Raw genomic sequence first — 288,358 nt, 5'->3', positions numbered from 1 at the left:
GATTTGTGTCACGGATGTTACGTTCTACAGGATGACAGTGAATGTGGTCTCAGATGAGGACGAGATTAATGAAACGGATTGACATAAATCATTGAAACATACAATTTTGTTTGTGTACTTCTCGTTTATTTAATTTTAAAAATATATTGTGCATTTCCCGGTTTCAATTTGTTTTTACTTCATAATGTTCAAGGTCTAAAATGTCTATTAATACATATAATAATTGATATTACTTCCAGTCAGGCCTACAAGCCTTATTTCTGCCAATCGTATCTTCTACTGTATGCTTTATAATGGTGCCAATAACTGTCTTCATTGGGTGCCAATAACTGTTTTTTGAGTGCCAATAACTGTAAGATCATTGTCACATTACAAAATACATTTTTATTGCCAAACTTTACATTTGTATTGTAATTTCTCAACATACTATTCAATTAGAGATTCCCAGAAAGAATATATTAAAAAATCGCCAGTATATGTTATAAAATAAGTCTGTTATAAAGATATGAATGAAAACAAAACCTTAAAGTGCCAATAACTGTATGGTTTCCCCTATAAGGCTAAAACTATATTAAAACTCAACTTTATTACATCTCATTAAACCTAATACATGTTCTAGAGCTTCGCATACAAAATCAATAGTACTCTGTTTTATACTACTTCTCATTTAATCTTAGTTTAATTCTGTAGTGCTATTAGTATATGAGGACAACTACATAAGTGTTTGCTTTCCTGTGGAGTAATATTCCATTAAGAAATACTTTATTTCTTAATAGCCACTTAAATGTTACCTCATAATTGTCAATATTGTTGAAACTCCCCAAGGATGTGCCACGTCAGTTCATGTAAAGAGATGAATAATGTATTATAATTTTGTATTTCTTTAGAGGGATACACAGTTCCTTCTCCACAAATGCGGTTAATGTTTCTACAGCAGGTAAGGTTTACATGACATTAGCTCCGGGCAAACGACAAAAACGTGAATGTTCGTTCCGTTCTGTTAGGTGATTCTTTCCGAACTTTCCTGTCATTTTATGATTCTTTCATTGTCTTGAGTTCTCGCCTACAGGAGGTAATGAAGTCATATCTGTGAGAAAGCTACATTTTCTATCAGGGCAATCTGTTTCGAAACGTATAGGGACTAACGGAAAATCTAAAGTCAATTGGGGTATAGGGATAACAAGAAAGAGTACAATATACGTGTAATGAATCTAATTTACAATGTTAGATGCACACTCATATAGAGCGGGGTCACACACTTTGAGCATTATATAACATTCTTAGATTAATATATCTATCTATCAATCTAATTGTATATATATTCATGTCTAAAACAAATTATTTACGATAATGTTGTGCAAACTGATATCTGCTAACTAGCAGCATTATATTAATGTTCCAACGCGAAATTTATTTATGAATGTAGTTCCAATGTTTATAATATGTTCATAATTGCCCATGAAAAAACTATCCTCAGCACCATGACTTTGCACTATCCACAACAAATGAAAACTAACTTTCCACAAATATAACACTTTGGCATGCTATACATCTTGAAAGAGTTCTCTATAAGCGTCTGATGATTTGCTCTTCCTTCTGTTGCATCGCCGATTACATACCAAGAGTATCAAAGCACGTCTCGATATCGCGGCAAGTAGAATTGATTATTCGCGAATGATTATAGTATCAGGGACATGCTTCTGAATCAGAAATAATTTCAGAGCATTAAATTGTTTTCATAGGTCTGTCCATCTTGCTAAATCTGGAGGCTTATTACCTGGAGGCAAACTACCTCTGAATATTTCGGGCCACAAATCGTAAACTGTGTTCATTCAGAACATTCAAAATACGGTGGTAGAAATAAGGGAAAAAATTATTAAAATAAGTTGTTATACTAGTTTCGCGTAGCACACGTACGTATTTAGAGTCTTGTAGGAATGTTCTTCCAGGAGTGAGTGCTGTGCCATGCATAACATTTCAAGCTTTAACAAATATCAACAATTATGATCACTACTGTAACACTCTAACACCTAGTTTAATCCACTAAGAGAGATTCTTATGCATTTATATCCGTGCAAAGTTTACTGGCTGCAGTCAATGATTTCTTTCTTTATTATGCCTCACCCTACGTATAGTTAAGATTCGTTTCCTGAGTTTCCATTGTCTTTTAGAAAGCTAGGTATTATTCTTTAAGATTATTTTTGTTATTTTCATGCTGCAAAACTAAAAGTCAAACTACGAAATAGTGATTGACATAAAAACATAACAATATAGGGTAAGAAATGTGTAAGAATTGGCGAGACGTTTAGATCACTGGTGCGATTACATTTATATGACTGACACTGTTATGTGTATTCATTCCGGAAAGACATAGGTGCGTATAATACTGTTGAATTCAATTGTGCCGACATAGAAAAGAATACTGAATATTACTTTTCAGCCTTGAAGTAATCATCATTTTTCTTTATTTACTTGATATATGATTTAGTATTATTTTCTTCTATACTAATTAGTTTTCCTTTAATATGTGATAGGATTTATTATCAGTAACAATTGAGCTTCATTATTCCAACAGCGACTATTTTAATCACATTTCCTTCAGTATTGAATGTCCTTTATGTTTAAACTAAGACTAGAAAATAATGAAATCTATATTTTACATTCCAATGTTATTCAGGCTTGTCTAAAGGAGACAATAATGATGAGAAATGAATGAAGCGGAAGTCGGATGTAAAAAGTGGGATGAAACGGAAGAATTCCAACTAAACACAGGCGTGTGGTGATTGTCCACCACAAACCTCTGTTTATGCGAGATGGGAACAAAGGAAAGAACTCTTACGCCAGACGCTCTGCCAGCGAGCCAGGAGGTCAATCAAGACCAAAGTTCTGTACCCTCGATTACTAAATATTTATCTCTGAAATATACTCTGTACAATTATTGTATTTAATTTGATCTTTGTTATGAATGTGTTTATTTTATGTATTATTCCTTATGTAACAGGTACTTTTAACCTGATTACGTATTTGTACAATGTAATTTATTGACAATGCAGAAATATAATTTGTTTTCATTCTACATATATTCCTCCCTATAAAATACTTGATGCAGTTGCTGTATTTATTTTGGGAGTTCCCTTTAACCTTGCTGTTATGCAATTTGTCTAACTGACTATCTCTTTCAAATACTACGATCTTTGTGATATCGAAGTGAAAATGAGTGTATTTGAATCGTAAATAAATGTTTGCGCTTTGTCGGTATCAATATTAATCCTTGAGTTAAACAAATTTCGTAGACATGAGGATGTCCGGTTTGTATTGCTCCTTCAAAACTAACAACTTTTACCACATTAATATATGTTTCGAGCATAGAAATTCTTATTATTTGTTGAGCTTGAATGTTTTCTTTAGCGACGTCCTACTTTTCATTACTATATACGTTGACATATATATGTATGAATCATTCGTATGATTTGTTTTAAAACTATTGTCTGGACTATTGCGTATTGCTCGCTTCTCAATCTCGGAAAAATCGATGAAACGGAGAGATATGGGTGCCAAAAGGCATGTAAATATGAACTCAATGAGGAATTATTACAGCATTATGTAGTGTATTAATCATTCCCACTATTTCTAACCTCAAACAAACCGATTTTTTTTATTTCTAGTGTGGCATGTGTTAATCAACATGTCATATTTTCATATTTCGCAGGTTCGCCTAATTAAAATTATAAAATCAATTATTAAAATTACACGTGCATTCTGTTGTAAGGGGTTATATTCACATATGCTTTACAGTCTGATAAACCATATAGTTATCACTAAATCTGATGCATTGCCACAAACAGACACACACAGGATGAAGGAGCATACTTATAGAATTAGCAAGGAAGCAGCCAGACTGTTACAGAAAGAATTATACCTGTGTTAGCAGCCACCCATAATATCCCAGGTATATATTGATGATTGTCTTTGTTTTTAATGGGTCAACCCTAGCTTTTGGTCATTTAGAGCCAAAAGATCCCTCTAGGTAAAATATCTTTCTTTGCCAAAATGAACATGTCCGGGTAATCCGTCTGTTTCGGACAGCGTTTTAGATTATTCGGTTATTTTCATGCTTCTGTGAATGTTATACATTATGGTTGCGCATGCATTACAGTTGCATTTTTCAGGGCACGGATCTCTAGCTATGTTACTCATGATACTGTTTCTTAGTTCGCAACTCGCTTATAGAAACATACATACGTCTTGAGAGTTGTGTAGAAGTCGTAATAATGGAATACATTACAGTACATAACGTTATTGAGTTATGGAACTATTATCAGTTCATAAAAACACTCTAAAGAAACTAGTGTCCTTCCAAATATCGAAGTGAGACTGGACATGTTTCTACCATAAGATTTGAGACTCATATGTAAGAATGTATTTCTTTGTATATACATCCGATATATGAGTTGGTTAAACCACAATTGGTGTTAACTAAATTTTCCGTTAGGAATGTTTTTGCTTCCTCTTGTTTTCTCATTACGTAACCTAAACACTGCAGTGTTTCGTGTGTTTTTGGGGATTTACCAATATAAATACTATGTACTCCTATCATTCTTAAGAAACAGTATATCTGTTGGTAACAGCCCGAAAACACGAAGCACTGTAGTGTTTATGTCACGTAATGTGAAAACAAGACAAGCAAAAACAAAAAACAAAAAACAAAAAAAAAACGTTCCTAATCGAAAATGGAATTACACCAATTGTGCTTTAACCGGCTCATATAATAGCCATGTCAATTGTGTAGTCTGTAAAATTTTCTTAATTTTCGTTAGTGATTCGTTTAAAATTTCGTTTAACATAAAATATATTCTTCTTATATGATTCATTTCAAAATATTGCGAACTGACCTAGATTTTTCTTATAGTTAATTCTATAACTTCTAAGAATGTGTAAACCGGAAGCATATAAAATGAAGTGTCGTTCTACACTGACTGAGCAGAACTCATGATATAGCAGGTCAGTGATTCTCGGATGGACTCTACGTGTGCTCAACACCATCTGTAGATCTCTGCCACGGCTTCAATTGTGTGTAAGACGTAGTGGGAATTTGTTCTGTGAGTTGCGACCAAGTTAAATAGAACGTCGTCGTGAATCGACAACATCCCAACGTGGCATGGTGGTGGGTGCCCGTAGCATGGGGCATTCTATTTCGGAGGTGGTGCGGGAATTCGGCCCCCACGGTCAACAGTGTCGATGGTGTACTGAGAATGGGAGAGTGAAGGTGACACAGTCCAAAACAAACATATCGGGTATCCAGAGGTCCTCAATGACCAAACCGGCGACATCTGAGACGAGTGGTCAACATACACTGAGAGCAACTGTGCAACATGTCACGGTCCAATTCAACACTGGCCGCTATAGAAACGTTTCTCAGTTTACAAGCTGTAGGAGCATGCGTGTTTTCGAGTATGGGGGCCGTCGCCCTACATGTAAGCCACTGCTACCCCGCGTTATCGGACACACCGGCGTGCATTTCCCTCCAATCACCCGGGACGGACTATGCAACAGTGGCGTAATGACATATGGTCAGATGAGTCACGTTATCAACTGTACTATGCAGATGGGAGGCAGCATATGTGGCGCAGACCGGATGAAGCTATCGATCCCGCATGCCTAGAGGGTGTGGTCCAGGCCGGTGAACTACCAGTCGTGGTGTGGCACACATTTTTACATTGAATGGAGCCCTGGTTGTGCTGGAAGACACACTCACTGATCCGCGGTATCGTCAGCTGCGCAGAGACTATCTCCACCTATTTGTGATGTATCAACAACCTGACGATATTACCATCTTTCAACAGGACAATGGGGGGTTGGGGCACATCGCGCCAATAGCGTCCATGACTGGTTTAACGAGCATTCAGGTGAGATGCAACGACTGAAACGACCTCGCAGAAGCCGTGATATGAACCGAAGTGAGCATTTCTGGGATGCTCTAGAAATCAGCTCCGTTTATTGGATCCTCAACCTGCGACCATGCCACAATTAGCTGCCGCTCTGCAGGCTATGTGGTGTCAACTGCCTCAGGACGTCTACCTGTGACTTGCAGACTCCGTTTCACGCCGTAACGCTTATCTTTAAAGGGCCAGAGGGAACCCGACCATATATTAAATGTATATCCATGAGTTCCCAGTCAGTGTACGTATAAAATACCGTAAGAAATGCATTATTTATTTTATTTCTCGGTTTTTAAAATACGAGACTAAACAATAATAGCACCTAGCATTCTTAACTCTTACTAAAGTTAAATACATAATCTATACCTAAGGAAAAATTGGTACCTTCATTGTTTATAATACTATTCATTACACTATATTTTCATTTCGTAATTAAATTATGCATTATTCATGGATAAAGATAACTAAGTGGTCTGTTTTGCTGCAGAGTAATATTCCATTGAAAAATACTGCATTTCTCAACATCCACTTCAATTTTATCACATAATTGCCATTGACGTTGAAATACTCCAATGAAATAAGTTGTAATTCATCCAAAGTAATCAATAATGTAATCTTATTTTATTTATTTTTTCAGTTACTTTCGAACAAGTGAAGTTAGGATTTCTACAAAAGGTAAGTTTATATAACATTAACATTTCGGCAACCGAAAAAAGATAAAAGTTCATGCAGTTCTGGACAGTTGGAAGTATGACAACTATGATATTCAGCTTGTATATACAACAGGTATTTAAGTCATTCTCATATCACAGCTACATTTACCGTTAGTATGATACTGTTTCCGAAAGTCGGCAGACCTATTAGAAACTCTAGAACCAACTCGGAAAAAGGGAATAACCCGGAAAGAAAATCATATATCATAATAGATCAAACTTAAGCAGTCGTTTTATAGATGTATACCTTTATAAAGCTGCACCGTGCTTTCTCAATAATTAACATTTTTTTGTATTAAAATATATTTTCAAGATTGAAAGAAATTATTTAGTCGAGTATTGAACAAAGTGATATGTAGAAAGTACGTTAACACTTTATGATAATATTAAATTATCTCCGTTCATTTTGCACGAGTCAAAAATGTATTTTGGAACAAATGGTTAACATATACTCTTGTTTAAAATGTTTGACCTCTTATAACCAGTATAATTGAGCTATAATCCATCGTTCATAAATTCATTGCAGAGAAAGATCTTTGAGATTTGAAGACATTATTGTTGCTAGAATTGACAATGATCTCGTACATTCACATCTGATATATCAATTGTGCTGGAAACGTTGCAAAACTCAATATTTCTGCTAACCGAAGGGCTGAAGTGTACAAAATTAAAACATTTTTTTTTAAATTCCTAATGTTGATATGAAGTGGGTTAGAACTCTTCGAGGGTTTTCTTTCAACTATATTGCATTAGGCACCGACTGCTACTTTTAATTACTAATAGAAATTGTGTTATATCCTGGTGCCATAGGATAGACATTTTATTTATCATTGTCTGCAAAGAAGCAAGTTGGAATGTAATTGTCGATATATATATTATAACATGCCATATGCATTGCAAAATAATTGTATAGATAGAAACGCAATTACCTACGATTTGTCAGTATCAATACCAAACTTGTATTTTATTGAGTTGAATATGTTTCGTGCACAACGTGACGTGGTTTATTATTACTCCCTGAAGGCAATATTTAACATTTTATTGTACATTTATAGCACATGACTCTATATAATTTGTTAACCTTCAATCGCTCATCTTTAAAGACGTCCTACTTACCTTGCATTCATACATACATACATATATACAGTATGGCGCTAAATTCGTTGAACAAAAGCAGAGGAGTGATTTCTGAGAGTAAAACAAATAAAAAGTTCCAATAAAATATTGCGAAAACAACATCGTTTACGTGTTATAGGCTGCCAAAAACATGAAAAAATGAATTCTAAAGGTCCATAGCTCCAAACCTCTGGACCTACTGCAGTCGGGTCAAGTTTTCACTTACGAACTAGTGTGTGCTCCATCCAAAAATACATGTTTTTGAATCCAAAGCTAGTCACGCAACAATTTTTATAGAGATCGTTGGAGAGTACTTTATATCATAGGCCCGCAGTCAAACTCCCTGTTTAAAAATTGTTGCGTAAGCACCTCAGGATTCTAAAACACGCATTTTTGGATAGGGCACATACTAGTTCCTAATTGAAGTCTTCACCCGACCAAGGTAGGTACCACAGGTTTGGAGCTCTGGACGTTTAAAATTCTTTTTTTCATGATTTCGGCAGCCTATGGCACGTAAACGATAGGGTTCTCGCCCTATCGTATATTGTTGGAATTTTTTGTTTGTTTTACTCTCGGGAATCACTCCTCTGCTTTTGTACAACGATTTTAGCACCATACTAAATTCATTTTTACCGAGTAAGGTTATGTCAACTGTTTTAAAATGTCTGTCTGGGCCGTTGCGTATGTATCTCGCTTCTCAGCCTCGGAAAGATCAATGACGGGGTCCGATGTAGCGATCAGGAAGCAGGGAAATGTGTACTCGATAAAGAAATTCTACAGAATTTTGTACAGAATTAATGATTTCCACTATTTCTGAGTTCAAATTATTCGTTTTCTAATTCCCAATTTGGCATGTGTTAGTCAACATTTCATTTTTTCATTGTCTCGAATACAGTATTTCATGTTTATTGCCTTACGGAAATAGAAAATAAGGATACAGTAGTTTGTAAACATATACAATATACAAAAATTCTTAAGAAGATATTGCTTGGGCTTAATATCTAAACGTTGGGCTTGGGCCGGACATAATATCTAAATGACATACATCGCAGGTTCCCGGAATTAAAATTGCACAATGCATTATTAAAATTCAAGTGTCTTTTGTTTTCCGAGATTCCCACGCGTCTATGTTTATAGTGTGATAACGAAAGATCATTAAATCTGATTCACTGATATCTGAAGCATTGGCATAGGAAGGCGCATACAGCAGACAAGAAATATACTTGTGAAATTAGCGAGAAAGCCGTGAGAGTGAGGCTGAAAGAATCATGTTCGCGGAATTTGCATTAGCAGCTACCCACATTACTCCAAGTATGTAACGATTCTTTATTTTAATCGGTTCTATCTGTCTCAATATTAGTCAATTGTTAGTTCAGATGAAGGAATCACTGTGTAGTACATTTCTATTTGTCACAATGAGCACATATGGGGCATGTGTCCATGTGGGACAGCTTTTTAGACCATCCAATCATTTTCATGGGTCTGTTCGAGTTATCAATTGTATTAATATTTGTAGTGCAATATTATAACGGCTGAGCTCTATAAGAAATGGAGGTGTCAGAGTTGGTTTGAGAAGGCTATGCTTTGTTATAGAAATATACAAATAAATAGTAGATCATAAAAATAGTGAAAGATAACAAATGCAAACTGTTGTAGTTCCAGATATTGTCAAAAGAAAAATGGGCTAAAGTAGATCACGAACTTCTTGCATTATGGAAATACGCTATTTTGAAATCTGTGATAGTTTTGAAATGGGAAGGTAGACCTGGGATTTTTAATTGGGGCCAGCATTTTAGAAAGTCGCTTCGTTTCTGAACTTATGAGAAAGATATAGGATAATATTTATAGTTAATTGCGAACGTCTAGGAGACTGATACTCGTATGTTGAAACTTTGCTTCATCTCGGAAAAACAGTCAAGCTAAACACATCTACAAACCAAGAAATCAAACAGCAAAACTTGATATCCAAGTTGTATATTATTGCATTATTATTTATGACATTACTTCCAATTCGTTTCCGGTGTGGAAGAGAACTGTTCCGGTCTGGAAGAACCGCTTCTGCTTTTTCTATTAGTTTGTGATTTAGGTCGAAAACAATGTAGAGTTTAGATAGCTAATTTTGTTAAATGTCATACTTAATAATGTAGACCATAAGACAATAAAATCTGATAGACTAGAAGCCATTTATTATTCACTGTACGTAACCCACTATTTTTTCACCAAGTATTATAATTTTCCCTCAGCTTTCATTGTCCACTTTCCGAAGAAATAGCAACTTAGGTAGAGCATGTGATATCTGGATAGAAAGTAGACTACTGCAGTCGAATACAGCAATGAAGTTGTAGCGGAAAATACGTTATCGCGTGAGGTACCTTTTTCGAGTGACTATCGAGTCGCACTATGTTTGATCGGTTTGTTTGAAATATGAACCCTTCGATTATTGTGACAATGTTGGTTCGCGAGTTCGGAACTTGCAATGATGATCAAATGTAGGAGGAATATAGTGTGATTGAAAGAATTAAGAATTTGTTGCTCAGATTCCATTATTTTTCAGATATTTATGGATTATCTTTTAACATATTTATACTTTTTATTATTTTCGTGTTTTGAAGCAAACAAATATGCTAAAAAGTGGTGTTTGAGGTAAACCTTTAAGAATATGGGTTATGAAACTTGTAATAAATGGTCAAACGTGAACATATTACTGGAGCAATTCCATGTAAGTGAATGGTTGTGATGTGTAGATTTATTCTGAAGTGTTACATTCGTCTTTATTACTATTGAATTCTATTTGGTGTAGGAATTAATTCGTGCGGTTGGTACGCACACATTGAAGCTGTAGTACAAACACAAAATACATAAATACCTTAAGAAAAATATTGTCCATCGCTAGCCACCACTTTCGCCCATCTGTCAGGCAATGTACGGATTCCGTGGCGAAAGAAGTCCTCATCCTTGGAAGCGATCCAGTCAGAGACCCATGTTTCGATATCTTCTGAAGAAGTAAACCGCTGTGCAATCAAATCGTTGTTCATGCAATCGAACAAGTAGTAGTCCGAAGGAGCAACGTCTGGTGAATACGGCGGGTGGGGTAAAACTTCCCATCCGACATTTTCTAAAAAGGTTTTGACCGGTTTTGCGACATGTGGGCGAGCGTTATCATGTTGAACAATAAGTTTATCATGTCTGTTCTCCCATTCTGGTCGTGTTCTGGCCAGAGCTTGCTTCAAACGCATTAATTGTCGTCGATAACGTTCTCCATTCATAGTTTCACCCGGTTGCAGCAGCTCATAGTACACCACACCTATCATATCCCACCATATGCACAGCATAACCTTTGCACAGTGAATATCTCGTTTTGGTTGTGATGGATCTGGTTCACCTGGTTTCACCCAGGCCTTTTTTCGTTTAGGGTTCTCGTAATGGATCCACTTCTCATCACCCGTAATAATTCGATGCAGAAACCCCTTTCTGCTCTATCGTTGAAGCAGCAATTCGCAAATGGATTTTCGTCTTTCAACGTCTCTGTCTTTCAATTCATGTGGAACCCAATGTGACATCTTTTGAATCATTCCCATGGCTTTCAAGCGTTTGGAGACTGTTGTTTGATCAACGCCTAATGCTGCTGCAAGTTGTTCCTGCGTTTGACACAAATCCTGCTCGAGCAATGCTGTCAATTCTTCGTCTTGAAATTTTTTTGGCTGTCCAGCTCGATCTTGGTCTGCCAAGCCGAAATCACCACTTCTAAACCGTGCAAACCACTTCTGACACGTTCGCTCAGCTAGAGCATGGTCACCATACACTTCCACCAAAATACGATGACTTTCAGTCGCACTTTTCTGCATGTTAAAGTAATGCAGCAGGACACCCCGCAAAAACACTTTATCAGGCACAAATTGCGCCATGTTCACTTAACTACAAACTGGTGTTGTTGACGCTTTAATCCACTGCCCTATACTACGAATGATACGCGATGACAGGGTTTGCAACACATGTGTGGACACACGGAACTGTGGGACGCTCCGTTCGTTGCGCCATCTCTTGTCCACCCGCCCGAATTAATTCCTAGACCAAATATTTTGTTGACATACAGAAAATATTGAGCATTCCTTTTGAGCCACAAAGTAAGCAACGCTTTTCACACTTTTTGATATGCAATATGGTTTTATTTCCTTCTAGACTAAAAGTATTTCCTCTCATGTTGATTAGAACTGAAGAGAAATTACAGCTGGCTTTGACGTTTGCATAACGGACTGTTTTAACCAAGTTTTCTTCAGTATGAAGTTATCTTTACTTGAAACCAATTCTAGAAGAAATGAAATATTTACGTTTTGCGTCCTACGCTTAAGCAGGCTACACTGAAGGAGACGATGATGATGAGAAATGAATGAACTGTTAGAATGAAGAAAGTGGGAGGTAATGGGAGTACTCCTAGTAGACACGCATACAATGTTTGATACCTAAGGCTCACTTGACGTGAACTAGGGCTGAACCAAAGATTCAACTCAAAACAGGTGAACGATCTATTACTGTTCCTTAGCAGAACAATCAATATTACAATGATTTGTCCTGTTATTTATTTTTTTTTTGTCTCTAAAGCGTACTATATATCATTATTCTGTTTATCCTCATTATTGTCTTTATTTAACATTCTTTATAGTATAGTATACAGAATAGTACTGTAAAGTACTTTATAGTATAGCACAAATATAGTATATTTAACCTGTCTTTTTATTCAGAAACTTACTGACAATGTATAAGTAGGAAATATTTATATTATACATGCATTTCTAACTATAAAATGCTCAATGTATTTGCAATATTTATTTTCCGATTCCCTTCGCTCTAAAAATCACATAATAACAGTAATAGAATGTCACTCTTTCAACATTACGATTTATCAAAATAAATTAATTAACATGAGATGCCTCGTTATAAAAAAATGAAAATATTAGATAAGAGTATTTCTAGTTGTCTATAACATATACTTAGAAAAATGAAGTTTTGTACGCACTTTTACCTTTCAAACAATGATTTCTGTTCATAATGTCAGGTTTAAGAAAGGAATATAAAATTTATGAATATTTCTTAAAGCTCTCAAAATGTCTGTCTACATTACGTATAAATTCCTACCTCTTTTACGGTGTGAAAGTATGTGATATTACTTATTAACCTTACAACTACCTCATCAACTTGAAACGATCATAGGCAACGCCTTAAGTACTCCACAAAAAAACTATTTCCAGTGTACGGTGATTAGTATAGGTATGTATTATTCCGGTGCACGTTATTTTAGAAACCGTCCTCTTTTCTCTCGACAGTAATCAGGTCACCCTACTAAATATAACATATTTTCTGCGCGTATATATCTTTATTATGACAGTTTCTTTCGTATTTTTAAGAGCCCGAAATAATTCGACATAATCCTGAAGAAATGTCGTTACTTTTTAAAATGGCTCCATATTATTATTACACAGAACTTTTGCTTTGTTTCTGTTCAGTAATGAGTAGATACAGATGTTTCTAAATAACGCATAACATTTCAGAACGCATTTGTTTCCCGTTCTTACAGTTCTTGTATTTCGAACTATGCGCGAAATAACTAGGGAATATCCAGAAGGAGTTTTTCGAGGGGCAATAACTTTTGAAATTTAGTTCTGAATATCAATGATCATGAGAGGTAGCATTTATGATAAGATTTCAAATATAAAATTTTAAAAAGTGACATTTTGGGGCTTTTTTTCTGCAATTGTCTAGACTGACAAGCGTAAAAATTGTTTTTACTAGCTTCTCCTAGCACACATACGTCTTGAGAGTTTTCTAGGAGTGGTGTTGCAATAATGAGTGTTGTATCGTATATAACACTTCTGACTTAAATAAGACCAACTGCGTTCACTTCTGTAACACTTTAAAATGTACGTAGTTTGATCCAGTAAAGGAGATTGTTATTCAACACAGTCTCAATACCAGTGAAACCATCACTCGCAATATTCAATGTTTTCTTTGTTTATTGTGTCTCACCCTACATGAAGTTAATATGAGAGTCGTTAGATTTCACTCTCTTTTACAATTTTATGGGTTGTTTTTTAACTTACCTTTTATAATGTTCATGTTTTAAAGCAACAAATCAGGTTTTAAATTAGTGATTGAGATAAACCGTTAGAAACATTGGTCATGAAACTTGTACCAAATGGCCACATTTGTGTAGATAACTTTGAGGGATTACACGAAAATGAATGATGATTACATATGATGGGTAAATGTGTTATGTACAGTTATGTGAGCCTTTAGTATTGTTGAATTCAGTTGCGTTGATATAAAAAGATTACTGAGTATTACTTTTGAGCCACGAAGTAAGCAAGATTTTTTCCGTTTACATAATATGCAATTTGGTACTATTTTCTTCAAGAGTAATTAGCTTTCTCTAATATGTGTTAGATTTTCAAAGAATAAACAGTTGCGTATCACTATTCCATTAACGATTATCTTAACCAACTTTCATTGAGAAACGAATTTGTTTTAACTTTGAAACTAAGAGTTGATAAAGTAAACTTTTTATGTTTTACGTCCCACCCCTATGGCGCCTAGTCTAAAGAAGGCGATGATTATGAGACGTGAACTATTTGAACGAAGAAAGTGGGAGGTAACAGAAGTACTCCGAGCAAACCCATGCATACGGTATTTATCCAGCACAAAACTCACAGGGCGTGATCTAGGATCGAACAAAGTTCCAAATTCACAAGAGGTGACATCTCTAATGCTGAGCCTAAGCAGATCAATCAAGACTAAAATCGGATGCTCTGTATTTCTAGATATTTCTCACAAAAACATACTCTATATCATTATTTTCTTCAAAATGATTATTTTGATTACTATGTTTAATTTATTTATTGTTTTTAATACATGTTGAAATTAATATTAAAAATGTATCTAGTAGTAAATACAGCCAATATATAATAGACACGTAAATTATGTGGCCGATGATTTTTCTTAATGTCGTGACTCGTTTAGAATTTTGTTAAATATGAACGATATTCAAATTGAATTATTTATTTGGAAATATTGCAATCTGACCTACATCTGACTAACAGGTAATCGTATACGTTCGAACAATGTATACAGTGGGTCACAGAAATTCTTGAGGTAAAAAATTCGTTAATTAGGCAAAGAACTACGCCCGCTGCAAGATTAATTACGTCTGGTAGAGTATCTATAAGAACAGCATCAAATTGTCCCACCTGTTAAATGAACAAATCGTAAAGAGAGTTTCTGCACAGAAGTGGAGCGAAACGCTGACTGAATAAATAGCAAAAGGGAGTCTTTGGATACTTGTACTCACAGTACTTCCTATTTGTATGATACACACGTAAAACTATACACTGCCACTTGAAAAAATATACGGATATCAGAGGCGCTGATGAGAAGATAACAGTCGCTGGACTTAGTTACTCCTATAATTAACTCAAATGAGGATTATATAAACAAGTTTACTTAGTTCAAATAACTATAGATATCCCAGGATCAAATAATATACGGATAGATTATGCGGTATATATTGTAGGTTATTTTGTTAACTAACTCAAAGCTTTGCGCCGAGCTTCGCTCTAGTCCTCCCTGCAAATCATAGGAATTGATCATTTGGGGGGAAGAACCCAAACCCCAATGAAACTTTTGGGGGTTTATTAGTGCATGAGCTCCTAGGTCCCGGCGCTACTGATTCATACTTAATACTGCTTCGAAAGCCGAAATTGTTGAGTTCATTATTCGTTAAATACTTTTTGAAAATGCTGAGTAATGGTAAGTTATTTGTAAATATTAAAAATGCAAAAATTCGATAACACTCAAACGATTTGAAGAACTTATCAAAGTAGGCCTATTTCTCGTTAGGTTGTAAATATAAATGAGGGTTAATGATTTGTATAATATTTGGGAAATTTTATACATTGATACACAAAGAGAAAAGAAGGGAATATACTGTCAACAAACAAGAAATTAAAAGTACATGAAATTAACGGATAATATCAAATATAGAACCATTGATAGAATTAGCTCCGCAACTCGTTCTCTCCATATATTTTTCTTGCTTTATTTTCAAGATCACTGAATGTCTTTACTGGAGATTATGTTTCGTTCATCAGCATTCAACTGGAGATCATGTAAATGAAAGATTTTAAAAAGGGTAAAGAACGAGAGTTAAACGCTTGCCACCAGATTAGAATACCACTGCTCTAACTACTTATCTAAGCGTTACTAATTTTGGCTTGCCTAAATAAAGAGCCTTTTCAGTTTGTACAAAACAGTTTCTTGTTAATAGTCAAATTGATTGGCAAAAAACAGTAATATGTAATTGAGAACTCGGAGGGTATTCACTAAATTATCATTATTACAGATTTTTTTTCAAACAAAATACAAAACTACTTTATTTTGTATCAAATACGGCGCGTGTATTATACTCGTACTCAAACGAGTAAGGAACGTGAGCGGGAATCGAACCAGGAACCCCTGGAACTAGAACCGACCACTCTACCCCTGTCCTAAATTTCAACTGAAGTACAGCGCATTCAAAAACGATACACACGGATGAAAAATCCGATTTTTTATTTTTACTGGCAACCCTGCAATAGTAAAATTATAATTTATACTTGAAAAGTAACCTGTCGATATTGGCAATGTTATCTGCAAATGTTGTCACAATCGAAGCGAGCAGAACTGTGAAAAAATATTCTTCCTTCTACCAAAATACCCAAATTTTCCCTACCTTTACAACATGTACATTAAAAATGTAATATTGACTTCCGTATGCCAAACATAACTATAGAACAATACATTCAGTCAATGTAACTATCATTTCGGTAGTCTGTACTGGGGTGGGGGATTTTATGTACTGAAATATTGCACGAAAAAATTCCTTTCTGCAAAATTCCGACTTTTTTCTGCTTACAGCTGGCAATCCTGCAATAAATAACTGCACTGGTAATCCTCGGATAAATATAGTCATGAAATATACGTTAACACCAACAATTTATGTACTATTCACATCCACACACACACGAATGTTTTTCCCATGGGATGACCGTTTTGTCAAGAAATTGCGAAAGGGTAAATGTCACACGTACTTAAGGAACAAATGAATTGTGATGTTGTTATAATAGCAATATACAAAGAATGTAACAACGGTTTTGCTGCCATCATTAAGCAAGTTGTACTTGTTGGATCTGGCAACAATGCCTAAAGCTCACTCATATGCCCACGATCCAAACAACTGATCATTCGACAGGCTGAAACTTGTTGGTGGCATACGTGTGTTTGTACGCACTCTCTTTTACTGTACTGTAATGTGTCTTGGTTGAGAGGTTGTTGGTGGTGAATGTATATACAGTAAAGTATTTGAATTAAACTGTGAGTGTTTGTGTTATTTGAACGAGTGTCGGTTTTCATGAAAATGCCCCGTACCTGCAAGAACAATCCTGATAACTTTTGTTACATTTGTGCAGACGCTATTTGTGGTAATAGAAGGCGACCACTTACTGATGCAGTAAGGAAAGCCTATTCATTGTATTTCGGTTGTCGAGTATGAGACCAAGACATATCTTGGGTTCTACACGTGTGTTGTACGTCGTGTTCTTCCGTACTAAATGCTTTGATGCATGGGAAAAACGTCTCCATGTAGTTTGACGTGCCTGCTATTGGGCGTGTACCCACAAATCATGTGTCTGATTGCTATTTTTGAACGATACCGCCCTTGAAGAAAGGAATCAGTACCAAAAGGAAGAGAAATATCGAATACCCTGACGCCCCATCTGTAATTCGCCCTGTGTGCCACGGACAAGGATTGCCAGTTCCTGTTCCCCCAAACGCAACAACATCAAGCAGTGATAGTGAGAACGCTGATCCTACACATCCAGCCGAAGAAGGGCACCCATCCACCAGTGTTTTTGACCCTTCATTTACGCCATCTTGATGCAGCGAAACACAGAAAATCACACAACGTGAACTCAGTGATCTAATTAGGGTTTTAGACCTCCCGAAGTGTAAAGCTGAATTGTTAGCCTCACGACTGCAGTAATGGAACCTTCTAGCTGAAACAGTGCGAGTGTCAGTTTTTCGGGATCGTCAGAAAGAACTTGAGAACCATTTCAGTACTGAAGGTGACATTACATTCTCCAGTGATGTTCAAGGTTTGTTTCATGACGTACATATTTGATACAAACCGTTCGAGTGGAGACTATTCATAGATGGTTCCAAAACAAGCCTGAAAGGTGTATTGAATGAAGCAGCATTCGGATATTTGTGCATGAAGTTTCCACGATTAAGTACAGAGAAGATAAGACAGGGAATATTCATTGGTCCACAGATACGCCAGCTCCTGAATGACTCTGACTTTGAGGCCACTCTTATCCCTGATCAGCTGCATGCGTGGCGTTGTTTCCGTAATTTGACCACATTGTTCTTGGGAAACAAAGAGCCGACAACTACAGGGACATTGTGGATGAATTAATTCATGCTTATCAAAACATTGGCTGCAATATGACACTGAAAATGCACTTTCTTCACTCAAACCTCAATGTCTTCCCAGAGAACTGTGGTGATGAACACGGCGAGAGATTTCACAGGGATATTTCTCTCATGGAATATCGATGCACGGGTCGGTGGACAGCTGCAATTTTGGCTGACTTCTACTGGACGCTACAGAGGGATGCTCGAGACCCAATCTACAAGACGAAGGCAAAGAAACGGCGCATTCATTCAAGATGAGTGCATTCATTTACCCTAGGCAATAAATTTGTGTACAATTTACTTTTGTGCAGCAGTAAGGAAGGCCCGAGGATCAATTCATTTTTTGGGGCCAAAAATGTAGTAGAAAGGGGAAATTTGCAGTATATTTAGTTCAAAGGATAATATTTCTTCTCAGTTCGGTCTTCTTGATGGCACAAAATGTTACCAGTCTTAGAATAACTTTTTCAGAATTCTTTCCAGTTATTTATTACAGGATTGCCAGCTGTAGGCAGAAAAAGTCGGAATTTTGCGGAAAGGGAATTTTTCGTGCAATATTTCAGTACATAAAATCCTCCACCCGAGTACAGACTACCGAAATGACAGTTACATTGTCTCTATGTATTGTCCTATAGTTCTATTCGTCATAAGGAAGGACATATAACATTTTTAATGTACATGTTGTAAAGGTGGGGAAAATTTCGGCATTTCGGTAGAATGAATAATATTTTTTTCATTCGGCTGGATTCGATCATGGCGACATTAGCAGAAAACATTGCAAATATTGACAGTACAAATATTGACAGTACAAATTGAAGTATAAATTATAATTCTATTATTGCAGGGTTGCCAGTAAAAAATAAAAAATCGGATTTTCCTCTAAAACAAGGATATTTTCGAATATATGGGTATGTAATTTCCCAACCGTACCGGTTACTTTAATAATTGTTAAATTTTCGGAAAGTACGGTCATCGACGAATAGAAAGAGATATAACACATTTCGCAATGATAAATAGGGATGTAATTATACGTTCCTGAGTAAAACCTAAAAAATAATGTGAAAAACATGAATTTTTAGGTAACTTCTACATATATTGGTAACCCTGAGCTACCACCTAATATTAAGTGTGATATTCGTGTTCAGCTCCTCGAAATCTATAAAGATTGGCTGATTTCCTTTCTGTAAAGAAATTCACTGTAGACCAGTGTTATTGTTTGTAACGTAGCCTGAGTGAAGTTTTCCCCACAAAGACTAGCGTAATTGGACATATACTGTTTGAGTACATACATATAATAGATTCAAATATGATGAATAAACCATTTAAATCTGAGTTACTATACTCCAAATATAAATAATTTCAAAATTAGTAATGAAAATCAAGAAATTTAAATTGACTGATTTTTTTAATGAACAAAATAACAAAATAATATGCTTTACATCAAAACGACTATTTTTTGAAATAATCATGAGACTAAGTATTTTGAACAAAAATTTCAACACTTACAAACATTGCTGGATCTAGAAATTATTACTTCCATAGCGAATTTTATTTCTTGTACAATGCATTTAACGTTATCATTCCAAAAAGTTAACATGGAACACTAGACCCACTTCTAAAGCTATTAATTGGGTTGCTAAACACACTCGAAAGGGACTAAATTCTTGAACTTTTCTGATATCACTATAAATGTGAAAATTTTAGTATAATTTTACTACTCAAAAACTTCCATGAGACTCACAAAATGTAACACACACTCGTAAATGTAAAGGTAGTCGTTCCCATAACCTAGATAAATTAATTATTCGAATGAAGTAGCCAAAATATTCTTCTTTATAATCTTTGTTCTAATTCCGGTAACCAAACACTTTAACTTATCGATTGATAAACTTTTTTTTTAACTTTCAGGATATATTTGTTACAGCTTATATTAATTTAAGAAGAATTTTTATTTCACATTGTCACTATAAACTGCATATATATATATATATATATATATATATATATATATATATATATATATATATTGAGAATTTTCCAATAAGATCATCTTCTATAGCACTTGAATTTACGAGTATTTGACTGTGTCCAGTTCTCGATCGTTGTCGTAATTATGAGCCTACTCTATACCCGCGCACAACCTTCAGGTTCTAGTACTTGTTATTGCTGTTATATATTCAATGGCGCTGTTTACCATTTTAACAGACTATCATTTTTTTAAATATTTTTTTTTTATATTTAATGAAACTGTTACACACACTCACCAGTATAGCAAAAAATATTCATTTACTTTTTTTCCTAATTATGAATGCATACATTCAAGTCCAATGTCGAAAACAAAATTTAATGATATAATTATCTATATCCATACGCTGACTACAAAATAATAAAATCAAAAATAAAAATCAAAATAAATAAACTAAATACCAACTACAAGTCCCAAGTCTAAATGTCGAAAATAGTCTACAGTCATAAAGTTCCAAGTACTAAATATATTCAAAAACAAAACATTTTATAGAAAAAATAAAAAATAATGATTAAAATAATATCGAACATACAAATAATTTAAATATAACTTGCTAACCAAATATTATTGTAATATTATATTCATAGCAATTATCAAATTCTGAATACGTACTTCTCTCCTTTACAAAATTCAAATAGTCATGGATACAATCGTAATGGAACAATATGATTTATCACAGTAAATGACAATGAGAAAAGATCATCCAATCTTCCAACTCATGTCATTCCTTTCAATCAGATCCATCCAAGTAATAAAAACCATTTGACTTGAGCGATGTCTAACCAGTAGACTTACAATAGCTCTTTCTGGAAGGGATCAACACCCCATTTACAAAAGTGCTTTTCAGGCCTGGAATTATAAAACCATATTAGAAAACTAAAAAAAAATCATACTATCCACAATCATACAATGAATAACAAAACCAAAAATGAAATATACAATGATTAATGGAAATTCACTATGCTCCATCACAAGTGAAAGACGAAACTGTTATACTATAAACTTCTAACCGATCAGAATGCCTTAATTTAACCTTGACTCCCTAAACTTTTTTGTCATAGAAACGTGCACTTTCCTAATATCATTATCATCTTCGACTGATTTAAACTGAACACAATTTGAATTTAAGAATTTTACTATGACGTATGTCCCAGCCACCTGTAGCATAAGCTCTTTGTAACTTTATCAGCTAACGAGGACTGGAATTGTGACTTAATAAGAATGTTATCCCCAACGCTATAAGAGCTTCCAACTCTATTCTTATCATAAAGTCTCTTTCTACGCTGCCAAGCTAACTCAGTGTTATGTAAAGCTTTTTTACAAATGTCAGGATTCCTCTTTCTAATATCTGTACAATCAATGTTCCAACGTATATCTAATGTATCACACACGTTATAAGTATGCACTATATCCATTGGACTATGTTTAAGTTCCGTATGAATTGCAGAATTTAATGAGAATTCAATCTCATGTATTCCTTTATCCCTCAACTGTTGCTTTGTGGCAAAATATGATTTCAAACTGTCTTTCACAGATCTTATATATCTTTCACTTAAATTGCTAGCACTGTGGTAAGGGGAGATGCGAATATCTCTGATCCCCTTACTAAATTGAAAATCCTGAAATCTAGCTGAGACAAACACACTATGATTATCATGATTTACAGCGTGAGGAAATCCGTGTCTACACATTAAGTTATATAATTTATTTATAAGTACCTGGCTAGATAAGGTCCGAAAGGGTTCTAGATACATAAATTTAGAAATCTAATCCACCGCTATCAAACAATAGCGTCCAGAACTTGAGTTCACAATTGGTCCTATTACATCACACGCCCAATTACTATTTACAAATGTTTCATACGTTGAACTTAATTGACCCACAACCTTCTTATTATTACTTTTACTTTTCTGATATTGCACACAAGAGGTTACGTAATCTTTTATTTCAGAAATCATCCCATGCCATGAATAACGGGCTGCACTTTTTGCTATAGTCCGAGCAACTCGTAAACGCGATCCCGGCAAAATATATGAATGATAGAGTTCTATAATATTTTTGATAGACTCTTAGGGAGACAAATTTTATAAGGATTATGGACTTCTCGAGTCTTCTTACATACAATCTTTTACTATTTTATACCCGGCAATACCTTCTTTATTATTTAATATCTCAATAATGCTCTTTAATTCAGGATCTATTTTCTGATGTTCCGCTATAGATAATTGAGCATTACGCATATTCTAAATGTTAATAGATAAGTCCCTTTCGAGTGTGTTTAGCAACCCAATTAATAGCTTTAGAAGTGGGTCTAGTGTTCCATGTTAACTTTTTGGAATGATAACGTTAAATGCATTGTACAAGAAATAAAATTCGCTATGGAAGTAATAATTTCTAGATCCAGCAATGTTTGTAAGTGTTGAAATTTTTGTTCAAAATACTTAGTCTCATGATTATTTCAAAAAATAGTCGTTTTGATGTAAAGCATAATAAATTGATAAATTTATTTTAAATGTTAATCCGCTTTATAAAAATATAGTTATAGATTTGCTTAATAATCGAAATGTCGAAGAATGGAGAGAAATTTCAGAAATAAAGGACTTATTCGATAACTTTCTACATACTTTCAAAAACTAGGTAGATTGGTATTCAGTTACATTTACGCATAATCTATCACTTTCTTTTATTAAAAATCACGAAGAACAAATTGATTGGGTTAGATTATCAAGAAGAAAAGATCTGACTCAACACGAAAGCATTATTAATAAGTATGGCGATATGCTTTTCTTGGATAAATTGTGTGAGCGAAAGTATGGATTATAAGTATAGGAAGTCTTATCCTCATCTAAAACCAGAATTCGTATTAAAACATAACGAACATGTAAGACAACATATAGAATGGTATTACTCCACTTATGAATATGCTCGACAAATGACGGAAGATTTTCTTAATGAGTTTAAAGAAGAGATTGATTGGCTTGAATTCACTGAAGAAAATAACAGGAGAAAATATACACAGAAACAAGCTATTAAGTTTTGTACACAATTCAGAGAATACTTACATTGGGATATAATCTCTCATCATACAAATTTTCTCAAACTTGAATTCCTAAGAACCTTTAAAGATAAACTCTTTTGGAATGTAGTTTCTAGAAATTGTCATATTGAAAGAAAAGAACTAATAACCTTCTTGAGCGAATTTAATTCTCTTATCGATTGGCGAGAATTTACACCACAACTAGATGAAACACATGTAAGAAAATATCAAAGTAGAGTTTATTGGCCAAATGTTAGCTTAGATGATAAAAACGAAAAATTCATTCTCGAGTTTGAAAGCAAAGGTTTTGATTTAAGTGATAGAGTATATACTTGTTGGAATAGGAGGTTTTCTGAAAGCTTTCTAATGAGAATCAAACACAAGATCAATATAGTTGAATTCGTAAGATTTAAGAGACATGTTAGCGACAGCCTTAGAAACAAACTAATGTTACTTTCATCAGGTTTACGCTTAATAAAAAACTCAGAAAAATGTCCAATATGCAAAGAAACAAAAACTCAATTGTGTAAAACCGCATACGAACATGTGCTCTGTGTTGAGTGTATGGTTACCTGGTTAAGAAATAATAACACTTGTCCTTGTGTAGAACGGTTATACGTAATAATAAGTGATAACCCGGTTTATTCTAGATATTGATAGCACTTTTTTATGAAGAATTAGGTTAGTGCAGATTAATGTTAAGCTTTTATGATCAATAATCATAAACGTTATATTTAACCTTTTATGGAATAATAACCATAAAATAATTATATATTTACACTACAAGATTACTTTCATCTATCCAACTATTATGTGAATCATCAAATCCTAACCATTTAAAGTATACTTGGTTACCTTTATTTCTCAACACTTTCTCTACCAAGTATTCTTCTTTGTGTTTCGTCTTTAATAGTTCTGGTTCGTAAAATCTGCCTTGCACATCTTCTTCTTTTAAATCTTTAATTCTATATGTAGGTGGATTAGATGGAATAACTTCACTAATAACAAATACTTCTGTTAACCAATTAGGTGTATATTTTTTCTCAAATAACCCTTTCGATTTACTTATACGAACATAATCATCTAATTTGTATTTTGGTTTAACACGCTTATATTCTTTTTGATACACTTTCTCCAATATTGTTTGCTCATTCTTCTTGTTAACTTCTATAGGCTTTAAACCAATTGTTCTATGAATTTGATTATTATACTCTTTAACTAGTGTTGGTAATATATCTATCCATTTATAACTTCCTTGTGTTGTAAACCTTTTCCACATGTTCTGTTTAAGTGTTCTAGTAAGTCTTTCAACAACAGAGGCTTTTTTACCACTATAGGTTGAGTAATGATTAATCTTATTTACCTCCATCAACTTTTTAAATTCTTTATTGTAAAACTCTTTGCCTTGATCTGTTTGTAAGTTATTAGGTTTTCTAATTTTTAATATTGGTTCAAACGCTTCTGTAACATTTTTACCACTCTTATCTTTCACAGGAACAGCAAATGCATATTTTGAAAATACATCTATAGCCGTTAGCAAATACTTATAACCTTTATTTAACTTGGAGACACCTTTTAATATACCACTATCAATTTCCACTAGATCAGCCTGCCATAAGTCATCTATACCTTTAACAATAACACTTAGCCTAGGATAGTTCTTTCTAGAAGGTTTGTGAATTTCTTGTATAATGTATTCTCTAATACCTTTACCTTCTTCTAGTCAATCTTTCTTTTCAACGAATTGAGATTTAGTAATACCACATACAGAACAAATACCTTTCTTTAAAGTTTTTCCATTCTTTGTTCGTTCTATCCTAATGGTATCTTTCTTTGTATCTGTTGTTTTCTTACATTTAACACAATACATCATATTTATTATATAGAAAATCATTTAAGTTCTCTTTCTATGTACATAATAACAGTTAATAATTGTCCTTCTTCGAAAGCTGAATTTTTATCTGCTTGAAACGTATTACATCACCTTTTTTAATGTCTAAAGGAAAAGTTTCAACTACAGTATCGTTCAAAAATATATGTAGCTAGTAATTATCTATACTTAATTCCATATGCATTATTTTCCCAATATAGAGAAACTTATAACCATTCGACAGATTAAATATCCTAAAGATTGGGTCTTTAACATTTTTAGTTCTCAATCGACATAATAGATTTATAGTTTCTTTCTTCATAATGAACATATTTGCTTCTCTGTTTGATGTTTGGAAATCTTCTTTTGTAACAAATTGGCTATTTATTGATTCAAACTGATGAAAAGTTACTACATCTTGTTGGTCAATAGCATCAGACACATTAGCAAGTCTTTTGTTTTTAAAATCAACCCATGTTCTATTATTTGTTGTGAAAACTTTATCCAGATCACTAATGTTTTTGATCTCTTTATTAGTAACATTACCAAAGATATCCATATTTATTATATACAAAATTTATATCTATTTAACAACTAGAAGAACAGTTATACGAGCTCCACCAAAATCAATCAAATCACCATTCTCATCTCGAATTGAAACTTTTATGTTATTAAATTTGTTGTGATGTATTGGGAAAAGTATCTTCTCTTTAGGCTCATATATAATTGGTTCTCTAAACTCTGCATTTGTTCTAAACGTTGCTATTAAATCTGTTTCGTTGTGTGTTGTATCATTATGTTTTCAAATCATACGTTCTGCTAAATCACAGTGAATATTTATAGTATCAAATGGATGAAATATTGGTAGCTTATCTCCAACACGTTCAAAGTTTGTAGCTAACTTCTTCTCACTAAAACCTAATACAGTGTTAATAGTATCTAAGGTAATATCACACAAACTGCTAAGTATTTTAACTCTATTGGTCTTTCTGTCTTCGCTGAATTTAATACTCCTATTAGATACGAATTCGTTTGGAAGATTTGATTTAATATATTCTTCTAATTCCTTTAAACTATATTGTCCAGGTTGAACTATGACTTGCTTTGAAAGTACAGGACTATTGCTACAAATTGTTAACTTATTATTTTTTTCTGTAATGTTTGGAGTTAAGTATGTTGTGTAAAATCCTGCAACTGCTACTTCTAAATCGTTTTCAAATGGATAATGTAAGTACATGCCTAGTTCAGATGAATAACCGTTTAAATTAAATACTTTCATTTATTAGATAATAAAAGTTGAAATGAATAAATGGGATATTCAAGTAAGATTATTTGACCGAACTGTAAAAAAGAAGAAGAATGGTATATTGTTACCTGATGATATAAGATGTTTAATTATAGGACCTAGTGGTTGTGGAAAAAACGAAGTTAATGATTGATAATTTTTTACTAGCACCAGATTGGCTTAAATACTCAAATGTTTATATCTATTCTAAAATTCTACATCAACCTAAATATCAACGGCTAATACAACTTTTCCAAGATGTAGAACGAGATACTAATAAGACAATTGCAAAAGTAAAAGGAAACAACGAAGAGATTATTCCATTAGATGAGTGTGAGAAGAATTCTGTAGTTGTGTTTGATGATTTCATTTTAGAACAACAAAACCACGTTAGAGAATATTTTACTAGAGGTAGACATAAAGGTTTAAACTGCTTCTATCTTGGACAAACATATTCTAAAGTTCCAAAACAGCTAGTAAGAGATAACTTGAATTTTCTTTGTATTTTTAGACAGGACAATGTAAATTTAAAACATATATATGATGAATTTGTTGGTTCTGATATGTCGTTTAAAAAATTACAATCGCTCTGCAATAGTTGTTGGGAAAAACAACATGATTTCTTAATAATAGATATGACTAGGAAATCGAATAATGGAAAATACAGAAATAAAATTAAAGAATTTTTGGATTATAGAGAACGTGATTGAATGTAGGTGAACGTGCACGTTATGTTACGTTTTTTATTTTTTATATAATAAATGAGTGAGTTAGATGCTGCTGAAGCTAAGAAATATATAAAGTTAAAAGGAGAACTTGTGAAAAGATTTAAGGAAATTAAAGGAACTAATCGAGGTAAATATGAGAAATATAAAGAACAAGATCAGCCTGTTATAGATGCGATTGAAGACTTAGGACAAAATATAGCAAAAGTAACAGAAGAAAATAAAAAATCTCATTCAAGAGTTAGTTCCAGTTGTAAAGAAATGTGCAAGATTAGATTCTGATTTATTTGAAATACCTTCAAGAACAAGTTATTATAGTTCAATAGGTGAGGATGATTCGTCTGTGACTAAAGAAATTAAGCATATGAGAAAACAAATTAAAGATAAAGTAGAAGGTATAGAGCCAATTGAAAAAGGAACACGATTTGGTAAAGTTGCTACAAGATATTATACAAGAGATGATAATATTTTCGGAATACAAGCATATAATGACGATGGAAAAATAATAAATATGATTGGAGATAAAGAAGTTAAAATAAATGGTGATGACCTAATAATAAACAATCGACATTATAAAGGAACAGAAGGTTTATGGGAACCGTTGACAAGAAGCAATCCGACAAATTATGGCGAGGATGATTTACAAAAATATACAGAGATAGTTATCGACTCTAGTAGTGCATTTTAAGGTAGCGATCCAAGAAGAAGAAAACAAAGGTCTAACAGAGGTAAAAAATATCTAGAAATCATTAAACCCATTTGGGATTAATATATAAAACCAACATTATTATTAACACCACCGGAAAAGAAAACACCAAAGTCAGGACAAGGAATAAAAATATACAACGAATTACCTAAAGAATATATATGGATGGATGATGTGAGAAATTTAATTGATAGGTTGATAATTATAGATGGAGAAGAAAAAGCTAGGAATGATAACTTTTACAATGAGAAAGTAGGCATAGTGGATATGATTAATTCTAAACTCACACGATTTATTCCAAATGATCCAAAGGGTATAGGTTATTTGATAAAGATATTGAATACGTTAACACCAAAGTTTTGGAACAGTGAGAAGTATGGAAAAGGGCTACTAAATGATTTGATAAATAAACTTCCAGTTGAATTACATATTCCAGGATTTTCGTACTGTGGTCCGGGGACTAGGCTACAAGAAAGATTAGAAAGAGGTGATAAAGGTATAAATTTATTAGACGAAGCTGGTAAAGAACATGATATTTACTATAGGGAAAATAAAGATACAGCTTCTAGACATGTTGCTGATAAAGAATTAGAAACTAAAGGTTTGGAAAGAGTTTTTGCTAAAGATGCTAATGTAATAACGGAACGGTTACCAGCTTTAGGAACTGCATTAGCTATGAATACAAAAGGAAGGTTTGGTTTAGGTTTATAAGTATTTTTTTTAGATTTAGGTTTATAAGTATTTTTTAGATTTAGATTCATATGTATTTTTAAGGAAATTTTTCATAAAAAGTTTTTAATTATATAATAAATATGCAGTTAAAAGGTTTTACATTTACTATTCCTAATGAGGAACTTGAACAATTAAATATTGATCACATTTTATCCAAGCAACAGTTAAATGATAAAGCTAAGAAGATTAAAGAAGGTGGAGATATTCAGTTATCTCTTTCTATACCGCAACTTAAGAAAATAATTAAAGAAGTGAAGAGTAAAGACAATGTTCATTATGGAGGTTTTATATTTACTCTTCCAACAATTTTAGCTATAATAGGTGCTCTAGGTTCTGTTGCTGAAGGTGCTGCTGTTATTGCTAAGACTGTAGATGATGTAAAAAAGGATAAGGAGGAAATAGAAGAACAAAAGAGACATAACTTGGCAATGGAAGAAAAACAAGATGGTAAGCTTTCAAATAACGTAAAATGCAAAACAGTAAATAAAAAAGAAATTAACTCTTTAAGTAATTTAGACCTAATACAACTTGTTAAAAAATTTAAGATAAGAAACTTTAGAGGTGTATTTATGAGTGATGAATTACTAAACAACCAAGGAAGAATGAGTGTGGTATTGTTAATTTTGATACGTCTAATAATATAGGAACCTATTGGATTTGTTATTGGAAAGAAGGAAATAGAAAGTATGTGTTGATTCATTTGGAGGTAATCCGCCAAAAACACTCGTAAAATATCTTGGTCATAATATGGAGTACAGTAGCAGCCGTATACAACATTTTAACGAGGTAATCTGTGAGCATTTATGCATTATAGTGTTAAAAATGTTTACAGATGGGTATAGTTTTCTAAAAATCATTACTCAAGCGAATAGGAATAAGGATATTTGGAGGAGTTATATTTAAGTTGTTTTATGAGTTTAATTCATAAACGATTACAAATATTTTTCTTTATAATAAATGGATAACATAGAGTCATATGAATTACAATCCTTTAAACCTAATAAAAAAAACATCGAAAATTTAAATAAACCAAATAGATCTATTGAGTTTGATATAGATGTTGTAGTTGGGTTTGTTCATCCTTATTATGCTGATATTTATTTAACTTTTGAAATTAGAGGTAGAGATGCTAAAGGTGAATATACTACTGGTCAAAATATTAGACTTATTAGTAACTTCTTCTCACATTTGTTTTCTCAAATACAAGTTAGTAAACATGGACAAATATTGGATATAATAGATTATCCCGGTTTAACATCGACAGCGATAAACACATGCACGATTTCAAAACCAGAAGCAAATCATTGTGATGAATGTGGATGGGAAGGAATTACATGGCGAAGAAGAGATGAAGAAATAGTATTTCTACTAAGACTTTTACCAGGCTTTTATTCTGATTATAAAGATATTATGTGGAAAGGTGGATTAAAATATATATTTAAAAGAAGTGGTTCTGATGATAATGCATTTGCTATTTGGAAAACAAAACAGGAAGATGGAACATATGAGAATGATCAACCACATCCAGGTAAAGTGTAGATTACAAATATGGAGTTAAGAATGCCTGTTGTTATTTATGAACTTAACTATGCTACCTTGCTAAAATCTAATATGTTAAAAGAAGGTAAAGATTTCTATTTTCCTCAACACATATCAATGTTTATAGAAATCAGTTAGTGGCAAATATTTAGACTTTGATTTAACCACACAATTTAACTCAAGTGAATTTGATATGCCTAATTTTGTGATTGCCTTTTTTCAAACTGAGAAATGATAATCAAGAAAGAGATTCAAGCTATTTTGATCTTTGTAAAGTTCAGAATATCCATTTTCGTAATTCTAGAAACGAATCTTTTCCTTTAGAATCTTTCAACTTAGATTTTGCGAATCATAAGTATTTGAAAACTTACGAAATGTATACGATATATAAGAGAACTACAATTGGAAACACCGAGATGTATTACTATCCTAAAGAGTTTTTTTTAAATAGACCGATGTTTGTAATTAATATAAGCAAACATAAATCAGTAACTGTAAGTGATAGAACTAATTTGAAACTGACTGTTAATTTTGAAAGCGATGTACCAGATAAAATGATTTGTTATGTTGTTTTGATTGGTAAGAGGAATTTAGATACAATGTACAGAAAGAAAAAATAATTGAGAAGATATAAATCAATTATATGTTTATTAGATCTGTTTAGTTTGTAAGTGTTTTATGCCAATATAAAAACATTTAATAAATGAATATTCCAGATAACATACCACGTGAGAATTTAATTGCGTTAATTGAAGATACTATATTAAATCTTGAGAAGTTATTAATGAAAAACAAAGGAAGTATAAGAGAATAAAATGTGTTTATACTACTCTTATTACGTTATCAATTCTACTATCAGCTTCTACAGGGTTCATCAATGTGTTTATTCCTGTTACAGTATATTCATTATTAGAACTGCATTTGTTTCGGCTTCTGCTGTTGTCACTGGTCTATCAACACGGTTTAATATAGCTTCGAAGAAAGAATATTATAAAAATATGGTATTTCGGATTGGACAGTTTAAAGATGAGCATAATGTAATTAAGCTAATGAATGGGGAATTGACAGATGAAAATGTAAGAGAAATTAACAGAATCAATGAAATACTTAACGAAATTCAAGATTATTAGAAACAAAAAAAGCTCGAATACAAAATTAGAGAAAACAAATAGAACACATGTTGATGAAGATAAAATTATCCATATAGAACAAGGGGTCTCGTTTCAAGACCCCTTTCAAACTCACAACCACACACAGTCTTTATTAATGAGTCAGGATTGTATTCTCTTATCGAGTTTTCCTATATAATAAAAGATGGCTCAACACATTGATTTTTTAAATAGGCTTGGTAGTCTTGAACAAAAACAGGTTATTGGATTAAGAGAATTAGAATTAAATACAGAATATAAGATTGTGAAAATGGAAAAGATTAAAACTAAGTTTGGAAAGAGCATTTTAGTTGAGTGTGAGGAGTTTAAGGTCTTTCTTCCACCTAGATTTACAAAACACTTAACAGATAAAATGATTGATGAGATCGTTAAAGATGGAATAAAAATCAAATACACTGGTTTAAAAGATAATTATCCAACTTTTGAGTTCTGTATCTAAAATTCAAATGAGAATCGGTTTTTTAATCCAAAAAAATAATAAAAATGCCTAGAATATGTCTTCAGAAGTAAAAAATGAAGTGATTAGAATGGATCCTCAAAAACGTTTATACTTACTAATAATTTCAATGTAATTGTGAAAAATGTGCAAACAGAAGTTCAAGTTGTTTTTGATATAAACGGGTGTCTATTGAGTTTGAATTATCATCAGTGGACAGTGTTTAAGATATCATTATTTCCTATAGAGAATGAAGTTAGCAGAAGATTCTATTATCAATATCAAAACTTGTAATTTTTAGTATGTTCTATTTGTATAAGTGTGTAAGTGTTTTTTATGGTTATAAAATCATAAAAAACTGTGATTTGGATATTCACAACGCATAACGAAAGAAAGTACTTTTGAATGTCATTTGAATTTTAAAGATAGATATATAAATAAGAAAGTTATTTGAGTTTTTTGTCATTATATCCTTAGAGTTATGCAGCCTTCTAGACATTCGATGGATAGTAAAGTTATTTCTCTATTGACTGTCGTTTGTATTTTGGAAATCGGTTAAAAAACAACGAAGATATAACAAATTCAAAATTTCGGGAATTTTTGCGGGTTTATTTTTGAGTTTTCGGGAAAATGTTATTCTTTAAAAGAGTCTTAGAGTTTTAAGTAGATTATGGTAGTATTTTTTATTCTGCAAATATCTGAATTTTTATTTTAGCAGTGTGCCAAATTATTTTTTTTTCTGAAATTTGCCAACTTTTTTATTTGTTGAGTTAGTGCATTGTAACTATGGAGGGGTAAAACTATCCTCTTAAATAATTTTGGGTAAACACTATAATATTTGGTAGGTGGTTTGGCAACAATGACATGTTTTCTTTTTTGAACATTGATGTTTTAGTTAAATTTGCCGGTTAGGTTTACATATTCAAGCAGTTACTCACTTACTCAGTAGATAGCGTTGCCTATCATGTAGTTTATCACTTTGCTAATAGATGGTGTTGCTTGTAGAAGTATTTGTTCATATATAAGGACCGATTTTCTCTCCTATATACAGTGTTAGTCAGTAGCTCAGTTGGTTAGCTTGTGATTTGATACTGAGAATGTAGGTTCAAATCCTTGCCTAGGACTTGCGAATTTATATCTACGGCCGGGGTATAAATTTGTAATTTCTCAAGGAACTGTAAACTGAACTGAGCTATACGGCTGTCTTTCATCACAGATGGCTAGAGTGTCCTCACCTCTGACACATGTGTGAGATATGGCTGGGCGTCTCTGTTACTTGGGACAGCAAAAATAAAAGGGAAGGAAAAGAAACCTGGCGCAAGGGATGGGACGGGATGGATACAATAATATTGTGAGCTGTGTGGGTGAATGTTGCGACTCGTGTTCAGATAGGTAGCTATACCGACGCTGGGCGGAAAGTTACAAGTTCGCTTACAGACCTCAAAGGAAGGAAGGAAAAAAGAAGAAAGCCACATAGAAATTGAACAAATAATCCTAGGATCTATCTGGGGGAAAACAACAACAACAACATCAGCGCTGACCTCTCAGATGGATCCTAGGATTTCTGCAACGACAGTTTTGCTGAAATAAACTCTGATTTTTTAAACATATTTGTTTAACCTATTTCTTATGATCTCGTGTTGTGGTGATCCAATGTTGGTACTGGAATCGTTCAAAATGAATCAGTGACAGATCACCTGTTCCGGAGTTGTATGTATTCCATCTCATTGAGTTTTAAAGCTAATTATTAACGGATTTTCATGATTCAAGTGTCAAATGAAAGCCTATAAACTGGAGATTAAGATACAATAAATATATTTTGTGTAAGATTAAGAGAGCTCAGTCAAAAAGTGGAATACGTATGTTGTTATGGTTGCATTACAAGATAGAAGAAAAGTAAGTTTTAGATGTAAGATTTTATCATTTAAAATGTCATAAAAGCCTATGCATATCTCACTTTGGGCTATGTAACTTAGTTTTAGTTTCTTGGATCCTTCTGTGTTGGTCAAAAATACATACGAAATGAGTAGGGCTTGGAGTTTTGACCCAGAAGTGAGGTCCGCTATCTACTACTGTCTAGTTTTATTTTATTTTGATCCACTCCCACACCACGGAAATAATCAGTTAAGATTCGCACAGGAAATTTCTGTTTCAAGTTCCATTGCAGGAATCGTTCCTTGTTTATTAAAGACACTGTACTACAAGAGTCCAAACCACCAATAAGATTTTCTCCCAAAATATACGTAGACACAAAGGTAGAAACCAAATAATTTCGATCACTGAACAAATTTTTACTGATGTCTGTTTGTTAATTTTATTTCCCATAATCTTATTATCTTCACCATTCCGAGAACGAACCAAGGTTCTCTGCCCTCTATCACCAGAAGGTGAGCTCTGTTCACCCACTGCCATCCCTTTACTCACTGATTGTTTATTATTTTTAACAAAGTTTTTCTGTGCTGACTTTTCCGTAGTATATTGAGTAAATTGCTTACTATGCTGATGAGATAAAAGTTTCTTATTCAATATCTGTTGTTTACGGATCTCACATTTTGCAACTGGATGAGGGCCACTACACTCATAGCACTTTAGAGTAGATTTATAAGGTTTACTCTTTAAACATTTACTAGCAGTCTCACTTTGCACTAATGCCGAATAAATACGTACATTCTTATGATGAAGTTCAAACTGCTTGACCCTGTCTATTAATTCCGCAAGAGAGTTCGGGAAGAAATAACCAAAAACCTTATAAACAACTTTGGGATTTATTCCGGCCATTAAAATGTCTTTTACTGCACTGTCGTTTAAATGTCCATAACAAATTGTATAACTATCCACGACCTTGTTGACAAATTTTACTGCATTCTCATATGGCCTTTGCATGCAATTCACAAATGGATCGAGAAAGAATTTACGGCCTATAGGGGTCAGTATCTTGCTAATAAGAACGAGGCATATTTTAACCAATCATGTGAGAAAGTAAAAATATTCAACAATTCCCTATGGAAGTTACCTACGGCCTTCCCTATAGCTGCCACTAGAATACTCTCTTTAGGAAAGATGTTTAATTTACCTATTTTATAAACTGACGACAAAAACTGAAATAATATACTGTCATCCTGACCATCACAAATAGGAATTTGTTTACATAAATTAGTAAAGCTATCCGCAGCAATGTCTACAGTTACTTTATCTAAATTTGTATTAAAAGGCATAAATGAATGTACTACTCGTGAATCACCAGGCACAATTCTTTCTAGTTTAAGAGCAAAAGGACGAACACTTTCGTTTTCTTCTTCTTTTCCCTCCAAAACAGCTTATTGACACGCGATTCTGAATGGGTTGTTATCAGCAAGACAATCTAAAGAACTTCCGTGAACAGCCTTGGACTCTGTGTTCACACTCACACTATGAACAAACATCTGCCCCGTATCGTTATCGCTGCTAAATAAACAACTCGTATCATCAGGTTCTGTTTGTAAGAGAGGACTAAACATATCGCCAAAAGACGATAGAGACTGTTCGCCTACCTGAGTATTAGTATCCATATTCCTCTGCACAAAAATTCCATGCGAACCATTAGAAAAACCATTCAATATTAACTGACCTGGGTAAGATAATTCTGCATGCTCGGACTCCATTATAAACAACAGTGGCACAAAAGCCAATTAACTATACACACTAAAACCGGTCTACGACGAACGGCTATGGCTTTCGATAATGTACTATCTCGACTTTCATACGTCAACCTAGCCTCATGAATTATCAACAATATTTTAACTGTGCTGATTAAATAACAATTTAGAAAAAAGGTAAGAACGATCGAAATATATTATGGTAATATACAGCGTGCACAACTAAAGATAATAGCAACTTGTACATTACACACGCCTAATCATAATTACGACAACGATTTTTTGTAACGTAGCCTAGTTAAGTTTTCTCGACAAAGACTAGCGCCATTGGACATATACTCTTTGAGTACATACCCATAATAGATTTTAAATATGATGAACTAGCAGCGTTCACCCCGCTTCGCTGCGGTCACCCCGGAACGCAATAAACTTTGTTACTTAGATAATTTTTACTTTTTCGCTTTCAAGTGATATGATAAAAACCATAGAAGATTGCAGTAAATCTTAACATTATATCGCCTGTCATTTATGTTAACCCGCCCCGCTTCGCTGCGGTCATCCCGGTGCTGGCATATTGTAAAAGTGTTTGTAAAAATAAGCAAATCAATTAAAAAATTTTAAACAGAAGATTCAAGCTATTTTCCGCTGTATATCGCCTGTCATTTATGTTAACCCGCCGAGTGACACGGTCATGCGGGTTGCATATAAATACGTTTATTTTTACCTATGATGAACTAATAACAAAGGATTTGTACGTTATGGACACTTGAATGGTCAATTATCTCAAGACACTGGTAATTAAAAATTAAAGTGATATGATAAAAACCATCTAGGGTCCAAATCCTAATAACCCCCCAAAAATGAAAGAAATTGGTTCAGCCGTATTAGTGTGATGAGCGGACAAAGGATTTTGTACGTTCTCTTTTATATATATAGATAAATCATTTAAATCTGAGTTACGAAATATGAAATAATGTAATTTCAAAATTAGTAATGAAAATCAAGGAATTTAAATTGACTGATTTTTTTAATGAACAAAATAACAAAATATTATGCTTTACATCAAAACGACTAATTTTTGGAATAATCATGAGACTACGTATTTTGAACAAAAATTTCAACACTCACCAACACTCTAGAAATTATTACTTCCATAGCGAATTTCATTTCTTGTACAATTCATTTAACGTTATCATTCCAAAAAGTTAACATGGAACACTAGACCCACTTCTAAAGCTATTAACCCTTGTACGTCCCTCGATTTTTGCATTCCTCAGGGTCACAGTAGACCCATTCATTTTTTTATGTTTCAATTTGTAGTTTACACTACATTTGTACATGCAATAGAGTTGTGACTGTTATGTGTCAAATATAACAAAAGATGGGTCAAATATAGACAAGCGTCACTGTTTGGGGGGGGATGTCCTCGGCCCCCTATATTTATTAAAATAAATGATATATTTCCGGTCGTCCTCAAATATTTAGAAATAATTGTACAATTGTTTTATTATTCACCGAAATTTAACATGCCAGAGATGCCCTTGCATATAGAACACTAAAACATCACACACACACACACACACACACACATATATATATATATATATATATATATATATATATATATATATATATATATATATATATATATATATATATATAATACTTTTCACTTCTGTTGCAAGCAGGTTTTATTTAGGTTACTTTTGGTTAGGTTAGGTCATGCATTCCTGTTATCTTTTATTGAAAACCTTTGAGAACAAAATCCACGTAAGTGGTTGTTTTCTTTTATGCTACTTGAAACATGTGAACACCCATTTTACTGTTTTTGACATTGCTCAAAAATCTGATTGAGATGTCTTTTACAGATAAATTTATTTCACAAACTGTATTTGATCGTATTTTTGTCGTCTGTTCCCTTTTACGTGTGGCAATACATCTTTTCCTCAGAACATCAGGGCTACTCGTCGTTTGATGAACACACTCCTCCTGTGTCTCTCCACGGAGCGATCGTACGATTTCTTAGGCTGCACTTTTCTTAGCACAGTTTTGTTTGTTTTATGTAGTTTTCAGTTGAGTTGATTTTAGTTTAGCGTCCCTTTGAGCAGCGAGACTATATGAGACGTGGACCTACTGATTAGCGTGGAATCCGAACCACATGAGCTCCCGCCAGGAATCGAACCCGGGTGTCCCACGCCAAAGGCGCAACCTCTTAGCCACGAGGGAGATCTTGATGCAGTTTTCAATCAGAGCTTTCCCAAGAATTTTCATCAGACAGGGAAGACGAAGACAAAGAATCCTGCACTGATAATTGATCCTCCGTTTCAGATGTCAGTTCATCGTCAGAAAAAGTAAGAAAGTTTTGAATTCTTCTGGTATCAAAGCAGTCATTTTGGACACCAAAATGGTCTGTAATTACTGCAGAACGAGGAAACAAGCAATACTACGAATAAAAACTTATCCAAAATGAACCTAAACAACGTTGCCAATACAAGGTATCTGAAAGAAACTAAACAATTTGCCAGTACAGTATACTCGAAGAAACTAAATTATTTTCGGAGAGTGCAATAACTAATAATAATAATAATTTTTGCATTGTTTTGTGGATGTATTATCATCAGAAATCCATTCAATAATGATTTTTCAGTCACTTAAATATTCATTGAAGTAATGGGTCTAAATGGACCCGAGGAACTTATGTGTTAGTTTTTCTACTGTGACGTAACAGGATGGAGATTTGAATCGAAAATTTTTACAAAACACATATTTGGTAAAATAAGTAAAAGTCACGAAGCATGATGATCACAGCTCACATAGGGTCCGAGATAATCAAGTTGAAAAATCGCTTTGGGTCAAAATGGACCCGAGGGACGTAAGAAGGTTAATTGGGTTGCTAAACACACTCGAAAGGGACCAAATTCTTGAACTTTACTGATATCACTATAAATGTGAAAATTTTAGTATAATTTTACCACTCAAAAACTTCCATGAGACTCACAAATGTAACACACACTCGTAAATGTAAAGGTAGTCGTTCCCATAACCTATATAAATTAATTATTCGAATGAAGTAGCCAAAATATTCTTCTTTATAATCTTTGTTCTAATTCCGGTAACCAAACACTTTAACTTATCGATTGATAAACTTTTTTTTACTTTCAGGATATATTTGTTACAGCTTATATCAATTTAAGCATAATTTTTGTTTCACATTGTCACTATAAACTGCATATATATATTGAGAATTTTTCACTAAGATCATCTTCTATAGCACTTGAATTTGCGAGTATTTGACTGTGTCCAGTTCTCGATCGTTGTCGTAATTATGAGCCTACTCTATACCCGCGCACAACCTTCAGGTTCTAGTACTTGTTATTGCCGTTATATACTCAATGGCGCTGTTTACCATTTTATCAAACTATCATTTTTTCTATTTTTTTCTATTTAATGAAACTGTTACATGTTTTCTTCTGTTTTGTTTTTGGCACAGATCACCAAATCGTATTCAACTTACGAATTTATACAAACGTAAGACAACATTCCATCTCCAGTTTAATGAAAATAAAGCATATTATATGTTCTTACCTTGGCTGATTGTGTTTGTTCTTCTTCTTGGTCGAGCGATCACATTTCCATCTTCCTGCCTGCTCAGGATGACTAACAGGCAATACAGCTACATCCATGATACACGTTTTCACTGACAGACTGTCTGTATCTCTATTTTACACTTAGATAACTGTTTTTCAGTCACTCTACGCACCTCACAATAGCAACAAAGTGACACTAATCTCAATTAAACCCTCCTTCCATACTAGAAGAAACATGGCGGTTAAGCGCCAGCAATGAAAATCCCATTTTCGGTGACACGAATTCGGAATAAAAACATTCATGCTCTCGTGGAACATGTGACTTTTGTCACTCTCCGCCAACTTTGCACTCGATTTGGAAGCTGAATTTGTGTTTCTAGAGACAAATTGATTTCATATTTAAAGAACTCGCATTTAGAACTATAAGAATCCATTGTTATCACAATTTGTCATTTTTTGGAACTTGTGAGTTATGATTTTAGCCTAATGTTTAATATTCCATTATTTGTAATGGAATGGTATTTGTAAGCAGCGATGATCTGAGAAGATTCTCCCCAAGGGTAAAATTTCTCATGTCTACGGGATCTCAAATTCTCCCTCAGATCACCCCTTGAAATTATGTCTGTTTGAAAGGTCTTCTTAACAATTAGAACATTACGTTTATTTCTCGTTCTATGGTTTGAAATGGCAAAATCATAACTTAAAGAGAATTATATTATTTAAATCATAAAGAATTATAGTACTAGTGATGTAAATATTATCGTGTAAATTATGGATTCTTAATCAGATTAAAACTCAAATATTCATTTGGATTGCACTTTAAAATAAGCCCTTTATATATAATTAATCTTTACTAGAATGGGATGTTTTATTCCAAAAAATATTTTTACGAATATAGGTTTGTTGTAGTATCTTTACTATCCAATGTTGTATAAACTTCATTTCCAAATCAACATCTCGTAAATGTATATTGCATTAGTGAATACTCACAAAAGGATATCATTTAGTTTATATAAGTCAAAACGTCTAATTTTAAACTTCGTACTTTAACTACTACTGCTGCTACTACTACTACTACAATTAATAATAATAGTAACAATTATGGTCGTACCATTATCAGAATAGGTCAGGATTAGTCCGCGAGTTCAACGAAATCATATGTTAGTTATGCTTTCTCTAGATATACAGATTTCGGTTTGTATTCCAGAAGCTATTTAATTGAATCCAATGGGAATACAAAGAGAATTTTCGAGAACAGGCAAAAAATAAAATGGTGGGGCTAGATCTAACCTTTAAGAGAGCTTCACGATCAACATACGACTTAAACCACTTGTATTCTTTCCTTTAAGGTTCACCGAACGTATCTCACAAGTAACATTTCCGATGTGTACCATTCATCCTTGATAAAATATGGCAGGTAGATACTACACATAAAATAAACGAACATCTGTGTTTTATTCTCTGCGAAAAGAAGAATTTTTTTATGGGGCAAAAGTACCCACAAAATCTTTGAATGTTGACGGCCGAAAGGCAAAAACAAATAGACCGAAGTGAACGAAATTGTGCACAAGTATTGCAGACGTAAAATGAGGGAATAAGTGTCTGAGGGAAGAATAGCAACGAAAGTTGGTGTACGGACAATACTCAGAAAATAAACGAACGTTGGTGTCTTTTCTGCGGAGAAGGGGTTTTAGGAGGGAAAAGCCCCACACAAAAGTTCGAAATTTGAGGGCTGAAAGGCAAGAAGAACAGCATGGAATTGAACGAAGATTTGCACAGAAATTGTAGACGTAAATGGAGGTAATTATGTTTCGTATTTTCCTGGAAGAAAGCGATTGAGTGGGGTAGAGACTTTGTAGAAAGTTTATTACGAAACAACAATAGTGCAAATCAGTATACCTCAAAAGTTCCTGAAGAGTATGAAGAATTGCATCTCAATAATATTTGTACACAATTTCATTCACTTCGGTTCATTTCTTCTTCCCTTTCGGGCGTCAAATTCCAAAATTCTTGGCGGGGGTTAGACCCTAAAACCATTTTTCTGAAGAAAATAAAAAATAACCGAATTTGTTTCTTTTTTTCCTTTGTGCCCATACACAAATTTTGTTGCAATTCTTCATATTTTTTACACACTTACACATGCTGTTACTAGCAATTTGATATTTCTAGTAACACCGTGCCCCACCAACTGTTTTTTCAAGGAAAATAAGAAACCCGTATTTGCTAACTTTATGTATAAAATATCTGCGCACAATTGCGTTCACTTTGGTAAACTTATTTTCTACTTTAGGGTTTCAACTTTCAAAATTTTGGGTGGAGGCGTTTGCCCGGAAAACCGGTTCTCCACAGAAAATAAAAAAAAAACAGTATTCGTTTATTTTATTTGTAGTATCTACCTGCCAAACTTTATCGAAATCAGAGTGTTACGCTTGTGAAGTGTTACTTGTCAGTAATGTCCCTCTATTATGTAGTGGGTTATTTCCAGTATCCTTGGACGACAGAGACATGAACACGAAAACTACAAGGACAGTTAAAATTGCAAAGGCTCTTCCACCGGGAATTATACCCGAAATCTCATGCCAAAAAGGCACCTGTTCTAGCTACAACACCAGCGGAGAGAGCAACTAAAATGTATTTTGGGTTCTCTCAAGTTTAAGCCTATTTCATACTTATGTAATATGTTAATTGATTTTTTTTATGTATTCGTTACTACATTCGTTACTTTACGAATGGTAAATGTTATTGATATAGGTTCTATTATATATTCGTTCATAAACTACTACAAAAATTATCAGAGTTAGCGTACGCACCTTTAGCGTGGAAGACCAGGTCCAATTCCCGGCAAATGTGGTTTGGATTCAACGTTAATCATTAGGTCCCGTCTCATATAACCTTGCTGCTGAAAGGGACGTTAAACTCAAAATCAACTCAACCAATTATCAAAATTATTTTTGATCTGTATAGAAAATCAGTGGTGTATGATAGAAGGCAGAGGGTGCAATTTGAAGAATAAATTAACATCCATTTGGTCTCTCGCCAACAGTATTTTACATCTATCTGGAAGAGATAGCGAACAAGATTATACATAATGAAATGGTATTTCGGTAGGAGTAATAATGATTAGCTCCATACAATCTGGAGATGATATACAATTGTTGCAGAATCTAAAAAGAAAATCAATAAGTTGTAGAAAACTTAAGATTAGCTTGTAAAGAATATAGGCTGAAAATAAAAGTACAAAGACAAAATCCATGGTGATTGGAACTAAGCGGTCAGTTTCAAATATAAAACTAGGAGGGGAGAAAATAGTATAAGTGACTTTTTTCAGATATTTGAGTTCTAATAATAGTGATGATGTAGCCGTCGAACATGAAATAAAAGCAAGGATAGGAATAGCGAAATAAGCTATTAGGATAAAGGAAATACTATTATGCAAGGATGCATAAAATATTTCGTGCCCTGTATTTTATCGTAATGTACAGGGCAGAAACATGGCCATTAGGCAAAATTGATGAGTAATAATTGAAGGTCTCGAAACTTGGGTGTAGAGAAGAGTGGAGAGTGTTAGCCCGGTCAACAGAAAAAAGAATGAAAGGGTGTTATAAATGATAGAATCAGATATCATCTAAATGGACATTATAAAATTGTCATATTAATTTTAAAGGTTCATTATAAGTGGTGTTTATTCATTTCGCAGCTCATTTCTGGCATAAGCTTACTTCCCCCTTATTCGATCTTCCCGCCTCCCTAGCAGGAAGCTCCGCGCCCTAAGGGTTGGGAACCACTATTTTCCACTGAGGCATTCATAAAGTGTGCTAGAAATTTGCATTCTGATTCGGATCATAACTGCATATTTGTTTTTAGTGCGCATGCACCAGTGAATTTCCGTGATAGATCATAAATAACTCTGATAATTTGTGTAATTTTATGTACCATAATATAATAGGACTAATATCAATAACATATATCATTCGTCAAAATAACGAATAAGGTAAACATAAAAAAATCAATAGGAATATAGCATCAGGTCAAATAGCTTTAACTCCAGACATTACAAAATACATTTCAGTTTCTCTCTCCTCCCGTCTAGTGGCTAGAACGTGACCCTTTGGGGCGTAGGTTTCTAGGTTCAATTCCCGGTGGAAAACTTTGCAAATTTAACTGTCCTAGTAGTTTACGGGTTCATGTTCCTGTCGCCAAAGGTTTCTGGAAATATCTGTAAAAGGTATAACTGAGTACAAAATACAGAGAAGTTACTGAGATAGGGTCCGTGAATCAGTTACGTTAAGGAAAATAAAACAAATGGTCTAAGGCGTACATCGTAAACCACTCATAAAGGTTACTTAGAGCCCCATCATTTTTTACCTGTTCTCTAAGTTTCTAATTTATGTTCCCATCAGTTTCGATTAAATAGAATTTCGAATGGACACCGAAATTGGCATATCTATAGAAAGCATAAATAACATATGATTTATTTGAACTCATTGTCTAAGCCTGAAATTTGCTGATAAATGTACGACCATAATCTTTATAATAATAATAATAATAATAATAATAATAATAATAATAAGTAGTAGTAGTAGTAGTAGTAGTAGTAGTAGTAGTAGTAGGTAAAGTAAAAGGTTTAAAGAGTGACGATGCAGAATTAATGTAAACTAAATGATATTCTTTTGCAAATATTCACTAGTCTAATATACATTTGAGAGATTTTGCTTTGTAATATGAAGTGTATACAACATTGAATAGTAAAGATATTTCAATAAACGTATATTCGTAAAAATATTGATTAAGTAATTGGAATTAAACATGCCTTTACGGTAAGGATTAAATATATATAAAGGTCTTATTTTAAAGTCCAGTTCAAATGAATATTCGAGTTTTAGTCCGACTAGAAATCGATAATTTACACGAAAATATTTACTTGATTAGTAATATAATTCTTTACGCTTTAACATTATAGTTCTCATTAAGTTATGATTTTGCCATTTCAAACCATTGAACGAGAAATAAATGTAGTGTTCTGTTTGTTTAAAATACCTTACAAACAGTGATAATTTCAAGGGGTGACCTGAATGAGAATTTGGAACCCTGTCGAACTGAGAAATTTCACCCTTGGGGCCATATCTTCGATCATGCTCAAAGTGGCCTTTATGTGTTTTAGAAGAAACAATGTTCTTTCTCAGCGTAAAACTTACAAAGTATCTGACAATAGCCAGTTCTTACTCGTTGGGGTTGGAAAAAACCTTGTATTATATTTAGTGTTTTGAAACAGTGATCAAACTGGTTAAGAATTTCTTGACCTGGAAGCAGTCAGACCCGTAACACAGTAGGGCCAGAACAAACCTAGAGACGGCAGAAACGAAAATTTGTATGACATAGTTAAAGTAGTCCTAAACGCTCTTGCTGGTCTAGTGGCTAGCGTGGGCGCCTGTGGTTCGTGTAGTCTTAGCTTCGAATTCCGTTAGGAGAACGTTAAAATTTTACTTTATCTAGCATTTATTTTCATTGATGATACGTTTCCTTTAGCTCAGTGGTTCTCATACTTTCCGATAATGTGGAACCCTTGTTGATTAGGAAAGTGATCTGTGGACCCCTTGACAATGTTATCTGAATTTTTAATGATAAAAAATATAATAATTAGAATTACCACTGACAAGAAATGATCAAGAAGAATAATGCAATACGTAATTTATTCTAAAGATACATGATTGTTTCCCAGTAAAAGATATTTCAATTGAATATCAGTAATTTCCAAAACTGTAAATCAATGTTTTTTTTTTATTAAAAAGGAAATTCACTTGATAAACAGTGTTTTCAAATGTGTAATCACTAATGTGAGGAATGTAATTCTTTTGAATTTTTGGAAACTTTCTGGAATAAGTTTTGTCACCATCAATATTAGGTCGGATTCCACATTAAGACGATTCCGTTTGAAGGTTTTAATACTGCAAAGAGCAGAAAAGGTCTTACGAAAGTGAATGGTAATTAGAGGTATCAAATGTTTCAATGCCTTTTTAGACAGCTCTTTATACTCACAGGGCAGAAATTTTCTTAAGTAGCAAAATATTTAAACTCACAAACGTAGGTATAACTTCTAATTGCTTTTTTAGTAACTGAAAAAATACTTGTGCATAATGGAGTTGCGAGTTCCATTTTATTACAACACATTTCAAGTTTTAGGTGTTTCGTACCTCTTTGGTAGATCCCAAAGACCCCACTTTGAGAACTACTTCTTTAGCTTAGAGGACTTAATCGTGGAATGTTAACCTAATATTTTATTAATGTTCATTTCATTATAAATGTAATTCTAACAACCCGATTCTCCCCTCTCTTCCAACTATATTTATAATTGTCTGTCATAATCATAAAATGTTACATTAAATGTTACATTTCTTCTGAATGTTACACGAACTCTTCCAGACAAAATATAAAATTCCAGGACACATACTGTCTTGTCACTCGATAATAACACTAACTTCTTGAACATATTTGACTAAATACTGGACATGGTTTATTTTTCCAATATGCTTAAAGACTTAATAGAGTGACGCGGATAGCTCATATTTTTCTTTCCCCTCCTCTTTGCTTTCACCAAGAAAACTCACGCACACTGTGTTTATCCACATCAAATATCACTTGGCATGATCTGAGATCTAACCAGCGAGCCCGTGCACCAGAGGTGAACGCATCACCAGTGAGCCACCGCGGCTCCATGGAAATGTATAAAATTAAGTTCTTTCTCCGTATAAAATTTCGTAAGACATGGATTATTTATTTTATATATTAATTGGAAACTATAAGGCTAAAAGATTAATATCAATCAACATTAATAACTCTTATTAAAGATGATTACATATGCCAACAAAATCAATAATTTCATTACTTATAGTACCAGTTGTTTAGTTATTTTTCTTTTGGAACAAAATTATGTATTATTTATGGATGAGGATAACTAAGTGTTCTGTTTTGCTGCTGAACAATATTTCATTATGAAGTACTTCATTTCTCAATAGCCACTTAAATATTATCATATAATTGGAAAAATGTTAAAATTCTCCAATAATATGCCTTCTCACTTAATGTAAAGAAATGATTGATTTATATATATATATATATGTATATATATATATATAATATTATTTTATATTTTCAGAGGTATACAGTTAGTTTCCACCAAACAAAGTTAAGCTTTGTAGAACCGAAAAGGCTAAAATTACTTTAACATTTGTTTAAACAAAAAAAAATCTTTAGTATTGTATTGCCAAAATTCTAGAAACTATTAGAAAATCTAGAGCCAATTCGTAAATATGGATGACTGGAAAGAAAATAACATCATATTGATTCAAACTTATGGAGTCATGTATCAAATGTGTTCCTTTGTAAAACTTCACCTTGCTCTATTAACAATATAACACATTTCTTGTATTAATATGCATTCTCAAGAGTGAAAAAACTATTTCCTCTATTATTGCACAAATTGATTAGTAACTAAGTACTTCATGTTACCATTTAATGAAAATAATAAATAACTATTTCCGAGCTCGAATACATGCTTGTTGGCTTATTACAATGGAAAATAAGTATACAGTTGTTTCTCGAATTATAAAATGCGAAGATGCTTAAGATGATACTACTTGGTATTAAACTAGGATTTAATATCTAAATGACATATTAAATCCGCAATTAAAATATAAAATCCATCATTTTTTTAAAAAAAAAACTAAGCATCTTATTTTGTCTCTGATTTTCCTGCGCATATTGTTTATAGTCTGATAAATAAGATAGTTATCATTAAGAGTCTTCATCCCGGCGAAATTAAAATACCGCTAATTTTACAGTAATTTTGTGATATCTTCAAATAGATAAAATATAATTGAAATATGGAACAAGAGCGCCCTAGACAATATTATTTTGCGTGAGGTACCGTTATCACAAATCACCTAGTAGCTTACCGTTTTCAGCTGTTTGGAAACGCAAAAATAAATGCCGATTTTAAAAATGGCTCGAAATCGAAAGCAGATAAGTGAGCCGTGATGACGGTTTCTCATGTAAACAATATTGTCTAGGGCGCTCTTGTTCCACATTTCGATTATCTTTTATCTATTTGAAGATATCACATAATTACTATAAAATTACCGGCATTTTAATTTTGCCGGGATGAAGACTCTTAAATATGATGCATTGTCAAAAACAAACGCACACAACACGCAAGAAGGAAACTTGTAGAATTAGTGAAGAAGCAGAGAGAGTGAGGCTGAAAGAATAATGTTTGTTTGATTTTAATTAGCAGCTACCCACATTACCCAACGTGTATAAAGATTATTTATTTTCTTCGGTTCTTTGTGGGTTAATCCTAGTCAGTAGTTAGTTGGGGCCAAATAGTTACCCTATGGATTGTATATCTATTTGTGAGAATGAGGATGGCCAAGTCATTTTTCTGAGTCGGAGAGCGTTTCAGACTATTCAATCTTTTCATTGCTCTGTCCGTGTTACCAATTCTGGTGGGTCATTACTACAACTACCACTGAGTCTTCAATGCCACGGATCTTTAACTTTCTCACTCATGTTATTATTTCTTAGTGCGACAGTCAGTTCTTATTACAACATGGCGGCAGAATTAATTATAAACATCAATTAAATTAAATGTTTTACTAGTTTTACGTAGCACACATACGTCTTCAGAGGTTTGTACAAGTGGTATTGTAGGAATGAATGGATTACCGTACATTACATGTCTGATTACGAAATTATGATCACTACTGTAATACACTAAAATGAAACTAATTTCATCCACTAAGAAATATTCTCATTCAACCTGAGTAAACCCACACGCACGGTGTATGTTCAACACAAAGTTCTGTTGGTGCGGGCTGTTATTAAAGGAAGAACTTTATGCACCATATGTTTACCCTCTACCACTGAGCCTGTGCAAGTTCATCAAGAATAAACTTCTGTGTCTAGTATTACCAAATATCTCTAAATATATTCTATACCATTATTGTATTTAATTTGATAACTGTAAGTGTTATGTATTATTCGTTATGAAACAAGAATGTTTTACCTAATTATGTACTTCTACAGTGCAAATTGTTGACAATATAGAAGTAGATTTTTATATTCTACCTACGTTAATAACTATAACATACTTGATGTATTTTATATATTTCTTTTGCGAGTTCCATTTAGTTTCTCCGTCATGTAATCCGTCTAATCAATTATGTTTTTTCAAACACTACGTTTGTTCAAAATATCAAAGTGAGATTGAAAATGTTTTTTTTTTTAAATCATGTGAGAATGTTCTATATACACCCGATACAGAAGAGTCACATGATTTGTTTAAAATTTTGTTGAATGGTAAATATATTCTAATTGTGCAATTTATTTCAAAATATCGAGAATTGACTTTGGTTTGCTTGTAAATAATCCTATAGGTTCAACAAATGTGTAGAACGGAAACGTATAAAATAAAGTACCGTAAGAGACACAATATATATGTTATTTCTTAGTTTGTAAAGTATAAGGTTAAACAATATTACTCAACATTATTAACTCTCATTAGCGCTAATACAAAATCCATCCTAAATAAAAATCGATAATTTCATTTCTCTATAGTTCTATTTATTTTGCTACATAATATTTTATTTTTGTAATGAAATTATGCATTTTGCATGGCTGAAGATAGCTAGGTGATTTGTTTTCTTCTGGAGCAATAATCAATTATGAAATACTTCATTTATCAATAACCACTTAAATGTTACCACATAATTCACAATAAAATGGAAATACTACAACAATGTCCACTCATGTCCAAAATTATTGTCATATATCTATAAACATGTCGTTGCAGGAATTAAATTTGATAACGAACTCACATGGTGTTTCTTATAATGTTAGTGTGCGTATAATCGGCAAATACGTGTATGTGGCAAATTTCAAGTCAAAAGAGTAGTAAATAAGAACAAAAAAACAAAAATAAATCTTTCTTGTCCATTTAGCAACATTTTGTTTTACTCATTCTAATTTTCGTATTTATAATTCTTTTCCTATGAAATGTACCACAAATATACATTTTCCGATTACACGCATAGTATCAGTATTAAAAGCATACTGCAAAATCATTATCATATTATATTCTTAAAAGAAAACAGTTATAAATATGCGACAATCATTTTGGACATGAGTGTACCTTATAATCCATCTGAAGCAATCAATAGTTACATATAATTATATATTTCTTTACAGAGATATACAATTCCTTTCCAAGAAGCAAAGTTAGGGTTTGTAGAAAAGGTAAGTTTAAAATTGTATTAACTTTTGGGTAAACACGAAAAAGAAACGGCCATTTCATTCTTTGCAGGTGAATGTTTGACAACTGTCATTTGGTTGTAATCATCTTCACTGTCTTGAATATGCGCATACGAAAGATGTGGAAATGTTTCCAATGCGACATTTACATTTTCGCATTAGCATTATACTCTTATCAAAAGTCCAGAGACTATTAGAAAGTCTAAAGACAATTCGTAGATAGGGAAAAGTGGAAAGATATATCTTAATTAATAAGATAGTATATCTTAATTAATCAAGGTTAGGCAGTCGTTTAATAGACTCACTCTCTTATAAAGCTGTCTCTGTCAGTAATATAATACATTTGTTGAAACGAAATGAAATCTTTAAGTTTCACTTCGCATTCTTTTGCATAGACTAAAGGAGACGGTGATGATGAGAAATGAATGAAATGGTGGAATGAAGAAAGTGGGAGGAAACGAGATAATCCCGTAGAAACCGTTGCATACGGTGTTTGCCCAACACAAAATTCATTGGCTCGAACTGTATTCGAACCAGGGACATTACGCACCAGAGATGAACGCTCTATCATTTTTTACCGCATCCATCTAATACATTTCTTATATTAAGATATATTTTCTAGAGCAAAACCAGTTATTTTCTGTAGTTTTGTACAAACTTATTGTACTAATTATTTAGTTTAACGTTTAACGAAAATACTAAAACTTCTCCGTTAATTTCGTATAAATAGCAAATTGAATTTATTGGCAGCTAATGCTAACATGTGCATTTATTTTACAATTTGATCTCTAAACACTAGTTCACTTCCGCATCACGCGTTGTTCAAGATTACGTTCCGAATAGAGCTTCCGTTCTGAGAGCATGCTGATATGAAGACATCCTGAAAGCGTTTCAAAAACTCAATCTTCACCTAATCAAAGATCGCTAATAGTCCATGAACTTAAATCTTATTTCACTGAGTTGTTAAAGTATTTGATGTTACTGGATTAGTACTTTTCGGAGAGTTTTTAAACAATATCACATTAGTCATCGATTCAGCTAAAATAACGTATAATTGCTATTAATATTGATTAGTAGCAAATATGTTATATCCTGGCGCCTTAGGACGTATGTTGTTTTACTATATTTTTTGCTATAAAGAAACAAGGTGAAAGTTCATTCTCATTTAGGAATATTTTATTATGCCATAGGTATTTCAAACAATTGTATAGAAACAAAAGCAAACACTTGCTGTTTTCGGTAACAATACCAAACATGATGTACTATTGAGTTGAACAAGTTTAATACACAAGGTAAGGTCCGATTTATAATCCTCGTTGAACAGTATGTTATGCAAGCAATAATATTTACGCTATTGATATCCTATATGTTTTAACCTCAGTAAATTATATTTGTATTTGATAGGCTGTATCCTCTTTAGGGACATTCTGCTTTGAATTAATATATCAGGTCGTTGATTACCGGGTAAATCTTGTGATTTGCTTTCAAATCTTTTTGTCTGGACCATCGTGTATCGATCTCGCTTCTGAGTCCCGTAAAAATTTAATGATAAGGACAGATGCGACGACCGAGAGACAGGCAAGTGTATTTTCCCGGCATCAGTACTGCGGAAGTTTATAGTGAGTTTATCATTTCCACGATCTCTGTGCTCATATAACTGGTTGTTTCAATCCTACAGTGATATTTGTTTATCAACATGCCACCTTTTTTATAATGTTGAATATAGTTTTCCCTGTTCATTGGTATACTGGGATGGAAAAGAAAGATACGGTTGTTTCTGAAAATATACAATACAAAATGCTTAACAAAATACTGCTTAGACTTAACAGCAGGATTTAATATCCAAACGACATATTTCACAGGTTTGCCTAATTAGAATTGTATAATGAATGAAGTAAAAAGCAGATGTCCTATGTTTGATGTAATTTCCACGCACATATGGTTTCTAGTTTGATAATATTTTTATCTTTAAATGCGATGCATTGATGCAAAGAGTCGTAGAAAACAGATAAGAGGGAAACTTGTAAAATCAAGGAGGTAGTAGAGAGAGTAAAGTTGGAAAAATTGTGTTTGCTAGATTTGCATTAGCAGCCACCCACATTTACACCAGGTACATGGCGATTTTTTTACTCAATTCCGTTCTTTTAAGGTCAATCGTATTCAACAGTTATTTGTGTCTAAGTGATATTTCTCTATTTGCCCAAATGAGCATGTCCGGGCCATGCTTCTATGTCAGACAAAATTTCAAATCACTCAATCCTTTTTGAGGATCTGTCCGTGTTTCCAAATGTGGCGTTTTATGTGTCCAACTACCTCATAGTCTTCCGGGCCAGGAAATTTAAACAGAGTTAGTCATGTTATTATTTATTACTGTATTACTCCATTAAATCATTCAAAACATGGTGACGGATAAAACGATAAAGATCATTTAAATAAATTTATATAATTATTTCAGGTAGCATACATAGCTCTTAAAAAGCTTTTTAGGAGTGGTGTAGGAGAAATGAATGCTATATCGTACCTAACATTCCTGAATTAAAGGACTATAACATTTGTGATCACTAGAATAACATAGTAAAAATGAACCTATTTTCATCAATTAAGAGTGTTCCCATTCAGCGCACGAACGTTAGACCTTGTACTATTGCAACAATCAAATCAATATTCAGTGTTTTCTTTCTTTATTATGCGTCAGCCTACATGCAGTTAACATTAGGTTCCTCATATTCTATTTGCTTTCACAAGGTTAGACATTATCTTTCAACTTATTTTTTTATTATTTTCATGTTGTAGAGCAAGGAATCATTGAATGAATTAGTGATTGAGATAAGCATTTAGGAATATGAGGTGTGGGACTTATACCAGGGGCCAGGCGTATACATATCATTAGAGCAATTAGATATATAATAAAATATTATAATTTGTATATTGATTCTGGAAAGATAGATAATGATGTTGAATTCGATTGTATTCAAATAAAAAGAATGTTGAGGATTATTTTTGACTCACGAAGTATGCAACGTGGTTTTTTCGTTTATTAGATTTGCAATTTAGCATCACTTAATTCTAGACTAATAATCTTTCCAGTAGTATTTGTTAAAATTTGAAAAAAAAATAATAGTTGAGTTTCACTGCTCCACTAGAGAATATTTCAATCAAATTTCATTCAGTACCGAATTTTCTTTCCGTTTAAATAAAACTAGAAAAAATGGAATCTTTATATTTTATGTTCCACGCTTAAGCATGGTAGTTTCAAGGATAGTTAAAGGAATGATGGGAAATGATGATGATGAGAAATAAAGAGAATCCTAGAAACAAGAAAGTGGGAAGAAAAGAGAGTACTCCGAGTACCCCCCACACGGTATTTTCCCACAACAAAGCTGTCTTGGCCTGAATTAGGATTGAACCAAGGATCTAATGCACCAAATTTGAGCTCTCTGCCACTGAGCCTAAGTAGACTAATGAAGACTGAAGATGGGTGTCCTCTATTACTAAATATCTATCTCTGAAATGTATTTGATGTGAAATGATATCTTCGAGTTTTACGTCCCAAAGTTATGCTGGTTAGGCCAAAGGAGAGGTTGATGATGAGAAATGAATGAAATAGGGGAATGGAAAAAAGTGATATGAAACGGGAGACCTGTGGGAAAACCGCACTCGCACTCGATTATTCTCTTTAACGTAATATTGAGGTTATATCTTTAATGTACTTATCATTCTTTATTTAAGCAATTTAATATACATCTGTCTTTTTACAATGTATTTTATTGGCAAGTAGATGTCGAAAATATTTTTATTCTAAATGCACTCCTAAGTGTAAAATATTCGATGCATTTGATATATTTATTTTGTGGATTCCCTTCGGTCTTCACATCACACTACAGTCCTAATAGAATATTACCCTTTCAAACACTACGATCTTCCAAAATATTGAAATGAAAGTAAAAAAAAAAAAAAAAAGAGTCTGATTAACAGTATTGTTACCTTGGCATACGATGTATTGACTCAAAGAGATGCATAGAGCAAGAAAGAAGGATAGTTGTAGAAATAGAGAACAAGCACAGAGAGCGAGGTTGAAAAAATCCTTTTTTTTGTAATTTCGTTAACAGTCACCCATATTACCTCAGAAATACGACGTTGATTTATCGTCTTTAGTTCTTCCTGTGTTAATCCTACTCAATTCTTATTTGCAGTCAAAAGGTCACTCCTAGTAATATATCTCCATTGAGGGTGAGAGTGAGTGAGGCTAAGCGAAAATGCCCATCACCAAAATGAATTCTTGAAGGATGTTTGCTTGAAAGTTATTTATTTGGGAAATGGTTGAAATAGCAGTTTCCTGCGAACTTCAAATAGAGTAGGGCCGCGGTGGCTCAGTGGTAAAGCGTTCACCTCTGGTGCCTGGGGTCCCGGGTTCGATCTCAGCCCCCGCCAATTGAACTTTGTGGTGGACAATCACCGTGTGCGTGGGTTTCCTCGGAGTTCTCTCGTTTCCTCCCACTTTCTTCATTCCACCATTTCATTCATTTCTTATCATCACCGTCTCATTTAGCCTAACCGGCATAACTGTGTGACACAAAACTCAAAGATTTCATTTCATTTTTCAAATAGAGTAGCAACCTGGTCGGCACAGAGTCACGTAATTAGGCCACAAAACATCAGTTGGTCCAGGTACGAATTAATGGGGATTGTGAAAGGGATATTCCATGTGACAAAAATTTAATTCCTTCCCTGAAGAACATTTTCATTTTTCCCCTCTCTATTATTTTTTTCGAGTGTTCATTTAGCTAGAAAAGAAAACATATTTTATGTAACCAATCAAAAACATAGCGTTTATGTCTGACTTAAAACAGGTTATTAACATTTTTGCAGTCGTTAGAATCACATACTTTGTTTCTTGGAATAGTTACTTACTCATGCGGAAAACACATTCTTTTTATCAGAAGCAAACTATAGAGGCTCAAGAGGGGTGGAAATGTCACGAAAATTCTGTAATTCTTGGAAAAGCATTCCTTGTAAGACGTATCATAGTCACAAGTTCTCATAATATTCGTTGTAACGGATGATCTATAATTTAATAGAATGACGTATTAGCATCTACATGCCTGCTTAGCGGTATATATATATATATATATATATATATATATATATATATATATATCGTTTTCACCACTGAACTTAAAGTATTTTAAAATTAATTGTTAAGTTCGAGATTTGGTTGCCTGCTTAAATGTACAGTTCAACTTTAACTAATACAAATTTAAATTACTGTTACTAATTTTCTAACCTTCCTCATCACGAGTCTAGTTGTTAGCATGTGCACTAGTGATGCACTGTTCAATTCTCGGTGAGCGAACACAAGGACTTAATTTTACCTTTATTCATTTGCATTAGTCGCCCGTCTCCTTAGAATAAAGAGCATAGCCGTGAAACGTTAAACTAACCATCCTAATTTCGTATTTAAGGAGCTTGGCTTACCAACACTTCTTGAGGGTAAGGGATGGTACATGAGCGTGGCTGAGGGTGAGAAGGTCGATTGAGTTTTGAGTCGGGCGAGAGATTCGATGTACTATTTGGGGGAACGGTCAGAATGGCAGGAGGACAAAATAATTTGAATTCTCGGGTTTTAAAATATTTTGTTTCTTACTTGGTAAATGAAGATTTCAGCATAAATTTTCGATTTATTCATTATGTTCCAAATTTGAACTGCTAATAATATTTCAATTCTGAGAATTCTGATGTCGTAAGAATTAAGAGAGTGCCACCAAGATTTCCGCCGGAAGTTTGGAATTCTCATGAGGCAACTCTGTCTAACAATCCTCGCACAAATAACTTATGTGAGGGGTGGAATCTTAAGTTTTTCCATTTGGTTGGACACAAACCACCCAACGGTATGGAAACTCATACAAAGCCTACAGAAAGAAAATTCCACCGTTCATTCTACCATTTCCTAGTCCGAAAGAGAACAATACCCCGTCAAGAAAACTAAAAAGGTTTATGTTGAAATGCAGCATAGATTGAGGAACCTATTTGTGGATTATTAGACAAAATATCTCTTGAGGAATTCTTGCGAGGAATTGCTCACAACTTGAAATTAACGACAATGTAAGTAGTTAGTCATTCTTATGATTGCAAATTGTTTTTGTAGTCTATTTTACGGTATATTTTATTATATAAAATTAACGACGGTGTTAATAATTAGCAATTCTTTTCTTAAGACTGAAGAATGTTTTTATAGCATATTCTAGGATATGTGTTATAGGATGTTTACGACACTGTAAGTAACGATAGTCATTCTTACGACTGCAAAGTATATTTATAGTCTATATTACGATATATTTTGTTATATAAAATTAAAGCCGATGAAATTATTAGTAATTCGTACAACTGCAGAATGTTTTTATGTTGTTCTAGTATATGTGTTATATGATGTTAACGACCAGGTATCAGGCCGGTAGCCCCCTATGCCGGCCTCAGGTATCAGGCCGGTATCAGGCCGGTAGGCTAGCTTTGTTAGACCCTATATAAAAATTAATAACGATGTTAGTAATTGGTCGTTCCGACGACTGCAGTGTTTCTTATAGTCTGTTCTACGATATCCGCTATTATTGAGAATTAAGAAAGATGTACGTAATTAGTCATTCTTACAACTACAAGCTGTTTTCATAATTTAAAGGATATGTTATAGGAAATTAGAAAAAAAAACTTTGTCATTCCTGTAGCTGTAGAGGAATTTTGTAGATCTGTTCTGTGATATGTATTAGTATTGATGAATAAATAGTAACCATTCTTTCAGTTTTGTACTTAACTTGTTTCTTTCAATCTATATTATCTTGTAGTTAGAATTGTTATAAGACCAAGATATCAATTGGAAGATGGTTATAAAGAAATAAATTTAAGAAAAAGTTAAGATTTTAAGTTAAGTTTGGATATCTGATATTTACCCTCTTTTACGCTCTTGGTTCAATTTAGCTGTATTTATATGCTTTGGATTTTCGAGGCAGAAATGACTAAATCGAGAACCGTTACCTACTAACAAAACACAATAGGTGAACCCTAAAAATACGAGCCCTAGGAGTTATAATTTTTGCCAAATTAACTTCCTGCCATTTTGACCTTCTGCCATTTCGTCCTTCTGCCATTTCGTCCGCTGCCATTTCGTTCGCTGCCATTTTGTCCTCCTGCTTTTATTTCCTGCCATTATGCCCCTGCCATTTTGTCCTCCTGCCATTCTGTCCTAAATTCACTATTTGTAATGTGTTATAATTATCCACTTGAAGAGTGTGTGACATTTGAGGCTGATTTTGGAAATAGAAATGTTTTTTCCATAGATTTTCATGAGTGATGTTTGAGGCTGGCATTTGTATTTGTTATCTAAGTAACAAATTCCATTGCACCTTTTTTTTAAAAAAAAAAAACATAAACATCGTAGAGTAAGGAAATCTCTTGAATTTACAAGGTAGGAAATTTATATAAAGTCTTTTTTAGAAAGCTACTCTGAAACAATGGTGTATCTTTTCCCACAACTCTATTTTGATGTAGTTTGTCACAATATTTTTATTCAGAATATATCAGTTCTTATTCCAGTAAAGATTAGCACATATCTAACGAAATAGCTAAATGTTGCCGGGAACTTATATTCGTATTGATCCCTTGCAAAAAAGTGGTGAGTGTTCGCCTTCGGGATGAGATAAGTCTCATACAATCTCGCTGCTGAAAAAATATTTAGCTCCAAATGAGCACGAAACATCCTAAATTTCACGATAACTTCTCTTTTAACGGAGTCCTTTATATTAACTCATTTTATAAGTGTACTTTTATATACTTAAAGTAATGTATAGATGAATCGAAAAGTAGAACCACATTATGCTTATCATTGTCAAATGTATTACACATAACTTCTAAACTCAATGTGGTGTTATGACGTAAATTTCATACTCACAAACATCTTACTTGAGCATTCATTAACTTTAATATTTGTTCTTTTAGGAAAATACAGGCTATAAAATTGTAAATCAACTTTTGTAAAAGCTCCTATAATTGGGGATGATCGTCGCTGTTGGAGTTAGATTTTTAAATAAATAAAATAAAATAAAATAAAATAAAAATATAATCAACTCGCCCTTTCAAATTTTCTATTCTTATATTCGGATTTAATAAAGAATTGTTTATATTTAACGTATTCTAAGAGGACTATATGTTGTCAAGCACAAAATTAAAAGTAGAGGCTGCTCTTGAGGGAAGTCACACTGTTAAAGGAATTAGTTTTCTTCCTCAAAGTAAGGGAAAGAAGATAATCTGATCCAGTCAAAAGGTGCAGGGCACGATTCGGAACAATATTGCGGAGTCTCAGGTTCCCAAATCACTTGCATATATAAGGAAGGCTTGGTGCAATATAGTGCGAAGCCACATATTGTTCTCAGAAGAAAATAAAAATTTCAACTGCACTACCATACTAATTACTGAAGGCAAGATCAGCACTTATGATATTTATTGGCATCTAGTCTTCTTTTTTTAAAAACTTGTCAACAGCAACGGGTCATATGATATCCAAGAATACTTTTTTTTTTTTTACAAATTTGTCTTAGGACATAGGTGTCCAAACTTTCGAGGAAGTCACTCGCGCTCAACTGAGCTCGGGCTCAATAATTAAGAGCGAGCCCGAATCCTAATAAAATAAGTCAGAGCAAGCCGAAATGAGTACGAGCACAACTGACCGAAGTGAGCGCGAGCGAGCTCAATATAAAATGACTATCTATTTAATGTACACACACACACACACACACACAGATATATATATATATATATATATATATATATATATATACATTTATATATATACATATATACATTTAATACATAATAATATTATACCGAAGATATAATATATTCCTATGTATATTATAATATATAAATTTCAATCACTTGAATGAGAATCATATTTAACCTTACTTATTGTTTATTAAATACATGAAGGTAACTGTATGAGGGAGACGATTGACGGTGAGACTGGCTGAAGGTGAGAGTGTATGATTGAGGGTGAGGAAGTCGATTGAGGGGCAGGGTGAGGGTGGGTGAGGGAGTCGATTGAGTCGGGAGTCGGGCGAGAGAGTCGATGTACTATTTGTAATGTGTGATATTTATTCACTTGAAGAGTGTGTGACATTTGAGGCTGGTTTTGGAAATAGAAATGTCTTTTTCATTGATTTTCATGAGTAGTGTTTGAAGCGGGCATTTGTATTTGTTGTTTTAGTAACAAATTCCATGGTATCCTTTTTTTTTTTTTTTACATAAACATCATACAGTACGGAAACCGGTTGAGTTTCCAAGGCAAGAAATTTATATACTAACAACTAAAAAAGCCGAGCGTTCATAGAAATATCTAGCGAAATAAGTATTATTTTAATTGTAGGTTATATAAATCCCAACAAACAAGACTAGCACTTAAGCGTGTTGAATGTCGACAGCAGCATGGTTTCTCAGCCCATTAATTTAAATGAAGAAACATTATTCTTTGAAATAAACGAAAATTTTAGCAAGTTAATTTTACTGATTTCTTCTTGAAATCTTTAAATGTATACCACGCAAAATGTTACTACTGTATGGTGTAATTTTAATATTTATGAATAGGGACGTACGCAGGAATTTATTTCGGGATGGTTCCAAAATATCCCGAAGACCATAGAGCTTCTCGGGCGAGGGTCCAAACACAATTTCAGGCTAAATTATATTAAAAATTGTAAAAGTGCCCCTAAAATAAGACTAAATTTACAAAAGAGTCCGATTTCGAAGGTCCGGACCTTCGGGACCCACCCCCTTCGTAAGTCCCTGTTTATAAATAAAAACTAAAGCAACATAACATTATATATAAGAATACTTTTAAAGCTAGGGACACCAAAATAGGTCAGGTAAGGAGAAATTAGTAAAATCAAAAATTTTAAATCACGAACATTAAAAAAGAATACTTTCTGTAATAAAACAATGGGCTAGAATAAAAAAGAAAGTGGCAAGTCGACATCCTGTAAAACACATACACCCTTCCTTTTATTAAAGTCTTTTTTCGAAAGCTAGTCTGAACCAACGGTGTGTCGTTTGCCACAACTCGAGTTTGGTGTTGTTTACAACAATACTTTTATTGAGGATATATCAGTTCCCATTCCAGTAAAGACTACCACATACCTGAAGAAACAGCTAAGTGTTCCCAGGCACATATATTCGTATTGATTCCTTGCGAATGAGTGGTGAGTGTTCTCGCCTTCAGAATCAGAGAAGTTCCATACAATCTCGGTGCTGAAAAAAAATGTTTAGCTCCAAATGAATACAAAACATCCTAAGTTTCACGATAGCTTCGTAAATTAGAAATTGCATTTCTCTTTTAACGGAGTCCTTTATATTAACTCATTTTATATAGTGTACTATTTTTCCGTTATATTGTGCTACTTAAGAACCGGTATATACTTAAAGAAACGTACAGATGAATCGAAAACTAGGACCACACTATGCTTATCATTCTCAAATGTATTACACATAACTTATAGACTCAATGTGGTGTTATGATGCAAATTTCATAGTCACAAACATCTTACTTGAGCTTTCATTCACTTTAATTGGTGTTGTTTTAGCAAAATACAGGCTATAATCAACTCGCCCTTTTAAATGTTCTATTATTAAATTTGGATTTAATAAATAAATGTTGATATTGAAGGTGTTCTAGCAGGACAATATGTTCCCAAGCACAAAATTAAAAGTAGAGGGTGATATTGAGGGAAGTCACACTGTTAAAAAAAAATTAGTTTTCTTGCTTCAAAGTAAGGAAAACAAGGTAATCTGACCCAGTTAGAAAGTGCGGGGCACGATTGGGAACACTATTGCAGAGTTCCGTATTCCCGGTGCAATATAGTGCGAAGCCACATATTGTTCACGGAGAAAAAAGAAAAATTTCAACTCCACTGCCATAACAATTAATGAAGGGGAGAATAGCAGTTATGATATTTATTAACATAAAAAAAAAGAGAGAGAGAGATATTCAAAGGTGCTCACAAACTTGATGCAAAATTTTAATCTAGATATCTTGAAAACTAAGGGAGTTTTTTTAAATGTCCCTCACCCCTCCGCCCCCACTTGGCACCGGCAAGTTTACCATCCGGTTCCGAAACGTATCTGGGGTGCTCTTTGGTCCATGCTTGACTTGACCAATAAAAAAATGGGTTCAATACGTATTATATGAGCTTAATAAGCGTTTAAACACAGCACTATTCCATGGTACCGATTCGTACCATGATGTCCCAACGGGTAAAACACTACTAACAAGGGAACCTTCCGAAAATGATAGTTCTAGTGAAAGATGTGACCTATACCAATTGAAAGAGCTGTAACAGAGATGTGCATTCCCAAAAAATTAGCTGCCCATAGCAATAGTTTCAAGAAATATAAGGTGTGGAAGTTCGGGAAACAGCAAGATTGGACCAGGGGGGAAAAGTGCAAATTCCGCAAAAAAAGGGGGGGCACGGCAAAATACAATGCTGAGAAATGATGTATTGAAAGAGACTTGCCACAATAAGGAACAAACGAAGGCCACCAGTGGGATTAACAGTATTGCCAACTGCGGTGAAAAGTACATGTTTTGTAAAGAACACTGTATGAAGTGAGTGCAATATTCAGTGTCAACCTGTCATGTAGAACATAAGATATGACGTGTATAATCAGTGGTACAATCTAACAAAAGAAAATGAAAAACCGAAGTACGAAAAATACGGAAAAGACGGAGTTGGTCATAATGCGCCACTTTTGATCACGAGCTGTGAATATTAGAATGACAAAACAAGAAAGCACCAACTATGCTGGAAACCGACGTACCTAGAGTCGAAAAGAAAAACGAGTTCCAAAGTTTGAAACATTGGCGATGAAAATCCAGTCAATTTTAATATAGTTAGGCCACTTGCTTCACAAAAAGAAAATTCTGGCAACAGACATTAGCCTTCGCATCATTTGTGCACGCTCGTCAACATTGTACGTGCAATTGTTCGATGAGACAATGGTCCAAACAGAGTATACATTTGCAGTGAGCACAGCGGAATACTGCCAATCCGTCACACATGGTACAATGATCGCCTGTGAATGTCTCGAATCAGTACTCTTGAGGTGTCGGAATCTTTGGTTGTCTTTCAATCACATATCCACACCTGTAGAAAGCAAACATAATCAAAGGCTTGAGTAAACATGTCGTAAACTGTTAATGTGTTAAGGCTTGAAGTTTAAGAAAATTCTCGCGGGACCAAATGTTAAAGTGAGTATCTGATAACACAAGCTCTGTAACGTAGCGCACAAAGTTTTTGTATGGTCTAAAAAAAATCAAGTTGTTGTATCAGACCCGTACAACCAGGAGGAATCAGCTCAACTTTGAAATTCACTCCGGATTGTACATGCTCGTAGAGCAAGTTGGTGTCTTTGTTCGCTGTCCAAGAATCAACAAGTAGCACATCAGTTTGGTTTCATTGTACCAAACTTGGCCAAAACACGTAGGCATAAAACACGCTTAAATCACTCTTCCGCATGTTTGCGGTTGTATTTGGGAAGGCCTTAATATTCGGAAGAGTTGACAAAAAGTCTTTGGTCTTCTGGGGAAATGTACCTTTGCCTTCTGTCACTTGCACATACATTGGTGACAAGAGAGTTCCATCAGCAGAGATGACAAGCATTATCATATACGAATGTGATGTTGCAGAGATCGATCCAACAACACCGTAAACATGTTTTGCACCTTTTGATCGCAACACGCGATGAGTATTCATTTCCTTGTCAAATCTACTCTGATCGGTATTGAACAATTGAAAGGACGTGATGGCGTGACTATCAAGAATTGTCCTGATCTTGGTTAGGGAAGAGTCTGCCAAAGTAGCCAGTTCATGCTCTTTCCTAGTGAACTGTCTGTTAATCTTGTGGGTGATCACTTGTACACCAATATTGTAGCGCTTCTTAAATTTATAGACCCACGATTCCGATGCCTTAAACTTAAGTCTATTATGGGGATCCATGGCATGTTTGATGCGGAGAGCCCATATTCGTAGTGTCTTGTCATGTATTCTGGCGCCAGATTCTTCGTGTTCCTTGAAGCAACGGTAAACTTGGCGGTTTATATCCCCCATAGTTACCGACGGGGAAGAGAAGTACTTCTTCTTGATCAGTGCGAGATCCATATATGACCCGATGCAGCGATGTCTGTGCATGACGGCTTTCAATGATCTTCGTCGCTAACCGTTCGGATTGTCGTAACAGTAGTACAAATAAGCCTTTTTTTCTTCTTGGGTGCATCAAAAGGCCAGCCTGCAGAGGAGACGGAACATAGGAAGAACTGCTGCCGCTACATCCCGACAACTGTGAGGGAGACCAGACACTTGGAGCTACATGGGTGGATGTGCTCGGCTGCGATTGAACACGCACGAGGTCATCACTCGCATCTTCAATACCTTCATTAGATGCATCAAATATATCAGTATCGAGACATACAAGTGTCTGATAGTGATAAAGAACAATAGCATCATTACGTAGTTCCTCCTTGATTGTGTGAAACACCTCCAGATCCTCTGCACTCGGTGGATCGCTACTCGTACCAAAATCCTTAACTAAGAAAGTGATGACAATTTGCGGATTCATTCCTGAAAGAGTCACAAACAAGTGGGACGTATCACTGAAGAGCAGATAAACATGTGCAAATACAGCTAATAGCTACAAGACGAGACGATACAATATTGTTGTAGTATGTTTACAAGACAAGAACTAAAGTTTTTGTAGTATTACTACCTGCAAAACGAAATGTTAAAACGTTTTCATGAGACAGGCCCAAAGCTTGTCTTGTGGGTATCATTAAAATATTGTTTCCAGTCACGTAAGCTGAATATTTAGGTGAAGCTAGGACAAACTGGAACAGAATATCGGACAGCCGTTTTTAGGTGACAGAATGGTGTTGAAAACAATGGAACAAAGACGACCACTGAAGAGAAACACACTGTTGCATTTTGATAGAATATCTCTGTCATTTGTGACCTAAACTACTTGAGCGATTTTAACAAGTGATAATTCGGATTTCTCATGATCCACACTGTGACCTGGGTTATATGAAAGTATGAAAAATAAATCCAACATGGCGGAAATCAACTTTCTTCCAAACCTGTAATTTTGGGATATTGCGAAAAGATTTACAGTTGTAGAACGTGTTCCATCGTTTCCAACACATGTTGTTACCTCACACCAACATAACTTTTTACAAAAGTAAAATGCGCCATGATTATTTTTTCGGAAATGTATATAGCCCAGGACACAAAATGGATCAAGACGAACCCAACTTCATCGTTTCTGCTATATTGGAATTATGAAAAGAGTTACAATAATATACTTTGCTCCATCGTTGGCAGCACACACAAAAATCACTGTAAATAATTCTTTTGCAATTTAATTCTGGAGTCATTGCTATTTTTACTGGACTATCGGGCTATTATACACACAATATGGATCAACCGTTAAAATGAAATTGATAGAACTCCCGGTCTGGTGTCGCCCATTTGTTTGTTAGGCATGGCCTTGAAAGCTGTTTACCACGCGGTTGAATATTTAACCCAGTGTTTCCGAACCCTTTCCCAAGTGCGGCACGTAAAAGGTGTGACCTTTATTATCAGAAAGTACCAAATTACAGACTATGGCGAACGTAGGTAAAGAAGTCCGTAAAGGAAGTGAGGAACTCCTGGATAATTTGTGGGTTTAATGGTCCAAGAATTAATACACTCTTGAGTGAATTCCCCAAACTCCTGAATTTTACCATTTAAATACATGCAAACGTAACTACAAGTATGATTTGGTTTCATTACACAATTGTTCTAACACTACTAGTTGAAATGCCCCGAATTGTACGGGGAGATTTGTTGAATTGTTTGAACTACTGCTATTGTCTACTATTACTACCCCACTACTAACTACTACTACTACTAGTAGTAGTAGTGCTAGTGATACCTACTAGGCCTACTACTACTACTACTACGGCGACATCGACTTTGGTAATGTCATTAATGTATTTGGCGACCAAAAAACAGTGGATTTCATTCTAATGTCGCTCATTTTGGGCACTTTTTACACGCTCCCTGTCCTAGCGCCGCCCATGAGGGTGGTAGGGGTATCTACTTTAACATAATTTCGTGCCATATTGTAAGCTATATGTGTACAAAGTTCGGCTGAAATTACATTAGGCGTTCTTAAGTTACTCCATTAAAACCATTCCTGGCGTGAAAATCGCATTTAAAAAGCATTGTGTGTACTTCGACATTCCTGAAAAACGGGGTGAGTTATGTGGGCTAAACCCTACAGAGTTTGTTACCTGGTATATTTATGTCACGTTTGCTCAAAATCTGTGCAACCGTGTAGGATATGTGGAATTTACAAACACGCATAATCAATGCGCTTTTATCATTCAAAGTTGAATTTTCTGCACTTTTCCTCACCCATAACTTGGAAAGAACTCCGTTTTACATAATTTGCATTCACCTATTTTTCATTTTTTGTTTTTTTCTCTCCTCGTTTCAACCCCAAACGCTGAAATTGAAATTACTGAACTCCTTGTATTGATTGTGTGCATATGTTACACAAAGTTCAGTTTTCTCGTATTTCATCGCCACAGATGTTTTTGTTGTATTACCCTTTACTACTAATTTAGCATGATCATTCGTACAGAGGTTAATGCTTACCTTTAGCAGCAGCTTACGAGCCACCTTGACCAGTCAATTACAGGAAAGCAAGTGACTTACGAGTGTTTGCAGCGCACTCTTTTCCTTTCCTGTGATAGCATTTGTCTGTTTTTTCTACACCTTCTCCCTCCCACTGATCTTATCGTTCTTACTTGTTCATCATCCTCCTTTCAACACAAGTGGAGTGACGTAGGAAACATCCTGTGCTACTGTCTGCAGTACTATCACCGCCTATATGATATATCCAGAGTGTCCACCTGATTCTGCGACTGAAATAATTTCAAAGCGAAAAAATGTGACACATCCAGTTGTGCAGGAATGTACCCATGTCAGCGGGCGACAAACTTCTGTGAGACGCAAGTGCACCCAAGTCCCCCAACATAGGGTCCCAGGGGCCAACTTCAAAATTTCAAATGGCAACGTCGGTCGAGTTATATTTCTTTCGATAAATCTTGGAATAGGCAACAACGTATCAGAAATATTTACTATATGGGATTTCAAAATGGAGGTCAACAATATCTGCTCGGTGACAAGAACAACGTGCATTTTGGCGGCCATTTGGAAACCCGTGCTTCATATAGCAAATGATTCTTATAGGCTATGTTGCATCCATCCAAAGAAATAGCATCCGACCCCTGTTCCCATTTGAAATGTTACGGTTGACATCTCGATCCTTATGTTGGGGGCCCTGGGGGACTTGCTTCTTACAACGTTTTCTTAGTCCTCGACATGAGTACATTCCTGTGTAATTGGATTTGCAACATCTCTTTTCGCTTCGCAGCAATTTGATATCACAATTTTCGATGCCATGTTAAGACACAACATATATTTGTGGCGGCCATTTCGAAAACCATGCTTCATATAGCAAATGTTTCCTATAGGTATTGTTGCACATTCCATGATCTATCGCTAGAGGTACCACTCGGTCCGTTGCCATTTGAAAGTTTGAAGTTGGCTCCTATGATGGAGATCCTGGGGTCACTTGCTTCTCACAGACATTTATCACCCCCTGACATTGCTACTTCCTGCACAACTGGATCCGTCACATCTTTGTTCGTTTCGCAAATCTTTCAGGTCACAAAGTTTGGTGGAACACCCTGTATGTTCCCACATACGACCCAACCATGACATAATGTTCACTACTTCTATTATCGGTTGTTAGCTCAACCCAACCATTTCATGTTTCCCGACTTGGCATTGCCTCAATCACTCCAGCATTGATCCATTCTGAGTGATGTCTGTTGCCGGAATTTTCTTTTTATGAAGCGAGTGGTCTAACTATATTAGAATTGTCTGGATTTTCATGGCCAGTGTTGTCAACTTTGGAACTCGTTTTTCTTTTCGACTCTAGGTACGTCGGTTTCCTGCATAGTTGGCGCTTTCTTGTTTTGTTCACTCTAATATGTACAGCTTGGGATCAAATATGGCGCATTATGACCAACTCCGTCTTTTCCGTATTGTTCGTATTTCTGTTTTTTCTATTTTCTTTTGTTACTTGATTGTACCACTGATTATACACGTCATATCTTATGTTCTACATGACAGGTTGGCACTGAATATTGCACTCACTTCATATAGTGATCTTTGCAAAACATGTACTTTTCATTGCAGTTGGCAACACTGTTAACCCCACTGGTAGCCTTCATTTGATCCCTATTGTGGCAAGTCTCTTTCTATACATCACTTGTCAGCATTGTATTTTGCCGTGGCCCCCCCTTTTTTGTGGAATTTGCACTTTTCCCCCCTTGTCACACCTTGCTGTTTCCCGAACTTCCACCCCTCATATTTCTTGAACCTATTGCTATGGGCAGCTAATTTTTTGGAAATGGTCATCTCTGTTACAGCTCTTTTAATTGGCATAGATCACATCTTTCACTGCAACTATCATTTTCGGAAGGTTCCCTTGTAAGCAAATGTTTTCGAAGTGACGGCTGTATCGAAATGATTAAAGATTGGTGTGACATGATCATACGCTACAAGTGATTCCTAACAATTGTTTTCTACCTCTTCCTGTTAACAAATTTTCTTCAATTTTCTTTTTTATCTGAAAGAAAATTAAATAACGAAGAAATATGTTTACTTTTACCCCGTCCCTTTTTTTGTTCAGTAGGTTGAGGAAAAACTACTACTAGTACTAGCTGCTGAGTATTTATCGAAATCAATCGCTCCTTTCTTTGATGGCAACTGCGGCTACAAATGAACAGTACTAATCAGAGGTTCGCTGTTGTATTTGCTGGTATTGGGAACGACGGTGAATGCTTCAAACTAGACCAACGATAGGTCAGATGTTTTGTTATTTTTGTGGAGGCCAACGATTTCTTGGCGCAAATACATTCATTTAATTACCTCTTAACTCTTAAAGTAAAGACCACATTTTTTTCGGAACCTCCTTCCGCGATTAGAAAGGAACTTTTTCTATTCCATATTGGCTTGCTCAAATTGTATCCAATTGACAGACTTTGAATTGAATTTAGAATTTGGAAGGTAGGAAAAACGCATGTGACATCTTGAGAAAAAATCACTGCATGTTCAGAGCACTGTTTTCCTTTATTGAAGAGATTCTGAGAAAATTTGATTCCCACAGCCCGAAAACGCAAATATTTTAAAAGAATTTGGACATCATTCGCGGTAACAGCCTACGACCAGCTATTTAGTGAGATATTTTTGTTTTGAAAATTTCATGAAAAGCAGTTGTTGTTTGTTCGAATGAAGTGAGTATACTATTGATCGAATATAGCGTATACCGGCGTACTTCCTAAATTTTAGGTGGATATACGATAGTTTACAAAAATTAGAGGTGGGTATATGCCGTATACCCGCTCATATCCTCCATTACATCCTTGAAACTAATACACTCATTTATCCCCAAAGTTAAGTTTTTAATAAATCCTACGATATACTACAACGAATATTTCTTGTTACCTAACATTCCCTACACCGTGTTTTCCATACACCGAAGTTTCCTCTCCCATATTATATATATATATATATATATATATATATATATATATATATATATATATATACATATATGCATATATAAGGAAGGCTTGGTGCAATATAGTGCGAAGCTACATATTGTTTCCAGAAAAAAGGAAATAAAATTCAATTCCACTTCAATTAATGAAGGCAAGAACAGCATTTATGACATTTATTGGCATCTAGTCTCCTTTTTTCAAAACTTGTCAGCAGCAGCTGGTCATAAGATATCCAAAAATCCTAAAAATAGTATAATCTGTTTTTTTTCTTTTTTACTTTACTTGAATGAGAATATTCACCCTTACTTATTGTTTAGTAAGTACAGTACATGAAGATAACTGTGAGTGTAACGGAGTCGATTGATGGTGAAGGTGGCTGAGGGTGACCAGAGTGACTGAGGGTGAGGGTGGTTGAGGGAGCTGATTGAGGGTAAGGGTGAGTGAGGGTTAGCAAAATGCATATCTCTTGTATGAACCATGATCCTGCGATAAAAAGTCTCGACGAAATAGCTCCTTGACTGAAAGTCTAAAATTTACCTAAAAAAAGCGTAAGTCTCAAACGGGTTAATAGAAAATATGTAACGGTATTATGTAGTACTTCGACAAAGCTGCTGCAATTGAGTATTTTATATATATTTAATAGAAATAATGTATTTTGAACTATGTATAATTCAAAATAATGTATACCCCTATTGTGGAGTGTGTACTCTCTATCATTTTATAGTAAATAAATAATATTAAAAAAAACACTAGTACCTTTGTTTGACATGCTGTTTTCTATGGCATGCTGAGATTTGCCACCACGATAGATTTTTCAGGGGGTTTAGAGGTTCAGACCCTCTCTAGCAATGGTTATTACAAACATAATTTTTATCATTGTTATAACATAGTTTGTTGTAACATAATTGTATTATTTACTGTGAGTTTATGTCCGGTTAGCTTTTGTCCGCTTCTGCATCAATATAGGTGAGCTTATATCCATAATCCATCTCTACACGCAAGAACCACGTCAGGATGGTCACTTTGGAAAAACTGGAAAAGAACGGATCCCTATCAACCCTCCCTTTCAGATGTTGGTGTGCAACGAACAAGTTTAAATAATTCCAAGAAGCAGGGGGGTCGTTAGGAAAAGGCAAACTTTTCTGAATGCGCAGCTGGCAACTTGCCAGACGAACAAAACCCAGCCTCACAGTAGCTCTCGCGAAGTCTCCTAATCTTCCTCGTAGTGTTGATATTATAGGACAAGAGCGAAAGGCAAGAATTGGTCCCTCCGCCAGCACTCAACCATGCGTTAATCTGCGAGAAATCTTTGCTAAAGAAACATCCCAGCGGAAACAAATAAAGACGGTGCTCACGGTATTGAGGACAATACAAAGATTGGAAGCGGAAAAACTGGTAGTCTTGAACTGATCCAAGTGATTTATTCAAAACAACTGGGCATTCATAAAAAGTGCATTTGCACATGATACCGGTAATACCGGAGCCAGTCGCGGCAATTTCGGTGGCGGCCATGATTTCAATGTAATGAAATCTTAGCTTGCACACGCACCGGCATTCAATGACGCAAATCACGGAGATGAGGGGAACATGTTCCCTCCAATCTTGGAAATGGGAGGACTGTGCCCCCAATAATCTGATTTGAAATGTGTATTTAAAGAAAAAAAATGTGATGATTGGTGTCGATTACCATAAAGGAAAGTGAGATGAAATTGGTATCCGCCCAGAATAAGCCTTAAATCTGGCCGCCTCCCAATGTTGAAAATGAAGACAACTCTGCTCTTTGATCCTCCACAGGACTGTTTTCAATGCAACCGGAGCAGCCGACGACAATCCTGGCGTTATCACCGGGAAGATGATATATATTCGTTACGTGGGCATGGCTGTACAAACATGAGTGATTTCAAAAAATCTTAAACTCCGAGAACAAAATTGACTACAATTACAAATAGGCCTAATAATTCAGTAGAAAGCAGAGCTACTAATGCTGTATAGCAGTTATCAGATATCAGAATAAAATAGTCATGTTGTAAGTTTAATCTGTTAAGCATCGGCGACAGTAGGCGTAATTTTTGCCCAGGAAATTTTGGAACCAATTTTTTCTTATAGGTCGGACAATTCATCACTGCATTAAAATATTTTCATGATTAGGCATGCATACTTACATAATAGAATTTGGTTACTTAACGGGATTCGTGATTCTGATTTGTGACTTTTTTTTTTTTTTTTTTTTTTTTTTACGAATTCATCATACTCAGATGTATTTAGGTCTTCCTTCTTAGTGCTGTCGTAATGTTGGCAGCGTAACACTCAAAGAAATATCTTTCTTATTTACTAGCACAAAGGTTTTCCTTTCGGTAATATGTTCTTGTTTTGTTTTTAATAGAATAAAATAAGAAAGAGGTTCATTTGATGAGCATTGGCCTGCAAGTATAATAACAACCTTAAGACTTGAACTTTGCAACATTCTTAATATTTTATTCTGATGTCTGTCTGATAACTCCTATAGTACGTTAGTCATATAGCCTACTTTCTATTGAGAAGATAGGCCTACTAGTAGTCAAAGCCCAGATTTAAATATCTGGAGCATTTTATTACAAGTTCCTCAAAGTCAACCCACGTTTAACACATTAAACCCTGCAACATCCTTATTATTTTATTCTGATATCTGATAACTGATACAAAACATTAGTAGCTCTATTTTCTACGGAATTAGGCCTACTACTAGTCAAAGTCTAGATTTGAATACCTCTTCATACCCATCATACATTTTTCTAAAGAGGGAGAGCGGTAGCTCAGTGCTAGAGCTTTTACTTCTGGTGCTTGGGTCCCGGGTTTCATCCCAGTCCCCGCCAAGTAAACGTTGTGGTGGACAACTATCTTGTGCGTGGGTATCCTCGGGGTTCTCCCACTTTCTTCATTCCACCATTTCATTCGTTATTCATCCGTCTTCTTTAGTCTAACCGGCATAATCGTGGGACGTAAAGCTTCAAAGATTTTATTTCATTTTTTTCTAAAGGAAAAAGAAATATTTCTGAGTTGACTTCAGCCATAGTAAAAAAAAAAAAAAACATAACAAGCAGATACTCTTTCACCAAAATTTCGTTTACCAATATTTCTGTGCTGCAAAATTTCCTGCACCGAGAGTTTCAGCATAGGAGAGGGGGTTGGATTACTTTCTTCAGTAAAAGGAAGTAGTACTCTTTTGTTTGTCCAAATCGTTTTCAATTTATATTTTAATATTCAAAATCTACTTCATTCAAAATCTGGTTTTCATTTTTGTCATATTTTCTGTTTGCCATTTTTCTGTTGCTTTTTTTATTTTATTCATTTTTATTTTCCTTTGCAATTAAATTAGTTAACCTATATATGTATTTAGTTATCATTATTGTATTCTTTATTGCATTAATTACCTCATAATATAATTATATTATTAGTGGTGAGCTTATGTCCGGGGAGCTTTTGTCCGCTTTTGCATTAACAAAGGTGAGCTTATGCCCGGTGAGCTTATGTCCAGTGAGCTTATGTCTGCGACCCTTTGATATTCCTTCCTGTCTTCGTAAACCCGAGCGCGAGAGATCCCAGTGCAAAATGGGCATCTATTATATATATATATATATATATATATATATATATATATATATATATATATATATATATATATATATACAAGTATATGAAACATAAATAATATTATACCGCAGATATAATGTATATCTACGTAATATAAATTTCAATCACTTGAATGAGAATCATATTAACACTTACTTATTGTTTATTTAGTACATGAAAGAAACTGTGAGTGTGAGGGAGTTGATAGAGGGTGGCTGGGGGTGAGGAAGTCGATTGAGGGTGAGGGTGGCTGAGGGTGAGGAAATCAATTGAGGGTGAGGGTGGCTGAGTGTGAGGAAGTCGATTGAGGGTGAGGGTGGCTGAGGGTGATTAAGTCGATTGAGTGTGAGGGTGGCAGAGGGTGAGGAAGTCGATTGAGGGTGAGGGTGTGTGTCAGGGAGTCGATTGAGCGTGACGGTGGCTGAGGGTGAGGGTGACGATTGAGGGCAAGGGTGTCTCAGGGTGAGGGTGAGGGAGTCTATTGAGGGTGAGGATGGTTAAGGATGAGGGTGAAGGTGTAGATTGAGGGTGAGGGTGAGTGTGGGTGAGGGTGAAGGAGTCGAGTGAGGGTGAGGGTGAGTGAGGGTGAGAGTGAAGGAGTCGATTGGGGTGAGGGTGGCTGAGGGTGAGGGGAAGGGGGTCGACTGAGGATGAGGGTGGGGGTGAGGGTGAAGGAGTCGATTGAGGGTGAGGCGAAGGGAGTCGACTGAGGGTGAGGGTGGCTAAGGGTGATTGTGAGTGAGCCAACTGAGGGTGAGGGTGGCTGAGGGTGAGGGAGTCCATTGAGGGTGAGGGTGAGTGAGGGTTAGCAAAAATTCCCAACTGGTACCTTGGTCCACCCCTAGAATAATGGATATGGTTAAATTTAAAAATGTGGTATAATAGCGCAGGACTCTAATGTGTATGACCATACATTTCGGTGCTCCATCTGGTTCCCTTTCTTATGTAAAAAATGCCAAGACTAGCGTGAGCACGTGTTTGGTTATTCACTCAGTTTCTTCCTTGTGATAAACTTCTGCTACCATATATACACGACTCCAAAAGTGCATTACCACCTGCTATTCTCATTTTCCTGTAATAGCAGGCAACCCAAAAATCTCGGCGATCAGGTCAGTTGCGAGTTGGAAAGGCGTTGGAACAAACTTCTATTTTCTAACAAATATATCAGTGTGGCAAACTCCAAATAAGAGAATAAGACAAATTGTTAAGAATGACTATTTTATTATGGTGACGGATTTGGATGATATGAAAAGTTACAAAATGATCTTACTTAACCCTTTGGGGATCCTATGGTGCAATTTCGTACCATGCGCGTTTTTCATGGTACATTGCGTTATTTCTCTTCTATTTGAGATTTTTCGTCCGTTTTCTTGTTTTCTAAGTCCAGGCCTTGTAGAAGACATTACGTATGGTTTCAGACCGTCCTGCGTCCAGACATAGGAGGTGATGACGTCATAAGTCAAAAATTTCATTTCTCATTTTCTAAGCCTATGTTCAATATTTTTTGTCGGGCTTATTTTTCTACGTAGAAGATTGAAATTTTGCACAAACATTCAGTCTACCGAGTAGTATTTACCAGATGTTTTGTTCCGATATCAGTGCTAAAACAGGGGGGAACCAGAGAGGCAAAGGGGTAAAAAAAGGGATATTTTTACCCCAAAAATCCCGTTTTTCGTCATTTTCCCGCCTTACATACATGATAGGACCTCGTGAGTCATACTGTTTGAAAGGCAGTTCCATTCTGAAGAGAACGACGCTCGAATTATTATCCTAGGGTAATTAGGGATGTCTCAGGAAATTTTTAAAAAGTATACTTCTATATAGGGAAAAATGGGGCATTGTCGGTATATATATATTTTTGGCGGGCTTATTTTTGAACGTAGAAGATTGAAATTTTGCACAAAGATTCAGTCGACAAACATTCAGTATTTACCAGATTCTTTGTTTCGATGTCAGTGTTAAAACAGGGGGGAACCAGAGGGGCAAAAAGTTAAAAAAGGGATATTTTACCCCAAAAATACCCTTTTTCGTCATCTTCCCGCCTCACGTACATGATAGGACCACGTGAGTTATACCGCTGAACGGCAGTTCCATTCTGAAGAGAACGATGGTCGAATTATTATTCTAGGGTAATTAGAGCCGTCTCAGTTAATTTTTATCCAAATATACTTCTGTATAGGGTATAAGTGGGGCATGGTAGGGAAATTTTTTCTGGCGGGCCTATTTTTTCACGTAGAAGATTCAAATTTTCCACAAACATTCAGTCCACCGATTAGTATTTACCAGAAGTTTTTTTCCGATTTCTGCTTAAAAACAGGGGGTCCAGAGGAGCAAAAGTTGAAAAAAGGGAATTTTAGACCCAAAAATCCCTTTCTTCTGGATTTTCCCCCTTAACATACATGATAGAGACACGTGATTCATACCGCCTGAAAGGCAGTTCTGTTCTGAAGAGAATGATGGGCGAAACATGACCCTACGGTAATTAGGGATGTCTCAGGATTTTTTTCCCTGAGATCATGGTGTTTTGCTGTCGTTTTGGGCATGGTGGGAATTCCTGATAAAATTTCTCCCGCCCTTACTATTCAAGATAGAAACTTGAAATTTGGTACACACTTTTAGTTTACCAAAAACTATTCATCAGATTTTTGGAGGTCTCTAAGTTCATACAGGGGGGGCCAGGGGGCCCAAAGTTGGACCAAAAAAATCCCATCAAAATTTTCCCTTTGACATCAATTTTCCCTCTCCTGATATATGGTATGGGCATGGAAGTGATACCATTTGAAAGCCTGCTCTATTCTAAAGAGAATGAAGTATGAAGCATGATCCTAGGATAAATAGTGACGATGTAGTAGCTGCTTGACTGAAAGTCTAAGAAATAGCCCAAAATGCCGGGATCCGGAAAGGGTTAAGCAGTTCAAACAAAATGAATGGCAACAAACTGATACCAGAGGAAAGCATTTCTCTTTCCTCCCAAAAAAGATAATCACATAAAAAAGAAAAAAGTTACATAATGTAAATTTTTAATATAAAACGCACCCAAAAATTTAGAAATTTGACACCCGAAAGGCAACAACAACTGAACCGGAGTGAATGAAATTGTGCACAGATATTTAAAACATAAAATGAGCGAATACGGGTTTCGTATTTTCATGAAAAAAAAAGGTTGGGTGGGGCACGGACCAATCCAAATATTTGATCATGAAATATCAGAAGTGCTAGTAACACTATGTCAGACGTGTGTAAAGGAGAGGAGGAATTGCAACATAAGTTCGTGTATGGACAACACGCAAAAACACGCAAAAAATAAACGAGTAAAGGTTTTTATTTTCTGCGGAAAAATTGTTTTAGGACTCAAAAACACCCACACAAAATTTTGAAAATTGACTCCCGAACAAAATGAAGAGGAGAACCAAAGTGAATGATATTGTTCATAATATTGTAGTCAAAAAATGAGAGAATACGGGTTTCGTATTTTTCTGAAAAAGATGGTTAGGTTGGGCACGGACCTCCCCAAACATTTGATCACGAAATATCAAAAGTGCTAGTAACTGTATGTCAGATGTGTGTAAAGGACATGACGAATTGCAACGAACTATGCGCATGGACAATGTGCAAAAAATAAAAGTATATGTTTTATATATTTTCTGTGGAAAAACGGTTTAAAGGGGCAAAAGAACCCACCCCAAAATTTTGAAACTTGAGGCCTGAAAGGTAAGAAGAAGTGAACAATATCTGTGCCAATGAATAAAATTTGGCACAGATATTGTAAACACAATATGGTTATATACGGGTTTCGTATTGTCTGGAAAAAACGGTCAGGTGGAGCACGAACCCCTCCAAATCTTTGATCACGGAGTATCAAAAGTGCCAGTAACAGTATGTCAGATGGGTTTTAAGGACAGAAAGAATTGCCACGAAATTTTATGTATGGACAATACGCAAAAGATAAACGAATACGTTTTTTTTTTTTATTTTCCGCGGAAAAATGTTTTGCTGGGCAAAAGCCCCCATTCAAAATTTCGAAAATTGACGCCCGAAGCAAATAAGAGTGTACCAAAATGAATGAAATTTTACACGGATATTGTAAACATAAAATGAGGGAATACGGGTTTCATATATTCCAGGAAAAAATGGTTGGGTGGGGCAGGGAACCCTCCAAACATTTGATCACGAAATATCATATGTGGTAGTAACAGTATGTCAGATGTGCGTAAAGGATATGAAGAATTGCAAGGAAATTATGTGTATGGTAATACGCAAAACAATAATGGATACTGTTTTTTTACTTTCTGCGGAGAAACGGTTTTACAGGGCAAAAGCTCCCCTCCCAAAAGTTTGTAAATTAAAACCTGAAAGGCTAGAAGAAGTGAACCGAACTTGATGAAATTTTGCACAGATATTGTAGACACAAAATGAGGGAGTACGGGTTTCGTATTTTCGTGGAAAAGACGGTTAGGTGGGGCACGGACCCCACCAAACCTTTGATTGCGAAATATCAAAAGTGCTAGTAACAGTATGTAAGATGTGTGTAAAGGACATGATGAATTGCAACGAAACTTTGCGCATGGACAAACAGCAAAAACTAAATGAATAAGGGTTTTTATTTTCTGTGGAGAGAGGGTTTTAGGGGACAAAAGATGGCACACAAAATTTTGAAACGGCGCCAGAAAGGCAAGAAGAAATGAACCGAAGTGAACGAAATTGTATACATAAAATGAGGGAATGCGGTGTTCGAATTTTCCTGAAAAAAGCGATTGGGTGGGGTACGGACCCCTCCAAACATTTGATCACGAAATACCAATAGTGCTAGTAACGGTATGTTAGATGTGTGTACAGGACATGAATTGCAACGAAACTTTGTGCATGTACATTGCGCAAAAAATGAAGGAATCCATTTTCTTATTTTCTGTTGAGAAACGGTTAAAGGGGCAAAAGAAAACACCCCAAAATTTTGAAACTTGACGCCCGAAAGGTAAGAAGAAGTAAACCGAAATAAATGAAATTTAGCACAGATATTGTAGACGTAAAATGAGGGAATACGGGTTTCGTATTGTCTGGAAACAACTTGTGGGTGAGGCACGCATCCCTCCAAACCTTTGATCACGGAATATCAAAAGTGTCAGTAACAGTATGTCAGATATGTTTTAACGATGTAAAGAATTGCAACTAAACTTTATGTTTGGGCAATGTGCAAACAACAAACAAATACGGCTTTTTATTTTCTGCGGAAAAATTGTTTTATGGTGCAAAAGCTCCCATCCAAAGTTTTGAAAGCTAACGTCCGAGATGCAAAACGAAGCCGACCGAGGTGAATTAAATGTGCACAAATATTGTAGAGGTAAGATTAGGGAATACGTGTTTCGTGTTTCCTGAAGAAAAAACTGTTGAGTGGGCGAAGGGTTTGAGTGGCGGGAAGAGTGGACAGAAGCGAATGTAATTTTATGTAGATATTGGATATGTAAAATAAGGTCTTTCGTGTTTCAGAAGTCTCGTGCCTTCATCCGATTTCTTCAAATTTGGCATATCAACTAGAAGCACAAACAATATAACGTATTTTATATAATTTCAGGAAGCACCTTTAACACGTACACTGTTTTTGCGCATAAACAAAAACATGTGTCTATTTGTTTCCAGTTTTCTGTCGATCTGAGACACTTGAGATGTTATTTCACATAGAGTCTATATAATATCAGCACACAATTTGATTTGCTTCTGTCCACTCCTTCCTGCGCTATTACGGTAATATTTACTTTGTATTATTTACTTTTTTTTCGGATGGGGTCTAAGCCCCAACATTGTTTTTTCCGCAAATATTAAAATACGTTTCATTTATTATTTTGTAAAATTGTCCCTATACGAAGTTTCCTTGCAATTATCCAGTGTTTACGAACTTCTGACGTATGCTTAATTGCGCTTTTTATATTTTGTAATCAACGGTCCGTGCCTCACTCAACCGTTTTGTTTTCAGAAAAATATGAAACCCAATTTTACGTCTAAAATATCTGCGCACAATGTCATTCAATTCGTTGCACTTCTTGTCTTTTGGGCCTGAAATTTCAAAATTTTGGATGGGGGCTTTAACCCCCTAAAACTTTCTCCGCAATGTATTTGTTTATTTTTTGCATATTGTCCCTACATAATGTGTCGTTATAATTCTTCATGTCTTTCAAGCACTTCTGACATACTGTTACTAACACTTTTGATATTTCACGATTAATGTCTTGGAAGGATCTGTGTCCCACCTGAACGGTTTTCTTTTTTTTTCTTCTAGAAAATAAGAAACCCGTATTCCTTCATTTTATGTCTACAATATCTGTGCACAATTGCGTTCACTTCGGTCTACTTGTTTTTGCCTTTCGGGCGTGAACTTTCAAAATTTGGTTTTGGAGCTTTTGCTCCTAAGATAGTTTTCCCGCAAAAAATAAAAAAAAACAGATTCGTTTATTTTATGTGTAGTATCAACCTGTCAAATTTTATCAAAATTGCAATGTTACACTTCGGAGGTGTTACTTGTCAGTCATTGTAGAATTATTTTTCCTGTTCCTCCATCAATAAGAAGTTGTCTGACAAGTAAGGAGTCCAAATGGATTAATCGAGTTGCGGGATGAGACGTAGAGTGACTGATAGAGAATGTGGAAATATGTATGTGCCAGGTTATAAGTGCTGAACGCCATAAGAAACGAAGGTGTCAAAACTGATGGGAGAAGGGCTATGCTATGATATTGAAATACATCAAATGAACTATTGAATCCTGAAAATCGTGAAAGATAGACTATGCAAATGGTGGTAGTTTCACATATTGACAAGAGAAGAATGGGCAGAGTAGATCACGAATCTCCAGCACCATCTTGATATCCGTAATTTTGAAATCTGTGATAATTTTGGAAATGGAAAAGTAGTGATTTGATATATCAGTTAGGGCCAGTATGTTCTCATAATTCAATTATGAACTTTAGTGGTCCTTATCTGTACTTATTTGGAAGATTTAGAATAATCTTCATAGTTATTTACGAAAATCTAGGAGACTGATACTCGTATGTTGAAAGTTTGGACTATCACGAAAACACAAGCAAATTGAACATATCCAAAGCCAAGAAAACTAGCCGCGAAATTTGATATTCAAGTTGTATATTATTACATTTCACTGTCGAATATAAAATTACAAAGGGTGTTCAAAAATTTTTGCACAGGGGTCTCAATTTTTTTATTTGTTGCAGGAGGAGAATGATTTATTTTCTGAACATACTTGGAAAATTTAGCTATATGTTGGTATACTAAAGTGTTTTCTTTTATTTACAGGTAAGCCATAACGGACCGTGAACTAGATGTCAGATTGCGACAACGGTCGGTGATGGAGTTCCTCTTCAACACTGGCGATGTCTCTGCCACATGGATTCACAGGAAGTTGCTCTCTGTTTATGGGGAGGACACATTGGATCGCAGCAGTATCCAGCGGTAGTTGCAGAGGTTTAAAGAATGTGATTTCTCTTTACTGGACAATCCACGATGAGGTAGACCATCGACGGTAGTGAGTGATATGAATAAGGAGACCATTAATCAAATCATCCAAAATCACAGGCGTTTGACGACACGACAACTTGCTGAAATGACTGGTTTGTCAATGGGTAGTGTAGTATCGGTGGTACAGTCACTAGGGTACAGAAAAATCTGTGCACTTTGTGTTCCTAGATTATTGAAAGAGAAATGAAAAAGATGAAGAAGAACTCGTACGAGGGTCTCATGACGACCTTTACTGAAGAGTGGAAACAGTGTTTCGACGGCGTCATTACCCAGGATGAAACATGGTTGATTTGGTCCGAACCTGAAAGCAAAACTCATCTGAAGGACCACTTGCGCGGTAAGACATTTAATAGTAATTAAGACATTATATCCTATGTCAAGCTATTGTGTAAAAGTCAATCCCCAGAATTTTGCCAAAGTGCATTTACATCATGGAAAGAACCAGATGCGTCACAGTTAATGGAGGATACCTTGAGTACGGTCAGTGTATAGCTAAATGTTCCGAGTAAGATCAAAAAAATTCGTTCTCCTCCTGCAACAAAAAAAAATAGAGACCACTGTGCAAAACTTTTTTGACCACCCTTTGTAGTTTTCTTTGTAGATATGTGAATCATTTCTTGTTCATAATACGACTAAAAACACTGGTCGGCAAATGAAGTTTCTTTCGCTCCCACGAACGAAAATAGGTGGTTCCTAAAGGTTTCGAGCTCCTGAGTTCAAATCCGTAACCCGTTTTTCTCCAGGACGTACCAGTTTTCAGGGAGGAGGGGAGTGTTTCAATATCCGTCCAAAGATGCTATTCTCCACCCATAATAATTTGCACGTTATAATTTACATATCAAAATAAATTATGCAGATAAAATTGGATAAAAAGTTAAACACTTACGTGTCACTTGGTTTTCCTACTTCTCTTGGAATTACTACAGGGTGTCTCGCGTGTCACATTCCAACAGAAGTCTGCCAACATATTCACACTTCATTTACCAAGGTAACGCCTCTCCATGGTAGCTATTTGCTGGTGAAACATTTCCCCGTGCTCATCAGAGACCTCCCCCAAGCTGTACATTTCAGGGAAGAAGTCCAGGTGGCAATGCAGGAAGTGTAATTTCAGGGATATATTACATCCCATGTTACGAAATGAAGTAATTAACCTGCCCATAATGTCTTTGTAATCAGACGACTTATGATTCCCTAGAAAGTAACTGCACACTTCTCGAAGCCTCCCAAGCCTCACTTTCCACTTCGTTAAGCTTAGAAGAAAATGTAGTATACTTAGAAACGTCTCTGATTTGAGTCCCATACAAACATCTTCTTTCACCTTGGCATCGCAGACTCTTGGGAATAGTTTTCTGAGATGATTAATTGCTTCACCATCCCGGTTCATGGCCTTCACGAAGACCTTCATGAGCCCTAATTTGATATGAAGGGGTGGTAAGAATATTTTCTCCGGCTCCACAAGACGTTCATTAGCCACGTTCATCTCCCCTGGGACCAGTTGCTTCCTTGGCATTCATTTTGTGACGCTGTACTGATCTTTAACTCGACTATCCCAATGACACAAGAAGGAGCAGTGCTTCGTGTAACCTTTTGTTATCCGGTGAGGATGACAATAACCTTAAGGCCAACGCATATAGACCACTAGAACTGTTCGTACTTATTTTCTGCAATAGGTTTCGCATGCTGTCGTATGTTTCTTTCATATGTACAGCATGAGCAATACGGATGGTTGGATTTTCATTGCTATTGTGTAGTAACACTGCATTGAGACTTATCCTAGACGAATCTACGAATAGCCTCCAATCTTCAGTGTTGTAGTTCAACTTCAGTTGTCTAATAAGTGATGGAATGTCACTGCAATACACCAAATCGCAATCGTTTGTAAAAGTAGGAACTAGGCTCACCTCTCTTTTCCTATACATCGATATATTCACATCTTGGTTTAGTAGATTGCATTGTAGAAGTCGTGATGCAAGCAACAGGGCCTTAGACTTGGGAAGGCTTAAGCATCTGATCAGATCATTCAGCTCTTCCTGTCTTATCACATGTGGTTCATTAGTGTCAGGCACTGGAGCGTAATTGGGATCTGACTGTGTACTCGAAGATTGTGCAACATCCTCACAAGCAGCAGTTTCTTCATCGGATGAAACACTGCACAGATGTATGAGTCTGGTAGTACGGGTACATGCAGACAAACATCATGTTTCCCAAGTGTCCTCGCGGAATCCAAGTTAGGACAGTGTATTTTATGCTTCATCTTTTTTGAGAAACCTTTTATATTAGTCAGGCAGAAATCACCGTTTGAAACATGATCATAGAGCTCGCGCAAAACGATAGGTACGGCAAACGGCATCGATTTGTGTGTAGCTTTCAATTATCCTGTGGGAGTACGCGCACAAGAGTTACACCTTTGTTTCGGAGCCCAAACGCGATCCTGGTCGCCGATATTACACCCAAAGTACAGATGGTAGGCTGTCTTCAGGAACGGTAAGAATAGCGTACTTTGTCCCTTGAAAATCACTTCCCCACATATGTAGCAGAATGAATCTGTCTAATTGTTTCAAGTTCTCGGCATGTTCGTTTATCATAAACGTCAATTCTTCATGCAGAAATATTTTTCACCTACGGTATACACAGACACAGCATAACACCACTTTCTAACACGCAGATCAACTCGAAATTGAAATTTTTGTTTCTCGCGACAGCGTGGTGTATGTCTTGGTGCCTTTTTCAACAATCTGTCTGTCGTCTAGACAAAAAGAGCCGACAAATGGTCGAAAGTTAATTACTAAATCTTTGTCCGTCAATAACGCCTAGGTTTTAGTGCATGCAGTGTGGAGCGACAACAAATCTTTGCAACCCAAGGGGTGGGGGTACGTTTGCGGGGGGTCTGAGCTAGAGTAAAGAATTTCCTCCGTATACAGCCTAGTAAAAGTTCTTGGATTATGATAAAAATTCAGAATTATGCACTCTAAACACGGAAAATACACATTAAATACAAAAAATACTATTTTTCTGTCAATTATGAAACAGCACCCCGCCAAAAAAAAGAACTTACGTGCTGAAACTTTCTCGATGAGATATTCGTAATCAGCTTCTCGAAGTCTGTTCGGTACACCCTTTCATCCTCGTGGAAAGATTTTCATACCGACCAGTGTAAGGCTAAAGGACTCAAAAATCGAATATAGTTCGTACTTTTAGTATTCCTTACAATCAACGTATAATTGTAGTTCTCAGCCTTTCGATAATTATGGGTCCCATATACTCCTTCTACCATACAAATAATAGTATCAATAATACAACCTGTCAATAATACATCTTAACCGTAACCCACCGACAAACTGTAAACAACCCCCCTGTGAAATGAAATGAAGTATTTTATTTTAAAGAACCACGAATATGCTCTTTAGACTAAGGGAGACAATGATTAACGCAAGTGAATGTTGATGGAAGCAAAATTACAAAATTACATGAGACATGGAGCTACGGATTAACGTGAGATCCGAACTGCTTGTCCTCTCGCCGCTAATCGGAGCCGGGTCTTCTATGCGAAAGTCGCACAGGTTACCCCATATCCATGTATGATCTCTCTGTTTTCATTAGCTTAGAAGGCATAACATTTATATTTATCATTTAAACTTCAAATAATTTCAGTTCTTTCTCGATAGTCAATTCTATACTGACACAAAGTAGATCAATCAAATATGTGCATCTTCCCTTTTTATAATTTTAACGATATTCTTGTAATTTCGACCGTGTTCTAAGATTCCTATTAGTTGAAATATCGTATTTAATTGTACTTAACTTGCCTCAGTCAACATTTCATAAAATATCCCAATAATTCTTCAACTTCTTTGGGTGATCTTTGTGCTGCACCTGTACCATATCGAGTTGTGCATTAAAGGAAGCTATGGCTACAAATAATATACACATCCTTTCCCCCGACTTCGATCCGACGTTTCGTTTCGTTAGGCGAGATGGGATGGAATCATCTGAAAAGGTAGAAGGACAGTAGGTAGTGGCATGACGTCACGCCGTCCTCCATGCCTATATTTGCCCATGGTAATTTCTTAGGAATTGGGGGGAGCCGTACACATTTTTTGAAGCTGGGGGGCGGGTTCCCCTACGTTCCCACGCACTTTTACGCCTTCTGCTAAGTATTAATTGCTGTGAGGACTAACGAAATATATGCGGTAATAATAATAATAATAATAATAAAAATAATAGTACTAGTACTACTACTACTAATAATAATAATAATAACAATAACATAATTAATAATAATAATACTAAAAATAATAATAAAGGATCGGAATGATAACTATATTTTCATGATAAATATAAGTCTGGATATATTGTTTTTTATAAGAAATAAAGAGGCTTCAAACAACAAATTTGGAAATATAATTTTGTATAACAGAAAACTAGCCTAATCAGTTGTTTTACATAGAGCTAAGCAACTGACAACTGACCATGTGTCTGTGTGTCCTTTTTTCACACAATGTTACAAGGCACAAAACAACGGCTGCGGGCACCTTGCTTTTAGCCTGAGGCAGGTTCAGTACTAAAATTAAGACTTTCATTCTGTAAATTTATGTGTAGCTATCAGTGAATCACACAGTTCTTTGGAACGCTTAATTTTACAAGAAAGGTTTTGTTCATCGGTTTACAAAAATGGTTTACAAGAAAGTCCATCGTACGTTGTGGTCACTTTCCCTCTTTAGCACTCTGTCTGAAATTTAACTTGTATACTGTAGTGAGTTACAGAAAAGAGAATGCTATTTTTTAAAAAAAATGACATTATCAAATAAGCTTGAAAATTATCACAATATAAGATGAAAAATATTCATTTAACAGTCGTCGTACTTAGTTGTCTGCCCTGGAATTCCCATAGTGTGCTTTCTTCTGTATTAATATGAGCACCGAGCTTCTTTGTGTCTAAGTAGTTAGCGTACGTGCCTTTGACGTATGAGAATGCTATTTTTTTTTTAAAAAAAAATGACATTATCAAATAAGCTTGAAAATTATCACAATATCAGATGAAAAATATTCATTTAACAGTCGTCGTACTTAGTTGTCTGCCCTGGAATTCCCATAGTGTGCTTTCTTCTGTATTAATATGAGCACCGAGCTTCCTTGTGTCTAAGTAGTTAGCGTACGCGCCTTTGACGTATGAGAATGCTATTTTTTTTAAAAAATGATATTATCAAATAAGCTTGAAAATTATCACAATATAAGATGAAAAATATTCATTTAACAGTCGTCGTACTTAGTTGTCTGCCCTGGAATTCCCATAGTGTGCTTTCTTCTGTATTAATATGAGCACCGAGCTTCTTTGTGTCTAAGTAGTTAGCGTACGCGCCTTTGACGTGTGAGACCCAGGTTCGATTCCCGGCGAGAGTTCATGTGGTTCGGATTTCACGATTAATCAGTAGGTCCCGTCTCATATAGACTCGCTGCTGAAAGGGACGATAAAATCAACTCAACTCACATTTAGCACCATAGGAGATATAAGTTCGAAGGGAATTTTGTCCCTGGAAAACATCGCAAAATCATCAACGGTACCCACGTAGCCAGACAAAATTTCCCTAGACAGACAAAATGAAGAATAGAGGCTTTCTCCCCGAAAATTGTGTTCGAGGGTGGGAGATCACACAAGCCAGTATCCACAGAGAGTCTAGGCGACCGGACTTACCCTAAATTTTTACACGAGAATGAATTATGAGCATTAAAGTAGTCAGCCATTGGGATTGTTTTGTTAGAATGATACCAGATTCGACTCCTGGTGTAAGTTCAACTTTCAGTCCTATGTAATTTGCAGGTCTTGCTGCATACAGATTCGTTGAAAAAACTCTAAACACATGCTATGACTAGTATGCAAACTAAAGATTTGTTTAGCAAAGAAATATAAACTTCTTGCTTTAGACTCTGCCCTATAATCCAGTTTTCCTGGAGTTGAAATAGTATGGTGGGAAACGACCTATCAGATTCAAGCTCCGAACCCACATTAAATAGACCATTCTTTATAACTTTGGTGTTGTATAAAAACGAAAAAATATACTGATAGCTGCAGTAACAGACATAGGAAAGAGATTTGTAGCTGATTTTGAAATAGAGAAAGGACAGCACATGAGTTTTATTAGTATTACTAGCCTATATTACTCGCTTCGGTGGGTTGAAATTAAAATTAAAATGCACAACTCCGTATGTCATGTGTTTAGTACCAGCGATACACGCTGTTTTCGTTTTCGATGGCATTGATTTGAACAGCATTGAAAAGATCATTGATCAATTCGGAGATCCCCAAAATCATGAATAAGACATCAATATTAGTCTTTTTCGGCCATTTATATGTATATTTCCTCCTCCCCCAGCTTGCGGGCCATGGCATCGAAAGTGTCACTGTTCATCTCAGCGACCCCCAAAAATGTGGATTCAGCACTAATATCGGTCATTTCCATCATTTTTAAATATCTCTTTCTTCACTTCTCCCAAGTTGTGTGATTGAATTCGAATTTCAACGGGATCGAAAGTACCACTGTTCATCTAAGCGACCCAGAAAACTATAAATTCGACACTGATAGTGGCCACTATCGATCATTTTTATATATCTCCTTCTCCCATTCCCGCATGTGTCGGAGCTGTTTTGCATTCAAACCGGATCGAAAATATGACAGTTCATCAGAATGATCCGGAAAATTATGGATTAGACACTAAATTGGTCATTTTCGATTATGATGATGATGATGATGATTATTATTATTATTATTATAGCTCCCCTACCCCTCCACCGTGCTGCGGCACACGGCTTCAAAATTGTCACTGTTATTTTCAGCTACTCCTAAAACTATGGATTCGACACTAATATTAGTCATTTTCGATCACTTAAAAGTTGTACCCTCCCGCTCCTCAACCATCAGAGCTGAGCATGGATTGAAATAACTTCAGAAGTGCCACAGTTTCTCTCATCGACCCAGAAAACTATGGATTAAACACTAATATCGGTCATTTTTGATCATTTTAAAAATTTTCCCCCTCCCCTCCCCTACTTTGTATCGTCAAAGTCAACAGCCTAATGCAATCCCTGTCCCTAAACTCATGTATGTTGGAAATTTGATTGAGATTGGTCAGGTGGTTAAGAGTGATGAAGTCACAAAAGTAGTCATTTTATTTTAATTTTTTACATATATATTTCCCCCTCCACCTTTCCTACGTTGGCTCGTCAAAGTGAAACGATAAAAACACCCAAGGCCCGACCCTCATATATGCTGAAATTTGATCGAGATTGGTCGGGTGGTTCAAAAGTTATTAGGTTTTATTAGTTTTTATTTATACGTCCTCCTCCCCTCCCCCAACCCTAGAATCTACCGTTAAAGTGTAATTGGAAAAATGTTTCTAGATTCAAACCTCGTATATCTTGAAAATTGGATTGAGATCGGTCAGATAGTTCAAGAGTTATTAAGTTAGAAAATAGTCACTTTCAGTCTTACATAAATTGACTTCTATACTGTCGCTGATCAATAGAAAGTTAATATAGAAGAACTATGAAATAAAACAAACAGACAGTCGGCATTTTGTAATAAAATTACATAGCGAGTGCATTTTATCTTATCCACAGCTTTTATCGTCCAATATACACAATTAAAGGAGCTCTGATTGGCCAAATTAAAAAGACCTCAGCCATTTATCCCTCTACAGGCGAAATTTTCTTCGTCGTCACCGGTGGGAATAAGGGTTTCTTACTATCTTGAAAGAAAAAAAACGATTAGGTGGGACACAGATCCTTCCAAAACTTTGATCGTGAAATATCAAAAGTGCTAATAATAGTATGCCAGAAGTGCTGGAAGAACATGAAGAATTGAACCGACACGTTGTGTAGGGACAATACGCAAAAAAATAAACGATTACGGTTTTTTATTTTCTGCGGAGAAACGGTTTTAGGGGGCAAAATACCCACCCAAAACTTTGAGGCCCAAAAGAAAAGAAGAAGTGCACCGAATTGAATGACATTATGCGCAGATATTGTAGACGTAAAATGAAATAATTGGGTTTCGTATTTTTCTAAAAAAAAAAAAAAAAAAAAAAAAACAAGACGGTTGACTGAGGTACGGATCTTGTAAACCGTTGATTACGAAATATCGAAAGTGCAAATAAGCATACGTCAAAGCCTCGCAAAGACTGGAAAATTGCAATTAAACTTCGTATAGGGACAATTTGCAAAACAATAATTGGAACGTGTTTTAATATTTGCGGAAAGACAGTGCTGGGGCGTAGGCCCCATCCGAAAAAAAAGTAAATATTACCGTGATAATGCAGGAAGGAGTGGACTGAAGCAAATTAAATTGTGTGAAGATATTATATAGACCCAATGTAAAATAAGGCCATTCGTCTTTCTCAAACTTCCCTATTCGTTTTGCTTCAAATTTGGCAGATCAATAGCAAACTGGAAATAAATTGACACGTTTTCTTATGCGCAAAAACATTGTAAGGGTTAAACGTTCCTCGTGAAATAATATAAAATACGCTATATTGTTTTCTGCTTGTAGTTGAAATGCCAAATGTGAAAAAAAAAAGTCGGATGAAGACAGGATACTTGAAAAACAATTTCATTCGCTTTGGTTCACTCCTCCCGCCACTGAACGAATCATTCTACTCAACAGCTTTTTTTTTCTTTCTGGAAAATACGAAACACGTATTCCCTCATCTTACCTCTACAACATTTGTGCACATTTCATTCACTTCGGTCCACTTCTTCTTGCCTTTTTGCATCAAATTCCAAAACGTTTGACGGGGACTCTTGCCCCAAAAACCCGTTTCTCCCTACAGAATAAAAAAACGTACTGGTTTGTGTTTTCCTATTGGTCATACACGAAGCTGCGTTGCAATTCTTCAACTCTTTTACACACATCTGAAATACTCTTACCACCACTTTTGATATTTCGTGATCAAATGTTTGGAGGGTTCCCTGCCACACCCATCCTTTTCTCCAGAAAAATATGAAACCCGTATCCCGTCATTTTATGTCTACAATATCTGTGTACAATTTCATTCATTTCGGTTCACTTCGTTTTGCCTTTCGAGCGTCTATTTCAAAATTTTAGGTGGGGGCTTTTGCACCCTACAACCGGTTTTTCGCAGAAAATAAAAAACAATATTTCTTTATTTTTTGCGTATTGTACATACATAAAGCTTAGTTGCAAGTCTTCATATCCTTTGCACACATCTGACATAGTGTTACTAACTCTCTTGATATTCCCTGATCAAAGGTTTGTAGGTGTCCGAGCCCCATCAACCATTTTTTCCCGGACAGTATGAAACCCGTATTCCCTCATTTCATGTCTACAATATCCGTGCACAATTACATTCGCTTTCGTACACTCCTGTTTGCTTTTCGGGCGTCAATTTACGAAATTTTGAATGGGAGCTTTTGCCCCGTAAAACCATTTTTCCGCAGAAAATAAAAAACTGTATTCGTTAAATTTTTGCGTATTGTCCATATACAAAGTTTCGTGGCAATTCTTCCTGTCCTTTAAACACATCTGACATATTGTTACTGGCACTTTTGATATTCCGTGATTAAAGGTTTGGAGGGGACCGTGCTCCCACCTAACCGTTTTTTTTTCAGAGAATACGGAACCCGTATCCCCCCATTTTGTGTCTACAATATCTGTATACAATTTCATTCACTTCGGCACACATCTTTTTGCCTTTCGGGCGTCAACTCTCAAAACTTTTGGTGGGGGCTTTTGCCCCTTAAACCGTTTTTCCGCAGAAAATAAATAAAATGTGTACCTTCATTTTTTGCACATTGTCCATGCGCATAGATTCGTTGCAATTCGTCATGTCTTTTACACACATCTGACACTGTTACTAGTGCTTTTGGTGTTTCGTGTTCAAAGGTTTGGAGGGGTGCATGCCTAACCGAACCGTCTTTTCCAGGAAAATACGATACCCGTATTCCCACATTTTGTGACTACGATGTCTGTAAAAAATTTCATTTATTTTGATTCACTTCTTCTTACTTTTCGGGTGTCAAATTTCAAAATTTTGGAGTACGTTCTTTTGCCCCTGAAACCCATTCTCCGTAGAATACAAAACAAACCGTATTTCTTTTTTTGCGTATTATCAATACATAAAGATTTCTGGCAATTCGTCATGTCCTTTACACACATCAGTCATACAGTTACATTCCTTTTTTTATTTTTCAGATCAAAGGTTTGGAGGGGTCAGCGCCCCACCCCACCGTTTTATCCAGGAAAATACAAAATGTGTATCCTTATTTTACGTCTGCAATATCTGTGAACAATTTCATTCTATCCGGTTCACTTCTTTTTGCCTATCGGGCGTCAATTTTAAAACTTTAGGTTGGGCTTCTGCCTCGTAAAACCCTTTTCTCGTGGAAAATAAAAATACCAGTATTCGTTTATTTTTTGCGTGTTGTTCACACGTAAAGTTTCGTTGCATTTCTTCCTGCCCTTTACACACATCTGACATACTGTTACTAGCACTTATGATATTTCGTGATCAAATGTTTGGAGAGGTTCGGGCCCCACCCAACCGTTTTTTTAGGAAAATACGAAACCCGTATTCCCTCATTTGTGTTTTAAATATATGTGCACAATTTCATTCACTTTGGTTCAGTTGTTCTTGCCTTTCGGGTGTCAACTTTCTTAATTAATTCTCAGCTCTCACGATAATAAAATTGTCACCCTTAACAATTTGTTTTATTCTCTTATTTGGAGTTTGTCACACTGATATATTTGTTACAAAATTGAGTTTTGGTCCAACGCCTTTCGAATTCGCAACCAACCTGACCGCCGAGATTTCTGGGCTGTCTGCTATTGCAGGAAAAGGAGAATAGCAAGTGGTAATGCACTTTTGGAGTCGTGTATACAAGGTTTTTAAGACAAAGATACTGAGGTGCACTCTTTAATATTTGGCAAGGATACATTGGCACAATCCTTAAGTTTTGGAAATTGCCGAATTGTAAAACTTAGGAAAATAGCGCTTAATGTATGCCACTATCAATTTCGGTGGTTTATCTCGTTACCTTTTAGGGTTAAAATGTTGCCAAAATTATTGCTACCACGTGTTCGGTTATTGATCGAATTTATTTCCTTTGATAATATCTTATTACTTATGTGGTTGTATGAAAGTTGACAGGTATTTATTCTCTTACTTAAGACATACTGTAGATACATACGTACACGTTATGTATATTTAGGAATAGTATTTTAGCCCTTCTCCTTAATTTAAGAAATTGCCCAATGTAAACGTTTAGTATAATAGCATACATCCATTATCAATTTTGGTGTTTTCTCTCCTTCCCTTTCGTGGTTAAAAATATTAAAATGTACATTTCGAAAGTGATTGGCCCACCCTTTGATAGCAATTTAACAAATTCTATTGGTATGTACAGGTTCTCATTTCCTTTATAGTACATGTATACTTTGATCTTCCATGTTTTCAAAATTTGTTTGGTGTATATAGGATTGTTTCTTAAATTTTGGAATTACCAAATAACAAAATTCGATAAACACTCTCTAGAACTCACTGTAGGTCTTGGTGGTCTATCTTGTTCCCTTTCATAGGTATAAAATGCAAAATATTCAAATTTTGAAGGTTAGTGACCTCCTTTTTTGATACGGCTTTATTCCTCAATGGGTACAGGTTTTATTGCCATCAATACGACATAGGTATATTTGTGTACTAATGTTAATTTTGGGAGTACATTCCATGTTATGAAATCAAAAATGGTAATTGTTCTTAAAATAAAATATGTATCATTATAGAAAATGATGTAGTTCAGCTAATCTCATTTTTTGGGTATATCATTGTCAAATATTAGTATGGTCAATCGATCATTCCATCATTGATCTATTATGGAGTTATGGGTCTATGGGATTTGAATATTGATACATTCCTCTTAAACAATCACCGTGCTTAAATTTGAGAATATTCAAAAAAATTACGTAATATACAGTTCTGTACATTTGATTGATTTTGATTGTTCCCGCCTATGGGTAAATGAAATAGCAAAATATAACAAAGGCAATACGTTGTACCACATTGAAGCTGTTATTGCCCTTGATGCAGTTTGTCACGTTATGTGAATATATGGTAGTATACAGGGATTAATTTTCTTTAATGTTGTTTTCAAAATTCGTTACGGTTCTCTTTAAATTTGGGAGTTACCAAATAACACTTTCTACCTACCAGGAGGTTCTGTTTATTTCCATCTAAAGTAAACAATTGCAGGATGATATTGACCTAATTGAGAGCTAACTATAACATACATACAAGTATAGTGTTAAATCTAAGACTTAGGTATATCGATGCACTTTGGTAGAATTTCGTAGAACCATTCTTTAAATTTGGTAATTCAGGTAAACAGAATTTCAATATGAGGCACGAACTTTGAATGATGAGCTTAACGGTCAATAATCGTTTGATAAGAAACAATTCTTTGAACTTCAGTCACAACTCTTTGTTTTAAGATCATTGGTGGAAAGTTATCTTTACTGAAATCTGATTAGCTGATTTTTTACCTTGAGCTTTAAATTATGCACTTGGAATCTAATAGGGTTTCATTCAATCTTAGAGTTGTTGCATGACTCGCAGTCTAAAGGCAATATTTAAACACATGATACCTGATGGCACAACACTTTGGAATTTAGTCAAAACTCACTGTCTAAGATGATGCAATCTGATTGGATAATGACTGACAAAGTCACTGTTGAAGCAATTCGGTTGGATGATCACTATCTTTCATGCAATCTATTGGTTTATGACTTTAAAATCTTTGTGATTGGCTGATTACTACTTTTTAGGGAATCTTATATTTATAAATTTCAAATCTTTGTTGCATACAGTTTTAAAGTTTTGCTTAAAATTTATCGATTACTGTTTAAATATTCATTTGAATATCTTGGTTTGAAAAAAATATATTGAACATTTTTGTTCAACATTTTGCACTCACCGATAAATATGATCAAACCCATTTGTTTGTTAATCGAATAGATAAACCCGGATATAGATTGATGCTTAACCGTGAAATGTGAAATTACTTTAGTTGAAAATTTACCAATAACGATCACTAAATTTGATTAAGTTTTTAAATGCATCTAGCCATCTGTGGTGTGAATGAGGATTATTACTTTGTTCAGTGAATTACCTTCAAACTTAAGAACAAATCCACTTATGGAAAATTACCAAACTATTGATTTTGCAAAACTAAGCTTTCTTTTAAGACTGAAACGGACACACGACAACAAAAAATTTCGGAAAATGTTAATTTTCTACTGCTAGGTTCTCATCTTAGATCGTGTATACTTACAGTGAAGGGGCTGCATGTGTACTGGTGCAACTCGTAAATCCGTCCCTGCATAAATACATATCTATATAATATAAATAAAATATTTTGTTTGTATGCGTATCTGTATATGTGCGGCATGGGGACCTGATGAGTGGACCAAAAATTATCAAACTTGGGTCACGGATACCTTAGTCCAGGCCTAGACCAAAACGAACCATCTTTTTTAAATTTCGAATCAGGGAGCTATCACCCGGATTTTTGAAAGTAGTAGAAAATGACATATATATTAGTGTCATATTCATAGTTTTAGCGATCGCTGAGATCAATCGTGAAACTCCGATCGTATTCGCTTCTAAATTCATCGATTGCATTGCGCGCGGGAGATTGCCTAGTAGGGGGAATACAAAGACATGTAAAAAATAATCCCAATGACCCATAAAAGTGCCAAATCCATAGTTTTCTCGGTCGCTAAGATCAATGGTGACACTTCCATTAAGGACGAATTTAAAATTCAGGTATCATTGTATGCCGGCCGTAGGTCACCGGTGACGGATACGGAGAAATTTAAAATAATCAAAACGACTGATTTTAGTATGCAGTCCATAGTTTTCGAGTTAGCTGAGATCAATCGCGACACTTCCATTAGCGATCACTTTCAAGCTCAGCCATCATTGTATGCAGGCCGGCAGTCAACCGCGGAGAATTTTACTGAAACAGGTAAAAATAATCGAAAATGACCGATATTTGTGTGAAATCCAAAGTTTTGTCTACAATCATGCTTTTCTTCTGTTTAGTAATATAGGGTTTTATTGTGGTTAAAAACAGGTTAGTTAATGGTTGTATTAAGTATAAACCATGTTCAATATTAAAGTTAAGCTAATGGAAACACATTTACGTTGTCGGATATGCATTCTCACAAAATAGATTCTTATTTAGAAATGTTTTATTGTTCTTCCATTCTTCAGATTTTTACATACATATTGTATCTAACCCTTGCCAAGAACTGGCATAACATGTGACAAAGTGCATGTAAGTATGTATGTATGTGTGTTTGTTCCAACATAATTATGATATACCTAGAGCAAACAGATCGATATTAGTATCGGATACATAGGTTCGGTTTCATTTAGGTAAATAGTGTTACTTTGAATTCCGCTTAAGTCCAATTCAGCTCGCATTAGTTCACTTGCAAGGTGGGTACGTAGGAACGAAAGAAATCTCATGGAAAATATTTGAAGAGAAGTGAAGCGTGCTCTAAGCAACAGTTGTCTGATAAAGATCCACCAAGAGCAAGATATGACCTGTGGCATCTTATTTCCCAGACATGGCTGGTGGTAGGGGAAGGAAATGCATCCACTTCTAGAAGAGTGGAGCGCGTAATCAATTAGGAAGGGTCTTGGACAAAATGTTAATGTCCGCTCCTTAACTTTCGGAAACACCCCATTTCAGTGAACACCCCTATAAACGTTTCTGAAACTATTTCTAGGACTAAACCACTTCTTGTATCAGATTTTTGTGCAATTCTACTAAGTGAAACAAAAGACATCTTTGCAGTCTTTGAACGCAAGATCTCATCAATACCAATTCCGTGCTCTACCAGTGAGCTAAGATGAACACTCAAACCCAATGTGAAGAAACTTGACTTTGAATTTCCGGTGTTCGATTCCTCTACATATATAAATGTTGTTTTGCGTATGGAGAGCTAAATGGCAAACACGCATGTGTTGACATTAACACAATGTTTACATAATACAATATTGTATTTATCAATGCTGCGATTTTCTAGCTATTATGTTTTAAAAAAGAAAAGCACATCGCAAACTTTTATCCGATTGCAAAGGTTAGGTTGGTTTGGAGGTTGAAACATGGTTTACTTTTTTTCCAAAGATACTTGAAGATGGACTTTGAAAATTTTTGCCTCAAAATATAAATAATGAGTGCAGCAACCATTATGAGACAAGGTGTACATTCTATTGTAAGTCGGTCATCCTGGCATATGATTCCATCACTTCATGTGTGTTTAAAAACTATAGAGAAGTAGGCATCATGACGTTATAATGTATATTCTCTCGAACGATACTTTTATATAGGCGGATGTGATGCAAACATGAGGACGTTGCATTAAAATGTTCTGACGTGTACTGTAGCATCATGATCATGCAAAGTTGCTAGATTATTTTTGTTCTAATCAGTTGCGCCTCTTTTAAAAACAGTTCTTTACCAATGAGTGCAAGAACTTTAAAAAAAACTGAAACTATCAAGCAAATTCTTAATATGAAAAATTTTTCAAAGAAATTTTTCAAACAAAATTTTCAAACCGAAAACTTCAAAACAATTGAACAACAATTGCAAAACTAAGCACTTTCAAACAAGAATTCAACAAAATTTTGAAACGAAAAATTTTGAAACCAAATTTTCAAACGTCAAATTTTCAAATTATGAAACGAACTTTTCAGTAAAAAATTTTTAGAATAAAATTTCTCAAACAAATGTTTAAAACGAGATTTTCGGCTAAACTAATTTCTCGTTTCACGTTTATTCGTCAAACTTTATCCGGCTTTAAGTATTCGATTGACAAATAAACGGTTTTAGTCATTTTTATCAGTTTGTACAAAACGTTGAACGAAAATGTTCAAAGTAAAATTATTCAAACCAACATTTGTAAATAATTATTTAAAGAGTGATCGATATTTTTTAGCAAAACGTCAAAGCTGTATGCTTCAAAGATTTAAAACCTTTCAACCAACCAGATGACTTTGCATGAAAGATAGTGGCCAGCCAATCAAATTGCATCAACAATAACTTTGTCAGTGATTAACAAATCATATTGCATTACCGTAGAGAGGGAGTTTGACAAAATTTCAAAGTGTTGTAGCATATCCGGTGTTATGTATTGAAATATTGTCTTAGACTATGATTCATAACTACTAGTTTAAGATCGAATGAGGTTACATATCAGATTCCAAGTGCATAATTTAAAGCTTGAAGTAAAACTCAACCCATCAGAATTCAGTAGAAATAACTTTCCATCAATAAACTAAGACTATGAGTTGTGACTAAAGTTCAAAATATTTTTTTCATATCGAGTATTGAACGTTATGCACAGCATTCAAACTTTGCGTCTCATAATAGAATTTTATCACAATTCCGAAATTTAAAAACCTCCCTCAAAGTGCATCGATAAACCTAGTTCTTGGAGTTCATCTTAAATTATATGTTGTAGTCAGGTCCAAATTGTTTCAACACCTCCTGCAATTGTTCACCTTAAAAAGAAATAGGAAGAACCAGCCATGGTCCAGAAAAGTTTACCGATTTTTTTATTTGATAACTCCCAAACTTAAGAAGGAGTCTTATGTACCACAACAAATTTCGAAAAGAAGCATTAAAGGTAATGAATAAATGTGCAATGCCATAAATTCACATAACGTGTTAAACCGCATCAAGGTCAATCACACCTTTCACGTGGTACAACGTATTGTTTACGTTTATAATTTGATATTGCTTTTACTCCTAGGCGGGAATAATGAAGGCAATGAAATGTACAGAAATGTATATTATGTAGTTTGGTTTTAGGTATTCTCAAATTTAAGCAGGGTTATCCGCCAAAGTTTTAGAGGAAAGTATCAATATTCAAATCTCATGGACCCATAATTCCATCATATGTCAATGACGGAATGGCCCCTTGAACATACTAATATTTGACAATTATTTTTCCAAAAAAATGGGATAAGCAGAACCCCCATATTCTCTACAATGATACAAATTAAAATTTTAAAAACAATTACCAATTTCTGATTTGTTAACAAGGAATGTACTCCTCCCAAAATTTATAATTGGTGCACAATTATATGTATTTCTTATTAATAGCAACAAACCCTGAACTCATTCAATAATAAAGCCGTATCAAAGACGATAGATCAATAACGTTCGAAATTTAAATATTTGGCCATTTTTGTACCTATGAAAGGGTATATATTGTACAATATATACCACCAAGGTTTGCAATGTGTGCTAGAGAACGTTTACCGATATTTGTTATTTGGTAATTCCAAAATTTAGTAAACGATCCTATGTATACCAAACAAATTTCGAAAACCTGGAAGACCAAAGTATACATGTGTCATAAAGGAAATGGGGCCCTATACATACATATACAACGTGTTAAATTCCTATCAAAGGCTGCGTCAATTATTTCTAAAATTTACATTTTAATAATTTTTATCTACGAAAGGGAAGGAGATAAGCCCCCAAAATTGATAATGGTTCAATACTATTATACTAAATTTTTAAATCGGGCAATTTCTAAAATTTAGGAGGTAGGCCAATATACCCTTAATAAATTTTCGGAAGGTGCACTAATGGATCTATATCTTAAAACAGAGAATAAACACCATATAACGTTCATAAACGTAAAGAGAATAAACGTTCATATAACCCTATAAGGTAATAAGACTTCATCAAACAAAATAAATTGGGTCAATGACCGAACATGAGATCGCACTAATTTTTGGCAATTACTTTACTGTAAAAGGGAAAGAGATGATACACCGAAATTGATAGTGGTATAAATTAAGATGATGTACTCTTTAACGAAATTTTTAAATTCGCAATATCTAAAACTTAAGGGCTGCGCTATTGAACCGTTTCCAAATTTTAAAAGAGTGCACCTCAATATCCCAGTCTTATGAACAGAGAATATAGAGATTTACTCTTCCATATAACCATATAAGGTAACAGGAGCTCATCAAATTGAATAAAACGTGTGAATAACCGAACACGTGTTGAACTAATTTTTAGCAATTTATCCCAAGGGAATGAGATGGACCACCAAAATTTATGATCATACATATTAGGGTTGTGTACTATTATTTCATTTTTTAAATTAACAATTTCCAACAATTAAGTTGTGGACCAAGATATTCATCCAAACGTTTTAAAAGGGTACAACAATATACTCACATCTTATGAAAGAGAATGGACCTTTATTGCTTACGTTTAAATTTTGGTCATTTTTTACTCATAAGAGGGAACCAAGTTGAAAAACCCAAATTTATAGTGATGCATATTATTGTCCTATTCTATTATAGCAAATTTTTAAATTTGGCAGTTTCCAAAATTTAATTGGTGTGTCGAAGTAAACCGTCTCGGTATTTTAAATTGTGCACCAACGCACCGATGTCTTATGAAAGAGAGTAAAAACCTGTTCAAGCCTATATAACCATATTTGGTAATAAGACCTCATAAAAGGGGACAAATTGAGTCATTTAGCTCCATAATCTGAAAATTTGACAAATTTTGCCCACGAAAAGGAATGAGACTGAAAGCCGAAATTTATGGGAGTACACACATGGGTCCTGTGCTACCATACCAAATTTTTAGATTCGGTAACTTCCGAAATTTATCGGAGGTGATTTTGTGCCCCAGTCGAAATTTAGAGAGTCTGCCAAAGTACCCCTGCCATAAATTAGAATTTGTGGTACTAGATACACCTCGGTCACTAATCCCGGGCCGAGGGCATTGGCATTAGATAGGTAGCTTATTCTGGCAAACTTCGGGACATATTAGTAATATCCTAGCAGTGAAAGTGCCAAATATAATTACTTTCAGGTTTTGAGTATTTAACGAATTGTTTAGTTAATAATGCTATTCAAGTTCATTTGTGAATAAGAACACCTATTTGTTATGTGTAGATAAAGTTATGGTTGTGTTCATATTATTTACATAAATATTTGGGGCTTATTTTTGGTAGTGAAAAATCTGCGTAATATAAAATGAATGATGTATAACGACATGCTTAATAAAATAAGTGAATACATATTTTATCATAAAGTAATATACTACGTATTTATCAATATATTCAGATATAAACATTCAAATACTTATTATGGGCTGACCCACACGAAACAAACAAATTACAACTGATTGATATTTCAAGTTTTCTGTACAAGGAGTTCTGGTTTCATGTGCGGCTTGCAAAAATTGTGTGGCATTCTTACTCCAGTATGTCATTAGCCCTGTTCTACGCTTGCACAATCAACCGAATTTTAATCTCTTTTTTCCCACTTATCTTGAATAACCTAAACTTATGTTACGTATTTAATCAAGATATTGATTTTATTTTCTTACAGTAATATTTCATTTTTAAAAAAGGTTATATATAAATTTACAAATTTACTAATATCCTTTATGTATAGATATGCAATAGGATATGCCGACATCGGCGCAGTGGGGAATGTAACACGAAAAGAATTAATGGTTGAAGGATATTTCACTAATCACAATCGTAACCCTGTAACGTAATCAGATTTTAAATGCAAAATGAAATTCAACATCCTGTACTCATGTTGTACGTCATTCACACATTTTCAGAACAATTTAGGAAATCATGCAGTAGAAATTATTTGCAGATGAAATTGCCCCTAATGAAGAATAATACTCAGGATTTATAGCAATGCGTTGAATTAAACACATTAACGACCTGAGTTGGATTCCCGGCGGATCTCATGCGTTTCGTATTCCACGTTAATCAGTAGGTAAACTCTGGTATAGTTTTGCTGCTGAAATCTATGTTCAGTCATCTCATTAAATACATTAACACCCCTGCTTCAAGCAACCATTTATATTCTTGCAATTGTTTAATGTAAATGGAAGAATATTCATGTTACCGAAACTAGGAAGAGAAATTTGGTGGAATGAAAGAATAGTGAACTTTAGACAATACGTGTTCGAATATCTAATGCAGAAACGAGATATACCCCGTATCCTTTCTGTAACAAAATTTGATGAATGCAGAGATCTTTCATGACTTAATAATGAATTGCTTATATTTCGACTATAATTGCAAATTACCTCTATCGTCAAAAATCTTGATTCTTAATTGAGTATGTCGAAACATTGTCTAAATAATAGTCAAAAGGGCCACTGAACCAATTTTGAATATTAATCAAACCTTCCGTATTCTATATGTTAATGTCATTATGATGAAAAATGCACTTTTTTAAAGGAAAAAGCAGGGACGGCACCAAAAACGCTTGATGGTATGGGCGGAAAAAGGCGGACCTAAATGCTGGGTAGGCGGACAATGAAAATGAGAACTGGGCATTGTAGACATGACAGTAATAAGTTTCATTTTATATACTCTGTAGCTGCCTAAGGCTCAGTCCGAAATAGGGGGTAACAAGAATTTGGAAAACAGCTGTCTTATCCTTATAGAAGATACAATTCCGGCATTTGCCTAGCGGGACCGAAGAAATACTGAACTTAAGATGAGCTGCGGGAGTTCGTGGCTATATGCTCGACCTACCGAATTCCGCGTGGCAGTCATATTATCTTTATTTCCAGTTTCTAAAACAATAATAACAGTGTGTACTGTGTATACGATTAAGTTCAAGACAGCTTTACCTCCTCTCCCTCCAAGAATGTACATGAATGGATAGAAATAAAAAAAGGTTCAAACAATATGGACTAACAGATAATACTCTACCTTTTGTTAAGAACATAAAATACACAATAAGTAGGTAAAATAAAACAAGATTTTTTGACATGATCTCTATATGCAACACCAAAGACCTAAGTTAATAAAAGAATAGGGAAATAAGACAGCATGATTGTTTGATCATAGCCTACACAGATGTCTTTGAAACTCAAACTCAATTTAAAAAAAACAACTGTAAATTGGATAAAGAAGTAAATAGCAATTAACAAAACTTTATCATGATCTACAGAAAGAACAACGTATTCTAAACTACGTAGGGCTAATTACATGGTACGAACAAGCTTACAATAATCTTTTTTACCTGCATCTTAACGAAGAGCAATACGTCAATTTTTATGTCCAGCATTGAATACGTTTACCACATCCTCTACAGGGTACATTCGATTTCTTAGATATGTTTTAACCCGTCTAAGACACGAGAGAGAACACTCACATGGTGAACTAGATACATGAATGGTGACTACAATTACGGCTAATTTGTGAATGTAATGAAAGAAATTTTAAAACGATTCATTACTTCAGTCAACTGAGAAATGGAGGTAATGTTAGATTGTTTTTCCTCCTCATAACATTTCAAAACTTTCGGGCGAAGTTTCAGTTCCACCTCTACCCTATCGACATCACATTCGTAATGATATCCAAGTGGTTTAATTTTCTCAAATGAGAGGAGGTGTTCACTTTTGGGGTGAAGAATGCTTATCCCACATAGAATATCTGTATTTTCTGTAAAACGCATTTTCATTTCTGCAAGTTCTCTTTCAAGTACAGGAAGAAATATCCTAAGTCTGTAGTCTTTCTGGGATTGGATATCTTCTTCGTCAACCGAAATTTGCTCAGTCATAATATACTGACGTAAATGTTGGGACATGATCGTGTTCTGGACATTGGATCCGTTAGAGACCTGGCGTTATTTTCAGCAAGACTTAAAGACTAATTCCAATTTTTTTCGATCTTCGCGACTGTGTTTCGAATTTCAGTAAAATAATCCACCACACCTTTCGTAACTAAAACAGCATCATCCCATGTCTATCTTTATTTTGTAGATAATCTGACATTCTTTTCAACTTTCCAAGAAAAAGTGTGAACATTTGGCTTTGGAACACAAACTGAAAAAAAACACTTCACTCAATAGACATCTTGCTTCAGAAGAGTGACAGCGATTTTCATTACTTATCTCAGTAAGTGTTAGAATAACTACCCTAAACGTTCTCTTCATAGCCACACAAGGTGAGACCTAAGATAAGCGAGTAAAAAATATTTCGTTAGTGGTTCAAGAGACACTTAATGACGTAAATAATACTATATATTGAATATCATAAGATAGTACATTAGAAGCCATCGTTTTCTGTGTAGTATCACTGACGGCACCTCAGCAATATATAAAGGACGCGATGACCGATTAGTGGAAGGTCAATATGATGATGATCTTTGACCCGAAGGTCCCTGGGTAAAATGAGCCCATGATGACTTGCCATGGCCTTCCATGGAACGATGATAATGTCCTAAGAACGGTACTTAGATTAAGATCCAAATCACTTGTGTTCCCTGTGGGAATCGAATCCGGAACTCACCGGGAGCCTTGGAAGGTCAATACGAATAACATTATTTCGCATCTGTTTATTTGCATGGTAACTGTGAGGACAAAATATGGACCAGTAATAATCTTCGATAACTGCAGTAGGAAGCGCGAGTTAATCCGAATATTTGCTTGAGCTGTTCGGGTTATTAAATAGTTTGGAGTAAAAGGGGAGTGCACAAAAGCCAAAAATACATTTACAAACGAATATTTGTCAAGGTTTTGTTCTAATCTACAACATGTACAATACCGTATATGTAGTTAAGCATTCAAAATCATTTAAAACAGTCTTGTATTCAAGAAAAGTGAACTGATCTAATTCAATAATCCATTCGGACAAGCGCAGGTTTCGAATTACGGTGGGTTCGGATTAACGCAAGCAGCCTGTACTGCTAATGGAGAAACAAAATACGGAAATGTGTAATTAAAAGAGCTCAAATAGAAGCAAGTCACCTATACTCGTGTCCAATAGAACATGCTACCTATCATGTTTACACCATGCGAGGGGAAACAATATTAGCAATTTTTGCAGTGCTAACAATTTATATGTCCACAGCAATTTGCGAATTATCTGGGAATGATGGGCAAATACCCCTTTAAAACTAGATACACCAAGTAAATTTTATTTTTTCGTGTTATTTTCTCCTGGAGTAAAAACTGGAATTAGAAAGGAAGGTTTACATGGATTGTGATATCAAATAATGGACTTGAAGAAATAATTAACACATATTCCTCCTATCTCTATATTTGAGGAGAGGTGGGGAGACATTTTAGTTTTCTTTCCTAAAATGAAACTTACAGTAACAACGATACTAATGATGCAAAAAACAATAAATATATGTGAATAACTGAAATTCAAGTAGATATATTAAGTAACAAAAGTTTTTTGTTTCATGTGTCTGCGGCAATTACGAGTGTTTATTTTTACATTTCCTCCAACCCTACGAAAGCGCTTTAAATGGCTTTGTAGTTCACGATGTGCTGGAATTTAAAGCCCGCGTAATCTAAATGTTAAACACGACTTTTGGCATCATTATATTACTAGATATATCTGTCTTAAAATCATTGTTCATTGCAAAGTTATCCAGAATCCTAGAACATATTGCAGTACAATCGAAAGTACTACCTATTGCTTTTGAATTACAGGATGTCACACTCATTATTCTACTTCTGATGGGGTGGGCGGATTGGTGGGCGGCCGCCCACCCTAAATGCCGTCCCTGGAAAAAGCAAGAAAAGGATAAATAATGTTTTTGATTGATACGTTGTCGTAGTTTTTTTCGTTTGAGAATAGTTACATTGGAAGTTACTCACACACAGACACACACTATATATATATATATATATATATATATATATATATATATATATATAATGTGTGTGTGTGTGTGTGGAACTTCCAATGTAACTATTCTCAAACGAAAATAAACTACGACAACGTATCAATAGATAGATAGATATATAGATAGATAGATATACAGATAGATAGATAGATAGAGAATAGCATTTGGGTGACGTGGTCGAACTACTTGTTCTCCCAGGAGTGTGGTTCCAGGGCAGTAACCTTAGCTCTGCCCGTGGGATCACGTGAAATGACGTCATATTGTCGCGTTGTTTATGCTCCGTCCTTATGGGCAGTTCCACTTATGTATTTATTTCATATTCTGCCACAGGTGTAAGATTTTTATTTTTATCCTTTTTATTATTTTGTATCATTATATGACTCAGAATGGTTAGGAGATTGTAATCATTAATTCTTAAATTTTACAAGCATCTGATTTCCATTGATGAGATAAATTATCAATTTCGTAGGTTAGTAACATTCCCTTGGGCGACATTTTATTACCTCATGTGATTATGTACAGTGACCACCTCTGTGCACCTCTTAATTTGAATAGAAAATTCGTTATTTTCATGGGTATAGAAGTACCAAATTTGGAGACTTTTAACCTTGGATCACTCTCAGTCCTTTTTTTTATGAAAACAAAGAAGTTTATAAGACCTTGGATAAGCAGCATAAGTTTAAATATGTATTGGAATGTAAAATATGTAAGAAGAGGTTCGGTAAAACACATGCGGATGATTGCAATGTACACCTTTCTCCAGAGTTTGTGTCGCATGTCTTTCAAATTTACACAAATAAATATAACTCTCTCTGTTATGATTGAAATGTTAAAAGTCTTCTTACAAATATACAGAAAAAGAAAACACATATGTCCAAAAATATTTTCCTAAGAAGGTAAGAAATATAGAAGTTATAGTTAATAAAGGAAATCTTCGAAACTTTCATCGACCAACTCTAAGTTCCATTTTCGTAAACTTGGCAAACGCGCAGTGAAAGTTACAAGGAGAGAGGGATTTTTATTTTATTTTATTAGAAATACAACATAAATCTCTCATAATGTTAGTTACTATACATGTTGCACAGCCCTAATAATCATACGTATTACATTTAACCAGTAAAGAAACAATTAAAAAGAAATAAACCACAAGATATGCGAAGAGATCAGGAAGTTTGTGGTAGTGGTTTAATGATACGAGTCTACTAAGGGAACGTAATATGCCCTCGTAGAATAGATGGTTAGCGTGCACGAGCATCAGTTTGAATCCTATACCCCACACTAACTTTATTTTTAAAAAGATTGATTCTTCCAATTACTTAAACGTTTTCTTCTAATAATGTTCTTTAGTATTATCCTCTTTATTCTAGTTTATTTGAATATTTCCAAATAATCCAGAATTAAGTCTTTCAAAGAAGTATTACAATTATCAAGAATTTTATAAAAAGGGGAAACTCCATTTCTAATAATTAGCCTAACCTGAAAAGGAACCCTAGAAATACTTGAAATGGTAATTAACATATGACTGAACTTTAATGGAACATTACAAAACTGAAACAATAACTCCGAATTGTCTCTGCAAGTGATTTGTAGAAAATGGACCGAAATAATAAATATAAGCTATTAGTTTTTAATTAAAAATGTGGTGGCGATAATCCAAAACCCAAGTAGAATATTTAGTCTTCGCTTCACGAAAATAATAATTTTAGAAAAATAATGGTGGTTTGGCTGTTTTAAAATATTTTAGTAAATAAATAAATAACATACTCGGTAACAGATTGAGAGACGGGGTTAATGAATACTATTACAAACTGTTACAAAGTTAGGTGTTGCAGTGCTCCGGTTGCAGCAGGTGGATGTCGCCGAGCGGTCTGGGGTGTTAGACTGACGATCGTGAGGTTTTCGAGTCGTCTGCAGTAGCAACTGTAGAATTTTAACAGACCTCGATGTTTGTGCTCATATCCCTGTGGAGTCTAGTAGTCCTGAAATATGGTTCAAAAATAGAATAAGTCAGGAAGTATAAAGAAGTGTTAGTGCTTTCACATTTGGTGCTTGGTGTCCTTGGTTCGAACCTTGCTCTCTCGATGTTAACTTTGCGGTGGACACACAGCGTGTGTGAGGGTTTGCTCGGAGTTCTCATGTTTCACCCTATTTTCTTTATTACACCATTTCATTTATTTCTCATCACCTCTCCTTTAGCCTAGTTTGCATAACTATAGGACTTAAATCTTAAAGATTTTTTCTCTTTGTCTTACTTTTTGATAACAGGATAATGACTGTAAGTAAAGTACTGCAAATAATTGTGAATATAATAATGCATCCTCAGATAAAATATTAGTTTTCAACCCTTCCCGTTGGTCTAGCGAGTTCTATGTGCGCCTTTGGTGCATGCGGTTCCCCGTTCATTCTCGCTAGAACACAAAAAAATACCTTTCCGTTTACTCTCATTAATCATCCGTCATTTTAACCTGAAGAACGTAGACGTGAAACATTGTACTAAATAACACCATTTCAATAATACCCAGTGATTGTATTGTCTCAATTATCAATAGTTACGATCGTGCTATATACTACCATAATGTATGCAAATTGTTTAAAACAGCTGATTCGATTTCGAGTGTGATGTTTCTATGATTGTTCAAAGATTCAATGCTTCTTTGTGTTAATTCTTCAGCTGCCAATACTGCTATGGCAAGCTGTCTTTCCTTTAGGCAGTTACCTGTGTGACACCATCAAACCACTAGGTTGTAGATCTGCCTGTGTTCTGCATTGTGATTCACAGTAGTCTTAATAGGAGTATAGTATTTTTCTTTTCCTTTCTACATGAAGTCTATCACGCAAATTAGGTATAGCTGAATGTCTTTAGAAACGACACAGTTTCCATACGTCACTCACTAGAAACGAACTTATATTATTTAGTTTTGAAGCTTGCAGAAACAACTACTTTATGCTGAAATTGGCATTCAATGCACAAAGGTATCAGGTTCACATTTCGTATCAGACTTTCAAACCGTGCTAAGCATAAGTATGAAAAGTGCCATAGAACAGGTTTGTCCATTCGTCAGTCCGTCTGTCGATTAGTGTCCGAGCAAAACCAGTAAAATATGAATCGTATTTTTGCAATCGACTGAGCGTCCCATGGATATGCTTAATCTGTTTTGCCAACTTTCTGTTCAAATCGCAAGTGGTTCACATTAAACATTTCCGGTTTCAACATTTATCTTTATAGAACAAAATGATTATTAGATAAAATCAGGCGGTTTCTCCAAACGATTAAGCTTTTCTAAACAGCGTATCATGAAAATTCCGAACACTCTCTCAAAACCTGGTTTCAATTTACTAGAACTCCGGTTTCAAAACCGAATTCCGTAGAGGAGAAACAGTAAGAGATAACCATATGTCATTTTATCCAATCAATTCAGCTTCCCAAAATAACGTTCTGTCTTCACTTTTAATCATCTATTAAACGCGGATACGATTCAAATTGATTTCCGATTTCAATCTTACGTAGAACAAAGATAGTAAAGGGTTAGCGAGTAAGGGCTTTCTATATGAATTCAGAGTCCGAGGAACAGATTCTATTTCTGATATCAGTAACAAATTGCAGCAACTAGTTATACATATATTAGTTTAAGTTTGAGTATTGAATTTCCATAATTTAAAAGTCTGCAGTAGTTTCAAACTGTCAAACGAAATTCACTTGTTTTAGACATACCGGTATTTCGGTTTAACAGCTTAGAAGATTGATCCTCTCATGTCCAGATTCAGTAAGAATAATTATAGGGTGAACGTTATTATGTTATTACAGTGTAAACGTTTTTCAGTTTATTAAGCGTTCTTTGTAAGTGGTATGTCTCTTTGTCTTACTGAATACTGTAGTAGAAAAGAAATCCCAAAGGCATGTTTCATTTACACGTTTCATTGGAATGTACGTGCACTGTATTTTCCGATGGTGATTCAATAAGGAGGTACTATGGATGGACTCATAATAGCACCAACTGTTTTACTATCGTTGTTTAATACGTTATAATCTAAAATACTTTTGAATTAGTTGTTGGAAGTTTAACGACTCCTTCCAACAACGAGTCTTTATTAGACTTGGACCTATAGCTTAACGTGGAATCTGCAACAAATTTACTTCTACTGAGAATGGAATCCGACTTTCACGTACTTCTTTCAGGAAGATGCCAATTAGCCATATGAGCATGCAGTATACAAGTAATTTAACAAAAATATAAAATGTACATATACATGAACCGTTATCAATTTACTTTATAGCAGTGACGTACGTATCAATATACATAAAACATATTACACTGATGAAGTAAATATAACTATGATAAAAAGTATAGTCTACATATCGAGGACGCATTTCATATATCTATTTTAACTCTCGTTTGACTGCTTGATGGAAATCAAGAAATTTTCTACATTTATTTATTTATTCAATAGCAGAAATATCTGTTTTTGAAATGGTTTATTTCATAAATATTTCGAAGGCTCATTTATAGTTCCTAAAGTGAAATCAAAAAATAGCAAGAAGAAAGCAGACTTAGGTAAACGAACTTTGAGACCGTTTTTCGGAACGTAGTAGTGTACATTTAAAGTGTTAATATTACAAACAGGGAGAGCGCAATAGTCAAAAATAGTGGAAAAAAACGTTTCTTGCAGTTTCCGAATCGTAGAATATATAATACGTCGCGTTATGAACTGACGGCGCATGACAGAGTGAGCAGCATACACAGCACACGTGCAAAGTTCTCGGGTTCGTTTCCCGCTGTAGTCATTTTTTACTTTAACCAATAAAGTAAAGCACAAGTAAAATATCAATTCAACATATGTTCAAAGCTGTTGCTAAACCTTGTAATGTTCCAGGTTAACTAGCAACAAAATATAACCCATTCCGTATACATATATTGATATTACGAGCCTCTTCCTCAACACCAAGTAAGATTCGAAGTCGGCTCTTTCTGTTTTAAACTGGGACTTGGGGAATAGAGAATCGGCTTTGTATCTGAGATTTAGTCATTTCCTAGCCGATATACTTAAAAAAAACTCCTTCATGACGATTCAGGTGAACTGCTATCAAAAAACAGGGTTTACAGTTCATTAATTGAACATATATTTAGAAGATCAAAAAATCTCACTATGGGTCATCTTGTTCGGTTTCAGTACTGGGTGTCACTTGAACTCATGTAATAAATTTCATAATCAATGTCATCAGAACACACCTTCGATTCCCCCTTTTTCTTCCGGCATTTTGACATTTTACTTGCTACGTACATAGGTGCGCGGTTGATAATTGTCTCCCAAACACGCTGCTGCAGAGATACTTTATTTCTTACTAATGGTAGACGGGGAAAAGAAGTGTATTACTACCGGCACATCAAACACCAACAATTAGCGTTCAGCTACTGAAAGGCGCAATTCTGAACACCAACATACAGTGTTGCCAGTTTGAGATAAAATCACTGAAGGACACCTGTCACGCACGCGCCAAATCTAGGGTTAAATGAGAAATATATGCACCGAGTTTCGTATTCTTAACTTAAATGTCTAGTGAGATATCCGTCTCACAAGACTTTACTTCTTACATAAATTTTGAGCTCTCCTTCCTTATGCACTTGAAGGATAATATGATAAAACTTCAGCTCAATGACATTTTTAATTATAAATATGTTTAAGAATAATTCTCTAACATTTTCACAATTATCCATGATAATGAGACAGATAACGATGAACGCGCCTGTGGCGCGGGAGACCCGGGTTCGATTCCCGGCGGGAGCTCATGTGGTTCGGATTCCACGTTAATCAGTAGGTCCACGTCTCATATAGCCTCGCTGCTGAACGGGACGTAAAACTCAAAATCAACTCAACTCAGATAACGATGATTTCAATATGAATAAAATAATTTTTCAAATGCTCCCTTCCTTTACTTAAAAGAGAAATTTTTAAACATGTTAGGAAATATGCCCACTTGTTTCCAATCAGAAATATGCGTTCATATCCCCAGTTTTAGAGGTTCTGAGATACTTTATATTTAGTATAAATTATGAACCTCTCTTGTCCCTTAGTATACACCTATTATTGAAAGTAAAAACACCCAGCTCAAGGGCAGTGTTCAAAAATTGTTTTCACAGGACTGAGCCGTATTTTCGCTACGATTGGGCAGGGAAGGTTGAAATCATTGTTTTTGTAATTTACTACATGAAATGCCGTTCCTGGTAAGGGAAGGCTAGATTTATGGAATATATTAGAAATGTATATTTGAGCAGTCCCCACACCTTAGGACAAAATAAAATACAGAAAACTAATTAGACTTATTTTACAAATCTATATAAACAAAAATGAAAGTGGCGATGTTTGCGATTTAATAACTTTTAAACTAGCCGATCAATATCGATCAAATTTTCAACATAGATGAAATACAAACATGTGATCGTTGTTATCATTTTGAATTTGACGGTGCAACTTACGAGAGAAAGAGAGAAGAGATATATAAAGAGGATCGAAAATGACCCATAATAGTGTAAACTCCATAGTTTCCCGGGTGGCAGAGATGAGCAGTGACATTTCCAATGGCTTTTAAATGCAAATTTAGTTCCTTAACTTTGATTAAAGTAGTAACGTAACTGTGCTGTGCAAACGAGGCTTTTGCTCAGAGCGCCGGATTCGGAGGGCGCAAATTTGGGCAAATATTTAGGGGAGCGTTTTGTTTTCGATGGTCAGGGGAGACTAAGGCGAGTTCTTGCCCCGGACTACAACTAGCATATTTGCGTCGCTGAGTAAGTAAGAGGAGGAGATACATGAAAAAGATCGAACATGACCGATATTACTGTCAAATGTATAGTTATTTCTGGTTGCTGAGACAGTGAAACTTACGATCACGTTTAAATTCAAATTGAGTCGCTATTGTCCTTTGTTTCCAAACTGAAACTATTCTACCCGTGCGAAGTACGGATAATTTGCTTGTTTAATAGTTTACCTATTTTCTCATATTGGCTTTTTATAAATAGATTTTGATATTGTGATCAATGTTATGACTCAAAATCGTAGAATTCCGAAACTTCTGGTTGGCATTGAGTGCTAAAGCTATTTTTTCTTTAGATGTTTCATTAACTACGAAAGACCGATTCTCGACATCTCTTAGCATTTTCACTCTGTAAAGAGCAATATATAAATCGCACGTATTAGTAAATTCTTACAACTTCTAGATTGAGAAATGTAATACGGACTGTGATGGAGTTTCTACTTGAGACGTTAAATCGATTACAAAAGCCGCAGTTCGCTTCTATTACACTTTTTGTTCTTTGGCAATCAACGATGAACTGATAACATTTTATTTCTAGAAAATACAGTTTGAATATGGTTTGACGGAAGAAGTGGAACCTACCATTAACGCTCTGAATAAGTTCCATAAAATATTGCTTCTAGATAACCTAACCATTTTTCTGACAGCTGTCGACAACGAACGGATACTTTCTAGATTTAAGCAATGAATAGTTTGGAAGTCTAAAAATCCTGGTGGAGCCAAGTGATGGCCTCCTAAGTATGTATATATATATTGGGTGTAAAGTAAAGGTTATTTACTATGCTTGGGAGGTGAATCTACATATTTTAACAACTAAAATGTCTATTTAACACAATGTCCATATCGGCCTCCTAACCGAGTTACGGACGTCCGAAAGGGTGGGAAAATGAACTTTGAAGGCTAATTCTGGCAAAACGACAAGAGATAAAAGGGCGATGTTAGGCGGCTAACAGACAGTCAAGATTGACTATCCAAAGACACTAAGATGTGTACAAGACGAGCGCAAGGGATTCCCCAAAGGATGCCTCACTGTGCCTTCATTACGTCCGCGGCATGCTTCGCATCCTTTGTAATTGTAAATAGTAATAATCCCGTGTAGATTGTAATAATTAATGCAAAATTAATTCAAAATGCAATTAGAGGTTTAATTTTGCAGTTGTGTTTTAAGCGTTCTTCAGAAAGAATGGCCAAATAAATATTGTGGTGCAGTATATTTACAAGGTAGACGAGAAAGGACCCGATAAATATCTTTGTATATTTAGAATTTACGGCCGAAACCGGCCCTGAACCGTAGAGATATAATTTTGTAGGCCTGCGGGCTCATCCCGAGCCCGTGCAGTCCTCTACCACGCATATGATTCTTCTCCAGTCCAAAACCAATTATACAAATCTTTTTGACAAAATGTTTCCATTCCCCGATTGGGAGCAGCATTTCTGGCAGCGTTTGGATACATGGCTACTTATTTCTAATAAGGACTTTGTATACCGAATTTCGCCTTCTTAATATGAGAAGATTCTGAGGTACTAATTTTTGGTGTAAGAACTTTTTCTCTTACCTTAGATTACGGATTTAAATAAAACTAACGTGATTAGAATCCGACAGGATTACTGTGCTATTTATGTTCAGAAAATAATTCCAAATTGTTTATTCTTTTCTCCGGTATATCACGTTACAAACAATGTTAACTTCATATTTGTAATATACATATAAATTATTGTTGGTTTTCTTTAAACTGAAATTTTATTTGATCTTCTTTCGTCGATTATATTATATTTGACTGCTTAAATGAACTAATAGATAAAATACCATGACTATTGAATTGGAAATTATATGCTATTCTAGCAACGAATCAAAAAAAATATTTCTGGTGGAACTAAACCCACAATTTGAAATTGTATATGATATAAAATATATTTTTCCAACATATATTACCGAAAAAGACTAACTGTTGTGTAGAATGTGTAACATTACATATTGGGTGTTATTGCTATTATTATTACTATTATTTAAAAGCGCCCATGATAATTTCTACTATACCATTGGACGCTGATTTGTGTGCGATGTGCAATCTCCCAACAAAACTCGTATAAAAATACCGAACGTTGACCAAGCCTTTCTGTTCCTTCTGTATCACACCCATTTCTGGGAACTGAAATAGCAAAAACTGCACCAAATAGGATGGATAATGATTGCACATGGTTGTAGGCATATAGCCAGGCCTCAATAACTTAAAAATTGAGAAGATGAAATCATTGGAAATTAATAATTTATCTGAATATACAATATTGTGTTCCCATTTATTTGTAACGGTTTATTTAGAATAAATAATTTCTAGCTGCTATTTAACTGTACAACACAATGCAATAGTATTCTATACCTAGGTAACTTGAGTTTCATACCCTATCAGCTATCAATCATGCTCATTGTATTATACCTAATACGCACCTTTTTATTTATTTGCTAAAGACCTTTACGATTCTACAAAAGGTCGCTTTACAATGAAACACTAACAAACACTAGAAAGTTTGCCAAAGTTTATATATTAGAGATATCCCGGCATTCGCCTGGTGAGACAGCAAAATCGTAAGTCAGTATACTTGGTATCGAAATTCGAATCTGGAGACTTCCAATTACGAAGCGTCAACGCTAACAACAAACCTACGTTCGCTCCGAAAATATTATCCAATTACTTTTCTGCAATTATTTTTGTAAAATGTTCATTATCTTCATAAAGCAAAAAGTGAATATTCTAGTTGGGTTTAGAATTATCGCTACTGCACTTTTAATGTAAAAATAATTCTTTTTGTTCATTATTTCTGTTCATTTTGTACAATTACTTGCCGAGACTATTCGGAGTAATGTTTCAGATTGTAATGTACCTCTAAAGTTTAGCCATATGTTAATTACCACTTCATATATTTATAAGGTTCCCCTTTAGGTTAGGATAATGATTAGAAGTAAACTTTTCTGTTTTTTTATAAAATGCTTGATAATTGTAACACTTTTCTCAAAGCATTTAATTCTGGGTTATTTGGAAATATTCAAATAAACTAGAATGAAGAGGATAATACTAAAGAACATTACTAGAACAAAACGTTGTTTAACGAATTGAAAGAATCAAGCTTTTCTAAAATAAAGTTAGTTTAGGGTATGGGACTCGAACTGATGATCATCTATAAAAATAAAAAAAATCGGAGATTTCTTTCATTAATCATAACTTCTTTATTTATTAACATTTTACGGAAATATTTTTTGGAAATATGTGTTTTCTTTCAATACATATTTTTATAATACATTTCTCATTTTCCATCATAAAAAAAGAGATATTTGTGTTCATGTAATTTTGAAAGACATGCGACAGAAATTCTATACAGGAGTTTACCTAAGTGCTCGGTTCCCCGGAAAGAAGATGACTATAAATGTCATCGATGTCCTAAACTTCTGAGAAATATGGACATTGAGCAAAATACATCGAAAAAGCGGAAGCTATTTAAGATGGGAAGAAAACGCAAAAAGTAGGTTAAATTCGACAGATTATGAAATTGAACTATTTATTAGAGGATGAATTGTAAAAGGTAAATGAAAAATTAAAACGTGACGTAAAAAGGGAGGAAAATACACATGTTTGGGGAGAGAACAAACCATTGGTTGAACTACAGGAATTATAAAAAATAATAAAAATAATATGAAAATAAAGTAAAATTGCTATGTATTTAGCTGATAAAATTATACGATTTGATTATATTGCTGTTGGTGTTGAGATCATTACAATAAAGAAAATTGAGACGAAAGGGTAGATGAATTAAATGTGATCGGTACACAACAAATGGAGAGCATTCTTGAGGTTGCTTAGTGCCAAATATGGAGGAAATTAATGTTGATATTTATGGGAAAATTGAAGATAATGTGCATTTGGCAATACAAGAATATTGTTACATGTTGTTGATATTTTTTTCCAATAATGGCATAGTGTATTTAAAAAATAGAATAGATAACCTTATTAAAGAGTTGCATATTAGTCAGAAGGATATTAACTCATTAGTGCCCAGAATTCCCCAGTGGTATTTTCAAAATTTTATTTTCGCCTATTTGGTCTTAATAGTACTCTAAAATAGAAATTAGAATATTTTTGAAAAATATTTATTTTTTTTCTTGTTTTTTAGGCCGGCAACTTAAGTTGCCAAATGGCACATATATATTCAAAAAAGGGAACATTTTGGAAAGTTATAATTTTGAGGGAGAAAATACACTGCGAAAACATAACTATTAAAATGAAGTTAATCCTTCCTTTACAGACCTTCAATTCTTCCTTCTGGAGTCTTTGAAATCAATCCAGTTGCGTCTTTGTCCTCAAAACACATTGTAGCCAAAAACAGTGCTAAACTTACGTCAATATATCATACAAAGAAAATGCAACGATGTTATGACGAAATAGGCTCCAAAGTAACTTCATGGTTAAAACCTGCAACGTCAATCCATGAATTTCTGCGCTATCACGAAAAATTGCCGTGGCAACTTAAGTTGCCAAGGGGACATAATGGGTTAATGAACGGCATAATAAATTGTTTAGGGGTGTTGAAGATCGAAGAAAGGAAAAGAAATCGCACGAGTTAAAACAAAAGATGTATATTTATCTATAAGTACAAGATATGCTAATGTTCAGAAAATGTGTCAAAATATTCCATATAATTTAACTAAAGTAACGTTTGAAGATAAATAGAATGGTAAGGAGGTAGAAGGAACACTGGACGCTAAGGATTTACACATTATAACAGGTTGTTGGGTTTTACTGGAGAGTATAATTTGAATTTTATGACCAGTGATAGAGGTTTCAGATTTACAAATGTTACTGAAACAAATTCTGAAACAAAAGGTAAATAATAGGGTTAAACATATAACCAGACATTGTGAAGCTGGGCCTGATGTATTAAAAAAGCGGATATTAATTATCGTAATGTACGTAAGCCCGTAAAAGATCTTAATGACGTCTCTATTTGGAGTTCCATTACTATCTCTTAAATAACCTGTAGAGTATTTTCTGCAATTATTGAACGAATAGGGGAAACCATACAGTTATTGGCACTTTAAGGATTTGTTTTCATTCATATCTTAATAACAGACTTATTTTATAACATATACTGGCGATTTTTTAATGTATACTTTCTGGGAATCTCTAATTTAATAATATGTTGAGAAATTACAATACAAATGTAAAGTTTCGCAATAAAAATATATTTTGTAATGTGACAATGATCTTACAGTTATTGGCACTCAATAAACAGTTATTGGCACCCAATGAGGACAGTTATTGGCACCATTTAAAGCATACAGTAGAAGATACGATTGACAGAAATAAGGCTTGTAGGCGTGATTGGAAGTAATATCAATTATTATATTTATTAATACACAAGAAATATACATTTTAGACCTTGAACATTATGAAGTAAACCAAATTGAAACCGGGGAATGCACAACACATTTTTAATTAAAAAAACGGGAAATGCACAAACAAAATTGTATGTTTCAATGATTTATTTCAATCCGTTTCATTAATCTCGTCCTCATCAGTGACCACATTCACTGTCATCCTGTAGAACGTAGCACCCGTGACACACAAATCCATCTTCTATATCTTCTGGTATGTATTCCTTATGGTACTTTGGAATGCAACGACTGTGATATTTGCTGTGGTACAACTTTCATTCAAGATGCATCCTTCCCGAAAATAATGGCTGAAAACAGTGTTTGCAGGATATTACGTTGCTTCGCGCAGCTGATGACGAATCGAAGTTCAGCCTCCTTGTGAGCGTTCCATTTCGTAATGATTCAGTCAGTCCTTTGTCTTGTTCAATGTTAGAAGTTGAAGGACTGCTTATCTCCGTTGAACAATCGAGATAGACCACATGCTTTGATTTCTTTGCAGATGATTTTCCTCTGCGTTTTAACTCTTATTCCTTTCTCTCAGACATCTTCCTTGTTTGCTTCCTGATCTTTTCTTGTTCATCTAATTGCTTTCTTCATTTTTTTCATGCAAAATAGCTTAATATTTATGAGACGTTATTACAAACGGCAGTCTTTCTACATTTCGTTTCCCCTTTCTCCTTGGTGTTTATGGCCATACTAAAACATCTTGCAACAACGTGTGTTCTGTGGTTAACGTTTTTGGAGTTGAGCCGGAACCTTTTTGTAAAGCATTTGCATCTGTAGTATTGCCATTGGTGGATGTATTAGGGTTTACTTCACAAAGAGTATGAGCACCACTAGCAGTATCTGAGTGGTTGAAGTCATTGAGTTGGATACATGCAGAGGATATAGGTGAACCTTGCTGATTGTTCGCCTGTCCTGACTGAAGATTAATACATCTCTCTACCGAAGACTTAGGCCTACTATTATCTATAAAATGTTGAAATAAGCGATACAGCACATGGAAATCTTCTGAAGTCTCCTGAAGAAATTTCATGAAGTCTTCTCATTACATCAGTTCCTACTATACTTTCAAACTCGTTTCTGGTTAATACTACATCCTTAGTTTGCTCATTACCACCGCGTATTTCTTGAACTGTTTGTCTTGGTTTTGCAACGCATTTAGTGTAATCTATGTTGTTGGGATCAAATGGGTGTAAACCGCATACCCTAAATCCATTTTGTATAATAGATGGCTAAATGTAAGTGTCAACTGCTTGTTCCAACAGAGGAGCAAATTTAGCTTTCGTCAAAGACTGCAATTGATGATAAAGTTGCCACTCTCGTACCACTTGCTTCCACCCATCCTTTAACGGTTTAAATACGTCTTGTAGAATTGGGGTACAGAGCAACGAGTTCAATTTGAACCTTGCAGCAAAGTTCGCTAAGTTGGTAAGTAAGATGAGTTTTATGACCGTCCACAAAATATATAATCGGGAACTTGACATTTTCCGATTTTAAATACGGATACAACACATTACCTATATATCCATAAAATACTTCGGCTTTCATGCACCAGTTCTCACTGCGACCGATACCCTATCCTGTAGGCACAGATAGAGCCACATCATTAGGCACATGAACACAAGGGAAAACTTTCATTGGGGGTGTTATGTCACCTGAAGCACTGAAAGTAAACATAACTGTTAAAGACTCCTTTGCATTTTCGCGTGTCTACATCGTACATGTTACTTACTTCTTTTTCCGCTAACACCTTTCCAGTTTTCGGGCAAAGCAAAAAGTTTCATCACCGTTGTAAACATGTGTTGCATCTTGCAGAACATCTGTAAGGTTATTGGCTTCAAAATACTTTTGTATATTATGAAATCATGATCTTATATCGTTTTCTGTTACACAAGCACTCGCACTTGTAACAGATTCGCACGTTCTTTCCGCAACCGTACGATTTCTTTGAAAGAACGATTTATACCATCCGTCTCCCGGCATGTAATTTGGAAACGGTTTGGACGAGGATATTTCACGAGAAAATCCTGAACACTTTTAAGAATATCCTGTTTCTTTCTGGGAAAAACCTTTTCAGCACATTTTATTAACAATTCCACCAACAATGGTTCTTCCTCTTCTAAAATGGGTCGTGGCCCGGAAGATGATTTCACATCTTAATTTTTCAGATGGAACTGTAAGGTAGACCGAGGAACGCCATACTGCTTCGATGCTGTCTTTATTCCTACACCTTTTGATATTGCTTCAAGGGAAGCACTTCTCTGTTCTAGTGCGTATCTTTTTCTTCCAATCTTTGCCATTGTGTGCCGATTTCTGCAACAATAAGAAAACGTTTTGTAATTCATTTTATATGAAATAATTTGTTTGACATTGATCTAGGCCCTATCATTTAAAAGAAAGTAGAAACTGAATGCCCATGTTGTAAACACCAAGAATGTCCATAACCGTCCAGACGTTTGGGACTAACGTATTGAATCTCACAGCAGACTTTTCTTTACCGGAGTTTCTTTACTCCGTTATTCACATTCACTTAGACTAGCTCGCCATTGTTAATAAATATGCTTGTGTCTGACCACGCGCACTTCATGGCCGACTAGCTGAGTTTTGAAAAATACTTTCTTGCAGTAACTCAAAGTTTAAACTATTATAATAAATTTTGATGGTGGGCTAACTCTGTAACTCAGTCGGGTGGGTCAAACTTTGCCAGTCCGCCCCTGAAATAGACTACATGAACAAATATTTTCAATAGGCATACTAGACATATTTCATTACCAGAACCTATTCTGCTGCAAATCCCTAGAGTCATTGGCATGGTCATTTATACAGTTCTTGGCACTGTGCCAATATCTGTTACTTATTAGAGTAGGAAACCAAAATTTTGATCAAGAATAGATGTAAAGATGGAAAGCATTATCTGACAGTTTTCAAGCTATTTTATTCTTCAGCATCAGAGACAGTGATTGGCACTCTAGTGCCAATAACTGACATTTTATATTTTCATTCGTACAGTTATTGGCACCCCATGCATTCACTCGAAGGACAAACAAATCGGTTGAAAATGTACCATCGGGATGATTAGTAGACCCAATTGCTCTCGTGCGAAAAATACTAGAACATTTCAAACAATAGCAAACTAATTACATTTATCTTAAGCTGAGAGATGTCCTTAACAAAAAGTATAAGAATTGCCTGCAAAATTGAAAAATCCAAATAGCTTCCACTGTCGACTAGAGCTTGCCTCCAACTGAAAGGTTCCCGGCAAAACAAACAAAGGGAACGCGGGCAGAGAGGATCAAACCTGCCAGCTGCAGGAAAGTTTTACCAACACGTATTCATTTTTCCTTAGTGAAGGGAAAAAACTAAGGAAGGTGCCAATAATTGTCAGAGTGCCAACGACTATATGGTTTCCCCTATTTAGTAAACTTATAAGTATACATTGTTCACAAAAATTTGTTGTTCAGGGACTTAACACAAATTTTAGTTGCGTTGCTTTAGGGAAGTATGATTACAGTGAGTAAAAGGAAAAGTTATCTTCTGTAAGTAAACTGTTGCAGATGAATGTGAATAAAATATTCTACCCTCATAGAAATATTAGCCTTCAAGCTCTTCATGTTTGTCTAGCGAGTAGCACGCTCGACTTTTGTGCTTGTGGTCCGTTTCCTTTACTCTTATTAATTATCCGTCATCTGTAGCCGTAAGAGCATAAACGGAGAAGCTCATTAAGTTTCAATCAAATTTCAATATTTTCCATTGATTTCAACGTCTTAATCATCAGTTGTTGCGATTGTGCTATATATTACTATTGTGTATGTAAGTAGCTTGACGCAGTTGGTGCGAATTTGCATGTGGTATTTTTTCCTGGTTGTTGAAACAGTCAACGCTTGTTTGTGGTAATCCTTCGTCTACTACTAATACTTCAGGCTGTTCGTGACACCATCTGATCAGTAAGTTTTAGCCTCTGCCTATGTGCTCTGCAGCTTGCATAAGTCTGCAAACTTAACAAACCAATTCTCTTTTCTATAAGAAGTCTATCATACTGATCAAGTGTAGGTGCATTTCTTCAGAAAGGTCACTATTTCCATATGTCATGCATTACAGACGAACATATATTATCAAGTTTTGACTCGTTGCAGAAGCTACTGTTTTATACTAAAAATTGACATTCATTGCACAACGAAATCAAGTTCTCTTTTGATACGCTATTAGATTTTCAAACTGTGCTAGAAATAAGTTATCGAAAGTCTTGTATAACGCATCTACCAAAACCTAAATTTATGACTGCTTCCAGATTTAATACTGATTCTGCAGAGCATAAGGGCAAACCGGAAGCGATTTAAATTAACAGTGGTCTTACTCTGCGGTGATCTTACTTACGTTTTCAAAATTATACCACTAGCAGGAGAGATGCTAATCAACAACAAAATTACACAACCTAAATATGCTTAATCGCCTATATGAGTGATTTGTTTTCATCAAGGTGTATCTAATGAACTCAAGAAAAAGGTTTCAAAAAGTATGCGGAGGCCGGCGCGAACCACCAACCTTATAATTACTAGGCGCTTGTTCTTCTGACTTTGTCACGGAGGCAGCGAAAGAAACATCGCCTTAAGAGGAATAAATCGTTGGTGTCCTTTTAATTTGGCTGATTATGACGCCCCTTTACCCATGTATCCTCGATGATTACAGTTCTTGATCAGATAAAATGTGTTTACCATATAATTATTTAATAAAATGACGCGCATCTATTTACATTTGTGGGGCAACTGGGGCTTCAGGCTCTACTCAAAGGTTTCAGACAATATACGTTGATAATTTGATGTTTATATTTTTGTTAGAACAAACAGACACTGCGTTGCATGAACTCTATTTCAAAGCAAAATCAATGTCAGTAAACAGCTCCTCGAAAAGTTGTAATCGAAAACGTAGTCTTTCTTCTTTCAAACTGCTTGCATTAGTAGTACGGAAATCGAGATTTGCAGCAATAATGGCTGTTCAAAGGGAAGAAAGGAAGCAGTAAGGGTATATACTCGTATGAATATGGTGACCTTGAAGGTATCGTTTGACATAACAACGACCACAGTTTTCAAGTATCTTCTCTGAACCAAATCCTTTGGAGACTGAGGCACGAAATACTCAGAAAAAGGAAGTTTAGTTTATTTTTAATCATAAAAGGAGGTCTCGGAAAATTACTTTACCTTAATTGAAGAATGAAGAGGGAATTGGCATATTTTAGTCCACGAAATCATTGACTTCGGCCAAGACAACAGGACACATGACCTGTCATCGTCTATTTTGTATCCTTCATCGGAGGTTCCGATAGGATTAGCTAGAACAGAAAACCTAGGTTCCCCACCTCTAGTCGCAACTGTCATTAAAGAAAGGGGCGTTCAATGAATTTCGATAAATCTCAGCAGCTAGTTTCCTTATCCTACAAGGAATATAGAGAGAAAGAAGGGGTAAAAAAGACATTCTTTTGTTTTTTGGTTTTATTCAGATGGAAAAGTTTGAGCAGGCATTGATAACAGGAGAGCTTGGAAAACAACAGTAGATACTTGCAGCGTGTAACAATCTCTCAGCAATCTCTGATGTTTGATCTTTTAAAGAAGATCACAAGAGCTGCTTGAGTTAAACTTGCTCAGAGTGTGCAATTAAAAACAAACTTTGTAATTGTAAAATGTTGGAAAACGTTTCACAAATGTGGTTAAAGCGAAAAAGAGAAACAATTGTATTAGTTTCGGTGAGAAAAATGTACATACAAAGAAACCAAACACAACGAAAGAAAATGTAAACAAGATATTATGTTAGAGAAATACTCGATAAACCTTTTAGAAAAATGGTTGGGACGAGTGGATGTGTTAATTTTGGTGAAGAACATGTGCAAAAACAGCAATCGACGAACGACGAAGAAATATCTAATGGAATCAGAACTTTAGAGAAAAATGTATTATTATTATTAACTAAACATTCTGGAGCATCAGACGTGTATATACAGGGCGGTAGGTAACTCCACATACAAACTTTGGAGGAAATTCCTTATACGAAATGAAAGAAAAAATTGTAATAAACATGTGCCGAAAAAAGCCTCCTTTCAGAGTTATTATCCATTGAAAATTCGAAAAATCATTTTTTCAAAACTCCCTAACTTAGAAGCTATAGGACCTATCCCAAGCGGTTTAAGAAATTACACAGGAACTGGTATTCGCTCTAAACATCGGTGTTTCAAAATTGACCAGTACCAGCGAAACGACGCACCACTTTTACTTAAAGGAGTATTCCTATAATTCAACTTTCTTTTTACAATTCCTTTCATCGATAACGGAGGATATTAAAACATGGATATTAAGATAGAGAAGATACTAGTTCCTGTGTAATTCCTTAAACCGCTTGTGATAGGTCCCATTGTTTCTATGTTATTGAGCTCTGAAAAAAGGGTTTCCTCGAATTTTCAATGGATCATAACTCTGAAAGGAGATAGTTTTCGGCCCATGTTTATTAGAACTTGTTTCTCTTATTTCGTATATGGGATCCCCTCCCAAAGTTTGTCGGTGGAGTTGCCTACTACCCGATATATATATATATATATATATATATATATATATATATATATATATATATATATATATATATATTTCAAAACAACACCGAAAGAACAACGAAGATAAGAAGCATAGACCAATCTGGATGCACAAATGCTTCCTTTCGGTGTTACAGGCAGTCAAAAGAAACTAAGATCAATAGTTCCAAATCCGTGGGATCTACCGTAGTATTTGTTCTATCGAAATATCCATGTTTCACAATCCTCCGGTTCTTCTGCAATGATTTTTATAAAACTAGTGAGTACTTCAAATTGTGTGCAAGCAGCCAAACTCCCTCTATGAAAATTGTTGCGTGAGTATCTTAGCATTCTGAAAAGTAGACTTTTAAATAGGACACACGATAGTTCCTGAGTAAAGTCTCGAACCAACAACGGTAGGCCCTATAATTTTTTTAGCTATGTGCGTTTAAAGTTGAATTTTGCATGTTTTCGGCAGCCATGAGTCCGAAGGGGAGCATTTTATTGCATAGTTATTTCATATTCAGTTTCTAATGATCATCGACATGTGCCGTAGTGATCTTTACTTTTGCGTATCTATTGGTATGATAGAGTAAAATGAATACAAAAGGGATTTAATTTAAAATTAGAAACAGCGTTGTTTCCTTCTCGAGATTGTTTTTAGTAACCTATTCACTTTCCTTTTTTCTCCTTGTATTTCACTATAGTATATTTTTGCGATATAGAGTTGGTGTTTTCTTAATTTAAGTGATCTGGTATTATTTTTAGTCTTTGTCGATGTCATGTGATTGCTATACTTAAATTTGATTGGTTGTTTACCCTTCCGATGAAGGAGCCTTGAAAATAAGTGATTGGGCCCGTCACTTGTTCTCTTCGAGAGGTATGTGTTACACCATATTTAATATTGTGTGTAGTATATTTTATTTGTGAATTTAAAATCTATACTGGGTTTTTCCGTGAGTATATAAGAAACATGTAGATAGAAAATTGTTAAATATTCTAATTGAACCATCAGTTCAAACATTGGTATTGGATTTCTGTGATATAAATAATTATATTTCAAATATGGTTTACGCTGAATATGACTTGAGGTAAGGCAGGATCCATCTTGGAATTACACTTCATACAACATGTGCCTGATGAATTGTTCAGTAATTATAAATTTCATATTTTTTCCATGAATCAAATTTATTTAAATCTATTAGTGGTTGAAAATATTTTTGAAGACCGAACAAAACTTTTTTGAACTTCATAAATTCGTTGTTCTGTTCAACATTACATATACCTTTTTGTTTTATTAAAAATAAATTTTTTAATGTTATCTGAATTCTTTTTTTTTTTTTTGTGTTCATCAAGTAGAGTTATGTCCTTGCAACCTTTGAAGACGTGTTATTATTTGTTGAACTTTAACATACCATTCTTTTTCAGTAGCCTACATTTTTACGTGCGTGAAGTGGCGTTGTAAACCACATTCCTGGCCCGGGAAACTCTTCTCGGAGGAGCTACTTGTTTGAATAGAGGGAAGGGAACGTAAAACTTTCTTTCCTGATTTTCAAAGATTATTTTCTCTGGGAAGGGACGGTAATGGCAACATTACCCACCTTGGCTGTTACAAAAGAAGAGAACAAGTCCTATTTTATGGTATGCTTTAAAGGTTTAAAGTCATTTATAGTCTTCATTGGTATTTAAAAAAAAGCAGGCGGGATTGAACCCAATTCTTGGCACATGTTAGTCAATATCTTTGCTTACTTGTTTAGAGTCATTATGGCTTTTGGTGGTGATAGTTCCTTTTTTATGGATGAGATACCACTTTTTAAGGAAAATAAAAATGTAGAACGCGTAGAGCAAAGAAAGGTCGAATCAATATTTTTGAAAGAAATTGCTACAATGAATCCAATTGATCAAAGACAGGCCGTAGAAACGTTATCGGAAGAAGAAGCAAAATCGCTGCTCATAGATTCCTTGCAAATAAAACAGCTGACCCACAGTCGTCTGTTGACCTTGATAAGCAGGAGGTAGCTAACGTAGCACCTGTGAATAACACAAACACGGTGCCTGTTGTACCAAGTGTTCATTAACCTTTTGTTGGCTCGCTAGTTCATAAGAATGTGCAAGGTCAGCAATGTAACTGATCTTCTTCTTCGAATGCTTGTTTTTCAAAACTAGAACAGAATTCCGCAGCTTTGGTACTTCGATCATTGTTTGAAAATTTACCAAGTTGGGATGGATCTAACCCTATAGTATTATATGAGTTTGTTAAACAAATAGATGAGTTTTAAAATGTAGACCGTTTTCCTTTCCCGGTATTACTGTATTCCTTAAGAGGAAAAGTATCAGGTCCTATAAAAAATATATTACTGGAATTGCCTAGTCAGCTTTGTACCTGGTAGCTCACGCGAGATTATATTTTCCATAATTTATTATCGGAATGTGCTATACAATCCATAGTTGTTGAATATATGTATAAGCCCCAAGCCCAGACAGAGAACTTGAAAGACTTTGTTAAACGTTTAGTCACAGTGGACCGCTTGCTTAAAATAATTTGTGGTGATGAGAGATTAGTAAGTTTCATTACCAGTGGCGTTCTGCCTCGAATAAAAGGGAGGTTTTTTTATAACCAGAAACATAAAACTATGAGTGAATTACACCGATTGGTTAACGACTATACTTTTCATGAACTCTATTTTAAACAATTTGATTTTAAGGTGCGCTCTCAAGTAGGGTTGCCAATTGTGAAAAAAAACTTAACAAATAAACAAAAACAAAAAACTGTTGCGTGCTTTCTTTGTGGTGGTCCGCATTTAAAATGGAACTGTTTCTTAAATAAAAATTCGTCTTCACCTATGCCGTTTGTTGGAAATAATGAAAAGAAAGTGTGTTCTGTAGAAGATAGTGGGGTGTTGCTTTGGTGAACCTTAAAGTTGGGGATTTTTCCGTCGTCTCTGCCTTAGATTGTGGATGCATGGCTAATTTAATTAGTTTGGAACTTTTTAATAAAGTCAAGGACTTATATGGAATCCGTGTTAATTATAAAGACTGTTTTCGTGGAAAAACTATTAACAGAGAAGCATTAGTGTTACGTCCTTCAGTGTTGCTACCCTTGGATATATAAGATCTTGGATACTTATAGATGGATATAAGTTTCAGTGCAAGTTTTATGTGATGAAAAATCTTGAATATCAAATTCTTCTGGGACTCGATTGTTTTCGTAGAGAGGGATTATGTATTGACTTTGATAAAAAAACACGTTATATTGGACCAAGTCAAAAATAGAAGTTCCGTTAGTAAAATCTTCTCCCCCCTCCCCTCTTACTTATAACAAAAAGAAATCTGTTGCTGGTTTCTATCCTTGCAGGGAGGGGAGTTTGAGCGAAGCTGCCGCCAAACTTTTCTTGGGAGATTATTCGCCTCATTCCTCTAGGCCCTGGACTTGTAAGAGAAATTCTGACAACGGAAGCAAACATCCTAGTATTGAAGATTTGGATGCGACCAGGACACCACAGATAAGGAGCCGCAAGCCTTCTAAGTCGACCAGAAGCGATACAGTTGGACTACATGGTTACAGGTACTCTTGCAGCGAAATTTTTTCTTCCAGGACATTTCATTTGCCTTCATCAAATTTAAAAAGAAAAACAAATGTTACTTCGGACTTTAATTTTGAGAAAAATAATATTTCAATGTTAGAAAATGAGCCCGTGCCTGGGCCTCCTTCGCGACGTGATACTTGTAATGTAGTAAATGACGATAAAGTCTGTAGGAAACGTGTGAATTTTCAAGTCAATAATGTCAATTATAATAATGAAATAGGGTGCGATCCATTGTTATGTATATTACAGTCGGGTGATGAGAGTAAGTGGGATATTACTGTAGAAGAGAGAAAGAAAATCATTGATGGTATAGATAAAAAGTTATTGGAACAAGACAAGTGTTTACGGGCTTATGTAGATAGGTGATTGAGTAAATATGATAATGTGATCACTCATCGTATAGGCTGCATTAGTGATTTTGTATACCATATCCAAAGAAAATCAGATGAAGTGATACGTGAGAGACAGTACCCTTTTTCGAGAACTCAGCAGAAGGAATTATCCCATATTATTGAACAATTATTGGAAAATAACGTTATTCGTCCTTCACTCTCTGAGTTGAGATCTCCTTGTTTTCTTGTTAAGAATAGGCTTCCAGGCTAGTAGAAAATTTTTCTCGGGTGAACAATATCATTTGTGGAGATGGGGTCCCGTGTCCGAACTTCGACGAGTGTATTAGTTCGCTTTCTGATGCAAAAATTGTCAATATTTGATGCTCGTCAAGCTTTCTTCCGGGTCCAGCTGTCTCCTGAGAGTAGACAGCTCACCGCCTTCGCTGTACAAGACAAATTATATGAATACTGGCGTGTACCGGTGGGAATCTGCATTGGGACACAGGCCTTAATGAGGGCTCTTAATGATATACTGGGAGACTTGAGAGGAAAGGGAGTTGAATTCTACGCTGACGACATTGTCGTATATGAACGTTCTATTGAGGAACACAATTCAATGCTTGAACAAGTTCTCTCTCGTCTTTCGAAAAGAGGCCTCACTCTCTCTCCCGATAAATGTAAGATATTGAGGACAAAAATTAAATTTTTGGGCTTCTTGATCGAGGACGATGAAATTAAGATGTTACCCGAAAGGCTACAGCAATTAGGGATATTAAACCCCCTCAAAACCGACGAGGCCTTGTGAAGATTTTGAGCTTTTTAAATTTATATTCTCGTTTCTGTAATGACTTCAGGGGCCTTATCGAACCCTTATCGAGAATGCGTTCTCCACGTGAGAAATTTGTTTAGGCTCCCAGAGAGAACTCTTGTTTGGAGCAAATAAAGCGAGCTTTTGAAAAACAAATTATTTTGTCCATCCACAATTTAAATAAAAGATTTTTAAGGCATGTAGATTCGACGTTGAGATCTCAAGCCGCAATTTTGTCTCAGAAAACGGACGAGGGCTTGTTGAAACCAGTTTGGTTTATCAGTAACACTTTAAAACTCACTGATTTTAATAGAACAATATATCAATTGGAATTGCTTGCCATATATAATGCGGTGATGCGCTTTCGTTCATTTTTGAGTAACGAATTTACTATATTTACAGATAATAATGCTCTCGGACACATGTTACGTAATCCGAAGAATTTAGGGCGCTATGATAATATAGTACAGAATTTATTTGAATTTAAATTCAAAATTGTGCACATTTCGAGTGCGAAGAATTTTCAAGTGGATTTTTTGACGCGGATTTATGAAATCAATCCCACGGATGTAGATGTTGATCGTTGTTCCATTAATTCCGCGGAGAATTGGATGTTTAGTCTATGAAGTTTATCATTGTCACATAAAGATATTGTACAACATCAACGAACGGAAGCTGATACTAAAGATATCTATCGATAGGTGGTTGGACATGGTGGGAAATGCCAAGATTACAAGATTGTGAAGGATATTTTTTATCAAAATACTAAGGCGAAATATTAACCTTATAAGGTTTTGGTTCCCCGATTACTTGTCCCTATGTTATTAAGTTATTACCATTCCATATTACCTAATGGGGCTCATCTTTGGATTTTGAAGAGTTATGAGCAAATTTCAAAATATTTCACTTGGAAGAACATGTACGACGAAATTCGAGAGTATGTACGAGGGTACCATGAGTGCCAGAAATAGTCTCGAAATAGTCTTCCTCAAGGGCAGTTGATATCAGAATATTGTTCTGAACTGAATGGCCATAACTACGTGGATTTCGCTGGGCCACTCCCGTGTAGTGATGGATACCGGTACATTATACTTTGTCTCGATAATGCGTCTCGATTCCTTCATTTATTTCTATTACGTAATGCAAGGAGCAAGCTTGTTATAATAGCCTTGAATGATATTTTTTGTCGTTTCGGATCTTGTCATTCTCTTACGAGAGATGGGGTCCATGTCTTTCTTCCGTTGAATAAAAGAATTTCCTGTTGGCAATTAGAATAAAACATATTAGGAGCTCTCCTTACTTTCCTGGTGGAAACGCAGTCGAGAAATATGTGAGATTAGTAAGTGAGACTTGCCTGAAATCCTATTTGAATGGAAAACAGGAGAAATGGGCATATTTTATAAACTAACTGCAGTTTTCTCTAAATACTGCTGAACATTCAGAGTTGAAATTTTCTCCATTTAGATTGTTTCTTAGGAGAGATCCTATTGATACCTTGATGGTTAAGTGAAAAATTTCCTCTGAAGATATTGATGGCCCTAATAATGCCACTATATGGGAGCAAGCTTTAGAAAACACGAACAAAGCTTGGGAAGAGAGACGAAGGATATATAATAAGCGTACTGTTTCTGCCACTTTTGCTGTCGGTGATCGTGTGTTGATCAAATCACAGCAAAAGTCATCCCTACAGGATAAGGTTACAAAATCATTAGCCTTTAATTGGTGTGGTCCTGTTACTGTGATTGCCACTGTGAACGGCAAATACATTAAAATGCAAAACAAATGATAATAAAATAGTCGTGACGCATACTACTTTAGCTAAGCTCTATAGAGAGCCCAGAACTGTATATGGTGTAACCTTGTAAGTTGAATTGTTGTTTCTTGACTTGTATATTTATTGTTCATGTTCATCATCATTCATTCGCTACTAACCCTTTTCATCATCATTTGATCTCATGCTCATTACTATATTGTAGTGTACATATTTTTTTTTTGTATAAAATGAAAAATATTCTGAAGAATTTTTTTGGGAGCGGGATGTTGTGCCGTAGTGATCTTTACTTTTGCGTATTTATTTGTATTATAGAGTAAAATGAATACAAAAGGGATTTAATTTAAAATTAGAAACAGCGTTGTTTCCTTCTAGAGATTTTTTTGGTAACCTATTCACTTTCCTTTTTTCTCCTTGTATTGAACTACAGTATATTTTTGGGATATAGAGTTAGTGTTTTCTTAACTTAAGTGACACGGTATTATGGTTAGTCTTTATCAATGTCATGTGATTGCTATACTTAAATTTGATTGGTTATTTACCCTTCCGATGAAGGAGCCTTGAAAATAAGTGATTGGGCCCGTCACTTGTTCTCTTCGCGAGGTATGTGTTACACCATATTTAATATTGTGTGTAGTATATTTTATTTGTGAATTTAAAATCTATTCTGGGTATTTCCGTGAGTATATAAAAACATGTAGATAGAAAATTGTTAAATATTCTAATTGAACCATCAGTTCAAATATTGGTATTGGATTTCTGTGATATAAATAATTATATTTCAAATATGGTTTACACTGAAAATGACTTGTGGTAAGGCAGGATCCATCTTGGAATTACACTTCATACAACATGTGCCTGATGAATTGTTCAGTAATTATAAATTTCATATGGTTTTTCCATGAAACAAATTTATTTAAATCTATTAGTGGTTGAAAATATTTTTCAAGACCGAACAAAACTTTTTTGAACTTCATAAATTCGTTGTTCTGTTCAACATTACATATACCTTTTTGTTTTATTAAAAATATAATTGGTTAATGTTATCTGAATTCTTTTTTTTTTTTGTGTTGATCAAGTAGAGTTATGTCATTGCAACCTTTGAAGACGTTTTATTTTTTGTTGAACTTTAACATACCATTCTTTTTCAGTAGCCTACATTTTTACGTGCGTGAAGTGGCGTTGTAAACCACATACCTGGCCCGGGAAACTCTTCTCGGAGGGGCTACTTGTTTGAATAGAGGGAAGGGAACGTAAAACTTTCTTTCCTGATTTTCAAAGATTATTTTTTCTGAGAAGGGACGGTAATGGCAACATTACCCACCTTGGCTGTTACAGACAGTTACCACCTAAATTTATGGAATAATACGCACTCATTTTAAGATTTTTCACCTTCTGATGTAGAGACAGGAAATAATAATATCAATAATAGCCGCATACACGTAACATGCAATAGTTCGTGTTGGCCCCTTCGCGATTCTCCACGACTAATCGATGGAGCGCGAACGAAAACGAAATCCTCTCTGGTACACGATGGAAACATCAACATCTCACATGTAGATATCTGTTTCGACTCGGCGGAAGCTGCCGCCAGTGGCACACTAACGGCAATCCTTCGACACGACGCGGTATCGACTATCTACATTTACCAGCAAGCGAGACTCTAGGTGCAGACGACGTTTACGGCATGGGGATTACTTGATTCTCTTGTGCTCAGAATGTTCCATATGCTTTGGTGAATGCCATAGGCCCTATCAGGAAATTGCTCTCAAAGATACTTTTTGTTTTCACTTCCCCACCTCTAGTCGCAACTGTCATTAAAGAAAGGGGCGTTCAATGAATTTCGATAAATCTCAGCAGCTAGTTTCCTTATCCTACAAGGAATATAGAGAGAAAGAAGGGGTAAAAAAGACATTCTTTTGTTTTTTGGTTTTATTCAGATGGAAAAGTTTGAGCAGGCATTGATAACAGGAGAGCTTGGAAAACAACAGTAGATACTTGCAGCGTGTAACAATCTCTCAGCAATCTCTGATGTTTGATCTTTTAAAGAAGATCACAAGAGCTGCTTGAGTTAAACTTGCTCAGAGTGTGCAATTAAAAACAAACTTTGTAATTGTAAAATGTTGGAAAACGTTTCACAAATGTGGTTAAAGCGAAAAAGAGAAACAATTGTATTAGTTTCGGTGAGAAAAATGTACATACAAAGAAACCAAACACAACGAAAGAAAATGTAAACAAGATATTATGTTAGAGAAATACTCGATAAACCTTTTAGAAAAATGGTTGGGACGAGTGGATGTGTTAATTTTGGTGAAGAACATGTGCAAAAACAGCAATCGACGAACGACGAAGAAATATCTAATGGAATCAGAACTTTAGAGAAAAATGTATTATTATTATTAACTAAACATTCTGGAGCAACAGACGTGTATATACAGGGCGGTAGGTAACTCCACATACAAACTTTGGAGGAAATTCCTTATACGAAATGAAAGAAAAAATTGTAATAAACATGTGCCGAAAAAAGCCTCCTTTCAGAGTTATTATCCATTGAAAATTCGAAAAATCATTTTTTCAAAACTCCCTAACTTAGAAGCTATAGGACCTATCCCAAGCGGTTTAAGAAATTACACAGGAACTGGTATTCGCTCTAAACATCGGTGTTTCAAAATTGACCAGTACCAGCGAAACGACGCACCACTTTTACTTAAAGGAGTATTCCTATAATTCAACTTTCTTTTTACAATTCCTTTCATCGATAACGGAGGATATTAAAACATGGATATTAAGATAGAGAAGATACTAGTTCCTGTGTAATTCCTTAAACCGCTTGTGATAGGTCCCATTGTTTCTATGTTATTGAGCTCTGAAAAAAGGGTTTCCTCGAATTTTCAATGGATCATAACTCTGAAAGGAGATAGTTTTCGGCCCATGTTTATTAGAACTTGTTTCTCTTATTTCGTATATGGGATCCCCTCCCAAAGTTTGTCGGTGGAGTTGCCTACTACCCGATATATATATATATATATATATATATATATATATATATATTTCAAAACAACACCGAAAGAACAACGAAGATAAGAAGCATAGACCAATCTGGATGCACAAATGCTTCCTTTCGGTGTTACAGGCAGTCAAAAGAAACTAAGATCAATAGTTCCAAATCCGTGGGATCTACCGTAGTATTTGTTCTATCGAAATATCCATGTTTCACAATCCTCCGGTTCTTCTGCAATGATTTTTATAAAACTAGTGAGTACTTCAAATTGTGTGCAAGCAGCCAAACTCCCTCTATGAAAATTGTTGCGTGAGTATCTTAGCATTCTGAAAAGTAGACTTTTAAATAGGACACACGATAGTTCCTGAGTAAAGTCTCGAACCAACAACGGTAGGCCCTATAATTTTTTTAGCTATGTGCGTTTAAAGTTGAATTTTGCATGTTTTCGGCAGCCATGAGTCCGAAGGGGAGCATTTTATTGCATAGTTATTTCATATTCAGTTTCTAATGATCATCGACATGTGCCGTAGTGATCTTTACTTTTGCGTATCTATTGGTATGATAGAGTAAAATGAATACAAAAGGGATTTAATTTAAAATTAGAAACAGCGTTGTTTCCTTCTCGAGATTGTTTTTAGTAACCTATTCACTTTCCTTTTTTCTCCTTGTAGTTCACTATAGTATATTTTTGCGATATAGAGTTGGTGTTTTCTTAATTTAAGTGATCTGGTATTATTTTTAGTCTTTGTCGATGTCATGTGATTGCTATACTTAAATTTGATTGGTTGTTTACCCTTCCGATGAAGGAGCCTTGAAAATAAGTGATTGGGCCCGTCACTTGTTCTCTTCGAGAGGTATGTGTTACACCATATTTAATATTGTGTGTAGTATATTTTATTTGTGAATTTAAAATCTATACTGGGTTTTTCCGTGAGTATATAAGAAACATGTAGATAGAAAATTGTTAAATATTCTAATTGAACCATCAGTTCAAACATTGGTATTGGATTTCTGTGATATAAATAATTATATTTCAAATATGGTTTACGCTGAATATGACTTGTGGTAAGGCAGGATCCATCTTGGAATTACACTTCATACAACATGTGCCTGATGAATTTTTCAGTAATTATAAATTTCATATTTTTTCCATGAATCAAATTTATTTAAATCTATTAGTGGTTGAAAATATTTTTGAAGACCGAACAAAACTTTTTTGAACTTCATAAATTCGTTGTTCTGTTCAACATTACATATACCTTTTTGTTTTATTAAAAATAAATTTTTTAATGTTATCTGAATTCTTTTTTTTTGTGTTCATCAAGTAGAGTTATGTCCTTGCAACCTTTGAAGACGTGTTATTATTTGTTGAACTTTAACATACCATTCTTTTTCAGTAGCCTACATTTTTACGTGCGTGAAGTGGCGTTGTAAACCACATTCCTGGCCCGGGAAACTCTTCTCGGAGGAGCTACTTGTTTGAATAGAGGGAAGGGAACGTAAAACTTTCTTTCCTGATTTTCAAAGATTATTTTCTCTGGGAAGGGACGGTAATGGCAACATTACCCACCTTGGCTGTTACAAAAGAAGAGAACAAGTCCTATTTTATGGTATGCTTTAAAGGTTTAAAGTCATTTATAGTCTTCATTGGTATTTAAAAAAAAGCAGGCGGGATTGAACCCAATTCTTGGCACATGTTAGTCAATATCTTTGCTTACTTGTTTAGAGTCATTATGGCTTTTGGTGGTGATAGTTCCTTTTTTATGGATGAGATACCACTTTTTAAGGAAAATAAAAATGTAGAACGCGTAGAGCAAAGAAAGGTCGAATCAATATTTTTGAAAGAAATTGCTACAATGAATCCAATTGATCAAAGACAGGCCGTAGAAACGTTATCGGAAGAAGAAGCAAAATCGCTGCTCATAGATTCCTTGCAAATAAAACAGCTGACCCACAGTCGTCTGTTGACCTTGATAAGCAGGAGGTAGCTAACGTAGCACCTGTGAATAACACAAACACGGTGCCTGTTGTACCAAGTGTTCATTAACCTTTTGTTGGCTCGCTAGTTCATAAGAATGTGCAAGGTCAGCAATGTAACTGATCTTCTTCTTCGAATGCTTGTTTTTCAAAACTAGAACAGAATTCCGCAGCTTTGGTACTTCGATCATTGTTTGAAAATTTACCAAGTTGGGATGGATCTAACCCTATAGTATTATATGAGTTTGTTAAACAAATAGATGAGTTTTAAAATGTAGACCGTTTTCCTTTCCCGGTATTACTGTATTCCTTAAGAGGAAAAGTATCAGGTCCTATAAAAAATATATTACTGGAATTGCCTAGTCAGCTTTGTACCTGGTAGCTCACGCGAGATTATATTTTCCATAATTTATTATCGGAATGTGCTATACAATCCATAGTTGTTGAATATATGTATAAGCCCCAAGCCCAGACAGAGAACTTGAAAGACTTTGTTAAACGTTTAGTCACAGTGGACCGCTTGCTTAAAATAATTTGTGGTGATGAGAGATTAGTAAGTTTCATTACCAGTGGCGTTCTGCCTCGAATAAAAGGGAGGTTTTTTTATAACCAGAAACATAAAACTATGAGTGAATTACACCGATTGGTTAACGACTATACTTTTCATGAACTCTATTTTAAACAATTTGATTTTAAGGTGCGCTCTCAAGTAGGGTTGCCAATTGTGAAAAAAAACTTAACAAATAAACAAAAACAAAAAACTGTTGCGTGCTTTCTTTGTGGTGGTCCGCATTTAAAACGGAACTGTTTCTTAAATAAAAATTCGTCTTCACCTATGCCGTTTGTTGGAAATAATGAAAAGAAAGTGTGTTCTGTAGAAGATAGTGGGGTGTTGCTTTGGTGAACCTTAAAGTTGGGGATTTTTCCGTCGTCTCTGCCTTAGATTGTGGATGCATGGCTAATTTAATTAGTTTGGAACTTTTTAATAAAGTCAAGGACTTATATGGAATCCGTGTTAATTATAAAGACTGTTTTCGTGGAAAAACTATTAACAGAGAAGCATTAGTGTTACGTCCTTCAGTGTTGCTACCCTTGGATATATAAGATCTTGGATACTTATAGATGGATATAAGTTTCAGTGCAAGTTTTATGTGATGAAAAATCTTGAATATCAAATTCTTCTGGGACTCGATTGTTTTCGTAGAGAGGGATTATGTATTGACTTTGATAAAAAAAACACGTTATATTGGACCAAGTCAAAAATAGAAGTTCCGTTAGTAAAATCTTCTCCCCCCTCCCCTCTTACTTATAACAAAAAGAAATCTGTTGCTGGTTTCTATCCTTGCAGGGAGGGGAGTTTGAGCGAAGCTGCCGCCAAACTTTTCTTGGGAGATTATTCGCCTCATTCCTCTAGGCCCTGGACTTGTAAGAGAAATTCTGACAACGGAAGCAAACATCCTAGTATTGAAGATTTGGATGCGACCAGGACACCACAGATAAGGAGCCGCAAGCCTTCTAAGTCGACCAGAAGCGATACAGTTGGACTACATGGTTACAGGTACTCTTGCAGCGAAATTTTTTCTTCCAGGACATTTCATTTGCCTTCATCAAATTTAAAAAGAAAAACAAATGTTACTTCGGACTTTAATTTTGAGAAAAATAATATTTCAATGTTAGAAAATGAGCCCGTGCCTGGGCCTCCTTCGCGACGTGATACTTGTAATGTAGTAAATGACGATAAAGTCTGTAGGAAACGTGTGAATTTTCAAGTCAATAATGTCAATTATAATAATGAAATAGGGTGCGATCCATTGTTATGTATATTACAGTCGGGTGATGAGAGTAAGTGGGATATTACTGTAGAAGAGAGAAAGAAAATCATTGATGGTATAGATAAAAAGTTATTGGAACAAGACAAGTGTTTACGGGCTTATGTAGATAGGTGATTGAGTAAATATGATAATGTGATCACTCATCGTATAGGCTGCATTAGTGATTTTGTATACCATATCCAAAGAAAATCAGATGAAGTGATACGTGAGAGACAGTACCCTTTTTCGAGAACTCAGCAGAAGGAATTATCCCATATTATTGAACAATTATTGGAAAATAACGTTATTCGTCCTTCACTCTCTGAGTTGAGATCTCCTTGTTTTCTTGTTAAGAATAGGCTTCCAGGCTAGTAGAAAATTTTTCTCGGGTGAACAATATCATTTGTGGAGATGGGGTCCCGTGTCCGAACTTCGACGAGTGTATTAGTTCGCTTTCTGATGCAAAAATTGTCAATATTTGATGCTCGTCAAGCTTTCTTCCAGGTCCAGCTGTCTCCTGAGAGTAGACAGCTCACCGCCTTCGCTGTACAAGACAAATTATATGAATACTGGCGTGTACCGGTGGGAATCTGCATTGGGACACAGGCCTTAATGAGGGCTCTTAATGATATACTGGGAGACTTGAGAGGAAAGGGAGTTGAATTCTACGCTGACGACATTGTCGTATATGAACGTTCTATTGAGGAACACAATTCAATGCTTGAACAAGTTCTCTCTCGTCTTTCGAAAAGAGGCCTCACTCTCTCTCCCGATAAATGTAAGATATTGAGGACAAAAATTAAATTTTTGGGCTTCTTGATCGAGGACGATGAAATTAAGATGTTACCCGAAAGGCTACAGCAATTAGGGATTTTAAACCCCCTCAAAACCGACGAGGCCTTGTGAAGATTTTGAGCTTTTTAAATTTATATTCTCGTTTCTGTAATGACTTCAGGGGCCTTATCGAACCCTTATCGAGAATGCGTTCTCCACGTGAGAAATTTGTTTAGGCTCCCAGAGAGAACTCTTGTTTGGAGCAAATAAAGCGAGCTTTTGAAAAACAAATTATTTTGTCCATCCACAATTTAAATAAAAGATTTTTAAGGCATGTAGATTCGACGTTGAGATCTCAAGCCGCAATTTTGTCTCAGAAAACGGACGAGGGCTTGTTGAAACCAGTTTGGTTTATCAGTAACACTTTAAAACTCACTGATTTTAATAGAACAATATATCAATTGGAATTGCTTGCCATATATAATGCGGTGATGCGCTTTCGTTCATTTTTGAGTAACGAATTTACTATATTTACAGATAATAATGCTCTCGGACACATGTTACGTAATCCGAAGAATTTAGGGCGCTATGATAATATAGTACAGAATTTATTTGAATTTAAATTCAAAATTGTGCACATTTCGAGTGCGAAGAATTTTCAAGTGGATTTTTTGACGCGGATTTGTGAAATCAATCCAACGGATGTAGATGTTGATCGTTGTTCCATTAATTCCGCGGAGAATTGGATGTTTAGTCTATGAAGTTTATCATTGTCACATAAAGATATTGTACAACATCAACGAACGGAAGCTGATACTAAAGATATCTATCGATAGGTGGTTGGACATGGTGGGAAATGCCAAGATTACAAGATTGTGAAGGATATTTTTTATCAAAATACTAAGGCGAAATATTAACCTTATAAGGTTTTGGTTCCCCGATTACTTGTCCCTATGTTATTAAGTTATTACCATTCCATATTACCTAATGGGGCTCATCTTTGGATTTTGAAGAGTTATGAGCAAATTTCAAAATATTTCACTTGGAAGAACATGTACGACGAAATTCGAGAGTATGTACGAGGGTACCATGAGTGCCAGAAATAGTCTCGAAATAGTCTTCCTCAAGGGCAGTTGATATCAGAATATTGTTCTGAACTGAATGGCCATAACTACGTGGATTTCGCTGGGCCACTCCCGTGTAGTGATGGATACCGGTACATTATACTTTGTCTCGATAATGCGTCTCGATTCCTTCATTTATTTCTATTACGTAATGCAAGGAGCAAGCTTGTCATAATAGCCTTGAATGATATTTTTTGTCGTTTCGGATCTTGTCATTCTCTTACGAGAGATGGGGTCCATGTCTTTCTTCCGTTGAATAAAAGAATTTCCTGTTGGCAATTAGAATAAAACATATTAGGAGCTCTCCTTACTTTCCTGGTGGAAACGCAGTCGAGAAATATGTGAGATTAGTAAGTGAGACTTGCCTGAAATCCTATTTGAATGGAAAACAGGAGAAATGGGCATATTTTATAAACTAACTGCAGTTTTCTCTAAATACTGCTGAACATTCAGAGTTGAAATTTTCTCCATTCAGATTGTTTCTTAGGAGAGATCCTATTGATACCTTGATGGTTAAGTGAAAAATTTCCTCTGAAGATATTGATGGCCCTAATAATGCCACTATATGGGAGCAAGCTTTAGAAAACACGAACAAAGCTTGGGAAGAGAGACGAAGAATATATAATAAGCGTACTGTTTCTGCCACTTTTGCTGTCGGTGATCGTGTGTTGATCAAATCACAGCAAAAGTCATCCCTACAGGATAAGGTTACAAAATCATTAGCCTTTAATTGGTGTGGTCCTGTTACTGTGATTGCCACTGTGAACGGCAAATACATTAAAATGCAAAACAAATGATAATAAAATAGTCGTGACGCATACTACTTTAGCTAAGCTCTATAGAGAGCCCAGAACTGTATATGGTGTAACCTTGTAAGTTGAATTGTTGTTTCTTGACTTGTATATTTATTGTTCATGTTCATCATCATTCATTCGCTACTAACCCTTTTCATCATCATTTGATCTCATGCTCATTACTATATTGTAGTGTACATATTTTTTTTTGTATAAAATGAAAAATATTCTGAAGAATTTTTTTGGGAGCGGGATGTTGTGCCGTAGTGATCTTTACTTTTGCGTATTTATTTGTATTATAGAGTAAAATGAATACAAAAGGGATTTAATTTAAAATTAGAAACAGCGTTGTTTCCTTCTAGAGATTTTTTTGGTAACCTATTCACTTTCCTTTTTTCTCCTTGTATTGAACTACAGTATATTTTTGGGATATAGAGTTAGTGTTTTCTTAACTTAAGTGACACGGTATTATGGTTAGTCTTTATCAATGTCATGTGATTGCTATACTTAAATTTGATTGGTTATTTACCCTTCCGATGAAGGAGCCTTGAAAATAAGTGATTGGGCCCGTCACTTGTTCTCTTCGCGAGGTAAGTGTTACACCATATTTAATATTGTGTGTAGTATATTTTATTTGTGAATTTAAAATCTATTCTGGGTATTTCCGTGAGTATATAAAAACATGTAGATAGAAAATTGTTAAATATTCTAATTGAACCATCAGTTCAAATATTGGTATTGGATTTCTGTGATATAAATAATTATATTTCAAATATGGTTTACACTGAAAATGACTTGTGGTAAGGCAGGATCCATCTTGGAATTACACTTCATACAACATGTGCCTGATGAATTGTTCAGTAATTATAAATTTCATATGGTTTTTCCATGAAACAAATTTATTTAAATCTATTAGTGGTTGAAAATATTTTTCAAGACCGAACAAAACTTTTTTGAACTTCATAAATTCGTTGTTCTGTTCAACATTACATATACCTTTTTGTTTTATTAAAAATAAAATTGGTTAATGTTATCTGAATTCTTTTTTTTTTGTGTTGATCAAGTAGAGTTATGTCATTGCAACCTTTGAAGACGTTTTATTATTTGTTGAACTTTAACATACCATTCTTTTTCAGTAGCCTACATTTTTACGTGCGTGAAGTGGCGTTGTAAACCACATACCTGGCCCGGGAAACTCTTCTCGGAGGGGCTACTTGTTTGAATAGAGGGAAGGGAACGTAAAACTTTCTTTCCTGATTTTCAAAGATTATTTTTTCTGAGAAGGGACGGTAATGGCAACATTACCCACCTTGGCTGTTACAGACAGTTACCACCTAAATTTATGGAATAATACGCACTCATTTTAAGATTTTTCACCTTCTGATGTAGAGACAGGAAATAATAATATCAATAATAGCCGCATACACGTAACATGCAATAGTTCGTGTTGGCCCCTTCGCGATTCTCCACGACTAATCGATGGAGCGCGAACGAAAACGAAATCCTCTCTGGTACACGATGGAAACATCAACATCTCACATGTAGATATCTGTTTCGACTCGGCGGAAGCTGCCGCCAGTGGCACACTAACGGCAATCCTTCGACACGACGCGGTATCGACTATCTACATTTACCAACAAGCGAGACTCTAGGTGCAGACGACGTTTACGGCATGGGGATTACTTGATTCTCTTGTGCTCAGAATGTTCCATATGCTTTGGTGAATGCCATAGGCCCTATCAGGAAATTGCTCTCAAAGATACTTTTTGTTTTCACTTTACACTGAAATATGTCTGAGCTCTTCATTCTGGGGTTGATTATCCTGAATTTAACTCTGCTTTTAGATCAAGGCATCGAACCACAGTCAGTTCTTACCCGTGTGGTTTCAATCACACACTGTGCTATATTTCTTATTGGGAAACTGTGGTGAAACTGGATAAGAATTTCTTGAACTGGAAGCAATCAGACAGTACTTGTGGAGTTAGTGACAGGATCATAAACTGTGTAACATGTTTCGTAGATTTCAATGTCGATATTAGGAACGATGGCTTTTTTGAATATCGTAGGACACCCACGATCCTGTTAGATTACATTCGTTGTCGGAATTTGTGCATTGAGAATCATGATTTAATTGTATGGTAGAGGTAGCACAAAGTGAAGAGAACAAATTCTTATTCAACAGAAATGGGATTACTGGATAGACGACATTTGTACTAAGCAAGATTTCAACTCGTTTAGACAGTTCACATTATGAATGACAGATATTTCTGGATCTCCCTTAAGATAAGTTCGTGAATGTCCTCTTGGTTACCGCCCAAATTTATTGATAAAAGGTTAAAAAACAATATCCAGTTATCGAATTTCTGATACGAAGTAGAATGTAATGGCATTAACGCTAGCACTATAGAAGATATATCTTGGATTGAATTGTGTCTTATTAGTGTAAGAGATGTGTGTTTAACTAATATGTCAATGCTGCATTGGATTTTAACAGTTGTCAATGTTCTTACTCCAACAATCCATGCACGTTATACTCCATGGATCGTAATAATTTAATTTTACGCTGTGTTCTTTCGTAGTGATGATTCATTATCCCTTCCAAATTTTCATAAAAAGTTGATTACTGCCTGAAGGGAGACAAACTAAACGCCAGTGGTATTTACATCTTTGCAACTGATGCACATGTTCTTCTTCGTTGTATGGATGTTTACAGTGGCTGTCCATATGTAAACAAAAATTTAGTTTCCTCTTATAGATTTTAAAATTCGATTACCTATTTCCTCCATATAGGCAAGCTACTGCGATCCAATGTGGTACTGATTATTTTGTGGTAGTATCCTCGCGCAGGAAGAATGTTAATGGTATTGAGTTTTAAAAGGTTTCGACGAAATATTAAATTACACTCACGTGCCATAGTGATGTTCTCCACCAAAACATTTAAGTGCATTTCAGCTTAAAAAGTTGTCTTAATAGGTTCACAGGCGATTCGAGGTACGCTGAAGTCCAGAACACAATATTTGAAATATTCAACTTGGAAAACAAACGTATCCTTCTGGTGTCTATTGTACCATGTACTGAACTTATTTCGTTCTTCTACATTCATTTCGTCTGCACCTTAATACTGGAAGTCCGGTAACTGTCACACATATATTTCATTTGCAGTAATGTTAAAAATTTGTGGAAAATATCCTTGGGTCGCCGGTAAGTGAAACGCCTTCGACAGTTTACTTAACCACATAGACATAAAATTTAAGCTGTCAATAAATGATAACTGGTTCATTTTCAATTTAAAATCATTGCTCCATTCAATATCAAAGTCGGTATAAATCCATGTTCTTCTACTAAGGATTTAATGGTAAAATGACCATCATAACCTTTAGAATCATGTGCTAAACATATACTGTTCTTGACGTTTGGTCCTCCTTGATATAGATACGCAAGAAAGGTATTGATGGGATCATCTTGAAAAATATGTTCTCGTGATCCACAAACGTAACACGGATGAAATATATCTTCACCTTGAATACAGTTGTAACATACTTGTTGAGCCACAAATAAATTTGGCTTATAAATGAACGTAAAAAAATGAAATGAAATCTTTGAGTTTTACGTCCCACGGATATGCCGGTTAGGCTAAAGGAGACGGTGATGATGAATAATGAATGAAATGGTGGAATGAAGAAAGTGCGAGGAAACGGAAGAACCCCGAGAAAACCCACGCACACAGTTTTTGTCCACCACAAGGTTTACTTCGCGGGGGCTTGGATCGAACCCGGGACCCCAAGCACCAGAGATGAACGCTCTACCGCTGAGCCACCGCGGCCCCATAAATGAACATGTCTTCATCAAATAAGTATCCTGTGCGGCTATGGTATCATACAAAAGTAATCATTCCCTTCATTCCATGTAACGGTAATGGATCTCCAGATATTCATTGAGTTCCATTAGGCACGATGTAGAATTGGGGGGACGACGAAACGTGTTGACGTCACAAATTACAAAACTAGTCTGTACGATGATGATGAATATCACCTGTATGAAAAAACGAATAAATGTGTAAACATTTGGAACACTGTTTCACCATCTTGTATTCTGGCTGGCCCTTATTATATGGTACAGTAAGATTATTTGTATAACATGTTTCTCCATAAAGTTCGCGATTACCTACTTTACACTGCTTCTCCATATTGTACTTACTGCATGGCGAGCTGCAAACATTTCTCGCACATGGCCGAACATTTCTTAACGTATACAGTATGATTACGAATTTTTTTGAGATATTCAGCACAATAATAATTATAGAAAAAAGAGATGTTAATGACGTGATGATGTCATAATGAGAATTGATGCACATTAAATTCATCGTATTTTTTCGACGTCACCAAGTATTTTTTCTTCGTCATACAGCATATCCTCTCTGGAAAAGCTGGTATACGGTAATATTGTAATCGGTCGAGTGGCGCTACAATTGTCGCAGCTCTTCCATGAATCCACCATGGTTTACATTCACTGAGGATTTGGACCAAAATTCAAGTACGTCAGATATAACAAAACACTTGCTCTGATTCTAATGGTGTTTGTGAATTTCTTCTTAGTATATTTGTACATCTTTAGTCAAATAGCAAATACAACTACATACGCCAAGCATTTCTTGTTTGTGTTTTTTACATTTTTGCATTTTAATAAATCATCATTTGATAAAAGATCTTGAAGTACTAATCGAAATCTATGGGTCACTTCCACGTGATGAAAATTCACAATGAACGGTTCGTTCATGAGAGCAAAGTATCGTTATTGTGTAAGATGCGATTGAAAGAAGCCCACAAAGTCCCCAATGTCACATTACTTATTCGTGTAAAACATAAATAAAATGGTTTGTTCTTCTCACCATGATAAAAAATGATACTAGACCTGTTGATGATTGGTCAATATTTTATAATAATTAATGCTACATTTGGTGAAAGGAGGTCTGAACCCTCTCAACAATATCTGTGTAGCTAGTTTCTATCTGTTTTCTATCAAATTTTTAACACTTGTCCTTCGATATGTCTTTTGACCTCTCTCATGGATGTAAACCCAGAGGTAGCCATATTCAAACAAATAAGATAAGATTAAAAAGATGAAAAAATGCCATAGGTAAAGAAAAAGTATCTACACGGCAAAAAACATGACTTAGAATTTAATTCTTAAACCTGAGTTCACTAAATCTTCATGTACACGTTTATCAAAGAGAAAGAAAGAGAGCGAGAGAAACGTTTAATAGTATCAATATGTCTAAATTCTCAATCCTGGAAGAAGAAAATAATTATCTTATTACGCAACGTTGTCATAAACTCTAAAATATTAAATCGCACCTTTCATGTTATGACTGAAATCATCCTACTGCCAAACAGTTGTATTCTTGTTATTCTGGAAATCAACTAGTGACCTATTTAGTGAAAGTGGTACACATTACATCAAAGAGTACGTTTACTTGTAACAGACTTAAATTCCTGTAGTGATAAAAAACAATGCATGTATGAATGAAATAATTTCTAATTGTGCTGAGGTGTGACAGAGAGAACCATTGTAGTAAGCATTTGTTTTTTCCTCACATTGAACTTTGAAACGTATGACGAACCGTCAAAAGGTTGTTGTTACTTCAAGAAGAGAAAAAAATCTCATACTCATGTTTTATAAAACATTAAAACATTTAGCAAATTCACATGCACTCTTTTTGAAAATTAATTTGCTCATAGCCAAGTTGTTAGCTTACACGACATCGACGAGAAAGACCATGGTTCAATTTTCGGTGGGCACTGATGTGAACAAGCTGTATGTCCTACCTCACTACTTTCGGGACATTGAACTAAAAATCAAAGTTTTTTGGGAAAATAGTATCATCATTTTCATGCGTACTTTTCGATAAGGAATTTATCATTCCCTTTAACAAACGCTAAACTAAAATCAACAAACAATATCATATATCGGCTTAGTTTAGAGATCATGGGAAAGCGCTTATTCCGATGTGTGGGACCCTGATTCGATCCACAGCCAAGCAATTTAATGAGTGGGGTGTAATTCGATGTACTTCCGCTTCGCCCATGAATTACCATCCAACTGTTACTTCCATTATAATTCAAATGCTGTCCCATAGTCTAGAGGGCACTAAACGTGGGATGTTAAACTGAAATAAACTTATTTCATGCATAGTTTTCAAAACAAGTAAAATCGATTATAGTAGTTAGTGATAAGTTTCACAAAGTCTCAAAAATATAATAATTTTATCTTCATGCGTAGTTTATAAATAACAGCACGTAACGTTTTCTCAGACAGAACAATATGCTTCTTAAGCGTACTTTTCGAGAAATAAATTCAAGAATCACTCCACTGATATTGAGTGAAGTGATTTTTGATTTTTTGATGAACTTCTCTGAGGATAGATATCATAATTTAATATTTCAAATATCTTATGAAATTACCTCAAATTTGTTCCAAAAATAATCTGTGACGATAGATTTATAAGATTCACACTGGTAAAAAAAATGCAAACCTTCTTAGATTGACAATATTCGCTGGTGTAGGATTTAAAAGAATGGAAAATAGACTTTGCTGAAGTTAGAAACATGTTCACTATGAAGTGACATCACTATTATCCAATCAGAAACAAGGAAATTAATGTATGGCGTCATTGTGAACAAATGAACACAAACTTTCAATATTACACAATATTGAGAACATCATGAGTCGCGAACCGAAACTGTATGTAACAAACAATCTGATTTTCTAAGCGCTCTCATGACATCATTGAATAGCAAAATCATTATCTGATAATACAAAAGTGTTTTTCCTGATACATCAATAGTTACGACATGACATCCTTTTGTTACTCGGTATATTTTTGTAATTACATCACCTAGTATTACAATTCCTATCGAGACATCATTCCGTTGTAATAAATATGCTTTCCTTGATTTATTATGGCACTCAAAATTAATGCATCAAAAATAATAAATACATTTTTAATAAATAAAAGCATTTAAAAAAATAATAAATGGTTTATATATTTTTCAGTATTCATAAACTTGATTGGAAATGTAAGCCTTTCATGAATATTACGAAACTCTCTTTTCATTAACAATGACAAATTTAAAGCTGAACTTTAGAAAACATGTCGCACTATCACCTGTGAGAAAAATGCTAATGTGTTAAGATTGAAGGAACAAACTGATATTGTACTCTTTGTAACATCAGATTATGTGATTCCACAATAAAAAGACTCGTATGCTTAACGACAAATGTAGATGTTTAAAGTATCATAATGATTGAACATAATGTGTCTACAACTTGCTAATGTTCTTTTCCACGGTAACTATACGTTAACAGTAAGTGAAACTGCTCGCACAAAAATCGAAATACCTTCGTGCTTAAGTGTTTTGTTCAATAATTGCTGAAAATATTCTACAGGTTAGTTAATATATATATATATATATATATATATATATATGTGTGTGTGTGTGTGTGTGTGTGTGTGTTTGTAAAAGAAAAACTTGAAAAATTGAAACTAATTACGAAAATACTCATTCCTCTCAGAAAAGCTCTGAGGCGACGTAGAATTGTCGTAGAGAGTGAGTGTTAGCAAAACGAATGATAAAATATTCCCCTTGTAGCCCATTCTTCAATTCCTTGAGATAGTATGGACACGAAATTCAGCGCAGGACTTTTGTGTCTGAAATCGACCACATACATTAGATTATACTTATGTCTGAAGATTGGGCTTATAAGGGGACATATATAACAACTCCGGTTTACGTTAAGCTACACCCTATCCATCCGAACTACGCATTTCGTTCAGAATGGATGGGCGCATTACAATCCGGGAATAATGTGTTATTTTCCTGATTCAATGTCTGGGATTCACGAACAGTTTAAAATGGTGGAAGAGTCACGTACAGGAGGGTGGGAGTAATGTGGTAGTGAATTACAAAGCTATATCTATTTTCACTGTTCGAGGAGACACTTAAGGCCACCTCTTACTTCAGATTCTGTGACATATCTGTGGCTTGAAGTAAGGATGTTGATCGCTTTTCATTGATGTCAAACCGTGTGGAAATATGACATACCTCCTGCCGTCTGTAAAACATATTGCCTATTTGCGTAATCGTGTTTTATAGCACATTTTTGTCCTCTTCTTACGCAATTCGTAGCAAATGGTTCTTGTTCATTCCACTCATTTCCTCCTCAGTCACATTGCGGTTCAGAGTGGCAACTCCTTTAATGTTTGCTGAGACTTGTCATTGAGATGTTTGTTGTGACCACTGATTCTATTTGCCGATATGATTTATTTTTCCCACTTTCTTGTACACTGACACACGTGTAACACCCTGTCCTTTTCTTATTTTCGTGACGGATATACTACAAAACCGACTTCGAAATATCTGCTGTATTTAGAAAGTAGAATTGTGATCATTTTACACGATCCGCGTCAAATGAATTCAACGTAAATTGCAGTTCTCTTCTCCTCATAGTATGTCATAATGCCATTTCCAAAACTAGGTGCTAGGTCAGCGAATGGAAATGGATTTAGAAAAACAAAAAGCAGTTTCTTCAACATTCAATATATGCTCTCAACGAAATGAGCCCATAAACTTGATTCCTTCAAGAATACGACATAGAACATTCCATGCATAATATGTAGAAGTGGAAAATTGAGTGGATTTCAAAATACTGATGATATAAATTCAATGAAGGAAGTTGCATATACGACATAGGGAAATAATTAATCTAGTATACGAGCTTGAATAAGGATTTAAACTTAAACATCAGTCTTCTGGTCTCCAAAGGAATATTTGCACCTCGGGAACTGTACTTTAATAAATACTGCATGTGGTATATATAAAACTTTTTCTAAAATTAAAAGTAATACTATAATAAAAACTACAAAAAAGTACTTATCTGGATACTGCTGTAGCAATACAGTAGAATCGACTGACTTTTACCTTCTCCCACTATAATTGCAAAGCAGAAGGCATAACTAATATTTCTAAAGTAGAAAGAATACTCATTTTATAAAAGTTTTAGACAAAATTGAAAAAGAACCTAACCAGTCTCAGACGTTCATGTTACGCACTAAAGGTGCAAAAATGTAATCCATGATAACAAGTATTGTATATGTGACAACACAACAAGTTCCTTCTATGAAGATTTTCATGAATTTACTTGTAGTATGGAAATCCCTTTTATCTCAGATCAATATAATGAGTTTCTAGTTCTTTCTAGTTCTTTTTCCAATCTTACTACTTCTAAGGTTACCATTGTTACAAAAGTTAATGACAACAGCAAGAAAATTTAATTAAAAAAATCAGTGAAGAACAAATGCAACGTTCTTTCTTCCGAACATATCTGGAAAAGATGTCTTTAATTTTTTGACATTCGGTTCGGTAGATACATTCATTGTTACTTACAAATCCATTGTCCACTAACCGCTAGGTGTTCCTACCAGTTAATATTTTGTTCAGCAAAATGCTGTAAATATCAATCACACACTTTTCAATTATAAACTGTTTTGAGTTATCGTTCGTAGTAATCGCATAATAGCACACTTTATGATTCACAGTGTTCGTTTAGCTATCACTTCGGATATTAAAGAATTTCCACACGCCATCACATTGACGTTGACAATCACGTCGACAGTTTCCAGCATTGGTTTCTTGAGTTTCACTGACGCCTTGAACTAATGCAATTTTGATAGTTTTGTATGCTCTAGATAAGTCTTATCTCCAAAGCATTTAAGTGTACAAGGAAGTGTCTTAACATATTGATTCACTACTATTTTAACACTGTTCAACTTTGTGTAAAATTTTGCAATTTGCATGTTCGAAATTTCTGGGGTATCTTCAACATTTAATCAACTGTCCCAATGCCACTTTGTGTAACGATATCCCAGGATAACGAACACGCATCCACAGACAATTAAGGATTTTGTAATTGATATACAGTAATATATAATTAACTGATAATCCATCTTGTCATAATGGCATTTTAAAACATTTAATTTATCATTTGTTTAGCTGCAAGAAGACATGAACGTTGTGTTAAAAGATGACTATAATAAGTTACTTTATAAATCATACATTGAAACATTCAACGGATCTTGCGTTGCTTATAATTCACAATTGGCAACGAGAGCCAGGTAAGGTAACCTTTAAGAACTAGTTTTGATGTATATTTCCAATGTTCTTCTGTAATACAAGCATTTTATCACAGTCTAGTAAAAGTAAGAAAATATTATGAATATTATGATATGTTTCACATTTTAGTTTCAGCATCTGGAAAGAATATCCTGTTCTTCCACTTTCATTTTATATTCTGTTCTTAAATTTGTATTGATTCGCATTTAATTACAAAGCCAGTAAAACGAATCTGTAATATTTGTATTGTTTCCACCAACTCGGAGTATAATATAACAAAACAAAAAATGTTGGCAAAATTATATTCACGTGCCGGGAGTTGGTACTTTATGTCACTTTAAAATAATGTTTAAGATACATTAGTTATAAGCGCATCATATTACAGATTCATACCGCACAAAGGACAAAAAGTTAATTTTAGATGCACACAGACCGAGCTAAATCAGCATAGGGGTTCAAGGAATTTCTGTAAAAAGGAACTAGTATATATTCTAAATACATTTCAATGTTTAGCACCCCTTCGGAAACGACGTAACGAATTGTATAGATGAAGTAAAGGTGCAGCGAGAGTAATAGGAAGAGAGGATATTATAGTGAGTGCCCTTTTGAAAATTACTTGATGTATCTCTTACTAATTGAAAATGAACATTTCCATTTCATGTTTTAATCATTATTTTTAGTTATGAATCTGCATATATCGTACTTTATCTACAAACAAAAATTTCTTGTTAACAAAGTGTAGTCAAATTTCAGTATAAATTATGGTGTGATACCAATTTATGGTCTCTTAAAATCGTACGTAGAAGTCATCTTGGCATATTATGTTCGCTTGAAAAATGGACGAAAGTCACTCTGAAATATGGAAGAATGGAGTTACCTTCATTTACCTCACTGAAGGTGTTAGTTTTTTTCTCGTGAAGTAAACAAACTGAAGACGATACTTTTTGTATAAAGATGCCTACTGATATATGCTAAATGTAGTTACGTAATACGAATTGATTTCTGTATAAAATATAAAGCAAAACATATAAACGATGCTACAGAAATACCTAGTGGAATATATGCGCGGGGAGTAAATATCTAGATAATACAGTTTAGTGATGAATGAAATCGCACTCTTTATTGCTATTTCAAGCAAAAATGTTCTAAGTCCAACTTCGGGTATCTTCGAAAATAACAAGTAAACCAGATTAGAACAGTTAAGCCAAACTTTGTAGATTGGTTTCTTCTTTTAAATATAGTAAGACTTGTTACCAAGTTTAGGAAAAAGCAATAGTGATTGAAATACTTAATGGTACAATATTTCAAAACCTTGTATTAATGTCAACACCTGCTTCTTTGTCATTTACATCTCTATAGGCAAAAGAAGAGTTACTGTCCCTATGTAAGGGAATTTTCCATATGTAAAATATTGCTCAAAGTTAAGACATAGATCATATATTCTCGCCTGAGTACTAAAATAAAAAAAAGTCAAAGTAGTACATAAACAGAGTTTGCAGATGATATGAATATCATTGCCTTGACAGCACGTTATATATCGGTAGAAGCATGTTACGAAGGGAGCTGGTGATAGCTCAGTGGTAAGCCATCTGATTTGAAATTGTAAGATTTTGAGGTCAAATCCCATCAATGTAAATGTTTTTATACAATTCTATCTTCCGCAATGCATGGAAAAGTATATGAAATAACTTTATTAAATTGCATCCTTTATATATATATCCCACTAGTGCCCATAATTAAACAGTGCTATTTTGAAAATATTTTTTCGTTATCCTAATCTTATTTGTACTCTAAAAAAGGATATTACAATAATTTTGAATTTTCTTATTTTTTCTTTGTTTTCTGACCTGGCAACTTAAGTTACCAACGATCACATACAGAGTCAAAAATGGCAACATTTTACTGTAGTGTTACAATTACTTAGAAAGAAATGTATTAAAACATTCTGGTAACAGACAATTATTAACTTTCACGTAAAAAGTAATTTGGATTTTAATTTGTAGGTTTCGTTGTTCAATGATCATGACACATGGCTAGGTTTTAGTTCACTAGTTTTAGTGGAAAACATTGAAGCATTCATCCGGATGCAAAAGCGAGTCACCCTTTATACATATGTACTTGGTTGGATGGCCACACACTCTACAGCGCCTGTATTTAGATGTTCCTGCTTTTATCTTGTGGTCAATTCTATCCATTCTTATGGCATCTAGAGCGGGGGAAAATTCAAAAGCAGGGCGAACACCTGGGCATGCTGGCGGTGTGCCAAATGATTTCAATATCAATACTGCACATTTTCGTTGAAAGTCTAGCAGTGGTATGCCCTGGCCAAACTTTCTGTAAAGTAACCAACCTTGAACACATGATACCTCAATAGCCCAAGCAAAAAATGGCCACCGCCATTTCTTTGTATGAATTATACAGCGATAGTTTGACAGGAACTGATCTGAGAAATCCGCTTTACTCATATTCGAATTATATTGGGCAATAAATCCTGATATCTGAACACTCATTTTTTTCTTTTCCACACGCGAGTATCGTGTTGATGTCTTTCTTGGTTCAATGGGATCGCAGTTTGTCAGGACCGTAACAAAGTTGTTGTTCCAACGTACACACAATAGATCACCTGATGAGCTTGTAGCGACCTCAAAACGTTGTTTCTTTTTCATCACCTTTCTTTCTGGTAAACTCATGTTTCGAGAACACCTGTTTTCCCGTAATGTTCCAGTTCCACCTAAATCTCTTGAACTAAGTTCCTCGAGTAATGGGACTGAGGTGAAGAAGTTATCAAAATAGGGTTTTGTACCAGGTTGAAAGTTAGCATGTTCTACTAATCCAAGCCCAATATCTTCTCAAAGTCCAAAATCTGTTTCTCGGATTCTCGTGGATTTTTCAGCATAAGGTTCAGTATGAAAAATGTATCCTGAAGGATCTGCCGCTACACAAAGCTTGAAACCAAAACGTATTGGTTTCCCTCTAACAAATTGCTTACATCCATGTTTTTCATAATATGGAATCATGCTCTCACGAATACTGACGGAAATACCTGGCATCACTACTTTGAATGAAGAATTCAGCATGTCAAAAAAAGGTCGAACATTATACAATGTATCATCGTCTATTTTGTCATTATCAGCCAAATGTAAGTACTTCAGGAGTTCGTCAAACCGGTTTCTGTGTACAGCATCCGACACAATGGAAACGTGAACAACTGGTTCATTTTTTCAATACAGCCTTCTTGAAGGGAGCAAATTATAACTGGACAATAACATAACTCCTAACACTACAAGTAACTCACTAGACTGTGCATTGAAATTATGTACATGATGCTGAGCGGCATAACAATTGGTCTCCGGAACTATATGCTCTATCACACTATCGTTGAAGAACACTTTAAATGCCTCAAAGGGAGATTTTACACTTTCACGTAAATAGTCTTCGGCATTAGGGTGGTAAGTTACGTGAGGTTCACCAATTTTGAATTTCGCACTGGAGGAATTTGGTTTCCAAATGAACTGCTTACACTTCTGCTGCACTCGTTTGCGTTTTGATATCTTGCCAGAGGTATTTCTAATGCGACAGAAGATCCCATGTTTGCAAGCTGCGTTTACAAGCAAAGGGGGAATTTCTGAATCAAAAAAGCCCAAATACGACGTCATAAACTGCACCAAGGGGAATCTTTGTGCAGTTTGGTGGCATTTTTGTCGGACGTATTTGTACCTAAGATAAGAAAATGAGACTTTGATGGACCAGCATAAATTCAACATTTATTTCCAAAAACTCCGTGTGTGCGTTTTGAAACATTTATCACAGTGCCTTGCTGGTCCAGCAAAAATATCAGGAAAGAGAATATTAGTTCCAACAAACCACCAGCTGCACATTGTGTGCTTCGAAGCAATTTGCTGAACGCACAGTGTAGCAGAAAAGCCATGTACTGGATTTTTCATGGTCCAGCAATATTTTCAAAATTTTTAGGCAACAAATGAAGTAAACTTCTTTCTCAGTAACATCCCTTACGTCAGCCAGGAGACAGCATTTGGTTTGGAACCTAACCTAAATTTTCTTAATCTACAATCAGTTATAAATATCACATAGTGTAATCAATACCAAAGGAAGCGACGGATTGAGTATAGCCCGTTTCTTGCAATTCATTAGAACGATTCATAATAAATCAGAATTAAATATGTCACAGTGTATAAAAATTGCTATTGTTAGTAATGAAATGTTTGGATACTACTTTTTCTAACGTGATATTTCCTGTAGAAAGCAAAGGTCACTTGCGATTTCTGACTTCAGGTTAGTGAAAGTCAGGTTTGTTTGCTTTATAATAGTGACATACGCTTACATCAAGTGGAAAATCGGAATTATCCCCTTGTACTTCCTTGAACAAAAGTGACAGTGAAATAGTATACAAAATCTGTTCCGACCTGTGACAGTTCCAGTTATAAATGAACTGGAAGCAGCGAACTATACACAAGGAGTATTGACAGTCAGTCCAATATGCTGTGAAAAGTTCTGATTTTTTATAACGCTTTATGTAGACAGAAGTAGGAAAAAATATATAACCTTCCCGATTTTGACTTCGCAGCTCCCCCTTGGTATCTTAAGTTCCACAATTATTTATATGTACCTATAATAGAACAAATTGAACGTAAATTTCTTGAAAGAGTACTGTATAATAAAGGAAACCATTCATTACCATAAAAATGAAAAATTATTCCTCTGCCCTACATGCAGTGGGTTCCATAGTTACATTTTTCACTTCAATTTGCTATAGTCTTGCTACACATTTCACATTACATCCAATTAATCCTCCTAACAGCGGACGAAATAAACAAACGGAGCTAAGGCTACCAGATCATGACGAAACAAAGTCCCAGCGAGCTTCTAAGTAAAAATCAGTAGTACCAGATCATGAGTTTCAACGCTATTACGAAATATTCCCGTGGCCAATTTAGTTGCCATGGAGCACTAATGGGACAATGGGATGGGATATATATATATATAGCAGAGCATAAATAGTTATTATGTTTAAAATATAATAACAGTGATATATGTTCACAGTACATAGATATTATATAAGACAATTTTAAAGACAAATTAAGAAAATCGTGTAATATCTTTAAATAAAATATATAGTTTATGTGTTTTGCTTTTATTAGTGATATATAGGCTGCTTCTTAACACTCTCATTACAACATATCATTTACATTTTTCAAATACAGTATATTCTCAGTGTATAAATAAATTGTATAAACATAGTGTCGAAAATCGGATCGTGATTCAAGACTGACAACTTTTCCCGATCCCCTTAACGTTATGAGAAGAGAGTCTTTAGAACGGAAAGTCGTTACATAGTTTCATCTTAATACATTGATATGCTTTTGTATTTTCGTATCTCTCGTTTTGTTTCTGTATGTGTGGCGGAATATCCCAAGTTGAATACAATATTTTCAACGTACATGAGTATCAGTCTCATCGAACACCGCAAGTTCAAAGTTGGTTTTCACCTGGTGTTTGTGTGTACATGTTAGCTCACTGCTAGACTAAGGGCTTGCCAATGATGAGGTCTTGATTTCAACGACAGCAGCGAATGTTCTTATTTTTGGTAGAATTGCACGAAAATTGGATACCAGAAGTGGTTTAGTCCTAGAAATATTTTCAGAAAGGTTTAGGTAACCGTGAAGGGTCTGTTTTCAGGAGTTAAGATGTGAACATTAATAGTGTGTCCAAGACTGCTGAATTTATTATACGCTTCATTCTTCTGGGCATGGAATCTATTAAACCGGTAACAAATACATTTCCTTCCCCTACCTCCAGCCACGTCTCGGTATCAAGATCCCACAGGGCATCCCAGTTCTTAGTGGATCTGCGTCAGGTTAACTGTCCCTTTGAGTACGCATCACTTTGATCTACATATTTATCATGTGATTGATTTCTGCTCCACGAGGCGGCCAGTCAATTAAATCAATCTCAGGCTGCCCTGCGAAACATACCTGGTCCACAAGGGGAGTATGTAAATTGCACCATTAGGCTGAAGTACTCGTATGAATGTCACCATGAAATTAATCATAATGTCTAAGTACTGAACATTGTCCAGATTTTGCTTAATTCTGTGATGCAGTCCTGCACCGTGACTGGAAATTCAACCCCAATACGAAATAGATACATGGCCACTACAAATGCTAGCAGTAACATATCCAGATTCATATCGTTTGCGTCTCGGACGATACACAAAATAGCGTCCGTCACTCGTTGTTGTTAATATACATTCATTTGAGAAAACTACATTTTCCCAGTTGCGACCCACATTCGCATGTGCAAATGCGAGACGATAAATTTTGTGTTCGTCTGAGAGTTTTCCTTCACGGCAACAACACAACCACGTTTGTCAGCGTGACAACGTCTTCGGAGAGGAAAGTGAGAATCTTCCCTTAGGTATCTAGACGTCCGAAATTTGTATAACCGGGCTTCGTTTACTAATCTTGCATCTTTTGTCTCGGTAGACTCATGAAGACGATTAGGAGATCGTAAATTACCAGTGTGATATGTAGCACTATATTGCCGAATCCATTGCCTTTTTTAGTGACCGAGATACCTACTCGCTTGCTAGCTGCATTTGCAGAATAGCTTTCCAACACCCATACTAATAATAAAGTAATTATTGCTGTTCGTCTATCAATAGTTAATAATGCTCTTAGCTGTGAGCAGGAAGGAATACAAAAAAAGCCAGTACCTGACATGTGATTACTTGCACGACAAGTCTAATTTTGGGAACGACTTATTCAACGACTCGCGAAACAATTCTTTAAATGGTGCGAGAAAAATAATAATATGAAAACAGTTTTCATAAATGAATATTAATACATACGAGAAACTGTTTAACACATTTGACTCGGAGCCCGTCCCTGCGATGTTTTTCCTCCAGTCGGCGGTTTTTTCAATAATTTTCGATTTTTATAAAAATACTGTATAAACCTAAAATCAATGAAATGTTTATTTTCTTGAAATATGAACTTAGTGCTACAGAATAAAACATTATCAATCTGTTTTCTAATTTTTATGTTCCTTTACATATATATATATGTATATATATATATATATATATATATATATATATATATATATTTAATAAACGTACCTATTTCAATTATGAAAAGAAGTCCGAGAAACATATAATTGCTTATAAGTACGCATATATGAGAGTTGTGGCGCATAACAGACTTTGAATTGTTACAAACCATCAATACAAACATTAGATACTTTGAAATGGGAGAATTATATAACGTAAAAACATAGTGCAAGACTGATTGTTTTAGGCGTTTAGTTGCCGTTTTGTCGTTCGCCCTTTTTGCATTCATTCTTCTGTTGCGCTATCTTTGGGTGAAAATGTGTATAAAAATATATAAATAAGGTTGTTGTATTACAAGGAGACAACCCTCACCCACTCACAAAAATGCTTATTGTTAAATGGTGAGTCACAGAGGGGGCTTTACCGGTAAGGCCGCGTATTTCTATTAATGGTAGGTAATTATTTAGGAAATAGCATCAACAACTACTGCAAAAGTAGGAAGCGAAAATGCTACGAAACACGCGGAAACATATGCGCATTGTCCTAGCTCCCTCTGCACCGGATGGAGAGCAACCTGGATTTTTTACAAGTAATAAAAGGATTGCAAATGGTATGTGAGAAGTCGGAAGTTGTCTAAGGATAGCCACCCAATGTTGAAATTAACGGAAATTTTAGCATGTCGGACATACGTGATCCGTGCACCGAGGAAAGAAAAAAACATCACGGCAAAGTGACGTGTTGAGACTCGAACGTATTAAAGAATTAATTGTTATACTGACTTTACACGTATAAAAAACTTATACATGGTGATTGTTTAGAACTCATGGCTTTCATTTGGGTCTAGAATTCCTAACTGAAGTTGCTTTTTCATGCTGTTTGTCACAAATAAACAAGGACGGATGGGAAATTTATCGGACTATGTGTACTGGTTTAAATTCGCCCGGGATTATTCGATCACGCCTCAAGGAAAACAGCAAATATTCGCCAGTATTCCTTACAACTGGAATGAGGCTTTTGATTTTTGAAGCTAAGTGGCATAATACAAATTAAGTGTTAGTAGCAACACCCTTAAATCACACGTGGATAGCTATAGTAGGTTTGTTGCTACAAACGACGGGCAAATTTCTTGTGCGACCTAAGAAGTTGATAACTGACATCTTCCACAACAGCCGCCTCCGGGGTCCGACGCGTCCCTCTTTTACTCAGAACCGATCCTGTTTCTTCCAATTTACTTACTAGCGACCACATAATGTTTCTGTCTGGGGCAGAGCGTGAAGCATATTTGTTTCTGAGTGTCCTTTGCATAGGAACAATAAATTTCGTTTTCCAAAACCGTAACGACAAACTCGTGTTGTTCCAAAGAATACACAATTGTGACTGTGCCCTCAACATACTTACACAGCAGCACAGAAGAGTACAACGCAATTCTAAAGACAGCGGTCGTTTGCTGATTCTTATTGTCCTTGTTAAGGTTGTCATCTAAAGAAAAGACTCAAATCTCCACACCGCACCATACCTCGTTCCAATTGAAAAGTACACTGGCGAAAATTTGCTATTTTTCTAGAGACGTAATCGATATTAATTGGGATCAATTTAAGCCAGTAAGCATAGTCAGGTACATCTCTCCTCTTTCCTTGGTTATTTGACAGAAACCGCATGAAAATCGTTGTTAAGGTAGACATTTTAGTCCCAAATGAGATTCGTGGGTTTTAAAAGAATCACGCAGTACCATACTCCAAACACATAGAGCAATATGATGATGGCTATTTTGAGAGGAACACTTTCGAAGTCCAACTTCGGGTATCTTCGGAAAACAGTAAACTAAAACTCTTGTTCGAAAATCCAAGTCAACCTTAGCAATCAGGAAAACGTGTAGAGATATGTTTCGTCTTCTGTTAAATACAATAAGACATGTAAAATAAGATTAATTCTAGATAAAATAAAATTGCTTGAAATACTTAATGATACAATATTTCGAAACTATGTACTCACATTCTCGTCTCGACATTTTGATTTCCATACGGAGAAGAACATTTACGTAGGAGTTCAGTTGTATTGCTTTAGAGGCAGCTTCCCAAAAACGGTTATGTTAGCTCACTGGTAAACCCTCAAGGATTCAAATCATGAATTCGTGAGTTCGATACTCATTTGGGTGTCAATTTGTTATGATATTATATGCATGAAAATTATGTAAAGTAATTACATGAAAATACATAAGTCAGAGCTTGGGCGGTGCAAAATCGCGAAAAATCTAAATTTCAATAGACCTTATTTCGAATTCCAGGAACGCTGAATGGTGGTTCCTATCAGTGTAAATGAAGCCTCGCATACACAATGCAAAAGTGCATATTTCATCAATTGTCAATAGGTGTAGAGGATATTCCCTACATGATGTAATTCTCAGATGTGTTTTCTGAAGAGTTTTCAGATATACCCTGATTTCTAGAAGGGTCCAAAGTAGGCAGGAAGTAAACCTTGACACCAATGAACCTCCAAACATATGGAGGGAAGACGGAAATGTTAGGAACCGGTGGCTCCATGTTTCTTTGTGTTCCGAATAAGGTGTGATGATATGTATTTCGCCACAGTAATTTCACAATTTCTTCATTTTTAAGCGTGAAAGAAATCCTCGCACCATGCGTTTCCCCGAGTAAGAGAAACCGTGCTGCTGTGGATCCTTACCACTTTTAACATTGCTCCAAAGGATTCTGTGTTCACTGCTATCAAGGGTTATCGTTGCCTACTTTGGATCAATCATAAAATCAGAGCATATCTCAAAATTCGATTGAAGGTATGTCTGGGAATTTCACCATGCTGGAATTACTCTATATACCAATTGGACATTAATGAAAGATGCATTATTGGATTACGTATGCATTACTTACTTTATGCTGATAGGGGCCAACATCCGCAGTCTATAATTCTCAATAGGGCCTCCTGATTTTTTTCTTTTTCTCGATTTTGGACAGCTCTACTTATGAAATATTTTTCTCTAGTTTTCTATTTCGCCATACGTCCATATGAACTTTTTCTCTTATTTTGATGTAAGGAATCACTCTTAAAGTTTGCCGGTACAATTCATTATTACCCTGTACATATATATATATATTCATATACTTATTTCACGACATACGTAATTATTATGTTTAAAATATAACATGTGAGTTGTTGAGAGAGCGTATGTTATATGTGAATATTAAATACAAATTAAGAAAATCGTGTAACAGCAATAAATAAGTTATGTAGTGTATTTATTTGCAGCAATTTTCATACGCAGGTAACTTCTCAATATTCGCATTACTGCATGTGATTTACGTAGCATGTGATTTCGCATTACAATTCATTTTCATGTTATATTTGACGTAGTTTTATTTTTTAGAAGACGTGTGGTCATGAATTCATATTTTAAAATATACGCGGTCACCTTATATATTTTTTTTTATTTTTGCTTAATACCCAATTTAATTTTTTTTGTTTTCAAATTGCAGAATTCCATTTTTTAAGAAACAGGTTGTGGTCACTAAATATTTTAAGGTTGTTGAAGTTGGGTTTAATACTAGGATAGGTTTAAAATAATTGAAATGTTTACTTGTTTTAACCAAATAAACATCCCTTTACTTGAAATGTTTTGATATTTACAGCGCCAGAATACCTCAAGCATGTTTCTTCTTTTTCGCGAACCGTTAGATGTCTTTCTTTCGGTTAATACTCTCGGAGTGCCCTCCTTTCCTATATTAAATGTTGAGACTGGTTCTGCCCATTGGTATTAACTATTTTATTTCATTTATAATTTTGTAATATATAATTGTAATATACAGATATCATAATAATTCGTAAATCTGTTTAATGAAAATTGTTGATTTCGTTTAGTTCATAGAATATTACTGTTATAGGCAAAATTAAGAATTTCTAAAAGTATATCGTGTGATTGTTTATTATTTCAGTTTATATTATACGGTAGAATGTATGTTTCTTGATGTAGGTCACAAGTAGCCGGATTCCCTTTCTATGTTGCGAAATGAGGTCATAAAATAGGTCATAGATTACTTTTTTTGCGACCTTGACTCGTGCTATAAAAACAGATTTTAGTAATGAGACTTTGCGTATCATGTGTTGAGAGAAGTCATAAGTATGTGAGCACATTGCGAATTATACGAGTTTGAAATTAATTTGTGATTTTTAATTATAGATATTGAATTGAAATATCCTGAACATTTTATATTCTATATAGTGTACGTGTTTCATTTAGGTAACGTTGCAGGATTTAGGGTCTTTAGAATATGAAGACAATCGTGTCTATTAGAATCTTTGAACTGAAAAGCAATTAGGGTACTATAGGGGTATTTGTATTTTTTGTTTTTCGTTTCTAGATGTCATTTAGCATTGAGGCTATATAAGACATGGACTTACAACTGAACGTGGGATTTGAATCATGTACTTTTGTTGAGAATCAAACTTAGTACTTCTGCATTAAACAGTGTGATACTTGTTAGACTAGGAATTATGTCATAGTTATTATTTAAGTGTCACTTTTAACATGTGTGAAATGTTTGAATTGAACGTTGCACGCATATCCTCGTTAGGATTAGGGAGATGGATGGTGAGAAAATTGTTAGAATGAGAACGTAAAATGGCACGGTATTTCAGTATCATAATGTCATTTCCCGAGCACTGGGATTGAATTAGGGACCACAGGTAGCAAAAGTATATGCTTTACTATAGCGTCATATCACGACTAGGTTCCTTGCATTTATTATGGAACAAATAAATAATATGAGTTTTTTCTGTTATGTCTTAGGTGAACATAGGAAAATTAGATACTATTTTCTTATTTGCTTGATATGAAATTGTATTTGTGTTTATTTTTTGTTGAAGGTGGGTAGATTTCGAACCCAGGACATCTTGCCAGAATTACTGTAGATTCGTCTTTAATAAATTGATGGGAAAATTAGCTTGTAATTTTAAAAAAGGAAACATATTATCGTGATTGTCAAAACTATGTGTTTTCTTTTTGTAATTTATAAGAGATGTGACCGGGATTGAACCCTTATTCATCCTTTCCTTTGGAGATGGTAGTAATTATGATTGAAAAGAATATTATTCGTCTTACGTATTGCTTATTGCAGCAGTATTATTGATTCAGTTCAGGAAGAAAAAGTATATTCCTCAAGTCATGTATCGGAAAGTAAACTCGGTACAGATAGACAGTAGAAAAATAAAATTTCTAATATCCGACATCGTATTTTGGATACACGTGGACGATTACTAGGTCAATAGTTGACGAAAAAGTTCTAGAATATTAGACGGTGCATGGTTTATTTTGATTGGTTATGGTTGGGAAAAAAACTGTGACATTTTTCTTTTGCATTCTCTTTAATTTTTCTTCGTTGAAGATTATCGTTGTTGAATGTGATTGCAATTTAAGTGTTTTTTATCAGTTCGGAAGATTTTTGAACTCAGTGGTAAGTTCATGTTTAGAATTCATTTTAGATTGTTTTTCATTAATAATTACCTTGATTGATTCAAACTCAAGTTAAATTACATTGACAATTTTTGGACCGTAAATATATAAGAAAATATATTTGATTGCTTAATAGTAAATTGAAGTTTAGGAATATCGCATATAATTGGTTTTGTGAACTGAAAATGTTATAATACCATTTCGAATTTAATTAGGGGTCTTTGTCTTTAGTAGCTGAAAATATAATATTGATTTGACTATTACTGGTTAAGCATCGTGAGATGTGAATATATGGATTAGAAAAATGAAATTTTCTTTCTGCGGACATGTCTTGCGATGATCTTGACGAATATGCTGGATAAGCTGGATATACTGGAATAAGAATGTGGAAGGAAATTTAAGCATGTTGCCTGTTTAATGGAAAATTTAATTTCGCATTACAGGTGAATGTTATAATATTGAGACGTTGTGCGTGAAATGAATGAGTAGAATTAGAATGTGGAAGAAAATGTATTGCCATAATGTTGTGAAGGGATACATTTAATATATACAAGTAATTACACATACAGCGTAATTGAAATAATGTAGTATTTGTAAAGAAACAGATGCGTTACATTTATGAGATTCAGATAAAGACGCTAATTACTAGGATGAGATTTATTTTGGAAGACCAAGGCTATTTGTGACGCGGATATTCGGCATAACTTAAATATGATAGTATAGTTAAAGAAATACGTGCTGTACATTTACGAGAGGCACATAAAACGCTTATTATTCGAATAGGCTTTTTTCGGGAGTGCGAAGCTATTTGAGTAGCCGACATAGTGCTTAAAGAAAGAATTTTAATATGGGTAAAGAAACAGAGGAACTACAGTAATTATGTTCGTAGGAATATTTCTCTGACTTGGGTTGAATTTTTTTTTCAGAAGATTGTGGTTGTATATGGCGTGGGCATATTAGTTTCATGAAAGTATTGATGTAGGAACTAATTTAGAGGGAAGATATGTTGCACTTCTTAGATTTATATCAGTGCTATTGATATTTGATTTTCCAGTTTTTTTGTTTTCTTACATTAAGGATATATGATATGATCAATTATTTTTTTATGAAACGCGTATTATGATAGAGAGATTATAGAAACATACATGGAGTGCGCAATTTTTAAAATTTTTACAATACCGAGGATATTTATGAGAGGAATATACAATTTAGTTGAGGCAATGAATTGCACATTATTATTAGAAGTAAAAGACATTTTTATATTACGTTTATTAGGCTAATCTTTTGTTACTTGATTTAACTGGTTTCATAAGACCGTGGTTGTATGTGACGTGGATGTATATTAAAAGTGAAGTATCGTACCTCGTACTAATTTTGGTAGACAAATATGTTCAATAGGAGTGTAATTGGTTGATATGAAGGTAACGGAAAAGTATTTTGACTGAATGGTCACCCATTTTAGATATCTGTGGAAGAATACGAACTTATTTGGGATCACAATATGTAACGTCTACATAGTAATTGAAATATAACAGCTGAGTATGGCATTTGTGATTGCAAATACTATTGACTTACCTGAAAGTGAATAGTGTTTTTGTATACACAACTCCAAAAGTGCATTACCACTTGCAATTCTCCTTTTCCTGCAATAGCAGGCAACCAAATAAGCTCGGCGGTTTGGTTGGTTGCGAATTCGAAAGACGCTGGACCAAATCTCAATTTTGTAATAAATATATCAGTGTGGCAAACTGCAAATAAGACAATAAAACAAATAGTTAAAAATGACAATTTTATTATAGTGACGGAGTTGGATGACATTAAAAGTTACAAAATGATCATAGTTCAGCAGTTCAAACAAGGTCAATGGCAAGAAACAGATATCCGACGAAAGCATTTCTCTCCTCACCACCACCACCAAAAAATAGAAAAATGATAAAAAAGAAAAAGGGACATAAAGTTACGTAAGTTTTAATATAAAAATCCCACTCTAATTTGTAAAAGTTGACATCCGAAAGGCAAGAACAACTGAACCAAAGTCAATGAAATTCTGCACAGATATTGCAGACGTAAAACGAAGAAATACGAGTTTCGTATTTTCCTGGAAAAAGGGTTGGGTGAGGCACGGACCCCTCCAAACCTTTCATCACGAAATATGAAAACTGCTAGTAACAGTATGTCAGAAGTGTGTAAAATACATGAAGAATTGCAACGAAACTTTTTGTATCGAAAATACGCAAAAAATAAAGGAATACGAGCTTTTTTAATTTCCTGCCGAAAAACGGATTTAGGGGCAAAAACTACCACCCAAAATTTTGAAACTTGACGTCCGAAAGACACAAGAAGTGAACCGAACTGAATGAAATTAAGCACAGATATTCCACACGTAAAATGAGGTTACCAGTTTCGTTTTTTCATTCAAAAAAACGGTTGGATGGGGAACGGACCTGTCCAAACCTTTGATCACGAAAAATTAAAAGTGCTAGTCAAAATATGTCAGATGTGTGTAAAATTGCAATTCTAAATATTCTTTAGGAACTTTTGCGTATGCTTATTTGCACTTTTGATATTCCGTAATGAACAGTTTAGAAGGTCCGTGTCTCACTCAACCGCTTTTTCCAGGGAAATAGGAAACCAAATTATCTGATTTTTCGTCTACAATATCTGCGCACAATTTCATTCAATTCGGTGCACTTCTTCTTGCATTTTGGGCCCCAAATTTCAAAATTTGGGATGGGGGCTTTCGCCCCCTGAAACCGTATTTAGGCAGAAAACAAAAGGAAAACCGTATTCGTTTATTTTATGCGTATTGACCCTACACAATATGTCTTTCCAATTCATGTCCTTCAAGCACTACTGTTATTAGCAGTTTTGATATTTCACGATTAAAGTTCTGGATGGGGTGTGTTTCCCACCTAAACGGTTTTCTTTTTATCAGGAAAATAAAAAAGATATTGCGTCATTTTATTCGACAATATCTGTGCACAATTTCATTCATTTCGATTCACTTCCTCTAGCCTTCCGGGCCTTAACTTTCAAAATTTTGGGTGATAGCTGTTGCCCCCTGAAACCGTTTTTTAGCACAAAATAAAAAAAACGTGTTCCTTTTTTTGGTATATTGTTCATACACAAAGTTTCGTTGCAATTCTTTGTTTCCTTAACACATATTTGTGATATTCTTACTATCACTTTCAATATTTCGTAATAAAAGAATTAGAGGGGTTCGTTCCCATCCTAGCCGTTTTACCAGGAAAATACGAAGCACGTGTTCCCTCATTTTATGTCTGCAATATGTGTGTAAAATTTCGTTTACTTCGGTTTACTTGGTTTTACTAATAAGAAACACGTATTCGTTTATTTCACGTGTAGTATCTACCTCCCAAATTTTATTAAAATCGAAGTGTTAAACTTCAGAAGTGTTGCTTGTTAAGAATATTTCTTTAAAATTTTATGAAAAAATAGAGGGAATTAAAGCGAAAAATTGGGGCCAATTGGAACTTTCGGCTCCTACCAACATTGAAAGAAATGACAGCACAAGTATTTGGATGCAAGGTAGACATGAAATTTGCAACTGAGATTTAACTATATTTCTGTCATGATTTTAATGCACACTGCGAAGTTCTTAAATGCTAATTAAGTCAGGATTTTACATCCAAATTAAGTTGCAACTTAATAATTCTTGTTAGAAAAGATTAGCCGATACTTTAGATAACATGGGAAAAAGGTGAAGAGTGTAACCTAAGTGTGCGGCCTAGTGGATTGCGAGGTGATTTAATAAATAGCATGCCATCTACTCGGCAGAGTCCACCTCAACCGTTTCATTTTGTTTTAAAACAAAACATTTTTGTCATGAGTTACATTTAGGGATGCGCACGAGACGAATTGAGACAGGGTTCTCCTAACAAAATTAGAGTCGTCACGGCACTTCCAATAGAGAAATATACATTTTTCGAGTCGAGACATCGCTTTTTAGCACATTTTCGAGACGAGGCAGCCACAAATCTTGTCTCGTGCGCATCCCAAGTTATATTAGCACACACTACATGAGTGACAATTTATATTATGATAGAATATATTATGAGCTTTAATAGAAAAAGTGTAGACACTCGATAATTATTACGTAGTAAGATTTCAATAGATTCAGTGCTTGATCGTGCCGTGTATGAAGTTATGAAATATGAATTGGTTTCAAAAGGCGCGATCCAAGGGGAATTTTATAGGGGCTACAGCCCCCCCCCCATGACGCTCAGGTATACAGTGGATAGAGTGTGTTTCAATCCTACTTTAATTACACTCGGTAAAGTTGGAAACTATGGTTTAGTCCATCCCTTGATCATATTCTGGTACTGCGGTGTTAATATGTGGTCAGAACTTGCTGTTCTAGAAGCCTCAAGTTCATACGCGATAAAATAGTATTTCTGCATTATGCACATTTTAAAACTATTTTCAATATTTGTATGTATCTTCAGACAAACCCTCCTCGAAAAGTTTGATTTATTGGATACTGTATTTCTAACGATACTTCCATTGTCAAATAGTGTATGTCGTTTTATTTAACATAGAATTGCATACGCCAAAACAGTTGAAAATATTCTCATCGTTTTAATTTTTCTTGTGTTGATTTTGAGCTTAATGTCCCTTTTAGCAGCGAAGCTATATGAGACGTGAACCTACTAGTTAACGTCGATTTCGAATCACATGAACTTCCACAGGGAATCGAACCTTGGTCCTCCATGCGTTAATTTTACTTGAATTTGGACTCTCACGCTCTCAAGCGGATTTAAGACGGTGTACTTGCGACCCGTAAGCTTTTCAATGAATGTATTTCTTAGTAATTATTTTAATTTTACTTTTGAAAAGGTGTGAGCATTTCCCTTTTTTAAAAAATATCCTTGAATTATACGTAGTCAGTGTTGAATACAGATTTCATTTCTCTACGTGCGAATAGTAACTTCCATGGTCCCCTCTCTTCTACATCTAGACACAGAAATATTGTTTTTAATAACCGCCAAATTACGATTTTTATCAATAAAAGGTAACTGTCCTACTAATTCGTGTATCGATTTCCTGCTAAGCAAAGATAAAGTGAGAGCTTATCCGTGGCTAAGCGGTTAGCGTACGCGCCTTTGGCGCGGGAGACCCGGGTTGGACTCCCGGCGGGAGCTCATGTGGTTCGGATTCCACGTTAATCAGTAGGTCCACGTCTTATATAGCCTCGCTGCTGAACTCAAAATCAACTCAACACAAAGATAAAGTGAATCTGAAACGGTAGGGAGACAGTAGGTAGCGGCATGACGTCACGCCGTCCCCCATTCCTATCTTTGCCCATTGTAATTTCTTAGGACCTGAGGGGACGCCGTACACATTTTTGAAGGTGGGGGACGGCGTCCCCTTTATTCCGAAGCACTTTTACCCTACTGCTAAGTATAAATTGCTGTGACGACTCACGAAAAATATTTTGTAGTAATATTAATACTACTACCATTACTACTACTACTACTACTACTACTACCACTACTACTACTACTACTACTACTAATAATAATAATAATAATAATAATAATCATAAAGGATCTGAATGATGAAGATATTTTTTTAACTTTCTATTGCACTCCCTCTGGGCTTCCGTGAATCTGGATATATTGTTTTTACAAGGAATAAAGAGGCTTCAAACAACAACGATTTGTATAAAATTCTTTTTAGCTTTTTTACGAAGAACTAAGCAACTGACAAGTGACCTTGTGTCTGTTTTTCTTTCTAACACAATGTTACGAGGCACAGGAGCCTGCGGGCATTTTGCTTTTTTTTCCCTCAGTGCAGCTTCAGTACTAAAATCAAGACTTTCATTGTGTCGTTGGCACGTGCCGAATCAGCTTGTTGGTTGTGCAATGTTTTGCCTCAGGCGATCGACTAGATAGATAAATAGAAGAGTCAAGAAAGAAAGAATCAAACAAAACTATATGCTTATTTCATGGAGATATGCTTGCTTCTTGGCACTAAGTGTTTGAAAGCCAAAACTATTCTGAATATCCATTTTGTTATTTCCATAATAAGTATAAAGGGAAATGTTAATTCTCATATATAGTAGGGGTAAAACTGGGAGGAACGCGAGGGGAACGTTATATATATATAATAACAGCATATTTCTTTCCAAAATTTTATAAAAACTATTTCTTTCCCTCTCTGCCCTCGCTAGGTCAAGTGCGTGAACTTAGGGTTGTCCGCCGAGAAAAAGAAACCGATGGAATGCAGATTGACAGCAAATAAGAGCAAAGTCTGTTTTCTCTCTCTTTATAGATCGTAAAGATTTCCTTGATTCTATGTAAACATCTCCGCGAATAATTACGTGTACAGGAATATTGCAGCTAACAATGTACGAAAGTTTCAGAAAATCTGTCTATGTTGTTTTCAAGTGAGGGAAGTCTGTTCATCTTATAAAATAAGTTTCGAACTGTAGAGCGTAGAAAAAACTCACTTATTTGTTGCATCAACTGACAAAAGTTTACATACAGATCAAAGAGAAGTCTTAGTGCGTTTGCACACGGCAACGTTAATATCGGTGGAAGCATTGATAATGTCGGCGGTGAAATCGACTTCAATGTACTCAAATCGTAGCTTACACACGCCACCGATATTATCGGCCGATCCTCCGAAACGCAGATGCTGTCGGCCAAGCCCCCGATAATGTCGGCGGTATCGCCGACACCGATTTTGTCGTTGGCAATGTTTTCGTATGATTGGATGCACATGTGGCCGATAATGTCGGCCGGCCAGTGGGTTAGATGAAGAGAGTGAGTGACAAGGCGCTGTGTATTTTTGTTTTGTTTCTTGTCTTTGGAATTTTGCTGTTTCCATTTTTTTCTATTATAATTTTATAATAATATTATTACTATCTTGTCCTATAAGCAACTTCGTAACAGCTTATTATTTTTTTACAGTCTCTGTTTTGGAGTAGCTAATTCCCTTTATTAAATAAGTATAAAATGTGGGAAGTTTGAAGAGTACTGATTTCCCTCTAAATAGTTATTACCAAATAGAATATAGGAAATTTATATAACCAATTTCTTGATTATTTTCAACTAATTTTTAATTTTTGTTCTTTTCTTCTCTCTCTCTCTTTCTCTCTGTCTCACACACACACTCTTTGATGTTATATTTTTTATCTATTAATGCATTTAAATTTCAATACATTCTGGAAATTTATTTAAGCGTAATTTTCAAATTTTGATACACTGTGAACATAAGCATATGGAAAAATCCTGATTATTATTACTTCCTTTTATTTTCATTAGAATTGTGTGCAGATCACTTTTCCCGGTTCCACTCAATAAGCAATGATTGAATACAGTATTATAACCGCTACCAGGTTATAGAAGTATTTTTTTGTGGACGCCCTGTATATTTCGTGAAGACAGTGATTATTATTTTCGATTTGTGCTTTATTCTGCAACGCATATAAGTTCTTTCTTTGGTGGGAATTGCTTCTTTCCCACACAATTGGACAAAGAAGTCTTTCATCGTTTTTTCATATATATATTTAAAACATTGCTTTTGCTGAGAACATTTCAGCTAGTGACTAACCATTTCAGTGTTTCTCCCTGACTCATTATATACACAGTATATATTCTATAGTTATTGGGAACTGAATTAAGTGTTTTCGTTAATCGCTTATGGAAACATTACAATAGATTAGAGAAATACGGGCTGACCAGATGTCCCAGTAGCCGAAGTGGCACCAACTGCGTTGTATTCCAGCCCGTTATCTGTACTTTCTCACGCCAGTGTTATCGCCGTGTCTAGTGCATTATGGGCAGTTGACTAACATTAACAGAAATTGTTTTCTATATTCTGTTTGTATGTGCATACAGGTGAGTAACTGAGTAATTTTTGAAATGAACTGCCAACACTATTCCGTTGACCATTGCAACCCGTAGCTTGAGCTTGGACGCTCGAGGAGTTTGACTCCAGGTCTGGAAGATGCAACCACGCATCTCGCGTTGAACTTCAAACATAAGTTGTGTTAAGGGGCACAAGCTATTTAGCCGGTGAAGGACGATTTCTTACGGCTAGCCCCAATCAGTGAAATCCCAGGTCCTCAGACCTTGTGCGTTTAAAAAGTTATATACGCGCCCACCAATATCAGTATCCCACTGGGCAGATCTTTTTTTCGAAGATTCACCTTTACGCTGCAGGACTGTTCAGCGTAACAACTGGATTCATCGTGGGACGATCCAGACAACTTTTCCCCAGTGCTAATCCCCCAAGTGTGTTAATGGTGTGAGCGAAGAATTTATAGTGATATCTGAATTATAATCATATATATATATAAAGGGCTATATTTCCCGAAAAGGGCAAAGCGTAATTTCAGCGGCAAAATTTATTAGTGTCCAGTGTTGTATTCATTTCTCTTCGTTATTTTTTTTCAAAATAGTGTTCTAATAAATAAGTATAGTGTCAATTAATCCAGTGTGTTTTCGTTGTTTGTATGAATGGTGTTTGTGTGCGTTATGGTCTGGATGACCGTCTGATCGTCCGTGAGGTTTTCGAGACGAGACACCCGAACCTCTCGGCGCCTAATGCTCATCTCATTATTGAGACCGACGAGCTTTTTTGGGAAACAGTTTGTAATCTTCTTTGGAGAGGTCTTCGTCGTCCTGTCCAGGTAAGTTAAAGTATCAGGAGTATACTTATTGGTAATACCACGAGCCAAGGACAGCGAACAGAACCACGCCGGTTACAAATAAATGGACCACGAACTGAGGACGGTTACAAATAAATAGCTGCCCGAACATGGACCACGAATACCAGATGGTTACAAATAAATGGACGCCCGAACAGCGACTTGAACTCAGGACCGGTTACAAATAAATGGCGCCCGAACAGGGACCCGAATCGAGACCGTTGGTGCTCGAATATACATATAAGATTAATATTTTAATATATCATTTCTCTTTCAGCTTAGTACCAGTAATCTGAAAAAAAAATCTCTTTCAGGTGATTTTAATCATATATTCTTGTGATAGTTCATTTTATTCTAATTGTATGTTTTAAGCTTTATTCTTGTTCAAGATGGCACACCAGAGACTTAATGCGATGGCTAGGGTGATTTCACTTCTTGAAGAATTATTGAAACAAAATAAAGAAAGCCGTGCTGAGTTTAAAGAGAGTGTCGATAGATATATAAAGCAAAGTAAAGAGTCCCGTGCTGAGAATAAAGAAAACTTAGATAGATTAGGAAAAGAGCTAAAGAGTGATTTAGGTCAAAAGATAGACGCTTTACGGGACGTGTTTCGTGAAAATAGTCAGCAAACGGAAACTGCTGAAAACAAAATACCGGAATGTGAACCCCAAGTACAGTCAGATGTTCCTACTGAATACGAAACACCGGAATTTGAACCTCAGTTAGTGACTGATATTCCTAGTGTAAACAAAACATTGGAATTGAAACCTGAGCTACAAACTAACACTCCTAATGAAAAGGAAACGCAGGAATCTGAACTCCAACCAGAGACAGGTAGTCTAAACCATCCTCGTAACAAATCCGATAATGATTTTATTCATTCAGTATCTAGCAACACCACTTGTAGTATCAGAAGTAGTGAAATCCACGAACATATGATTGTAGACGACAGAGGTCGTAAGCGCACAAAACAAACTACCACAAACTATAGAGAGAAAAAGCGTAAACGAAGTTACAGTTATTGTAATAAGCAAAGATACCAAGTTCAGATCGTAAACAATACGAAATTTAAAGGGAATCAGAACCAAGACCGCACTCGAAAAGGTAGTAACAGATACAAAAGAAGTCGTAAATCACGGCCACGTAACCTGAGTTCTCACAAACGAGACAGGAACCGCAATTTGTGTGACATTAAGCATAGATTTGTACGTAGAGGTAACCATCGTAGAAATAAACGAACAAACCGTAATTATCAAAGTAGAAACAGTAATCATAGAAAAAGAAAAAAAAAAGTAACCGAGACTTTGTGTGTTGATACAAATTTTTCTCCTCGGCGAGCGACGCATTTCTAAGCGATAAACATGTATTCATTTTCTTTCTTTTTGCTTTTAGTTTTTGATAGAACACCTGGATACGAAAAGAAGAATTACGCATTTCTTTCAATACTCCTTTTTGCTTCCAGCTTTTAACTGTTCAGCAAAGAGCAGATAACACGTTTTTCTTTCTTTATTTTGATAAGATAATCGCTGCATTTTCGATCACCTGTTAATGTCGACGAATAACGGACGGTATACAGCTGATTCATTCTTTTCTTTTTCTGTCTTTGCTCCGTGTAACAGTTCACGCCTCAGTCAGCTGTGTATGAGTGTTGCAAACCTTATCATTGACTTACTATTAGTTTAATGTTATTAATTTTTTCTTGTTTTCATTTCAGATGTTTGAATTTAGATTTTTTAGTAAATAATTAACGTATCACATACGTAGGGAGATTGCATTTATCCAAAAGCAATTTGAACTAGTGGCGCAGTTCCGTATTCCTAGCTAGTGGGAAGATGTTTTGGCGTTATAATATATATATTTTTATTGTTTTCAAATTAAAAAAAAAAATAATAATAATATTTTTTTAGAATCCCTTCCCACTTTCCAAATCCTTAAACATGTTATCATACGTATGACTCACAATTAATGTTTGATTTTCTTTTCAAAAAAAAAAAAAAAATATCGAGATGCTTAGAATGAGAAAATTTTTAGTTGTTAGTTATGTATATATTTCTGTATTTGTAAATGAAACTTAGTATGTAATCTCATGCGTAGAATATGAAACTTTACATTTATAATCAATGTTAAATTTCTTTTCAGTGTTAATCTTAGATTTTCGTTTCCATTTTGAAGTGTTTACTGTAATTTTATTGAACCTCATTTACGTCATTTACCCGATTTTGACTTATTTGAATTTCCAGGATGTGACATGATATATTTTGTTCGAAGAGAAAAGTTTAGAACGGAAAGTAGGCTAAGCCTTAAACAAGTGATAACATACATTTCCTTGTTGGTAATAGAGTGTGCAGGAATGTCGTGTGAATAGTATAATTCTCCGAACGAAAGCAGTAATCTTTTTATTGTAGAAGGAACTATATGAACAGATATTCTGATGGTGAACGGTCGTTTTTCCCCTCATATTAATATATATGCGGAAATATGTTTAACTTCTATATTTTCTTGTAATTTCTAATTAACATTTTTTTCGTCTTCTCTAGACCACTGAACGACCGTAGGGAAACTTCTTCGGGTAGGATATTTATGGGGATAAATATAAATATTTTTTTTCAGGGAGGCAATATTTCCTGGAATTGCAGATCTGTCGCAAAAATGGATGTGGCTAATCCATTGGATATTCCATAGCTAACTGTATTTTCGCCATCAATCGCAAAATACAGTTTTCATTTCTCTTCTTCTTTTATAGTAACCCGTAACTAACCATGTGTATTCTTAGGTTAGATTTTTTGAGTATATTTTGATGTCTAGTAACATTTCAGCGAATATTTTAACGTTTATGAATCGTAACTATATTGTGTACTTGTATGCTAATGAGTTGTAATGTTTATTTTTCATGTTAATTTTGAGAAAAGTGTATTTTAGTGCCAGTATGTCCTAGAAACTATTCTAATTCGATCTAGATCCCGAATAATAAATTTATTTTCTTTCGAACAGCATGAAGCCATAACGATTTTTGAAAATTACTTTGTCAATTATTTCGTAAGCTCGATGACTTTGAATTTTAATGTGTTAATAAAACCAGTTTGAATATTTTGTAGCGAGGATGCCTAAGAAAGTTTAACTGTCGTGAAATTACATAACCGTTCTGTAGGGAATTTAATCTTGATGTTTTCAGACCGACCAGAAATTTGTAATGTCGTTGACTATACTCTTGTTTGTATCCCATGTTTTTCTTTTCACAGGTCTCATGTATTTTGTCTTTCAGAGACATATTTTACGATGCTACGAGAGCATTTGTATTTTGTGTGTTTACACATTTTTTCTAGGTGGAAGACGTATGTTATGTTCCAGGGAACATACGCGTATTTTACTGAATATAAATGTTTATATTTCAGTTATGTATAGAAACATTTTGTAAGTGCCTATGGTTACAGGCCTACGCACGTTTCTAGTTTTGCTTCGCAGGTGTCGATGGCATATTGTGTGTGTAAGTACGTGTAGTATTACACATTTTTCCCACCTATGGTTTTGGTCAATTCATGGCGTAATGACCATTTATTTTCAGGAATGTTTGGACTAGTGAGTCAACTTCCTTGATTCAGACCTTTGAGAAACTTGGATCAACACCGTATAGTTTTCAACGCTGCATTAATAAGTTCTCTTGCAGATAATACCCATATGTTCTGGTAACCCTACAATGTTTACGTTTATGGAAGTGAACAACGACCATTATTCTAGGCCTAAGCTAATAATAACTTTGTTTCAGAACGAAACCATTTGTTGTAATGAGCATTATTGAATTAAAGTCTCGATTTTCACGACGAGCAGATGGCATTTGATCTTATGGCGTGCCGAATTTTCTTCATACATGTCAACGAAATCACGATCTTTTCTTTGATATGCAGAATCATGCTTATTTCTTGGAATCACTATGAACGTCATCTTTGACACTTAAGTTCATGTTTTTTTTATTTTTGAAAAACGATTTTTCGTTCTTTTCTGCCAAACAACACGAGGCACAGTTAAAAAAAAAAAGGACATACAGGTGAAAATCTTATTTTGTTTATATATTGCCAGTTTATCATGTGTTTACATTTCCATTCATTTTACTTTTCAATTATTTTCATATTTTTCAAATATATTAGAGTGATATCGAAACTTTAACAATAATTTTAATATTTTAGTACCTTTAACATGTTTTGCTATTTGCTTATTCATTCACATTTTGATATTTTAAATACAGATATCAGTATATTTAAAAAGAAGACATTTAAAAAGTTTTTATTGAGATATTTGATAATTCTTTAAGTCGATGTTTTCAGGAATAGTTATTGAGTGTGTATATTTATCTCATATTATACAAAATAAAGTGATCGAAACGGAACACTTAAACATTTTGCGAAAAGAATTTATTAGTGTAAAAAAAAAAAAGAGCATTTAAATAGCCCTATAACGTATTTACTTCGTATTATATCAAATAAAGTGATCGAAACGGAACACTTAAACATTTTATGAAAAGTATTTGTGTTCTTTTTTTTTGTAAAAAAAAAAAAAAGTAAGAATTTTAATAGCCCTATAAACGCTTTCTGCGAAATTAAAAAAAAAAAAGTTATCATACAGGTGTTGTAACCGTACTTCGTTTCTCACACCAGTGTTAAAAAAAAAAAAATCCCCTTCTCCCCTTATCAACTCATCGTTGGAGAATCATGGAGGATACTCACACAGGAAGACAGCATGGTTTCAACATGTGAAGAAACGGAAGATAAGGAAACCTAACTGCACCGGTTGTTCAAGAGGATCTTATTACTTCATGGAACATTTGGATTGGACATTGCTCATGCAGGAACCTCATCATGTTGTAGTGAGTGAACAAGTTACTTAATTATTTTAAATAGCCCTTTTTCAGGTGAAAAACCATTCAACGTTCATACACGTAAGTCTCACACCATATCACAGTGTTGCCAACTAACTAATTTTAAATTTTCAGGTGAAAAACCTAATTTTATTCATACTTCGTCAGACGACCAAGGGTTCTCAACCTGTCCACGTGTGCACTTGACAGGTCGTTCCACGTTCAGACACCATATATAACCGCTACCAGGTTATAGAAGTATTTTTTTGTGGACGCCCTGTATATTTCGTGAAGACAGTGATTATTATTTTCGATTTGTGCTTTATTCTGCAACGCATATAAGTTCTTTCTTTGGTGGGAATTGCTTCTTTCCCACACAATTGGACAAAGAAGTCTTTCATCGTTTTTTCATATATATATTTAAAACATTGCTTTTGCTGAGAACATTTCAGCTAGTGACTAACCATTTCAGTGTTTCTCCCTGACTCATTATATACACAGTATATATTCTATAGTTATTGGGAACTGAATTAAGTGTTTTCGTTAATCGCTTATGGAAACATTACAATAGATTAGAGAAATACGGGCTGACCAGATGTCCCAGTAGCCAAAGTGGCACCAACTGCGTTGTATTCCAGCCCGTTATCTGTACTTTCTCACGCCAGTGTTATCGCCGTGTCTAGTGCATTATGGGCAGTTGACTAAAATTAACAGAAATTGTTTTCTATATTCTGTTTGTATGTGCATACAGGTGAGTAACTGAGTAATTTTTGAAATGAACTGCCAACACTATTCCGTTGACCATTGCAACCCGTAGCTTGAGCTTGGACGCTCGAGGAGTTTGACTCCAGGTCTGGAAGATGCAACCACGCATCTCGCGTTGAACTTCAAACATAAGTTGTGTTAAGGGGCACAAGCTATTTAGCCGGTGAAGGACGATTTCTTACGGCTAGCCCCAATCAGTGAAATCCCAGGTCCTCAGACCTTGTGCGTTTAAAAAGTTATATACGCGCCCACCAATATCAGTATCCCACTGGGCAGATCTTTTTTTCGAAGATTCACCTTTACGCTGCAGGACTGTTCAGCGTAACAACTGGATTCATCGTGGGACGATCCAGACAACTTTTCCCCAGTGCTAATCCCCCAAGTGTGTTAATGGTGTGAGCGAAGAATTTATAGTGATATCTGAATTATAATCATATATATATATAAAGGGCTATATTTCCCGAAAAGGGCAAAGCGTAATTTCAGCGGCAAAATTTATTAGTGTCCAGTGTTGTATTCATTTCTCTTCGTTATTTTTTTTCAAAATAGTGTTCTAATAAATAAGTATAGTGTCAATTAATCCAGTGTGTTTTCGTTGTTTGTATGAATGGTGTTTGTGTGCGTTATGGTCTGGATGACCGTCTGATCGTCCGTGAGGTTTTCGAGACGAGACACCCGAACCTCTCGGCGCCTAATGCTCATCTCATTATTGAGACCGACGAGCTTTTTTGGGAAACAGTTTGTAATCTTCTTTGGAGAGGTCTTCGTCGTCCTGTCCAGGTAAGTTAAAGTATCAGGAGTATACTTATTGGTAATACCACGAGCCAAGGACAGCGAACAGAACCACGCCGGTTACAAATAAATGGACCACGAACTGAGGACGGTTACAAATAAATAGCTGCCCGAACATGGACCACGAATACCAGATGGTTACAAATAAATGGACGCCCGAACAGCGACTTGAACTCAGGACCGGTTACAGTATAGTTTGAGAAGTCAAAGTAGAATTATTATTTTGAAACGAAACCAACACAATCAAACACTCTTTCCCAAGCTCCAAGGACAAGTTACTCACTAGGCATTTTCTTGATTGTGATCTCAACAATAGGGGTGTGACTTCATGCTTCAGTTGTTACAGATTTTTTCTCTCACATCCAAAACTATGCCAAATCTCCCATTTTAAAAAATAATTTGTAGAATGGCAATTAAAAACAAAGACCAAAGCTTTGTATCCAAGTTTTCCCTCTCCTCTTTGTACCGGGATTGACCCCTGATAAAGTTTTGCAGTTTAGCTACAGTGACTGGATGAAAAGGTTGTGTATTATTGCATTCTTACCTTTCTAGTTTTCCTTAGATTTTTAGAGATGGCAGGAATTTTTCCATTCGATATTTTAACCGTTATTGAACTTGTGGAATGTAGACTTTGCATATGGGATAAGATAACATACTCTTTCGAAGAGGGGAGTTAAAAAGCAAAAAGCATGGCGAGAAATGTATGCAAGCTTTTTCCAGGATTTTGAGTTCATGGACAAAAAGAAACAAGAAACGACAGGTATGTATGCAACAGCGAAAATCTGTCTTCAACATTGGGGGGGTGGGTAAGATCGTTTCCATATTATATATATATACATATATAGCGATGTTGAAATATTTATGTAGCCGAAAAACAATGTTGTAGAGGATCAGGGGAGCAGAATTGTCTTCAATATTGGGAGGCGGGCAGATTTGAGGCTTATTCGGAGTGGACATTAATTTCATCTCACTTTCCTTTCTAGCGATCGGACAAAAATAATCAAATTTCTCTCCCCCAAACACATTTCAAATCGGATTATTGGGGGGACAATCTCCCCAGTTCCAAGATTGGAGGGGACATGTCCCCTTCACCCCCCGGGATTTGCTCCAGTGTCTGTATGGAGCAATGTAAAACAGAATTACTAATTCGAATTTTATCATTTAATCTACTATGACATTAATGTTAACTACATGAAAAACAAAATAATATATATACATGTGTTTTCATTGGGAAGGCCGATGGGGGCTGAATTTGAACGTAAACACTGTCGGGGTTGTCACTATACATCTGAGCAATCCCGATAAATATGGACTCGATACAAATATTGGTCATTTTCTACTACTTTTACATGTCCCGGTAAACGCCCCCTCAGACCCCCATGGTTCGAATTGTAAAAAAAATCGCCTCTGGCCTCCAGCCGATACCGCGAAAACTATGAATGAGACACTAAAATCCGCCATTTTCTACTACTTTTACATATTCCTATAAAAGCCCCTATGATCCTCTCGTTTCAATTTAGAAAAAAAACACGCCTCAGGCCAGCAGCCGATGGAGGCAGTATTTGGAAGTCAACGCCTGTGAGTATCACCATTCATCTCAGTGGCAGTGAAAACTATTGATTTGAGACTAATATCGGTCATTTTCCATTATTTTTATATGTCACGCAATTCTCCACCCCGGTGACTCCCGGCCCGCATACAATGGTGGCTGAATTAGAAAATCATCGCTAATGAAAGTATCACCATTGATCTCAGTGACCGCGAAACTATGAAATCGACACTAATATCGGTAATTTTCTAGTACTTTTACATGTCTCGGTTAACGCCCTCCTGATACCTCCCTGGTTCGAATTTAGTCAGAAACGCTTCGCCTTGGTCTGGGACTTGAACGAAGGGATCCGTGTCCAAAATTTGGTAACTCTCGGCCAACTTGTCTGGTTCCCAGGCCGGTCCCGGTTGAAAAAAAACTCTTCGTCTTGATCTATGGCCTAGACCAAGCTACCCGCGACCAAGTTTTGAAAACTTTCGTCCACTCGTCTGGTCCACGGGCCGCACACAGATAGAGAGACAGACACTCAAGCAAACTCTATTTTATTTATATTAGAAAGGTCAGATCCACCGTTATTGTAATAGAGCGGTGTTTGAGTGAAAGTGATTGATCGTAGAAATTCAAACTCCAATGAGTGATAATTTCATAGCCTTGCTTTCTTACAAGTTTAAACTCTTTAGTCAGTAGAGAAGAGGGCATGATTCTTGGGTCAGTGTTGATGACAATGGGTTTCGGTGGGTCTTGGGTCACAGTGTGTGACAGTGCTTCATGGTGGGTCGTGGGACAGAATGGGTCACGGTGGGTCATGGGTCACGATGGGTGGTGGGTCAGTTGGTCGTGACTAAAGTTTTCATTGCCCCACACTCTCTCTGAACTACAGTGTTGAAAATTAATAAGTAAAAATCAATTGCAATTGATCAATCAATTGAAAGTATTGTGAACAGGTTTTCTCGGGCTAGCAGCCAGATGAATACTGTTATATCTTGCTACGTTTGTAGGGCTGACATCATCCTCATCTTCAGTCGAATATGATACAATTGAATACAATTGAAAGTAATTGCTGTGGAAATCAAAAATTGCAATTGAATTAATTGCTAATTAATTTCAATTGCAATTGAATGACTGAATTCAATTGCAATTACTTTCCACTGCAATTACTTTCAATCGATTGATTAATTGCAATTGATTCTCCTTTATTAATGGCCAACTGCAATTAAAAATTAACCATTACTTACTTCCGTTGTCAATTGCAATTAACAATTAAATTTACAGATTAATTGTTAATTGTCAATTCAATTGAAATATGCCCAACACTGCCACTCTTCTCTTCACTGTTCCGGTCCGGCCCTTCAAACTCAAATAGGCAGTACTATCGAAGCCAGTACTTCCTATTTGGGAAAAGTCTCAATGTAGAGTATTGCTAGTGGTAAAAATGATGCATTCACCGTTCTGTTGGAAGGTGGGCTGGTGGAATGTGCCGTAAAATTTTGGAAAAAATCTAGATTCGACACTACTAATATATATATATATATAACTGAGAAACACTATGTTTGTGACTCTAAATCTCCGGAACCGCCCCACTGATCTTCATTAAATTTGAAACACGGATGAGTTTTACGGCTAGGCTGGTTTTAGGCTATTCACTTTGATGGTAGAACTTAGGAAGGGTGCAAAAATAAATAAAATTTAATAATTCCTGAACCACTCGACCGATCTTGATCAAATTTTCAACATAGATGAGGCTCAGGCCTAGGATTGTGTTATTTAAATTGGCGAAGCAACGTGGGGGCGGAGAAGGAGGAGAGAGATATATAAAAATCAATTTATATAAGACTGAAAGCCACTATTTTTGTAACTTAATAACTCTTGAACTATATCTTGAATATCCGACCGATCGCATCAAATTTTCAAGATATATGAGGATCTGGAAACATTTTTGTAATTTCACTTAACGGTACATCCTAGGGGGAGGGGAGGGGAGGTATAAATAACTAACTAACTAACTCTATGGCCTATGGAACCCGGAGGTTCAGTGCCGCGTTCACAAAAGCTCTCCACTGACTTCTATCCTTAGCTAATTGCATCCAGTTTCTACTTTGTATTCCTATCTCTGCGAGATCCATCTTAATATTGTCCTCCCATCTGCGCCTAGGTCTTCCTAATGGTCGTTTTCCTATGGGTCTACCAGTCAAGACTTTGAAAGCGTTTCTACTTTCTTCCATTCTAGCTACATGACCTGCCCACCTAAGCCTCCTAGACTTGACGACCCTAACAATGTTGGGTAAACCGTATAAACTATGTAGTTCCTCGTTATGAAGCTTCCGCCATTCCCCATTCTCGTTCCTCTTGGGTCCGAATATTCTTCTCAGGATCCTGTTCTCCTGTTTCTACTTGGCCATTAATAGAAGTAGGTATAAATAGAAACTAATAAAACCTAATAACTTTTGAACCACCCAACCAATCTCGATCTAATTTTCAACAAATATGAGTGTCGGGCCTTGGGTGCTTTTTATCATTTCACTTTGACGAGCCAATGTAGGGGAGGAAGAGGGGGCAGATATATGTAAAAAAATGTCTGTCTCTGTGACTTCATCACTCTTGAACCACCCGACCGATCTAAATCAAATTTTCAATATACATGAGTTTAGTGGCAGAGATTATTTTAGGCTATTCACTTTGACGAAGCAACGTAGGGGAGGGCGAGAGGGAGAGAAATTTAAGATGATCAAAAATGACCGATATTAATGTTACCCCTCCTGCTACCTCCCTGGAGACCGATGCGGGCCCGAGGAGACAAACAGTGACATTTCTGATGCTGTTTCAATCCACGTTCAGCCCTAATAGTTGGGAAGGGGGAGGGTACAATGGAGGAGCGGGGGATAAACGTTTAAAAATGATCAAAACTGAGTAATATTAGTGTCGAATCAATAGTTTTAAGAGTAGCTAAGATTAACGGTGACAATTCTGATTTCGTGTGCCGCAGCATGGGGGAGGGGGAGCTATATATAATAATAATAATCGAAAATGACCAATATTAGTGCCCAATCCATAGTTTTCGGGATCATTCTGATGAACTGTGACATTTTCGATCCGGTTTAAATGCAAAATCAGCTCCGCCACTTGCGGGAAGGGGAGAAAGTGATATAGAAAATGATCGATAATGGCCACTATCAGTGTCAAATTTATAGTTTTCTGGGTCGCTTAGATGAACAGTGGTACTTTCGATCATGTTTAAATTCAAATTCAATCCCACAACTTGGGGGAGAGGGAGAAAGAGATATTTAAAAATAATGGAAAATGACCGATAATTAGAGCTGATTCCACATTTGTGGGGGGTCGCTGAAATGAACAGTGACACTTTCGATGCCTTGGCCCGCAACATGGGGGAGGAGGAAATATACACATAAATGACCGAAAATGACCAATATTGGTGTCGAATCCATGATTTTTGGGGTCGCCGAGATGATCAATGATCTTACCGATGCTGTATAAATTAATGCCATTAAAAACAAAAAACAGCATATTTCACGGGTACTAAACACATGAAATACGGAGTTGTGCTTTTAGATTTTCATTTTAACTTAGCAAAGCTGGTAATATATGCTAGTAATACAAATAAAGCTCAGGTACTGTCCTTTCTCTATTTCAAAACCACCTATTTTTTTAAATATCTTTGCTATAATATCTATTACTCTAGCTATCAGTATATTTTTGTTTTTCGACCTTATACAACACCAAGGTTATAAAGGAAGGTCTTTTTAATGTGGGTTCGGAACTTGAATCTGATAGGTCGTTCCCACCCATACTATCTCGCCTCCAGAAAACTGGATTACAGGGCAGAGTCTAAAGCAAGAAATTTCTCTTTTGCTAAAAAGAACTAGTTCGCATACTAGTCATAGCACATGTTTAGAGGTTTTTCAACGGATCTGTATGAGAACAGACCTACAAAGAAGTCGAATCTGGTATCATCCTAAAACAAAAAAGTCCTAATGGCTGACTACTTTAATGCTCATAAATCATTCTAATGTAAAAATTTTGGGTGAGCCCAGCCCCCTAGACTCCCCGTGGATACGAGCCTGTGTGATCCCCCACCCTCGAACACAATTTTCTGGAAGAAAGCCTCTATTCTTCCTTTTGTCTGTCTAGTTTACTGAAAACATGAAAAGCAAACTAGGTCACAGAGCATAGAGTTGGAAATGATGGACATGTTGCATTGCAGACATATTTCGTACCGTTCATGAGTTTTGGAGGTTTTCCAGGGACAAAATTCACCTCAGAGTTATATCTCCTATGGTACTCAATATGAGTTGAGTTGATTTGGTCGTCCCTTTCAGCAGCGAGGCTATATAAGACGGGACCTACTGATTAATTGAGAAACCCGAACTACATGAGCTCTCACCGGAATCGAACCCGGGTCTCTCACGCCAAAGGCATGTACGCTAACCACTTAGCCACGAAGAAGCTCGGAGCTCATATTAGAAAAGAAGAAAGCACATTATGGGAATTTCAGTGCAGACAACTAAGTACGACGACTGTTAAAAGAATATTTTTCATCTTGAATGTATTGTAATAATGGTCAATCTTATTCGATAATGTCATTTAAAAAAATAGCATTCTCTTTTCTGTAACTTACTACAGTATACAAGTTAAATTTCACACAGTGTGCAAAAGAGGGGAAGGGATTACAACGTACGATGGGCTTCGTTCGCTTCCTATCCGATGGACAAAACCTTTCTTGTAAAATTCAGCGTTTCAAAGAACCTGTGTGGTTGACTGATAGCTACACATAAATTGACAGCATTTTAGTATTGTCTGCCTGAGGCAAAGTCTTAATTTTAGTACTGAAGCTGCCTGAGGCAAAAAGCAAGCACACCGCAGGCGTTGTGGCTTCTGTGCCTCGTAACATTGTGTTTAAAAAAAGGACACAAGGTCACTTGTCAGTGCTTAAGTAACTGATAAGGCTTATTTTATTTTATACAAATCATATTCTTGTTTGAAGCCTCTTTATTCCTTAGAAAAACCATATAACCAGATTCATGGAAACCCACAGCAATTGTAATGAAAGTTGAAAAAATATCTGTATCATTCAGATACTTTATTATTATTATCACATAATATTTTTCGTTAGTCCTCACAGCAGTTAATACTTAGCAGCAGGGGTTAAAGTGCGTGGAAACGCGGGGGACCCTATCCCCACCTCCAAAAAACTGTGTATGGCGTCCTCCTACTTCCTAAGCAATTACAATGGGCAAAGATAGGCATTGGGGACAGCGTGACGTCATGCCGCTACCTACCGTACCCCTACCGTTTCAGGGGCGCGGTAATTTTGTCACCGGAAACTTCGTCACCGGAAAGTTCGTCATGGTAATTTCGTCACCGGTAATTTTGTCACCAACATATTACCATGTAGGTAATTTGGTCACCGAAAATTTTGTCACGATAATTTCATCCCAGTGTCTTTTAGAACACAATACAAATACAATGAATGAATCGAAAAAGTTTTTAAAATTGCTTTCTTTAATTTTCAACTGAAGCAAATCGAAATATAATAATAATAATAATAATAATAATAATAATAATAATAATAATAATAATAATAATAATAATAATAATAATAATAATAATATATTATTATTATTATTATTATTATTATTATTATTAAATAAATAGTTACATATTTTAGATATCCTATTTGATATAAGAGAAAAGTTTCCAGTAAATCTGTCACAGAAATATTATCATATAGGAAATTTGGTCACGGTTATTTTTTCACCTTTCGTCAACTAAGTGTGGCAAAGTAAATGGCCTAAACACCTTAAGTTCTTTTAATCAAACTTGGAAAACAATTCGGTTGGTGTTGAACTCGACGCAGAAGCAAGCATCAGTTCAAGAAAATAGTGCCAGCTTCAGCAAATGTTAAAAGCAAAGGCAACGTGGGGAACTAATGGGTTTATATATCACTATTTACAAATATTAAGTTTCGCCAATATGAAAATTTCAGAAAAGAAAATTGCACACAAATATGGGAAGATATGCCAATCCGTTCATTTTCCCGCAAACTAGACGAAAATTTGCATCGTTCTTGAGCCCAAACTCTTGGACCTTTTTCCACGTTAACTAAGTCATGTGAAAAGAGTGATCTCTTTTAGGAGCTATTGAAAAGAGAATGTTATATTTCAACTATGATTAAACATTGGCAAATTGTTATTGGATATATATGTGAAGAAAACAAATTTATATAAAGGAAGAAAAACATAAATATTTCTAACATAAATATTTATAGTTTCCTTTAAATATAGTCTTATGGAGATATTGAGAAGTGAAACATGGATGGTGAACGGAAACTTTTCAATGGCTCCTTAAAAAATCACGTAGGCTCTATATGTTATTTGAGATGAGACTTCCTTTACTAGGTGTATACCCTAATGCAGAGCAAGACACGAAATTCATATGAAGAACTATTTCGTGCGGTGGTGCATCAGTGCAGTGAATTTAGTGAATACCCGGACCCTGTAACTGTGATTGTGCATTTCCAAATAGCGGAAATGCAGCGGAAACTCAACTCGTGTTCAGCATTGCTTTTCTTCAGATGAATCACTCAACGTGGAGAAAGGTCCAAGAGATTGAATTCACAGAACGGTACAAGAGCCATGAAAATTTTCGTCTATTATGCGAGAAAATGAACGGATTTTCATTTCTTCCCGTAGCAGATGCGCATCAGGAACTCAAGAGGCTCCGCAAGAAGAGCTGGAACTTTTGGACTATTTTGATAGTACTTAATTCAAAAAGTTGAAGAAACGGTTTCAACTATGCTACATCAAGATGCTGTGAGTCACAACAAAATTTTACAGAAACGGCTCCACTCTTTGGCATAACGTATAACACTGGAGCTAAATGTTTGGAAAAATTTTCGCTTGTTGTTTCCTAACATGTTATGAATAGTAGAAAATCAACATGTAAAACACTTATTGCATTAAAACAAGTTATATTTTTTTCTATTTTCTGTTCTGAAATTTTGAAAACTTAATATTTGTAAATAGTGATATATAAATCCATTAGCGGCCCATTTTGCCTGTGCTTTTAACATTTGCTGAACTGACACTATGTTCTTTTATTAATGTTTGTTATTGCGTCGAGTATCCGAAACTTCGATTTTCCAGAGTCGAACACGAACTGAATTGTTTTCCAAGTTTGATTAAGATAAGATTAGTTGTTTTGGTCGTTTCCTTTGTCTCTGCTTAGTTTAACAAAGGTGAAAAATGACCATAACAAAATTTCCTACATTCTAATATTTTGGTGACAAAATTACAGGTGATGAAATTACTATGTCAAAATTTCCGATGACGAAATAACCTACATGCTAATATTTTGGTGACGAAATTACCGTGACGAAAATTCCGGTGGCGAAATTTCCGGTAACGACATTACCTAACTTCCCTTTTCAGATAATTCCATCCCATCTAGCCTAATCCCACCTCGCCTAACTATTTATCAGCCACTTATATCTCCAAAATAAGAATGTCTACCATTTTAGGCGATATGGGAATTCCCATCTTACTTAATCCCATCTCGCCTAAAATGGCGGTAGGATGCAAGGAGGGAATTTCTGAACTGAAGAGGGAAATCCTCTAATAGAATTTTAACCAGATATTTCAATCAATATTGGCAATCTCTGTCAATTACAATATAAATATATAATAACTACTATGCAAGAAGAAAGCAAAGGGGGAAGGCGATTTAGTGAATTTAGTTCACTTTTGGTTTGTTTTGGGAATACTGGAAATTGATTGCCAAAGAGAAGTTAATCAGAAACAGGATAGAAATATAGAGGGTGTTTCAAATCAACACTTACAACGTTTGAGAGCTCATTCATGATAAGACAACCTGGGTGCATAATGCTTCCTTTTGGCGCTATGACCAGCCAAAAACCAGTTGGAAAAATGCCAAAAACAGCCGTAACTCGAGAACAAAATGTCGGATCGAAGTCGGGGGAAAGGAAATGTATATTATTTTTAGCCATGGCTTCCATTAATGCATAACCTGATATGCTACAGAGGCAGCACAAAGGTCACCTCAAATAAATTGAAGAATTATGAGGATATTTCTTGAAACGTTGACCGAGGCAAGTTAACTACAATTAAATACGATATTTCAACTAACAGGAATCTTAGAACACGGTCAAAGTTACAAGAACATCATTAAGATTATAAAAAAGCTAAGATGGACACATTTGATTGATCTACTTTGTCTCAGTATAGAATTGGCTATCGAGGAAGAACTGACATTATTTGAAGTCCATAAAGTTTAAATGTTATGCCTTATAGGCTAATGAAGATAGAGAGATCACGCATGGCTATGGGGTAGCGTCTGCGACTTTCGCATAGGAGACCCGGCTCCGATTCGCAGCGGGAGCGCAAGCAGTTCGTATCTCACGTTAATCCGTAGCTCCATATCTCGTGTAATTTTGCTACCGAAGGGATGCTAAACTGAAATACAATCCAATAATAAAGAGAGGTAATAGATGGAAGCTAATTTTTGGGAAATAATTTGTGAAATGAGAATGTAGAAGAAAACAGGATAATTCCGAGAAATCTCACGGGTACGATGGTATTCACTACAAATTTTATAGTCTGGGATCGAACGAGGTCCATCCCACACCAGACGTAAGCGCTCTATCACTAAGTCACCCTGCCCCTACTTTGGAGGAAACACTATGATTCTGACAGATGTATCAATATACTAAATAATGTGTGTGATAAACCAACGTACAAGAAGTACAAACGGTCAAAATGTGGGATTCGTGGAGTTTCCTTTGTGCGAAAATGGTAAGTGCGTTTTTCAATGTCAGTTATTCTTAACTGGATGCCCGCGTCTCTTAGGGATTGGGGGAAGAGAAGGTGACTCAGTGGTAAACACTTGCCTCTGGTACGTGGGGCCTCTGGCTCGATCCTCAGCCAATTAAATTTGTGGTGGACACCAATGTATCGTGTTTGGGTTTTCTTGGGATACTTCAATTTCCTTCCACATTCTCATTCCATCATATCTTCCATCAACATTCACTTGCCTTAATCATTCTCTCCCTTAGCCTAAAGAGCATAATCGTGGTTCGTTAAAATGAAATACTTCATTTCATTTTACAGGGGTTGCTTACAGTTTGTCGGTGGGTTACAGTTAAAATAATTTTTAATAGGTTGTATTATTGATACTAATATTTGTAAGAAAGGAGGAGTCTATAAGGCTCATAATTTTCGAAAGGCTAAGAACTATAATTGTACGTTGATTCTAAGAAATGCTAAAGGTACGAACTAAATTTGATTTGTGAGTCTTTTAGCATTATTAGTCTATTATGAACAAGAAATAACTATCAAATCTACAAACCAAGAAAACTAACAGTGAAATTTGATATTCGACAGTGATATATAATAATATACAACTTGGATATCAAATTTAGCTTTTTTGGCTTTGGACATGTTCAACTTGCATGTGATATCGTGATAATCCAAACTTTCAACATACGAGTATCATTCTCCTAGATTTTCGTAAATAACTATGAAGATTATCCTAAATCTAACAAATAAATACAGATAACGACCACTAAAGTTCATAATTGACTTTTGAGAGTATGCTAGCCCTAATTGATATATCACGTCACTACCTTTCAATTTCCAAAATTATCACAGATTTCAAAATGATGGATTTCAAGTTGCCGCCAGAGGTTCGTGATTTACTCTGCCCGTTCTTCTTCAGTCAATATGTGAAACTATCACGGTTTGCATTGTCTATCTATCACTATTTTCATGATTCAACAGTTTAATTGATGTATTTCAATAACATAGCATAGCTTTCCTACCCATCAATTTTGACCCCCCCCCCCCCTGTTTCTTATGACGTTCAGGCCTTATAATTTTGCAAATATACACATTTCTATATCCTCTATCAGTCGCACTACATCTCATCCCGCAACTCGATTCATCCATTTGGACCCTTTACTTGTCAGACAATTTTTATTGATGGAGAAACAAGGAAAATAGTTCTACAATGAATGACAAGTAACACTTCCCAAGTGTAACACTCCGATTTTGATAAAATTGGGTAGGTCGATACTACACATAAAATAAACGAATAGTTGTATTTTTATTTTCTGCGGTAAAGCTGTTTTAGGGAGCGAAAACTCAGACCCAAAATTCTGAGAGTTGACGCCCGAAAGGTAATAACAAGTGGACCGAAGTGAAATTGTGCACAAATATTGTAGAGGTAAGATGAACGAATACGTGCTTCGTATTTTCCTGCAAAGAAAAAACTTTTGGGTGGACCGAGGCGTCTGGTGGACAGAAGCGAAAGAAATTGAGTGTAGATATTGGATATGTAAAATAAGACCTTCCTTGTTTGACAAGTGTATCCATCCGATTTTTTCAAATTTGGAAGATCAACAGTAAGCACAAACAGTACATGTACTATTTTATAATATTTCAGGAGGCAGCTTTAACGCTTACAATGTTTTCGTGATCAAATGTTTGGAGGGCTCCGGGCCCCACCCAACTGTATTTTTCCAGGAAAATACGAAATCCATATTCCCTTATTTTGTGTGTAAAATATATGTGCACAATTTCATTCTCTTCGGTTCATTTCTTGTCTTTCGTGCGTAATCTTTCAAAATTTTGGATGATAGCTTTTGCCCTCTAAAACCGTTTTCCCCAGAAAATGAAAACCCGCATTCATTTATTTTTTGAATATTGTCACCAAGTAAAGTTTCGCAGCAATTCTCCATGTCCTTTACACACATTTGACCTAGTGTTACTAACACTTTTCATATTTCGTGATGAAAGGTTTGGCGAGGCCCGTGCACCATCCAATCGTTTTTTCCAAGAAATTCCAAACGAAACCCGTACCCTCATTTTACGTCTGCGATATTTGTTCACAATTCCATTCAGTTCGGTTAACTTCTAGTTGCCTTTCGGGCATCAAATTTCAAAATTTTCGGTGCAAGCTTTTGCCCCCTAAAACCGTTTTTCCGCAGAAAATTAAAAACTCGTATTCGTCTATTTTTCGCGTATTGTCCATACACAAACTTTCGCTGCAATTCGTCATGTCCTTTACACACATCTGACATACTGATACTAGGACTTTTGATATTTCTTGTTCAATTGTTTGGAGGGTTCCGTGCCCCACCTAACCGTTTCTTCCAGGAAAATACGAAACCCGTATTCTTTAATTAGATGTCTGCAATATATTTTCGCAATTTCATTCACTTCGCGCTATTTCTTTTTTCCTTTCGGGCGTAAAATTTCAACATTTTGGGGGGAGCTTTTGCCCCCTAAAATCGTTTTTTTTTCACTGAATATATAAACCCGGATTAATTTATTTTTGTGTGTTGTCCATACACAAAGTGTCGTTGTAATTCTTCATGTCCTTTACAGACATCTGACATACTGTTACTATCACTTTTGATATTTCCTGGTCAAAGGTCTGAAGGGGTCCGTGCACCACCTAACCGTCTTTTCCAGGTAAATACGAAACCCGCATAAGCACATTTTATGTCTACTATATGTGCAAAATTTCATTCACTTTGTTTCACTTCTTATCTTTCGGGCGTAAATTTTCAAAAATTTGGGGTGGGTACTTTTGCTCCCTGATACTGCTTTCCCGTAGAAAGTAAAAACAAAATGGTATTCCTTTCTTTTGTGCCTATTGTCTATACCTGAAGTTTCCTTTCAATTTTTTATGTCCTTTACACACATTTGACATAGTGTTACTAGCACCTTTATATATTTCGTGATCAAAGGTTTTTCAAGGGTTCGTACCCTACAGAACCTTTTTTTTAGGTAAATACGAAACCCATATGAGCACATTTTATGTCTACAATATGTGAAAAACTTCATTCACTTTGGTTCACTTCTTATCTTTCAGGCGTAAATTTTCAAAAGTTTGGGGTGGGTAGTTTTACCTCCTGAAACGCTTTTTCGTAGAAAGTTAAAAAACAATATTCCTTTGTTTTTTGCGTATGGTCCATACACGAAAATATGTTGCAATTCTTGATGTCGTTACACACATCTGACATACTGTTACTAGAACTTTTGATATTTCGTGATCAAATGTTTGGGGGCTCTGTGCCCACCTAACCGTCTTTTTCAGGTAAATACGAAACCCGTATACTCACATTTTATGCCTGCAATATCTGTGCAAAATTTGATTCATTTTGATTCACTTCTTATCTTTTGGGCGTCAAATTTCAAAAGCTTGGGGTGGGTTCTGTTGCCGCTGAAAGAATTTTTCTGCAGAAAATAGAAAAAACGCATTCCTTGGAATTCCAAAGGTTTGGAAGGGTCCGTGCCCCATACAACTTTTTTTATCAGGAAAATACAAACTCCTCATCCCCATTTTACGTCTGCAATCTTCTTTATTTTCGTACGTCAGCTTTAGAAATTTTGCGTGGGGACCTACGTCCCGTAAAATCGTTCTTCCACAGAACATAAAAGCCCGTATTCGTTTATTTTGCGTATTGTCTATACAGAAAGCTACGTTGCAATTCTTCAGGTCGTTTCACACATCTGACATACTTTTAAAAAAACTTTTGATATTTAGTGATCAAATGATTGTAGGGGTCCGTGCCTCACCTAACCGTCTTTTTCAGGTAAATACGAAACCAGTATACCAATATTTTATGTCTACAATATGTGTGCAAACTTTCTTTCACTTCGGTTCATTTTTTTATCTTTCAGGCGTCAACTTTCAAAGGTTTGTGGTGGGTACTTTTGCCTCCTGAAACCGGTTTTTCATAGAAAGTAAAAAGAAAAACAATATTCCTTTGTTTTTTGCGTATGATCCATACACGAAGTTATGTTGCAATTCTTCATGTCGTTACTCACATCTCACATACTGTTACTAGAACTTTTGATATTTCGTGATCAAAGATTTGGAGGGGTCCGTACCCCGCACAACCTTTTTATTTTCAGGATACGAAGCCAGAATCCTCATTTTACGTCTGCAATTTGTTCAGTAGGTTCACTTCTTCTTGCCTTTCGTGCGTCAGCTTTCAAACGGTTGCGTGGGAACGTTTGACCCCTAAAATCATTTTTCCACAGAAAATAAAAAGCAATATTCCTTTGTTTTTTTGCGTATGGTCCATACGCGAAGTTAAGTTGCAATTCTTAGTGTCGCTACACACATCTGACAAACTATTACTAGAACTTTTGATATTTCGTGATCAAATGTTTCGAGGATCCGAGCCCCACCTAACCGTCTTTTCCAGGTAAATACGAAGCCTGTATACTCACATTTTATGCCTACAATATCTGTGCAAAATTTCATTCATTTTGATTCACTTCTTATCTTTTGAGCCTAAGCTTTCAAAAGTTTGGGGTGGGTTCTTTTGCAACTGAAACCGTTTTTCGGCAGAAAATAAAAAAACGTATTCTTTGCTTTTGCGTACTGAAGTTTCGTTGCAATTCTTCATATCTTTTACACACATTTGACGTAGTGTTACTAGCACTATTCATATTCCGTGATCAACTGTTTGGAGGGGTCCATGCCCCACCCAACATTTTTTTCAAGAAAATACGAAACCCAATCCCCATTTTACTTCTGCAATCTCTGTTCACAATTTCATTCACTACGATTTACTTCTTCTTACCTTTTGGGCGTCAGCTTTAAAAATTTTCGTGGGGACTTTTGCCCCCTAAAATCGTTTTTCCCCAAAACATAAAAAAACTATTCGTTTATTTCTTGCGTATTGTCCATACACAAAGTTTCGTTGCAATTCTTCATGCCCTTTACACACATTTGACATACAGTTACTATCACTTTTGATATTTCATGATCAAATGATTGGAGGGGCCGTATCTCACCTTACCGTCTTTTCCAGGTAAATACGAAACCCGTATATCCACGTTTCATGTCTATAATATGTGTTCAAAATGTCATTCACTTCCGTTCACTTCTTATCTTTCTGGGGTTAACTTTCAAAAGTTTGGGGTGAGTTCTTTAGCCCCTGAAATCGTTTTCCCGCAGAAAATCAAAAACCGCATTCCTTTGTTTTTTGCGTTTTGTCTATACCTAAAGTTTCGTTGCAATTCTTCATGTCCTTTACACACATTTGACATAGTATTACTAGCACTTTTCGTATTTCGTGATCAAAGGTTTGGGGCGGGGCGATGCCCCACCCAACATTTTTTTTTCAGGAAAATTCGATACCCGTATAATCATTTTACGTCTGCAATCTCTGTTCACAATTTCTTTCACTTCGATTTACTTCTTCTTTCCTTTCGGGCGTCAACTTCAAAAATTTTGCGTGGTGACTTTTACCCCTTAAAATCGTTTTTCCACAGAACATAAAAGCCCTTATTTTTTTTTTTGGCCTATTGTCCATACACAAAGTTTCGTTACAATTCTTCATGCCCTTTACACACATTTGACATAGTGTTACTAGCACTTTACATATTTCGTGATCAAAGGTTTGGAGGGGCACGTGCCCCACCCAACTTTCTTTTTTAGAAAAATACGAAACACGTATCCTCATTTTACGTCTGCAATATCTGTGCACAATTCATTCACATGCACTTGCGTTCAGTTGTTGTTGCCTTTCCGTCATCAACTATCAAAATCTTTGGTGAGGCTTTTACATCAAACCTTCACATTATGTAACTATTTTCTTTTTTATGAGATTATTTTTATTGCGGGGGAAGGAGATAAATGCTTTCCTGTGATATGTGTTTCTTGCCATTCATCTTGTTTGAACTGCTTAAGTAAGATCATGTTGTAACTGTTTATGTCATCCAAGTCCGCCACGATAAAAAAAATGTCATTTTTTAATAATTCTCTTTATTCTGTTATTTGCAGTTGGCCACACTGATATATTTGTTACAAAATTGAGGTTTGGTCCAAGGCCTTTCGAATTCGCAACCAACCTAATCGCCGAGCTTTTTGAATTGCCTGCTATTGCAGGAAAAGGAGAATCGCAGGTGGTAATGCACTTTTGGAGTCGTGCATACATGTAGTTTAAGTACTTGTTTGTGTAGCTGTATGAAATGAATTTTTAATTGTACGTACAACGATTATGAAATGAATCTTTCAGTTAAATGTCACATACCTGTGTCGATTAGGCTATTTTTATCTTTTCGCTTATATTAGATAGTGGTAATTTTTATTAACTATTTGAATGCTATATACGGAGAATAAAGAAACTGGAAAGACAACTCAAGCGCACATTCTTTGTTTACCGCAATTTATTTGTAGTGAATGGAGAGCAAGTTTTTTTTCCTGTGTGTGTTTCATGCATGAAGTCTAATCACGTATTAGAGGTGAATGCGTTATTATGGATTTCAGTGGACGAAAAATGAAATAGTGGAGAGAGCGGGAGTACTTCTAGAAAACAGTCTTGAAAAATTAATCGAACGGAAATGTGGGAGGAAACGGGAGAACCCTAACGTACAAACATTGTTTGGTTATCGGAAAACTAATTTGGTGGACCCTCGCAGAATAGGTCAATGTTGTATTACTGTAACATCGCGTGGAATGTATATGATGGTAAGAGAATCATGAATATTATATTATTTAGTAAAAGTTACATGAATGAGGGATTTCACTTTGCGCATGAAAGATAAGCGTTGTAACATTGAGGCATTCCTGTTGTTTAATAAGTTTGAAAATACATAGTGTGACACATTCATCAGCTCTTAGAATATTTCTCTCATATTCATACTTGAAAACTAATTATATATAACTTTGTAAGCACTAAGGACATGCATATATTTGTTACATACAAGAAATTTTCAACGTTTATCATTTCTAGAATATTTGCGTTGATTGTTTTCGTTTGTTTATTATTAGTAGTAGGGTATCAATGTATGTTCTAGGACACTTTTCCCCTTCCACCCCCTAACTGTCAACAAATTATGAAGCCATTGCTGACTATTGTACTTTAAGACGGAGGGATAACCCAAAGTGAGATAGCATTAGCTTTTATGACATTGAAAATCAAACAAAAATGAGCTAACTATTTTGGATATTTTATATTTAATAAATCATGAAAATGTGTGTAATTTGTGGAGAACTAAAACAATTCCAAGCGTTCGCTAGAAATGGAAACAAGAAGTCTGATAACTGTAAAAGATGTTGTAGAGCTGATAATCTCAATTCAGAATTTGAACAGGGTTTGCAATATTCTGGACCGTTGATAGAATATTCACTCTCATCAATAGAACGAGTGATGGAAATACATAATAAAATTCTAGAGCATGACTTTATAAAAATAATATACCTTTTCTTTAAGGATATAGACACACGATTTAAGATTTTAAGACCAGCTACATTATCAGAATGTAAGTTTGTAGATTCAATATATGACCCTGTAGGTTTTACATTACGAGCACCACAAGTTATTTTATTTAAAGATATAATACGTATTGGTTTTCCACCATATTTTATTGGAAGGAACGAAACTACATCTTGTTGTGACTTAACTAATGAAAGAAATATTAATAATAAATGTGTTGTATGTGGAATTCCTGCATATTATAATGAGAACTTTTGTTCCATATCCCATATAAAACTACATGATTGGATACAAAAAATTCTCATAATTTAAAGAAAAGGGATATACCACTAACTACAAATCACCACTAGATAACTAACGTAATTACTAAGCACTTCCTTTGCATAGTTTTTTTTTTTGCTTTAACATTAGTTGACACACATAAGGGACCGAACAAACTAATGCAAAGTATTCCCATAACTATAATTCTAAAGTGAGATCGCATAGGCTTTTATGACATTTAAAGTCATAAAACTTTCATCTAAAACTTACAACTTATAGTGCTGTCCTTGATTGAAAAAATAGTTTTTGTTTGGTGTAAATCGGTTCAAAAATAACTGAATTATAAAACCTTAAAGTTTAATATGTTGTATACAGCTGCTACAGATATATGTATATACACTCTCGTTCAATCGCACACACATACATTTACAATATCAGCTGTCGAGCACACATATACATATATAGCAAAGAAGAAGGAGGAAGTTAAACGTGACTCACAATCCGATTCTCTTTCTCTCTTTCCTTCCCAGCTTTGAACGACAGAGAGGTTTATGCAATAGAAACGGAGAGAGAATGATTAACAGCGGAGTAACGACGCAGTATCCTTCGCCTCCCATATACTTAAAATTGAATTTAACGGCTGCAAATAGCTCGGGCGCAGCATTCTTCGCTCAACTTTTCTCTCGAGACGATAAGAATTCAAGCGAATGCATTTTCGCCGTTAGCATCCTTGTCGACAGAGTCAGTATTTTAGTTCCAAAACATGCCACATGCATGCGCTATTGTTCCATATACAAAATGTATTTCTCATATCTTCTTCTCTCTTTCTCCCACACATCTCTAGAGTTGAAGCATTCAGTGATACCAGATTTAAATAACTAAGTTGTATCACATAATCTAGGAAACCGGGTTGGAAACTAATTCTTTTTATCATGTTTTTCCAGAATTGTTAAATTTACGAATTAAGCTCTGAAACTATTACAAATGAACTAGTAGTAAAAAAGGTAAATATGATAATATTTTGGAAACGATAACAAACCCTGTTTTTAATGGTGTAGTCGAGGATGTTATTTTTTTAAATTGTTATAACTTCGTTGTTTATTAACCGATTTTCAAAATTCAAACGACATTCGACAGAGAAAAAAATCTGCAATGTCTTGCGTTTCCAAATGGTTGCCTATTTTTAAAGATTGTTATTTTGAAACCGTTATATCTCTGTTGTTTCTTAACCGATTTTCAAAATTCAAACGGCAATCAATAGAGAAATAAATTTACTATCTATCGAATGTCTTGCAAGGTTTAACTCTAAGGATATAATTACAAAAAACTCAAATAAATCTCTTATTTATACACGTATCTTTAAAATTTAAATGACATTATGTTCTGTATATCCAAAGGTCTTAGTTTTTTATAGTCTTAATACTATAGTTTTAATAATATATGTTCTGTATATACACTTAAAACATACTTAAAATTACAAGTTTTATTTTTGTTATTTTTTGGATTCATTTCTAAAGTAAAACTGATGTATTTTATAACCATTATCTCAATCTTTCAAACCCTCATACTTAACAAACAGCTTATACTTTTTCAAATCTTTCAATACTTCCTCAGTTTCGTCATTATATCTTTGTGGTAATTACGTCTTATATTTCTCATCTAAATGTATTAAAACTCTTTGACCATAACGCTGTGTTTGAATCAATTTCCATAATGTTATTTCGTACGATTTACCTTTTTCTAACTCATCTATGCGAAGGAATCTCAATGCTTTAACGTCATTTTTTATTCAAATAAGTAGCCATAGCTTATTTGTTATAAGGAAAATGTTCTGTTTATGAGAAATTCATAAAACCAATCCTCATTTGAAATTCATAAAACCAATCAACATTTGAAATTTACATACAGAACTCAACAGTTGGATAATTATCTTTTAGATCATTGTATTTGATTTTTATTCCATCTTTAACGATCTAATCAATCATTTTATCTGTTAAGTGTTTTGTTAATCTAGCTGGAAGAAAGACCTTAAATTCCTCACACTCAACTAAAATGCTCTTTCGAACTTAGTTTTAACCTTTTCCATTTTCACAATCTTATATTCTGTACCTAATTCTACTTCTCTTAATCCAATAACTTGTTTTTGCTCAAGACTTCCAAGTTTATTTAAAACCTCAATATTACTCGCCATCGTATTTTGTATATAGAAAATCAACGATCGCCCTTCAATTTTTATCTTTAACCATAAACTTTTTAATCATTTTTGTTAATTTCTTTTATGGAAAAACTTCCATAAAACATTACAAAAAATACATTTAACTATCTAAAACTCTTCTACTACTTTCTCATTCTTAGGGTCATATATGAAGTTCTTTTGTCCAATTAAAATCGCATAGCATATAGTATTATCAGCCACAGCCTCTGCAAAGTGTACTACAATATTTATGTTTGTTCTCTCATTTACCGATACATTATTCCTCTTACTACAATTAATCACATACATCGGTCTGCTATCTGTAAACTCTTTAGGACCATAGTACATTTCGGTATTGCCACATGTTATTCTCTTAAATGCAGTATAATCTTCGTACATCTTAAAATAATCCCTGTTAGCAATATCTAAGTTTCTTCATTCTTTTGGAAATACCTCATTCCTTCCATTCTTAAGATAGTTATTCTTTACCTCACCATGATCAAACCTACTTGCATCTGCTGTTTATTTACACTTCTATCAGTTTGGAACATTACAACTACGAAATCAGGCATATCAAATTGTCTAGAATTAAATTGAGTAGCAACATCAAACTCAAAGAAAAAACCTACAACAACCTTTTGAAGACATTGATAATTATGGAATGAAAATATGATATTAGGTTCTTTAAGAATATTCAACTTTAACTTGTTTTCGTAATTAGATTCGTATTCAATAATACGCATTCTTATCTCCATACTTTTTATTGTTATTTTTCCATCATGAGGAGCTGTTGCACCTGCTTCTGTCCCATCCTTTTGTACAAGACATCGTTATTGTTGTTAGCATTTGTAAATGATATTCTCAATCTACCTTTCGACATAACCTCTTTATAAGCGCTTAAAAAGCCTGGAATTAACCTTAGTGGGTACAAAACACTAAAGCCCTTTCTTAGACCAAGTTTATCATCCGTTTCAAATCCTGTTTGTTTTTAATATTCAACTTCTGGTTTGGAAATCATTAATGTTCCAATAGCTGTAGACGTTATTCCAGGTAGTTCAATCTTATCTATAACAACTCCATGCTTTCTAACCTCAATTTGAGAAAAGAAGAATGATAAGAAGTTATCTACAAGTTTTATAGTATCATTTGCACCAAATGTTCCTCCAGCTGATGCACCAACAACTTCAAAAGTCATATGACAATCTGCTTTGTGTGAATGTATAAAGCCATTCCCCACATGGAATTTAAACTCAATATCTTTGTTAGCTTTATTCAATTTTTTAAATGTTCTCCTGTTAGCTTCAAAACTCTGCAACTCGTAACTCTCAACACTATCCATTTATTATAAAGAAAATCTTGAAACAACGCGTTTATGGGATATACCCGTAAAAGAATCATAGATAATAAAAATTAAAAAACTTATAATCCCCATCGTAACTAATCCTTAGCATTCATAGCAGTACCAACCCCAAAAGCAGCTAATCGTTCAGCAATTGATGCATTACTACTAAATGCTCTTTTCCGTGCTTTAGTTTCTAGTTCCTTATCTGCAATATGTCTTGACTCTGTATCTTTATTATCTCTGTAGTATATATCGTGTTCTTTACAAGTCTCATCTAATGGGTTAATACCTTTATCATCTCTTTCTAATATTTCTTGTAGCTTAGTTCCCGGACCACAATACGAAAATCCTGGAATATGTAATTCAGATGGGAGTTTATTAATCAAATCATTTACTATTCATTTTCCAAGCTTCTCATCATTCCAGAATTGTGGTGGTAATATATTTAATATTTTAATCAAATAACCTATACCTTTTGGGTCATTAAAAATAAATGGTGAAAGCTTATTAATCATACTCACTATACCTACTTTCTCATAATAAATGTTATTATTACCAGGCTTTTCTTCTACATCTAACTATTAACCGTTCAATTAACTTTCTCACATCATCCATTCATATATATTCTTTAGGTATCTCTGTATATTCTTTAATTCCTTCACCAGTCCTTTTAGGAGTTGGAGGTAAAGATGGTTTAATATAATTATCCCAAATAGGCTTGATAATATTAATGTACTTAGAACCTCTATTAGATGCTACTTTCTTATCTCGATTATATTTTTGGAAGGCAGCATCTGATTCTATTATTATGTCCCATCGTCATAATCTTCAATGGTTTTATTAGTATTCATCGTTAACAATTCCCATAGACCTTCTGTTAATTTATATGTTTTACCATTAATTATCAAATCACTCACTTTAACTTCAGAAGGTGAAGAACTCACTTTAACTTCACTTTAACCACTTCACTTTAACTTTATTTATTATTTCTCCATCTTCTTCTACAGCTCTTATTCCAAATACACTATAATTTCTTTTACTATAATATTTCTTTGCAAACTTACCAAATGATTGCCCTGTTGTTAAAGGTTCTACTCCTTCGACTTTGTCTTTAATTTGTTTTCTCATTTGTTTTATTTCTCCTGTTATAGGTGTATCACTACTACTTGGATAACTATCATAAGTTATCTTTTTAGGTGTTTCTAGTAGACTAGGATCTATTGAAGCCGTCTTATGTACAACTGGAACAAGTTCAGTTATTAGGTTTTTATTTTGTTCTGCTACTTCTTTGATCTCACTTCCCAAGTTTTGAATAGCATCAACCACAGGTTGTTCTTGCGTCTTAAATTTATCGTATATACCTGCTCTTTCTTTTTTCGGAGATTTGAAACCCTTTATCAAGAACTCCTTTAACTTAATATTCTTATTAATTTCTTTCTCATCCATTTATTATATAGAGAACAAACAAACATGAAAAAACGTCAAATAACATCACAAACATGAAGAAACGTCAAACGTAAATAAACGTCAATAAACGTCAAAAAAACTTCAAACATTTATAAAGTGATTTATTTTGTTCCTATACTTACCATTGTTTACCTTCCTTGTCATATCAATTACTATAAAACCATAATCTTCTTGCCAACATTTTGAACAAATCTCTTTAAATTTATCATAAGACATATCTCCTCCAACAAACTCATTATACACATGTTTAAGATTAGTACCATCTTGTCTAAATACGCATAGGAGGTTAACGTTATCTCTTATAAGTTGCTTAATTTTGAATGCGTTTGTGCAAGATAGAAACAGTCTATATGTCTATGTCTATCTCTTGTAAAGTAATTTCTAACAGAATCTTGATTCTCCAAAATGTAATCATCAAACTCAACGACAGAGTATTCTTCACATTCACCAATAGGCACAATACAATCATTATTGCTTAATAACGTTGCTATTTATTTATTGAACATTAGTTCTGCTTTTTCAAATCGATCTTTTAATTGTACGTACTTTGGCTGATTCATGCTTTTAGAATATATATAGAAGTAATTATTGTTTAACCAACCTGGCTGTAATAAAAAAATAAATAACAAAAAAGTTTTACCACACCCAGATGAACCCACTATAAGACACTGAATATCATCAGGTATAAGTTCTCCATTTCTTTTCTTAGCTGTTGTTTCTTTATCATCTCTTTTACATCCCACTTAATAGTTTCCTTACTCATTTATTATAGAGAAAATCGTCTCTTTTATAACGTTATATCTTTAAGTTGTTCTCTAATCTCAAGCAACGTATCTTTTATATATTTGTTATCCCTCTTACCATTTAATGTTATTATCATCTCTAACTGTTCTTTAAAAAGGTTAATACAAGTTACAATGGTTTTATATTCACCTTTTCTTTTGCTTATGTTTAACTTAGAAGACAAACCTGTTATTATAGCACTTCCAGTTGCAAGAGACGTTGTTAATATTGAGTAAATTGTTACAGGTATAAAAATATTAATAAACCTAGTTGTTGCAGAAAGTATAACTGATAACGTCATCAAAGTGTAGTATGCATATTCAATAATTCGTAGTTTTCTCTTTTTCTTCTTTAAACTGTATTCTAACTTTTGAATGATATCTTCTATTAACTTGATTACTTTCTCTTGGAATATCTCTAGGTAAATCAAACTTCATTCATTTATTATATAATAAATGGCTAAGGTATTTAAGTTACCGAGTGATACTTCTGTTTTAAAGAAGAAACTCCATCACGAATTAGACAACCGTAGCAACTATTTAAGTATAGGACTAGTTGGGTTTTACACAACACTCTTAACTCCAAACATTACAGAAAGTAATAATAAATTAACATTTTGTAGTAACCTTCATCCTAATCTTACAAAACAACTCATAGTTCAACCTGGTCAATATAATTTAAAAGAATTAGAAGAATATATTAAATCAAATCTTCCATACTCCGCCGATGCTTTTAAAAATATTAAATTTACTGAGGACAGTGAGAAAAATAGAGCTAAAATATTTAGCGGAACGTGTGATATAACCTTAGATACCATTAATACTCTATTAGATTTTAGTGATAAAAACTTGGCTAAAACACAGAACATGTTGGAGATAAGATACCAAAGTTTCACCCATTCGATACAATTAATGTTCACTGTAATATAGCAGATGGTATGTTTGTTGAAGATACAGAATAGACACATAGAGAAACAGGAATTATAGCATCATTTAAAACAGACGCCGTGTTTAAACATAGTATTATCTATGAGCCTACTTATCCATTATCTTTCCCTATATCCAAAGACAAGGTTGACAATCTTGAGATAAGGATAACAGATGAGAATGATTCCTTAATTGATTTTGGTGGAGCGGCAATAACTGTACTTTTACAAACTAAGATTTTCTCTTAAGTAAATAGGAAGATGTGTTCTATTAAAGGTTGTATGTTTAGTGTTCCTTGAAACGAACTAAAGGATTTAAATATCGATCATGTATTAACAAAGAAACAAGTTAGTGATAAATCTAAGAAAATTAAAGAAGGTAAAGGAAAGGATTTAACTTTAACTACTGCACAAATGAAAAAGATTAAGAAAGAGCATATGGGTGGTTTTATTTTTACAATTCCAGCCATTCTAGCAGCTTTAGGAGCAGTTGGCTCATTAGCAGGTGGTGCAGCAGCGATTACTAAAACTGTACTGGATGCTAAGAAGAACAAACAAGAACTTGAAGAACAAAAAAGACACAACATGGCTATAGAAGAAAAGCAGGGGGCAGGTAAATCAAAGAAGTCAAAAAACTAAAGGCATTGACCAACTTCGATATAGAGAGTTTGGTTAAAGAATTAAAGATAAAATGATTTAGAGGTGTATTTATGAATGACGAACTTCCACAAAAACCCTATGTAAATGAGTGCGGTGTAGTTAACCTCGACAAATCAGAAAACATTGGTACTCATTGGATATGCTATTGGAAAGATAACAACGTAAAGTATGTGTTCGTGTGGTGGTGTTCCTCCTAAAGAACTAGTACAATATGTTGGTATCGAAAACTTATTTTACAATGACGAACGAATACAAGACTTTAATTCTGTTATATGTGGTCATCTTTGTGTTAAGGTTTTAAATCTTCTAAATCAAGGGTATTCTTTTAGTGATGTTATGTATAAGATTAAAAATGAATAAGTTTAAGTGCTTTTATGATTTATATTCATTAAAGTTTTGTTTTAAGAAAAATATGGAAGCTATAGAGAATAAATTTTTAGATTATTTTGAGAAGCATGAGGATTAACTAGATGCACTACTTAGATTTAAATTTTGTTGGTATTTTCGGGATGTTAGTAAGATAGATTTAAAAGATAAGACAACGCATATACAGTTATTCAGTTATCGAAAATGTTGATACCTAAATTTTTGTACACGAAAGAAGAGTTGGTAAAGTTATATCCAATAATTACCTTAAAGAAGTTGTTATCAAATTATATTTCCGGACCATTAAAATGCAGTTATTGTGGTAGTAAATCATTAACAAAAGGTATTAGCAGTTACATTTGTGATTATTGTTCTGTAGCGAACGGTCTGCTTTTCAGTACTAATGAAGGAATGAGAGCTGCTTGTGTAAGAAAACCATGGTATGATACTACAAAAAGATTTAAGTTAGTTATCTCGTTTGCAAGCTTTACAGGATAGTATTATTTTCGAAGATGTGTTCAAGGTGTTAAATGATGAATTTAGAAATATACCAAAAGATTTAATATTAAGAAAACATGTTTTACAAGTACTAAAGAAAAAAATACACAAAATATTATGATGATGTTTATTTAATACACTATCACCTTACCGATCAAAAACCATTAAACTTACGACATATGGTAGAAACACTTATAAACGAATTCGAAAACTTATACGAGGTCTTTAGAGAATTGTATCCGAAAAGAGCATTGTTTATTAACTTAAAATGTGTATTGTATTATCTGTTGAAAAAGCACGATGTTCATGTTGATATTGATTTTAAACATTCACCTAAACAAATAGAAATGTTAGAGAAATGTTTTGAAAAATTAGGATGGTAATTTTCTTTATAATAAATGAGTATGGATATGTTTCGTAATGTTAAAGATAGAAAAGATGATGTTAATATTAGTGAAGAAAAATTAAAATTTTTGGAGAATTTAAATGATGTTGTTAGAGTAAGTCAACTTAGGTCAATAAAAGCTCAACTAGAGAACGATTTGAAGATGCATTAGAAACGTTACAAGACACATACATAAAGAAAAAAGATTTTCAAAAGATTAGGATGGATACTACTAAATTGATTATGCAAAAAGAAACTATACCATTTTTATGTCGATTAAGAGCTAAACACGTTAACGAGCAAATCTTTAGAATATTTAATCTTCTAATGGTTACAAATTTCTCTATATTGGGAAAATAATGTACATGGAATTAAGTTTGGATAAATATTTTCTAGATATATATGTGGGTGATACTTTGATTGAAATTTTACTTCTTAGCTTTAACTAGAATAATATAATTACAATTAAACCAACTAAAAATTCAGCTATGGAAGAAGGTCAATTATTGTTTATTGTGATGTACATAGAAAAAGAACTTTTCTAAGGACGTTTGCTATATAATAAATATGGATATTTTTGGTAATGTTAAAAGTATAATGGAAGAATGTAGAGACGTTTTTACATTCTGGGTTGATTTTAAGAATAAAAGATTGGTTCATGTATCTAATGCTATTGATAAACAAGATGTTGTTGAATTTCCATGTCGATTGGCAGAATATTGATCTTGATAAACCAGCATTTTTTGTATATAATTTAGCTGCTGCCTACACATTTCTTTATAGAGGTAGGTTAATGCATATAGAATCGAGTGTTAATAAACATCTTATAGACTTATTTTTAAATGACGCTTTAGTTGAATAATTTCCATTACACTTTAATATAAATGATCAGTAAACAATTACACCATCCAAAGATTCTGAGTTGAAAGAAGGTAAATTATTATTGCTTATTATGTATATAGAAATAGAAGATGAGGGTGAAAACGAATCAATTGATGATGATGATTTTGTTAAAAGTATAGTATTAGGTAGTGATAAATTTCAATTTTTTGTTGATTTTCTATATAATAAATAATGATAATGTATTGTGTTGAATGTAAGAAATCGACAGATACGGAGAAATATACCATTAGAATTGAACAAACAAAGAATAGAAGATATCTAAAGAAAGGTATTTGTTCTGTATGTGGTGTTACTAAAATTCAATTCGTTAAAAAGAAAGATTGACTATATGATGGTAAAGGTGTTAAAGAAGACATTATAGAAGAAATTCACAAACCATCTAGAAAAAACTTTGACAGATTAAGTGAAGTTATAAAAGGTATTGACGAAGTTTGGCAAGCTGATCTTTTTGAAATGGGTAGTGGAGTATTAAAAGATGTTTCCAATTTAAATAAAGGTTATAAGTATTTGCTAACGATTATAGATGTGTTTTCGAAATATGCGTTTGCTGTTCCTGTTAAAGACAAGAGCGGTAATAATGTTACAGAAGCATTCGAATCCATATTAAGAACGAGAAAACCTAGTAACTTACAAACTGATCAAGGTAAAGAGTTTTACAATAAAGAATTTAAGAAGTTAGTGGAGGAAAATAAGATTAATCGTTACTCAACCTATAGTGGTAAGAAAGCTTTTGTTGTTGAGAGATTTAATAGAACACTTAAACAAAACATGTGGAAAAGGTTCACAACACAAGGAAATTATAAATGGATAGAGATATTACCAACATTGGTTAGTGAGTATAATAATAGAGTACATAGAACAATTGGTTTAAATCCTATAGAAGTTAATAAGAAGAATGAGCGAGCAATATTGGAGAAAGTATATAAGAACGAATATATGCGTGTTAAACCCAAATACAAATTAGGTGATCATGTTCGTATAAGGAAGTCTAAAGGGATATTTGAGAAAGGATATACACCTAATTGGTCAACAGAAGTATTTGTTATTAGTGAAGTTATTCCATCTAATCCGCCTACATATAGAATTAAAGATTTAGAAGAAGAGCATGTGCAAGGTAGATTTTATGAACCAGAACTATTAAAGACGAAACATAAAGATGAATACTTGGTGGAGAAGGTGTTAAGAAAGAAAGATGATAAAGTATATGTTAAATGACTAGGTTTTGATGATTCTCATAATAGCTGGATATATAAAAGTAATGTTGTAATGTAAATATAAATGTTTGTCTTTTATGGAATAATAACCATAAAAGTCTCGAACAGATTAAAGGTAATTAATAATTAAAATAACGACTTTTATGATATAATAGTCATAAAAGGTAATTATTTAAACATTAAACAAACCATCTGTTGTAACATCGAATGCTAAATTAAATATACTACCTAAATCAGAATTATTATGATATTTTCTGATTATAAGTCTCCAATCCACAAAATGTCTAAATATATATATATATAAACTCTACAGATAGGTCTTGATAAATTGAAATGTTATCCCAATAAACTCGGTCTTTGAACTCTGCAATAAATTCTTCTGTTAAATTTTGAAATATTGTATCATTGCCCAATATCCTTTGTCAGCATAATCTCTTATAAATTTTTCTGATAATTTGCTGAGTCCTACATAAGCTCCACCAATCAACTTTATCTGCATGTTTTCGTATAAAGGCTTCAGAGAGTTTGCTTCCATAAGATATAGCATCAAAATCAACTTTGTCTATAAACTCATTAATAAATTCTTCAGATAGGTTTTGATTTAACGATACTTCTTTCCAATCAACTCTATCTGCAAATTCTCTTATAAGGTCTTCTGATAAGTCTTGGTTTTCCGAGATATTCTCCCAATAAACTTTATCAGCTAATTCTCTTATAAACTCTTCTGATAACTTTTTCCATGAACATATTTTACTGATATTAACTTTCTTCTGATATTTGCGTATGAAGTCTTCTGTAATATGATCATAGTTATATATCTCCTCATAATCATCATAACCTATAGATAACCATTGTTCATCAGTCAGTGAATCTAATATCTCATCAGACAAATTCATAACGTTTGCATAGAGAATGTTTTGTATAAGAAATGAGTTGTTTTCTTTAGCGGATTTCTTGAACAAATTATCTAACATACCTATGGACACGCCAAAAATTTATTTTGTTTTCATCATTGTACCCACCAATATCTAAATGTTTACATACACAACCAAATATAGGTTTGTAAGATAATATTTCCTTAGCACTAATCATATTCACCTGTTCGTTTTCATTCTTAGATTTTTTAAATTTATCTCATGTTTGTTGGTTTTCTATATAATAAATGAATCACTGATTGGAAAAAGGGAATAAGTGCATCAGACCTAAGTTTTCAATAACGCTAAAAAAGCGTCTCGAAGCGTTGTTTCTATTTGTTGCAAAAAGTATATAATTGATTACTTGTAGCAAAACAAATAACAAACACTAAGACAACAAGAAGAATATTGTATTGCAGCATTGCAATTGGTTAGAAAAGCTTAAAAATGGAAAAATATTCCCTTTTTCCAATCAATTAAAATTGGACGCAATTGTAATTGTGTGTAGTGTATGTAATGTGCAGTTTACGATAGAGAACTATGAAAGTGTACGTTCTATGCAAAATTGTATGTTAATCTTGGATATATGTATTCGAACTATCACGAATGTTAGGCTTCTAACACTTTTATTGTCACCGTTCGTTTTTCTGTACAGCACATGTTATTCGTACAACAAGGAAAGTAATACAATAGACAACTGAAGAAAATACGTAGCAAAATACGTTGTCACAGTAGAATGGGTTTACATAGGGTCCAATCCGTCTGAATCTTTGTTTTCTACAGTTTCTTGGTCAGTGGTTTCCCATGAACAAATCATCCTATAAAACTGTTTTTATTGGTCAGGTATGTATTTGATGATTTTTGAAGAATCGTTGATCTTTTTCTGATTGATCAAGACTTGCCAATCGTATGCCTTTGACGTTGGCAGTGGAACGTTTGTGACATTACTTCCGAGTAATCGAAAAATATCAGTTCTTAGTCCATTGATAAACTTATGAGCTTCCACATAACCTGGAGATTCTGCTTTGTAAACAGTGTCTCTACTTACTTGGAATTTCATTGTTTTTCGCACAATGCTCCCTGAAGATTTGTTGTAAAACGGTTACCACCAATGTTTAAAATCTAAGATTTTTTAATTGACAACTTCGTAAACCTGAAATGGAGGATCAGTATTTCTTGCATTCGCAATCATGTGGTTAAACTGTGCTGGTAAATAAATGCGATTGTGTCCTTCGAGTTCTCGTTTGATTACGGCAAAATTTCGGTCACATGATAAAAACTGCGAGCTCTGACAGGCAAATATTGCTGTATAGTGCTGAACCATTATGACACGATCGGGCTGAAAAACATTCATGTCATTAAATGATTGCAGTTTTGACAACCAATTGTATCACTGAAAACATGTAAATCTGTAACTGATTGGGGCAAAAAGTTCTCTATAGATTGTGCAATGCGAAAGAAGGCGAAGTATCGTTACGACAGCAGAGGGCCCTGGTGGTTGCCTACTTAAACACAGTCTCACAGTTGTGGTGGTGTCCTGTAGTGACTGGAAGAAGGAAATAAGAACGTAGTTATTCCCTTTTTCTAATCAGCGAGAGATTTTGTCTTCTACATTGGTCATATAGAGTTGCCCAAACATTCCTATTTTCTACTCAACGATGTAACTATCTTAAAGGAACACATCTGCTATGTCAGGTTAAAATCGCAAAAAAATTGTACTTATTCCCTTTTTCCAATCAGTGGTTCAAATATGGAGAAAGAATTTGATTTATTACATGATAGACTTAAACTAATTCATCATGATCTTAAACTCTTAGCAGCACTACTAGAAAAGCAAATACTGTTAAAGGAAAAAGAATTATTAATAATGCAACAAAAACATCTATTTGAGTAGTGATGATGAAAATACATATGGTAGTGATGATTATGATGATGATGAATAAGTTTCCAAAGTGATTTAATTTTAATATATGTATATGTAACTTTGATCGTGTTCTAATACAACAAAGTCGTGTTCTAATACAACGCGTAATATGTAGGCAATGGCAGGAGTTTACAATGTTAAGCGTTGTATTAGGATAAATGGAAGTAAAATAGTACAAAAATGATTAGAAATAATCCGGCGAAGATAAAAAATTAAGTAGTAAGATTTTCTATATATTAAAAGATGAGTAATCATAATAGATTTAATTTAATAGAGTTAAAATGGCAATGTAAAAAAAGGGAATCAAAAGATATTCCCGATTAAGAAAAGCAGAATTAATAAACCTTCTTAAACAATATGATGATGTACAAAGCAGAAGAGAAATTAGAAATATATTCACATTTAAACAAGAAGTAATTGAAGAACCGAAACCAACACGTATACCTATAAAAGTAGAATTAGAAGAAACAGCATTAAAGAAGCGTTTAGAAACACTTAAAGTTGAAAATCTAGGTGGATATAAAGACCCAATAAAATTTTTAGATACAAGTGGAAGAGATGATATTAACAAAACCAAAGAAGAATTAAAATTCCACCCCGTTAAAGTAAATCTCGTTTTCATTTGTGACAATATTAATGATAAAGAAATACAAGAGCGCAATTTCAAAACATCAAACAAGAGAATATTAGAATCAATTGACTTAAATGATTATATATCTTATGCAAAACAAAAACTTCGTAGAGAAATGGAAGAGTTTGAAGAAAGAGTTCAGGATGGACATTACATCTAATTAAATATTTACAAATCAGATCAAACAAGTATGTACCATTAAGAGCTTCTTTCTATATTGAACTTCGTAAAGCAATTAAAGTTAAGAAAGCAGTGATTAATGTTAAAAATAAAGACAATAAATGTTTCTTGTACTCTATTGCAAGTTACTTAAAATCTGTTGAAATACATCATGAAAGACCTTCACACTATAAACGACTTGTTGGTAAATTAGAAAAGAAATATTGTGATAACATTGAATTTCCTGTACAACTAAAAGATATTTCAAAATTTGAAAGAAGAAGTAATATTTCTATCAATGTTTACAGCTATGACAAGAACTATAATGTATATCCACTTCAAATCACAAAAACAAAGCAAGAAAAACATGTTAATTTATTATATATAAAAGATGATCAAAATAATAATCATTTTTGTTGGATAAAAGACCTATCACGATTAATAAGAAGTCAAGTGACAAAACATACTGAGAAGTTATACTTTTGTGATAGATGTTTAACAAGACACTTTCGAAATGAGAGGCAGTTACAGAACCATGAGCTATATTGTAAAGAGCATGAGGCTGTTAGAATAGAACTTCCAAAACCATACGACAATCAAATAGAGTTTCAAAACTATAATCGTTCATTAAGAGTTCCCTTTGTCATATTTGCTGACTTTGAATGTATCTTATGTAAGTTAAAAATAGAGCATAATTGTAGTAAAACAGTAAAATATCAAAAGCATGAACCAATGAGTTTTTGTTACTATGTCAAATATTCAAATGGGAACTATAAATCCCGTTAGTTATATAGGTCCAGATGCTGCAAAAGTATTTATTAAAATGTTACAAAAAGAAGCAATAGAAATTATGGACATATATAACAGGGTAGTTGATATGACCCCGCTTAGTGAGGAGGAAATAGAAGCTTATAACAGTTCGGATACTTGTCACATATGTGAGCAAAACTTGAATGATTTACCACCAGCTGTAGAGAAAATAAATATATTAAAGAAGAAAATACAGTTCTGCAAGGATAAAGATGATTTGAGTGAAAAAATAAAAGAATGGAAATACGAATTAAGAAAATGTTTGTATAAGATAAATAAAAATAAAGCAAAAGTAAGAGATCGTGATAATTTAACTGAAAAGTTTAGAGGTGCAGCTAAGAGTTATTGCAATTTAAACTATGAAAATCCTAACTTTGTTCCTGTATTCATTCACAACTTAACTGGCTATGATACGCATTTGTTTATTAAGGATTAGCTTATGATACACAGAAAGTTAAACTGATCGCAAATAATGAAAGGTACATAACATATGAAAAATATGTAGAAGCAAGACCAGAAAAAGATGGAATAAATTTAAGATTTGTTGATTCATTTAGATTTATGCCAAAGAGTTTAGCAGAGTTAACTAGTAATTTAAAACCAGAACAATTTCGAGAAACATTAAAGTTTTTTCCCGATTGATAAACTTGATCTAATTAATTCTAAAGGTGATTATGACTTTTTTACCCATTTGAAAAATTCAGAGAACTTTTTCCACTATCTCCAGACAAATTTACAAACAGATTAACAGAAGAAAAAATGAGTCCTAAACGCCCAAAGCTTCATGTACGAGTTTGTAAAGAATTCGATCTGAAATTAGAGGAAGATTTAACTGAACATTATAACAAGACAGATGTCGTTCAATTAACAGATATATTTGAAAACTTTAGAGATGTGTGTTTAAAGGCATATGGATTAGATCCTGCATGGTATTATACAGCACCAGGCCTATCGTGGGATGCGATGTTAAATATGACTATAATTAACTTAGAAATGTTGACTGATTATGACAAAATACTAATGTTAGAAAAGGGTATACGAGGAGGAATCTGACAATGTAGTAAACGATATGTAAAAGCAAATAATATATGCAAAATTATAAAAGGATTACTGTTCAACATACCTAGCATATCTAGACGCAAATAACTTATATGGATGGGCAATGAGTCAATACATGCCCTATAAAGACTTTAAGTGGGTTAAACCTTCCACAGATATAATGAATATCCCGGATGACTCAGAAACCGGTTACATATTCGAAGTAGATGTAGAATATCCAAAGTATTTACACAACAAACACCCTGATTTACCATTATCTCCAGAAAATATGTCCGCTAGAATCTAAACAATCAAAATTATTAACGACACTTTATAATAAGGAAAGATATGTAATTCAGTATAGGAACTTAAAACTATATATATCGCTTGGAATGGAATTAAAGAAAGTGCATAGAATATTAGAATTCAAACAATCAGACTGGTTAAAGAAATACATTGATTTAAATACAAATATGAGAACGCAAGCTAAAAACAAGTTTGAAGAAGATTTTTATAAGCTCATGAATAACTCAGTATTTGGAAAGACTATGGAAAATATTAGAAAGGGGCAGCCCATACAATTAGAATGTGATCCTGAAAGAGTAGAAAAATTACAGAGAATTTATGGGCTATAGATATGAAAAAAGAGCGATTAACATTTAATAAGCCAATATATGTTGGTATGAGTGTATTAGAACTATCAAAACTATTAATGTACGATTTTCATTATAACACTATGAAGCCAAAATATGGAAACAATATATATTTATGTTACATGGATACCGATAGCTTTATATATGAGATTGAGAGTGAAGACTTTCATAAATATATAGCAGAAATAGTTGACCAGTTTGACACGAGTGAATACAAGGAAAATAACACATATGGACTACCACTAATAAACAAAAAAGTAATAGGTAAGATGAAAGATGAGAATAAAGGTAAGATGATGACGGAGTTTATTGGATTGAGATCAAAGATGTATGCTTATAGAGTAGAAAATAAAGAAGAGAAAAAAGCTAAAGAAGTAACTAAAGCTGAAATATCAAAGGAGTTTCAGTTTAATGATTATAAAGAAAGCTTATTTAAAAATGTTAAAACGTATAAAGACATACACATCATTAGAAGTTTTAAGCTCGATATATGGACGGACTCAGGGTAAAAGGTAACAAGTCACTTTTTTTTCAATTTTCGGTTTTTAACAGAGTTGTAGTATTTTAAATGGTGCTTTTTGTGTGAAAACCCTATGAGAAAAATGTGAGCAAAAACAAGTACAAGGGACGTGCAAAAGGGAATAATTAAGCTACAATGGAATCTACACTGGCTAAAAGTGAATAAGATGACTCTCCTGAAAAATGAATAAAAATGACTTGTTACCTTTTAGCCTGAGTCCGTCCATATATACTATAACCGTTCATAAGCTAGCATTAGATTCTTCCGATGATAAAAGATATATATTAAGAGATGGTGTAAATACATTAGCTTGGGGTCATTGTAAGATAGAAGAGGAATAGTTGTAGTTTTAGTTATGTTTTAGATGTAAGTTAGTTATAAGTTTTTAGATGTAAGTTTTTATGATTTTAAATGTCATAAAAGTTTATGCGATGTCACTTTGGGTTATCCCTCTGTGTTAAAGTACAATAGTCAGTGGTGGCTTCATAATTTGTTGACAGTTAGGGGGGTGGAAGAGGAAAAGTGCCCTAGAACATACATTGATACCCTACTATTAGTCACAATTCAAAATGAAATATACGATATTGTGTTCACTTCGTTTTATTTTATTGTCATATCGTTAAAAAATATACCAATGGTCACTCCATGTTAAATCACCTAATTCTAAAGCACGACCGTGCTTCAGTGTCACAGAGTCTCTTCAAAATTTTTTCAGACATAAATACCAATAAAATTATGCCAAATTAACTTTCTCCGGTTTTTTAGATGAGAAATGGGCCTGGGATTTTTTTTCAAAAATGTCAATTTGCCGCCACTTTCACTTATCGTACTCAACACCATGGATTTAAAATTGCCATAGCTTCCTTATTTTTGAAAGTTATTGGGCTCATCCAGTTGTCAAATCAAAGTTTAATTTCTCCTCTTTCAGTAGATCTTAAGAATCTCTGCAAAATGTTACACTGTCAAAGATTAATGTGCATACTAGGAAATTTTAGGGATTTTTACAAATTGTGCTATTGCTCAAAAGTTACAACTATGAAACTTTTGATTTTTTTTACATTTATCTTAACACGAACATGATATATATGGTTAAAAAATAAAAGTGTTATTTTGTCTTTTTATAATTATTATGTTTATTGTGCATGTACGAAACTATACAGTTTTAAGTTTTGTTACAAATTGTGTCATTCCTCACACGTAAATGTAGTATGCATACCAAACTACGAGCGCAATTTTCTATCTCTCAGTATTTTTGACTAGCACAGAAGGATCCAACTAATTATACAATGTTACAGAGCGCAAAGTATTTCCATAACTACAATGTTGAAGTGAGATTGAATAGGCCTTTATGATTTTAAATTCATAAAAACTTATATTTAAAACTTATAGCTTATCGTGCTGTCTTTGATTGAAATAATAGTTTTTGTTTGGTGCAAATCGGTTCAGATAAAGCTGAATTATAAGAACACAAAATTTAGTATGTTGCATAGGCTTTTATGACATTTAAAATCATAAAAACTTACATCTAAAAACTCCGAAACAAATAAATTTTCAAAGTAAAAAGCAGCAAAACCTGTATACAGGTGGACCTGAGACGACTTACGCCTTTCTCTTATTTTTTGTTTGGTTTTGCATTTGGCTGCCTCTCAGGCTACTATTTCTGTTTGTTTCTCTTTCTGCTGCTGCTTCTGTTGTGTCTCCGTTTTCCTTTTCCCACTAGCGCTAGTCTCCATTCATGCCAACTCCCTCTGATCAGTTTGGCTTGTAGAGGAGGGAGTGAAAATTCCTTCTACCAGCTTGGAGGTGATTCGAACCTGCGACGTCGGCCACGCCGACAACTACTCACAGTTGGCCAGACCATGAGCGAGCACACTCGGCTAACACGTACTCAAAGAAATCAAGAGAAATTCCGTCCTTATATATGAACAAATACTTCTACAAGCAACGCCATCTATTAACAATGATAAACTAAATGATATGAAACGCCATCTTTTGAGTAAGTGAGTAAATGTTTGAATGTGTTCACCTAGCCGCCAAATTCAGCTTAAGGATCAATGTTCAAAAAAGAAAAATGTCATTATTGCCAACCCACTTATCAAATATTATAGTGTTTACCCCAAATATTTCAAGAGGATAATTTTACCCCTCCATAGTTACAATATGCAAACTCATCAAATAAAAAAGTTTTGATATTTGAAAAATAAAAAAACTAGCATAATCTACATAAAATTCGAAGACTTTTTTAAAGAATAACATTTTCCCGAAATTCAAAAATAAACCCGTAAAAAATTACCGACATTTTGAATTTGTCATAAATTTGTCAAATATTAACCAATTTTCAAACTTCAAACGACAATAAATAGAGAAAAGAATTGCTATGTTTTGAATGCAATGTAGGTTGCCTAACTCAAATAAATATTTTATTAATGTATGGATCTTTAAAAATCAAATAACATAGCCTTGTGTATGTCTAAAATTTTCAGCTTTTATAAGTTTGAACCCATAAAAAAACACTTATACATTTAAAAATGACTTAAAATTACAAGCTTGGATATTGATAATGGAATCTTCTGCTAACCTCGTTCTCTATGGGAACAATGACTACTTAAACTCAGTCCATTGGTCATAGTTTAAGCTGAATAAACAACCATTAATTTCGAAGACTTCTGTGCTTTCTTGAACATTCTTAATGATTATATTGAAATTATTAGTAAGAATGAATTTTTTTTGAGGATCCATACTGACGACTCCATTTTTTACTTTAGAAATTTTTTTCATCATTTTTGTTATTTTTTGAATCGTTTCTAAAGTAAAACTGATGTATTTTATAACCATTATCTAAATGTTTCAAACCTTCATACTTAACAAACATCTTATATTTTTCATATCTTTGGACACTTGCTCAGTGTCATCATTATATCTTTGTGGTAATAATGTCTTGTATTTCTTATCTAAATGTACTAAAACTCTTTGATCATAACGTTGTGTTTGAATCAATTTTCATTATGTTATCTCGTATGGTTTACCTTTTTCTATATCATCTATGCGAAGGAATCTCAATGCTTTAACGTCATTTTTCTTATTCAAATAATTAGCCATAGCCTATTTGTTACAAGGAAAATTTTCTTTTTATGAAAATTTCATAAAACCGTTTTCCATTTGAAATTTACATACAGAACTCAACGGTTGGATAATTATCTTTCAGGCCAGTGTATTTAATTTTTAATCCATCTTTAATGATCTCATCAATCATTTTATCTGTTAAGTGTTTTGTAAATCTAGGTGGAAGAAAGATCTTAAACTCTTCACATTCAACTAGATACTCTTTCAAAACTTAGTTTCCATTTTCACACTCTTATACTCTGTATCTAATTCCAATTCTCCTAATCTAATAACTTCTTTTTGCTCAAGACTTCCAAGTTTATTTAAAAACTCAATATGACTCGCCATCCTATTTATAATATAGAAAATCAATGATCACTCTTCAATTTTTATCTTAAACAAAAATTTTTAATCATTTTTGTTAATTTTAGAATAACGTTTGTGGAAAACCTCCATAAACATTACAAAAATACATTTAACTCTCTAAAACTCTTTTACTACTTTCTCATTCTTAGGGTCATATGTAAAGTTCTTTTGTCCAATTAAAATCTCATAAAATATAGTATGATCAGCTATAGCTTCTGCAAAGTCTACTACAATCTTTATGATTGTTCTCTCATTCACCGTTACATTCTTCCTCTTACTGCAATTAATCACATACATTGGTCTGTTATCTGTAAACTCGTTAGGATCATAGTACATTTCGGTATTATCACATGTTATTCTCTTAAGTGCAGTATAATCTTCATACATCTTAAAATAATCCTTGTCAGCAATATCTAAGTTTCTTGATTCTTCTGGAAATAACTAATTGCTTCCATTCTTAATATAGATATTCTTTACCTCAAAATGATCGAACTTTCTTGCATCTGCTGTTTGTTTACCACTTCTATAAGTTTGGAACATTACAACTACGAAATCAGGCATATCAAATTGTCTAGAAATAAATTGAGAAGTAACGTTGAACTTCAAGAAACAACCTACGACTGTCTTCTGAACAAACTGATAAATATGGAATGAAAACGTGATTTAGGTTCTTTAAGAACATTCAACTTTAACTTGTCTTCGTAATTAGACTCGTATTCAATAATAGGCATTCTTATCTCCATATCCTTTATTGTTATTTTTCCATCATGAGGAGCTGTTGCACCTGCTCTTGTTCCAGCCCATTTGTACAAGACATCGTTATTTTTGTTAGCTTTTGTAAATGTTATTCTCAATCCACCTTTCCACATAACCTCTTTATAATCACTTAAAAAGTCTTGAATTAATCTTAATGAATACAAAACGCTAAAGTCCTTTCATAGACCAAGTTTATCATCTGTTTCAAATCCGACTTGGTTTAGATATTGAACTTCTGGTTTGGAAATCTTTAATATTCCAATAGCTGTAGATGTTATTCCAGGTAGTTCAATCTTATCTATAACATCTCCATGTTTTCTAACCTCAATTTGAGAGAAGAAGAATGGTAAGAAGTTATCTACAAGTTGTATAGTATCATTTGCACCAAATGTTCCTCCAGCTGATGTACCAACAACTTCAAAAGTCATATGACAATCTGCTTTGTGTGGATGTATAAACCCAGCCACCACATCGAAATCAAACTCAATATATTTGTTAGCTTCATTCGTTAGGTTTAAATCTCTCTAACTCATAACTCTGAGTACTTTCCATTTATTATAAGGAAAATCTTGAAACAACGCTTTTATGTGATGTACCCATAAAAGATTTATACATAATACCATTTAAAAAATTAAAATCCCCATTTTAACTTAACCTTAGCATTCACAGCAGTACCAACTCCAAAAGCAGCTAATCGTCCACCAATAGATGCATCAGAATTAAATGCTCTATTCCATGATTTATTGTCTAGCTCCTTATCTGCAATATGTCTTGACTCTGTATCTTTTTTTGTCTCTGTAGTTATATCATGTTCATTACAAGCCTCATCTTATGGGTTAATACTTTTATCACCTCTTTCTAATCTTTCTTGAAGCTTAGTGCCCGGACCACAATACGACATACAAGGAATATATAGCTAAAACGGTAATTTATTAATTAAGTCATTTACTAATCCTTTTCCAAGCTTTTCATCATTCCAGAATCGTGGTGGTAATGTATTTAAGATCTTAATCAAATAACCTTTCGGATCATTAGGAATAAATTCCGAAAGCTTATTTTAATCATACTCACTATACCTACTTTCTCATTATAAAAGTTATTATTTCCAGCCTCTTCTACTCCATCTATAACTATTAACCGATCAATTAACTTGCTCACATCTTCCATCCATATATATTCTTTAGGTAATTCTTTATATATTTTTATTCCTTCCCCAGACTTCGGTGTTTTCTTTCTTGTTGGTGTTGGAGGTAAATATAGTTTAATATAATCATCCCAAATAGGCTTGATAATATTAATGTAACCTCTATTAGATTCTACTTTTTTATCTCGATTATATTTTTGGAAGGCAGCGTCTGATTCTATTAATATTTCCTTGTACTGTTGAAAATCGTCATCATCATAATGTTCAATGGTTTTATTAGTATTCATCGTTAACAATTCTCATAGATCTTCTGTTCCTTTATAAGTTTTACTATTAATCATCAAATCATCACCACTCACTATTATTTCAGAATATCCTATCTTATTTATTAATCTTTACCTTCTTCAACATCTCTTATTCCAAATACACTATCATTTCTTCTACTATAATATTTTGTTGCAATCTTACCAAATGATAGTGCTGTTGCTAAAGGCTCTACTCCTTCGACTTTGTCTTTAATTTGTTTTCTCATTTGTTTTATTTCTCATGTTATAGGTGTATCACTACTACTTGGATAACTATCATAAGTTATCTTTCTAGGTGTTTCTAGTAGAGTAGGATCTATTGAAACCGTCTTATGTACAGCTGGAACAAGTTCAGTTATTAGGTTTTTATTTTGTTCTGCTACTTCTTTGATCTCACTTCGTAAATTTTGGATAGCATCCATAACAGGTTGCTCTTCTGTCTTTAATTTATCTTATATACCTGCTCTTTCTTTCTTCCAAGATTTGAAGCCCTTTATCAAAATCTCCTTTAACTTAATATTCTTATTAATTTCTTTCTCATCCATTTATTATATAGAAAACGAACAAACGTCAAAAACTTAAAAAAACGTCAAAAACAAAAACTGTTAAAACATAAAACGTGAAAAAAGTCAAACGTTTGTAAAGTGTTTTATCTTGTTCCTATACTTACCATTGTTTACCTTCCTTGTCATATCAGTTACTAGAAAACCATAATTATCTTGCCAACATTTGAACATATCTCTTTAAATTTATCATAAGGCATATCTCCACCAACAAACCCGTTATACACAAGTTTAAGATTAGTATTATCTTGTCTAAAGACGCATGGAAAGTTAACGTTATCTCTTATAAGCTCTTTAGGTACTTTTGAATATGACTGTGCAAGATAGAAAAAGTCTAAATGTTTATGTCTACCTCTCGTAAAGTAATTTGTAACATTATCTTGGTTCTCCAAAATGTAGTCATCAAACACAAAGACAGTGTATTTTTCACATTCATCAATAGGTACAATACAATTGTTACTGCTTAGGAGCTGCTAAGTGGCTATTTGCTTCTTGAAATTTAGTTCTGCTTTTTCAAATCGTTCTTTTAATTGTTCATAATTTGGCTGATTCATGCTATTAGAATATATATAGAAGTAATTATTGTTTAACATACTTGGCTGTAATAAGAAGTTAAATAACAGGAAAATCTTACCACAACGAGATGGACCCACAATAAGACATCGAGTATCATCAGGTATAAGCTCTCCATTTCTTTTCTTAGCTGTTCTATCCTTTATCATCTGTTTTACATATCAATTAATAGTTCTCTTACTCATTTATTATAGAGAAAATTTTAGTTCAGACCCGATAAATCGTCGGATCCTTATATTATATATTATTCCTGGGTGTCAGCACCTTTATGATCATATACCTTTAATTTTTTCTCTGATCTTATGTAACGTATTTTTCATATATTCTTCATCCATTTCGCCACTTAATGTTATTATCATCTCTAACTGATTTTAATGAGATAATACAAGTGACAATGGTTTCATATTCATCTTTTCTTTTGCTTATGTTTAACTTAGAAGACAAACCTGTTATAATAGAACTTTCAGTCTCAAGAGACGTTGTTAATATTGTCTAAATTTTTACGGGTTTTGAAAATATTAGTAAACTCAATTGTTGCAGAAAGTATAACCAATAACATAATCAAAGTGTAGTATGCATATCTAACAGTTCTTAATTTTCTCTTTTTCTTCTTTAAGCTGTATTCTAACTTTTCAATGATATCTTCTATTAACTTGATTACTTTCTCTCTGGAATATCTCTAGGTATATCAAAGTCATTCTTTTATTATATAATAAATGGCTAACGTATTTAAGTTAACGAGTGATACTTCCGTTTTAAAGAAGAAACTCAATCACGAATTACACAACAGTAACAACTATTTAAGTATAGGACTAGTTGGATTCTACAGTACATATCTAGCTCCAAACACAGAAAGAAATAATAAATTAACATTTTGTTGTAATCTTCCTCACATTCCTAGTCTTACAAAACAACTCATAGTTCAACCTGGTCAATATAATTTTAAAGAATTAGAAGAATATATTAAATCAAATGTTCGATATTTCAACGATACTTTTAAAAATATTAAATTTAATGAGGACATAGAGAAAAATAGAACTAAAATATTTAGCGGACAGTGTGATATAACCTTAGATAATATTAATACTGTATTAGGTTTTAGTGAGAAAAACTTGACCAAAAACTTAAAACATGTTGGAGATAAGGTACCAAAGTTTCACCAATTCGATAGAGTTAATGTTCACTGTAATATACCAGATGGTATGTTGGTCAAAGATACGGAGTACACACATAGAGAAACAAGAAATATAGCATAATTTAAAACAGATGCCGATTTTAAACATAGTATTATTTACGACCCTACTTATCCATTATTTTCCCCTATATCTAAAGACAAGGTAGATAATTTTCAGATAAGGATAACAGATGAGAATGATTCCTTAATTGATTTTGGTGGTGCTACAACAACTGTACATTTACAAACCAAGATTTTCTCTTAAATAAATAGGAAAATGTGTTCTCTTAAAGGTTGTACAGTGTTCCTTACAGTGAACTAAAAGATTTAAATATCGATCATGTATTAAGAAAGAAACAACTTAACGATGAACCCAAGAAAATGAAAGAAGGTAAAGGAATGGATTTAACTCTAACTACTGCACAAATGCAAAAGGTTAAGAAAGGGCATATGGGTGGTATTATCTTTACAATTCCAGCCATTCTAGCAGCTTTAGAAGCAGTTGGCTCATTAGCAGGTGGTGCAAGCGATTACTAAATCTGTACTTGATGCTAAGAAAAATAAACAAGAACTTGAATAACAAAAAGACACAATATGGCTATAGAAGAAAAACAAAGAGCAGGTAAGCCAAAGAATTCAAAAAACTAAAACCATTGACCAACTTCCATATAGAGAGGTTGGTTAATGAATTAAAGATAAAACGATTTAGAGGTGTATTTATGAGTGATGAACTTCCACAAAACCCAATGTAAATGAGTGTGGTATAGTTAACTTAGATAAATCATGAAACATTGGTACTCATTGGATATGCTATTGGAAAGATAACAACGTAAAGTACGTGTTCGTGTGGTGGTGTTCCTCCTAAACAACTAGTACAATATCTTGGTACCGAAAACTTATTTTACAATGACGAACGAATTCTTTAATTCAGTTATATGTGGTCATCTTTGTGTTAAGGTTTTAAATCTTCTAAATCAAGGGTATTCTTTTAGTGACGTTATGTATATGATGAAACATGATTAAATATTATTAAGTTTAAGTGCTTTTATGGTTTGTATCCATAAAAGTTATGTTTAAGGTAAATATGGAAGCTATACAAAATAGATTTTTAGATTATTTTGAGAAGCATGTATATGAACTAGATGCACTAGATAGATATATTTTTTATCAATATTTTCAGTATGTTATTGAGATATACTTTAAAGATAGAAACAACGTATATAAAGTTATTGATTTATGGAGTACGTTAATACCTAAATTTTTATACACGGAAGAAGGTTTGGAAAAGTTACGTCCAATAATTACCTTAAAGGAGTTGTCAAATTATAACACTTCACCGTTAGAATGCAGTAATTGTAGTAGTAAGTCATTAACAAAAAGTATGAGTAGCTACATTTGAAATGTTTGTTCTGTAGAGAGTGGTTGGGTTTACTGTACCAATAAGGAAATGAAATCCGGTTGTGCAATAAAGCCATCGTATGGTACTACAGAAAAATTTAAGTTACAGTTATCTCGTTTACAAGCTTTACAGGATAGAATTATCTCCAAAGATGTGTTCAAGGTATTAAATGATAAATTTAGAAATATATCAAAAGATTTAATATCAACAATAGATGTTCTAGAAGTACTAAAGAAAAACAAATACACAAAATATTATGATGATGTCTATTTAATACACTATCACTTTACCGATCAATAACCATTAAAATTACGACATATGGAAGAAACACTTATAAACTAATTCGAAATCTTACACGAGGCCTCTAAAGATCTGTATCCGAAAAGAGCATTGTTTATAAACTTAAAATGTGTATTGTATTATCTGTTGAAAAAGGATGATGTTCCTGTTGATTTTAAACACTCACCTAAACAAATAGAGATGTTAAAGAAATGTTTTGAAAAATTAGGATGGGCATTTTCTTTATAATGAATGGGTATGCATATATTTTGTAATGTTATAGATAGAAAAAGTTTTGTTTACATTAGTGAAGAAAAATTAAAATTGTTGGAGAATTTAAATGACGTTGTTAGCGAAAGTCATCTTAAGTCAACAGAATCTCAATTAGAGAACGATAGAAAACGATTTGAAGATGTATTAGAAACGTTACAAGAAGCATACATAAAGAAAGATGATTTTCAAAAGATTAGGACGGATACTACTAAATTGATTATGCAGAAAGAAACCATACCCTTTTTATTTCGATTGAGAGCTAAAAACGTTAAAGAACCTATCCATAGAATTTTAATCTCTTTAATGGTTAGGAATTTCTCTATAATGGCGCAATAATGCACTAGAATTAAGTTTGGATAAATACTTTCTAGATATATATTTAGGTGATACTTTGATTGAACAGTTACCTTTTAGCTTTAAGAACAACGATATAGTTAAGATTAAACCAAATAAACATTCTGCTATGGAAGAAGGACAATTATTGTTTATTGTAATGTACATAAAAAGAGAGCTTTCGTAAAAATATTCGCAATAGAATAAATATGGATATTTTTGGTAACATTAAAAGTAGGGACAAACTACTGCTATTACAAATATTTGCTACGAAAAAAAGAGCCTAAATTTAAAATAAATAAAGTTTTTACATCAAATAATACATCCTGGCTTGATTTAAAGAATAAAAGATTGGTTAATGTATCTAATCCTATTGATAAAGAAGATGCTGTAACATTAAAACAGCTTAAACAGCAAAAGCAGAATTTAATTTACTTACGCGAAAAGAAATTGTAGAATTATCATGCCGATTGGCTGAAGATGATGTTGGAAAACCAGTCTTTTTGTATATAATATAGCTGCCGCATACAAATTTCTTTATAATGGTAGGATAATGCATATAGAAGTAAGTCTCAATAAATATCTTAAATAAGACACTAGTTGAAACTTTTCCATTACACTTTAATATGTATGATCAGTTAACAATTAGACCATCCAAAGATTTTGATTTGAAAGAAGGTAAATTATTATGCTTATTATGTATATAGAAAGAGAAGATGAATATGGAAAACGAATCAAGTGGTGATGACTATAATGTTAAAAGTATAGTATTAGGTAATGTTAAATTTTAATTTTTTTCTTGATTTTCTATGTTAATGTATTGTATTAAATGTAAGAAATCAACATATACGAAGAAAGATACCATTAAAATTGAACAAACAAAGAATGGAATATATCTAAATATGTAGGTATATGTAGGAATAATGGAAAGGTATATGTAGTATATGTGTAATTAAAAAAAACTCAATTCGTTAAAAAGAAAGATTGACTATATGATGGTAAAGGAGGTAGAGAATATATTATAGAAGAAATTCACAAACCATCTAGAAAAAAACTTTGCCAGACTAAGTGTGGTTATAAAAGGCATCAATGATCTTTGGCAAGCTGATCTTGTAGAAATGGATAGCGGAATATTAAAAGGTGTTTTCAAATTATATAAATTTATAAATATCTACTAACGATTATAGATGTGTTTTCGAAATATACGTTTGTTGTTCCTGTTAAAGATAAGAGCAGTAAGAATGTTACAGATCATTTCAATCCATATTAAGAACGAGAAAACATAGTAACCTACAAACTGATCAAGGCAAAGAGTTTTACAATAAAGAATTTAAGAACTTGATGGAGGAAAATAAGATTAATCATTACTCAACTTATAGTGGGAAGAAGGCTTCTGTTGTTGAGAGATCCAATAGAACACTTAAACAAAACATATGGAAGAAATTTACAACACAAGGGAATTTTAAATGCATAGAGATATTACCAACATTGGTTAGTGAATATAATAATCCGCTGCGTAGAACAATTAGTTTAAAGCCTATAGAAGTTAACAAGAAGAATGAACGAACAATATTGGATAAATTATATTAGAAAGAATATAAGCGTGTTAAACCCAAATACAAATTAGGCGATCACGTTCGTATTATTAAATCGAAAGGGTTATTTGAGAAAGGATATGCAACTAATTGGTCAACAGAAGTATTTGTTATTAGCGAAGTTATTCCATCTAATCCGCCTATGTATAGAATTAAAGATTTAGAAGAAGAAGATGTGCAAGGTAGATTTTACGAACCAGAACTTTTAAATACGAACCATAACGATGAATACTTGGTGGAAAAGGTGGTGAGAAAAAAAGGTGACAAAGTATTCGTTAAATGGCTAGGATTTCATGATTCACATAATAGCTGGATAGATAAAAGTAATGTTATAATGTAAATATATATGTCTTTTATGGAATAATAGCAACAAAAGGTTAGTTTGTTTGCAATAAGGGAACTAATGGAACTCTTCAAACAAGAAAGTATGATAGTGTTTAAATGAAGATAGATAAATGATTGTTTAAGCTAAGATGACTAGAATAATTCGTTTATTAGGAATGAATCGTTCCACTTGTGTTTAAGCTAAGATGAATGATGATTGTGTTTAATAGGAACGAATCGTTCCACTTGTGTTTAAGCTAAGATGAATTATGATTGTATTTAATAGGAACGAATCGTTCCACTTGTGTTTTGTATTTATTTAAGAGGATGACGTCTATCTAAAGAAAAAGGTTGTGATCCAGACAAAATGCTGAGGATTGAATCGTTGAAGTTATCTGTAAGTGGTGGTAAGAGGTTTGATCACTGGTTAGAAAATAAATATTCAAAAGATTTATTAGATTACTGCAATATAAAACTAATGGACCGAATTCAGACTACTTTGAAAACTCATTGTTTACAGTAAAACTAGGTGGTAACGAAGTAAAATTAATAATAATGATTTTCTATATAATAAATATGAGTATTGTGGATACTTCTCTTAGTTTAAACGATATTTAATACGAACAGATTAAAGACAATTATTGGCATGGTGTTTTTGGTGATTTTAAATTGATTATAGATAAGAGTACAGGATACTTCAACGCTACTAAGTTGTGTAAAGATGGTGGTAAGAGGTTCGATCACTGGTTAGAAATAAACAATCATAAGAACTGATACTCCCCTATGATGAGAAATTCAACCAACGGAACTCCGGTAGTTGCTCTTCCACGTATTTAGTAAAAGGAGGAGACAAAGAAGCAACCTCAATCATCTCAGGAACGTATGTATACAAAAAGATATTTCTCTCTATTGTCATTTGGATATCACAAGACTTCTATGACAAATGCTATGATATTATCGAAGACTATTTTGTTTCTAGTTTTGAACAGATTCAAGAAGACCAAGAAGAGTTGCAAAGAAGAGTAGATGAGATATATCAAACAATGGAGAGATTGAGATTTTAAAACGAGGGCTTAAACGAAATTGCAGCACCATATACAGACGATTATTCAAAAGATAATTGCCTAATCATATACAAGAAGAACAAACTTAATGATCCTTTTCCTTATTATGCTATCAGATGCCAAAAGAGAAGCCTATATAAACCTCAATGAAGCAGAAGAAAAATATCCGAACCATGTAATAATATACGAAAAGTTTAGAGATCCTAACAGTATTAAGCTATTCAACCTATGCAGCAAGAACTGGATATTCGTAAAGGTAAGGGTAATTAGTTTTGGACACCCTTATCGGAAGAAGATTTGGTTAAAGAAATTGATTGTTTATATGATCAGTTATTATCTGATAAGTAAGGTTACGACTTTTATGGTATAATAGCCATAAAAGCTGATTAGCTATGCATCAAACAAAACATCGGTTGTAAAACCGAATACTAAATTCAATATACTACCTAAATCCGAATTATTATGGCATATTCTTATTATAACTCCCCAATCAACGAAATGTCTAAATAAATATATAAACTCTACAGAGAGGTTTTGATAAATTGAAATGTTATACCAATGCACACTGTCTTTGAACTCTGCAATAAATCCTTCTGTTAAATTTTGAAACATTGAAATCATTGACCAATCTACTTTGTCAGCGTACTCTCTTATAAGGTTTTCTGATAATTGCTGGGTCCAACATAAGCGCCGCCAAGAAAGTTTATCTGCATGTGCTCGTATAAAAGCTTCAGAGAGTTTGCTTCCATAAGATATAGCATTAAAATCAACTTTGTCTATGAACTCATTAATACATTCTTCAAATAGGTTTTGATTAAACGATACTTCTCTCCAATGAACTCTATCTGCAAATTATCTTATAAAGTCTTCTGATAAGTCTTGTCTTCCCGAAATAATCTCCCAATCAACCTATGAGCCAATTCTCTTATAAACTCTTCTGATAAGTTTTTCCATGAACGTATTTCGTTCAAATTAACTTTCTGCTGATATTTACGTATGACGTCTTCTGTAATGTGATCAAAGTTATATTCCTCCTGATAATCATCATAACCTATAGGTAACCATTGTTCATCAGTCAGTGAATCTAACATCTCATCAGACAAGTTCATAACGTTTGCATAGAGAATGTTTTGTATAAGATACGAGTTCTTTTATTTAGTAGCATTCTTGAACAAATGATCTAGCGTACCTATGGACACGCTAAAATTTATTTTGTTTTCATCATTGTAGCCACCAATATCTAAATGTATACATACACAATCAAATATAGGTTTGTATGATAATATTTCCATCGCACTAGTCATATTCACCTGTTCGTTTCTAAAAATTTATTTCATTTTTGGTTTTCTATATAATAAATATGGAGAAACATTTTGATTTATTATATGATAGACTTAGACTAATTCATGAAGATATTAAATTCTTAGCAGCACTACTAGAGAAGCAAGCACTGTTAATAGAGAGGCAAGCACTGTTAATAGAGAGGGAAATAGTGTTACAGTAAAAAGAATTATTAACACAACAAAAAACACCTGATTTGGGTAGTGATGAATACAAATATGATAGTGATGATAATGACGATGAGTAAGTTTACAAAAATGATTAAGTTTTAAAATGTGTATATGTAACTTTGATGGGTTATTCCCATGAAAGCCATGTTCCAATACAACGTGTAATATGTAGACACTGGCAGGAGTGTACAATGTTAAGTGTCGTATTAGAACAAATGGAAATAAAAATAGTACGAAAATGATTTTAAAAATTTTGGTGAAATTAAAAATTGAAGTGGTCGGTGATTTGCTATATAATAAATAAGATGAGTAATTATAATAGATTTACTGTAGTAGAGTTAAGACGACAATGTAAAGAGAGGGGAATCAAAAGATATTCCCGATTACGAAAACATGAACTAATAAACCTTCTTAAGCAAAATGACGATGAACAAAGCAGAAGACAGATTAGAAATATATTCCCATTTAAACAAGTAGTATTTGATGAACCAAGAATCAAAGTTGAATCAATACCAATTGATGTAAAACGTCAAAATATTGATTTAAAATCAAGATTAGAAACAACGAGATTTAAAACAGATTATAAGCCGCAAGATCCACTCGAACAATATATTACTGCAACATCTAAAGCTATATCAAACAGATTACAAATTAGTTTAAGTAAACTTAGTTCATTGAAAGCTAATCTTTATATAAGTTGTACATATAAGAAAGGCGAAGAAACTCAAAACTTCTATTTTAACACTGAAAACCAAGAAATATAACAATCAAGTAATTTAAAAGAAGAAATAACTAAGATGAAACAAAGATTAAGAACAAGAATGGACTAGTTCCAAGCTAGAGGTTCTGGCTGGGCTATTATAAACATAAACTTTTTACAACTAGGAATCGTCAAATATACATCATATAGAGGATCAACATACATAGATATATCTGACAAAATTTAAAATAAACAAGCAATCATAAATGTAAAGAACGAAGATGAAATATGTTTCTTATATTCAATTTATTCTGCACTACACCCAGTTAACAAAGATCCACAACGAGCTTCGAAGTACAAGCAAATTGTTCAATACTTAGAAGAAAAATTTTAGAAATATTCATTTTCCTGTAAAACTAAGCGATATGCCAAAAGCTGGAAAACTACTTAATATTTCTATAAATGTCTATCCGTATGATAAAGACTATTCATTCTATATACTACATCACACGCAAAACAAGAAAGAAAATCAAGTCAATTTATTATATATAAAAGAACAAAATCAAGACCAAGTTAAAACACATTATAGTTGGATTAAAGACCTAAGTAGATTAGTAAGTAGTCAAAAAACTAAATTGAGAGCTCGAAAATATTTATGTGATAGATGTTTCTTATACTTTTACTCTCAAGACGCTTTAAATAAACATCAGCAAGATTGTTCGTTAAATGAGCCAGTAAAAATAATAATGCCTGAAGAAGGTAAATACGTTGAATTTAAAAACTACCAATACACAATGAAAATGCCCTTTGTGATTTATGCTGATTTTGATTCCTTATTACATAAAGTTATGAGTCGTCAAGAATGTTATCCAAATTACGAATCATATACAAGGAAATATCAAAAACATAAGCCATCTGGATTTTGTTATTATGTAGTAAAGAGCGATGTTAATAAAACCAATCTTGTTTTGTATAGAGGTAAGAACGCTGCTAAGAAATTTATAAGTCTGTTAACAAGAGAAGCCAAACACATATCGAAAATATACAAACAAAATAACGAATTACCATAAACAAAAAGTCAGGGAAAAGAGTTCAATAAATCTAAATGTTGTTATTGATGTAAGCAGAAGTATACTAAACAAAATCATAAAGTTAAGCATCATGATCATATAACAGGAAAATTTGTAGCACATCTATGTAATAACTGCAATTTAAAAGTTAGAGTACCAAAGTTTCTACAGGTGATCATACATAATTTGACAGGATATGGCTCACACTTGTTTATAAAAGAGCTTGGATGTAATAAAGAAGAAATAGATCTAATACCCAATAACGAAGAAAGATACATATCATTCAGTAAAAAGGTTGGAACTATTAAATTGAAATTTTTAGATTTATGGCTTCTAGTTTAGAAAAATTATCATCAAACTTGAAACCTGAACAAATGATACATATCCAGCACTTTTATTCTAATCAAGAACAGTTTCAACTTGTAATAAGAAAAGGTGTTTACCCATATGATTATGTTAATATTTGGAATAGTTTTAGAGAAAGAAAATTACCGCTAAAGAAAGCATTCTTTAACAAGCTTATGAACACACATATAAATGATGAAGATTATGAACATGCAAAGAAAGTATGGGGAAAATTCAACATTAAGAATCTCGGACAATACCATGATTTATATTTAAAAACGGATATATTATTGTTAGCAGATATATTCGAAAATTTTAGAGAAACATGTCTTCGTATATGACAGCACCAGGTATTGCTTGGGATGCAATGCTAAAGATGGCAAATATAGAATTAGAATTGTTGTGTGATTATGATATGGTATTAATGGCAGAGAAATGTACAAGAGGCGGGATTAGTCAATGCTTAAAAAGATACGTTAAAGCAAATAATAAGTATATGGAAGATTACGGTGAGAATAAAGAAGATTCTTACTTAATGTACCTAGATGCTAATAACTTGTATGGTTGAGCAATGAGTCAATATCTACAGTATAAAGGATTTAGATGGTTAAGCGATGATGAGATAAGAGAAAAGGATTTCCCAACTATATCTGATAATTCTAATACTGGCTACATATTAGAAGTTGATCTTGAATATCCAAAAGAATTACATAACTATCTCAGACTATCCTCTAGCTCATCAGAACATATGTCCGCCTGGTTCAAAACAATCAAAGCTATTAACAACCCTATATGACAAAGAAAAATATGTAATTCACTATCGAAACATAAAGCAATGTCTTTCACTTGGATTGAAACTTAAGAAGATACATCGAGTAATACAGTTCGAACAATCAGATTGGTTAAAGAAATATATTGATTTAAACACACAGATGAGAACGAAAGCAAAAAATGATTTTGAAAAGACTTCTATAAGCTCATGAATAATTCAGTATTTGGGAAGACTATGGAGAATATTAGAAACAGAGTTAATATTAAACTTGTAAGTGATGAGAAAAAATACGAGAAACCTGTAGCAAAACAAAATTATAAGAGTACTACAGTTTTTGCGGAAAACTTAGTAGCAGTTCATATGAACAAGGTTAAAGTGCAATTTAACAAACCGATTTATGTAGGTATGTCAATTTTAGATTTATCAAAACATTTAGTTTACGACTTTCATTATAATGTGATGAAACAAAAATACCAAGACAAAAGAGAAGTATGTTATGCAGATAACGATAGTTATATATACCATATTCAAACAGAAGATGTGTACGAGGACATGAAAAATTAATTGATTACTTCGATACAAGTGATTACTCTAAAGATAACAAATATAAGATACCACAGGTTAATAAGAAAAAGCTTGGTAAGATGAAAGGTGAACTTAAAGGAGCAATCATAGAAGAATTTTTGGTTTAAGATCAAAAATGTATTCAATCAGTTCGAGAAAAGTAAATGTTTTGAAAAACAAAAGGAGAATTCGAAAAATGTTATAAGTAAAGAACAATCATTTAACGATTATAAAGGCTGTTTATTCAATCAAAAAAAATATTATAAAAAGATGAATTTAATTAGAAGTTATAAGCACGATTTGTATAGTATAGAAGTAAATAAGTTAGCTTTAAGTTGTGTAGATAATAAAAGATGTGTTTTAGAGGATGGGGTAAATACTCTACCGTGGGTACCTTATAAGATAGAAGAGATGTAGTTTTAGATATAAGATTTTAGATTGTAAGTTTTTAGATGTAAATTTTTATGGTTTTAAATGTCATAAAAGCCTATGCGATCTCACTTTAGGATTGTTGTTATGGAAATATTTTGCGCTCTGTAACTTTAGATAATTAGTTGGGTCCTTCTATGCTAGCTAAAATACTGGAAGAGAGAAAATTGCGCTCGTAGTTTGGTGTGCATACTACTTGTAAAAAATATTAAACTTTTGGAGTTTTTAAATATAATCATCTTAGCAAATCATACATGATATATTTAAAAATTACAGTTACTTTTGGTATTTTAGTAATTATTATTTTCTTGGTATTTTACATGTACAGAAATACACAGACTTAAGTTAATTACAAATTGCGTCATTGCTCGTAACTTGCAACTATGGAACTTTTGTAACTGTTTCTGTAGATTAATCATAGCACCTACATGATATACTTAAAAAGCAAAAAAGGTGTTTTTCCTAGTTTTGTAATTATTGTTTTTGTATACACGACTCCAAAAGTGCATTAAGACCTGTTATTCTCCCTTTCCTGCAATAGTAGACAACCTAAAAAGCTCAGCGGTTGGATTGGTTGCGATTTCGAAAGGCGTTAAACCAAACGTCAATTTAGTTAGAAATATATCAGTGTGTGTAAGAAATACATCAGTGCAATTAAGAGAATAAAACAAATTGTTAAGAATGATAATTCTATTATCGTGACGGAGTTGATTGACATCAAAAGTTACAAAATCATCTTACTTAAACACTTCAAACAAGAAGAATGGCAAGAAAAAGATATGAGAGGAAAGCATTTCTCTCCCCCTCCAAAAAATAATCTCATAAAAAAGAAAAAAGTTACGTAATGTAAAGGCTTAATATAGAAGCCCCACCTACAATTTTGAAAGTTGACACCCGAAAAGCAAGAACAAATGAACCGAATTAAATGAAATTGTGCACCAATATTATAAACGTAAAATGAGGGAATACGGGCTACCTACGCGGCAAAAAAAATAGATTAATCGAAACCCTTCCGGTCATAAGAATGGCTTTCCCGAACAGGAACACGATCCAATCGTGTTATAATATTGTAATTACAAAATGAGGAAATACGGGTTTGTATTTTACTAAAAGAAATGGTTGGATGGGACGTAGACCCCTCCAAACCTTTGATCGTGAAATATCAAGAGAGCTAGTAACAGTCTGTCATACGTTTGTAATTGATGTGAAGAATTGCAACAAACCTTTGTGTATGGACAATACACAAAAAATAAACAAATACGTGTTTTTAATTTCTTCTGCGGAAAAAATAGTTCTATGTGGCAAAAGCTCCCATTAAATATGTTAAAAAGTTGACGCCCAAAATGTAAAACGAAGGGGACCTAAGTGAATTAAATGTATACACGACTCCAAAAGTGCATTACCACCTGCAACTCTGCTTTTTCTGCAATAGCAGGCAACCCAATAAGCTCGGCGCTAGGTTTGGTTGCGAATTCGAAAGGCGCTGGACCAAACCTCAATTTTGTAATAAACCTATCAGTGTGGCAAACTGAAAATAACAGAATAAAACAAATTGTTAAAAATAACAATTTGATTATCGTGAAGGAGTTGGATGACATTAAAAGTTACAAAATGATCTTTCTTCAGCAGTTCAAACAAGGTCAATGGCAAGAAACAGATATCAGAGGAAAGCATTTCTCTCCTCACCACCACCAAAAATAATGAAAAATTATAAAACGAAAAAGGGACATGAAGTTACGTAAGTTTTAATGTAAAAGTCCTACTCTAATTTGTGAAAGTTTACACGCGAAAGGCAAGAACAACTGAACCAAAGTCAATGAAATTGTGCACAGATATTGCAGACGTAAAACAAAGGAATACGGGATTCGCATTTTCCTGGAAAAAGAGTTGGCTGAGGCACGGACCCCTCCAAACCTTTCATCACGAAATATGAAAACTGCTAGTAACAGTATGTCAGAAGTGTGTAAAAGACATGAAGAATTGCAACGAAACTCCTTGTATGGAAAATACGCAAAAATTAAAGGAATACGGGCTTTTTAATTTTCTGCGGAAAAACGAATTTAGGGGCATAAACTAGCACCCAAAATTTTGAAACTTGACGTCCGAAAGGCAAGAAGAAGTGAACCGAACTGAATGAAATTAAGCACAGATATCGCACACGAAAAATGAGGATACGGGTTTCGTATTTTCCTCGAAAAAACGATTGGGTGGGGCACGGACCCCTCCAGACCTTTGATCACGAAAAATTAAATGTGTTGGTAACGGTATGTCAGATGTGTGTAAAAGAACATCAAGAATTGAATCAAACTGCGAGTATGGGCAATACGCAAAAAATAAAGGAAAATATTTTTTAAAATCTTCTGTGGAAAAACGGTTTTAAAGGGCAAAACTCAAACCCAAAATTTGAAAGTCGATGCCCCAAAGGTCAAAGGAAGTGAACCGAAGTGAATGAAATTGTGCACAGATAATGTATACCAAATCGGAGAATCCGCGTTTCGTATATTCCTGGAAAAAACGGTTGAGTGGGGCACCGATCCCTCCAAACCTTTGATCACGAAAAATCAAAAGAGGTAGTAACATTATGTCAGTCACACGTGTGTAAAAGACATGAAATATTGAAACGAAACTTCTTATATGGACAATACATATAAAATAAGGAATGCAGGATTTTCTATGTTCTTCGCAAAGACGGTTTTAAGGGGCAAAACAACTTACCCAAAAATTTTGAAATTTGACGACCGAAAGGTAAGGAGAATTGAACGTAAGAGCAAGAAATTTTGCACAGATATTGTGAAAATAAAATGTGTGAATACTGGTTCCGTATTTCTATAAAAAAAACTGCTAGGTGGGCACGGACCCCTCCAAACATTTGATCACGAAATATCAAAAGTGCTAGTAACAGTATATCATATTTGTGTAAAAGATATGAAGAATTCCAACGAAACTTCACGTACGGGCAATACGCAAAAAAATGGAGAAGGGTATTTTCTGCGGAAAAAAGGTTTTAGGGGCAAAAGCTCTCTCCCAAAATTATGAAACTTGCCGCCGGAAAGGCAAAAAGAAGTGAATGACATTGTGCAAGGACATTGTAGACATAAAATGAGGGAATATGGGTTTGCTATTTTCCTGGAAATGAGGGGTCGGTGCGGCACGGACCCCCCACTATCCTTTGATCACAAAATAACAAAAGTGCTAATAACAGTATGTCAAATGTGTGTCAATGACATTAAGAATTGTAACATAACTCAGTGTATGGACAATACGCTAAAAGTAAATGAATACGGGTTTTTTCTGTGTTTTGCGGGAAAACGGTTTTAAGGGGCAAAAGCTCCTACACTAAATTTTGAAAGTTGAGCCCGAAAGGCAAAAAGAAGTGAACCGAAGTGAGTGCAAATGTGCACAGATATTGTAGACATAACATGTGGATATGGTTTTCATATTTTCCTGGAGAAAATTGTCGTGTGAGGCTCGAACCCCTCCAAACATTTGATCACAAAAAATTGAAATGCTAATAACAGTATGTCAGAAGTGCATAAAGGACATGAAGAACTGGAACAAAACGTTTTGTATTGATAATACGCCAGAAATAAGGCAATTTGGGTTCTTTTATGTTCTGCTGAAAAATGGTATTAGGGGGCAAAAGCTCACACACAAAGTTTTGAAAATTGACGCACGTAACCGTATCTGAGATGTCTGTAAAGGGCATGAAGAACTGCAACGAAACTTTGTGTATGGACAATACGCAAAACATAAGTGAATATTGTTTTCCAATTTCCGCGCAAAAACTGTATTAGAGGGATAAACTCTCACCCAAAGTTTTGGAAGCTAACACCCGAAAGGCAGAAGAAGTAAACCGAAGTGAATAAAAATTTGCACAGATATTCCATACGTAAAATGAGGATACCAGTTTCGTATTTTCACGGCACTTGCAATAGAGAAATATACATCTTTCGAGTCAAGACATCGCTTTTTAGCACATTTTCGAGACGAGACAGCCACAAATCTTGTCTCGTGCGCATCCCGAGTTACAGTTGCACACACTACATGAGTGACAATTTATATTATGATAGAATATATTATGAGCTTTAATAGAAAAGTGTAGACACTCGACAATTATTACGTAGTAAGATTTCAATAGATTCAGTGCTTGATCGTGCCGACCTGACCCGGCAATTTAACACGAGTTGACCCGAGTGACCCGACCCGATGTGACGCGAGTGACCCGACCCGAGGTGACCTATCCCGACAACCGACCCGAGTGACCTGACCTTACAATCTAACTAGTTTGAGAGAACTAGAACCTTACAAAACTGCCACAAGAAACAAAATGCTGCCCAATTCGTATGCACAAACCATTGTTTCGGCTTTTTTTATTTGTTTCGGCCTTTACCTCACTGGCTATCTCACGACTCTAAGGTATTCTACCGACGAATAAAAGAGAATCATTGCAAAAATAATCCACTAAGCTAGAGTTAATGTTCTGATTGACGAAAAGTTTTAAAGTCCGAAGTTTCAGCCTCCCTACCTTCATATCTGCACTTCTTTGCCTTTTCGTAGAGAATATTAAAAATTCATTTCTTACATACCTGAAGTAGCTTCAACACGAAGTGTTCACTGACACTGCGCGCGGCGACGTTGAACCAAGACCCGCACAAGGCGAACACAACACAAGATTAGCCCCCAATCACCCCGAGAATTTCTTTTTCTAATTTTTATATGCGCCGTCCGACGTAAGATCACCCATTTAGGAACTGAGTCGGCAGAAGCCGTTCATATTTTATGGTTTTAAGATAAAACTGCCCAATTTTGTCAGAAACTGAAATTCCCTTCCTTTGGAAAAATAATGCAACCCAAGACATCTGGTTGTGCAGGAACACTGACGAATTTAGAATAATTCTGAGCCTCATACTTCAGGAAAACACAATTCCGTAATTTTCTTAATTGCGAAAATAGAGATCTCAGAAACGCTCTGACTTTTGTTTGTCACGTATTTCAGGGAATTGTTTGTTGATAATTTAATACGTGTTTATCATCGGCTCCTTACTTACGTCAATCCTTTCATCGTGGCTTTCTCTGTTACCGTTTCCAAAGGTGTGGGAGAATTAAAAAGACAATAAAAAATAACCATTACATTGGCATTGTGCCTACAAGAACCAAATTTCAATAACGGTCCTCTACCGATTCTCCCCAAGATTAGGCTCACCTCACGTCAGTAGCGGCCGAAATAAATAAGTGGCGGCTTCACCCTAGTTTCAAGATCAGGCTAATGTTACACCATAACATCCGCTGAAACTTGGACTTTAATAAAAGAAAACAGAAAAAGAAAAAAATGCGTAGTTATCTCTACAGTGGTATTGGAACTGCTATGCGTGTGCCTTTTCTATTTTTTCTGTTACTGTTTGTATTGACAAATAATACAATGCGAATGCCTTAGGTTCTGCCTGTCCGAGTAAATATCAATACGTCCGAATAAATAACAATACGTATTTTACCGTAAACAAATCTGAACTATAAGTCATAGCTACACTACATAACAGCATTAAAAGCAGAGAGTTGAAAGAGAACTGAGTTAAAGATATTGAAAGCTTGTTACTTTAAATAACATTGGAATCATCTCTATTTTAAAGTTATTAATTGGTTAAATCATGTATTAATCTTTTACCTTTACGCATAGTGGTTACATTCAACCGAACAGTCGTGAAAAACATAATGCTAAATTGGTATAACATAGTTAATTATTACTATTATATAATTTATATTACTATTATATAATTACTATTATTATATTAAAACAGACCTGACTAATATAAATAATATACATGTAATAATCCTAATGAACATTGGAAATTTTAACTGACTAACAAGGTGGAGAATGCAAGGAACTGATGCTGGTACCCGGTTAGTGACGAGCCTTACGTATACCCAGAGAGGAAGGTGTTATAAAATTTATTTAACACCATTGTTCTTCTTGTAAGTTAGTTACGGTACAATCAATCCTGCATTACGTGCGAGAATATTTGCGTTTTCTGGTTAAGGCTCGCTTCTTTTTCTTTGCTATAGCATGCGTGATGAAATTACCATTTTAGTTTATATTTTTAAAAAAAACAACTAGTTATGGTATATTACCTAGTATGTATACATGACATAATTATTGTTACCCAATTATTTTTGTGTCTTTCCTGACTGACAAAAAGTTATGACTTATGCAATCGTAGCTTATTAATTAAATAGTCAAACCTTCTAACTAGTACATATTATAGGATGAAATATGTGTTCGATGTCTCGCTCCTTACTCTCATGGAGTTTACATAGTTATGGATCCTAACTTAGAAGGTGAAATTAATGAATATAAATTGCAAAGCTAAGTAAAGATTAAAAATTCCATACAGTTTCCAAGGAAGAGAGCCTAAATGGATTCCATTTCTATTTATTAAGTCTAAGAGGCAATACGCTCACTATGCGTTGAATCCTAAAGATTTTGGTTGCTATGCAGTTCTACCAGCAGAATTATTGATTACGATTGTCCAATTTTGTTTGAGTTAATTATTAACCTCTTGTAAATTGACTAATATCTTACTACCGAAAAAAAGTCAATCAAACCAACAATTCATAATTCCTACATCAGGGTTAAGCCATCTCCACAATAGGCTGACCATGTATTCCTTGTCGCAGCAAGGGCTGTTCAGTCTTAACATATAATTTAGAAGGCACAAGAGGTACTTACTCCTAGCCGAGTGGCGGGTATCTTATATAGCTCAATGCAGAAATTATTAAGCCCAATCATACTACATTTACGAACGGTGGGGGTTCTAACCAATTTCTCAAAGGTTTCACTGCCTCAGGAGTGAAATATAGGTCTCATTTTTGTTCCTCACTTCTGTATTAATTGAAACTAAAGTATTTTACTTTCAGTATAAACAAAGTCCCTTGCTTATTGCCAATTATGTTAACTGTACGCTAAATTGACGAACTCTTATCCGTAATTGGGCTATTTCACCTAACTAGCAATTCATCTAATTCAATAACAATGCTCGGAACGGCAGCCGACCAGCGAGACTGCTGCGTTTTTCTATTATTATTATTATTAATATTATTGTCATTATTATTATGTTTATCATTGTCATCATTATCATTAATATCATTATTACCATTATCACCATTATTATTAATAATAATAATAACGACAATAAGAATATCAATACCAATATTGTTTACGGAATCTTTTAATACAAAAATTAGGTAACATTCGATCCAAGTTAGCTACCTTCCGGCAGCCGCATCCGAACATTGGTTAGAAGAAATACAAAACTAATTTTACAGCTATTAAGCCTCTTGACAATGTTATTCCTATATCGTTTCTTCTACACTCTTCTATGCGTGTTTTTGCCAACAGGCTGAGCGATAACAGCTTGTCTGTGGCTAGAAGTATTTCCGGTTTGGTCATCATTGAAGTGTTTAGAGTTTTCAGTCTTTTTTCTTGTGTATCGAAAATGGTTTTAGAAGTGTACACTTTAGTATACACGTGGCCTGGGGAGCTCCATAGTTCTCCTCAACCTATGTCTATATAAAGTATAGACATATGATATATTCATTTCGTTCACTGTTGTTCTACGTTTTTGTTTTTCTTCTGTTCCGTAATGTTATCCTTCGATTCTCATCGACAATCACAGCAGCAGTATTGGTGTCTCTTTGTGTTACACCAGACGCCTAAAAATCAGATCCGTCTCGCATAACGTATGAAACTCATATTTCTTTCAATTCTTGGTACCACCGTAACACTAATGCACTTTTACCGTAAGCTTCCTTGAGCTTTTCGAATGCTACAGAAGCTATATGGTTTAAACGAAAACAAAACTTTATTGCTCCATAATGTTCTTCTCGTGTAAAATCAAATTTATGCATACTCAGAGCACGCTTGGGAGCGAAATGGAGGCAGTGTCTAAACCACAGCGGATTACTCCCAACCTACCGATACGACAATGCTGCCACCTAGTGAGAGTATACATGAAACATATCTCCTTCAACTATTAAACGTGCCGGCATTCGGCAACGAAGGAAACTGCGGTACAATAATCAGTCTCAGTCTTTGTTGATCTGCCACGTACCCTTCCCGAAACGTTAGAGAATTACATAAACGATCCCTTGCGATAGGCTTCTATAACCACACATCAAACAATGTGAATCCATAGATAATATGTCCTTATCGAAGGGGAGGTCAAATACGGGCAAGTGTTGAATTTTTAGTATGAAAACGAATACGCTGAATTACTCAAGTATTCAGTAGGTCATAGAGAAGTTTCTGCCATTTTTTTAAATTTTACAATTTCAAAAGTTAAGAGTTTATCCGATGAGCTCTTGCATATTAGAAGAAAAAAATCAATGTACTAATATCCTATAAAATAGAATATTTCCTTTATCTAACCAGATAACCACATACTGTGATAATGAAGGAAATCGAGATGAATCATTCAAGTCTGTATTACAGAGATATAAACCCTAACTCATTTCTGCTCTCATGAGAACCATAATCACCCTCACTCCCCTCGCTTTGATGGATCAGGTGAGGCTGGCTGAGGAGAGTGTGAGGGAGAGGATTGAGGATGAGGCTGGCTGAGGGCGAGTTTGAGGGAGTCGATTGAAGGTGGTTAAGAGTGAGGCTGGCTAAGGGTGTGAAGGATTTTATTGAGGGTGAGTGTGAGTGTGAGGAAATGTGTCCATCATCAGAATGAATACCTGAAGGATGTTTGTTTGAATGTTATTTCTTTGGAAAATGGTTGAAATAGCACTTTCATGCACACTTAATATATAGCTGAACCTGGTTGGTAGAGAGTGACGTAATTTTTTCATAAAACACAAGCTCGTCCAGTGTACGAATTGACGGGGAACTTAAAAGGGATATTCCCTGTGACAAAAAATTTGGTCCCCTCCTTGAAGACAAAAATTTAGTCCCAATTCCATTTCCCCTCTCTAGCACTTTTTTCGAGTGGTCATATAGTTAGATGTGATAACTACCTACCATAATGCTTATTTTTTTAAATTTTATTTTATTAATTTGTTAACTGCAAAACTGATAATTAAATACTAAGATTGGTGGAGGGTAGAAGTTTCAGAATAAAGCAAGATCATTGGAAGAGAAAAATTATCAGATTAAACCAGAGAATTGGTTAAGATTATCAAGATGTAAATTAGATGGTTAGTTAGCTTGAATTTGTTGTCCTTCTCAGCACCAAAGCTCTCCGAGATTTCGACGTACGGTTTAAGGTGGAATTATAGCTACGGTTATGCGTTGAAAGGTTTCAATGATCACCAACCAGGATTCGCACCCGAAGCCCCATGGTCGAAAGGCGTGCTCTGGCTTGTAGTATAATGTCTGTCTGTCTGCTGGTAAAGTATAATGTAATGCAAAATGTTGGAATTTATTAATTGAAATTTAATGTCTGTTTTCGAATTCTAGGATATCTCTAACAAAATGTATCTTGATCCGTGTCTTTTTACGGTATCAACTAGCCAATATCAGACGTGAACTATGTTCCGTTCAAATGACCTACCAGGAATCGAATGTGAATCTCCTACGTCAAACTAGCGTACTCTAATGTAACCGCTTCGTCACTAGGGAGATCCATATATTGATCAAGACGGGACCAAGACCGTCACGATATTTTCCGACTTTAGAGAAGACATAACTTTCTTCCAAACTGAGACTGATCTTTGTCGATGGAAATGAGACCAAGAGAAAGAGTTGCGTTTTTCCTATGAGTTGTAATTTTTCTGGAAGATACGAGCCGAATTAACAATTTACTATGAATAGACGGCATATCATGTATATTGGTATGCATTCAAACATTCTGTCACTGTAACTCACCAAATCTGTTTGTAGAATTTCTTAAAACTTTAAAATTTGCTTCATCTTGGCTATATGGTTAACACATGCGCTTCCGGCGTAGAAGATTGAGGTCAGAACTTGTAAGGTTTTCAAAATGTTATTATTATGAACGCAGATAAGTTGCCCGAAGAGACGGTAACGATGGAATGATCGATTTTACTTTCAAAGTATAACTCTATGAAGTTTCGCTGTTTGGTTAATTTTATTGGAAAGCTAATAGAAATATTAAATAGTAACCAAAATTTCAGGATAATAGTGAAACTCTTTATACAATCGTTTATTTTCTACAACTGTTGAAAAAACGTTATACAGAAAGCAAACACATGTTTAATTAACACGAGGTTCAGAAAAATCTTTAGTTCATAGTTTCCACAAAGTTAATTCTCGTGGTTTAGGATTTTTACGGTAGTATTTATTTTATAATGAAAATTATTAGCAATTAACCTAACACGGAGAATAAATATGTCAATTAAACTCACTGCAATGCACAGCCGAGAAATGGTGCCATATTTTATTTATTTTCTTCCTTCCCAATAGCAAAACATGAATAACAAAATCAGAAAACATAAAAAAACAGGCAGTCAACATTATATATATGTATGTATGATCTACCATTATTACATTTTTACCTACTTTCACTCTTGAAGGATGTAAGAAAGAAACTCTCGTTGAAATTCACCGCAATACAATGATTTAATTGCCCGTACATTTGCATAGCGATGATTTGGGTTCAGTCACTCGCCAATAGATACATCGCTAGACATTCTTAGAAAAGGAATGTAGCTTCTGGTGAGTACTCAACTTAAAATAGGTTCGTTTTTAAAGGTTTTTCGCGCCCATTATGGTTACATATATAAATACCCCAGTACCACCAAAATATGTGTATGAACATACATATATTGTTGGGGTGTACAAGTAATCGACTTGGAAGTTATACATACAGTTTCCCAAGGCATTGAAGAGGAATGTTTCTCATTCTATATACATTACACATAAGCGTTTCATTACAACTGACTCTACTTCTTTTACTCACTTCATTTGACCTTTATTTTACACTATTTCAGGGATATAGTATGCATGCATATTTATATAATTAAGAAGAATAATAATATGGCTTAACATAAGTAGTATTTCTTTCAATTTTTTATTTCGGGTTTGAAACATCCTGCAGCCAGAGTGTGTTCAGATTAACTAATTAATTAAACCTTAAACAGTCCCTAAAAAGTGGAGCTAATTTGTTGTTATAATGTTTTAGAATCGAAAACTTCTGATACCTTCTAAGCAATACCCACTGGTTGTTCTCGTAGCTACTAGGTTGTCTGTTCTTGTATTAACACCACTACTTCGTGTTCTTAGCGCAGTCAATGTTCTTAACAAATTTAACTAGTCTTTCTTCCTTTGTTGCATTATTCTATAATTCTTCCATATCAAGTTTCCACTCTACACCCAAGGGCGATGCTAGTTTACGGCCAAAATATAGCTCTACCGGCTCATAACCATTAGCATTGGAGACACTCATGAAAAGAGTTAATTGAATTTTCCTGATATATTGGCTTCAATCCTTCTGATGCTCATTCATGTATGTCCTGAGAATGTTTTTAATACACCTGACATGTCTCTCCGATTGACTGCTGCTAAGTGAGTATGGACAAGTTTTAAGATCTTGAATTAAAAAGCTGAACAGATGTTGCTTCATATAATAGCTGATGAAGTCCTGGGCACGGTCGTTAATGACATTGCTTGGAATACCCAGAAGAAAATAAAAGCTTTCTATCCTGAAACAAATGTTCTTTGAGTTTAAATTTGATAAAGTTTCAATGATTACAAACTTAGAAATCTTTTAGTTTTAGGCCAAACGTTATGCCGGTTAGGCTAAAAGAGACGGTGATAATGAGAGATGAATGAAATGGTGGAATGAACAAAGTGGGAGGGAACGGGAAAACCCACGAACACGGCGTTTGTTGACCACAAAGTCCACAAGTTGGGAACGCACTAGTGACCCCAAGCACCTGAAGTTAACGCTCTCACACTGAGACACCGTGCTCCTGATTACAAACTTATATACCGCATTGCAAATAATATGTAAATGACGAAACGGACCATAGCTTGCTAAGGCTTTGGCTGTGTCCAAGTACCAGCAATTGTTTGGACTTACGGTTTTATTTGTATAAAATACACATTCTTTGTTTCTATTATTGCTCTTGCAGATTGGACACTTTTTGCTTGCGTTGTTAAATTTCCTCAAAACTTTAAATATATTAATTACTCCATGAACACTTTTTTGCTATCTTAGCTGCAATTCTATAGTAACCCAGTATGTCCACCCGCAATTTCATTCTGGTGGAATAATTTTATAATGGCTAACATTATACTTTGAGGTACAACGATTCTGCAAACCTGCTTCTCACGAACCCTGGTTTTCGTGAAAAGAATAACATCAATTACTTTATATCTATTTAAAAGTTGATTAGCACTCACTTCCTCCTTTATTCTTGTTACTCCGTTATCTTCAGCTTCCATCTCCGTTAAAGGAAGACTAGAAACTGGAGCACTCCTGATTTGCTAATATGAGATTGAGAGTTTTACTATATACTTCTTGCCTTCCTCGATATTCTTAATTTTTTGTTATGATACTCAATCCCATTCTTCGCTCTTTATGAGAAATTGACTGGAAAATTCTGGGCACTGCGCAAATGAATAATTTCAAACTGGAAACTAGATATATTTTCCATCAACGTTCCATATTTCGCATCCTTTTATGATTTTGAAACAACCTAGTCAAAGAAGAATTTTCAGTGAAAATAGTACAAGGCCTAGCCAAGTAGATCTCGAATTTCTGAAGTGCAAGGAAAGCCACTTCAATTCCAATTCCAATCAGATTTCGCAACACATTCGAAAATAGTGAATCAGGACAAGGTTTTGATCACTATCATATTGAGACAAGGTGGCGGAAAATTTTTGGAAGAACTATCACAGTGGACAACGAATGACTGATCCATGACAGGAACTCGCAATATTATGTGATCCACAACATTTTATTTTTTTTGATAGAGTCTTTCTCTACATCATCAAACTTAAACCTAGAACATTTACTACGAAGTTTCTTGATTGGCGCCATTATTTCGGAACAGTTATAGAATTATTTTTCTAGCAATTGAAATATCCATAGATCCGTTTCACCCCTCGACCATTTTTTGGTGTCCGAAGAAACAACACTGCATTTACTTGATATCTATTCTTCAATACCCTCCTTTCAAATTGGTAACCTAAAATCTTTATCTTAGCTTGAATCAGAAGGGCCTGCTTACGGGAAACAGTTATGTCATGACGTTGGTTGATATTCAAAACTCCTTCTAAAATTTTGTTATGAGATTCTACCTTTACTATGGATCAACAAGTCATCACAGGCTATCTCGATGATTTTACCTATCATATCACTAAATACTTTGTGCATAAATCTCGTGAGTACAAAGGTTAAATCTACACCCAATTGGTAATTTCCAAGGAACTAATAACCTAGTTGGAGTTCTATATTTCTTTTTAATTTCCTGAGAGATATTCATTAGAAAAAAAAAACTACATGGGAGGCATTTTGTCCTAAATTTACAATGGTTGTCCCAACGTGAGGACTGGAAAGCTAGTAACCTTTACATTTTTATTCAACTCACTGAATGGCAACGCTAGCCGTTTAGATTAGTCTTTGTTAACCACCAAAAACAAGAGAAGAAGAATGCTGGACAACTTGCTTTTTACAGCACTCTTCCAGCTACAAACTTATTAAAATGGGATTCAAGCTGCCTTAACTTATGCTCTTTAAGTTTATACGGTGCAAAGCGAATTGAAGTTGGATCTCCCATTTCTATTTGATATGTATTTTTTTCTCTCACCTAAACTATGACTGATAACATCATTGTATGTGGTGTACAAGTTTCCAGCATAATTTTGAAGCTCAGGATTACTTTCTAACAATCTAGAGTCAATACCCATATTGTCAGATGTATTCCCAAACTATCACTAAATTCATATATAATATTAATATAATTTATATTAGAATGAAATTCATTACTATTATATATATATATTGAACTTAAAGTTTGTGGAGTATGAATGGTGCTAGCTGCCTTAAATCCTTGGGACTGAGTGATATCCTTCCTCATCCAACGTTTTTCCCTTTACAGCGTCACTAGTACAGGCACTCTGGACCCCTTTATTTTTCCACTGTTAAGCCTTGATTTCTAGCTTGGGAAATACTAGAAGAAAAATTACCATGAAAACACATTGAGGTATTTAAATCTTCTCTCCAAAAGAGAGGTACGATAACTTGGTGGGAAAATATTACAAATTTGCGTTCCTGTATGTCCAAGATAACTTTATAGTCCAGAATAAGTTGATTATCCAATAAAATATTGAATTAGGTAGAATTTGTTACGTAGAACCATAGAGTAAAATCTGTTTTTCCAATGTTCAGTGTAATTTATGCCTTTTGGTTCAATGCAATTACCACCAATCCCAATAGTTGTGAGTTTACTAGGCTGTACATACACATGGAAGCTAGTTTGTATGGCTTTAATAAAACTTACTGCTGAAAAGATTCGTACATGATGCAGAATCAATAACACAAGACTTCGAAATACCACACTTAGTGCCACTAGTAAATTGGGGATTTATAATAAAGGAATACGAAGAGTTAGATTTTTTATTATTTCTTGGTATTATTCCAACTTTTGTTCCTAAAGGAAACAGAGAACAACTATTCTTAAAAGGTGCAAGTGAATGGCAGGAAATGCACCGAGGTTGCTTCAATATATGTTTTTGAAGTTTCACGCCCGAAACTTTTTATTTATCGCTCGATCGAATCGGTGTTATCCTGATCACATAGAATACATTAGGTCAATTAAATACGAAAGATTAATTTTTGGCAACGTTTTTAGCTATGAAAAGTAAACTACATTGACCCTAAAACATTAACATAAAATACACTGGCCCTACGCAACCATATCAAATTTTTAGTTTTGTGAACTCAAAAATTTAAGAGACGGTCCTAGGAATATCTCCCAAATTTTATTAGGAAATCATTAATGTACTTCCGCCCTATGAATGAAAATGAACCCTATGAATGTCAGATGGGATTTTATTAGGTATCCTAGGGCATTAGCCGCGGAAACTTTGAGCTGCTACCCTTGAACCTCAAGTTTTTGCTGACTTGACTATCTACATAACTATCATTACTATAGTGTTAATATAATAATTGAATTAATGTTAACAGTTCCAATATGAAAAGACGTTTAATAGGAGGAGATTGAATCTTTTCTTAAGACTTCGTAACTATTGAAAAAGAGCACTATTGATATATTTTACTGCCTCTTCCATATCGTGTAAAGACAGATAGACATAGCAGTATTTTGCGTGATCCCTACGCTAATGTTTTTGCACCTGAAACACTAGATAGTATCACCCACTCAGAAATTTGACAATATATATACATTATGGATTTTGCTGGGGCCTTTTAAGTCCATGCCAAGTACCGCTATAAGTTTGGCCGGTTAAAAATAACAAAAATTCTTAATTTGGAAACATCTATAACATTTTTCTCTTCATTGCATGCTATAGAAATGTATAGTTGAGTATAGCAGCGTAACATTATATGGTTAAGACTATGGCATTCCATCTCAAAAGGAATACTGTTGTAGCAAGAACTCGGTACATCAGAATTGGGAAAAGTGGTATGTAAAGGTAATATACGGCGATTCATATTAAATGTAATCCATAGTTTGCTGCATGGCTGAAATGAATAGTAACACTCCAAATAGTGCTTAAGTCGAAGATCATCACCATTAGTAGAGGATTGAGAGGGAAATGCAATATCAAACATTAATGCCCCCTTTTTTTTATCAAAGACCCAAAAATGAGAACCCGAAAAAAATGTGTGAGTTGCCTTCAATGATTTCGGGAAGATATCTAGCATCCACTCCAAAGTGGATATTTTAATATGAATATGATTAAGGACGTATTGTATCTGCGTAGAGTGTTTCAATATTTACTTTAGTGAAAATTGGAGTAGAAGTAAGAGGAAGGTACATCATAAAGTAAATCTTTCCAATTGAAGGTTAACTCTTGGGAGTCTCGAACCAAAGCAAAGTTGAAATGGCAATCACTTTATTACAAAGGGTCATTCCAGACCAGCTGCCACCTTAAACAGATAAGTTCTTCTCTGCAGTCAGTGATATCTAAATGATACGCTGTACTTGGTTATATGTGTTAATTGTACGAGTAGGTTGCCGAAAGCTTTTAGGTATCATATTTTTCATAGCACTCCAACACTGAACTTGTCACATTTAAAACTGTTGTCTAGGAGTGAGAGGTATAAATGCAATGTTTTCTTTTGTCTGGTGAAAAATAGGAACCTTGAACTGTTCGTAAAATATTAAATCATCAATTGTCAAGAATAGAGCTCGAACGATATGATTTGAAAGAAATGAATTTTACAACTTTCAGTACTGTTTAACTTTAGAACAATATCGTGGTCGCTTAAAAATATTCCTCGGGGATTCTAGGCTTAGCACGGAACCTTCTTGTTTCACGAATTTAAAAGCAGCCGACAAAGCCTGATACATTAACCTTCATCTAAGCGTCATTGTGCCACTAATAGGGAACGTGTGAGAAGATCACAGTATTACATAGAAGTAAAATTCGTCTACCTTAAAAATATTGAATCAACTATAGACCAATCAATCATAGAACATTATCTCGGTCTTTGAAAGCGTTGAATGTGCAAAAAGGTATGTGCATGGAGTGATGAAGATGTATGTATGTCACGGAAAATGAAGAAAGAACTCACTTGGACATTTTTGTTTCATGTGAAAATTTAATCAATCAAAACTAGAAACCAAGCAGACATCAATAGTTAACTGCTTGATGTTATTTTCACCAATATTCTGCTGCACGTCGCTAGCTGACAATACATCGAAAGATAAATTAACTATTGATTTGTTGTTATTGAAGAAGTCTTTGTACTTTAAAGTAATTTATAACAAACAGTATTAGCTTACCTTAAGAACTTTCACCCTTTAAAAGACTCACACGCCACGCTTTTAGTTTGCTTTGTTAGATCAGTTGCTTCTGTCAATTTGTATGACCTCATTGGTCTCTCATAATCAGGATATTACGTGACGTTGTCCGCCATGTTCGTTTACCAACGATACGATGCTCCAACAAGGAATTAATGAATATTGGGGTAAGTACTTTGACTCAGGTCACTCTCCTTTTGGTGCGTTTACCTGTCAACGTTAGCAACCTCAGGGGGAAGTTAAGAAGTTTGTGTTGAGTTGGCGACACGTGGAAACATGGATTTGGTGAATGTCGTCTTGGGTAATATAACACGCTCAGGAAATATTGTGGTGTCACCACCATATTTTCATTCTGACGTAAAAGGACAGTGAGGTCAAAAGCAATTGAGGGAGCACGATCTTGGTCTTTGGATCTCAACAACGACACGAGACACATTGCAGTCTCCCTGACTTTGGGCATTTGATGCAATGGTCGTTTGTCGAACAAGTTTTTATAATGGATATCATCAAGACGTACCAGTCTACCAGTGACTGGAAGTTCGAGGACACCACATTAAAATCACCTATGAGTATCACCGAGGGGCGATATTGGAACAACTTCGATTTAGGGTGAGACTGTTCTAAATTATTTGTTATTCCTATGCTCTACCATATACTCCTTAACGCCTTATCGCTACCAATTGTTATTGAAAATGTGTTTGTTATTTTCAAATTATTTTAACACTAAATTCATATTCGTTACCCTGTCTAATTCTGCTCATGGCTATAGTCGCATAACACAAGTGTTGCAGAGGCTCCCAACTAAACATGTCTTTATTTGAAACAAATTTGGTATCGTTATCTCGCACCTCATTGATGACCCTGCTCTCTCTGCCAACAGTCTAGTTATATCGCAACATTTTAGAACCATGGGATAAACATATTTTGCAGGAGGAAAGTAAGACCTTCAAGATATTGTCATAGGCCAAGAAAATGCCAATTAAAGCTTTTATCGTTAATCAAAATGAGCCTTTGACACAGTGAAGCCATATCTAGCATCTTGGTGCTAGATCTAGCATAATCCACATGCATTTAGCATCTAGCATCTTGAGTTTAGCATCCAGGCCAAATCTAGCATAATTTCATTTTTCCCTCTGGTGAACAAAAAAAGAACGAAAATTTAGATGGTTCAAGGACCGTCGGGAATTATTCTTTTTAGTTGAAGCGATAGTTGGAGCAATGAAACCAGTCAATATTTCTGCGGTTGTAATTTTTTTGTTGAATTCAGAGCAAACGCAAATGTTCAAAAATAGCAAACATATCTCTGCAAAACACTTAGCAATAGTTTTATTACTGTCAACTGAAACCTGAATATGTGGTTATCTGGGATGTTTCTCCCTTTCAATTTACAGCTTGAGAGGGGAGGGATGTGAGCGTCAGGGGACAGCTAGTAATACACTAAAAGAAATGCTTCAGGGGTGTGTCGGAAGCGGCATGTTGTGTATATATTTCTTAAAATGTTATCCATTCATAAAATATAAATTCGACCATCCTCCCCTATAACGTGCCATTTACCATCATTCCTGACAGCGTCATATTGGCTTTGTACATGAATAGAGTTAATACACTTCATTAAAATAATGAAGATAAAGAGGGGCGGGTCTTTAATCTAGCATAATTCAGAACCCTGTTTAGCATCATCGCGAGTCTCGAGTGTGGCAACCCTTTGACATCAAAAATTAAACGAGCACGGATCCACACTTGTTTCTCTAATACGGCCAATGTAGCAATTATATAGTTATATGAACGATGCGCAGTGACAGCAGAGTAGTGAGATCTTCCAAGTGTCTTCAAAGTTACTAGATGTGAGCAGAAACAGTGTCTGCTATCAAACGTTTTGCACATGACAGAAATGAACGACCACCACAGCAGTGAAATGTATACATTTTTGTGAGGAGAGTGGGGTTCATATTCGATCGCAACAGACCCAATTTAAAACTGTGAAACATTTATTTCTAATCAAACCTTGATAAACTGTCTCGAGGACTCCGCATTCAAGCAAGTGAAGTGACTTTCGGAGCTTGTAATAATGTATTTTCTGTTATTCGAAGAAATTAAGTTTTTAAAATATCTTAACCATGGATTTTTATAATGTAAATGCTTATTATTGCTTCTCGCACTATTTTCCGAAAATTAATATGTAAATAATTTGCTTAGTTCAAAGAGTACTGACAACTTTCGTTATCTCAATCGTATTGTATTGTTACAAATGTCTTCACTTCCTAATTAACTGATTACATTATTGCACTTTTAATAAATAGGTAATTTCTCAGGATATAACATAGCGATTGTGCTAAAATCTGTTGTATTACAATTAAGGCTCGGACGACGTGAGAACATGGGCTAGTGGTTACTGTAAAACACAGCGTGAATGGTAACTGGACTGGTAGTTGACTAGATATTTCTGTTTTAACGTTAGAGTATTGGTTTTTATTCAGCTAAAGGGAAATTTTATTCTTATTTTAATGCATTCATGAAGGGAAGGAGTAAGAAAATATGCGCATTTGTCATTGGTAAAAGCAGTGTTACTAGTAATGGACACTTTTTTCTAGTTGTGGTCACTTTTATATTAAGTAATGGTTATACATTTTAGGTCAAACATATTATATACTACAGTATTTATTCTTATTCCATTTACTTTGTAAAATTTAATTTACATTGAAATGATCACATCCCTAGTGTTATCAAAGTAACCTTCTAAGTAAGTAATATTAGTTAGCTATAATATTCAATGAAAATAAAGAGTAGCACAACCATATAAAAGAAAACTACAATGTGATCTATCTATTAAAATGCTACCATAGCAAGTAAAAGCGCTTTTTTTAATGCTAGCCCGCAGGCTAGCTACCCTGTAGAGGGCTACACCCACTTTAAGGGAAGGGTTGCATAGGAAGTATATGGATGTGGAATGACGGGCGTTGGGCTATGACACTTTCTTTATTTAACAATTACTACAGATGTCAGGTCATTATGGTCTTTGCGACCATAATAATCAGTGAGGCAAAAGGGTACACAAGACATAGGAAAATACATACCATACATACATTATAGATTACAGAACAAGTTGATTAAAAGTATTTTATTTGCAGAGATGATCATGAGGGATGGAATGAGTGCAGATGACGCCACAACACGTAGGAAATGTTAGCAGAACAAATGCGGGTTATCTTCTGCCTAGGGGCGACGCTAGGCCAATGAGGACGAGGGAGGCCCTGTTAGATACAGAGGCGATGGAAAAATATGAGGAAGATGGACATGCAAGCGATGATCCTGTAGTAGTTCTAGATCGGGATGATTTGGCGGAAAGGTATAACAATATAATGTAAACAGCAAATTTAGAGGGAGATGGTAATATCGAGAGCGAGAAGATAAATTGGCAAGGTAGTGCATCGTGGCAAGTAGAAGTGGTTGCTGCTGCATATATCGGACAGTGATGAACTTGAGTCGAAGAGATTCGAGGTGGTAAAGTAATGTAGGGAAAGTAATGAGTGAATATAGGTATCTAGTCGGACTGGGAAGAGAAATGCGGTAGGCAATGCGGAAGGCATGACGTTCAAATGTTGCAAGTTTGTAGTAGTACGAGGAAGGAGCTGAGAGCCAAGCGGTGAAACCGTATGTAAGGACAGGGCGGAAAAATGCTTTATATGTGTTGAGAACCATGGTTGAGCTGGGGCCCCAGGTAGTGCCAGTGAGACGTTTAAGGAGATTCAGATGGTTATATACTTTGGTTTTGATGTAATTAAGATGAGGAAACCAGGTGAGATGGTGGTCAAAAACAATACCGAGGTAAGTAACAGTTTTTGATGGACGGATCGCTGTATCTTGAATTTTTAGAGAAAGAAGTGATGGATTTCTGTGGGGTATAAGCGCCTGAGCTCCAACCTATAATTTTAGCTTTCAAATCTTTCATTTACGGTTGTGTGTGATTTCATGTTTAACAGAGACACGCATTTTAAATATTTGTATTTTAAATAGTCTAAATTAGTTAACTATATCTTTCTCATAAACTTTGTGATATAAAATTATTGTTCAAAACCTTTGTATTTTAATAAGCTTTCTCGAAAATCAATGCATGTGAGTTGTGCTTCCATCTTCATAGTTCTTTTAAACTATATTTATATGTTTGTGGCCAATCTTTTCAACAATGAGATCTCGGAAACTACATGCTCTAGAAAGATGATGTTTTCACTGATCGATTGGAAATTTTGCGTAGATTGTCCAGTTTTAATTGAATATTTAAAAAAAACACGGCCATTATTCCTTTATTACATTTTTAAGGGTACGCTAAAGCGTTGAAATTTTTTAAAAAAACTAAAACATCATATCTTATGTGTTATAGATTCCAACACCAGAATGTTGTATATTGGGGTTGTATATGTCTCAGGCAATTGTTCCATGGCCAAATAATAGTGAAAAAGAAAAGATAACAATTTCTCGAGTCTTAAGATAAATCATTATTTTTTGAGTGTTTTCCCCATTGAACACCATATATAACTGACATTATAATTAATTGTATATGTAATGTATTTGCTTCTTACATACTGCATGCAAGAAGAAAGAAAACACTGGTCATACATGAATTAGAAACTCCAACCGGAAGTAGGCTCAAATCTTGCAAACGGTGCGAGATATTGAGAAAAAAATAATCGAAAAATGTCTCCTTTATGTTTAAAAAAAATCAAGACGTCTTCAACTTGTGTCTCGAGAGGGACATATACATATGTTGTGAGGAATGAGAAAGAGATTTATGCTAATATGCGAATGATGCGCTGTGTAGAGAGAGCAGGTACAGCTAGTTACATTTTAAAATGGTAAATTTGTGCAGTCACCCCTTGTCAGTCTGAAAACTAACGTGCTACTTAATTGTGGGCTGGGAATGCCAGAACTGACAAGTTGCGACGAGGATTTTGTAAACATTGAATTTTGTAAAGCATAAAGTACAGGATCTGACGTGGGTCGCATACAAAAAAAAATTGAACAAGTGCAAAAGTAACACATTATGATGTCGAAGGGGTTGAAAAAGATAAGAAGGGAGTAAATTGTAGGACTGCCTAATCTACTCGCATTTACTTGTAAATCTCGGTATTTCCTCCTCCACTATTCTTCCAGTGGATTGATGTCTGTCCATCCTTCTCTTTGGTTTACTGGGCGTCCAGGTAGTCGTTTGTTAAGGGTCTGTGAAACATTGCGTCTGCGAAAACAGTAAATTTAATCAAAATTGAAATCACTCTGTAACGAATTGTTCATTGTAGTTGATAGCTATTACGTCAGCTACGACAAAGTGTTCTCTAGGCTAGAACAAGGTAAACTTCAAGTAAACTCGAAATTGTAGCTAGAGCTCCTACATGTTGACTCGTCTCTTATTCGATCCGGACTCCCTCTTCCCAAATCTGTCAATGGTGTTTGTTCGATGTGCCTTTCGGTTTAATATCCTGGGTCGTTAACTATTTTTTCAGTCTAGATGAAAAGTGCGTGCTCATAGATTAACCAAAGATGAGGTGATGATAGGAATGCTGACAGAGAAACAATCTGCTGTTTTTATTGATTAAGAAATTACATGTGTCGAAGGAATTATAAAAGAGGAAGAAAACTTCCTTGTAAGTAAAGTAAATGACCTTAGAAAAAAGAAATGTGATTCAACTTTAAATAAACGATTATGCTTTTTACTGCATAGAATTTTAAAATAAAATGGCCCAAAGTTCGAAATAAAATGCTTCATGTTCAAATACACATATCTTCACAACACCCCTAAAATCAAAGTCCCGAATGAAAATATTTCGGACACAAAAATTCATTGTTTAGTTTCTAAAAAATACATCTTTGTAGTTCCATTCAGTCTTCATAATAAAAGTCACAGCAGCAATTGTAGTCTGGAAAGAAATCATATGGAGAAAAATGATGAGTGCAGCATAAATGTTCACAACACTAACACAGTTGATAGCAGATCAATCAAGGTCAAATGACTTAAACACAACAACTTCGATGTTTTAAATACAACATCACTAAGCACAAGATGTAGGTCTGGAAATCACTGGTAGAATTTTCTTACACAACACATAACTAAAAGGTTAATTCAATACAAGTAAATCATAGGAATAGGGTAAATAGGTTTATTATAGTACCATCACAAGCGTAGGGGATATATTCAATTACTGACTAAAATACGTAAGATATGAGAATACAAAAATAAATTGGATAAAATAATGAAACTAATAAAATCGACACAAATCGGTGGGGGGGGGGTTATTGTAAAATTTAATGATTTTCACCATTTTACATAGGTATATATCCAAATATAGTAAACAAAAACTCCAAAACCAATAAAATTTAAATCTATATTCAAAATAATTATTAAGCGGAAGAAGAAAAATTAATCTAGCTACTCATAGAAAGAACAAATAAAACAACACAAAATATTGTTGATTTCAGGTTTTAGTAAAAAGGAATTGTTGCGAATTTATTTCCACAATGACCGACGTATTGGCAGAGTTATAGCCCTCTGCACTGGCAATCAAAAACCTTAAAACAATCAACGCAATTGCTATTTCCCTAAACACATTGCTATTTCCCTAACTAAAATATGCGATAAAAGATGAAAAATATCTTTTTTCTTCTTGCATGAAAGTACAAGTACGTGGACCCACTGGAAAATGTGGAATCAAGTCTATTCTTCAAATATACAGAAACACATAACATATAAAGCACAAATCTTCTTCATACACAAATCCCAAGTCATCCTCATAATGAGATGCGCAAGTTCACTATATACATTGCAGGCAATGAAAAATACACCATTCAAAAAATCACTAAAAATTACACAAGAAGATATGACAGTGTATATTCCTTTCAAAAGAGTATATTGACTGAGTATGTTTCGAATAACTAATAACAAATTGTAGGATCAGATCACAATAATTCAGGAAAAGAAAACTTCAATCCTCTTTACATCCACATTTTGGTCATAAAATGCATCAAGAGAAATGCAAAAAAAAAAAACGTAAGAATTCCTTCTTTATAGCATAGATACCATACAAATATCAATTCACAATTGCGTCTGTCTCCCTTTTATTTCTTCCGCAAGGCATAGTGTATCAATAAAATGTTGATCTGGCGCTAAAACACTTATTATTCTGAACGAAAAGATAACCAGAATAAAAAGACGTCTTGTACAAAGTTAACCATTAGTTCTATGTAACTGAGAAAAAAAATGTGTCCATATGAGTACTCTTTTTCATATTTCCTTTGTTGTAATTTTTATTGCCATTTGTTTTAATTGTTATTAGTTATAATTGTTATAATAATTCTCCAAAGTTTTCATGTTCGCATCTCTGGGACCACATGTCAACAATATGTGATCAGCGGGAAGATGATAGCCTGGAGCAATCTTCATTTGTCCTGCTTTCAAACAATGTATTTTCGGAGAATCTTTAAGAAATTCTTTTCCTGCAGCTTCTTGGATATTTCTATCTGCTCCTTGTAATGGAATAAGTAATTCATTCGTAGGCTTGACCACAGCGTAAGCTTTAATCATAGCGATGTCATGTTGAAAAATACTAATTTTCTTGAAGATTGTAGAATTGGCACCAAACTTTAGTTTCAAAAAAAATCTTCCATATTTCAGCCTTTGTTGGTAATTGGTTGGCAAACAGAACCTCACGAAATTTCACAAATGGAATATCTTCTTTTTCTATCATGTCCAACGCAGAATTAAAAAAAATCTCAATATTTTTCTTCATCCTCTCTCTTCTCTTTCTCTTCCTGTATTTCGGCAGGCCAGGCAATTTTAGTAGCATTCTCTACAACTTCTTGTATATCCAAGTAAACTTCATCTTCTTCTTCCTCTTCCTTGTTTTCCTTCTGTTTCTCGTAGTACCTTTTCAACCTTAGTACTGCAATCGAATCAACCTTGAATCTTCCTCGAGCAGTCTTGAACTTAAGAAAATAGGAATTTGGGATGGAGAGTATCCTGAATGATTTCTGGACCAAAATAACATCCACTAAAAGCTCTGATGGATCCTTGTTCATGGTACTGTCCAAAATTCGTACCTTGTCTCCGGCTTTGAAACTTGGTTTGGAATGATGTTTGTCATAAAATTTAGTTGTCGTGTTATGTCTCTGGAACCATTTGTCATGGGCTATATCTCGTATTTCTCCATGTCCATCCTTGTCCTGAAAATGGCAGGGGGTGTCCAAACTTCCTTCGTGTAGCATTCTACTTCAGAATCCATCCAAAAGTTCAAAAAGGCCATATCCAGAGGATAAATTGACACTTAAATTGTGGGCTAACACAACAGATGAGAGCAGTTCCACCCAATTTCCTTGACCTTTATTACACAGCACAGCTTTCAGTCTGTGTTCAATGCTTCGTATAGCTATCTCAGCACTCTCATTAGCGTAATGAGGTTGAACATTTACAAATCGAATCTGAACTCCATTCATTGCACACAACTCCTTGAATAAGTTACTAGTAAAGCATGGACCTTTGTATGTGACTATTTTTTTTAAAAATATCATATTTCAAAATTACGTTTTCATAAAGGAAACTACTTACAGAAGACGCTGTTATATCTGGTAGTGAACCAAAAATAGTACAACGGGTAACTTCATTGACAACAGCAATCAAATATTTATGACTCAAAATATTACTCGGGGAGTAACCCCCTCTGATATCTATATAAACGGCGGCACTTGGGGATACGTATGCAATGTACCATAAGCAGAAACAGGTTTGTTTTTGATTGTCTTGCAAATTAAACATTTCTTGCATTTTTGATAGATATATTCTTTTATATTAGGGAAATACGCAAATTTCACTAAAAGATCATAAATCTTCAGAAATCCCCCGTGACTTGAACCAATCGCAGAAATATGACCCTTATGAAAAACTTTATAGCGCAATCAAACAGGCACAGCAACAAAAAATCATACCATTAGATGTTTTTTTTTAATTTTTTTGTTTTCTATATACAATTCCTTCCTTAACCGTGAAATAAAATGCTTGCCTTTCAATTTTTCGGATTTTTCTTTTCCTTGTTTTCTAACCAATCAAAAATATGCTTATAAAACGGATCCTTCTTTTGTTCATCTCTGAGCGAAGGCTCGTCACTTAATATATTATTATACTCAGTAACAGTGGAATAAATTACTCGAGGATCTTCCTTATTTTGTTGCTTGTTAGAAATATCAATGAGGGCACGAAAAAAAGTAAATAACCATCGGCCTCTACGTTACACAATCCGGATACATGTGTCACAGAAAAGTTATATTGTTCAATAAAACTAAGCCACGTCGCATATTGACCTACATTCTTGTCTGCATCAGAAACAATAAACTCTTACAAATGGTTTTCAAATAAAAGTGACGTCCTAGTAAAAAATAACGAAAGGTTCGAAAACCAGATATAATGTTCAAAAGTTCATGTTTATAAGAGTGTCTAGATTTTTTACTTCTGCTTAAGGCAGTCTCTAACCCTTGGAGCGCGCTGAGATTCTCCCTATCTAAAAGCATGTAAAATTTGGTCATGATTATTTCAGGAACTACTGTACTTAGAACATTGTAATTTTGGATAAGTGTTTTAATGACCAATCCCAAGAAAATGACTGAGCAATTTTATAGATATACCGTTTTGTTTTGCAGTTGATTTTCATCGATTACATTTGACAATCATGCAATGAAACTCGTCGCTGCTAGCCCGAGCAGACACATTCTTTCTCTCTCTCTCTCTCTTTGGTGACGTTCATTGTAACTCAAGAAACATTTCAACGCTCTGCGCTATACGTCCGCTTTCCTGGTATACAGTTACAGTGCGATGCCGACACACCACGAGTGGTGGACAATGTCACCAAACTCAGTATGAGGACCTATTTATGGCTGGTCGAGGGAAAGTTGGTGAGGGTAACAAATCTGTTGTTGCCGCATTTCCATTTTGTGTTATTTCTATATATACTTCTCAATACTTTTGTTCCATGCTTTTATGCTGTAGAATTCACCCACGCCAGTTATAGCTGTAGGTTTTGGTTTCACAAATACGGTTCCTAAAACAATCAACTGCAAAAAAAAAAAAAAAAAAAAAAAAAGTCAAGTATTTCTTTCATAAAACTGTTCAACTGAATTTTGTTTAGTTTTGCTGTGTGTTGTGAGGAGGTATAAGTTTGAAATACTAACATTGGGTCTTTGAGACATTCTGTCGCCTTTTGTGGTGCTGTGATATTTTCTTTTTTTTTCTTTTTATTATTATATATAATCTGAGCGATTGTACTGGTTGTTTTTAGGGTGCGTGGACAATTTTTCATTGTTACACGCGTATTGCTTTTGTAAGTCTCTGAGCTTCGGAGTAAAGAAAACAACGTACCTAGTATTGACTTTTGTGCATATTTACGTAAATACTAACCCATAAGCAAAACGAATGTCTGCTTCTTTCAAGCATTGGATTGGTGCGATTGAAATATCTATTGTCACTTTCAATGGCAGTAAAACCAAATAGAAAGTATAATTACTAATTAGTTATTCAAAACTAGTCTGCGGTTGCAGCCACATACTTTGCGTTCTCTCTGCCAACAATTAGATTCCATCAAGAAAAAGTCTGAAATCTGCAGTGGCGGAAATCAGGCCCGTATAGTGATGGGTAAATTCCCGGGAAGATATTTTTCGGGAATAATCCCTGGGAATATTCCCGGGAAGATTCCCAAAATTGGAATTTATTCGGAATTTATGTACAATCAGAAAGAAAATTGCATTCTATTACTATATTATGATTCCAAAGTTGAATTAACTTTTATATAACAGCATATTATTACTGTTGTCCACAGAGGATTCTTTAAAATGTATTTTCTGAACGGTACTATGTTACTTTATTAACAATTTTTTATATGTAGAGAGTTCTCATAAATATATATTTATTTACAACATTTTCTATCAATTAAATATGTGTGAAAAATTATATAGTAAATTATATAGTAGCAGTTTAAATTTATATGTAAGTCGATTTGCTCAACTTCACTCTATTACTGATATTATAAATACATTAAATTTTTAAATGTTATAAACCAATTAGATAGAATATACATGTCTCACCAATTTATCAACATTTGCACATACATATTTATGTTCACAAAATTTGCAACATACTTACTTTATATTTTAGCACGTAACATTGCCATACACGACCTTTCATTCTACTTATTTTTCGAAATTCCATACGTTAATTCACATGTAAAAGAAGTCCGAGTACCTCTTCAGAAATACGAGTCAGAGAGTCCGACGTCTGTTACTAATGGTGGCTCAGGGTTTATTAATAGTACTTCATCTCTATTTCTATATAATTCTAAATTACTTTACAAAATGGTTCCTTTTCATCATTTGTAAATTAGTATTATGCTAATTTTGACCGTTCTTTAGCATTGGAGGCCAGCTTTTGCACCTACTTTTTTGCGATATTCTATTCTGATGCTGTTGGTTTATGGTTTCATACGTTAAATTACGTTACCAACTTTAAATTCAGACAGCATTGCAGAGCGAGCGTTAGCGAATGAAGGCGGGTTAGAGCCCCGCATGGCACGTTGTTTTCTATCTTCGTTACCAACAATTCACTTTCTTTTCTCACATAAATCACTTCCACCTTTCCGTTTTGTATAAATCCCCTACATTCCTAAAAAAAAAAAAAAAAAAAAAGGTGTTCGATACTTTTTTGACTACTTGAACATTACAATCAACTCATTTTTTCCGCAAATCATCCTACTTTTTGCTAGTTTTGGCCCCCCAAATTCTAAAGAATTACCTTACTTTTTAGTGCAAATGGAAATGGAACTGAAAAAATCATATTATTAATTATATAAAGTATCGTCAAATAATTTTAATTTTTTTAACCTCCAAATTCTTTTAAACCTAGAAATAAATCACAATATATTAAAATAAAGTAATTAGTTATATGGTTCCTATAATTTGGAAGATAAAGTAAAGAAATGGAAATAAATTTCTTCCCGGGAATTTATAGGCCAGGGAAAAAACCCGGGAATATTCCCATTTTTAAATTCCTTCCCACCGGGAATATTCCCACTGCCCATCACTAGGCCCGTATAAACGAGGGGTCTGGGGGACCTGCCCCCCAAATTTTTACTGACCCTCCTAAAATTTTCACGGTATGCTTGCAAATGAACTATAATATGGTGATAAACTATAATATGGTTGGATCGCCCCTCCTAATTTCTACCGGCCCCCCTACATTTTTGGACTGGCTACCTGTCTGGCAGAAACGTAGGGAAATCAGGCCTCCCTTCTCAGTAGAGACCATGTTATTGCTTACTAAGATATTGAAAAACTTGTACAGGTCGGGTAAATACTTTTTTGCTAACAAACATTCAAATGCAATACAAACTTCTGATAACCCAAAAGTACCACTAGAAAAAATATCAGTAGTTTTGAGTAATATACAGTCAGAAGTCCCTCAGGGTTCAAATTATTTCTCTTGTTCATTAATGATTTACCTGATTGTATTCCTGACCATGAAAAATTACTATATGCCGATGATCTAAAAATATATGCTAGAGTCAATTCTGTGGACGACAACATAAGGCTGCAGCAAGGTCTAGATCATATTGGTAACTGGTGCTCTTCGAATCAACTTGGGGTCAATGAAAGCAAGTGCAAAGTATTATCATTCACTAGGAGCAAATCACCTCGTCACTTTAATTATGAAATTAATAAATATATAGTAAATAGGCATGACAGTTAAAGATCTTGGTGTTACGTTTGATACTAAGTTAACGTTTGACAATCATATTGTAAACATAACAAGCGAAGCATTCAAGCTATTAGGATTCATAATTAGAATGGGAAAATAATTTAAGAACTGTTCAACATTACAGAAGTTGTACAACGCATATGTTCGCTCAAAGTTAGAGTATGCCTCAACTATTTGGATCCGACTCACATAAAACATCGCAAGCAATTAGAAAGAATACAAACAATTTTTTTTAAATTTCTAACATATAAAGAAACTCACATTTATCCTACATTTGACAGCTGTAAAACCATACTTGCTAACTTTAATCTTCCTACACTAGAACAAAGGCGACATATGATGGATTTATTATTCATTCAAAAAGTAACGCAAAATATTTTGGATTGTCCTGATTTAGTTTCTTTATTGAATTTTCATGTCCCCACATTAAAAGTACGTAGAAACACTGGTCTTTATTACTGCAGAAAATCAAGAACTAATATAATGATGAAATCACCAATCTGGAGGACAACAGCTTTGTATAATAAAATGTGTACAAATAACAATGAATTTGATATATGTGATATGTCGCCTAAAAAAATTCGGAATGCCATTATCATGAGTTATCAAGAGTTGTGAACTCAAGTTATGTTATCAAGAGTTAAGAACATGTAATTCCATATTTTACAACACTGTAATTGGGCTATAGCCTGTTGTGTTGACAATAAATAAATAAATAAATAAATAAAAATATAATATGTGTAAGCCATATATAAGAGTTTCGAACATATATATAATGTATATATATATATATATATATATATATATATATATATATATATATATATACATATATATATATATATATATATATATATATATATATATATATATATATATATATATATATATGTGTGTGTGTGTGTGTGTGTGTGTGTGTCGTTGCTAGTCTTGTTCTACGACGTCCCTGGGAATCAACATAAATAAAAGAAACGGACACCTCATTTCTCATTCCAGCTTCTCAAATTAGATAATAAACATGTCACACTGAAATATTTATTATTAAACTAGCCTTCAGCTAGCTGGGAGCTTGTCGTCCCCAGAGGCCCATATTGGCTTGACCTACTATCTTGCACTTCATAGACCTGCAAGCATACCGAATAACACTTCCAATATCAGGTTTCATGTCTCTGACCTTCCGAGATCCTGGGATACATCGAACTTCAGTTCAAGTACCAGGGGCTTCGCTCCCAGACCTCCTAGTTTGCTCGGCCTGTGGGCTCGCACTTCATAAACTACCAAGTACACCAAATTCCAATTTCAACACCAAGTTTCATGTCTCTAACCCTTCAGGATCCCGAGATATGAACATATAATCATTGTAACCCCCATCCATATTTCTTCCCGTCCTTTTTCTTACCTTATATACCATATATAAAAATACCGCTTATTGAGAAGTCAAAATAGCAAATTACATGTTTCTAATTTTCAGAGATTCTGAGATAACGATATCATTATAATTGGAATCTTCACCCCTCATTTTCCTTTCTGTCTCTTTTCTTATCCTTTTTTATTAAAATACTGAAACACGTGTGAAATTATTTTAAATGTGAAGTCCAAATACCGAGTTTCTTGAGGTCTCTAAAGGTTTGTAATAATGATTCTAATTCCTACTCATTTTTCTTTCCGCTCCTTTTCTTCTCTTCAAGACCATATTATGAGGAAGGAAGCTAAAAACACGTATCTGAGTTCAAATACCAAATTCCATGTTTCTCAAATCCTATGTATTGTCCAAATTTCAAATTTCTGGTTGTGGATTAGCCTTTGCTTAGTGTCAGCCAGTCACTCAAGACTTCAATATTTTATTTACTGAGATTCAAATAGTCTGTCTAATTAAAAAGTTTACATCTAGTGTAACCGAAATTGTCGAAGGATTATTTCTCGTCTCGATTCCATTTTCCCGTCTCGAAAACTTCCTCGTTTTTTTCTGTATAATGACTTGAACATCTTTAAACGTTAATAAGTGCTCTTCATTTTGTTCGTACAATAACTTTGTCAACTTATAGGATTATATTATGCATCATTGGGATCTAATATTTGGCTAAAATACTGTTTCCCACAGGACTCGAGAAATTTTTCGTTTCATGTAGATTGTCGTGTGGAAAACAAGGTGAGAATTGTCATATTTCTCGTCTTGTCTCGAATTTAAAAATTACTTGTTGCCTCGATTTCGAGACGAGACGAGACATCTCGTCTCCTGACAACACTAGTTGCCTCACCAGTGCAATATCCTTTCTGGGTCCTTCAGAAAAAGAAAAATAATGTACCATATTACAGGGTCAATTATGAAATACTATATTTATTCCAAAAATTCCATTTCTATAGCATTTATTCACAAAATTATAACAACCATTCCTAACAGAATCACTAGAAAAGTCACTCAAATTCCGCTGATTCTATTTTGAGAGAAATTATGCTATATTCTAGATTTACTAATGAAATAAACTCTGAAAACGACAGTATCAAGTGCTATTTTGTAAATTAATATTTTGAAACTGAAAGTGATATTAAATTTATGCCGCTTCCATTTTTAGTAGAGAGATTAGAGTGGACAATATATTTTTTCTTGATTACAGAAAACCGCGTCTATCTAGGTAATTATCTATTACAGTGTTTTGTCTACAGTGATCAATATTAAAATGTCAACATCAACATGAACTATGTAGCATATGTATACATATGTAATATACCTAACAGATGTCAGACATCCTGCAGCGAAATGATGTGATATCTAAGCGGAAAAAAGACAGTACGTATGTAGCATATGGATAATGTGTGCTCCGTACAGTTTTACGTAGTAAACATATGGATTCCGTATATTAGTACAATATACCGATGTCCGAATAACGGATTTTTCTCAGTGTATTGTGACTTGAAAAGACTGGCCACCCACTAGTCATTCAAAAGTCATATTTAATCAATCATATGCATGAAATTATGATGCGACAGCTTGAAGAAACATCTCAGTTGTCCAAAAGAGATGTTCTTATGTTGCTCATGATGAATAAAATCGATGGATGTCAAAGAGTTAGGAAAGTGACCAGACATTTTTGAAGCATACTGTACAAGGCTAAATTAGTGATGGAACAAATGAATTGAGACCCAATAATATTGTATCCTACATTGCTTAGATTGAACGCATTCTTCACTTACTTTTACTGTGAACGGACTTAGCCTCAAACTTGGTGTGTGTGTATGTATTTAAGTTTCAAAAAGGAGCGAGTCAATCTTATTTACTATAATTCTGAATATTAAAAATATTTTACATTTTGCATTTTAAAAAGATATGTGAAAATTAGTAAAGAGACAGTTTTGTTCTTTTTCCAATCACTTGACTGTTATGCTTCTGCTATAAGAAAAGTTACATTATCTGTGCCTTAGCCTATTTTCAGATTCGAGGGAGAAAATGACTGAATAATAATAGTACTCCAATAAGCTGTAAAGAAAATGAAACTTCTTATAAGCATTTCGTGTAGGGAGGAGGAAGAGGAAAGAGAAAAACTTGTCGATTGTTGTTTTCCGTGCGAGCAGCAGCCAGTCTTATTGCGCGGTTGTCAAATTTAAATGATCAAAGTCCACTGCAAAATGAAACGGGATATCTATAAAATTGTTCAGTCATTTTCTTCAGATTGGTCATTGAAACACTTATCCAAAATTACAATGTTCTAAGTACAGTAGTTCCTGAAATAATCGTGACCAAATTTTACATGCTTTTAGATAGGGAGAATCTCAGCGCGCTCCAAGGGTTAGAGACCGCCGCGTACTAACTTTGTGTCATATGGAGAATTTATAGTTTGCTTGAGCACGTCAGATAAACCGCGACTTCATGCATCACAGAAAACATATACAGGGTGTTTCGGATTATAATGCATTAAATATGGCGATTTGTGATAAGGTCTTCGATTTTTTCAAAATCATTTGTTGTTTTTGTGTCAATTTAAACGGCACATGTTTCGTGAGAAGGGAGTTCAAAGGCTCCGCGGTTTCAGAAAGTTTAGGTAAAAATCGTCTTACAAAGCTGGCTAATCGTAGAAAATTTTTGAGGTGCTTTTTCGTCTTCGAACGTTCGTAGTTAATAATGAAGTCAGTTATACTTTTAGAAATTCTTATTCTTTCGGAAGCCATAGTACGAAATATCGTGTCCCAAAATCGTTAATAAAAAATAAGCCAATTTTGATTTTTCTTGTACAAGTCTAAGACCACATTCTGTAATTCGTTATAATAACTTCTTGGTGAGATTGAGAATGACCTCGAAAGTGTTTCTACCCAAAAATTTCATCAAGGTATCAAAAAACGTAACCAGCGGAACTAGTGATAAGACCTTGATGGAGTGCTGTAAAATAAAAAAAAAACGATTCCTGGGACTGAAAAGGCAGTGAGATGTTGATATTTGTCAGTGATACTCACCTGGAAGAGCCCGCTTAATAAGTCGGTTCAGCACAGCTAGCGACACTTACTAAGACGCGAAATAATATAACCTATCGACTGTACAGGAAAGTTGACAGGTGCTACATGGAGGTTAATGCCCCTGGCGTCCAAAACAAATCTTGAAAGATCTAGACTTCATTTTCACGAGAGGAATGGGTGAATTTTAACTAGATAAACATATCCTAATTACTCCTTGTTTCAGCAAAGTATCATCATATTTTTAACTGCTTCTCTTAAGTGGAAGGGATTCGGAAACTGATTAATGTGTACAGGGACGTCATCTGTCATTTTAGGTTCATCTACGAAACCCTTAGCCACTCCAAAATCATCATAGAACACCTGCTTCTCATCGTCAGAAAGTTGAGGGTTAATGTCTACACGCTTGACGTCCAATCCAACAGGGAAGTTACTTTTTTGTTAGTTGGCTAAACATTGATTTTGAGCATGTTCTGTATCATTTGGATAATGCGCACCCGGCTTAATGTCAATAGCAGCACCGAAGTCAAGATTTTTCTCTAAACACGACTTTTGTTGGTTGGGTTAACTACTGTAATGACAAGATGAATGAATCCACGATGGACTCATACCAATCATACCCCGACAAAATAGAAGATGAAAATTTGTCTACAACTTTAAACGAGTATGCGTAAATAAATAGTCGTCAATTTTAAAGTACAATACAGCTAACGTGTTAGTTTCAAGTCCTTTACCCGAGATGCCACTGATGATAGTATGTCTCTTAACGTGTCAAGTGTTAGGAGAAAGAAGCTCCCTAGTGCAAATAGAAATTTGACTACCAAAGCGCAGCAACGCTTTATACTCTTTATTTTCAATAGTAATTTTGATACAAGGCAGAATCCCATCCCTACCAATAGGCCTAGTTATCGTGTGGGTCTTAACAGGAAGTCTCCCACTATTCCGAGAAGTAAAATATCAAGCTTTTCTTTCCTCTGCTGTTGTTCTTCGAGACAGGCACGTATCAAAGAGGGGATCCGGGGGGTCCGGATCCCCCCTTCGAGACCAGAAATTAAAAAAAAATAAGGATAAAAAAAGGAAATGACGAAAAGAAGGATCAGCGTTAAAAATTAAAACGAAAACTACAGGAAGCTTTTACTTATTCTTTCTTATGAGGAGATTTGTATTACTTGCAATATGGTGGCGAGGTAAGCGAGATATTCTGGAAGAGTCAGGGAATTTGAAACTTCAAGAAAAGTTATGGAATTCTCAGAATTTCTGCTACTAGTCAGGGAGATTTCAAGCTTTCGAAGGCATAGTGCCGTTGTGTAACAACGTGGACATTATAAATCATAATTTTTTGTCATCGCATCCTTGCAGCATCAAACATGTTATTTCAAGGACAATTTTCTATTGCTCCTTTAATCTGTCATTTGGAACCGACAATAGTTGAAGGAATAATAAAAGCAAAAATTTATTTTGAAAGAAAGTTCTGTTAGCATTTGATCCAACAGAGAAAGGAACGTATATATTGTGAAACTAGTTGAACATACACATGCTTCGCCACAGGGGCTGTATTTGGAAGTCAACGCCTGTGGGAGTATCACCATGTATCTCAGCGACGGCGGATACTATGGATTTGATAATAATATCGGTCATTTTGGGCTATTTTTTGCATGTCTCGGTATCCGCCCCCACCCCGCTAACTTCCAGCCAGCATACAATTGTAACTAAATTTGCAAGTCATCGCTAATGGAAATGTCACCATTGATTTCAGCGACCACGAAAACTATGGATTTGACACTAATATCGGTCATTTTGGATTACTTTTATATGTCTTTGAATCTCACCCCCCTCCGGTGACCCCCGGCCCGAAGCCGAATAGAGTGAATTTGGAAGTTAATGCGATTCGAGTTTCACCATTGATTTCAACGACCGCTAAAATATGAATTCGACACTAATAGCTCAAGTAGTAGAGCGCTCGCTTCGCATTCGAGAGGTCGTGGCTTCGAATCCCGCTGCCGACCATCCTGACTGAGATTTTCCAGGGTTTCCTTCAGTCCTACCAGACAAATGCCGGGATGGTACCTACTAAACAGGCCCTGGCCTATACCTTCCCAAATCCTTTCCATTGTTAATGTTGTTGGATATCCAGTGTAAAATGGTCTCTTAACTGTATCTGGTGATTGTTAAATAAATAAATATATATCGGTCATTTTCTACTACTTTTACATGTCCCAGTAAACGCCCCCCTGAGACCCCCTGGTTCGAATTTCGACAAAACCATTTAACTCTGGTCTGGAGCCTGGACCAAGGTATTCGTGACTAAAATTTGGTAACTCTCGGTCAATTTGTCTGGTTCCCAAGCCGGTTCCGGTAAACGCCCCCCAGAGAAACCCATGTTTAGAAATTTATAAAACGCTTCGTCTCGATCTGGGGCCTGGGCCAAGGTACCCCTGACCAAAATTTGGTTACTCTCGGTCCACTCGTCTGGTCCCTAGGCCCTGCACAGACAGACAAACACACAAACAAACTCTTTATTTTATTTATATTAGAAGATAGTTTACAAGACAGTATTGAGTATGTACTTTTTATAATAATTGAGGTCATAACGAAAAGAAAATTGTTATATTTGAATAAACAGGAGAAGAACGTTAATATTTTAAAACTTTTTTTTTTACTATTTCGCTCGAAATTTCTTCGTAGTTTTTTCTTAAAATACTTGCCAACATATCCTCATTTTATTGTCCTAACAACCCAACATATGTTGATGGTAAAGTAGTTTAGATTGATCGAGCTCCTGTGCCTTCAGAATTTCATGTCACCTTGCCCCCCCCCCCCCCTCGTTACGAAATCCTGGCTAAAAGAACCAATACATGTTCCAGTAAATAGTTTAGAATGATCGAGCCCCTTTTGAGATGACCACAGTATTTCATGTCACAGATCCCCCCCTTCACGAAATCCTGGCTACGTGCCTGTTCGAGAGAAAATGAAACATAAGAATTATTGCTCAACGAAACATCAGACATGTTCGCGATAAATTACGACTTAGCTTTAACAAGCGTCTTATAATTCACGATTAACTCCGTTTACTGTTCTTGTAGCAAAAATTCACACAACGCGTCGACCGACGAAAACGATTTATTGCATGTGAGTTTAAACTACTGAGGCAGTAATCCTTCCACTTGAAAATTGATTTGTTGCTCTATAGGCATAGCTTTATCGAGCCTAAGCATGAGATCTAGATTGCCATAAATATATGTCATAATGGATCCCCTTCTTTTTGATCTGTAGATCGAATGGTGTGTTCCGTTACCTTCTTAACTACAAAAATCCAAATAATGTAATCATATGTCTCTTTATGTCTACATACGACAAGTTCACAAATTCGTCTGTTCTAGTTAATGATTCAACCACGCCAACGAGCCATAACCTTAATAAATATGGAAGCAAATGGTGCTTTTTGACTGCGTTGAAGTAGTAAAACACAGTAAGGTTCAAAATACTCAAAAAACGAATAATGTCTTCGTCATACTTGCTATGAAAAAATGAGGGGACAATCGAATCTAGAGACGTAAGTCAAGCTGGTGTCATAATGCCAGAATTCACCATTTTCTCTAAACATCTCTAAATAGTGTGTCTAAAAATGCGCACACACACAAAAAATAACCCAACAAATTGAGAGGGTGGAGGGAGGTTGGTAAAACCAATATAATTTCAGGAAATTGTAACGGTCGTCGGCGAACAAACTTATGCAAATATAAATCTTAATTATTTACAGCTCGATGAGAAGAACTGCTCTCTAGGCTAGAGGAAGGTAAACTTCAAGTAAACTTCCAAATTTTAGCTGGAGCTCCTGCATGTTGACTTGTCTCTCATTCGATTCGGAATACCTCTTCCCAAAAGTCTCTCAATGGTTTTGGTTCGATGTCCCTTCCGGGTTAATATCCTGGGTCGTTCACTATTTCCGCAGTCTCGATGAAAAGTGCGTCCTCATAGATTAACCAAAGGTGAGGTGATGTTAGGAATGCTGAAAGAGAAACAATCTGTTTTTATTTATTGATTAAGAAATCACATGTATCGAAGGAATTAACAAACAGCAAGAACACTTCCTTGTAAGAAAAGTAAATGACCTTGGAAAAAAGAAAATTATTCAACTTTAAATAAACGATGATGCTTTTTACTGCTTACAATTTTAAAATAATATGTTCCAAAGTCCGAAATATAAATGCTTCATTATGTGTTCAACTACACATATCTTCACACATTTATAAAAGAAAAAATACGTAATCCTATAGTGAAGCTATATTTCTGTATCTTTATATTCATACATAAGGAACCAGTCTGGAAGAAATTCATATTCAAATGGCCTTCCGTACGACAAAATTAAAGTACCAGTAATTTTACAGTTTTTTTCTTTAATATATTTGAAACAAACAAAAGACTTTGAGAATCGGAAACGTGATGACGTATAGAATATTATTTTTTATGCGATACTGTTGACGTATATCTATCTCTCTCTCTACTATCGCCTTGGATCTCTTTGTTGATTTGGAATTTATTCGCGGGGTTTAAATGTCTGTACAGCAATACCAGATAGGTACGTCATGATAACGGTATCACATGCAAAATAGTAACATCTAGTGCACTCCGTTTTTGCTTTTCGATTATTTGAAGTTATTACTGTTAAACTGTAAAATTTACTGTAGAACATAGTTTAGTTTCACTGTTTAGAAGAATCTTTATGTCGAACATACGATAGGAAGCAACGTTATTCTACATCATCTGAACAGAGATCACTTCAGTTTTCATTTACATAATTTTATCGCACACAATAGGTTTCTTTCGTTTTCAAAATCGGATTCAGCTATTTTATGAGGATAGAAAAATCCAAAATTCTCAAATGTTTCGTAGATATAAAACTAACATGAAAACACCTTTCCCGTTTAGTACACTGCACCCATCTCGACATATTTGCGGCATCTACGTGATGAGATCTCTTGACACTCTTTTGCACTTCTATATTTATTTACGTATAAATTTCACAAGTTGCTTTTGTATCACTTGAAATGTTTCAATTCTTAAATTCAATTTCGCTTCATTTTTTTGCATAAGAAGTCACATTGTTGGTTTTAACTTACTATAGCACGGAATCTAAGCCACCGCTTTTTGGAATTTTGTGTTTTCTCTTAAGATTTTTGACCACGACATTTTTTTTTGGACTGGACTAGACATTTTTTATTTTTTTTTAAAAAACGAAAAGCCTGTTTTTGTGCCAAACACTAATTTTTATTCTTGTTATTTCTATGCACGCTACTGAAATTTCGCTTTCAATTATGTTCACCTAGTGTGACCTTTACTAAAAAGTACTCATTTTTACGTTTTAGTTGTGGTCACCCTTACAACTCACGTCTGTAAAAATATAAGCGTAAAAAGGAAATATTTTTTTGAAATAACCCATCACTACTAAACCATTATATATTTAAAAGATTCATAATACTTATAACATAAACTAGGCATAAAGAAAATAAACCGTACGGTTTGCATATCATCAAAATTTGGAAATCTTAAAAATTCTCCACATACACATAAAAAACTCTTCTAGATTCGTACCACAATTAAAAATTATATTCATTAGGGATGCAGTATACAGAAAGGGTAATAGGCAGAATGGGTAAGAATGAAAAACTGCTATTGGTAATACGAGTCTGCACTTCAAATGTATTGTTCTGGGAGACTACTACTGAAAGGATGACTACTACCAGCACAGTCACCCTATAAAATAAGGAAATATGGACTCCCTTTCACTGCGTCAACATTAATTGATTATTTGTGTCTTTGTAAGAGTCACTTGAGCTGAAACTTCCCAATTAATTGTGCAACTGAAACAATGAATTCGGATGTTGATCAAAGCCAAGATCCTAATGAAATTAATTTAATGTAGTCTGCTGATCTAGATTATATTAATTAATTAATTTCAATGGTCTTTATAGAGCTATAAGTTCCATTTTGCCATTGGCAAGAAAAATAATAAATAAGCTAAAATACGATAAAGGAAACTCTACAAAATTCTGAGAACAAATACAAGGAAATATTGTTAGCAATACTAAAATTAAAAAGTACAAGTGCCAATAATACAATCATCATATAGACTATGTGAGATTCAGTATCATCATACACATTATTTACACCAGATGTAATTTATTGTATGTTCGTAACTAAAGCCATACAATATTCGTATTTTAATTTTGAATTACATAGTCAATTCCATAGAATAAAATCGTTAATTATAACTAGCTACTTTGACTCAGGTAAAAGAAAGCAGAGTAATTTTTGATATATTTCAAATACACTTGTTTCTTATCAATTATGTGTGTGCATTACGATTTACGTATCAACAAGATATACATATATATTACGATATATATGTATGTTTTCCTTGATATATACACAGTTATATTCTCAGTGAAAGAAACTGTATTAGTTAAGTGCATTACCATTCTTATATGTTCAGACATTTCTTATAAGACGAAAAGATATAGCTACGTATATTCACCTTTACCCCTTCGAATCGGCAAACAATGAATATGTGACCAGAAATGTTTATTTGTTAATGTGATTTGCATATTGGAGATGACATATTGATCTTCTTTGAGGATATATTTATTTTTAAAGTATGTATACTTCACTCGTTGGTTTCAGAATATCTAAGTATTGTTCTTGTGTGTTGTGCTATTACTGTTCCTTGTAACAAGTATTCATAATCTTTCATTTTCCTAGGTATGTAATTACGGAGGATGTACACAGAACGTTGTACCATAAGCGTAATCCATTCACTCTTATAAAAATGAATTATACGGAAAAAAATTCAAAGGTAAGTTTCGTAAGTTAGTGGTTAAAGACTCTTTTGAAAGTTCAGTGAAGTTACAGCTATTTAAATAAGACTTCAGTTCTGTTACTTATATAATATATTGGCACAGCATTTTTATGACTAATGTTAAACTGTCATTATCTCGTTAGGACATTTGATGTTATATTCTTGGCTTATGCTAATATCTGTGTGCGTGAGGGAGATAGGGAGGGAGAGAAAGAAATTGTAAGAGGGAAATTATATATTTACCCATTTATGATACCAATATTAAATGGCCAGAAATATCCGCTGTATTAATTGTTCGTGAACAAATTTACCATTCGAAGATGTTAACTTTAATCTTATTATTTCGAAAGTGACCTAATAAAAATATTACTTTGTATAAGTTGTCGCATTCTAAGCTTAGAGGGATGCATAACGATAATAGAAGCATTGCATCATTGTGAAACCGTGGAAACTTACATACAATAATGAGTGGAAAAAACTCGTGATACGAGAGTGGTCGTAAGGTCAAGATAACGGATGCTGTGGCCCTAAAAATAAAGTTTTCCCTATGTAATGATAAAAAATAATCCTATGCTACTTCTTTGAAAATTCGATTTAATAATGTATAGATATTGGATTACCATCATATTATTAGTATTCAGTATAAAGACAATTTAAGATTTAAAAACGATTTCAATTTTCATTTTTTTCTCTTTATTTTCTGTGCATGATGTAAAACAGCCATAACTTGTAATAATAAGACGGTCAGCAAACATTTCAAATTTCTTGTTAGCAGACGATTCCTCATTCTTCATTCTTGGTAAATTTATGTAACTTATGTAACCTGATGTAACCGAAGTGTTCTGTAACTGTTCACAAATTATTAAATAAGTCTAGAATTCTATTTACCTTACACTTTCCTGAATCCTTATACTTGAGTGCTTGGATGTTTTCCGTAATTTCGACGGCCATCTTCCTTCTTTGGTTGGTATAAAATGTCCCAGAACCCGGAAGATGGTATTAGCACGCGATATGTGGAGTAGCAGACAAGAACAGGAGAAGTACACGAGAACCTTGAGATAGCGCATGAGGAGCGTGAAAAAAGTATACTAGAAAATGGGTGGTAGAACAAAAGAAGCGGAGAAGTACACGAGGACCGAGTGTGAGCATCAGCAGGAGAGGTCTATTACAAATCCCACGCCAATTCGATACAGAGGCCAAGACATGGAGATGACCAGTTGGCGCCCACGAACTGAGGTGGTGAACACGCGTCCAAGGTCCTAAACGCCCTAAACTTCCTTCCTTTTCTTTCTTCCTAAACTAAGAGTCTCGACTCTCTTTTTTTAAAAATATTTGTTCGTATTTATTTCTACCCACATGACCTACAAACTTAAAACACTCGTCTACTCAGGTACCTCTCAATTCTACCAGTGAGCTATATTTATCAAATTAACGATTATAGTTCCTTTTCTTTCTTCAAAACGACGACGAAAGCATTCCAAAAAATGCAAAAGCGTAAGATGATGGAGGTGCTGATCTTTTAATCTCATCAGCGAAAGACGGTGATAAATGCTGGTTCCCTTTCATTTTCTAAACCGTTTTCTCTTTATTTTTAAGCCTTTTTAGTATCACCCTCACCTTCCCCCCCACCAACCCTCTATGGAACTAGTTTTCTTCTCCGTTTGCTTTATTTACTTTTGAGCAATCTTCCGTATGGTATTCTATAAGTACCTTTCTTTCTCTCTCTTTTCCGGAGAGTGGTGGGGCCCCAATACCTTTTGTGTATGTTTTATTTGTTATACTTACTTTTTCGTGTAGGTATGACATATTGAAGATCTTGACTTGCGCCCAATGGCTTTATTAGGTTGAATTATATGTTACTAAGACTAGTGGGCGAATTTTTGTTACCTTTAGAGGATATTTTTAATATAAGTGTTACTGTCTATTTAGATCCAGCGGCCTGTTCGTCTCCTAAATAGACTAGATTCACACGTAATTATTTATAGCAATTTAAAAAGAAGCTAGAATATTCGGAATCGTTTTCGGAGATTTCACCTGATTCTTTAGACGTAACTATTCGTGGTTCTAGTTCTAGCAGTATGGCTACGTGTTCTAGTTCTAGCAGTATGGGTATGGAAAATGCTAAGCGTTTTCGTATTAATACAAATTTCGGGGAGTAACATGGAAGTCTATACAAGTTTCTGAGAAAGCTTTACTAAAATTTAGGATTGCTAAAACAGGGTTTACTCATGTATTGAGAGTTATTCCAAACTTTGATGTAGGCCTTTGATTGGCGCCGATTTTCTGGAAAAGCCCAGGACTGTTTTATGTTACGATAAGCAAAATTTAACATTCTTTCGATCCACACGCCCATTAAGATGCCTATCTATAGGCATGAATATTTTATGCCAGGAATAATTATCATTTGGGATATCGTCATTACTCTTCTACTTATTACTTTGCTAAGAGACCATGGAGTTTTCAATTTTATATGTTTTTGTAGAAAATGTTTTGCGTCTACGGAATTTTCCTTGCAAGAATTGAGCTACTTTCTAGATATTGTACAAACCGTTATTGCAATTGTAAGTTTAATTTTGCTCTATAGAATAATGAATAGTTTAATTTAAAAATTGTTACGCCACTGCAGATGAAGAGTATTGAGAATAAGAGTAACGAGAGGATTGAGGAAAGAGGGCAATAATCTGAAGTGATCCCAGAAAAATTCATCACTTCGAACAGAAATGAGGATGTACATTCAGTGTTAGAATTAAGTTTGCTTCAACCTCCGGCAGAATTGATAGTTAGTGACGTAAGTTTTGGTACAGAGATTATAGTGCCGCCTTCTACAGTCTTAGAATTAAGGAATTCTAACGTGAAATCTTCGTACATTTCAGATTATATAGTATATTCTTAAAAGTGGACACGGAACCTGAGATGTCGAGCAATTCATTCATTTTGTGAAACCGCATCTAGAAGAAGACATTAGAACGTATATACGCACGACCACATAACATTGAGAATTATTACCGGAAATGCCAAATTTTATGAATTTAGAGACCCATTTTTTCCTTTTCCCTATTTTATTTCCAACATAATTTCACTAACAGAAACGAGTATTGGGCGATAAAACCCAATCCAACCTCTAGTTACCTTAAATTCCGAACCTGTTCAGGAAATGGGTTAGGTTTATGTTGGAAATAATGAGCCCCGGCCCCTTTAGATTATGATATTAAGAAAATTGTATTTAATATATTAATATCAAATTGTTTAGACATTTTGAGATTTTGGTCAGATCATGAATATGAAGTATTTTTACTAACACTAATTCTTTCTTGTTCTTCTTTTTTTATGTTTCTCCATTGTCCCAATTTTACTGATGCCTCCTACCCACCTTTACTGAAATACTGTGATGACCCTCACATTTTCATAGAAAGTACCCTCCCAGTTCTCAAATAACGACACTTGCTTTATTTATCTTCCCTGAGTTTTTTTTACGATACCTTAATATTCTTACCTGTTTTGGCAAGCCAGTTTGACACCGGAAGTAAGCCTTCGGATAATAATTTTACCGCATTTCTCCCTAATTTTCCTTATTTTTTAACCTTATTCACAATTCCATTATTTTGTAAAACCAACCCCCTAGACGCCACTAGATCCACGCATGATAAATCCTCATTTAGGTACCTTGACTTTGAAAACGCCTTTTCACAAAGCCTAATAACAGTTATTTTAGTTCAATGTTACATTCCCAATGTCATTATCCTTTTTTGAACTCTTGTGTCCCCTCACCAAAACACTATTATAACTTGTCATTCGTTTAGCTTCCATACTTCTGTCCATAAACAAACATCGACCATTACTATACCAAACGTCTTTGCGAAAACTCCCACTCCTCCCTCCTAGCGTTATGGCAGCCATGTTGGAAATTTTCATGTTTTTCATTTTCCCACAGCATAGAAACTGTGTTCCTTTGTCAACTTTTTGCTACAATTCCTATTTCGTCATACTTTAAAACCCCTATTTTTTTCATTTTTTGCCCCTTCTGATAAACACCCTTTCTTAATCTTCATCCTAGATACACATGTACAGCGTCACATGTTTCTCATAATTTCAACCATTATTCCTTTTTCCCTTTGTTTTTTATTTATTTTTTTATTTTACCTCCCCACAACCCCTTTACGTACCACAATGCAGTACAACACCACTAAGTAGAAGAGGGTCTATGAACATTGGGACATCAGCAATCAAATTTGGACCTCACGACCATTTGGCCACCAACTGACGCAAGGAATGATACGTTGCTGAACTTTATTTCTTCATTGTTCACACGCATATTTAATGCATGTAATACTCACCTTATCACACGTTAAATAAGTTTTTTGCTTCACGGAAAATAGCTACTATAAATATAATATACTCAAGTTCTTTTACAGTTGATGTATTCCGTCACGCCCAGCGACATGGATGCAGCTTAACCGATAACATATGCCATCTGGTGACAGCTATTTCAACTTCACTACGTCCTTTGCATATGGTCAACAACCACGTTGTTTTAGGGTATCTCACAGCTGAAGCTGAGCTGATTCAGCATTCTACAGTTTTAAGTTCAATGTTATAAACAAGACCATGTGCTTTAGTTTAATTTGCTATGTACCTTAACTATTACGTCAATAATTTATAGGGAAGAAAAGACAGGAACACTTCCTTTGTGTGTTCGTCGTCTATGTTTACTATTTGTGAAATATCGGTTGATTGATTGGTATAGTGCTACATTTCATTGTCTGTTAACGTGAGTGATTTAAGTGTTTTTTTCTCAGTGATATGTAATATATATATATATATATATATATATATATATATCAAATTGATATAGTACAAACTGTACAGTGCGTTCAGTAAGCAATTGGACCTGAAACGACAGCTTTCCTTTTCTCATCGTTCAGTAAGGTTTAGTGGCGGGCAGGAATGTAGAGATATTGATTTTCCCTCATATTATTAGTATTCAGCATAAAGGCAATTCAAGATTTAAAAAGGATTTCATTTTTTAAAATTTTCTCTCTTTATTTTCTGTGCATGATGTAAAACAGTCATAACTTGTAATAATAAGACGGTCAGCAAACATTTCAAAATTCTTGTTAGCAGACGATTCCTCATTCTTCATTCTTGGTAAATTTATGTAACTTATGTAACCTGATATAACCGAAATGTTCTGTAACTTTTGACAAATTATTAAATACATCGAGAATTCCATTTACATTGCACTTTCCTTAATCCTTATACAATAATGCTTTGGATGTTTTCTGTAATTTCGACGGCCATTTTCCTTCTTTGGTTTGTATAAAAATGTCCAAGAAACCGGAAGATGGGAGTAGCACGCGAGAACAGGAGAAGTACACGAGAAGCGTGAGATAGCGCACGAGAAGCGTGAAGGAAGTATACGGGAAGATGGGAGTAGCACACGAGAAGCGGAGAAGTACACGAGAACCCAGTGTGAGCAACAGTAGGAGAGATCTATTCCAAATCTCACGCCAATTCGATACAATTCGAGACCAAGACATGGAGACGACCAGTCGACGCCCAGGAACTTTAGGTATGGAACATGCATCCAAGGTCCTAAACGCCCTAACAGCCTTTCTTTTCTTTCTTGCTAAACCAAGACACTCGGCTCTCTTTTCTTAAAAATATTTGTTCTTATTTATTTCTTCCCACATGTCGTAGAAACTAGAAACGCTCGTCGTCTTCTTAGATACCTCTCAATTGTACCAGCGAGCTATATTTCCCAAATTAACAATTATAGTTTCTTTTCTTTCTCAAAACGGCGACGAAACCATTCCAACCGAATGCAAAAGCGAAAAAATAAGATATGTACTTTTCTATAAATAATAAATAAAGAAAAAAATATGTAATCCAACAACTTTCAGATTTTCATCAGCCATGTGTTTAACATGTGAAGATTATATTGCAATGAGTATAGTGCTGATCGTTGAAATATGTAGCATTCAAGTTTCTACTCCTTCGTTTTCAGGCTTACAATTAATATGCGATCATGCAATACTAAATAAAATTGCTTGTTTTTTCTCGAAGTTTGAGGTATTTTGAAATGTATATTTTTAATGCCATTCTGATTTAGAATCGCTAGTGCAGCTGTCATGGACAGTAAAAAATTTACACTTCTTACTGTTGCATTTAATGTCAATTATACAGTTCTTTCATATAACCTGTATATTTATTTTTCCTTAAAATGGATAAAGACAAGACACTAAAACATGTCGAAATTGCAGTAATAAAATGTTACTATTATTATTAGAATTCTTGGATGAAGTTTTAACTTGGTAGTAGAGTCGATAGAGTTTGAAGTAGAGTTCGATTACGCTGTAAAGTTTGTTGATTGTAATACAATAAAGAGTAGATACTTCTTCTTCCTAATGACGCTAAGCGCTAACCCAATGCAACTCTATAATTAATAAAAAGTAATTATTTTACAATTTACTTGGTGAAATTTTGTTAGTACGAGATTACTTGTTCTTACAACCTTTCGTTAACATTGTTTAAGAATTGTAATAAGGAAACGATACGAACATATAATGATGATCACTGTGTGTTTTGATAAGATATTCACGTAACAAAAGGAAACTATATTGAAAACTACTCCCTATATACATATTTAGTGGTTAAACTAGATCAAGATTCAATGCTAAATGAATGCCAATACCACCGAGTCTGTAATTTGCTCTGAGTGTCATAAAATTTAATTTGAAGAATTTAATTAAACAATAAAGATTTCTGAGTGTCTTACAAAGGAAGGCATAATATTAGTATAGTGTCTTGAAGTAGAAGGCCAGGAATAGAATAAGACTTCGGCTATTTTACTTTAGAACAATGTCAGGAGTGAATTCAATATGACAAGAGTGAATTCAAATAGATATTCAATTTATTGGCCTACTTACATGTTACGGACTGCTCTGGGAAGTCAGCTTCTCGTCTCATTTTTACGTCACACAATATCAGTCTTTACGCGCGCTAATTTAATATACGTGGGATACCCGGGTTCGATTCCCAGCGGGAGTTAGTATGGTTTGGATTGCACGTAAACGTATAAGTCCCGTCTCATATAGCCTCGCTGCTGCAAGGGATGTTAAATGAAAATAACATCACCTCACTAATTGCATATACTGTAAGGACTGGATACATCATGTGTTCCTCTTTAAACATTGTTTTCTCTGATGGAGAGAGCAGAAACTAGGTCAAGGCATACAGCTAACCTCTTTGCATGGCTATGGAACTGGATGAACCTTCATCCGCAGGCGCCCGCATCAAATTGGCCGTCATTTTTAGTGTTTGTGTGCCCTTCTTCCCAAAGCTCTAAGATTATGGGTGGAGGGATGTGTATTCTCTATTTACACTTCCGCCCTCTAGATGCGGTTACGGTCTAACCAGTGATTACTTCCGGCTCAGTATAATCTCAAAGTTGGTGGTGGTGGCAGGATGGCCAATCTGCCGTAAGCGCGAGCAAACAAGTCATTTTTCCATTCAGCTTTTACGTAAAATAATTCATTGTTTTTCAATCGTTGTTTCCTTTTTAACTGCCTTAACATCAAAAATAGTACTAGAAGACCATATATGTAAGAATTAGCATTAGTAGTAATAAATAAAAACCTGAAAGCTCGTTCTAAAGTCTTAACTATTCCCAAAAAATTGCTGCTGTTCTTGGCACAATACAGAAAGCAAGCTACAGCTTATGAACACGTCTAAGAATTCCGAAGAAGTATTTGCTACATCTGCAGTTCAAGACAAAAGAACAGAACACGCTTTGAATGTCAAGATTGTGGAAAAAACGTGCTCTAAAAGTAGTGAATTATAATTACTACTTGCAATATACGCCAGCAATCTCAGAACGAAAACAGAGACATGGATGCTGATTAACTTAGAACTCGCCTCGAATATACAACTTGTGGAAAAACATGTGCAAAGTTCATTCAACCATTAGTATTACTTGCAATACATGACTTCAATCTCACAACGTGGACAGTTACATGGATGTTGAGTAGCTTAGAACCCTCCTTGAATGTAGAGATTGTCACAAACGTCTGCATAAAGCATTCAATCATTACTACTACTTGCAATAAATGCCAGCAAACTCACCACCAGGACAGAGACATGAATGTTGATCAGTTTAGATTGTGTTCTTTCGTGTTTTGTTGACTGTGTGTACATTCATATTTAGCAATGTTATAATTTAATTTAATTGTATATTTTTGGTCAACAATAATTTGTTATAATTTACTAAACATAATTACTCCAAAGCATACACTTTGCATCCTGCACAATGCTCAAAAACGTGAATTATCAATGACGGCCAAATTGTCGTCGGCGCAACCGAAAACGTGAATTGGCAGTACGCGAGCTGACGAAGATTGAACTCAGGACCTCTGAGGAAGGCAACTTCTACGACCCACAGCAAACCCATTTCCGTGGCCATGGAAGAGGTGAGAACTGGATTCAAGTCCGAACCTCTCTCTTCCGAAATCTCGAGGAATTGAATGAAGAATTCATTTGCGGTGCATGTTAACCAACAACTCGTACGAGAACCTGCAGCATCTTTGTTGACTAACCTCAGAAGCTCAATTTTCAATTCTCAATCTTGGAGAAGCTCAATTCAAATTTTTGTGGAGTCCAATTACCATATAATTTAAGCACAGAATTCAAGAAATTACGGTGGACCTTCTGGAGCCATTCTACGCGGACCAAACAGAGGGAATAGAAAGTTAAGAAGAGACAGGCAGAAATTCAAGAACAAGAATAATAAGATTCCAACTAATTACCCGAAGCAGAAGAAGGACCAACAACAGAAGAAACGACACAAAAAGGAAAAGATACACTTACATAAATCTGCACTTCCTTATCTCATTCTGATATTTAACGTCGCTACATTAGTATTTCCGTTCTACTCGCAAAATGCAAGATCAACATTTTCTCTATTTCTTTTTTAGTCCGAAAAGGCATTAGTGATTGGAAGGTGGAAATACTTTCTTGTTTCCAACATAGTTTCTCAATACGAAGTAAATGAATGCTTAATACGTCATTTTTCTCCTTATACTGGATGTTCATAAAGTCAGGCTCCTGATAAAATTGTACAGAGTGACCATAAATTCACATGCTTTATTTTTCTTTTTTACACAGAAATGTTTCTAAATTCCCAGCCGATTATTCTCCTTTCATTAATTCTAATATTCATTCATTTGCACCTCATCTTTCGTAAGTCCCGTTAAAAAACAACACTTAACCAGTCAGCGCCTACTACTACTGAAGTGAGACTTAACCTTTATAGACTATTGTTAACTGCGAGATTCAAGCAATACAGATTACGGGTACCGTATGTGACAACAACCTACATACTGACACCAATAAAAGGCTTCATCATACAATAGACACAATTAGTGAACTTGTATATATATTTATTAATCACAGTGATAGCACTTCTGCCCACTTTGAGGGAAATGATAAACTGCTTTGATCCTGCTTAACTGGAACGGAAATAAGGTGTCATTACCATTATACTTATATTTCGCAACAAATGTCCTTGCAGGGACTTTTCCAGTATTTTACAGTGTTCATAAGTGTTTTCTAGTGTCTAAACAGTATCTGCAAGTGTGTCTGTTGTGGTGCAGTTATCTTTCACATTGTGCGTTTTGCTCCAAAATAATCTTCCAGAATATTTTTTCCAGTGTGGGGGGTGTAAGGATCCCCACATCACGACAAGAGCACATGCCAACACATGTGCTATTGATTGTCAATAGCCAACCAGACAAGAAGCCGACAATAAAGGCACTAAGCAACAACGAAAGAAGACAGACCTCACGGAAGGACCCGAAGAAGACAGATAGAAACAGGTACACAGAGGGACCCAAAATCAGTGGACCAACTGTTCGCTTAACATTTACCTACCCATGTCGCTGTGGACTAGAAGCACCTCTTCCTTGCCTTATGTCGCACTGGACTAGGGCATCCATCTTAAACTTATAATCCTAATCTAACCTACAACGTGCTAAGTGTTCTGTAACTTGCCATGACATAAAGGGGCACTCGGCTGAACATTTAATATTCCTTCACTTGGTCATTAGTAGGGTATGAATGTATGTTCTAGGACACTTTTCCCGCTCCACACCTAACTGCCAAAAAATATGAATACACCACTGACCATAGTACTTTAACAAAGAAGAATAGCACAAAGTAGATTGAGTAATTGAATTGAACATAGGCTTTTATGACATTTAAAATCATAAAAACTTACATCTAAAAACTTATAACTTATAGTGCTGTCTTTGATTAAAAAATAGTTTTGGTTTGGTGCAAATCGCTTCAGATATAACTGAATTATAAAAGCTTAAAATTTAGTAAATTGCATACATCTGTTACAGGTATATATGTATATACACTCTAGTTATCATTGCACACACATGCATTCAGTTTACAAGCAAGTTTCAGTTGAGAGAAAATCAATAACATACATGTACATTAGATTTATGATCATTCTCTTTCTTTCTTTTTTGAAGCGTGATTAACAATCCAGCTTCTTTTTCCTTCCCCTCACGTCAACATACATATATACATTAGTCTCTTTCCTCAACAGAACTTCTGGCCAGCAGCCGTGAGATGGCGCTGTACCAGTGACGTAGTCTACATGAGCGAGACAGCGCAAGACATAACGTCATTGAATCCATGAAGAAATATCTCTTGGGTCTCTTTCTCTCCTTCAGTCGCTCGACTTTTCTCTCGTAACGGCTAGCTTTCAAGCGAATGCATGTTCGCCATTATAATCATCATCAGTGGAGTTAGCATCTAGTTCCAAAACTTGCCACATACATGCGCTAGTGTTCCATGTACAAAATGTGTTTCTTCCATTTCTTCCTTTCTCCCACACGTCTAGAGTTGAAGCATTCAGTGATACCAGATTTAAATAACTAACTTGTAGCACAGATTCTAAAAACAGGGTTGGAAACTAATTATTTTAAACATGTTTTTCCAGAATTGTTAAAATTACGAATTAAGCTTTGAAACTAATACCAATAAATTACTACCAAATAAGGTAAACGTGTTAATTTTTTGAACACGATAACCAACCCTGTCATCAGTGGCATATTGAAGGGGTTCTATTTTTAAAATCGTCATATCTCCGTTGTTTATTAACCGATTTTCAAAACTCACATGGACCTCGAAATAGAATTAAAATTGGCATTTTAATGATGGTTAACTGGTTGTCTATCTTTAAGGATATGATTATAATTTTTAATAACTTTACTAATTCTTGTCACTTCTGAAAAATAAAAATACTACCATAATTGGCATAAAGTTCTAAGACTTTTTAAAGAATAACATTTTCCCGAAAACTCAAAAATAAATCCGTAAAAAATTCCCGAAATTTTAAATTTGTTATAACTTCGTCAACTATTAACCGATCTTCAAAATTCAAACGGCAATCAATAGAGAAATACATTTGTAATTTTTTGAATGTGTTGTAGGTTGCATAACTCTAAGGATATTATTACAAAAACTCAAATAACTCTCTTATTTATATATGGATCTTTAAAATTCAAATGGCATTGCGTTCTGTGTGTCTAATGGTCTAAGTTTTATAGCTTTGTAACCATAAAACTCTTAAAATCAATTAACTATAATTTAAAACATACTCAAAATTACAAGTTTGGATACTGATAATGGAATATTCTGTTAACCTCGTTGTCTATGGGAAACAATGATTTCTTAAACTCTGTCCACTGGTCATAATTCAAGCTGAATAGACAACAATAAAGTATCAAAAACTACTTGGACTTCGGTTTGCACACTTTTTAGAATTACATTGAAATTATTAGTAAGTATAAACTTCTTTTGGGGATCCGCACTAACCTCTCCATTTTTTATTTAGAAAAAAATTAATCATTTTTGTTACTTCTTAGAATCATTTTTAAAGAACAGTTGATGTATTTTGTGACAATTAGAAAGATCTTTCATTCCATCATACCTCATAAACAGTTTCTTAGTCTTCATCTCTTTTAAAACTTGAACAGTATCTTTATTACATGTGTGTGATAATGAGGTTTTGTATTTCTCATTTAGATATACTAATACCCTTTCCCCATTGTATTTTGTTTGTATCAATTTCTATGAGGTTATTTCGCGAGATTTTCCTTCTTCCAAATCTTCCAATTTAACAAGCTTTAAAATATTAATATTGTTTCTTTTGTTTAATTGTGAGGCCATTTCTCATTTATTGTATAAAACTTTTAAAAACTTGTTCATTTCTGTAGTCATCTTATCTCGTTATATATATAGTTAATTTCATCAACAGTATCTTTTATATGTTCGTCTGTTAATTCTCCATTCATTACTTTAATAATATTAAGCTCATCCTTAAAAATAGCAATTTGAGTAACCATATTCTTATAATACTCTTTCTTCGAGGCTATATTCAATCCTGTAGATAAGCCAGCGATAACGGCAGAAGCAGATGCAAATGCTGTTGTAATAATCGATTAAACTGTAACAGGGACATTTATAAACCCTGTAGAAGCAGAAAGCAGTATCGAAAATGCAATAAGAGTAACATAAATACATTTTAATCTCTTAAATTTGCTCTTATTTTTCGCTAGTAAGTTCTGAAGTGTAAATATTGTACCCTTAATTAATGCAATTAGATTCTCTCGTGAAATGCTATCTGGAATATTCTTTTTATTAAATAAGTTGTTATGATCATTTTTAAATTATCGGTTTCATTAAATAAACAAAGTGGACTGTTTCGGTCCTATTAAACACAATTTATTTTAGCTTAAACAATCATTCATCTATCTTCGTTTAAACAACATTCATCTTAGCTTAAACAATCATTCATCTATCTTCGTTTAAACACCATTCATCTTAGCTTAAACACAAGTGGAACGTTTCGGTACTATTCATCATTCATTTTAGCTTAAACACAAGTGGAACATTTCGTTCCTAGTAAACACAATTCATCATATATCTTAGCTTAAACACAAGTGGAACGTTTCGGTCCTATTCATCATTCATCTTAGCTTAAACAATCATTAATTTATCTTCGTTTAAACACAATTCATCATTCATCTTAGCTTAAACACAAGTGGAACAATTCGTTTCGTTTTGTACGGTTTGGATCACAATCTGTTTATCTTCTTGGTCTATATATAAGTTTTTTTTATAATAATTACCATAAAAACACTTGACAAACTAAAAAATATCTAATCGAATTTAAATTTGCTCAATCATGTTTTTTTTGGGACATCATATTCAAGGTTTTTCTTGCCAATCATTACAACATAGCACATCGTTTTATCTGGTACATCGCTTTCAAAATTAACAGTTAATTTCAAATTGGTCTATCATTTACAGTTACTGATTTATGCCTGCTTGTGTTAATTACGAACATCGGCCTATTTTCTAAAAACTCTTTGTGTTTCCAATTGTAGCTCTCTTATATATCGTATACATTTCGTAAGATTTGAGATATTTATGCTTTTCAAAATCTAAGTTCAAAGATTCTAAAGTAAAATACTCATTTGTAGAATTATGAAAATATGATCAAAATAGCTTGAATCTCTTTCTTGGTTATCATTCCTATCAGTTTGGAAAAATGCAATCACAAAATTAGACATATCAAATTCACTTGAGTTAAATTGTGTAGTTAGATCGAATTTTAAACATATGCCTGTAACTGATTTTTGTAACATTTTAACATGTTAGTTCTTAGCAAGGTAGCATAGTTAGGTTCATAATTAACAATAGGCATTCTCAACTCCATATTTGTAATCTTAACTTTACCTGGATGTGGTTGATCATTCTCATATGTTCCATCCTGCTTTTTAGTTTTCCAAATAGCAAATGCATTATCATCAGAACCACATCTTTTAAATGTATATTTCAATCCTCCTTTCCACATAATATCTTTATAATCAGAACAAAATCCTGGTAAAAGTCTTAGTAAAGATACTAATTCTTCATCTGTTCTTCACCATGTAATTCCTTCCCATCCACATTCATCATAATGATTTGCTTCCGGTTTTGAAATTGTACATATGTTTACAGCTGTCGAAGTTAAACCAGGATAATCTATAATGTCCAATATTTGTCCATGTTTACTAACTTGTATTTGAGAAAACAGATCTGGTAAGAAGTTATTAACAAGTCTAATATTTTGACAAGCAGTATATTCTCCCTTAGCATCTCTACCTCTAATTTCAAAAGTTACATAAATATCAGCATAATAAAGATGAACGAACCCATCCCAACATCTATATCAAACAACAGATCTGTTTGGCTTATTTAAATTTTCGATTGTCTTTTGATTAGGTTTAAAGGATTGTAATTCACATGACTCTATTATATCCATATTTATTATAAAGAAAAAATATTGTTATCGTTTTATGAATTCAACGCATAAAACAATGTTAAATATAACTTCTCCAAATATCCTTATTTCTATTCACCTGACTAATGATTTCTGAAAAACTATATCCATCTGTAAACATTTTTAATAGTTCAATACATAAATGCCCACAGATTACCTCGTTAAAATGTTGTATACAATTGCTACTGTACTTTATATTATAGGCAAGATATTTTTCAAATGTATTTGGTGGATTACCTCCGAATGTATCAAACACATACTTTCTATTTCCTTGTTTCCAATAACAAATCCAATGAGTTCCTATATTTTTAGACGTATCAAAGTTAACAATACCACACTCATTCTTTGGTTGTTTAAGTAATTCATCACTCATAAATACTCCTCTAAAGTTATTTATATTAAGCTGTTTAACAAGATGAATTAGATCCAAGTTACTTAAGGCTTTGATTTCCTTTTCTTTACTGTTTTGGGCTTTAAGTTTTTTGGGAAGCTTACCACTTTGTTTCTCTCCATTGCTAAGTTATGTCTCTTTTGTTTTTCTAATTCTGCTTTATTCTTTTTCGCATCTTCTACCGTTTTGACTACAGTAGCAACTCCAGCAGTAGCAGAACCAAGAGCTCCTATTAAAGCTAGAATGGTTGGAATAGTAAATATAAAACCTCCATAGTGAACTTTATTATCATTCGCCTTTACTTCTTTGTTTATTTTCTTAGTTTGAGGTATAGAAAGAGTTAAATGCATTTTTGTACTTTCTTTCATCTTTTTAGATTTATCATTTATCTGTTTCTTAGTTAAAATATGATCAATATTTAGTTGTTTAAGCTCCTCGTTAGGAATTGTAAATGTAAAACTACTTAACTTCATACTTATATTTATTATAAAACTTATATGGAATAATCCATAAAAATTAAACATAATACTTATAAACCTAAACCAAACCTTACTTTTGTGTTCATAGCTAAAGCAGTTCCAAGAGCAGGTAGTTTCTCAGTTATTAGATTAGCATCTTTTGCAAAAACTCTTTCCCATGCTTTATTTTCTAATTCTTTGTCTGCAATATGTCTAGAAGCTAAATCTTTATTATCTCTGTAGTAAATATCATGTTCTCTACAAGGTTCATCTATTTGAGAACAAGATCCTGAGACGAATAATCGGACCCAAGAGGAACGGAAATGGGGAATGGCGTAAACTTCATAACGAGGAACTACATAATTTATACGGTTTATCCAACATTGTTAGTGTGGTCAATTCTAGGATGCCTCGGTGGGCGGGTCATGCAGCTAAAATTAAAGAAAGTAGAAACGTTTTCAAAATCTTGACTAGAAGACCAATCTGAAAGCGACCATTGGGAAGACCTAAGCGCAGATGGGAGGACAATATTAAGATCGATCTTGCAGAGATTGGAATGCAAAGTAAAAAATCGGTGCAGTTAGCTAAGGATAGAAGTCAGTGGAGAGCTTTTGTGAACGCGGCATTGAACCTCCGGGTTCCATAGGCCATAGGGTTATTTAGTCTTTTGTAAGTCTTCTTAGGCCAAACACTGATAAGCTCTTAACATCTGAGTTCGATTATTAATTATATATATGTATTCCTCGTCGAGATGGTAATTTCAGGGAGAATTGCTAGAGGACACATTTTATATTTCTTTTATCTTTGGTGTATTGAAATTTCTTTGGGAGTTCATAACTGACTCTGATTCCTACTGTATCGTCTATTGTCGCGCTAAATGACTCATGTCAGTTTCCAGACGAAATTCATCTCTGTTGTGTCTTTGCTATTGGGCGGTTTGTGGCGGAGTATAGTCTCTGAACATTCGGCATTTTCTTGATAGTGTTTATTTGCTTACTGTGCTGTTCTGGGAACAAAATCGCGCCGTCTGTGTGCTCGTAGGTGTGTGAGTGTTTGTTAATATGTCAAAATGGAAGAAATTAAAGCCAACAACTTTTTGAATCGTAATAGTGGTCAAGTGTTGAAGAGCAAAGAAAGGGCTATTGTTATAAACGTGTTTAATTATTCAAAGCAGAAAAACCCGGGTAAAATATAAGTTGGGTTGAGTTGAAATAATGGTGATTATATGGAAGCAATTGATTCTGAAGTGTGCGATTGATTCAATGTGGCAAGTTGTTTTATTATTATTATTATTATTATTATTATTATTATTATTATTATTATTATTATTATTAATCGTTGTGTAGTGAATTTCTTCTTTACTACGTGAGTTGGCAACATGAGTTGGCAGCATAATAGAAGCGTGATCTGTTCGGCATTAGTTTGTAATGTTCAACTTGGCATTGCTGTTCCCATAAGACCAACAGTCCACTCTTAATCGGGATAAGCTATAGTATTTTACGCTCATCACTTTAAGATTATTTTCGCGAGTCGTTGACCAAGTCCTTCCCCACAATAGGCTTTTAGTGCAATTAACCAAACATATGTGAGGTAATAGCCTTACCTATTGCTTCCTGCTTACAGCTCAGATCATTAGAAACAATCGATAGACATACAGTAGTACTTACTTAATAGCAGGTGGATGGATATTCTGCAACTGAAGCTAGCAGACGTGCACGTATCCCGATCACTACAAGAATACGATGGCTTCAGTAAGAAGGTGCTACAGGTCAGACTGGTACGTTTCGATCTCCTGGTCGTTTTCATGTGTTTACTGAAGCATAAGATGCGAGATTAGTAAACAAAGTCCCGTTAAACCCAGTAAGGGTTTTTAGACAGCTAAGTGAAGCTTCTCACATTACTAGTAGTAAGCGAACAGCTCTGTGAAGTGTTCGTTCCGCTCTGTTACGCGGCCGTGAAGGAAAAACTCTCAGACTAACGGTAAGACAAAATTTACCGTGTCGCGTTTTTACATGCGAATGGGAAAACGTAATTTTCTCAGATAAATCCATATTCACAACATCGAATGAGGAACTCCGTTCTGTGTATCGTATGAGAGGAGCCTGATATGACCGTGGATATGTGGCTGATTGCAATCGTAGTGTCCATGTATGTATTGCATGTTGGAGTTGGATTTGTAATCGCATTGGATGATAGCTTCACATAATTGAAGGACTTCTAGACAGTGCTCAGTACTTCGATATTATGAGTAATTTCATGGTGTCATCCTTAGGAGCACTTCAGTCTGATGGTGTAATTCAGTTCCAACAAGACCAGTCGCCAAAACATACTTCCCGTGTTGTTCAAGAATGGTTCGCAGGCCAGCCTGAGGTTGATTTATTGACTGGACGCCTCGTGGAGCAGAAATCAATCCCATGGAAAATATCTGGGCAGAGGTGAAGGGTACTCTAAAGGACACTTAACCTGACGCAGATCCACAAACTTGTGATGCACTGTGAGGTCTTGTTTCCAAAACATGTCTCTAGAAGAACGGAGCGTGTAATAAATTCAGAAG

The sequence above is a fragment of the Thermobia domestica genome, chromosome 3 (genome assembly GCF_964235325.1).
Source record: "Thermobia domestica chromosome 3, izTheDome1.hap1.1, whole genome shotgun sequence".
Lineage (NCBI taxonomy): Eukaryota > Metazoa > Arthropoda > Insecta > Zygentoma > Lepismatidae > Thermobia > Thermobia domestica.
The sequence above is the reverse complement of the archived record's forward strand: the minus strand, read 5'-3'. Positions refer to the sequence as shown.